The 288,358-nt window shown below is 44.2% G+C and overlaps 1 protein-coding gene and 2 pseudogenes across 1 annotated transcript; 2 read left to right on the top strand and 1 right to left on the bottom strand.

The window, feature by feature from the left end:
• The first annotated feature begins 44,305 nt into the window (after positions 1-44,305).
• LOC124617029 lies at positions 44,306-44,423 on the top strand (annotated as a pseudogene).
• Positions 44,424-67,249: 22,826 nt separating this feature from the next.
• Positions 67,250-248,951, bottom strand: LOC124616657 (dipeptidase 1-like). The gene is made up of 11 exons (XM_047144985.1): positions 248,860-248,951; positions 220,293-220,520; positions 197,723-197,909; positions 172,211-172,343; positions 164,918-165,068; positions 146,613-146,682; positions 120,288-120,464; positions 102,049-102,133; positions 101,882-101,957; positions 71,855-71,993; positions 67,250-67,372 (listed from the first exon to the last, which is right to left on the bottom strand). The coding sequence occupies exons 1-11, from the start codon at positions 248,949-248,951 to the stop codon at positions 67,250-67,252; spliced, it is 1,461 nt and encodes a 486-aa protein (XP_047000941.1).
• On the top strand, positions 157,415-157,532 carry LOC124617031 (annotated as a pseudogene).
• Positions 248,952-288,358: the final 39,407 nt, after the last annotated feature.

Raw genomic sequence — 288,358 nt, 5'->3', positions numbered from 1 at the left:
GGACATACGGTGGCATTTCGGTTCTGTAGGACTGGCCATAGCAAGAATGATAAAGGTCTAAAGAAATGGGAGCAGCCGGCGGGAGTAACTATGACTCTCTTAAGGTAGCCAAATGCCTTGTCAAACTGCGAAATTTATTTTAAACTCGAGGATATCGTCGTTGGAGTAACTCAGACAACGTTAAGGTGGACGTGCTGTAGCATTTCGCTTATGCAGGACTGGCCGCAATAAGAATTAAGGAGAGGAAAGTTCAAAGAAGGGGGAGCAGCTAGCAGCAGTAACTATGACTCTCTTAAGGTAGCAAATTGCCTCGTCATTCTACGAAATTCATTTGAAAGCTCGTATATATCGTCCTTGGAGTAACTCAGACAACGTTAAGGTGGACATGCTGCAGTATTTCGCTTCTGCATGGACAGGCCGCAGAACGAATTAAAGAGAGGAAAGATTCAAAGAAAGGGGAGCAGCTGGCAACAGGAACTATAACTCTTTTAAAGTAGTCAAATGCCTCGCCCCTCTGCGAAATTTATTTGAAAACACGAGGATATCGTCGTTGGAGTAACTCAGACAACGTTAAGGTGGACATGTTGCAGCATTTCGCTTCTGCATGGACTGGCCGCAGTACGAATTAAAGAGAGGAGAGATTCAAAGGAAGGGGAGTAGCTGGCAGCAATAACAATGACTCTCTTAAGGTAGCCAAATGCCTCGTCATCCGGCGAAGTACATTTGCTAACTCAAGAAATTCGTAGTGGGAGTAACTGTGACGACGTTTAGCGGGACATACAATGGCATAACGGTTCTGTAGGACTGACCATGGCAAGAATGATAAAGGCCTAAAGAAATGGGAGCAGCCGGCAGAAGTAACTATGACTCTCTTAAGGTAGCCAAATGCCTTGTCACTCTGCGAAATTTATTTGAAAACTCGAGGACATCGTCGTTGGAGTATCTCAGACAACGTTAAGGTGGACATGCTGTAGCATTTCGCTTCTGCAGGACTGACCGCAAAACGATTTAAAGAGAGGAAAGATCAAAGAAAGGGGAGCAGCCGGCAGCTGTAACTATGACTCTCTTAAGGTAGCCAAATGCCACGTCACTCTGCGAAATTTATTTGAAAGCTCGTGGATATCGTCGTTGGAGAAACTCAGACAACGTTAAGGCGGACATGTTGCAGTATTTCGCTAGTGCATGGACTGTCCGTAGAACGAATTAAAGAGAGAAAAGATTCAAAGAAAGGGGAGCAACTGGCAACAGGAACTATGACTCTCTCAAGGTAGCCAATTGTATCGTCATCCGGCGAAGTACATTTGCTAACTCAAGAAACTCGTAGTGGGAGTAACTGTGACGACGTTAAGTTGGACATACGGTGGCATATCGATTCCGTAGGACTGGCCATAGCAAGAATGATAAAGGTCTAAAGAAATGGGAGCAGCCGGCAGGAGTAACTATGACTCTCTTAAGGTAGCCAGATGCCTTGTTACTCTGCGAAATTTATTTGAAAACTCGAGGACATCGTCGTTGGAGTAACTCAGACAACGTTAAGGTAGACATGCTGTAGCATTTCGCTTCTGCAGGACTGACCGCAATACGAATTAAAAAGATGAAAGATCAAAGAAGGGGGAGCAGCTGGCAGCAGTAACTATGACTCTGTTAAGGTAGCCAAATGCCTCGTCACTCTGCGAAATTTATTTGAAAACTCGTGGATATCGTCGTTGGAGAAACTCAGACAACGTTACGGTGGACTTGTTGCAGTATTTCGCTTCTGCAGGACTGGCAGCAATACGAATTAAAGAGAGGAAAGATTCAAAGGAAGGGGAGCAGCTGGCGGCTGGAACTATGACTCTCTTAAGATACCCAAATGCCTCGTCATCCGGCGAAGTACATTTGCTAACTCAAGAACTCGTAGTGGGAGTAACTGTGACGACGTTAAGGTGGCCATACAGTGTCATATCGGTTCTGTAGGACTTGCCTTAGCAAGAATGATACAGGCCTACAGGAATGGGAGCAGCTGGAAGGAGTAACTATGACTATCTTAAGGTAGCCAAATGCCTCGTCATTCTGCGAAATTTATTTGAAAACTCGAGGATATCATCGGTGGAGTAACTCAGACAACGTTAAAGTGGACATGCTGTAGCATTTCGCTTCTGGAGGACTGGCAGCAATACGACTTAAAGAGAGGAAAGATTCAAAGGAAGGGGAGCAGCTGGCGGCAATAACTATGACTCTCTTAAGATAGCCAAATGCCTCGTCATCCGGCGAAGTACATTTGCTAACTCAAGAACTCGTAGTGGGAGTAACTGTGACGACTTTTAGGTGGACATACAGTGGCATACCGGTTCTGTAGGACTGGCCATAGCAAGAATGATAATGGCCTAAAGGAATGGGAGCAGCCGGCAGGGGTAACTATGACTCTCTTATGGTAGCTAAATGCCTCGTCACTCTGCGAAATTTATTTGAAAATTCGAGGATATCGTCGTTGGAGTAACTCAGACAACGTTAAGGTTTACATGTTGCAGCATTTCGCCTCTGCATGGACTGGCCGCAGTACGAATTAAAGAGAGGAAAGATTCAATGAAAGGGGAGCAGCTGGCAAGAGGAACTATGACTCTCTTATGATAGCCAAATGCCTCGTCATCCGGCAAAGTACATTTGCTAACTCGAGAAACTGGTTGTGGGAGTAACTGTGACGACGTTAAGGTGGACATACGGTGGCATTTCGGTTCTGTAGGACTGGCCATAGCAAGAATGATAAAGGTCTAAAGAAATGGGAGCAGCCGGCGGGAGTAACTATGACTCTCTTAAGGTAGCCAAATGCCTTGTCGAACTGCGAAATTTATTTTAAACTCGAGGATATCGTCGTTGGAGTAACTCAGACAACGTTAAGGTGGACATGCTGCAGTATTTCGCTTCTGCATGGACAGGCCGCAGAACGAATTAAAGAGAGGAAAGATTCAAAGAAAGGGTAGCAGCTGGCAACAGGAACTATAACTCTTTTAAAGTAGTCAAATGCCTCGCCCCTCTGCGAAATTTATTTGAAAACACGAGGATATCGTCGTTGGAGTAACTCAGACAACGTTAAGGTGGACATGTTGCAGCATTTCGCTTCTGCATGGACTGGCCGCAGTACGAATTAAAGAGAGGAGAGATTCAAAGGAAGGGGAGCAGCTGGCAGCAATAACAATGACTCTCTTAAGGTAGCCAAATGCCTCGTCATCCGGCGAAGTACATTTGCTAACTCAAGAAATTCGTAGTGGGAGTAACTGTGACGACGTTTAGCGGGACATACAATGGCATATCGGTTCTGTAGGACTGACCATGGCAAGAATGATAAAGGCCTAAAGAAATGGGAGCAGCCGGCAGAAGTAACTATGACTCTCTTAAGGTAGCCAAATGCCTTGTCACTCTGCGAAATTTATTTGAAAACTCGAGGACATCGTCGTTGGAGTATCTCAGACAACGTTAAGGTGGACATGCTGTAGCATTTCGCTTCTGCAGGACTGACCGCAAAACGAATTAAAGAGAGGAAAGATCAAAGAAAGGGGAGCAGCCGGCAGCTGTAACTATGACTCTCTTAAGGTAGCCAAATGCCACGTCACTCTGCGAAATTTATTTGAAAGCTCGTGGATATCGTCGTTGGAGAAACTCAGACAACGTTAAGGCGGACATGTTGCAGTATTTCGCTAGTGCATGGACTGTCCGTAGAACGAATTAAAGAGAGAAAAGATTCAAAGAAAGGGGAGCAACTGGCAACAGGAACTATGACTCTCTCGAGGTAGCCAATTGTATCGTCATCCGGCGAAGTACATTTGCTAACTCAAGAAACTCGTAGTGGGAGTAACTGTGACGACGTTTAGGTGGACATAAAGTGGCATATCGGTTCTGTAGCTCTGGCCATAGCAAGAATGTTAATGGCCTAAAGAAATGGGAGCAGCCGGCAGGTGTAACTATGACTCTCTTAAGGTAGCCTAATGCCTCGTCACTCTGCGAAATTTATTTGAAAACTCGAGGATATCGTCGTTGGAGTAACTCAGACAACGTTAAGGTTGACATGTTGCAGCATTTCGCTTCTGCATGGTCTGGCCGCAGTTCGAATTAAAGAGATGAAAGATTCAAAGGAAGGGGAGCAGCTGGCAAGAGGAACTATGACTCTCTTAAGTTAGCCAAATGCCTCGTCATCCGGCGAATCACATTTGCTAACTAGAGAAACTCGTAGTGGGAGTAACTGTGATGACGTTAAGGTGGACATATGGTGGCATATCGATTCTGTAGGACCGGCCATAGCAAGAATGATAAAGGTCGAAAGAAATGGGAGCAGCCGGCAGGAGTAACTATGACTCTCTTAAGGTAGCCAAATGCCTTGTCACTCTGCGAAATTTATTTGAAAACTCGAGGACATCGTCGTTGGAGTATCTCAGACAACGTTAAGGTGGACATACTGTAGCATTTCGCTTCTGCAGGACTGACCGCAATACGAATTAAAGAGAGGAAAGATCAAAGAAGGGGGAGCAGCTGGCAGCAGTAACTATGACTCTCTTGAGGTAGCCAAATGGCTCGTCACTCTGCGAAATTTATTTGCAAGCTCGTGGATATCGTCGTTGGAGAAACTCAGACAATGTTAAGGTGGACATGTTGCAGTATTTCGCTAGTGCATGGACTGTCCGCAGAACGAATTAAAGAGAGGAAAGATTCAAAGAAAGGGGAGCAACTTGCAACAGGAATTATGACTCTCTTAAGGTAGCCAAATGCCTCGTCATCCGGCGAAGTACATTTGCTAACTCGAGAAACTCGTAGTGGGAGTAACTGTGACGACGTTAAGGTGGCCATACAGTGTCATATCGGTTCTGTAGGACTGGCCTTAGCAAGAATGATAAAGGCCTACAGGAATGGGAGCAGCCGACAGGACTAACTATGACTCTCTTAAGGTAGCCAAATGCCTCGTCACTCTGCGAAATTTATTTGAAAACTCGAGGATATCATCGGTGGAGTAACTCAGTCAACGTTAAAGTGGACATGCTGTAGCATTTCGCTTCTGCAGGACTGGCCGCAATACGAATTAAAGAGAGCAAAGATTCAAAGCAAGGGGAGCAGCTAGCAACAGGAACTATGACTCTCTTAAGGTAGCCAAATGCCGCGTCATATGGCGAAGTACATTAGCTAACTCAAGAAACTCGTAGTGGGAGTAACTGTGACGACGTTTAGGTGGACATACAGTGGCATATCGGTTCTGTAAGACTGGCCATAGCAAGAATGATATTGGCCTAAAGAAATGGGAGCAGCCGGCAGGAGTAACTATGACTCTCCTAAGGTAGCCAAATGCCTCGTCACTCTGCGAAATTTATTTGAAAGCTCGTGGATATCGTCGTTGGAGAAACTGAGACAAAGTTAAGGTGGACATGTTGCAGTATTTCGCTTCTGCATGGACTGGCCGCAGTACGAATTAATAAGAGGAAAGATTCAAAGAAAGGGGAGCAGCTGGCAAGAGGATCTATGGCTCTCTTAAGGTAGCCAAATGCCTCGTCATCTGGCGAAGTGCATTTGCTAACTCATGAAACTCGTTGTGGGGGTAACTGTGACGACGTTAATGTGGACATACGGTGGCATATCGGTTCTGTAGGACTGACCATGGCAAGAATGATAAAGGCCTAAAGAAATGGGAGCAGCCGGCAGAAGTAACTATGACTCTCTTAAGGTAGCCAAATGCCTTGTCACTCTGCGAAATTTATTTGAAAACTCGAGGACATCGTCGTTGGAGTATCTCAGACAACGTTAAGGTGGACATGCTGTAGCATTTCGCTTCTGCAGGACTGACCGCAAAACGAATTAAAGAGAGGAAAGATCAAAGAAAGGGGAGCAGCCGGCAGCTGTAACTATGACTCTCTTAAGGTAGCCAAATGCCACGTCACTCTGCGAAATTTATTTGAAAGCTCGTGGATATCGTCGTTGGAGAAACTCAGACAACGTTAAGGCGGACATGTTGCAGTATTTCGCTAGTGCATGGACTGTCCGTAGAACGATTTAAAGAGAGAAAAGATTCAAAGAAAGGGGAGCAACTGGCAACAGGAACTATGACTCTCTCAAGGTAGCCAATTGTATCGTCATCCGGCGAAGTACATTTGCTAACTCAAGAAACTCGTAGTGGGAGTAACTGTGACGACGTTTAGGTGGACATAAAGTGGCATATCGGTTCTGTAGGACTGGCCATAGCAAGAATGTTAATGGCCTAAAGAAATGGGAGCAGCCGGCAGGTGTAACTATGACTCTCTTAAGGTAGCCTAATGCCTCGTCACTCTGCGAAATTTATTTGAAAACTCGAGGATATCGTCGTTGGAGTAACTCAGACAACGTTAAGGTTGACATGTTGCAGCATTTCGCTTCTGCATGGTCTGGCCGCAGTTCGAATTAAAGAGAGGAAAGATTCAAAGGAAGGGGAGCAGCTGGCAAGAGGAACTATGACTCTCTTAAGTTAGCCAAATGCCTCGTCATCCGGCGAATCACATTTGCTAACTAGAGAAACTCGTAGTGGGAGTAACTGTGATGACGTTTAGGTGGACATATGGTGGCATATCGATTCTGTAGGACCGGCCATAGCAAGAATGATAAAGGTCGAAAGAAATGGGAGCAGCCGGCAGGAGTAACTATGACTCTCTTAAGGTAGCCAAATGCCTTGTCTCTCTGCGAAATTTATTTGAAAACTCGAGGACATCGTCGTTGGAGTATCTCAGACAACGTTAAGATGGACATACTGTAGCATTTCGCTTCTGCAGGACTGACCGCAATACGAATTAAAGAGAGGAAAGATCAAAGAAGGGGGAGCAGCTGGCAGCAGTAACTATGACTCTCTTGAGGTAGCCAAATGGCTCGTCACTCTGCGAAATTTATTTGCAAGCTCGTGGATATCGTCGTTGGAGAAACTCAGACAACGTTAAGGTGGACATGTTGCAGTATTTCGCTATTGCATGGACTGTCCGCAGAACGAATTAAAGAGAGGAAAGATTCAAAGAAAGGGGAGCAACTTGCAACAGGAATTATGACTCTCTTAAGGTAGCCAAATGCCTTGTCACTCTGCGAAATCTATTTGAAAACTCGAGGATATCATCGGAGGAGTAACTCAGACAACGTTAAAGTGGACATGCTGTAGCATTTCGCTTCTGCAGGACTGGCCGCAATACGAATTAAAGAGAGGAAAGATTCAAAGCAAGGGGAGCAGCTAGCAACAGGAACTATGACTCTCTTAAGGTAGTCAAATGCCGCGTCATATGGCGAAGTACATTAGCTAACTCAAGAAACTCGTAGTGGGAGTAACTGTGACGACGTTTAGGTGGACATACAGTGGCATATCGGTTCTGTAAGAGTGGCCATAGCAAGAATGAAATTGGCATAAAGAAATGGGAGCAGCCGGCAGGAGTAACTATGACTCTCCTAAGGTAGCCAAATGCCTCGTCACTCTGCGAAATTTATTTGAAAGCTCGTGGATATCGTCGTTGGAGAAACTGAGACAAAGTTAAGGTGGACATGTTGCAGTATTTCGCTTCTGCATGGACTGGCCGCAGTACGAATTAAAGTGAGGAAAGATTCAAAGAAAGGGGAGCAGCTGGCAAGAGGAACTATGGCCCTCTTAAGGTAGCCAAATGCCTCGTCATCCGGCGAAGTACATTTGCTAACTCGAGAAACTCGTATTGGGGGTAACTGTGAGGCCGTTAAGGTGGACATACGGTGGCATATCGGTTCTGAAGGACTGGCCATAGCAAGAATGATAATGGCCTAAAGAAATGGGAGCAGCCGGCAGGAGTAACTATGACTCTCTTAAGGTAGCTAAATGCCTCGACACTCTGCGAAATTTATCTGAAAATTCGAGGATATCGTCGTTGGAGTAACTCAGAGAACGTTAAGGTTTACATGTTGCAGCATTTCGCCTCTTCATGGACTGGCCGCAGTAAGAAATTAAAGGGAGGAAAGATTCATAGAAAGGGGAGCAGCTGGCAAGAGGAACTATGACTCTCTTAAGGTAGCCAAATGCCTCGTCATCCGGCGAAGTACATTTGCTATCTCGAGAAACTCGTAGTGGAAGTAACTGTGACGACGTTAAGGTGGACATATGGTGGCATATCGGTTCTGTAGGACTGGCCATAGCAAGAATGATAAAGGTCTAAAGAAATGGGAGCAGCCGGCAGGAGTAACTATGACTCTCTTAAGGTAGCCAAATGCCTTGTCACTCTGCGAAATTTATTTGAAAACTCGAGGATATCGTCATTGGAGTAACTCATACAACGTTAAGGTGGACATGCTGTAACATTTCGCTTCTGCAGGACTGGCCGCAATACGAACTAAAGAGAGGAAAGGTCAAAGAAGGGGGAGCAGCTGGCAGCAGTAACTATGACACTCTTAAGGTAGCCAAATGCCTCGTCACTCTGCGAAATTTATTTGAAAGCTCGTGGATATCGTCGTTGGAGTAACTCAGAGAACGTTAAGGTGGAAATGTTGCAGTATTTCGCTTCTGCATGGACTGGCCGCAGAGCGAATTAAAGAGAGGACAGATTCAAAGAAAGGGGAGCAGCTGGCAACAGGCACTATAACTCTCTTAAGGTAGCGAAATGCCTCGTCATCCGGCGAAGTACATTTGCTAACTCGTGAAACTCGTTGTGGGAGTATCTGTGACGACGTTTAGGTGGACATATAGTGGCGTAAAGGTTGTGTAGGACTGGCCATAGCAAGAATAATAATGGCCTAAAGAAATGGGAGCAGCCGGCAGGACTAACTATGACTCTTTTAAGGTAGCCAAGTGCCTCGTCACTCTGCGAAATTTATTTGAATACTCGAGGATATCGTCGTTGGAGTAACTCAGACAACGTTAAGGTGGACATGTTGCAGCATTTAGCTTCTGCATGGACTGGCCACAGTACGAATTAAAGAGAGGAAAGGTTCAAAGAAAGGGGGAGCAGCTGGCTAGAGGAACTATGACCCTCTTAAGGTAGCCAAATGCCTCGTCATCCGGCGAAGTACATCTGCTAACTCAAGAAACTCGTAGTGGGAGTAACTGTGAGGCCGTTAAGGTGGACATACGGTGGCATATCGGTTCTGTAGGACGCCGCAATACGAATTAAAGAGAGGGAAAGATTCAAAGAAGGGAGAGCAGCTGCCAGCATTAAGTATGACTCTCTTAAGGTAGCAAAATGCCCCGTCACTCTGCGACATTTATTTGAAAACTCGAGGATATCGTCGTTGGAGTAACTCAGGCAACGTTAGGGTGGATATGTTGCAGTATTTCGCTCCTGCATGGACTGGCCGCAGTACGAATTAAAGAGAGGAAAGATTCAAAGAAAGGGGAGCTGCTGGCAAGAGGAACTATGACTCTCTTAAGGTAGACAAATGCCTCGTCATCCGGCGAAATACATTTGCTAACTGGAGAAACTCGTAGTGGGGGTAACTGTCAGGCCGTAAGGTGGACATACGGTGGCATATCGGTTCTGTAGGACTGGCCGCAATACGAATTAAAGAGAGGGAAAGATTCAAAGAAGGGAGAGTAGCTGCCAGCATTAACTATGACTCTCTTAACGTAGCTAAATGCCTCGACACTCTGCGAAATTTATTTGAAAATTCGAGGATATCGTCGTTGGAGTAACCTAGACAACGTTAAGGTTTACATGTTGCAGCATTTCGCCTCTTCATGGACTGGCCGCAGTAAGTAATTAAAGGGAGGTAAGATTCATAGAAAGGGGAGCAGCTGGCAAGAGGAACTATGACTCTCTTAAGGTAGACAAATGCCTCGTCATAAGGCGAAGTACATTTGCTAACTCGAGAAACTCGTAGTGGGAGTAACTGTGACAACGTTAAGGTGGACATACGGTGGCATAGCGGTTCTGTAGGACTGGCCCATAGCAAGAATGATAATGGCCTAAAGAAATGGGAGCAGCCGGCAGGAGTAACTATGACTCTCTTAAGGTAGCTAAATGCCTCGACACTCTGCGAAATTTATCTGAAAATTCGAGGATATCGTCGTTGGAGTAACTCAGAGAACGTTAAGGTTTACATGTTGCAGCATTTCGCCTCTTCATGGACTGGCCGCAGTAAGAAATTAAAGGGAGGAAAGATTCAAAGAATGGGGAGCAGCTGGCAAGAGGAACTATGACTCTCTTAAGGTAGCCAAATGCCTCGTCATCCGGCGAAGTACATTTGCTATCTCGAGAAACTCGTAGTGGAAGTAACTGTGACGACGTTAAGGTGGACATATGGTGGCATATCGGTTCTGTAGGACTGGCCATAGCAAGAATGATAAAGGTCTAAAGAAATGGGAGCAGCCGGCAGGAGTAACTATGACTCTCTTAAGGTAGCTAAATGCCTCGACACTCTGCGAAATTTATCTGAAAATTCGAGGATATCGTCGTTGGAGTAACCTAGACAACGTTAAGGTTTACATGTTGCAGCATTTCGCCTCTTCATGGACTGGCCGCAGTAAGAAATTAAAGGGAGGTAAGATTCATAGAAATGGGAGCAGCCGGCAGGAGTAACTATGACTCTCTTAAGGTAGCCAAATGCCTCGTCACTCTGCGAAATTTATTTGAAAGCTCGTGGATATCGTCGTTGGAATAACTCAGGCAACGTTAAGGTGGAAATGTTGCAGTATTTCGCTTCTGCATGGACTGGCCGCAGTACGAATTAAAGTGAGGAAAGATTCAAAGAAAGGGGAGCAGCTGGCAAGAGGAACTATGGCCCTCTTAAGGTAGCCAAATGCCTCGTCATCCGGCGAAGTACATTTGCTAACTCGAGAAACTCGTATTGGGGGTAACTGTGAGGCCGTTAAGGTGGACATACAGTGGCATATCGGTTCTGTAGGACTGGCCCATAGCAAGAATGATAATGGCCTAAAGAAATGGGAGCAGCCGGCAGGAGTAACTATGACTCTCTTAAGGTAGCTAAATGCCTCGACACTCTGCGAAATTTATCTGAAAATTCGAGGATATCGTCGTTGGAGTAACTCAGAGAACGTTAAGGTTTACATGTTGCAGCATTTCGCCTCTTCATGGACTGGCCGCAGTAAGAAATTAAAGGGAGGAAAGATTCAAAGAAAGGGGAGCAGCTGGCAAGAGGAACTATGACTCTCTTAAGGTAGCCAAATGCCTCGTCATCCGGCGAAGTACATTTGCTATCTCGAGAAACTCGTAGTGGAAGTAACTGTGACGACGTTAAGGTGGACATATGGTGGCATATCGGTTCTGTAGGACTGGCCATAGCAAGAATGATAAAGGTCTAAAGAAATGGGAGCAGCCGGCAGGAGTAACTATGACTCTCTTAAGGTAGCCAAATGCCCTGTCACTCTGCGAAATTTATTTGAAAACTCGAGGATATCGTCATTGAAGTAACTCATACAACGTTAAGGTGGGCATGCTGTAACATTTCGCTTCTGCAGGACTGGCCGCAATACGAACTAAAGAGAGGAAAGGTCAAAGAAGGGGGAGCAGCTGGCAGCAGTAACTATGGCACTCTTAAGGTAGCCAAATGCCTCGTCACTCTGCGAAATTTATTTGAAAGCTCGTGGATATCGTCGTTGGAGTAACTCAGACAACGTTAAGGTGGAAATGTTGCAGTATTTCGCTTCTGCATGGACTGGCCGCAGAGCGTATTAAAGAGAGGACAGATTCAAAGAAAGGGGAGCACCTGGCTACAGGGACTATTACTCTCTTAAGGTAGCGAAATGCCTCGTCATGCGGCGAAGTACATTTGCTAACTCGAGAAACTCGTAGTGGGAGTATCTGTGACGACGTTTAGGTGGACATACAGTGGCATATCGGTTGTGTAGGACTGGCCATAGTAAGAATAATAAAGGCCTATAGAAATGGGAGCAGCCGGCAGGAGTAACTGTGACTCTTTTAAGGTAGCCAAGTGCCTCATCAGTCTGCGATATTTATTTGAAAATTCGAGGATATCGTCGTTGGAGTAACTCACACAACGTTAAGGTGGACATGTTGCAGCATTTCGCTTCTGCATGGACTGGCCGCAGTACGAATTAAGGTGAGGAAAGATTCAAAGAAAGGGGAGCAGCTGGCGACAGGAACTATAACTCTCTTAAGGTAGCGAAATGCCTCGTCATCCGGCGAAATACATTTGCTAACTGGAGAAACTCGTAGTGGGGGTAACTGTCAGGCCGTTAAGGTGGACATACGGTGGCATATCGGTTCTGTAGGACTGGCCGCAATACGAATTAAAGAGAGGGAAAGATTCAAAGAAGGGAGAGTAGCTGCCAGCATTAACTATGACTCTCTTAACGTAGCTAAATGCCTCGACACTCTGCGAAATTTATTTGAAAATTCGAGGATACCGTCGTTGGAGTAACCTAGACAACGTTAAGGTTTACATGTTGCAGCATTTCGCCTCTTCATGGACTGGCCGCAGTAAGTAATTAAAGGGAGGTAAGATTCATAGAAAGGGGAGCAGCTGGCAAGAGGAACTATGACTCTCTTAAGGTAGCCAAATGCCTCGTCATAAGGCGAAGTACATTTGCTAACTCGAGAAACTCGTAGTGGGAGTAACTGTGACAACGTTAAGGTGGACATACGGTGGCATAGCGGTTCTGTAGGACTGGCCGCAATACGAATTAAAGAGAGGGAAAGATTCAAAGAAGGGAGAGCAGCTGCCAGCATCAACTATGAGTCTCTTAACGTAGCTAAATGCCTCGACACTCTGCGAAATTTATTTGAAAATTCGAGGATATCGTCGTTGGAGTAACCTAGACAACGTTAAGGTTTACATGTTGCAGCATTTCGCCTCTTCATGGACTGGCCGCAGTAAGAAATTAAAGGGAGGTAAGATTCATAGAAATGGGAGCAGCCGGCAGGAGTAACTATGACTCTCTTAAGGTAGCCAAATGCCTTGTCACTCTGCGAAATTTATTTGAAAACTCGAGGATATCGTCGTTAGAGTAACTCAGATAACGTTAAGGTGGACATGCTGTAGCATTTCGCTTCTGCAGGACTGGCCACAATACGAACTAAAGAGAGAAAAGGTCAAAGATGGGGGAGCAGCTGGCAGCAGTAACTATGACTCTCTTAAGGTAGCCAAATGCCTCGTCACTCTGCGAAATTTATTTGAAAGCTCGTGGATATCGTCGTTGGAATAACTCAGGCAACGTTAAGGTGGAAATGTTGCAGTATTTCGCTTCTGCATGGAGTGGCCGCAGAGCGAATTATAGAGAGGACAGATTCAAAGAAAGGGGAGCAGCTGGCAACAGGAACTATAACTCTCTTAAGGTAGCGAAATGCCTCGTCATCCGGCGAAGTACATTTGCTAACTCGAGAAACTCGTAGTGGGAGTATCTGTGACGACGTTTAGGTGGACATACAGTGGCATATCGGCTGTGTAGGACTGGCCATAGCAAGAATGATAAAGGTCTAAAGAAATGGGAGCAGCCGGCAGGAGTAACTATGACTCTCTTAAGGTAGCCAAATGCCTTGTCACTCTGCGAAATTTATTTGAAAACTCGAGGATATCGTCATTGGAGTAACTCATACAACGTTAAGGTGGGCATGCTGTAACATTTCGCTTCTGCATGGACTGGCCGCAGTACGAATTAAGGAGAGGAAAGATTCAAAGAAAGGGGAGGAGCTGGCTAGAGGATCTATGACCCTCTTAAGGTAGCCAAATGCCTCGTCATCCGGCGAAGTACATTTGCTAACTCGAGAAACTCGTAGTGGGAGTAACTGTGACAACGTTAAGGTGGACATACGGTGGCATAGCGGTTCTGTAGGACTGGCCATAGCAAGAATGATAAAGGTCTAAAGAAATGGGAGCAGCCGGCAGGAGTAACTATGACCCTCTTAAGGTAGCCAAATGCCTTGTCACTCTGCGAAATTTATTTGAAAACTCGAGGATATCGTCGTTGGAGTAACTCAGATAACGTTAAGGTGGACATGCTGTAGCATTTCGCTTCTGCAGGACTGGCCGCAATACGAACTAAAGAGAGGAAAGGTCAAAGAAGGGGGAGCAGCTGGCAGCAGTAACTATGACTCTCTTGAGGTAGCCAAATGCCTCGTCACTCTGCGAAATTTATTTGAAAGCTCGTGGATATCGTCGTTGGAGTAACTCAGACAACGTTAAGGTGGAAATGTTGCAGTATCTCGCTTCTGCATGGACTGGCCGCAGAGCGAATTAAAGAGAGGACAGATTCAAAGAAAGGGGAGCAGCTGGCGACAGGAACTATAACTCTCTTAAGGTAGCGAAATGCCTCGTCATCCGGCGAATTACATTTGCTAACTCGTGAAACTCGTAGTGGGAGTATCTGTGACGACGTTTAGGTGGACATATAGTGGCGTACCGGTTGTGTAGGACTGGCCATAGCAAGAATAATAATGGCCTAAAGAAATGGGAGCAGCCGGCAGGACTAACTATGACTCTTTTAAGGTAGCCAAGTGCCTCGTCACTCTGCGAAATTTATTTGAATACTCGAGGATATCGTCGTTGGAGTAACTCAGACAACGTTAAGGTGGACATGTTGCAGCATTTAGCTTCTGCATGGACTGGCCACAGTACGAATTAAAGAGAGGAAAGTTTCAAAGAAAGGGGGAGCAGCTGGCTAGAGGAACTATGACCCTCTTAAGGTCGCCAAATGCCTCGTCATCCGGCGAAGTACATCTGCTAACTCAAGAAACTCGTAGTGGGAGTAACTGTGAGGCCGTTAAGGTGGACATACGGTGGCATATCGGTTCTGTAGGACGCCGCAATACGAATTAAAGAGAGGGAAAGATTCAAAGAAGGGAGAGCAGCTGCCAGCATTAAGTATGACTCTCTTAAAATAGCGAAATGCCCCGTCACTCTGCGACATTTATTTGAAAACTCGAGGATATCGTCGTTGAAGTAACTCAGGCAACGTTAGGGTGGACATGTTGCAGTATTTCGCTCCTGCATGGACTGGCCGCTGTACGAATTAAAGAGAGGAAAGATTCAAAGAAAGGGGAGCTGCTGGCAAGAGGAACTATGACTCTCTTAAGGTAGACAAATGCCTCGTCATCCGGCGAAATACATTTGCTAACTGGAGAAACTCGTAGTGGGGGTAACTGTCAGGCCGTTAAGGTGGACATACGGTGGCATATCGGTTCTGTAGGACTGGCCGCAATACGAATTAAAGAGAGGGAAAGATTCAAAGAAGGGAGAGCAGCTGCCAGCATCAACTATGAGTCTCTTAACGTAGCTAAATGCCTCGACACTCTGCGAAATTTATTTGAAAATTCGAGGATATCGTCGCTGGAGTAACCTAGACAACGTTAAGGTTTACATGTTGCAGCATTTCGCCTCTTCATGGACTGGCCGCAGTAAGAAATTAAAGGGAGGTAAGATTCATAGAAATGGGAGCAGCCGGCAGGAGTAACTATGACTCTCTTAAGGTAGCCAAATGCCTTGTCACTCTGCGAAATTTATTTGAAAACTCGAGGATATCGTCGTTAGAGTAACTCAGATAACGTTAAGGTGGACATGCTGTAGCATTTCGCTTCTGCAGGACTGGCCACAATACGAACTAAAGAGAGAAAAGGTCAAAGATGGGGGAGCAGCTGGCAGCAGTAACTATGACTCTCTTAAGGTAGCCAAATGCCTCGTCACTCTGCGAAATTTATTTGAAAGCTCGTGGATATCGTCGTTGGAATAACTCAGGCAACGTTAAGGTGGAAATGTTGCAGTATTTCGCTTCTGCATGGAGTGGCCGCAGAGCGAATTATAGAGAGGACAGATTCAAAGAAAGGGGAGCAGCTGGCAACAGGAACTATAACTCTCTTAAGGTAGCGAAATGCCTCGTCATCCGGCGAAGTACATTTGCTAACTCGAGAAACTCGTAGTGGGAGTATCTGTGACGACGTTTAGGTGGACATACAGTGGCATATCGGCTGTGTAGGACTGGCCATAGCAAGAATAATAAAGGCCTAAAGAAATGGGAGCAGCCGGCAGGTGTAACTACGACTCTTTTAAGGTAGCCAAGTGCCTCGTCACTCTGCGAAATTTATTTGAAAACTCGAGGATATCGTCGTTGGAGTAACTCAGACAACGTTAAGGTGGACATGTTGCAGCATTTCGCTTCTGCATGGACTGGCGGCAGTACGAATTAAAGAGAGGAAAGATTCAAAGAAAGGGGAGCAGCTGGCTAGAGGAACTATGACCCTCATAAGGTAGCCAGATTCCTCGTCATCCATCGAAGTACATTTGCTAACTCGAGAAACTCGTAGTGGGGGTAACTGTGAGGCCGTTAAGGTGGACATACGGTGGCGTATCGGTTCTGTAGGACTGGCCGCAATACAAATTAAAGAGAGGAATGATTCAAAGAAGGGAGAGCAGCTGCCAGCATTAACTATGACTCTCTTAAGGTAGCGAAATGCCCCGTCACTCTGCGAAATTTATTTGAAAACTCGAGGATTTCGTCGTTGGAGTAACTCAGACAATGTTAAGGTGGACATGTTGCAGCATTTCTCTTCTGCATGGACTGGCCGCAGTACGAATTAAAGAGAGGAAAGATTCAAGGGAAGGGGAGCAGCTGGCAGCAGGAACTATGTCTCTCTTATGGTAGCCAAATGCCTCGTCATCCGGCGAAGTACATTTGCTAACTGAGGGAACTCGTAGTGGTAGTAACTGTGACGACATTTAGGTGGACATACAGTGGCTTATCGGTTCTGTAGGACTGGCCATAGCAAGAATGATAATGGCCTAAAGAAATGAGAGCAGCCGGCAGGAGTAACTATGACTCTCTTAAGGTAGCCAAATTCCTCGTCACTCTGCGAGATTTATTTGAAAACTCGAGGATATCATCGGTGTAGTAACTCAGACAACGTTAAGGTGGACATGCTGTAGCACTTCGCTTCTGCAGGACTGGCCGCTATACGAATTGAAGAGAGGAAAGATTCAAAGAAGGGGGAGCAGCTGGCAGCAGTAACTATGACTCTCTTAACGTAGCCAAATGCCTCGTCACTCTGCGAAATTTATTGGAAACTCGAGGATACCGTCGTTGGAGTAACTCCGACAACGTTAAGGTGGACATGTTGCAGCTTTTCGCTTCTGCATGGACTGGCGGCAGTACGAATTAAAGAGAGGAAAGATTCAAAGAAAGGGGAGCAGCTGGCAAGAGGAACTATGACTCTCTTAAGGTAGCCAATGCCGCGTCATATGGCGAAGTACATTTGCTAACTCAAGAAACTCGTAGCAGGAGTAACTGTGACGACGTTTAGGTGGACATACAGTGGCATATCGGTTCTGTAAGACTGGCCATAGCAAGGATGATAGTGGCCTAAAGAAATGGGAGCAGCCGGCAGGAGTAACTATGACTCTCTTAAGCCCGCAAGATGCGAAATATAGGGTAGTCACACTGTGCCCCATGCCTTAGGCTGGGATCGGTGAGTGGTGCCTCTAGCCTCTCTGCGGTGAAGTCCTAGTTCCTAGCCTCCCCGAGGCGAGAGTCGGGTGCATTGTCAGCTACCGTGAGGTGAGCTAAGGCAAGCCAAAGGGCGACTGGCTTTGCAGCCAATAGGGCAGGGCCACGGGGCCGTCACTTGAGGTGTCGGGACAGACCTAGTTTGTACTAGTATCCGAGACGAGACCTCGTATCGAAGCAGTCGTTTGAGGTGTCGAGGCAGTTGATGCCTTAGTATCCGAGACGAGTCTTTGGTCAATAACGGGCGACTGCTGCGGTAGTCGTCTGAGGTGTCGGGCCACGGTTGTACTGTGGGATTCACTAGTATCCAAGTGCCCTTATCGGGGCAGTGTCCTTTTCAGGACCTCCTAGTGTCCTTTTGAGGACAGTGTCCTTTTTAGGGCCACGATGGAGCCGCTTGCAGACCGCACGGCGGTCGCCCTTAAAGCTGTTATTGGACTACCCAATCCCATGTTATGTGGGTAAAGGGCGGAAAATGATAGCATAGATGTGCGGTAGAGGTATCGCTTAAGCGACCTCGGCGGTGACTTGTCAACGGTGCGAGAGGAATCTCGCAAATACAAGGACTATGGGCGGGGGGAGCCTTGCTGGCTCTGGCCAGTGCCCCTCGAATTGGTGTTGGCCTCATAGTGGCAGTGCCGTTCGCTTGTAGGAACAACGGGTTTAATCTCGTATTTATCCTGGAGCCGTCGTTTGAGGTGTCGGGGCAGGTTTCTGTCCTAGTATCCGAGACGAGCCTCCGGTTTGTAGGCCTATTGGCCGCAGGGGTGCCAGGTTCGCAGCCTATCTCCCCTCTCTCTTAACGAGAGCCTCAGTTGCGACGATGAGTTCAGCGGAGCCTCGGATGGAGGGCCCGAATGTACAGGACCCTCAACTTTCTTCCGTGGTTACCACGGACGCAAGACTTGGCAGGAATGTTGATTCGCCAAGTTTAGAAAATAGCATTACATGTCCCAAATGTCAGTTAGGTATTGGTAGGCGAACATCGGCCCAACAGAAACAACATATTCGTAGGTGCAAAGGCTTAATTAACGCGCCCAACGAGGACGGCTTGCACAAATGTGCCTTTTGTGGTAGGCAATTTACGACCTTCATTGGACGGCGGCTGCATGAGAAACAAGTACATCCTGTTGATTTTAATGCCGCCGACCTAGTGCATGCTAGTGGCAAACGGAAAGGGAATTGGAGCGCCGCTGAGATGGAGGAACTGGCGTTTCTTGAAGTGGAATGTGCGGGTGAGTGGTCTACTCAATTACAGTTGAACACGTACTTGGGTAGGAAGTTAGGTAGATCTGCAGAAGGCATCAAGAAAAGGAGAGCACTTCCAGAGTATCAACAGCTCCTGGAGACTGTGAAAGGCAGGATGGAGGACGCTGTTGGTGCGGTCCCCGATGAGGTTGTGAAATCTGCGAGTCGTGCCACTCCACAAGAACAAAGCCGTTGGATTAGCAATGAACATATTATTTCCCATCTGGAGGAAATTAAAGAAAGTTGCTCACCACCCTATAAAAGGCTGGTTGAAGTAGTTCTTGACAATTCATCACCTTGGTCCGCCATTGATGAACAGGTCACTGGAATCATCCAACAACTGAATGATAGACCACTACATAGATCTAGAAGAAGGAAGAGACAGCCGAAGGTCGTGAAGCCACATAAGGGTGGCAGGAATGAACAGCGAAGAGTGCGGCAGCAGGAAAGATCTCGTAGATTCCGAGATGCCCAGTATCGGTGGTTAAACAACAGAGCAAGCTTGGTAAGAGGAATTCTCAATGGTGAGGAGGAGAATGGTACAACCACAAGACCAGATAGGAGCCTGCTCGTGGACTATTTCAAGGGCTACTACGCAAGAGAGGAACATGGCCCCGAGATCGTGTTACCGCCTAGGAATCCCGATTCCATCAAAGACACGAGTATGCCTTTCTCGCTGAATGAAACTAGGAATTGGTCGCATAAATTGAAGCGAACAGCCGCTGGTCCTGATGGCGTGACTCATGAACATCTGAGAAATATTCCGAACGCGGATCTGAATGTCCTGCTTAATGTGGTGTTTCGGTTAAAACAACTACCATCTGTATTTACAGTGAGCAAGACCTGCCTTCTACCTAAGAAAGGCGACCTGCGCTCTCCGTCTAACTGGAGACCAATAACTATCTCATCAATGGTAGTACGCCTGGTAAATAAGATCTTGGCGTTCAGGTTGGCTCAGGTCATTTCTATACATCCTGCCCAGCGGGGCTTCAGGTCCGTTGATGGAATCATGGCGAACGCACTTTCCTTAGATGTAATTATCAAGGAGCATAGGGCTAGAGGAAAGCCAATTTTTGTGGTGGCCCTTGATTTAACGAAAGCCTTCGATCGGGTATCTTGGAGTGCCATACATCAGGCACTGTGGTCTCATGGAGTGGATGACTTGACTCTCGAGTATATATTGTCATCTTACAAAGGTCAAACGACCAATCTCCAACTTGGTAAAGACACCTTTGGAGAAGTTGAGTTTCATAGGGGAGTTAAACAAGGTGATCCACTCAGTCCTGTCATCTTCAACATGGTAATTGACAGGCTCATGGAAGCAGTCAACCAGTCCTATGGGGTTGAAGTTAATGGAGAGAAATTTGCTATTCTCGGCTTTGCAGATGACATTGTTCTCCTCTCGTCGACCAGAGAGGGCATGCAGCAACATCTGCGCTGTGTTGAGAGGTTCACGAAAAGCACGGCTTTAGAAGTGAATCCCTCAAAAAGCAAGGCCTTTCAATTTATTAGAGTGGCACACTCCAAACGGTGTGCAGTAGAAACCAAAAGTCTGTTCAAGTTATCTGGCGCTAAAATACCTGCCTTGAACGTGCAAGAACAGCTGCACTACCTGGGTTACACCTTTGAGCACCAGGGAATTCAGACTCCTTCTCCATCTATTCTGTCATCGCTGTTGGACCGCCTGAAACGTGCCGCACTCAAGCCTTGGCAGAAGATAACTGTTCTTCATACATACCTCATACCGAGACTGGTTCACATCTTGCAGAACAGTAACATTACAGCCAAGAAGTTAGACTATTTGGACCACCTAATCATACAATTCGTTAAGGCAACTCTCCATCTGACTAAGACAACTCCAACGCCTTTCCTCCATGCTAAGCAGCGTGACGGAGGCTTGGGTATACCAGCATTAAGGCTGCTGATTGGCTCTGTATTTTACAGGAGAATTCAGCAGTTGTCGTCTCTTAACGACATTCACGTGCAAGCCATCATTAAAACAGAAACCGTGTCCAAGCTCGTAACCAGGCTTAAGAGAATACTAACAGTAAAAGGTTCAGTAGTTATCCCAACATCTGATGGGGTTACAAAATATTGGCGCGCACGGTTACACAAATCTGCACTAGGCCGCGGCTTGGAATATTGCCAGCATGACTCTGAGTGCAATAAGTGGATCAACGACCCACCACCATTTTGGACAGGTAGGCAGTACATTGGTGCAGTCCATCTGCGAATTGGTTTGTTGCCCACCAGAGGAGCCCCTTATATACAGGGTCCTGCCGCCAACTGCAGAGCAGGAGGTCCTTGCAGGAACAGGAGAGAGACTCTTCAGCATGTCCTCCAACGTTGCCCACTTACGCATTTCGCTAGAATAGATAGGCACGACCGAGTTGGTAGCTCAATTCAAAAAGAACTTGAGCATAAAGGGTACAATGTGATTACAACGCCATCTATCACACTTATCAACTCGGACCGGTATGTCCCAGACCTTCTAGTCACCCACGATCAGGACTTCAAGCCAGGAACGGGTTTTGGGACAATTATAGAGTCAACCATTACATATGAGTATACCGGGAGTCTTAATCGTGCTGAAACGATCAAGAGACAGAAATACGAGCAGCCAGCGGTTCTCAGCGCACTCCAGCGGAAATACAATCTGAGTCGCCCGCCCGATATTATGCCGCTCGTTGTTGGCGCACGTGGTGCATGGGCACCCTGTAATAAGGCTATATGGAGCCGGTTCCATCTTCGCCAGTTCCTCATCAGGGAACTGATCTGCAACACCATAACAGCGGGTGTTAGAATCCACCAGCAATTCATGCGTACAGTTTGGCGCACGGCTCGACATGAATGAGCACCCTTCCGTGACATCTGGATGGCATTGCTAGGGAAAGACCCGGACATGATTGCTTCCATGCCCCACCAGTGGCAGTATAATAACTTGGACAAGATAGCCCCGAGGCTGTCCACACACCTAGCCAAATGCCTCGTCACTCTGCGAAATTTATTTGAAAGCTCGTGGATATCGTCGTTGGAGAAACTGAGACAACGTTAAGGGGACATGTTGCAGTATTTCGCTTCTGCATGGACTGGCCGCAGTACGAATTAATGAGAGGAAAGACTCAAAGAAAATGGAGCAGCTGGCTAGAGGAACTATGACCCTCTTAAGGTATTCAAATGGCTCGTCATCCGGCGAAGTACATTTGCTAACTCGAGAAAGTCGTAGTGGGGGTGACTGTGATTCTGTTAAGGTGGACATACGGTGGCATATCGGTTCTGTAGGACTGGCCGCAATACGAATTAAAGAGAGGAACGATTCAAAGAAGGGAGAGTAGCTGGCAGCAGTAACTATGACTCTCTTAAGGTAGCCAAATGCCTCGTCACTCTGCGAAATTTATTTGAAAACTCGAGGATATCATCGTTGGAGTAACTCAGACAACGTTAACGTGGATATGTTGCAGCATTTCGCTTCTGCATGGACTGGCCGCAGTACGAATTAAAGAGAGGAAAGATTCAAAGAAAGGGGAGCTGCTGGCAAGAGGAACTATGACTCTCTTAAGGTAGCCAAATGCCTCGTCATCCGGCGAAGTACATTTGCTAACTCAAGAAACTCGTAATGTGAGTAACTGTGACGACGTTTAGGTGGACATACAGCGGCATATCGGTTCTGTAGGACTGGCCATAGAAAGAATGATAATGGCCTAAAGAAATGGGAGCAGCCGGCAGGAGTAACTATGACTCTCTTAAGGAAGCCTAATGCCTCGTCACTCTGCGAAATTTATTTGATAACTCGAGGATATCGTCGTTGGAGTAACTCAGACAACGTTAAGGTGGACATGTTGCTGCATTTCGCTTCTGCATGGACTGGCCGCAGTACGAATTAAAGAGAGGAAAGATTCAAGGAAAGGGGAGCAGCTGGCAACAGGAACTATGACTCTCTTAAGGTATCCAAATGCCTCGTCATCCGGCGACGTACATTTGCTAACTCGAGAAACTCGTAGTGGGGGTAACTGTGACGACGTTAAGGTGGACATACGGTGGCATATCGGTTCTGTAGGACTGGCCATAGCAAGAATGATAAAGGTCTAAAGAAATGGGAGCAGCCGGCAGGAGTAACTATGACTCTCTTAAGGTAGCCAAATGCCTTGTCACTCTGCGAAATTTATTTGAAAACTCGAGGATATCGTCGTTGGAGTAACTGTGTGCCGAACAACAATCAGCACCACCGCGGAAATTCTTTGCATGGCCAAAAGCCACTTCCCCTTGGCAACGCTTACACATCGATTTTGCTGGTCCATCCTGGAATGCTCGATGGTTGGTTGTGGTAGATTCATTCAGTAATTTTCCTTTTGTTGTCTGGATGTCTTCCACGACGTCATATGCCACCATCCAAGCGTTATCAGCAATCTTTTGCGTTGAAGGTCTCCCACAGACTGTTGTTTCCGACAATGGCCCACAATTCATGTCCGCAGAATTTGTCTTTCTGCAAGGCCAATGGTATTCAACATCAGACGTCCGCGCCGTTTTCGCCACAGTCAAACGGTGCCGCTGAACGATTGGTCAGGACTTTCAAGTCACAGATGTTGAAGTTAAAAGAGTCGCTTTCTCGGGAGGACGCGTTATTGCTCTTTTTGTCCTCGTATCGCTCTCAGCCCCGAGATGGTCGCTCGCTGGCTGAGTTGCTCCACGGTCGTCCTCATCGAACCTTGATGTCTTTGCTACATCCGCCGCATCAGGTTCCTGTGCAGCGGCAGCCACCTGCTTTTGCTCCAGGCGACGTTGTCTACTGTCGCCACTATCGAGGTTCACGGCGTTGGCTCGCAGGGCGCATTCTTCGCTGCCTCGACCGCGCTATGTATCTGGTTTTGGGGGCCTCTGGTGAAGTGTGCCGGCATCTCAACCAGCAGCGCCGCTGTCGTCGCATGGGATTTGCCGCACCCCGTCTGCTTTCAGCGACGGTGCCATCCGGTCAGCGCCCTGGGGACCCATCTACTGGCCCGCCTCAGCCCCAGGTGTTACGGACGCTGCCTTCCATTTTGCCCCATGGCGACGCGCCGCCGCCGCCGCCTGTTCTCCCACCGGCGACGCCCGCAGTGGACGCGTCGCTGCTACCGCCGGGCGCCTCCCTGGGTCACGTGGCGCCGATTGCTTCCCGTGACCGATTGTCCTCCGACATGGTACTCTTGCCCACTCCGGACCATAAGTCGTCTTCGCTCTTCGGTGCCCGGCCCGATGGAGATCGACCCTTCGGCCCTTCTGTCTCTCTGCGGGCACGTACACCGCATGTTGGCGTGCACCCTGGATCAGGTTTTCAGGCGTTTCCCAGCTCCCCGCGGACCGAATGGCAGGGTGCGGGTGGCACAGCCTCGCCTGTTGATAGGCTTCTCACCTCGTCGCATACGTCAACAAGGGGTCCTCCCCACGGCGGGCGGAAGCCTTATGCCACAACCGTACGCCGATTTGCGGGGGAGGAATGTGGTGTCACCGCCAGACACCACACTTGCTAGGTGGTGGCCTTTAAATCGGCCGCGGTCCGTTAGTATACGTCGGACCCGCGTGTCGCCACTATCAGTGATTGCAGACCGAGCGCCGCCATACGGCAGGTCTAGAGAGACTTCCTAGCACTCGCCCCAGTTGTACAGCCGACATTGCTAGGATGGTTCACTGACAAAAATGGGCTCTCATTTGCCGAGACTATAGTCAGCATAGCCTTCAGCCACGTCATTTGCTACGACCTAGCAAGGCGCCATTATCAGTTGCTATTAATATTGTGAATGATGTAACGGCAAGACCGACGTTGACCATTAATGGTTTAAAGTTAAGTATTCCACCAGCTACGTCCGTTTTTTTTAAGCCTAATTTCCTTCTCCTGTTCCAGACCTCACGCCAGCCTGCGTGAGCTAAACCGCGTGCCTTTCGGCTTCCTCTAATAGGGTGTTGGCTCTCCTGCCAACCCACAACATGAATATCAAGAGCTCAGATGGAAACCCAGTTCTAAGCAAAGAAGGAAAAGCAGAAAGGTGCAAGGAGTATATAGAGGGTCTATACAAGGGCGATGTTGTTGAGGACAATATCATGTAAATGGAAGAGGATGTAGATGAAGATAAAATGGGAGATATGATACTGCGTGAAGAGTTTGACAGAGCGCTGAAAGACCTAAGTCGAAACAAGGCCCCGGGAGTAGACAACATTCCATTAGAACTACTGATAGGCTTGGGAGACCCAGCCCTGACAAAACTACCATTTGGTGAGCAAGATGTATGAGGCAGGCGAAATACCCTCAGACTTCAAGAAAAATATAATAATTCCAATCCCAAAGAAAGCAGGTGTTGACAGATGTGAAAAGTACCGAACTATCAGTTTAATAAGCCACCGCTGCAAAATACTAACACGAATTCTTTACAGACGAATCGAAAAACTGGTAGAAGCCGACGTCGGGAAAGATCAGTTTGGATTCTGTAGAAATGTTGGAACACGTGAGGCAATACTGACCCTACGACATATCTTAGAAAATAGATTAAGGAAATGCAAACCTTCGTTTCTAGAATTTGTAGACTTACAGAAAGCTTTTGACAATGTTGACTGGAATACTCTCTTTCAAATTCTGAAGATGGCAAGGATAAAATACTGGGAGCGAAAGGCTATTTACAATTTGTACAGACAGCAGATGGCAGTTATAAAAGTCGAGGGGCATGAAAGGGAAGCAGTGGTTGGGAAGGGAGTGAGACAGGGTTGTAGCCTGTCCCCGATGTTATTCAATCTGTATTTTGAGCAAGCAGTAAAGGGAACAAAAGATAAATTTGGAGTAGGTATAAAAATCCAGGGAGAAGAAATAAAAACTTTGAGGTTCGCCGATGACATTGTAATTCTGTCAGAGACAGCAAAGGACTTGGAAGAGCAGTCGAACGGAATGGACAGTGTCTTGAAAGGAGGATATAAGATGAGCATCAACAAAAGCATAACGAGGATAATGGAATGTAGTCGAATAATGTCGGGTGATGCTGAGGGAATTAGATTAGGAAATCAGACACTTAAAATAGTAAAGGAGTTTTGCTATTCGGGGAGCAAAATAACTGATGATGGTCGAAGTAGAGAGGATATAAAATGTAGACTGGCAATGGCAAGGAAAGCGTTTCTGAAGAAGAGAAATTTGTTAACATCGAGTATAGATTTAAGTGTCAGGAAGTCGTTTCTGAAAGTATTTGTATGGAGTGTAGCCACGTATGGAAGTGAAACATGGACAATAAATAGTTTGGACAAGAAGAGAATAGAAGCTTTCGAAATGTGGTGCTACAGAAGAATGTTGAAGACCAGGTGGGTAGATCACGTAACTAATGAGGAGGTATTGAATAGGATTGGGGAGAAGAGAAGTTTGTGGCACGACTTGACTAGAAGATGGGATCGGTTGGTAGGACATGTCCTGAGCCATCAAGGGATCACCAATTTAGTATTGGAGGGCAGCGTGGAGGGTAAAAATCTAAGAGGGAGACCAAGGGATGAATACACTAAACAGATTCAGAAGGATGTAAAGATTCAGAAGGATGTAGGTTGCAGTAGGTACGGGGAGATGAAGAAGCTTGCACAGGATAGAGTAGCATGGAGAGCTGCATCAAACCAGTCTCTGGACCAAAGTTCACAGCAACAACAACAGCTTTTTTCATTATTTGTCTCTTTTTTTAGTTTAGTTTGTCTGCCATTGTTTCTTTTGTCCATTTCGATGATATTTTTTTATAATGGCTAACTCTTTCTGGTAATTTAAATAATGGAGCTTCAAACCACCCACAGAAACACAAACAAGCAGCAATTCGATACATGTTAAACAGGCTGAACAGTATCCCCCTAAACACTTCTAATTACGATGTACTTTGAACAACGTGCTCCGAAACACCAGTGCGTGCACCAGCGTTGTGTTCTTTCGACAGAGATGCCACAGATCACCATCCGTCCTACACTACAGAGTAGACAAACCTCGGAACCCCACGTTCTGTGAAGAGTCGTAGACGTCCAACCATTTAGCGCCTGGTGGTACTTTCACCGTCCTTTTATGTCTTTCCGTAAAACATAACGACAGTAAACACTTGAACATTTGACCAGTTTTACCATTTTCGAGATACTCCCTTACAGGCTCTGCGTAACGATAGTCTGGTGTTTGTCAAAGTCGCTTATCTGAATGGATTTGTCCATTTGCAGCCCAGGTACAGAAAGCTGGCTGAGGCCAGAGATAAATTCTGCCGAAATTTTTACAAAGGCACAGACGGTGTTTAGAAAGGATAGATTGCATGCAACCGGTGTGGTGGCGTGTTTGTCGCTGTTAGTAGTAGTTTATCCCGTAGTGAAGTAGAAGTGGATAGTTCCTGTGAATTATTATAGGTGGAGGCTACACTCAACAACCGAGCTAGGTTAATAGTTGGCTCCTTTTCCGACCTCCCGACTCAGCAGCATTAGTGGCAGAACAACTGAGAGAAAATTTGGAATACATTTCACATAAATTTTCTCAGCATGTTATAGTCTTAGGTGGAGATTTCAATTTACCAGATATAGACTGGGACACTCAGATGTTTAGGACGGGTCGTAGGGACAGAGCATCGAGTGACATTATACTGAGTGCACTATCCGAAAAGTACCTCGAGCAATTACACAGAGAGCCGACTCGTGGAGATAACATCTTGGACCTACTGATAACAAACAGACCCGAACTTTTCGACTCTGTAAGTGCAGAACAGGGAATCAGTGATCATAAGACCGTTGCAGCATCCTTGAATATGGAAGTTAATAGGAATATAAAAAAAGGGAGGAAGGTTTATCTGTTTAGTAAGAGTAATAGAAGGCAGATTTCAGACCACCTAAGAGATCAAAACGAAAATTTCTGTTCCGACACCGACAATGTTGAGTGTTTATGGAAAAAGTTCAAGGCAATCGTAAAATGCGTTTTAGACAGGTACGTGCCGAGTAAAACTGTGAGGGACGGGAAAAACCCACCGTGGTTCAACAACAAAGTTAGGAAACTACTGCGAAAGCAAAGAGAGCTTCACTGCAAGTTTAAACGCAGCCAAAACCTCTCAGACAAACAGAAGCTAAACGATGTCAAAGTTAGCGTCAGGAGGGCTACGCGTGAAGCACTCAGTGAATTCGAAAGTAAAATTCTATGTACCTACTTGACAGAAAATCCTAGGAAGTTCTGGTCTTACGTTAAATCAGTAAGTGGCTCGAAACAGCATATCCAGACACTCCGGGATGATGATGGCATTGAAACAGAGGATTACACGCGTAAAGCTGAAATACTAAACACCATTTTCCAAAGCTGTTTCACAGAGGAAGACCGCACTGCAGTTCCTTCTCTAAATCCTCGCACAAACGAAAAAATGGCTGACATCGAAATAAGTGTCCAAGGAATAGAAAAGCAACTGGAATCACTCAACAGAGGAAAGTCCACTGGACCTGACGGGGTACCAATTCGATTCTAACAGCCGTGTACCGCAAGTCTCTAGAGGAACGGAAGGTTCCCAATGATTGGAAAAGAGCACAAGTAGTCCCAGTCTTCAAGAAGGGTCGTCGAGCAGATGCGCAAAACTATAGACCTATATCTCTGACGTCGATCTGTTGTAGAATTTTAGAACATGTTTTTTGGTCGAGTATCATGTCGTTTTTGTAAACCCAGAATCTACTCTGTAGGAATCAACATGGATTCCGGTAGCAGCGATCGTGTGAGACCCAACTCACTTTATTTGATCATGAAACCAAGAAAATATTAGATACAGGCTCCCAGGTAGATGCTATTTTCCTTGACTTCCGGAAGGCGTTCGATACAGTTCCGCACTGTCACCTGTTAAACAAAGTAAGAGCCTACGGAATATCAGACCAGCTGTGTGGCTGGATTGAAGAGTTTTTAGCAAACAGAACACAGCATGTTGTTATCAATGGACAGGCGTTAAGGTAACCTCTGGCGTGCCACAGGGGAGTGTTATGGGACCAGTGATTTTCACAATACATATAAATGACCTAGTAGATAGTGTCGGAAGTTCCATGAGGCTTTTCGCGGATGATGCTGTAGTATACAGAGAAGTTGCAGCATTAGAAAATTGTAGCGAAATGCAGGAAGATCTGCAGCGGATAGGCACTTGGTGCAGGGAGTGGCAACTGACCCTTAACGTAGACAAATGTAATGTATTGTGAATACATAGTAAGAAGGATCCTTTATTGTATGATTATATGATAGCGGAACAAACACTGGTAGCAGTTACTTCTGTAAAATATCTGGGAGTATGCGTGCAGAACGATTTGAAGTGGAATGATCACATAAAATTAACTGTTGGTAAGGCGGGTACCAAGTTGAGATTCATTGGGAGAGTCCTTAGAAAATGTAGTCCACCAACAAAGGAGGTGGCTTACAAAACACTCGTTCGACCTATACTTGAGTATTGCTCATCAGTGTGCGATCTGTACCAGATCGGGTTGCGGAGGAGATAGAGAAGATCCAAAGAAGAGCGGCGCGTTTCGCCACAGGGTTGTTTGGTAACCGTGATAGCGTTACGTAGATGTTTAGCAAACTCAAGTGGCAGACTCTGCAAGAGAGGCGCTCTGCATCGCGGTGTAGCTTGCTCGCCAGGTTTCGAGAGGGTGCGTTTCTGGATGAGGTATCCAATATATTGCTTCACCCTACTTATACCTCCAGAGGAGATCACGAATGTAAAATTAGAGAGATTCGAGCGCGCACGGAGGCTTTCAGACAGTCGTTCTTCCCGCGAACCATACGCGACTGGAACAGAAACGGAAGGTAATGACAGTGGCACATAAAGTGCCCTCCGCCACACACCGTTGGGTGGCTTGCGGAGTATAAATGTAGATGTAGATATCTTCTCTCCGCTAGAGTGATCCCCCGTGTGTGTCTGTCCCTCTTACCTACTTTTGCTAGCACGCCACATGCCCGCAACGCCACCAGGAGCCAGCCTACGTCGCTGTCGGCAGTGGTCGCTCTCTTCACGCTTCTCAGTGTAAACTGGAACAGTCACATGGATGGTATTGTGGGGAAGACGAACCAAAGACTGTAATCGACTTCTTGCATCTTGTAATTGTTCTGCCAATAAAATAGAGAGACTCTTTGCACCACACTTGTCTGTCATCTGCCAGAGCAGTGTTGTGCAGTCTGGCACCGTTACCAGGTAGCACTGGAGGAAGACAGGGGAAAAGTTCAAAGCAGAGAAGCTCGTGTTGTACTATCGCGAAATGAGGAGGCAGTGTCACGGATACGACTGCGCAAGCTGGGGTGGCGCTCATTAAAACAATGGGATTTTTCGTTGCAGCGAGATCTTTCCACTAAGTTTCAGTCTCAAACTTTCTCCCCGAATACGAAAATATTTTTTTGGCGCAAACCTATATAGGGCAAATGATCATCACACAAAATGAGAGAGACCAGAGCTCGCTAGGAAAGATTTTTTTATGAAAATCTTTGTCAGGGGCTTAACCATGAATTGCGGAGTAGTAAAGAAGAAGTCGATGAACTTGTAGATACGCACGTGTGAACGTGGCAGGTGCCTCAGGAGCGGCGCTGTGCCAGTCAGGCCCTGCTGCTCCCACGTCGCCCGCGGCCAGCTGCTGCCGTGTGCGAGCCGTCGCTGCCTTTCCTCGGTGTCACCACGCCGGCCTCGCATTCCGGAGCATCAGGATTCAACTCCCCGGCCGGTGACCCAACGTAAGCTTTTCGCAGGTTTCCCTAAATCGGCTGGAGCTAACACTGTGAAGCTTCCTTTGGAGAGAACACTGTCAATTTCTTCCCCATCTTGAGCGTGTTTTCTGCTTCTAATGATTTCCTCGTCGACGGAAATTTTAATGCCAGTATTCCTTCTTATTTTTTATTGTTTTAATGGACATGTGGCGGACGTGGTTGGACAGTAAGCACAGTGATTGAAATGTTAACAAAATTTATTCTAGAAACAAAATTTTTGTTAGCAGCACCTTGGAAAGTAGTTAACTACAGTGTCTTTATTGCTTATAATACATAGCTTAACCACAAAATATAACAAATCTAAGTCTAGTAGATTTCGCTTTTTAACAATTATTTTACATTTCTGTTATTAACACAACACTTACAACTGAAGCATAATGATATAATGTAATAGATTCGTTGTGTACTCATTTGGCTCCCTATGACCTTACCTCATACACAGTAAAAAGGTGTAGACATAAATTAGGGATATCGTGATCACAAGAAAGAAAATTTTTGTAGTTTACAGGCTAAGGGTCTCTTTCTTAATTTCCGGTAATGCTTTAAAAGATCATGTGATAGGAAAATATCAGTCTTACGTCAGTGGGCATTTTAGCGGCGTAGGCACTAGAAGACAGTAGAGGAATTGCAGGAAGACGTGATAGTAATACGCTAGGAGAACGTTTTAATACTTATTTTCATCTTAATAGATTTTGTTCATACTAATCAGCAAACGTGACATAGTGAAATATCTACTTCATTTCAGTGACATTACCTTGATACATTATACAAAACAGATTTACCGTCTATGCTATCCAGATAGTTGAATTCTATTAAACCATTACTGAAGATAATACCGTAAGTTAAGTAGCATAAAACTGTATTTAAAAAATCGAAACATACTGCGCCGGCCTGTATTCACTTAGGAGAGTTATGAGAGTGACTGTTTGATACTGACTTTATGACCGCCTTTTTAAAATTGTTCTTGACTATGTTAGATAGTTACAATTTACGATTCTAACGTCAGCATAGAGAGCTTCCTAATCCAGTTTTAAGTTGTTAATCATGTGATGCCTTTAGCATCCACTATAGCTTTCCAGTTCATTTCTCAGCTAAAGAGCGTTTAATTATTACATTCCACAATTTGTAAGATTTTTATCGTAGCATGGGCTTCTCACTTTCTGCAACCTTAAATTATGCGGTCGTAAGCGTGTGACAAAAAGTAATCATTTCCTTATTGTAGAAGCAGTTTAGGAATCGGGCGCGTGAATACTGTGAAATATTTAACTAGTTTTTCGTGTGAAGTTAGTTAATTTGATGTATTGTTCTCTTTGTTGATCTTTGTCTCCCCGGTGCTACCTGTGTAATTTAGAGCTATTCATTTCCAAGATCCCACGTGAACTTGGCTACACAATCCATGAGCTAACAATCGTTCTGTGGAAGTACAGAGTGGGCATTGCGTGTGTTTCCAGTGCAAATTTCGTACTATCCAAGACTGACCAAAGATGGTGAGTAAATTTATTTACAGTGATAAGGTGTTTCGCCATTGCATGCGATCGTTGTTGCAGAAATTCAGTATACGTTTTGGGAGTGTTCGTGTGTAGGATTTAACAGGACGTATTTCGTTTTCATGTATTAACTGGGTGCGTTTGCGTACCACCCGGCTCCCAATATAAGCTCCACTCTTAGTTTGCTATGTTGTTCGCGCCAAAGTCAGGAGTGGACCCTGAAATTCATTTTTAGTGGATTATCTTAAAACAGTAGTTGTTATTCAGCCTATGTGCGGCGTGAGTAAAAGAATGCCGTACGAGAACGCTAATCCCAAGAGCAACGTGACATTCCGCCCAGTCCCACGCGTATAACTGACTTATGAGACCATTTGGATTAGAGGGAGTGCGCATCACGTCATCGTAACTTAATGTATGTTAATTTTCGCAGAACTGAGAGTAGGGGTGTGTGTGTGGGGGGGGGGGGGGATAAAAATGATATTTATGTGTATGGAATAGTAATTTGCCGTACCCAGAAAATGTAATCCTGAGAGGAGCCCTCGTACTATAGTAATGTGAAATGAGAAATTAGAGAAAGTAAAGAAGCCATGTGGGAGTATACGGTGTGTGGCAGTGGTGCAGATGCTCTCCGTTGACTGGGTTCTTTGGTTGCTTGTGTGCCTCGTTTGCCTTATTCGTTGAGAAACAGATTCATTGAATCACCATTAAAGGTAATTACCAATGAAACAATTCGGGCTGTCCCTTCAAACACTGTCTGCAAGGAACGCGGTCAGAGCATCAGTATCAATCACGGGAGTCACGCCACGGCCCGTTGACAGATTCGAGAAAGAGTGAAATTTATTCACTCGAATTTTGCATAAGTAATAAAGACACGCAGGAACAAGGGTAAATTTGCAGCATCCTCCTTTTATCACAGCATTTTACGTCCTGTCCTATTTTATTTATTTCACATAGCAAATCCCTACATACCGAAGCTCGTGATAGGTGTCCAATACATGGGGGCATAATTTTCGGTGCGCCTATTTGCATCATACTTTTGTCACAATGAGGTATATCCATGTGTTGGCCAAATGAGATCAAAGTATAGCAAATACGTCGGACTCGTTTGGACTACATGCAGTAGTTCAGTGCTTCTCCATCTAACCGCACAACGCCATCGACACAGCATCATGAAACAAGTATAAGGCTAGCCAATACGTTTCCTTCAGACGTTGCGTGTTTCTTTTTGCACGTTAGTGAAAACATTTTCAATTTCCATCAGTGTTTAGGATGATATATCGTGCCTTGAGATTGGGGTTTAGTTTAAATTTTAATATTATTGGAATTAGCTGGCTTATTTAATAGTTCAGCTAGGTAAAGGAGCTCCAGCAATGGAATCCTGTTAGTTTTTGTGATGAAACAAGTCAAGTTCTTTAGCCTCCGGAATCGGTCAACGGATAATGTGGGTTCTGTTACTGTGTATACACACACACACACACACACACACACACGCGCGCGCGCGCGCGCGCAGATGTACCAAATAGCTGTACCATCGAGCCGGCCAGAGTGGCCGAGCGGTTCTAGGCGCTACAGTCTGGAACCCCGAGACCGCTGCGGCCGCAGATTCGAATCCTGTCTCGGGCATGGATGTGTGTGATGTCCTTAGGTTAGTTGGGTTTAAGTAGTTCTAAGTTCTAGTGGACTGATGAGCTCAGAAGTTAAGTCCCGTAGTGCTCAGAGCCATTTTTGTACCATCAAATTTCTCCCCTCGAGACCAACACCTCTCCCCTCTTATCTGCCCCGTTACTATTCGTGGCTGTCATTACTAGTGAAACTGATTTTACTGGCCGATATTTAATTTCCGTGAATAAATGACACGGTGACTTTGTAGTTATAGCTCTTAAACGTAAAACATTTCCGTGGAGATGCAAGGGTACATACCAAGCCCTAGAGCCACTAAGCAGCTGATGTCGTAATGACGTAAGTAATCTGCCAAGAAGAAGGAAAGAAGGAAAACTGTCGAAATGGTGGAGTGACGACTTTTGTAAATAGAGGACTCTTAGAAAGACTTGCCACACTATGTGTCAAAAATACGTCTCTGTACAACTGTTCTTTTAAATATTCAATGACCATAAAGAAATCTCTAAGCATTTTATCTACATATTACAAGTCGTACTCAGAAACACATTGACGAATCTTCCGTTTACATGCTGCAGCATCATCTGCGATATTCATCACGAGTCTCAAACTCATATCGGGCTGAAAGTCTTCATTTGTGCGGCCATATTGGCAGTAGTTGCTTAAACTTCATGAGAGTATTTTCGTTCACGCGTAACAGCAACAAGAAAATGTGTGCTTTTTTTTCACCAACTACGTCTCGCTATATTGCGCTAAAGCATCATCACTGATCTTTAACTAAGGAATACTACATACAAAAAGAAGGCTTCACCATGGCTTCACCTATTGCAGGAACATTAGCCCACATTTTCACGGATCACATAGAAAAACTGATATTTGAATAAATAATAACAAAGAAAAGCTACATCATCTGCTTGTACAGGTACATGGAGACGTAATATGCATAGTAGATGAACCTAAAGACAGAATACAGAAACTACACCGTTATTAATATTGCACACAGAAATATGAAGTTCACAACAGAAGAACAAAAAGAAAACTCGCTCAGCTTTCTAGACATAACCATAAGAAACGACAATAACAAACACACGTTTAACAGCCACAGAAAACCTTCTACAAGTGACAGTATCTTACATGCAACCTCAAATCAACCGCAGAATCAGGAACAGGTTGCAATCAGATACATGTTAAACACTCTGAACAGGATCCCCCTGAACACCTTTGATTACCTGGGCATTATAAAACAAACAGCACTGAAAATGGACGCAAAGAAACAATGGTAGATAAACTAAACTGAAAAAAGACACAAATGAAAAAAAGCTTACACGAACACGTACAACCCGCACTACTACAAAAAATAGCGTACAATGCCCTACAACAACATATTCACAGATAGAAAAGATAACATATTCAAAACACGAGGCATAATCATGCCTCACAAAACGGAAAATTTAATACAAATGCACATCCCAAAACTGAAATCAGAACCAGACAGAAATTAACAATCTGGTATCTATCGACTCAGTTGCAGATATTGTGAAGAAATGTACACTGGAATAATTGGCAGGGTATTCCACACAAGGTATAAAGAACACCTCAGAATACTGAAATATGGTACAAACCATTCAACATATGCATATCATCTGTAACAAGAGTACCATAGACCAAGAAACCATGAAAAACATATCAACATCGTAAAAATCAGTAAAGACAGACACCTCCTTACTTTCAAGCAATATTTCCACATACACAAAGCATTAACACAAAATAAATAGTGACTGAATGACCAAATAAATATTGGAAACCAGACACTATATAAAACAACTGAAAAAAATCACATGAAAAAAGAGGCCGTTCCATCCTTCACACTCAGCTACCCAATCCAACCCCCAACCCCTCCTCCCCCCCCCCCCCCCACCCCAAGCCTGAAAAGGTGGCTCATATTATCAAATTCTTCGTAAATTGGACTTGATATTGTAATCACTGAAGTAAAAAATGTTCAACTGTGTGTAGATTCCTAAGGGACCAAACCGCTGATGTCATCGGTCCCTAGACTTACACCCTACTTAAACGAACTTATGCTAAGAACAACACACACACACACGTCCGAGGGAGGACTCGAACCTCCGGCGGGAGTGGCCGCGCAATCCGTGTCATGGAGCCCAAAACCGCGCGGACAATCCGCGCGGCACTAAAGTAACATTTGATGCTGTACTAACCTGTCAAGTTTTATTTAGTTTCCTATTCAACCTGTGTTCATCACTTGTTTTTGTCAGACAGTGTATGCTCAGATACAGATAATGGGAGAAATGAATTTGGGGACTCGGGTCGTAGATGAATTTCCTTAAAACAAACCATACCTTCAACACCAGCTACTATAGTGAAACCATCGTTTGCTGTCAAATTATTTTCCAAATCTTCAGTTTTATAGTTACGTTGCAGGTTCCACAACATGACACAAAATTTTAATTCATGCCAACTGTAGTTTTATCATGTAACGTATAATACTAGACTTCAATAACACTTTTTGTTATGAGCTAAACCTTTTTTATTTTTCTGTTTTGTGTGAATACGTTTGTGGGATAGTATAAAAATTTGACTTTTGGATTATCTATTACAGTATAAAATATGGTTCCAATTACCTAATTACCTGCTTATCGAGCAATATCCATTATTCCCGTCAAATTGCACCATTTTCTAAATTGCAACTTTGAATACACTTAGTAGACGGCGCTCCCCTCCCCCCTCCTCACCTCTCATGCAGGTAATGGTGTGCCCACCCACATCTCACCTTTTTTTTGGTCATCAGTCTACTGACTGGTTTGATCCGGCCCACCACGAATTCCTTTCCTGTGCTAACCTCTTCATCTCAGAGTAGCACTTGCAACCTACGTCCTCAATTATTTGCTTGACATATTCCAATCTCTGTCTTCCTCTACAGTTTTTGCCCTCTACAGCTCCCTCTAGTACCATGGAAGTCATTCCCTCATGTCTTAGCAGATGTCCTATCATCCTGTCCCTTCTCCTTATCAGTGTTTTCCACATATTCCTTTCCTCTCCGATTCTGCATAGAACCTCCTCGTTCCTTACGTTATCAGTCCACCTAATTTTCAACATTCGTCTATAGCACCACATCTCAAATGCTTCGATTCTCTTCTGTTCCGGTTTTCCCACAGTCCATGTTTCATTACCATACAATGATGTACTCCAGACGTACATCCTCAGAAATTTCTTCCTCGAATTAAGGCCGGTATTTGATATTAGTAGACTTCTCTTGGCCAGAAATGCCTTTTTTGCCATAGCGAGTCTGCTTTTGATGTCCTCCTTGCTCCGTCCGTCATTGGTTATTTTACTGCATAGGTAGCAGAATTCCTTAACTTCATTGACTTCGTGACCATCAATCCTGATGTTAAGTTTCTCGCTATTCTCATTTCTACTACTTCTCATTACCTTCGTCTTTCTCCAATTTACTCTCAAACCGTACTGTGTACTCTTCATTCCGTTTAGCAGATCATTTAACTCTTCTTCACTTTCACACAGGATAGAAATGTCATCAGCGAATCGTATCGTTGGTATCCTTTCACCTTGTATTTTAATTCCACTCCTGAACCTTTCTTTTATTTCCATCATTGCTTCCTCGACGTACAGATTGAAGAGTAGGGGCGAAGGGTTACAGCCTTGTCTTACACCCTTCTTAATACGAGCACTTAGTTCTTGATCGTCCACTCTCATTATTCCTTCTTGGTTGTTGTACATATTGTATATGACCCGTCTCTCCCTATAGCTTACCCCTACTTTTTTAGAATCTCGAACAGCTTGCACCATTTTATATTGTCGAACGCTTTTTCCAGGTCGACAAATCCTATGAAAGTGTCTTGATTTTTCTTTAGCCTTGCTTCCATTATTAGCCGTAACGTCAGAATTGCCTCTCTCGTCCCTTTACTTTTCCTAAAGCCAAACTGATCGCCACCTAGCGCATTCTCAATTTTCTTTTCCATTCTTCTGTATATTATTCTTGTAAGCAGCTTCGATGCATGAGCTGTTAAGCTGATTGTGCGATAATTCTCGCACTTGTCAGCTCTTGCCGTCTTCGGAATTGTGTGGATGATGCTTTTCCGAAAGTCAGATGGTATGTCGCCAGACTCATATATTCTACACACCAACGTGAATAGTCGTTTTGTTGCCACCTCCCCCAATGATTTTAGAAATTCTGATGGAATGTTATCTATCCCTTCTGCCTTATTTGACCGTAAGTCCTCCAAAGCTCTTTTAAATTCCGATTCTAATACTGGATCCCCTATCTCTTCTAAATCGACTCCTGTTTCTTCTTCTATCACATCAGACAAATCTTCACCCTCATAGAGGCTTTCAATGTATTCTTTCCACCTATCTGCTCTCTCCTCTGCATTTAACAGTGGAATTCCCGTTGCACTCTTAATGTTACCACCGTTGCTTTTAATGTCACCAAAGGTTGTTTTGACTTTCCTGTATGCTGAGTCTGTCCTTCCGACAATCATATCTTTTTCGATGTCTTCGCATTTTTCCCGCAGCCATTTCGTCTTAGCTTCCCTGCAGTTCCTATTTATTTCATTCCTCAGTGACTTGTATTTCTGTATTCCTGATTTTCCTTTTTAGAGATGTCCATTCCTCACCCTTTCCGAACTGTAAAAACGGGGCGATCCGACAGCCGGCAGCTCAAGGCGTGGAGTGTGCGTCAGCCCCCAAGCCAAACCTGCGCTGACTCGGCAGCGCAACGCGCTCGCACCGTGGCCGTCGTACACCTGGCCAACATCGGCCCCAGTTCCCACGAGGACGCGTCCTGCCCTCCTGCATAAACCAACCACCGCCCTAGTACACTCGTTCTACGTTCTTAGGCTAGATGTTTGGCGGCTTGCAGAGACTGATTCTCAGTTTTGTTCAGTAGAGTGACTGCAGCAGACTCCGAAGAACGCGATCATGTTATGCTGCAGGTGCGATCTTCCATCCTGCATCAACAAACTGACGTAATGGAGCCGCAGATGAGACTAAAAAGAATTGTGCAGGTCGAGAAACTGGTCATTCCTTAACTACCCACCTGTCAACGAAGACATCATTCAGTGAACAAACAACGTATGTGGAGTGTACTGGAGCCCCATTTTTGGTAAACCATTTACTTCTTCTTATTTCCAGCGTCATATTCTAAAGCTAGTCTGGAAGAGTGCTCTGCTACATTGTAGAAGACAGCATGTGTGATTCTTACTGCAAGAAGGAGTCAACGTGGTGGACGCTCACTTACAGTACATTAACTCGTAGATTAACGTTATCCCCTACATTTATCTTAACCCGCACATTAGCCTTTAAATAGTACTCGTGTCTGGTCTGAGTTACGCAATAAGGATTTGGATTTTCCCACAAAAATGATAACGAAAAAATGCTACTTTGTCGCCTCCAACTGTTGGCTCCTCTGTAAATAAGACTGAAAGAACAATCACAGTTTCAGCAATAGAATCTCCATCAGGACTCCTTCATGTCGGATGAGAGACAGACGAAAGACGCTGCCCACGTTGGTGGGAGCAACTTTTCTTTGAGACAAAATGTTCGTTAATGATTCCCAGCAGCCCTAGGTATCCTTCTGTATTGGTTATGCCCCTGAGAGGCGCTCTGTGATGTGTGTATACAATATGTGGTCCCTATAAACACTCATATGCTTTGCATGAAACAGAATAGGCCGAGGCAGTTAAAATTCCTGATCCCTTTCTAAACTATCTCTCTTCAGAAAGAGACAATCAATTCCAAGGTTCTCTCGTTGAAACTCACTTTGTCAACTTACTAGGGTAGGCAGTGTGCAATGTGGTTAGAAGTCCCTGTTAGTTCAGTGAAATGTCATCTTCTCTGAGACACCAGATTCTGTATGATACCTAGCGTTGGTGGGCAGCATTAGCGAACATTTTCTTTTCAACAAAAGTTGTTCCTGGTCCTGTTTTATTTTGAGAAATATGTCAATCTCTCCAAATTTTTAATATTACTCTCGCATGTCCTATAAATGAGATCAGGATTCGAAGAATATTATTTGAAGTTTACTTCCGTCTTCACCACTTTTGACGAGTACTAGTCAATGAGACTTTATGACTCCGTGTTTTTGACAAAGTTTCTTCAAAATTGTTTCATTGATTCTGACGCTTTTCTGTTTGAAATTTTTAATTTTTAACGTCAGCGTGACATTACTGGTATAAGGAAAAAAACATCTTTTGTGAACAGTTTGTATCTATATATCTCAACTTGTAGCTAATCTTGCAGCGTGTTGTGGTAGTTAAAGGTTTCATGGTGTAAGATTTAAAAAAAATTGTACACAACATATATTAGTATTATGAAACATATTTTTTCTATATCTTGTTACGCGAGCTTTTTGGCCGGCAAACGGATCACAGTGCTGGATCACCCACCGTATTTGTCGGATTTCAGCCCAGACAACTTCCGCTTGTTCCCCAATTAAAAGTTTATAATGAAAGGTCATCATTGCGACTCATTGAATGACATCCTAGAAAACTGCACTGCGCTACTAATACAATTCCAAAATAGGATGACAATGGTTGTTTCAAAACACTTTTAAAATGATTTCAGCTATGTATTGATTCAGGGGGAGACAATTTTGAATAAGTAGAGTGGTTCAGTGAACGTAATCCGTGACTTATATTTTTCATAGCTACAGTTACATTGTGTATATGCAAAGGACATCCACAGTAACGCTATAAAGGCGAAACTATATTTGTCTGTTAGCTTTTCACAACTACACCGCTGAACCGTTTTCGATGAAATTTAATGTGGAGATACATTGAACCCTGAGGAAGAACATAAGATACTTTAGAAAGAACAAGATATTCATTGATTTGAACAATACAATGCGATGTAGCGAAAAATATTTACTATTTGATAAAGCGTTTCCTCTTTGATTTTCAACTTCATCATATTTATGAAAATGTTTTTATTGATTATACGTTCTACGTAATACGATTCAACATAATTGATAATAATTAAAACAATACCTATCCAATCCTCAACGTGTTTAATACATACGCCTATAAGAATATTAGTAAATGCGAAAGTGATTCTGTCGGTTACGTTTTCACAACTAAACCACTGAACTGATTTGAAACAGCTGAAATTGTGTATGGAGATAGCGTCAACCCTGACGAAGAACATAGGCTACTTTAGAAAGTCAAAAGAGAAATAGACCCATAACAGGATGAAGCAGGGAGTGGGACATCAGTTTTTACATCACTGAACATAAATGTGTCAAAATAATTACTAAATTTGTTACGCAATGCAGAGTTGTGAACTCCTGCCCATGCGCCTTAACGCGTCTTCGTGCATTTAAAGAAAGAGGGGGGAGAGGGGGAGAGGAGAGAGAGAGAGAGAGAGGAGGGGGGGGGGGGGAAGGGGTGGAGGTGATCGTCACGAGCTGTGCTTACCTGGACAGGCAGACATCTGAGGGCAGCAGATGTCATTGCATGCACTTACTCATCATTACTTATCACAACAAAACTAGTGAGACGTGTGCGCAGCCACAGGTACATCTGCATCAACATCTACTCCACATTGACAGCTAGTCTTTTTATATTACTAACATAATTGTGTTAATGGCCCCAAAACACATTATCATATAACTGAAACAATTGCATGTAACAAATTATGAAATAAGCTAGAGAATATATTTCTATTCATATGGCACTCATGTTAGGTTGACAATGAGAGTAAAAAATTGGGATAAAAAAGATAGCACGACAGAGAAAATATTTCTAGTTACCAACAATTATAACCAGCAAAAACGTCATCCATATGCCTCGAATATTTATGAAATAAGCTAGAGGCGTTCAAAATTAAGAACTGGAAAAAATCACAATGTCAGAGAAAGTTTATCTGCAAACCAGTAAAAATAACCAGGTAAAATGCCGTTGATACTCTTCATTCTGGAGAAACAAGAAATATATTTTGAAATATCTTATACAAAAAAAAACCGTTTAAATGATCATCGGGTAGACATGAATACCTATTGTAAACGTTAAGTGACTAGATGCACATCATCGCAATTAATTGTACGAATGATGCATTGAATATGAAACTAACTGATTAAATAACTAACTATTACGCCATATGCAGTACTCTGTTCGCTTACGAACTGTACACTGCGTAGTGTTAATACATGTTCTACATTACTTTCACACTTATGTTTTCTTGACTCGCAGAAAGGTCAACACAACGTGTTATCAAATCTGTGTTTTTGATTAGTTTGTACAAAGTGTTGCAGACGGCTGGTAGTCAGTGAGGCCAACTTGGGAAGCTCCCAAAAGCTGCCACTGTTTGGGCCCCGGAGACTGAAGTGAGAAATTCGTTGTCTCCCCCAACTGACACGTTGTCCCGCACGCTTGTAAGGTGTGTTACAGAAATTTTAACTGCGTGGCTGCCCATTACTGGAAATTATGCAATTGTTCTTCTCTTTTCCAACGCAGAAAACTGCTTTTTCTCTTTCAAGCTGTTCAATTTGGGACGACACATGAAGCACAGATGAGCACATTTTCATTATTAACTGGCTGTATTCTTCAGGGACCACAGAGAGGTCGCTGTCGTATAAGACTGAACGTAGGCGCGCCATTTACGCAGAGAGAGAAATAAAACTGATGTTGTCATTAAACTGCGTTGCATGGAGAGGGGGATTGCCATTTCGGCAATTGGAGACAGCTGTTAGCCAAAAATACTGCAGTCACGTTTGTGCTGCGCTGGTGAGGAGAGAGTCTCCCGAGATCTGTGCGCGACAGGCTGTTGAACAGGTCCCTCCCTGCGGCTCCTTACGAGATGATAAGGCAAGTGGAAGATAAATGATAGGAGGTGGGGGGGGGGGGCAAGTGTTTCGGCGCCGTCTTGTGGAGTCTCGCATCAGATCAGCTCTCACTGTAAGACGGCGTCGAAAGTTTTGGAAATAGCCAAATTTCTCATGAACATTTAAGTTATATAGTGGCCGCAAATGTCATAGTATACCTCGCCCCAGTCAGCGTTGCTAAACCTGTGGTTTAATGGATCTTTGATCATTAATTTTAGAAATGTGTGAGAATTCTGTAGTAGATTACAGTCTACAACACAGATTCATGGAGAGCGTAAGTGCCCCTACCTTTGAGTCGCCGCTTCTGGACGCCTACGTCTATTAATCAGTTTGTCATTCTGGTACGGGTCTAGCAGCCACGGCAATAGCAGCGTGGAAGAATGTCATTTGGTACAGGGGGTGGGGGGATCTTTTTTTTTCCTGGTCATCAGTCTACTGACTGGTTTGATGCGGCCCGCCACGAATTCCGTTCCTGTGCTAACCTCTTCATCTCAGAGTAGCACTTGCAACCTACGTCCTCAATTATTTGCTTGACGTATTCCAATCTCTGTCTGCCTCTACAGTTTTTTCCCTCTATAGCTCCCTCTAGTACCATGGAAGTCATTCCCTCATGTCTTAGCAGATGTCCTATCATCCTGTCCCTTCTCCTTATCAGTGTTTTCCACATATTCCTTTCCTCTCCGATTCTACATAGAACCTCCTCATTCCTTGCCTTATCAGTCCACCTAATTTTTAACATTCGTCTATAGCACCACATCTCAAATGCTTCGATTCTCTTCTGTTCCGGTTTTCCCACAGTCCATGTTTCACTACCATACAGTGCTGTACTCTAGACGTACATCATCAGAAATTTCTTCCTCAAATTATATGTGAATACATACTCGCCAGCTATTTGCTGATCTGGTGATCTGGTATGTAGCAACATTTGCGAATGGAAATTCCTTTTTGTTATGTTCAATTACGTAGTTTCATCTAACAGCAGAAAAACTGACAGGATGTACTTAATGTCTTAAAATGAAATAAGTGATCGATTTTGACAATCATCGAATTCGATCTTCAGACACTGCCACACCATGTGATCTTTTAATTTTTTTAAAATTAGGTGTGTGGTGAAATTGGGTAATCACAATCAAAAGAAAAGTAAACATTTATGCCGGAAAAAACTAACTCCAGGAAACAGTTTCTTCTAGGAAATTCATGCATACGAAAAATTATTGGATCTTGTTTCCGTTGCTCTCGTCACGAGTGGACTGAGAAATGGAGTGACCAGCGCAGTGACGCTACAGTTGCTGGTATTGGTTTGAGGAGGCTGTATGTAGGTGTGGGGGAGTTGCAGGGACCAGACAGTGAAGCCCGCGTGGTGACTGGGACAGCACGGCGCGGCGCGGCTGGTGCAGGGTGGAGAGCAGCGGCCCACAGCCGGTGGCTGGCGAGGCTGCAGCTGGGACTCCAGGGGCAGCGGCCAGAGCCGGCTGTGGGGGCGGCTGCTGCTGCCGTAGCTCGCACCGGAACTCCAGCAGTGGCGGCTGGAGCTGGCACCTGGACTCCAGAAGCGTGGACGCGGCTGCTGCTGGCTGGGACTCCAGGACCAGCGGCTGGAGCTGCGGCTGCCGCCTCAGAAGAGGTGGGCCGACGAGCAGTTGTCGGTGGGCGGCGGCGGGGGGTCTGCCTCGTAGGGCGGGATGCCGGCCAGCTGCATCGCGTCCCTCATCTGCAACAGCCGGAGCCTCGCTGTCTCCACAAACTCCCCCCTCAGCACTCTGCTACCCAGGAACATAATACACGTGTCGTCTTACCCCCAAAACTCTCCTGTTTTTCATTATGTATACGCCATCAATCTTCCAACTACTCTAACTCTGCCCTTCCCTTTTTTTTCTATGTCGTACGAATTCTTCCATTTTTACATAGCTACCACACCCAACTTTCTGTGTAATCCGTTCTGTGTATTGTAACTTCCCACTTTTATCGTCTACTGCTCCTCCCAGGCCAACGGCTTTGCCACAGTGGTAACAACGGTTCCCGTCAGATCACCAAAGTTAAGCGCTGTCGGGCTGGGCTAGCACTTGGATGGGTGACCATCCGGTCTGCCGAGTGCTGTTGGCAAGCGGGGTCCACTCAGCCCCTGTGAGGCAAACTGAGGAGCTACTTGATTGAGAAGTAGCGGCTCCTGTGGGCTGTGGATGACACGGCGGCCGGTCGGTACCATTCGGCCTTCGTGGCCTGTTCGGGAGGAGTTTCGTTTCGTTTACTGCTCCCAGACCCGTGTTGGCTACTTGTGGAAATTGTAGCAGATGTTGTGTTAACGTGACCCTCCCTCTAGTAAGAATATCCTGTAGAACTGTCTCCTTACCAATCTGGCTTTTTCTGGAAACTGTAGCCGATGCTGCGCTAACCTGACCCTCCCTCTACTAAGAATATCCTGTAGAATTCTCTTCTTCCCTATTAATTTTAAGGTTTCTTCTTTTCGTACTTCAAGTGTCCACATAATTGTTGACATTCTCCGATAACAGCACAGTTCAGTGACTTCCAGTCTTTCTACATCCTGACGTCCTCTCGTCCACGCTTCACTTGCATACTCAACTGCGCTCCATACGTCCACATTATTTTTCATTACCATATCATTATATGATACAGCTTTTTCTATTGCAGGAAATTTTCTATATTTGTGCCATGTTACTTTTTTTAACTTTCTTGCTTGAGCAACACCGTAAAATTTAACTTTCTAGATGAAAGAACTCTCTTATTTCTTGCACTGCAGTGTCATGTTCTATTTCAGACTTCCTTATTGATTTCATCCAACGAATGCAGTAACCAGTCATTGCTTTGTACAAGAAAATGTCTTAGAAGAGTACATAATGGTCAAAACTAGAAATAAAAGACTATGAATATCTGTCCATAAACCTTTTGAGATATCAGTTACCTTACTTCTGTCCAGGACGGTCAGGAATCAGTCGTGTAGCCTGTGTTCCTGTTAACACAAGCACGACACATACAATACTAGTCACTCTTCAGCTGCCATCATGCTTTCACCTCTAGCCTTGGCAATGGCAAGGAGAAGAGAGCCATATCCGGCTAAAACCACTCACTGGTGGTTTCATCCCGTAGGGCTGCCAGACTGCTGGCGTGTTAACTGCTACATTTCACCCACTATTCAAAACAGTCTTGTATAATTTATATGACAGTAAAGTCTCTTAATTTAATTAACCATTCGGAGTCTGAATGCGGACCTGTGTGGTCGTCAAGTGAGGAACGTACAAGTGAACCAGAGTTGACGTGCTTATTGTTATCTTCGACAGGGCGTGTCCACAGAACGTTCATCATCAAACTGTAGGAAAAATGGCGAAACCAAGAATTACCTGGAAGAGTGCACTAAAGCCGTTAGAATGTCGGAAAGAAGTCGCAACTCTTAGAAAGAGTTGGGCAACGTAAACGAAAGCTGGTAAGTGTGTTTCTGCATTTGAAAGATGACGTCTCTTCAAATTCTGCAGCAGTCGCATAAGAATAGCGCTAGTACCGCCACTATGCAAATCGTGTTCGCTTTAAATACAAGTTGTGACGGTCGTAAGTATTAGTTACCTTTGAGATTGGAGGTTGTGACTTGATGTTAGTCAAGAATGCCGTTAAGGCGACAAAGACGCCATTGTCAAGACCTCACAGAGTTTGAACGAAAGCGCGTAACAGCACTCCCGCCAAGTGTTCCTGCAGCCACTGTACGTGGTCACCGGCAGACACTGTCAGCGGTCGCGCAGGAGCCCTCCGAGCCTCAGCCCAGCCCGGCTGCTGTAGCAGGAGCAGCCGTGCAGCCCACGCGCACTCGCACCCGCTTCACTGGGTGGCGCTGCACGGACACTTCCTAGTCGCCATTTAGACACCACAGCTCGTGCCTCATTTCAGAGAGCCTCGCCCTGGACTCCATTTCTTGCTGCATTATTTGTAATAAGTCTTCATACACTTTGAGAAATACAAGTAAATCTTCTTTTTGTTGTCTTGACTTGTTCGCTAATCATTTATGATATTGTCCAGCTTTCCTATGAAGACAGTTGCCACGCCACTCTGCAGCGCATCTGTCCTTACAATTGCGAACGAGGTCGTACACAACATACCTGGCAACGAGACACGGTGCCTACTTGTGGCCATCTTCAAGCCTAGTTTACTTGTTCTATTTTTCATTGGTTTTTGCTGCTGTTGGTTATCTTCTGCGTCCCTAGCTTTTGCCTTACTTGTGCTTTTTATGTTTCTGGTACGGCAGTTGCAGTTCTTTCACTCCCTTTCTTTCTCTCTGTGCTGTTTTAGCTTCTTGCTGATTGTATTTGTGCAATGCTTAATTTATAATGGCTACTGCACCGCAGTCACCTGATGCGCCACCTGCAGGTGATCTCTCTCACAGTTACCAAGTGGCACAACTGCTTCGTGACGGCGCAGATAACTCCACACGAGACGCCGTGTCCGATGGCAGCGCCGCCGCCTGCATCAGCCACGTACTGCTTGGCCACGACAGCTTCACCATTTCGCAAGCCCTGCCAGAATCGGAGAGAATAGGCACTACTCGGAAGATATTTATTTGTCTCCGAGCGCTGCCAACGCCAAGCTGCCACTAGAGGCTAAGTATTACGAAAGCATTGTGTTTACTAGCAAGTAACTTCTGTAAGCACTTGCTGAGGTATCTACAATAGAACAGAAACTTACTCAAGTTGGCTTTTTGAAGTCATTGGGCAATATTATTTCAGGAACTTGCTGAAAATACTTACTGCAGCAATGCAGTTATTCTTAAAAACCAGAGCAACCGCCACTGTTGTTGCTGTGTTATTAATGATCAAAGATCGTGACGAAAGACAAAAATAAAAAATAGACAAAAATATTACAGAGAACATACTGATGTAACCGAGAAACACGATTTATTTAACTAAATCAAATGACTTCACTTAGATTAAATACTTTGTAGATGTCGTACACAAATTTCGAACATCTCTTGTCTGATGTATAATCAAATATCTGATAGGAGGAAAGAAAAATTCGGCGCGGAATCTCCTCAAGAGATTGCGTTTTAATTATTCTTCGCTTTTTGCAAGCAATATATATTACTTTAATCACAAGTGTACTAGATTTATGTTTACGTTAACACTAAAAATTCAGCTACAATTTAAATGCGTCTGAACTGCCATTCCACTTTCTCTTCTCATGAAACAAATTGATCGCATTGCATTTCCTTGACTAATAGTGCTAGTCTGCTTTTGCGTTCCAATAGTACATTAGTTTTGGTTCGTCTGCCTTTGTGACATTCTCCTTTTCGACACAGATATTTTCACACTGTTACTGAACACACACAACTTTTATAAGTTTGATAAAAAATTCGGCAAGTACTTGCAGCAAGATGCAAGAAACTAGAACGTATTTTCACTCTGCAGCGGAATGTGCGCTGATTTGAAACTTCCTGACAAATTAAAACTGTGTGTCGGACCGGGACCCGAACCTGGAAACCTGGTCGGGAAGAAACTGATTCCACTAACTTACCAACTTCTCGAACTGTACGAAGCTAGCGGAAGTCGACGAGAGGAGGGAGAGGGGATGCAAATATGATGGTTCCAGCTGTTCCACCCGACAAATTAGGTGATTTCCGATCCGATGGAAGTGTCACTTAATCGGATAAAATTTCCGCGAGTGCTGTCTCTGATTTCGTGTTAAGCACAAACCCCGCAGGTAGTGATGCCAGGAGGTGGTGCTGCCTCTCCCCTCACCCCTCCTGACCCCTCGGCAGCCATAACGCGGGAGCGCGGCCGCTCTCAACAGTCACGGTGCGAATCGTCAACTTACCGTGGACAAACTGTGTATTCCCGCATTTCGTGAGTTTGATGAGGTAAGGACAGACTGGGCAGAGTACTTCACACAATTCGACACGCACATCGCAGCGCATCACTTATAACGTTCTGACAAACATCAGCGACTACTTACAAGCTTTGTGCAAAACTCTTTCCCACGTCGCACCCTGAATTAGTACAATATGAGGACCTATTGTAGGCGCTTTGTTTATGAGGACATGGTACAAGAAGCGGCGGCCCGTAGCTAGTTCCTTAAGTCGTAAGCAACAAGGAGAGACGTACCAAGACGTGTAGATTCAAATGTGACTGTAGCAATTACTACAGTGACGTCGTGGTGCATGCACAGTGTGGTTGACTATCGAATTTGCTAACAGGTTCTTAGATACCCGGACGATTCCTTGCAGCAGGTTCTGTAGAGTCTCTACTATGAATCAGCAGCAGACAGTTTTGAGGTGGCGCCTGTTTGTTCTGTAGACAGCCGCGATAAACAGGTATCGCCGCCAGCTCGCAAACAGCGACCGGCCGGTCACAGCCACGACGCACGCGTGAACACGTGTCGCAGTCAAGTCCGGTCCGCGCTGTAATACGGCACATGTCCGCCGATCTTGCCCATCACGTGAAGCGTCTTGCTTTTCTTGCGGCAAACGGATCAAGATCAATCAGTGTGTTTACAGAAATATAAGACACGCCCTTCTGCTACTCCTTCGCGCAAATCTAAGTCGCAAACCGTATGTAGCGTGTTTTCAAAGCCCCGCAGTACCGTTAGTGCGAAACAACAGTGTTATAACCGTTCAGCAAAGGTTTCCAACTCGTGTGCAGTGCTACGTGACGACAACAAACCTTTCGTGTCTCTTACTGCTGCTGGACGGCCACTCAATTGGCCACTTGATACTGCAGCTTCAGTGACTTTGATCAGCTGAAGCGCTTAAGAATTGCTTGACAAACTTAAGTTGCGCACATCGCGCCTTAAGCTGGTGGCGTAAAACGGCCAAGGAATTCTGTCTCGGTTCTAGGCCCGCAGTCCGGAACCGTGCGACTGCCACGGTCGCAGGTTCGAATCCTGCCTCGGGCATGGATGTGTGTGATGTCCTTAGGTTAGTTAGGTTTAAGTAGTTCTAAGTTCTAGGGGACTTATGACCACAGCAGTTGAGTCCCATAGTGCTCAGAGCCATTTGAACCATTTGAATTCTGTCTCAGGCAATTGTAGAGTTCCTGCAGCTTTCCGAAATTTGACAAAGATATTTACAGAACTTTTTTGCCAAGACAGCGCTAATATTTTTGGTTTAGACTCTTTTGATGTGTTTGGGTTAAGCATTCACACATTCTGTTATTTCCTCTGATGCTCGGGACGGTGTTGCTAAGTTATGTGCAGAATTTCAGGATTTGTTTTCCGACGGTTTAGTCAAAGCCAGTAATTTTGATGCCCATATCATAACGTTGGACGGTGAACAGTGACGCCTTGTCAGAGCTCGTCCTGTTCCTCGTGCTCATCGAGAACAGGTGGCTCAGGAGCTTACGGCTTTGCGAGGCAGTTGGGTCACAGCACCCAGTACTTCCAGCCCGTGGGCCTCTTCTCTTCTCATTCTAAAGAAGCCATCCGGTGGACTCCGGCTGTGAATTCTCAAACAGTCATTGACAGTTATCCTTTGCCGCGCCCAGCAGAACTGATGCCGGCCGGCCGAACGTTAATTTTCCAGAGCTGATTTCCGCGATGTTTGCAAATTCCTCTAGATGCGCAAGCGCGAGACGCGTTATTTATTAACACTGTTCACGGTCTCTTTACATTTTCCAGATTGCCGTTCGTGGGTGCTTCAAAATGTGCTATATTTCAGCGCATTCTGGAGCAGCTGACGGGAAAAGTTTCTTTTAACTCGAATTATTTATATGACATTGTCGTCTCAGGTAACGCTCCTGAGGAACACATCTTCGCACTCACAGGTCTGTCTACAGCAGTTCTCAGATGTAACAGAGAAAAATGTTTTTCTTTTTCAGACTTAACTTGAGTAATAGGACAAGTCATTAATGACAAGGGTGTTCACCCACCGTAGTAACACATGCTTACTATCCACCCCCACGCAGTGGGCGGGAATTGCTGTCCGTGTTACGGAATATCACGTATTACATCCGATTTATTCCTAACGCCGCTCAAATCGCGGCTCCCTTGCATCGCTTGTGCAGGAAGAATACTCATTTTGTTCGGCCCCGAGAGAATCAGTCTGTTTTCTAAAAGCTGAAAAATGCTATGCTTAGCGATCGATGTCTTCTTCACTTTCATCCAGCCTACCCTGTGGATGCTTCTTCCTACGGCGTCAGTGCAGTATCATCACATAAATTTGGTTCTGTTGACAGGCCGATTGCCTTTGCTTCGAAGTTGTTGAACAAAGCGGAATCCAATTCTTGCAACTTGAAAAGGACGCTGTCGGCATTGTCTATGGTGTTACGAGTTTCACCAGAATCTTTTAGCCAGAAGGTTTTACTTAGAGATTGAACCTTAACTCTACAATATATTTGTTCAGCGCTTCTCAGTCAGTACCAACTCCCACAGTACACAAACTGCCACGGTGGCACTTCTTCTCTCATATAACCATTTAGCGTGCCAATGCAGACGCTGTTTCTCGCTTCTCTGTTGATCCAGATTCAATAATCGACAGGTCCTCTGCCTATTGTTGCTACACTGATGCGTGAGAGACGGGTGCATCCTATACCTTTCCACTTAATCACCGGAAACTAGGGCAAGCCAAAGCAGCAGATCCTGCTTTGCAGATTCTGTTGCACTACACCCACACTGGTTGACTGCGTTCAGCAAGATAGAGTCGTAGCCTGGTCGTCCGCCGATGTTTTGCACGTCGGCAGGCCCCTTACAGTTCACCAAAGTGTTCCTTTGCTTTGCACCAACAATGATCAGTCATGCAGTGTGGTTCCCCAGGCTCTGCAGCCTGACGTACTTCGGTCACTACACCAAGGTCAAATGGTTCAAATGGCTCTGAGCACTATGCGACTTAAAATCTGAGGTCATCAGTCCCCTAGAACTTAGAACTACTTAAATCTAAGATCATCACACACATCCATGCCCGAGGCAGGAGTCGAACCTGCGACCGTAGCGGTAGCGCGTTCCCAGACTGAAGCGCCTAGAACCGCTTGGCCACCGTGGCCGGCCACCAAGGTCATTGGGACATAGTTCGCACCAAGCACATGACGTGATGTCATTGCACTTGGCATGGTGTGGATGCACAAACTGAACAGTTGACTTCTCAATGGCAGGCCTGTGCTGAACATAAGTCTGCTTAACCTCAGCAGTTCCATGAATGGCTCAAACGTCAAGAAACTTGGCAACGTTTGCACTTCAATTTTGAGCGTCCTTCCTGGAATACACGATGACTCACGGCCGTTGATGCTTTCAGCAAATTTCCCGTCGTGGTTTCTATGCACTCTACTATAGCTCATTCCACAATCCGGGCCTTGTCGTCAATCTTTTGCCTCGAGGGTCTCGGGCATGGATGTGTGTGATGTCCTTAGGTTAGTTAGGTTTAAGTAGTTCTAAGTTCTAGGGGACTGATGACCTTAGAAGTTAAGTCCCATAGTGCTCAAAGCCATTTGAACCATTTTTGCCTCGAGGAATTTCCTGAGTGATTGTGACTGACAGCGGACCACAATTTCTTGGCACCGAGTTTGAACAATTTTGTAGCACCTGTGGCATCAACCGCATCACGACTACACCATTCCACCGAAATCCAACGGCGAATCTGAATGCTTTGTACCTATATTTAAGCAACAGATGGACAAACTTCGTGCTTTCCATACAAGGGATCAAGCGCTGTGGCTTTTCTTGTCTTCCTTCCATTCGCAGCTATGCGATGGATCATCGATGGCGGAGCTGTTACACGGACGGCCCCACCACACCGTGCTTCAGCTTCTGCGCCCGCCACAGTGGGCGGCGCCCACTCCACCCAGACAGACACAGTATCACACTAACGATTCGCTCTTTCACAGACTGTGTGGTGGATTAAAGCGCTAGGAGTGAGGCACCATTGTACGCTTTCTGGGACGTTCTGCGTTTCTACTGTGGAGATCGAAAGGGTTGCTGACAAGCCACCAGGATCAAACTCGTCCCTGAGAATTGCGTGATTCTCCCCCAGGCTTTGTGCCTTCAGTTTCCCAGTCTGTATGGGCGCAGCAGCCCTGGCTACATCCAGCTCCCGCAGCCCCATGCCTTTGGCACCAGTTGATGGAAATCGACTCCCTTTCACCAGTCGTTTGTGCATGGGCCCCTCCTCCCAGCAGCTGCCCCGTGTGCCGTCTCCATTCCATTGCAGTCATTGACGTGCCTCCATCACTGCTGCTGTTCCACCTCTGGATGTGGGTGCACGCCCTATGCCCGGTTATTCGGTTGGTGTTCCAGGGTAGGTTCACGGCCTGTGCCGGAGCGTGGGCAGTTTTAGTTTTGGTCCCTGTCTCCTCATTGCCAACTGCATCCAGCCCTCCCCACACCACTGTTTCCTCATCTACCCTCCGCGACTACTGTGTGGGGGTTTGGGGGTAAGGAATTTGTTAACACATACCGATACCCCCCTACCGGGATCTCAAAGTTGGCAAAAGAACAGCAAGTTTCCGTCAGATGCTGCCAGCGGTTGCGTGGGGTCTGGCAGACCCAGTGGTGCGCGCCTGCTGTACCACGCCTCCAGCAGCTCCACACAGAGAGCGCCCTCTGCCGTCGCTGTGTAGGACAGCAGGTGGCAGCAACGCAGCCCATTTGTACTTGGATCCACTTCACTATGTGAAGGCCACCTAATCGGGTCTGTGACAACATCGCCTACGCTTTTGTTCAGAGAGCTTAATCCTTGTGACTGTTGTACTAGCTGGGCTGTACTTCTTGCTGCATTATTTATAATGAGTCTTCGTATACCAGAGAAATGCAAGTTAAGTAAATGATCTGTTTTTCGCGTTAACTTGCTCGGTAGCAGTTAATCCTGTCCAGATTTCCTACAATGACAGTTCCCACACCACTTTGTAGCCTAGCTCTATTACTATTCTGTACGAAGTCATACACGACATACTGTATGGCTGCAGGAAAGCCAGGCTCCAGATGGTCACGTGGCACTACCGTGACACACACGTTGTGTTTGTCATATGGCTCTTGTGCATCGTACTGCATGTGCCGCAGCAATCTGAGCCGCGGTTGTCATGACAGTGAGACAACAGACTTTAAAAAATCGGTTACTTCAAGGACAGCTCTGAGCCAGACGCCATGTAGCGCGCATTCCACTGACCCCAATCCACAGCCATTTGCGACTTCAGTGGTGTCAAGATAGAGCTCACGGGAGGGCTGGGTGGAAGTCTGTTGTGTTTTCCGATGACAGCTGGTTCTGCCTCGGTGCCAGAGATGGCCGTTTGTTGATCAAGGCAGCAGCTGAGTGCCTGCAATCAACCTGTCTGCATGTTAGACTCCCTAACCTTACACCTGTTGTTACGGTCTGGGATGTGATTTTGTAAGACAGCATGAACGCTTATTTATTCATTTTACTTATTTACACGTCAAGTCCCGCAGGGCCAAATTGAGGAGAAAATCTCCAAGGTCATGGAACGTGTCAGTACATGAAATTACTAGGTAAAAATAATATAAGACAAAAATGAAATATTTATGAACCCAAAAAAAGTCAAGCCACACGTTTAAGTAAGTGCAATCAACAATACAACATAAGAATCAGCTTAATTTTTCAAGGATCTGAACAAAATAGAAGGAGTGATCCATGAGCAAACTCTTCAGTTTCGATTTGAAAACGCGTGGATTACTGTTAAGTTTTTTGAACACATGTGGTAGCTTATTGAAAATGGATGCAGCAGTACACTACACACTTTTGTGCACGAGAGTTAAGGAAGTCCGATCCAAATGCAGGTTTGATTTCAGCCGAGTAAGCTGCTTATTCTTGGGAACAAGCTGAAATGTTTAACAAGTAATGACAGTAAAGTATATACATATTAAGAGGCCAAAATACCCAGGCCAGGGAACAGGGGTCGACAAGAGGTTCGCGAACTTACACTACTCATTGACCGAACCGCCCGTTTCTGAGCCAAAAATATTCATTTTGAATGGGAAGAGTTACCCTAAAATATAATACCATGCGACATAAGCGAATGAAAATAAGCAATGTAGAGTACATTTCGTGTCGAACGATCACTAACTTCAGATACCGTTCGAATAGTAAAAATGGCAGTGTTAATTCATTGAACAAGATCCTGAACGCTGCCTTCCCACGACAGTTTCCTATCTATCTGAACACCTAGAAATTTGAACTGTTCAGTTTCACTAATCATATGCACATTCTGTCAAATTAAAACGTCAAGTTTTTTTGAATTGTGAGTTAGAAACTGTAAAAACTGAGTCTTACTGTGATTTAGCGTTTGTTTATTTTCTACAAGCCATGAACTTAGGTAATGAACTGCACTATTTGAAACGGAGACAATGTTGCACACAACATCCCTTACTGCTAAGCTAATATCATTAGCAAACAGAAATATTTTAGAGTTACCCGTAATACTAGACGGCTTATCATTTATATAAATAAGGAACAGGAGTGGCCCCAACACTGATCCCTGGGACACCCCCTCCTCCCCCATTTGACCATACCCGACTCAGGCCCTACATCATAGCCATTCTCAATACTGAATAATGGCATTTTGCTGTCTGTTGCTGAAGTAAGAGGTGAACCAATTCTGAGCTACTCCCCATATTCCGTAATCATCCAACTTCTGTAGCAATATTTCGTGATCAACACAATCAAACGCCTTAGTTAAATAAAAAAAATATGCCTATCGTACGAAACCTTTCCTTTAACCCATCCAGTACTTCATATTTAAAAAATAATATAGCACTTTTAGTTGTTAAACGACTTATAAGGCCGAACTGTACATTTGATAGCAAATCGTGTGATATAAAATGATCAATTATCCTTACATACACAGCTTTTTCAATAACTTTTGCAAACACTGATGGCATAGAAATAGGTCTAAAATTATCTACATTATCCCTTCCTCCCTTTTTAAAAAGCGGCTTTACTACTTCAATAGCTCAGAAAACTGACCATTCCTAAAGGAAAAATTACAAATGTCGCTAAATATAGGGCTAACATATGCAGCACAGTACTGTAAATTCTGCTAAACACTCCATCATAACCATGAGAGTCCTTAGTCTTCAGTGATTTAATAATTGACTCAATCTCGCTCTTGTCTGTATCACAGAAGAGTATTTCAGATATCAATCTCGGAAAGGCATTTGCCAAGAAAGTTATATGATTTCCTGTAGAAACTAAATTTTTATTTAGATCACCGGCAATGCTTAGATAACGATTGTTAAACACTGTACATATATCTGATTTATCAGTAACAGAAATATTTTTACAACGAATTGACTTTATATTGTTGACCTTGTGCTGCTGACCAGACACTTCCTTCACAAATGCCTGTATGGTATTAATTTTATCCTATGAATTAGCTATTCTATTTGCATACCACATACTCTTTGCCTTCCAAATAACATCTTTAAGCACCTTACAATACTGTTTGTAATGGGCTCCTTTAGCATGATTGTGACTACTTCTAACATTTTGGTACAATTCCTGCTCTGTTCTACAAGATATCCGTATCCCACTTTTCAGCCACCCAGGCTGCCTTTTACTGATATTACCCCATTTAGAACGTTCTAATGGGAAGTAACTCTCAAAGAGCATGAGAAATGTGTTAAGGAAAGCATTATATTTGTCACCTATATTATTGGCACTATAAACATCCTGCCACTCTTTTCCTTGAGGAGGTTTAAAAAACTTTCTACAGCCATTGGGTTAACTTTCCTACATAGTTTGTAATTATACGTAATGTTGTGACTTGGCAAGACAGCCAAGTCACTATGAGAGGAAGCCGAAAGGCACGTGCTTAAGCTCACGCAGGCTGGCGCCAGGTCTGGAACAGTTAAGGGAATTAATAGTAGCAGATAAAGTACGTAGTTGATGTAATACTTAACTTTAATCCATAAGTGGTGTACATCGGTCTGACGGTACAGGCATCACAAGTTAAATATCTATTGATAATGGCGCCTTGCTAGGTTGTAGCAAATGACGTAGCTGAAGGCTATGCTAACTATCGTCTCGGCAAATGGGAGCGTATTTGTCAGTGTAGCATCGCTAGCAAAGTCGGCTGTACAACTGGGGCGAGTGCTAGGACGTCTCTTTAGACCTGCCGTGTGGTGGCGCTCGATCTGCAATCACTGACAGTGGCGACCGCGGCCGATTTAAAGGCTACCACCTAGCAAGTGTGGTGTCTAGCGGTGACACCACATTCATCCCCCGCAAATCAGCGAACGGGTGTGTTATAAGGCTTCCGCCCGCCGTGGGGAGGACGCTGTGCCACCCGCACCCTGCCATTCGGTCCGAGGGGAGCTAGGAAACTCCTGAAAACCTAGTCCAGGGTGCACGCCAACATGTGGTGTATGCGCCCGTAGAGAGACAGGAAGAGTCGACCTCCATCGGGGCGCCGCCCCCGACGGGCGAAGACGTCATGTGGGTCGGAGCGGGCAAGAGTTCCATGTCGGAGGACAGCTGGGAAGCGATCGGCGGCGCGTAACCCAGGGAGGCGCTTGGCGGCTGCAGCGAAGCGTCCACTGCGGGCGTCGCCGGCGGGAGAACAGGCGGCGGCGGCGGCGGCGGCGGCTGCGGCGGCGCGTCGCCATGGGGCAAAATGGAAGGCAGCGTCGGTAACACCTGGGGATGAGGCGAGCCAGTAGATGGGTCCCAGGGCGCTGACCGGACGGCACCGTCGCTGAAAGCAGACGGGGAGCGGCGGAAGCCGTGCGACGACAGAGGCGCAGCTGATTGAGATGCCGACGCACCTCACCAGAGGCCCCCAAAACCAGATACATAGCGCGGCCGAGGCAGCGAAGAATGCGCCCTGCGAGCCAACGCTGTGAACCTCGATAGTTGCGATAGTATACAACGTCGCCAGGAGCAAAAGCAGGTGACTGCCGCTGCACAGGAACCTGATGCGGCGGATGTAGCAAAGACATCAAGGTTCGATGGGGACGACCGTGGAGCAACTAAGCCGGCGAGCGACCATCGCGGGGCTGAGAGCGATACGAGGACAAGAAGAGCAATAACGAGTCCTCCCGAGAATGCGACTCTTTCAACTTCGACATCTGCGACTTGAAAGTCCGCACCAATCATTCAGCGGCACCGTTTGACTGAGGCGAAAACGGCGCGGATGTCAGATGTTGAATACCATTGGCCTTGCAGAATGACTGAAATTCTGCGGACATGAATTGTGGGCCATTGTCGGAAACAATAGTGTGTGGAAGACCTTCAATGCAAAAGATAGCGGATAACGCTTGGATGGTGGCAGATGACGTCGTGGAAGACATCCGGACAACAAAAGGAAAATTACTGAATGAATCTACCACAACCAACCGTCGAGCACTCCAGAATGGACCAGCAAAATCGATGTGTAAGCGTTGCCAAGGGGAAGTGGCTTTTGGCCATGCAAAGAATTTCCGCGGCGGTGCGGATTGTTGTTCAGCACACGCCGTGCAAGAAGAGCACATATTCGTAATTGCAGCATTGATTCCGAACCAAGTACAGTGCTGACGAGCACGTTGTTTCGTTCGCACTATACCCCAATGTCCTTGGTGGAGAAGCCGTAAGACAGAGCACTGTAACGAACGTGGGACCACGATCCTGGACTGATCATTATCAGAACGCAACAACAAAACACCACGTCGAACAAAAAGTCTCGCCTTGTGAGCAAAAAATCGGCGAACCAACGGATCCCCGAACCGTGACTTTGACAAGGGCCATTGAGTAGCAACAAAACGCAAAATGGTAGCAAGGACAGGGTCAGCAGCTGTGGCTGTAGCTACACGACGAAAATCAATCGGAAACGATTCGACCATGACATCGGTTTCCGCATCAATGAACATGCAAGCAAGTTCGGAAGAATCGAATGCTCTGTCCTCGGCAACAGGCAAACGGGACAACGCATCGGCGTTTCCGTGCTTAGCAGTGGACCGATACAAGATATCGAGCGGTACTGCGAGAGGAAAATAGACCAGCGAATGAATTTCTGCGCTGTACGTGGAGGTACAGGCTTGTTCGGATGAAAAAGCGATGTCAAAGGTTTGTGGTCTGTGATGATGGTAAAGTGACGACCATACAAGAAATCATGAAACTTAGTAACACCAAATACGAGAGCCAAAGCTTCTTTCTCGATCTGTGAATAATTGCGTTGCGCAGACGAGAGCAATTTGGACGCAAAGGCAATAGGGCGATCATGCAATCCATCTGTCTGCGCAAGCACAGCACCAATCCCGAAATTCGAGGCATCTACCATCAACAAAAGGGGTTTCTGGGGATCGAATGGCGTAAGGTAAGTATTAGACAGCAACGCCGATTTCAACTGGCGAAAGGCACGTTCGCACTCCGTCGTCCAGACGAACGGAACACCTTTACGGCGTAAGCGATGAACCGGAGCTGAAATGGAAGAGGCGTTGCGCACATATTTCTTAGAGTAATTGATTTTTCCCAGCACACTCTGTAGCTGCTTCAAATTCTGCGGCGAAGGCAAGTCCTGTATGGCATGGAGGTGCTCGGGACTCGGATGTATGCCTTGGGCATTTATTACATGGCCCAGATAGGGTAAGTCCCGAGAAAAAAACACACATTTGTCCTTCCTCAAGCGAAGACCATTTTGCCGCAATACCTGAAATAATGTCCGGAGGTTTGCTAAATGTTCTTCTTCGGTCTTTCTGCAGATCACAATTTCGTCCAGATAGTTTGCTGCAGTAGGGACCGACGCACAAACAGTTTGCAGATATTGTTGAAACAATGCAGGGTCGGATGCACACCCGAATGGCAGTCTTTTGAATCGATACAAACCAAGATGCGTGTTAACCACCAAAACGCGCTGGGATTCTTCGTCCACTGGTATTTGCAAGTACGCATCTGCTAGGTCCAATTTCGAAAAATATTTACCCGGGCACAGTTTGTCAAAAAGATCTTCCGGGCGGGGTAAAGGATAAGTTGCAATCACTAATTGTGGATTCACTGTGGCCTTGAAGTCCACACAAAGTCTCAATTTTCCGGAAGGTTTTGGCAAAATTACTAATGGTGATTCCCAGAGAGAAGCCTGCACACGTTCAATTACACCTTGTGATTCTAAATCGTTTAATGTTCTTGCGACCTCATCACGCAATGCGTGATGAACATTGCGCACACTGAAAAATTTCGGTTGTGCGTTTACTTTCAGTTCCAAATGTGCTTTATAGTTCTTAGCGCAACCAAGACCCGGAGCAAAAAGTCTACAAACTCTTCACATAGACGAGAAACACTGGCTGAAGGCACAGTCTGGTTCACTGAGAGGACCTGATTTACTATAGACAAGTTAAACAAATAAATCTAAACCAAACAAGTTCACAGCAGAAGAAGAATGAAGTACGTAAAATGACACACGTTTTGTTTGTCCCTTGTATGTTGCAAGAAGGCTGCACTGTCCTAACACAGGGATCTTGTGACCTGAATATGTAGTTAGCTTAACATTTGCAGCACACAACGGAGGTGTGCCCAGTTGTTTGTACGTGGCTTTATTGATCAGTGAAACTGCAGGTCCGGTATCGCGCTGGAATGGGATCACGTTGCCATTAATGACCAAATCTACAAAAAGTTTATTGTCCTGCTGACGACAAGAGCGACTGTCTCGTGCAATGTGAACTGACACTGTTACAGAATCACTTGCAACCGGACGGGATTTCCGTCGATGTCGACGCACACTTTTTGTGGGACGAGCACAGTCACTGTTAGAGAGAGTGGCACTGGGCGGAGTGGAATGAACGACATGAATGTCCATGGGCGAAGGTTCATGAGCCTGAGTATTTGTGGTTCGATTCCGATTCCGGCGCGAAGCAAAGGGCCTGGAATGGTTGTGAGTGTCCGATCTAAGCTTTTTCTGGCAAACACTTTGAACATATCCTTTTTTATTACAGAAAAAGCAAATAGCTTGGCGGGATGGGCAATTCTCACGCGAATGTCTAGTAGCACACTGCGGGCATGATTTTAGCACTGCATTTGCTTGCTGGCGCGGCACACGTTGCGGAGGGCTTGGCAACAGCTGCGCGGTCGGGCGCGAGGGCTGTCTACTGTTCCGTGCAGCGCGCCTGGCGGGCCGGTTAACGTGACACACGGCTGGCGAAGTTGCAAATGATTCCTGAGCAAAGTCAAGTTGTTCTTGCCGATCCGATATGTCCATTACTTGTTAAAGGGAAGGATTGACTAGTTTCAAAACCTGTTGCCTTATACGAACATCAGAAGCATTCTGTGCAATTGCATCACGTACCATTGTATCTGAATAAGGGAGTCCACACTGACACTCAAAAGCACAATCCCTTGTAAGGCCTTGCAAAGTAGCAACCCGCTCCCTATTAGTTTGACCGGCCATACGTTTTGTATGAAAGAAGATATACCTTTTTGCAACTACATTGACTGATTCTTTGAAATATGCATCTAATGCAGACAAAATTTCGTCGTAGGACAGAGTTGCTACATTGCATCAGGGAAATAATTTCACTATCACTCGGTACGTCTGGACGCCAACACAAGAAAGCAAAAAAGGCTGCCGCTCAATACCTTGAATTCTGTAGGCGGCGAGATGGAATCCAAATTGGCCTGACCACTCCATCCACCTTTCCAGTGCCGCATCAAAAGGACGAAAAGGTGGTGCAACTACGAATTGTGGCTGCGGGAGCGGTGGAGCGGCGGCTGCCGCATCGTTTTGCATCGCACGTTGACCCTGGACGAGCTGTCCAAGGGCATCCAATAAGGCCTGCATCTGCTGATTCTGCAAGCGATAAAATTCGGACAGTACAACTGGAGATTGTGGCAAAGCCATGACACAAGTAATTTAAGCAAGTATAAAGAAGAAGACCCTTTGTAGACTCGTCGCCATGTGCTGTGTTGGCAGAAGAGCCAACACCGTGTTGCTAGAGGAGGCCGAAATGCACGCGTTTAATTACACGCAGGCTGGCGCGAGGTCTGGAACAGTTAAGGGAATTAATAGTAGCAAATAAAGTACGTAGTTGATGTAATACTTAACTTTAATCCGTAAGTGGTGTACATCGGTCTGACGGTACAGGCATCACAAGTTAAATATCTATTGATAATGGCGCCTTGCTAGGTCGTAGCAAATGACGTAGCTGAAGGCTATGCTATCTATCGTCTCGGCAAATGAGAGCGTATTTGTCAGTGTAGCATCGCTAGCAAAGTCGGCTGTACAACTGGGGCGAGTGCTAGGACGTCTCTTTAGACCTGCCGTGTGGTTGCGCTCGGTCTGCAATCACTGACAGTGGCGACACGCGGGTCCGACGTATACTAACGGACCGCGGCCGATTTAAAGGCTACCACCTAGCAAGTGTGGTGTCTAGTGGTGACACCACACGTAGCATTTGTTTTAGCACTAAAATTTGTGCATCATGATCTGAAAGTCTATTCACCCTTTTAAGAACAGAATGCTCATCTAGTAATGAAGAATGAATAAAAATATTTTCTATTGCTGTGCTACTATTCCCCTGCACTGTAGTTGGAAAAAACACAGTCTGCATCAGAACATATGAATTTAGGAGATCTATCAACATCCTTTTTCTTGCACTGTCATACACAAAATTAATACTGAAGTCATCACATATAACTAATTTCTGGCACTTCACTTCCTATAAAGTGAATCAAGAACCCTCTAGCTTGAGCAGAAATGCCCTGAATTCAAAGTTTAGTTTCACTAAATTCAACTGCCCCTGAACAACATTCAAATATCTGTTCAGTGCAGTGCCGTGATACGACTATGGACTCAAATGGAATACTGTTTTTTACATACATGGCAACTCCCCCACTCCGGAAGGAACTCCTAGAAAAACAGCTAGCTTGTGGTCACCTCACACACTGTGATATCAAAATTGTAGGTCAGTGCAGTGATTTGGCCAGTTGTCCTCGCATTCATGGACAGAATTACTGGGGTGTTGTGCAGCAGGATAACGGCCGCCCATAGACTGCTGCTGTAGCCCAGAATCTTCTACAGGGTGCTGACACGTCGCCTTGGCCTGTTCGTTTACCAGATCTGTCTGCAATCGAGCACATATGGGACACCATCATCCAACGACACCAGTGTCTTGTGACAGCCAGAGCGAGAGCACCAGCAGCAGCGAGTACTGTTTGTATAAAGCGTTTATTTTGCATTTTGTTTACGACCTTCCACTAAGGAAGGGATTCTATTTGTGTTTATCTGCTCTGCATAGTAACTAACAGTTCTTGATAAAACTTTACGTAGTTTTCGTGTTAGATTTCTTAGTGTTTTCTTGATCGTTTAGGACAGAAAGCGCCCTAAAACCGTCTTTTGTTTGTTTCGCGGCCGTTAGCCACTAGTCACTTGAATCAGCAGTTGTCTTGTGACAGCCAGAGCGAGAGCACCAGCAGCAGCTGCGCTTAGCTTTTAAATAGTTTTTCTGGGAAAACCTAGCGTAGTTTTCGCGTCTCGTATTTCAGTGAGTGTTTCTTGATTATCAGAGTAGCTCATCAGAAGATTATCTTGGGAATTTGTCACCGTATAGAGTAGGGTAAACATAGTCATGTGTAGGGACTGTGGTTGTTGTGAGCGTGCCTGGCCGAAAGGCGAAGGTGGGATCTGGCCGCGTGGCAGCTGCCTTACCCCTTTCCAACAGGTACGGGGTGCTTCCTAGTGGTGATGACATCGTTTCCGAGCCACCACAGGATGCCTCGCCTGTTGGGCCAGTGGCCGATTCTCCGGCAAGGTCCCGACAGTCACAGAGGGCGGGCCTATTAGTTATAGGGAGCTCCAACGTTAGGCGGGTTATGGAGCCCCTCAGGAAAATAGCGGGTAGGTCGGGGAAGAATGCCAGTGTGCACTCGGTGTGCTTGCCGGGGGGTCTCGTCCGTAATGTGGAGGAGGCCCTTCCGGCAGCTATTGAACGCACTGGGTGTGACCGGCTGCAGATAGTAGCACATGTCGGAACGAATGACGCCTGCCGCTTGGGTTCTGAGGCCATCCTTGGTTCCTTCCGGCGGCTGGCTGATTTGGTGAAGACAACCAGCATCGCACGCGGAGTGCAAGCTGAGCTTAATATCTGCAGCATAGTGCCCAGAGTCGATCGCGGTCCTCTGGTTTGGAGCCGTGTGGAGGGTCTAAACCAGAGGCTCAGACGACTCTGCGACTATAATGGTTGCAAATTCATCGACCTCCGTTATTGGGTGGAGAACTGTAGGGCCCCCCTAGACAGGTCAGGCGTGCACTACACACCGGAAGCAGCTACTAGGGTAGCAGAGTACGTGTGGCGTGCACACGGGGGTTTTTTAGGTTAGAGGGACCTCCCCTTGGGCGAAACGATAAAATACCTGACGGCTTACCAGAGAGGACATTATCATCGTTGATAAAGAACGTCCGTCCTCAGAGACCAAAAACAGGAAAAGTTAACGTAATATTGGTAAACTGCAGGAGTATCCAGGGCAAGGTTCCTGAATTAGTATCTCTTATTGAAGGAAATAGTGCGCATATAGTATTAGGAACGGAAAGTTGGTTAAAACCGGAAGTGAACAGTAACGAAATCCTAGACACAGAATGATAGGATAAACGCCAATGGTGGAGGAGTATTTATAGCAGTAAAGAATTCAATAATATCCAGTGAAGTTATTAGCGAATGCGAATGTGAAATAATCTGGGTTAAGTATCAAAGGTGGGTCAGATATGATAGTCGGATGCTTCTATAGACCACCTGCATCAGCAACCGTAGTAGTTGAGCGCCTCAGAGAGAACCTGCAGAACGTCGTGAAGAAGTTTCGTGATCATACTATTGTAATAGGGGGAGACTTCAATCTACCAGGTATAGAATGGGATAGTCACACAATCAGAACTGGAGCCAGGGACAGAGACTCTTGTGACATTATCCTGACTGCCTTGTCCGAGAATTACTTCGAGCAGATAGTTAGAGAACCAACTCGTGAAGCTAACGTTTTAGACCTCATAGCAACAAATAGACCGGAACTTTTCGACTCCGTGAATGTAGAAGAGGGTATCAGTGATCATAAGTCAGTGGTTGCATCAATGACTACAAGTGTAATAAGAAATGCCAAGAAAGGAAGGAAAATATATTTGCTTAACAAGAGTGATAGGGCACAAATCGCAGAATATCTGAGTGACCACCATCAAACGTTCATTTCTGAGGAAGAGGATGTGGAACAAAAATGGAAAAAATTCAGAAACATCGTCCAGTACGCCTTAGATAAGTTCGTACCGACTAAGGTCCAAAGCGAGGGGAAAGATCCACCGTGGTATAACAATCATGTACGAAAGGTACTACGGAAAAAAGAAAGCTTCATCATAGGTTTAAGAGTAGTCGAATCATAGCTGATAAGGAAAAGCTGAACGAAGCGAAAAAGAGCGTAAAGAGAGCAATGAGAGAGGCATTCAACGAATTCGAACATAAAACATTGGCAAACAATCTAAACAAGAACCCTAAAAAGTTTTGGTCATATGCAAAATCGGTAAGCGGATCTAAATCCCCTATTCAGTCACTCGTTGACCACGATGGCACCGAAACAGAGGACGACCGAAGAAAGGCAGAAATACTGAATTCAGTGTTCCGAAACTGTTTCACTGCGGAAAATCGTAACACGGTCCCTGACTTCAGCCGTCGCACGGACGCCAAAATGGAAAATATTGAAATAAACGATATCGGAATTGAAAAACAACTGCTATCACTTAGTAGCGGAAAAGCATCCGGACCTGACGAGATACCCTTAAGATTCTACAGTGATTATGCTAAAGAACTTGCCCCCTTTCTATCAGCAATTTATCGTAGATCGCTGGAAGAACGTAAAGTACCTAGCGACTGGAAGAAAGCGCAGGTCGTTCCCATTTTCAAGAAGGGTCATAAATCAGATGCGAATAATTATAGGCCTATTTCGCTTACGTCAATCTGTTGTAGAATAATGGAACATGTTTTGTGTTCTCGTATTATGACGTTCTTAGATAATACAAATCTCCTTCATCATAACCAACATGGATTCCGCAAACAGAGATCATGTGAAACTCAGCTCGCCCTATTTGCCCAAGAAATTCACAGTGCCGTAGACACTGGCGAGCAGATTGATGCCGTATTCCTGGACTTCAGGAAGGCATTTGATACGGTTCCGCACTTACGTTTAGTGAAAAAAATACGAGCGTACGGAATATCGGACCAGGTTTGTGATTGGATTCAGGATTTCCTAGAAGAAAGAACACAACATGTCATTCTTAACGGTTCAAAATCTGCAGATGTAGAGGTAATTTCGGGAGTACCGCAGGGAAGCGTGATAGGACCTTTATTGTTTACAATATACATAAATGACTTAGTTGACAACATCGGTAGCTCCGTGAGGCTATTTGCAGATGACACGGTTGTCTACAAGAAAGTAGCAACATCAGAAGACTCGTACGTACTCCAGGAGGACCTGCAGAGGATTAATGCATGGTGCGACAGCTGGCAGCTTTCCCTAAACGTAGATAAATGTAATATAATGCGCATACATAGGGGCAGAAATCCATTCCAGTACGATTATACCATAGGTGGTAAATCATTGGAAGCGGTAACGACCGTAAAATACTTAGGAGTTACTATCCGGAGCGATCTGAAGTGGAATGATCACATAAAACAAATAGTGGGAAAAGCAGGCGCCAGGTTGAGATTCATAGGAAGAATTCTAAGAAAATGTGACTCATCGACGAAAGAAGTAGCTTACAAAACGCTTGTTCGTCCGATTCTTGAGTATTGCTCATCAGTATGGGACCCTTACCAGGTTGGATTAATAGAAGAGATAGACATGATCCAGCGAAAAGCAGCGCGATTCGTCATGGGGACATTTAGTCAGCGCGAGAGCGTTACGGAGATGCTGAACAAGCTCCAGTGGCGGACACTTCAAGAAAGGCGTTACGCAATACGGAGAGGTTTATTATCGAAATTACGAGAGAGCACATTCCGGGAAGAGATGGGCAACATATTACTACCGCCCACATATATCTCGCGTAATGATCACAACGAAAAGATCCGAGAAATTAGAGCAAATACGGAGACTTACAAGCAGTCGTTCTTCCCACGCACAATTCGTGAATGGAACAGGGAAGGGGGGATCAGATAGTGGTACAATAAGTACCCTCCGCCACACACCGTAAGGTGGCTCGCGGAGTATAGATGTAGATGTAGATGTAGATGTACAAACAGCGTTAATAGTCTCTGTACTGACCGACTAAGGCAACAGGCATGGAACTCAAACTCATGCACTGACGTCTGGCACGTGTCCAACACAATGCATGCACATTTGCATGCTTGCATTCTGGGGGTTACACTGGTTAATAACGTAGCAGGGCTCTCCATTTGCAATGGCTTATGTAATGCTGTGATATTGCAATATGAATCACTTAAATGTGTCAGCTAGACAAATGTATTCTCGAAATTTCACTACTGAACATTAATTACTTTTTTAGTGTTGCGTTTTTTTTCTGTCTATGTATGTGAAGAACACCTGAAACAGTAAAAAACCACTTCTGGCCTGAAATACAGAATTCATACACTGTGAGTTAAACTACTGATTTGGCCATTGGTGGACTCTGTGCTTTGCGTCAGTGGAAAGCAGGGAAAACGGCCACTCTTTGACCCACACTATACACCTACAATCAGCCTCTAATACTGTCCCATTTCTCCGTTGTTTAGCCCATTAAAGACATGACGCTTTTATGTGTTATCCTGAGTCACGGCCTTTTGCGGGATACCCCAGCACAAATATCGTTTGCATGGAGTTGCCTTTGTAACTTTCACTCAGAAACTTGTTGAGATACAGTGCCTGCGTTGTTGCTCAGACTGACATCGACAAGGCATGACTCCCCTCTCCATCCCCTCTCAGTCTGGATGTATTTACGACCACTGGTGTTCTGTGTCGTACGACAAGCGGTACGCATGTTGGACATTTCACGTTGATGCAATTAGCAAGTAGGGCAATTAATTCACGGTGTGTTTGTGGACACTTCCAAACCAGTTGTCCCATTCTGTCAGCACTGACTGCAGACAGACACCTGCGAGAGCAGCGGAGGAGTGGCGCAAGCGCCCGGACCGGCACCAGCACCACCTGCATTTCCAGACGCCAGCTGGAATCGTTTGTTAATTGTGATCAACTACAGCAGTTTAAGACATTATTATCTGTAGCTTTTTACTGTGATGCCATTTTACTGAATGATGGAAGGCTTGGTTCCACACTGGTTTGATGCAGTTGCCGCAACTGCCTCTCCTGTCACACCCATTTGATCTGACAGTCATACTTGGACCAAACGTCCTCAGCTATCTCACGTATGTACTGCAGTCTCTGTCTTCCACTACAGTTTTTCCCCCTGCTTCACTGTCCAGGATATTCTTGCAGTTACACGTTTGCACTCATCACCGATTCCACAGGGAGCTTCCGCTGTTAAGAGAGTCAAATCGATAAGAAACTATCTGCATCACTGATGGCAGAATATTTTTGTTATATTTGATCTATTCATTACGTTACTGATGGACTGGTAAAGAAGTTAGCCCTAGTTAAATCCATTGATTTCTCTAACTGATATTCAGCTATAACTACAAATATTGAAGAAAGAAAATAATTTTACGTAGACTGCCTTTTAATCTGTTAATTTACATGAGCTCACCTACAGCCAAGAATAACCCAAACGACATTTAGTTAAAGATTGATTGATTGATTTGATTGATTGATTTTTATTTGGTCCCATTTGATTACATTTTGTACAAAGTGCATGCTTGTAATGTAGGACAAGTCAACTTAAACCTATTTTCTTACAATATTTAACCTATTTATTATAATTTAATACATAAAAGAGGCAATACTTTAATAATGTTGCATACATTTTTCACCCATTTTTTAGGTCCTGAAAATTATTTACATACCAGTACTACATTATACTCATATTTAAATTTTTCTCTCAGTATTCATGTTTTCATGTTATTTCCATACCATAATATGTTCAATTAGATACAGTACCTCTATAACAGTAATAGTAGCATTTTTCATTCACTGATGCATATACTCTTCTACACTATGAAGTTCTTTTTCCATTAAATAATCCTTTAAAAGTTTTTGGAATGTCTTTTTGCTCACATTGTCCTGCAAACTCTTTGGAAGGCACTTTATGAGTTTGACACCCGAGTATTTTTTACTTAACACCTGCTTTGTTTAACCTTTAAATCTAAAGGGAGTGGAAGGGCTGACCCAATAAAGTGAACATTTCAATTCCAATGTGTTTATTAACTACCAAAAACAGTCTCACATAAAAACTGACTCAGGCAAGATTATTTACGAAACACTCATTACATAAAATTGTAAGAAAGTTAATAAATCATTAGCCAACACTCTCCCATAAACATTGAGAAATGCCACTCGGGCAAAATATTTAAGAAACCCTATCATTGCATAAACTAATTAATAAACTAATAAACCATTAGCAACAATCTCATATAAAAATTGACAGAAGCCACTAAGGCTGAATTTCACCACAGCTTTAACAAAAGAACTCTAGTTAAGACACGTTATTTAAGACCCTTCAATTCCAATAATTTAACGTTACATGTAAAATAACAATGGACACAGTGCTTCAATTTTAACATGAATATTTAGAACGTAATTTATTAAAACGTATCTTGGGCAATCTTGCACATTACTAGACTAGAGAACCTTGCAGAGCGAACTCCGAAATTATTCAAATGCCCATTGGCTTGTAAGATGGGCTTTTAGGGCATAGAAAGTTACAACTTTGTACAATCATAAATGTGTAATAACAGTAGTAAGGCCTAAGTTTAGCCACAAACGGTGGAACCGACTGAGGGAAGTAATACTTAACTTCAAACCAAGATGTGGCTCCGTTTGCAACCCCACATTGAGTTGGCCACAGAAATGTGAACCCAGCAAATGCTACCGAAGGGGAACACATGAGCTCAGGCGAAGTCCACCGCCCGTAAGCCAAACTTGTAATCTAAAGGGAAGCTCTGCACTTGTTCAGCTCACTGAAACACAGACCACAACTGACAACAGGAGGGCAAAAAACCTTTCTTAACTTTAACATTCAAGATTGACCAGTAAATTAACACTATAAAATCAAGTAATTTCACTCACAAATCCATTGCTTAAGTGAAACAGTACCTGATAACAAATGCTAAAAGTGGGAAATGAACTGTCTCACGAGAACCGACGCTCACTAGAAATTAATGACACACATATTGGCCACCTTAAATGGGCCTGCAGAGCTCAACACGGTAACCTTTAGAAATAAAAACTGAGATTGCCCGCAGAGGTCATATTGACATGGAGTAACCAATACCGTAAGCAAATTAAGCACCTACTAATAATAGCTAATGAACTAACATTCTGCAAATACATCAATATTATGCAAAGCAGAATACCTGCTTAGTAAGAGGCATCAAATGAAATTGAACACACATAACATCACACGTCCTGCAACATCTTACCGTATCAAGAGTGATCACAATCACAGTTAACTAAGCACTCTTAGTAATTATAGTACTTAACTGGGTGTCTTGGTGCTGGGGCGGTTTGCGAAGACGTCAGACCATCACTTCACAAGATCTTAACAGCATGTCCCTCCAAGGAAGTTGGCATATCCACAGCTCACGAGGTTGCCGGAGAATGCACAGTGCTGGCCAACTGCTGCTGCCTTCAGTATAACCACGCGATAACCGCTGCCTGGCCTTTTGCCTGCCAGCCAATCACCAACTCGTGCACTATTGCCTTCCATTCTCAAAGCATTGTGAATATGACACAATTTGAAGCTTCACTTTCCATTGAAATTCATAATCCTCACTTTATGATCTTTTCCGATGTGTTAATATCCAGCAGTCACCCTCAAATGGACTGCAGTCTCAGTACAAATGAGCCCTGTATCGTGAATACCTGGTAACACTTGTAGGATGAGCATTTCGTAGAATCAGTCACAATGGCTGAGTTCTACACATGCGGAATGGTGAACGATTGTTGGTTGAAGACAGTGAAGATGCGAAAACCATTCAGAATATTTGGATGTTGAATGAGACGATTTTCCACTCTTGTGGGGACGAGAAAGGGCAGCACATCCGCTACTGGTCTTCTGGGAATCCTGCTCAGCTCCTCCACTCTCCAATAGAACCTACTATACTACTTACTGCGCAGTGTCACGCTCGGTGTAAGACGCCGTTCGTTTTTTGAGTACAAAAAAGATGTTACTGCTGATGTGACATTTGAACATTATGTCAATTTGTTAGATACAATTCTCGCTCCAAGACAGATGAGCTAGTCTGTCGTACAGGCGTCGGAGAACTGAGGCGGAGTCACCAATGGCGTCCAGACAGCAGGTGGCAGACAGCTGTCACAAAGCTGCTTCCAGCCGCCTGAGCCCATAAGGCTACGGGCAGGCAGCCTGCACCGACGTACAAGTGCCACCTGCGGCGCTACAGAGCTCCAGTGGAGCCGTTTTCCTCACATTGCTCCTCGCCGTGGTCTTACGAGTAAATCTGTTGCTTTCTCTGCCCGTTTTAACTGTACCTCAGGACTATCTTGAGTAGATATACGTCTCTCATTCTGTTCACACACGGTTTCCGTATGTCTATATGTTCTGCTGCTTCCTCACCGATGACAAGCACATCCAACTCGTTATAAACTTTTCGATTTTTAATGAAATCGCTTCTTGTGTAGCTCTTCACTCTCGTCAACAGTCTCACCTGCAGGATTGTTGCTAAGAAGAACTACGCACTGCTTCTTCGGAAATGCGTGACTTTCCAGAGGAACAGCCACTGTGGCGACTGCAATCGTTATGAACTACTTGAAATATATTCCTAGTTGTGAACAGGAAAAACTGTCAACTTATAGGGGAATAACAAAAACAAGAATTTGCGCCAGATTGGGACTAGAATCCGGATTTCCTGCTCTACACGACTGGTTGCCTTAACCACTTTGTTTATCCACGAATGACTATCAGGCGGACCCAAACTTCCACATGTCAACGTTCCTGCGTCACAACCTAACGGACATTACACCGTTCTTCTCAACAAAACAGGTACTGCAGTACCGTATTTGTCTGCCGATGGCAGGGAGAGACTTTCAATTAAAATTTCCTCCCCTGCAGAGTCATTACATAATGTGTGTATGAGTACCTGTTACGATGGAGGATTTCGACCTACAGTTTGGCCGAGGGTCTCGCACAGATAGCCACACCAGCTGAGGCGGCTGCTCGCATAAAGTGCGGAATCCGGGTTCCACTCCCGGTCCGGCACAAATTCTCATTGTTATTCCCTTTTACAGCTGGCGGTTGTTCGTATTTGCAACTGCAAATCTTTCCTTGTACTTATCCGACCCTCACTTCCATAAGAAGTAGCGACGTCGCTATACTGTTATAGTTTTAGAAAGTACAGCTTTTGTATTTTTTCCAGTTTTCTAGTATTCTATGTATTGTTCCACACATTACACGAAATTTGCGCAACTTTACATCCGTATCATTGTCATAAACATAACTCACTTCGTAGCCCAGACGTGACACCTGCACGGTACAAGAGTGCTACGGCGCTAATGTTGGTGTCGCGACGTTTCTGCCGGAGCGCGCATCGTCAGGAGTGCTCACCTGCTCGGCGGCGCGCATGACGCGCAGCATGTTGAGCCCCGCCAGCTTGCGCAGGTCGGCCTCGGACCAGCGGCCGGTGGCCAGCAGGTGTGCGAACAGGGCCGGGTAGGCAGACGCGTCCTCCAGGCCGCGCGGCGTGCTGCGGGCAGAGAGAGGTGGCGCAAGCTCTGTGTGCACGAGGGAAGTGCGGCCGGCGTTTGTGGCCCACTGCGCCGCCGCTTCTGCAGCATACTTAGCTGTTTGCATTAGAGAAGTGCACTCAGCCGTCTAATGCACTGCTGAAACTGATCAGTGGCTTCACACGGAACGTGTTGCGTATTTAGCAACAAAAAATCTCAACAAATTTAAGCTAAATTAGTCGAAAAGCATTTGTTGTGGCGGGCGTGAAATATAATTTTTCCCTGCTATCTTTTATTAAACGTAAAAGCAAATTTCGCAGTTCTTGTTGCGGTATCGAGTTCGAACACCTGTTTTCATAATTAGCGTTAAATTGCTTCTGTCCAAGATCAGCAGGAGTCGGTATTACGAAAATTTGGCCAATATCTCTTTTGTTATACGAAATTAAACATTGGATTCAAACATATATGCGCGGTACCTTAGTAAATTGAACTAATAAACGTGCCTATATGATTGCGGTTGATTTATATTTTTGTCAGATCTATCCCCAAAATTATCTCTGCAGATTTTTCTACTATATTAGCAGAATTATTACGAAAGTACAAGAGAATACAATATTTTTAAAATGTGTTCGAATAAAGCTAGGCCTACGATGAAAAGTAGGCTGTAGGAAACAGTAACAACTCTATTCGTATTAATACAATGTACATTACCGGCCAGGTTTCGCCAGCAATGACTAATAATAGTCTCCTGGTAACGTTAATGATTACTTAATGAAAGGTCGTACGTTCGGTACTTGCACAGTGCATTTTTTTTTCTTTTTGTAATTATATTGTGTGGAAAAAGTACAACTTATTATTGTGAACATCGTAAATATAAGTTTAAACCTTACTGTACAGTGTATGAAGTCACATTTTTTTACCAGTCATGATAACTTAGTGCGGTACCACTCTCTATTTCTCATTTTATGTGCTGAAATTGTCAGTTTTATCTCTAAGATTTATGTTTTGTAATTAAATTACCATTAAACAAACCATCTTATTAGCTCCTCTGACTTTTTTTTCAAGTGGATCAAAACTAAGTAAGAGATATGTACGAAGGAGACAAAGACAAAAGGCCATAAATGAATAAAAATAACTGAATGGTTAAGTTGAGTTTCAGTAACCTTTCCCATAGCGACCAAAACGAACCCCAAAACAAGAAAACATATAAGGACTTACGCTGCAGTGGTCAAACATTGAAATTAAAAAAAAGAAAAAAAAAAGAAACTTGGCCTTAAGATCCTCCTGACAGTAGCATGGAATTAGCTCAGTTAGGTGTAAACAGCAGTCTTGCGCTCACCATCACATGGAACTTCTAAACATCATTTCTCTCACTACCAATAAGGAAACATCGTTCCAGGTTTGTTGATGGATTTGTTCACCAAATTAACATTAATTTTGCTTTCAAATAAATGATATATCACTTTATGAATATACGCTACTGTCCATTAAAATTGCTACACCAAGAAGAAATGCAGATCATAAACGGGTACTCATTGGACAAATATATTATACTAGAACTGACATGTGATTACATTTTCACGCAATTTGCGTGCATAGATCCTGAGAAATCAGTACCCAGGACAACCACCTCTGGCCGTAATAACAGCCTTGATACGGCTAGGTATTGAGTCAAACAAAGCTTGGATAGCGTGTAGAGGTACAGCTGCCAATGCAGCTTCAACACGATACGACAGTTCATCAAGAATAGTGACTGGCGTATTGTGATGAGCCAGTTGCTCGGCCACCATTGGCGAGAGGTTTTCAGTTGGTGAGAGATCTGGAGAATGTGCTGACCAGCGCAGCAGTCGAACATTTTCTGTATCCAGAAAGGACCATACAGGACCTGCAACATGCGGTCGTGCATTATGCTGCTGAAATGTACAGTTTCGCAGGGATCGAATGAAGGGTAGAGCCACGGGTCGTAACACATGTGAAATGTAACATCCACTGTTCAAAGTGCCGTCAATGCGAACAGCAGGTGACCGAGACGTGTAACTAATGGCACCCCATGCCACCACGCTAGGTGATACACCAGTATGGCGATGACGAATACACGCTTCTAATGTGCGTTCACCGCGATGTCGTCAAACACGGATGCGAGCATCATGATGCTATAAACAGAACCTGGATTCATCCGAAAAAATGACGTTTTGCCATTCGTGCACCCAGGTTCGTCGTTGAGTACACCATCGGAGGTCCTCCTGTCTGTGATGCAGCGTCAAGGATAACCCCAGCCACGAGTCCGTTGGGATCCAGCACGGCGTTCCGTATTACCCTCCAGAACCCACCGATTCCATATTCTGTTAACAGTCATTGGATCTCGACCAACACGAGCAGCGGTGTCGCGATACGATAAACCGCAATCGCGATAGGCTACAATCCGACCTTTATCAAAGTCGGAAACGTTATGGTACGCATTTCTCCTCCTTACACGAGGCATCACAACAACGTCTCACCAGGCAACGCCGGTCAACTGCTGTTTGTGTATGAGAAATCGGTTGGAAACTTTCCTCATGTCAGCAAGTTGTAGGTGTCGCCACCAGCGCCAACCTTGTGTGAATGCTCTAAAAAGCTAATCATTTGCATATCACAGCATCTTCTTCCTGTCGGTTAAATTTCACGTCTGTAGCACGTCATCTTCTTGGTGTAGCAATTTTAATGACCAGTAGTGTGTATATATATATATATATCATTACACTTTATGAATGTAAATCATATGCTGGAAAAGTCAGTGCAGCAGAGATGTTGGCAACTGAGGCATTATTCTGCTTAAAACTTCGAAAATACACAACACTTCCTGCGCTTCACAAGTATCGCTTGGGCACACAATGGCTGCTAATGCCACGTGACGCGGTTTCAGTCAGTCCTGAGCTGCGGACGGCAGCAGACACAGGGGGACGGGGCTGCCATGCTTCCATTTGTACTGAGCTGGATGCGTGGCCGCCGCCGCCGCCGCCGCTGCCGCCGCGACTGCGCAGTAGCCCGGGCGCTCGCGTGGCTGCTTTGTCCAGCAGGGCTGCGGCTTCGTCGGTAGCAGTGGTCCGAAGGTCAGGTTTCAGCGGCCAAGAAGTGGCGTGCGTGCAGGCAGCGTGGAGCCGAGGAAAGGCACATTGTGAAGCGTAGGAAGTTTATTGCTCATTGTGCAGGGAAAGCAATTTTGTAAAGTATGAGGATTGATTTGTGTAGGCTATTCGTTTTCAGCACACAGTTTAGCGATGGTGGTTTTGTTCCTTTGACTGGCACTAACGTTGTGAATGAAATAACTCATACCTGTTGTGAAATTTGGATACCTAACTTTAAAGTCTGCATATGCCTGAATATACGCTTCATTTACCTGCCGAGAAGACAGTAAGTCAGTATAATTTTGAGAACTTTATGATCATTTCCGATGTGTTAATATCCAGCAGTCACCCTCAAATGGACTGCAGTCTCAGTACAAATGAGCCCTGTATCGTGAATACCTGGTAACATTTGTAGGGGGAGCATTTCGTAGAATCAGTGACAATGGCTGAGTTCTACACATGCGGAATGGTGAACAATTGTTGGTTGAAGACAGTGAAGATGCGAAAACCATTCAGAATATTTGGATGTTTAATGAGACGATTTTCCACTGTTGTGGGGACGAGAAAGGGCAGCACATCCGCTACTGGTCTTCAGGGAATCCTGCTCAGTTCCTCCACTCTCCAATAGAACCTACTATACTACTTACTGCGCAGTGTCACGCTCGGTGTAAGACGCCGTTCGTTTTTTGAGTACAAAAGAGATGTTACTGCTGATGTGACATTTGAACATTATGTCAATTTGTTAGATACAATTCTCGCTCCTAGACTTCATACACTTCCAAATCTTGGAACTCAGTGTACCTGATTTCAATAGAATTGAACCATCTCACACATTTCGATGCATTATGTGTTAGCTGCGAAATGTTTGTTGAAGGATCGTATAATTTCATTGAACACTGACATCGCTTGGTGGCCTTGGTCTTAACTTCTTTCAGCTTGTGATCTCTCTTGATGAGTGTATCTGAAGACTGTAGCATAACAGACTACACCAAGAACCCCTTATCCCAGCTCTAGACATGTTTGAATCTCAAGTAAAGTTTTGTAACATTTCTTCGTTTTGTTCGTAGTTACTTCAAAGTTTACCACTTCACTGCACCACTTTGTATTAAAGACACTTGTGAGAGAAAACACTATGGCCACCTGCTTAAACTCGTGGGTTCACTTTTAGAACACAGTACATCTACGTTTACATCCACACAGATACTCTGCGGTGCATAGCGGATGGTACACTGTACCACTACTTTTTCATTTTCTTTCCTGTCGCACTCGCAGATAGGGTGAGGGAATAACGACTGACTCTGTGCATCCGTATGAGCCCTAATTCTACTATCTCATCTTCGCAATGTATGTTGGAGGCAGCAGAGTCGTTCGGCAGTCAGCTTTATATACCGGTTCTCTAATTTTTCTCTGTAGTGTTTCACGAAAATAATGTCAAGCTGGACGCTGTTAATACTGTATCCGAACATTACTGGTTTGATTTTCCTACTCATTCGCATTAACGTACATTTTCCTTCATTTAGGGATAGTTGTCGACCATCACACCAAATGGAAATTTTTTCTGAGTCCTCTTGTACCTTCCTACAGTCACTTAACGTCGACACCTTACCGTACATCACGGCATCATCATCTAACTACCGCAGACTTCTGCCCACCCTGTCTGCCAAAATGCGTATGGGGAACAACAGCCGTCCTACCATGGTTCCCTGTGGCGCTCTTGTTCCTGATCAACACTCGCCATCGAGGACAACATACTGGATTCTATTATTTAAGAAGTTTCCGTACCGAGTACAGCAGTGATCATCGATGACATGGATTCGACAAGTCCTTCTACAGCTGCATACACAGTCCACAGGCCACTGCAGGGTGCATGGTGGTTTCTGGAGGTACGTGGCACGACACGACCATCATGAGTTACGCAATACAGATTGGTGAAATGGGAGCAAAGAGCTCGTGGCTTATAGCACCTTGTATATGTTCCATCAGGGTCAGATCAGGCAATATTAGTGCCGAAGTCAAAATCGTGAGTTCACTATGATGCTGCTCAAACAGCTATAGCACAAATCGGTCTTTGTGACACAGACAGTTATTCTTCTATAACATGCAGTCGCCACCAGGGAAGATTTAAACAATGAAATGAGTGATCTCCAATATTGTTGACATAGCCCACAGCTGTCATTATATCATTATATCATTATATATGGAAGGCTAGGTGAATGCCCTTGCAACATAATTTTGACTATAAGTAACTGTTTATCTAGATGACTGTGTATCCAGACACGACCCTCAACCTGGTGCAACAAGAAATTTAACTCATCCAACCGAGCAGTGTGTAATCTTCCACCCACGGTCCACTTTCGATGATCCCATGCCCACTGATCGTAACAGAAGTCGTCAACATGAGAACACGTAGGGTTCGTCTGCTGCAGGACGCTACCTTGCGTACTGCGATGCGTACTGAAAACTTGACTTCACTAACACCATAGCGTGTTGTCAGATCTGGCACAAATCGCCGCCTATCCTAGTTCACAATGAGGACAACACGTTCTGATATGAGGCTTAGACGTCCAACACCTTGTCACCTCCCCACGGTTTCACAGTCCTCCACCACTTGCCGCGATAACAGCGCCTGAACAGCCAACGAGGCTCGGCCTCTCCAAATTCATGATCATAGGCGATGGACCATAACAATTTGCCACTTGTCAAAGTTGCTTACGTCAGTGGCTTTCCCAATTTGCGACCTGTATCGTCGGTGTAATGATTCTTCATTCCTCTCTGATCCACTCGTACACAGATATATTCCTTACTGTGCCACTTGCTCACAACAACAGTAGGTGGCATTCAGCCGCTCAGTGAGAAGTGGTCATAATATTTTGGTTCCTCACTGCATATACTCCCAAAGTTGGTTCACTGTGCGTACGCAAAGGTAATTCATACCAAATGAGTGACTTATATCCAAATTTGTTTGAAGATTGAGTTGATAGACAAATGGTATATGCCTTAACGCCACTTACATTGTTTACATCACCCCTGCATGAAATACATGATGATGGCGGCTGAGCTGTGGCATAGTCTTCCTCAAAGAGAGTTTCATGAGAACAGTGTCACCTTTTACTCAAAAATTCCAAATTAAGTTCCCAGAGCACCTTTGTTACAATCACATATGGGCTTCACTGACATAATAGGCTGCTAGCAGCGCCTCTCTGAATTCTTTTGTGGCTATTTTTATGCCTATTTTACTCAAAGTGCCGGTACAGAACTGATCATGGTACCATTTTGTGTGAAGTTTCATCTACCAATGTGCTGTGTTCCCCCAGACATCTTCCATCAAATTTAAGTGCTCCAATGAAGAGCTCCACATTGTTTCCACTGATCATGTGATCTGACCCATTCGACATTTACTGTATTTCTTTTCCCTAATTCCCTCAGTTATTTACTAATGCTTCCCATGAAATTCTCAGTACCTGTGGTACTTTAAATTTATCCATATCTCAGTTCCTTCATTTCCTATATTTGTGCAGTCTCTTTCGTTTTAATTTGCAGTTAATAATTAATAGGTTATGATCGGAATCCACATATGTGTGGAAGTGTTTTGCAGTCTAAAATCTACATTAGAAATTTGTGTTACCATTATGTAATCTATTTGAAGCCTTCCAGTGTCTCCAGTGCTCTTCGACATACACAACCTTATTTCATCATCCTTAAACCAAGTAATGACTATGATTAAACTGTGCTCTGTGCAGTTTTCCCATTCATTCCTTTCCTCTTCTCTGTTGCTGCAAACTTACTTTGAAGTGGGCATGTTTCACGCAGTGCAGCATTGTTCTTCATAGATATGACGACTTAACATACCAATGTAGAACAAGCCGACATCACAATGCATCAACAAGAGCGTAACTGTACTGGGAAAAGTATCCCCACTGACAGCAACATCGCCATAAACTGTTTTCAGCAGTGGTTCATCATTTATGTTAGGCATGTTCATTTATGGGACTGGGTAACAATGAGATGTATGTACCTGGTATGTATGCAGGACTTGGTGGAACAGATGTTGAACGCTATAGAGTAAGACTCTAGTATCAGCACCAGGCAGTTGGCCCACCAGCATGGGGTAAGCGATACTGCCTAGTGGTAGGTTCTGCAAGATAACTGCCACTATCTGTAGCACTTACATCCAGGGACTTGCATCCACAGTGACAGAAGTGTCGCTGGTTCCTCATACAGGCCCCATGTTACTGGGACTTCTGTCATTCATCCTATTCACAAATGATGCTAACTTTATGATGAGCAATATCGTTCATCTTCCCTACACACATCTGCAGACTATGGAGAATCTCCATGGTATAGTGGCAGCAAGTCATCAGCATTTTCTCAGTCTCAAACTGTGGCCAGGAGTTATTGACGACCGGCTTGTGGGACCTGATATCCTATAATGCCTCACAGGTGAGACATGTCTGCACTTTCTATGAGTGGCTCTGAAGTCCTTGTTGGAAGATGTGCCTTTTGCATTATCAAGGATAATGTGCCTAATGAATGATGATGTGCAAGCTCACTTCTACATTTCCTTATGGAGGCTTCTTGGCAAAATCTATCCCAGCTGATGCACAGGACGAATTGGTCATGTTGCATGTCCTGGCTGTAGCCGAATGTCAACCCTTTAGATTTCTACATCTAGGGGGACCTGAAAGAAGTAATGTATGCTGTGCCCATCTGGGATATGCAGGCCGTGGAATAATGCTTTCGTACTTCCTGTGAAGCCACTCAGTTGCAGGACAGCTCATTTGTATGTGTGAATCAGTCAGTGCTGTGTTCTGTTTGAGCATGCTTGGAGGTCCATAGAGCCACCTTGTCCAATTGTACTCTTATCATAGGATGTCGTCACTGTATTGTACTGTGCAGACATGATGAATTAATAAGTATCCTGTCGCACAGACACTGTGTGTTTCTGGTCGTATGTCAATATTTGCTTCTTATCTTCTAAGGGATCATTTCCTGCACTTTGTCCCCAGTTAGTTAAATCACCCTGCACTGTTCTCCAGTTTACAAAAAAGGTAAAATGTAATTCTTTCTTTTATAGCTGTCATTCCCATTACTTTTGTGTATCCTGTTAGCTCTCATACAAAATATTACTATGTAAAATATACCATGTCTTAATGTAACAATCCATGGACATTGCCACTGGAAGGGTGGCTTAAATACCTCAGAGATACAGGTAGTCATACCGCAGGCACAACTACGATGAAGGGGTATCTGTTGGGAGGCCAGACAAACATGTGGTTCCTGAAGAGGGGCAGCACCCTTTTCAGCAGCATCAATCAAAGTAGCCTTGGTGTGCTGGTACTGTCAACAGCTGAAAGGAAGGAGAAACTACATCTGTAATTTTTCCAGAGGCATGAAGCTCTGCTGTATGTTTTAATGTTGATGGCATACTCTGGGGTAAAATATCCAGAGGTAAAATTGTTCCCCATTTGGATCTCTGGTGGGGTTGCTCCGGAGAATGTTGTCATCAGGAGAAACAAAACTGGCATTCTACAGATTGGAGCAAGGAATGTTAGATCACTTAATCATGCAGATAGGTTAGGAAGTTTAACAAGGAAACGGACAAGTTGGAGTTGCATATAGTGGGAAATACTGAAGTTCAGTGGTAGGAGGAATAGGACTTCTGGTCAGGTGAATACAAGTTTATAAATGCAAAATGAAGGAAGTGTAATGCAGGAGTAGGTTTAACAATTAATAAGCTAATGGGACTGTGGATAAGCTACTATGAACAGCATAGTGAGCTCGTTATCATGGTCAAGACAGACACAAAGCCAACATCCACCACAGTTGTACAAGTTTATACGACTATGGGGTGGGGGAAAGGAATGAAAAAGGAAGCTACTTGGTAGAATTTTCTACAGAGCGTAATTTAATAATTGCTAGCACCCGGTTTAAGAATTATGAAAGAAGATTGTATATCTGAAAATATGTGAAAGAGACTTGGAGACACAGGAAGGTTTCAGACTAACTATGTAACTGTAAGACGGAGATTTCAAAATCAGATTTTAAATTGTAAGACCTTTCCAGGGGCAAAAGTGGACTCTGACAACAATTATTAGCTATGGACTGTAGATCAAAACTGAATAAATTGCAAAAGCGTAGGACATTAAGAAGGTGAGAATTGGGAAAGCTGAAAGAACCAGACGTTGTTTAAGGTTTCAGAGGGAGCACTGGTTTAACGAATGACTAAAACACAGGAAAAGAATACAGTACATGACAAATGGGTAGCTTTGATAGGTGAAATAGTGAAGGCAGCAAAGGATCAAGTACCCAAAAGGACAAAGCCTGGTAAAAATCCTTGGATAAGATCAGTTGATGAAAGGAGAAAATATAAAAACGCAGGAAATGAAACAGGCAAAAGCGAGATTAACAGGAAGAGCAAAATGGCTAAGTAGGAATGGCTACAGGAGAAATCTAAGGATTTAGATGCATTTCACTAGGGTAAAAACAGGTACTTCATTCAGGAAAATTAAAGCCCTTAGGAGAAAAGAGTAGCAACTGCATGAACATCACGAGCTCAGATGGAAAACCAGTCTTAACCAAAGAAGGGAAAGCTGAGAAGTATATAGAGTGTCTATACCAGGGAGAGAAAATTAAAAGCAGTATTATACAAATGGAAGAAGAGATACGTAAGGATGAGATGGGAGATGTGATATTGCGAGAAGGATTTGGCAGACCAGTGAAAGACCTAAGATGAAACAAGCCTCTGGGGGTAGATGACATTCCGTCTGATCTACTGATAGCCATTGGAGAGCCAGCCGCTCCAAAACTCTCCCATTTGGTGCGCAAGATGTATGATACGTGCAAAATACCCTCAGACTTCAGCAAGAATGTAATAACTCCCATGCCAAAAAAAAGCAGGTGCTGACAGTCGTGAATAGTACCGAACTATCAGTTTAATAAGTCACGGCTGCAAAATACTAATACGAATTCTTCATAGAAGAATGGAAAAACTGATCGAAGCCGATCTCACGGAAAATCAGTTTGGATTTCGGAGAAATTTAGGAGCACAAGACGCAATACTGATCCTACGACTTATCTTTCGAAGATACGTGACGTCAGAAGTTGTCCGCTGGCGCATGCGCAGTTCGAGTTTGGGATGCGACGCGGGACTGTTGCGGCAGCTGCCGCAGCACTGCACCAGTGAGCAGTGTTGCGACGGAAGTCGCATGACACAAAGACGTACGGCTGCGAGAAAGATGTCGAGCCAGTCAAGGAAAACTGAAATGAGCCACTCACAGAATGTGATGCTCTGTGAGCTGGTCTCGCAACAGCCTTGCCTTTACGATTTGAAGAACCCTAAATATAGAGACACTATGTTCAGAGACAGAATTTGGGAAGAAATTGGTGCACAGTTGAAACTGGCAGGTGAGTGAAATATATAATTTTTCCCATTAATGCAAATTTTTCAGGCCTGTTATGAAAATCAGTATAATCCATGCAGATGTAGAATTAGAATGATGAAAATGAACTTGAAGGTCAATTACTCTTTTTTGTGACGATAAAAATTGAAAACGGCAAGTACATTATAAAATGAACAATCTAAAGTACAACGAGAAAGTTACATTTTACAATACCTTCACTTTGAAAGTAAACGGTAGATTGGTGTCTTGATGATACCTTCTAGTTGTGAAAAACCACCACCAGATTGTTGTACAGCTTTCTGTAATCAATAGATGTTCGTTTTTGAGGAAGGCGTTTCTCAACAGATTGCGCAAACAGTATGCTGCAATAAGTTATTTGTCACATTCACTTCAATTCATTGGTAGAAGATGGTGCTCAAAAAACTTGTGCCAAAAGTACACTACTGTTTTACAAGGCCCTTCTGGTCTGACACAGTTTACAATTGAAATTCGTCTTTTGTAAATCCTGGAGTCATCTTTTGAGTGCAGCTTGGCAAGATTAAATGTTGATGTCATCCATAACGATGTATGCTGTCAGAATACAAGAATTTGGAAGTTCATTTCGATGGGAATAAAGATTCAGTCGGCTATGAAAGTTGCCTTAGCTTGTTCCAAAAGTTTCTGCATGGGAGAAACTGACAAGTATAATTTGGGGAAATTTTGTGAACAAGCATGGACATTATTTCTTCCACATTTCTGCCAGTGTATACTGTAGACGTTCAGAATCAAAATTCTAGAGATGATTAAGATGTAGCCCTATCTTGTTGTCAAGAACTTGAAACAATGCAAAGACGCTAGCGTGCGCTTATTGTTAATAAACTTATCTTTCATTGGAATTTTAGGTGAAATGTGCAAAAACAGATGGAGGAATATTCGGGACTCGTATCGGAGAAATAAACGAGAAAGAAAGCTTGGAACAGGTTCAGATGCCTCAGCAAAACCAAGAAAATGGGTTCTGCTTGATCACTTGGCTTTAAGAAACCTACGTTTCGTGGCATTTTAAATGAAATTGTCAAGAGCATATGGAGAAATATTAGTAACTCATACCGGAGGAATATGACAAAAAATGGTTTCATTAGGTCCAAATGTGTCAGCGAAACAAAACAAATGCATTCTCTATCGTGTGATGACTACACGATTCTTGTCGCGCGTCGACAGAACTGGCGGCTAATCGCGACGCTCCCTGAGATATATGAGCCCAAATCTCGGAAACGGAGATCGATATCAATCTGATCTCAACTTAAAAAATAATTTCGATATGTTAGCTTCGTTTCATCGCCAACGATGTATGACCTAACGTGAACCATACGTAAAGTAGCCAGCGACCACATTTTTCACTGTACACAATTCAAATTTTATGCAGTAGGTTACTTGTAAATTAAGTATCGGGATACCTGTGGCGAATATCGGAAAAATAGACACCTCATTATCAAGCTGTGATGTGAAACTGTAAGATACGCAAACATCAATTTTTTGTGCCTTTTACTTTCCTCACAATTGATTGAAAAGTAATATACAGCGAAAAAAACACGCAAAACCGGAAGAGATACTTTTCAATTTTTTAAAGTAAAAGGAGAATCTGTATCGAAAAACTAACTCAGGGAGCCGATGTAACTTTGTTGCATTAACATACAGTATTTTTTACAGCAAGAAAATCGGAATTCTTATTTTTCTTATGTATTTGAATCCGCCGCCGCCGACCGGAGCTTGGGAAACGGCGACGACTCCAGTCGTGTTGCGGCCGTGTCGCCGTCTGCCAGGGTGGGGAAAGAGGAGGGGGCAGCGTCGCAGTCGCAGCCAACTGTCGCGTCTTGCACAACGTAACTTTAAGGTACGTTGTCCAAGACGCGACGCACACTAGCGACTGCGACGGGTCGCTATGTGACGTCAGAAGTTGCCTGCGGGCGCATGCGCAGTTCGAGTTTGGGATGCGACGCGCGACTGTTGCGGCAGCTGCAGCAGCACTGCACCAGTGAGCAGTGTTGCGACGGAAGTCGCACGACACAAAATCGTACGGCTGCCAGAAAGATATCGAGCCAGTCAAGGAAAACTGAAATGAGCCACTCACAGGATGTGATGCTCTGTGAGCTGCTCTCGCAACATCCTTGCCTTTACGATTTGAAGAACCCTAAATATAGAGACACTATGTTCAGAGACAGAATTTGGGAAGAAATTGGTGCACAGTTGACACTGGCAGGTGAGTGAAATATATAATATTTTCCCATTAATGCAAATTTTTCAGGCCTGTTATGAAAATCAGTATAATCCATGCAGATGTAGAATTAGAATGATGAAAATGAACTTGAAGGTCAATTTTCGCATTACTCTTTCTTGTGACGATAAAAATTGAAAACGGCAAGTACATTATAAAATGAACAATCGAAGGTACAACGAGAAAGTTACATTTTACAATACCTTCACTTTGAAAGTAAACGGTAAATTGGTGTCTTGATGATACCTTCTAGTTGTGAAAACCACCACCAGATTGTTGTACAGCTTTCTGTAATCAATAGATGTTCGTTTTGAGGAAGGCGTTTCTCAACAGATTGCGCAAACAGTATGCTGCAATAAGTTATTTGTCACATTCACTTCAATTCATTGGTAGAAGATGGTGCTCAAAAAACTTGTGCCAAAAGTACACTACTGTTTTACAAGGCCCTTCTGGTCTGACTCAGTTCACAATTGAAATTCGTCTTTTGTAAATCCTGGAGTCATCTTTTGAGTGCAGCTTGGCAAGATTAAATGTTCATGTCATCCATAACGATGTATGTTGTCAGAATATAAGAATATGGAAGTTCATTTGGATGGGAATAAAGATTCAGTCAGCTATGAAAGTTGCCTTAGCTTGTTCCAAAAGTTTCTGCATGGGAGAAACTGACAAGTATAATTCGGGGAAATTTTGTGAACAAGCACGGACATTATTTTTTTCACATTTCTGCCAATGTATACTGTAGACGTTCAGAATCAAAATTCTAGAAATGTTTAAGGTGTAACCCTACCTTGTTGTCAAGAACTTGAAACAATGCAAAGACGCTAGCGTCCGCTTATTGATAATAAACTAATCTTTCATTGGAATTTTAGGTGAAATGTGCAAAAACAGATGGAGGAATATTCGGGACTCGTATCGGAGAAATAAACGAGAAAGAAAGCTTGGAACAGGTTCAGATGCCTCAGCAAAACCAAGAAAATGGGTTCTACTTGATCACTTGGCTTTAAGAAACCTACATTTCGTGGCATTTTAAATGAAATTGTCAAGAGCATATGGAGAAATATTAGTAACTCATACCGGAGGAATATGACAAAAAATGGTTTCATTAGGTCCAAATGTGTCAGCGAAACAAAACAAATGCATTCTCTATCGTGTGAAGACCACACGATTCTCGTTGCGCGTCGACAGAACTGGCGGCTAGTCGCGACGCTCCCGGAGATATATGAGCCCAAATCTCGGAAACGGAGATCGATATCTTTCTGATCGCAACTTTAAAAATAATTTCGATATGTTAGCTTCTTTTCATCGGCAACGATGTATGACCTAACGTGAACCATACGTAAAGTAGCCAGCGACCACATTTTTCACTGTACACAATTCAAATTTTATGCAGTAGGTTACTTGTAAATTAAGTACCGGAATAACTGTGACGAATATCCGAAAAATAGACACCTCATTATCAAGCTGTGATGTGAAACTGTAAGATACGCAAACATCAATTTTTTGTGCCTTTTACTTTCCTCACAATTAATAGAGAAGTAATATACAGCGAAAAAAACACGCAAAACCGGAAGAGATACTTTTCAATTTTTTAAAGTGAAAGGAGAATCTGTATCGAAAAACTAACTCTGGGAGCAGATGTAACTTTGTTGCATTAACATACAGTATTTTTTACAGCAAGAAAATCGGAATTCTTATTTTTCTTATGTATTTGAATCCGCCGCCGCCGACCGGAGCTTGGGAAACAGCGACGACTCCAGTCGTGTTGCGGCCATGTCGCCGTCTGCCAGGGTGGGAAAAGAGGAGGGGGCAGCGTCGCAGTCGCAGCCAACTGTCGCGTCTTGCACAACGTAACTTTAGAGACATCTTATGGTAATGTTAACTGAAACAATCTCCGAAATTCTGAAGGAAGCATGGGTAAAATACAAAGATCGAAAGGCGACATACAACTTGTACAGTAACTAGATGGCAGTGGAAAGAGTCGAGGGTTATAAAAGGGATGCAGTGCTTGAGAAGTGAGTGAGGCAGGACTGTACCCTATCAGCAATGTTATTCAATCTGCACATTGAGCAAGCTGTAAGGAAACCTACGAAAAATTTAAAGTTTAGGGAGAGAAAATAAAAACATTGAGGTTTGCCGATGACACTGTAGTTCCGTCAGAAACAGCAAAAGACTCGGAAGAACAGTTGAACTGATGGGCAGTATCTTGAAAGGAGGACGAAACATGTACAGCAGTAAAAGCAAAACAATGATAATGAAATGCAGCCGAATGAAACGAGGTTAAGCTGAGGGAATTATATTAGGAAACGCGACTCTGAAAGTGATAGATAAGAATTGTTATTTGAGCAGCAAAATAACTGAGGATGGCCGAAGTAGAGATGATATAAAACGTACACTGGCAATAGCAAGCAAAGCGTTTCTGAAGAAGAGAAATTCGTCAACATTGAATATAGATTTATGTGTTAGGAAGCCTTTCCTGTAAGTATTTGTATGGAATGGTGCCATGCATGGAAACGAAACGTGGACAATAAACAGTTTAGACAAGAAGAGGACAGAAGCCACAACAGCTCACCCTCGCCGAGACTTAACTATCGGTACAGTTTTATTCTTTGTCGTCCATAGGAACGCTTTATAATGTTTTACAAGTTCTCGAGTTATCAGCCAAGTTGTAATATAGTCACCAGCCACTGTGGCCAAGCGGTTCTAGGCGCTACAGTCTGGAACCGTGCTGCTGCTACGGTCGCAGTTTTGAGTCCTGCCTCGGGCATGGATTTGTGAGATGTCCTTAGGTTAGTCTGGTTTAAGTAGTTCTAAGTCTAGGGGACTGATGACCTCAGGTGTTAAGTCCCATAGTGCTTAGAGCGATTTGAACCACTTTTATAATATAGTCTTCATGCGATATTTCATCAGCAGCGCTGGAAGGTAAGTGACAGCATTAGATAATAAAGTGTAGGCCCCATAACAAATGTCAACATTTCGGTAACTGTATTAGTGTACGCGTGAGGTCTTGGCCAGAGACACATTTCTAGGCCTAGCGTCTATTCTACTAATGCAGGAGACTTCCTCAGAGCTAAAGAGACTTCGTTAATTGATTTGCGAACAGAAACAAGCTTGGAAAGCCGAACAACCGCGCACTGGCTGCCAGGTAACGTAACTCGACAAGCGGCAGCGTGCGGGGGCAGCTTCAGAGCTCGTACTGCAGCTGAGTTGGCGCTGTTCACTTCATTTAGCACTAAGATCCATGGTTTGTCAACTTTCAGCGTTTCTAGTTCTCTGATGAAGTTGTTTTTGTATGCTTGATTTCTATGGCCTCTCTGTAGCAGCATAGTAACGATTTGACTTCAATAAAGTTCCAATATTAGAAAATTGAATGTGATAGTTCCCTGATCCCAATGCATGATCTGATACCATCAGTTTATCTATGTTGCCCACATAGCTGTTACTTTTTGTTAGTTGAGTCAGGCGTTAATTTTTATTTTAGTTGCTAGTAGTATTGGCTGCACCGACTCTAGCACACTTTGTTTACATTTGTGTCATCATGTGACCCAGATTGGGTATTACAGAATCTTGTCCCTTTCCCTTCTCACCTTCATCCCTCCCGCTCCCAACCTCTCTCCAGCCGATCTCTGCATACTATTAAAATGAGGCAGCATAACAGAATATGTAGACCATTATCGTAAACAGAATGTGGTTTCAATAAATGAAATAAACTGAAAACAATCCAACTCCCCCGTTTGTGAGGTATACCCCACACCCCTCATTCTAGTGTGATAATGATACGTAAAATGCCCAGATATGCAGAAAAAATTACGTAACCTTCACAGATACTAAAGTCAAAAATATTGGCTCCTGATTTGCGTGCACCCACACACACATACACACTCAACCACCCGCCCACCCATCCACTCCCCCCCCTCCCACACACACACATGTAGAAGCACACAAAAACAAAACCTCCTGACGGACGTGACTCAAGGAGACTTCCTGCATATCATGCGGACTCACACTACCTACACTATGCGCATAGCCAGTTAGTTTTCATTCTACAGACACCCTAACATTGCCCATAAACACATGACGAGAGAAGGGAAGTGATAGTCAACATTATTTGTCAAAACTGGTTAAAACCAGTTTATAGGGTGGGAGATAATAATAGTTATTTCATAAGATGATAAAAAGTCGAGTACACTTCATTGATGAACTAAAATTCATCACTTTTGCTTTTGCATAGTAGAAAGGCATTTCACAATGTTGTTACTGAGAAACGTATCGACATGGAGTCTACAAAATGCAATAAAGTCGAGTCCAACACCTGAGAACTCTCTTTTTATTACACTCTAAAATAAAAATCGCGAAATATCCTTGAATTTATCTCTTCAAAGTCTTTCGAGTGTAAATTAGTGAATAAGCTGTGAGAATTCTAATAACGCTGCATGTTGTGCGATATTTCAACAAGCCTCTTCATTTCATTTGACTTTCGGTTTCGCCGACTGAAGTGGCCATGCGGTTAAAGGCGCTGCAGTCTGGAACCGCAAGAACGCTACGGTCGCAGGTTCGAATCCTGCCTCGGGCATGGATGTTTGTGGTGTCCTTGGGTTAGTTAGGTTTGACTAGTTCTAACCTCAGCAGTTGAGTCCCATAGTGCTCAGAGCCATTTGAACCATTTGACTTTCGGTTTGATTAATATGAAACACACGTATCGATGATGCATCAGTAAACCAAAACTCGCAGACAAAGCGTTTCTGAAAATCTCAACTTGTCATGGAATGGTATAATACAAAATTTATGGACTTACAAGCTTGAACTTGCTGACGATGCATCTCCTGCAAGTCTCAACTAGCCTCGCGTCAGTGAAATATGAAACTGATACATTCACTCGCTGATGATGCACTTTATAAGTACCAACTTGTAGAGATTTATCCAAACTAAAAACAAATTTGTATCAGTCTGCATACACGGACACTATTGCTGCTCAGTAAGTGAGAAGGTTCAGAATTACTCAGAGGTATTCAGAATTATTCAGCTAGAATTTAAAAGCAGAACGTCTGCTTATTGAAGGCACCGATGTTACATTAATGTAGCTATCAGTATCGTGTGATCTCCTGTTAAAAATTATGTCTGACAAATGTGTATTTTACTATTAACAACCCGATAATTAATGCATGCTCCTTATTTTATTTTAATTATATATTTAATATTTATCATACTGATTACTCATGGATGGTTTTTCTTTAATTCTCAAACCAGTTGTTGTTGTTGTTGTTGTGGTCTTCAGTCCTGAGACTGGTTTGATGCAGCTCTCCATGCTAATCTATCCTGTGCAAGCTTCTTTGTCTCCCAGTACCTACTGCAACCTACATCCTTCTGAATCTTCTCTTGGTCTCCCTCTACGATTTTTACCCTCTACGCTGCCCTCCAATACTAAATTGGTGATCCCTTGATGGCTCAGGACATGTCCTACCAACCGATCCCATCTTCTAGTCAAGTCGTGCCACAAACTTCTCTTCTCCCCAATCCTATTCAATACGCCCTCATTAGTTACGTGATCTACCCACCTGGTCTTCAACATCCTTCTGTAGCACCACATTTCGAAAGCTTCTATTCTCTTCTCGTCCAAATTATTTATTGTCCATGTTTCACTTCCACAAGTGGTTACACTCCATACAAATACTTTCAGAAACGACTTCCTGACACTTAAATCTATACTCGATGTTAACAAATTTCTCTTCTTCAGAAACGCTTTCCGTGCCATTGCCAGTCTACATTTTATATCCTCTCTACTTCGACAATCATCAGTTATTTTGCTCCCCAAACAGCAAAACTCTCTTACTATTTTAAGTGTTTGATTTCCTTATCTAATTCCCTCAGCATCACCCGACATTATTCGACTACATTCCATTATCCTCGTTTTGCTTTTGTTGGTGTTCATCTTATATCCTCCTTTCAAGACACTGTCCATTCCGTTCAACTGCTCTTCCAAGTCCTTTGCTGTCTCTGACAGAATTACAATGTCATCGGCGAACCTCAAAGTTTTTATTTCTTCTCCCTGGATTTTTATACCTACTCCAAATTTATCTTTTGTTCCCTTTACTGCTTGCTCAAAATACAGATTGAATAACATCGGGGACAGGCTACAACCCTGTCTCACTCCCTTCCCAACCACTGCTTCCCTTTCATGCCCCTCGACTCTTATAACTGCCATCTGGTTTCTGTACAAATTGCAAATAGCCTTTCGCTCCCTGTATTTTAAGCCTGCCACCATTAGAATTTGAAAGAGAGTATTCCAGTCAACATTGTCAAAACCTTTCCCTAAGTCTACAAATGCTGGAAACGTAGGTTTGCCTTTCCTTAATCTTCCTTCTAAGATAAGTCGTAGGGTCAGTATTGCCTCACGTTTTCCAACATTTCTACGGAATCCAAACTGATCTTCCCCGAGGTCATCTTCTACCAGTTTTTCCATTCGTCTGTAAAGAATTAGTATTTTGCAGCCGTGACTTATTAAACTGATTGTTCGGTAATTTTCACATCTGTCAACACCTGCTGTCTTTGGGATTGGAATTATTATATTCTTCTTGAAGTCTGAGGGTATTTCACCTGTCTCGTAGATCTTGCTCACCAGATGGTAGAGTTTTGTCAAGACTGGCTCTCCCAAGGCCGTCAGTAGTTCTAATGGAATGTTGTCTACTCCCGGGGCCTTGTTTCGACTCAGGTCTTTCAGTGCTCTGTCAAACTCTTCACGCAGTATCGTCTCTCCCATTTCATCTTCATCTACATCCTCTTCCATTTCCTCAAGTACATCGCCCTTGTATAGACCCTCTATATACTCCTTCCACCTTTCTGCTTTCCCCTCTTTGCTTAGAACTGGGTTTCCATCTGAGCTCTTGATATTCATACAAGTGGTTCTCTTTTCTCCAAAGTTCTCTGTAGGCAGTATCTATCTTACACCTAGGGAGATAAGCCTGTACATCCTTACATTTGTCCTCTAGCCATGCCTGCTTAGCCATTTTGCATTTTCTGTCGATCTCATTTTTGAGACGTTTGTATTCCTTTTTGCCTGCTTCTTCTTCTTCTTCTGCTTTTACGGCCTCATTGGACCACTTCAGTCAATCATTTCTGGTCCTCTTCTTTGGTATTTTCCCCTTCCGAGTGGCCCAGTATCTCTTCATTCGTTCTGATGCTTTTCGTCGTTCCTCATCTGTAAATACCCTTTTCATTGTATGTCGTTTGTCAATTTTTGGTTTAAATCTTATTTCTGTGTCCCTCAACTTCTTTAAATTTGGCGTTTTGTTCTGCAAATCATCCAGAGTTATTTCCAGTTCTTCCATATCCTCTCTTATTTCCTTAAGCCATCCTCCTTGTTGTTTCAAATTCCAGAGTTTCTCAATAATTTTCCTTGATAATCTGGTTTCTGGTGTCCTCAGAATGTGACCACAAAAAGAGATCCTTTTCTTTCGTATAGTATCGGTGATGGGCTCCAGTTCTCTGTATACCACTTCATTTGGAACTATCCGCCATTGCCCAGCTTTTTGATATTTCTTATTTATGCATGTTCTAGCAATTCTTCTCTCTACTTTTAAAATTTTGTCAATTCTGTTTTTCTGGGTGACTTTAAAAAGAGTTTCACTTCCGTATGTAACCTCTGGTTGAACCACCGTCTTGTAATGTTTTAATTTTGTTTTAATTGATAGACATTTTTTATTGTACGTAGACAATGTTAGTTTTTGAGCTTTTATCATTTTATTAGTTCTTGCTCGCCATGCAGGTTTCTCGTCCAATTTGTGTGTTATAATTTCACCCAGGTATTTAAATTGTTTCACTATTTTAATTTCCCTATTGTTCACTGTGATGTGATCTATTACAAGTGGATCCGTTACCATTATTTCAGTCTTTTCAAATGATATCTGGAGTCCTAATTTTTGTGCTATATTTTGTAAGCTTGTTATTTGTTTCGTGGCTTCCTGAATATTATTAGCTAGTAATGCTAGGTCATCAGCAAATCCCAAGCAATTTAGGTTTATTTTATCTTTCTTAGTTCCAATTTTAATATTCATAGGATTTTCCTTGTACCATTCTCTCATTACACATTCAAGAGCACAATTGAATAGCAATGGTGATAAACAATCTCCCTGTCTCAACCCTGTTTTAATCGTAAATGGTTCAGATATTTCTCCTCTAAATTTTACTTTGGATTTGGTGTTTGTTAAGGTTAACTGTATCATTTTTATTAATTTAGGATGAAGTCCAAAATTCCTTAATATTTTCATCATTGAAGATCTATGGATGCAATCGTACGCCTTTTTGAAATCTACAAAGGTTATGACTAGTTGTTTTTGCCTTCTTTTGTAGACATCCATAACTAATTTCAAGGTGATTATCTGTTCTGGGCAGCTTCTCCAGGATCTAAATCCTCCTTGATATTCTCCCAGTTCCAGTTCTAGTTGATCTTTACAGCGGTTGTATAGTATTCTTGACATGATCTTATACATGCAGTCCAAAAGGGAAATTCCTCTATAGTTGTCTGGATTTGATTTTTCTCCTTTCTTATGTAATGGATGTATTATAGCAGTAGTCCAATTTTCTGGTAATTTCTCTTCATTCCAGATTTTTACTATGCATTGGTGTAATGCTATCTTTACTGGTTCTGCTGCATATTTCCAAAGTTCAGCAAACGTTTGATCTTCTCCACTTGCTTTGTAGTTTTTGAGTTCTTTCAAAGCTCTGTAGACCTCATTAATTGTAGGTGGATTTATATTTTCTGCTGGTGTTTTAATTGGGGTTTCTGTGTTTATCTGAAGAAGTTCTGGGGGATCTTCACAATTTAGTAACTTGTTAAATGTTTCTGCTAGAATTTCTGTATTTTTACTATTACTATGGGCTAGGTTATTATCTTTATCTTTTAACATTAATGTTGGAGGATCATATCTTTGTAATTGTCTGCCAAATATTTTGTAATAGTCTCTTGAGTTTGTTTTTTCACTATTTGTTTCTATCATTAGAAGTATATCTTTTTGGTACTGACGTTTAACTCTCCTTATTATTTTTTGTGTTGTCTTCCTTTGTTTTGTGAGTTCCAAATATGATTTTTCTGTTTTTTCATTTTGATGCCTTAACCAGGCTTGGTGTCGACCCAACACTGCTTCATCACATTCATCGTTCCACCACTGGTGTTTTTTCCTTGGATTTATAGGGGCAACTTGTTCAGCTATTTGTTTCAATTTGGGAATTATTTCTTCCAGATCATCTGTTATTTTTATATCCCTGGTTTGTGCTTCATAATCCTCATTTTGTATCAGTTTATGAGGGTCATAGGTTCTCTTCTTCTTTTGGTGGGATTTTTTCTTTGCTAATGGGGTTAATTTAATTTTAATTTTTATCATGTAATGATCTGATCCGGTATCTGTCCCTCTCAGTACTTTCACATTGTAAATTTCCTTGTGGTAATTCTTATCCATGCAGACATGGTCCAGTTGCCATTCTCCATTTTTCCAGTCTGGATGTTTCCAAGTTTTTAGTTTACTTGGTCTTCTCTTAAAATACGTCGACTTTGAGATCATGTCATGGTTTCTGCAAAATTCCACTAGTCTTATGCCATTTTTGTTTGTTCTTCTTTGTGCTGTCCATTTCCCTATTATGTCTCTATATCTCTTTTCCCTTCCTAGCTGGGCATTGAAGTCTCCAATTAAAATTTTGATGTGATTTTTATTAATGTTATTCGTCGTTTGATCTAAGAGCTCCCAAAATTTTTCTACCTCTTCTCTGTGTTCTTTTTTATTATTTTTATCATTTGTCGGGGCATGGGCATTTATTATTGTGTACATTTTATTTGCAGCTTTTAGAGTTAATGTTGAGAGCCTGGGAGATTGTGCTTTAAATTCTATTATGGACTCTATTATTTTCAGACTCACCACGAATCCTGTTCCAAATTGTGGACACTGTTTCATGACTCTTTTCCCTGGTATTCCCTTATAAATCCTATATCCTTGTGACTCTATCGGCTCCTGATCAGTATTTCTCATTTCTTGAAGTCCGGTTATGAGAATCCCCTTACGATCCATTTCATCCGTCAGAATTTTGAGTTTGCCTGGTTGTATGAGGGAATTTATATTGTGTGTCGCAATGTAGTTTATTTGTCCTGTCTTGAGTTTTGGTCGTCTGTCCATTTTGGGTATTTTCAGATGCTCTGACTCATCCAAGTTGCCTGCTTCATTTACTGCATTTTTATATTTTCTCCTTTCATCAAGTAAATTCAATATTTCTTCTGTTACCCAAAGGATTTCTAATAGCCCTCGTCTTTTTACCTACTTGATCCTCTGCTGCCTTCACTACTTCATCCCTCAGAGCTACCCATTCTTCTTCTACTGTATTTCTTTCCCCCATTCCTGTCAATTTTTCCCTTATGCTGTCCCTGAAACTCTGTACAACCTCTGGTTTAGTCAGTTTATCCAGGTCCCATCTCCTTAAATTCCCACCTTTTTGCAATTTCTTCAGTTTTAATCTACAGTTCATAACCAATAGATTGTGGTCAGAGTCCACATCTGCCCCTGGAAATGTCCTACAATTTAAAACCTGGTTCCTAAATCTCTGTCTTACCCTTATATAATCTGTCGGATACCTTTTAGTATCTCCAGGATTCTTCCATGTATACAAAATTCTTTTATGATTATCGAACCAAGTGTTAGCTATGATTAAGTTATGCTCTGTGCAAAATTCTACCAGACGGCCTCCTCTTTCATTTCTTAGCCCAAATCCATATTCACCTACTATGTTTCCTTCTCTCCCTTTTCCTACTGTCGAATTCCAGTCACCCATGACTATTAAATTTTCGTCTTCCTTCACTACCTGAATAATTTCTTTTATCTCATCATACATTTGTTCAATTTCTTCGTCATCTGCAGAGCTAGTTGGCATATAAACTTGTACTACTGTAGTAGGCATGGGCTTGTTGTACAAGTCAGTAATATTGATGGAATTCGACAAATGCGGGAATTCTCCACGAAAAAAGTATAACGTCTGCCACATACTGAACATTCTTCTTCCCGAATCGTTTTTCTTATGCAGTCTATCGTTCACGCATTTGTCATACATGTTTTTTCCCATATCTATGAATACACCTATGTTATCTTTCCTAAGATATGCTTTTTTCCTCATTTAGTATTATAGACTGTGTGACAGTCGAAAATACAGCCAATTGATCACTGAGCTGTGGAGAACCTACACCGGCTTGTATCTGTTCAACGAAGACCAAGTCTGAAGACTCTCAGTAGGCCGAAATTCATGAATATCATCATCGACTTTGAAACTGTATTGCACTAGCAATGATGCGTCAGCCAGCAGCGAAATGCATTAAATTAGATGATTCTGAATGGGTTTCTGTCCAGTTTGCAGTTAGAAGTCCAATACGTACATGTGTTCGGCTTAATGATCCTATATAATTCTTTCACGCAGGTTTTCACGTTTTAAAAATAACAGACAACGTCATATTAACCAACCAATGAAGATCAAATGTTCCCTACTTTGCAGCTTTCTCTTGCTAAAGATACAGTACAAAGAAAGTGAGTTTAATGCCATCTCAAATTAGTGATGATTGATACTTGACTAATTTTATTAATAAGCTTTCGGAAAGAGAGAGATTCTAGCTGGGTCTTGAAGCGAAATAATTCAGGTAGCCGTGTTATCAAATACCGTACTCCACCGTTAACATTCGTACTAGCAAAAGATGATCGCGATAGCTTACACACGTTAAGTAGTGTAGGAAAAGAAGCAAGTACTGTGCACCGCGATGTGTGTCTGTACAGAGGATGCACGAGCAGAAACAAAGAGAGCAGCGGCGAGACGTCACAGGCTGAGGCAAATCATTTGCTGTACAAGAATATAAATGTAATTTGACACTCCGACTTGGCGGCTAGGAGAGAAAGAAAGGTCCACCGACAATGTCAGTGGGGACCCGAAATACACTGACGACCCAGAACATTATGGCAGCTTACATAATAGCCGGTGTGTCGACTTTTGGCACGGATAAGAGCGACGACGCGTCGTGACGCGGAAGCAGTGAGGCGCTGGTAGGTCGCTGGATGGCGTCCGCACCACATCTGCACACATGCAGGCCACCTGATTCCCGCACATTCCAAGCAGGCTGCCATAGTCTCTGACGTCACGTTCGGTGAAATTCCAGATGTGCTCCTGGCCTTGTGTGATGGCGCAAAATCTTACTGAAAAACGCAGCTGCTGTTGCGAAACATGATCGTCACGAAAGGGTGTACGTGGTCTGCAACCAGCGTACGGTACCCCTGTGGCGTCGTGGTGACTTGCACGAGCTCCACTGGACCCACGGATGGCCACGTGAACGTTCCCCAGGGGATAATGGAGCCGCCGCCAGCTTGTCTCCGTCCCACAGTACAGGAGTCGAGCAGTTGTTCCCGCGGAAGACGACGGATTCGCGCCCTCCCATCGGCAGGATGAAGAATGTGTTGGGATTCGTCAGACCGTGCTATGCTCTCCCACTGCTCCAATGTGCAGGGCCGATGGTCACGTGCTCACTTCAGTCATAGTTGTCTATGTCGTGGTGTTAACATTGACAAATGGATGGGTCGTCGACTTTGGAGTCCCACGGTTAGGAGTGTTCGGTGCACTGTGTTTTCAGGCACACTTGGACTCTGCCCAGCATTAGTTCCGCCATGGTTCGCCGCCTGCCCTGTTTTACCAGCCTGCCCGGCCCTCAACGTGGCTGTCCAGCCCCACGACGCCTGGACGTGGTTTCATCTTCGTCTGTCCACCCGTTGAAGACACTCACCACAGCACTTCTCGAACACCCGACAAGTCGCGCAGTTTCCAAAATACTCGTGCCGACCCTCCGGGCCATCACAAGTTGCCCTCGCTCAAATTCAGACAGATCGCGTGCGTTACCCATTCTACACACGAACAGCGCGCTCATTGATGCTACATGCACCGTGCGTGTATTTGCCTAGTATTCATTCCTCGCCAGGTGACGCTGCTATCGGCCGGACGGGTTCATATCGATGGCAGGTCAGTTGTCACACTTTTCTAGCTGAACTGTGTAAATAAATCATTTGTTTGATGTACAAAGATGGAACAATGATGCACGGACCACAGGTTACGTGTATAATATTGTGTTCATGGTTTAGACTATTTCGAGTTGTAATTAAAGGGGATCTGTCGTTGTAACAGAGGAAGAACTTAAAATATAGTGAACTGAAACTTAACAGTTCAAAGTGTATTTCGTATTTCTAAGTAAACTTCAGCAACACCCTTCAAAGGATCGAAATCCAGAATAAGAGAATATTCGTACACTATAGTGGGACAGAGTAACTGGATCACCAGTACACTTCGTAAATGTGACCGTATACAATCAAAAATTATATAAAAGTAAATGACAGAACCGACACGGCGAAAGGTACGAAACGAACGCAGCAGCTGAAGTACACACTACTTGAATTTATAACTTTTGTCTCTGTAAATGTAAATGAAAAATAATCAAAATCTGGTTGGAACTGCATTAACCACACTTAATGTTGTGTTTGATAGACGAATAGCAGCAGCAAAGGCTATTTTAGAAATTTCCAACACGCTGGTTTCATATGGTCATTGAATTTTTCGGAAAAAAGATGGATCAAAAAATGAAAAAAATGTGGTACACAGATATGTAGAGCGTAATATACCATGTAACCAACTCAGATATTTATGACGATAATAAAATCAGTGCGCATAGTTGGTTTGAGACTTCAGTTTACGTTGATGATAAAATTTATGCCATCCCAAGTACCCTTCCTGTATAACGAAAGATGAATTGTCAGGGGCGATCATTATTGAATTCGTAGGAATGAGAGCGGAAACGTACGCTCCCATAACTGAAGTGCAATGTGTAATACGTAGAGAGAAAGATGTGAAAAGCTCACTAGCAAATGAAGAGGGAACGCGTGCTAAAAGGAAATGAAAAGTCGACTGCGCATCATACAATTCGTCCGAATCTGTACACAGTTAACGACTACAATGCAAAGCACATTAGCACTCTCGGTAAAGGATGATTAGCACTTCATATTTGACGATGAGGTGAGCACTGATTTATACTATCTGAAGAATAATGACTGTAATGACTAATTTTATCGTAAATGCCTGAAAACGTTAATAATGTAAGACAAATTTTTGAAAAATGAGTTTGAAATGTAAATTGTAGATAATAATAGTAATGTTGTAATTACAGATTTCAATTTGAGTTCACTATCACATACTTCTTACTCATATTCTGATTACTTTGATGTACCCTTTTCTCTGGAAATATAGCGATCCACCATAGTAGCTCAGACAGCGAATGTATAAACACCATTGTATGTAAAATGATTGAATGTAAAAACATCGTAGGCAGAAGCACTGTACATAGCAGCATTGTATGGAAGAAATCTAATAAATTTTATGTCAGGAGTACATTTGTTTAGCTTTTTCCTTCCTATTCCCTTAGTGCCATATTTTTTTCCACTTCAGTGTGTGTGGGGGGAGGGGGGTGACTACGAAGGAGAAAGAGAGGAATTAGAGATTTCCTCACTGTTGCTGGAGAGAGATAGCGTGAGCTAGGAATAAAGAACTTGATATATTTAATACAGAAGAGTCTCGTTCCGTCTCTCTCTCTCTGTACGCGCGAGCGCGTGTGTGTATGTGTGTGTGTGTATGTGTGTGTGTGTGTGTGTGTGTGTGTGTGTGTTGCGCATGAACACAATTCACAGACAAATTTCTTTGACCTTGTCGTCTGTGAAGCTTACATAACGTTTTACCTGCGTATCTGACGACAGTTTTACTAACAAGCGAACCTCCCCATCGCACCCCCCTCAGATTTAGTTATAAGTGGGCACAGTGGATAGGCCTTGAAAAACTGAACACAGATCAATCGAGAAAACAGGAAGAAGTTGTGTGGAACTATGAAAAAATAAGCAAAATATAGAAACTGAGTAGTCCATGCACACGATAGGCAACAACAAGGATGATGTGACTTGAGGAGCAGCGTGGTCTCGTGGTTAGCGTGAGCACCTGTGGACCGAGGTCTACCCTCGAGTGAAAAGTTTAATTTTTTTGTTTTCAGACAATTATCAAAGTTCAGGCACTCAGACATCAATTTCGCTCTCCAAAATTCCAGGACATGTTCAGATTTGCTTGGAAATATGCAGGATTTGACGGTCTACACAAGGAAAAATTTGAAAACGTTAAAAACATATGTTTTGACAGAGCACAGGGAAAACTGTACGACTGTGAAACTGTTGCATTCATTTGTTGTAGTTTGTGTGACAAACTCATGTTTTCGTCACTTTTTTGGGAGTGATTATCACATCCACAAGAAAACCGAAATCGGGCAAGGTAGAGGAATATTTTACCCATTCGCCAAGTGTGTATGTTAGGTGGGTCGACAACATATTCCTGTCATGTGACGCACATGCCGTCACCAGTTTCGTATAGAATATATCAGACGTGTTTTCCTGTGGAGGAATCGGTTGACCTATGACCTTGCTATCAAATGTTTTCGGTTCCTATTGGAGAGGTACGTCCTTTCGTCTACTAATCGCACGGTTTTGCGGTGCGGTCGCAAAGCACAGACACTAAACTTATTACAGTGAACAGAAACGTCAATGAACGAACGGACAGATCATAACTTTGCGAAAATAAAGAAATTAAAATTTTCACTCGAGGGAAGATCTGAACCACGGACCTCTTGTTCCGCAGCTGCTCACGCCGACCACTGGACCACGGCGCTCCTGAGCTACAAGTGTCCTTGATGTTACCTATCATTCACATGGACTACTCAGTTTGTATATTTTGCTTTTTTTTCATAGTTCCACACAACTTCTTCCTGTTTTCTCGATTGATCTGTGTTCGGTTTCCAAGGCCTATCTACTGTGCCAACTTATAACTAAATCTGAGGGGGGGTGCGATGGGGAGGTTCCCTTGTAAGCTGTGATTGACTGGTGAGGATGGAAGGGGGGCCGTGGGATTCAATGCACAACTGGGCTAACTGGAGCTCTTTCAAATTTATTTTATTTTTTTACACTATATTGAACCCGGGGCAGCCTCATTTTGATACTGTACTGAGATTGGCGGGAGTGATTTGTGTCACATGTCGTCACAAATATAAATAAAGTATACTCGAGTCGCTGGAGTCTATACCACTGTTCTTCCTATGTACACCTGATACCATGTGTTTGTGATTTTATGTACTCCTCACTTGTCCAGCAGTCTTTCACAGTATTTAAATACTCACCCATCTTTGTCGTCGGTTTGATCACTGTGCCATTATTGTATCTTTTTAGCACTCTGCTGATGCGATCTGCAACTGTTTGTAGGAGTCGGATGAAACCCATCCTTAGGTAGTTCCTCTTAAGCGCGAGTCTGGGATATCATTAAACAGCGGTGGCATGACGAGGCCACCAGCCGCCGCTGTCACTTGTGTTTCTGTACCGACAGTCAGTTCAGGTGAAGGCACCACCTTCAGGCCGCATATCAAAGGAAAGCTCCTCGCCTCAAGTTCGTAATTATTGTCAGTCGTAAATACGTGTATAGTGTGTCCATTGCCTTAAAAATGGTTCAAATGGCTCTGAGCACTATGGGACTTAACATCTATGGTCATCAGTCCCTTAGAACTTAGAACTACTTAAACCTAACAAACATCCACGCCCGAGGCAGGATTCGAACCTGCGTGCGTAGCGTTCACGCGGTTCCAGACTGAAGCACCGAGAACCGCACGGCCACTCTGGCCGGCAGACCATTTGTCGTTTCAGTTGAAAGAGGCACTGTGCAACTGCAGGTGTAACTGCAAATCTTAATGACAAATCTTTTTTACATTAAAACTATTCACGTCTTCTGATTTTCTGAGTAGAGTTTCCAAGCCTCCATAATGATTACGAAACTAAAGAATACACGGTTACGTGGACACATGAGTGCAAAACTCTATGAAATTGTCTGCATCTCTCCGTATTCCGACAGTTTGCGCCACATAAAAATTATATTATGTCTTCTGCGTGCCAAAAATAAGTAAATAATACTGAGAATTTTTTTTTTTGTGACATATGTAGTTGAGAAATGTGAAATCTAAGACTAAGTAGTATGGCTGCGCCTGACTGCGCCCTGCGTGGCTGGCTGCGCGCGCGAGTCTCCGGTACCTGTTGATGCCGTCGTAGCCGGCGCCCAGGCCCACGCTGTCGACGCCCGCCACGCGCCTCACGTGCTCGATGTGGGCTGCAACAAGAGCGGAGCGCGCGCTGACGCCGGCCGGTCTGTTCTACGGCCTAGTCGACTCTACGGCGCGCAGTCAGCCTGGCCTACTCACCCGCCGCGTCGGCCACGGTGGCGTCCTGGCTGCAGGTCAGGAACCGCGAGTAGAAGTTGACCATCACCAGCCCGCGGTTCAGCGCCTGCAACCGTGCGCAGCTCAGCACACAGCCGACACGAGTAGCAAGGCGTTGAGGTAACTTTCAATTATGTACCGACTACAAGCGCTGGATAAAAAGTAATGAGAACTATTATTTTTCTATGACGTAACTGTATTGACAGGAGTACGTATAGTTACCCACTTTCAACATAATTGCTACCTTTGTTTATGACCTCTCCCACGTGTCCGGAAGACGTAAGCGAGCTACACTAGTGAAGGCGGCCACAGCAACAGTAGTGGTGAAGGTTGTGACCGGAGTACGAGTGGTCTGTCACTGACTAAAGTCTGATGCTTGTACAGTACCGATGTCCCGTATTGACACACCTACGGCGTGGATAATGTCATCTTTGGTTCTGTACGGGATCGTTCGCGGTGGTTCTTCCCTTTGGCAGAGAGATCGTAATCTCGGTGACTCGTGGCGGGTGAGTACGGTGGACCCTCCGGACATTCCCGTTGCCAGTGGCACGGGTGGTCGTGGGCAGCAGCAGCTGTCTGACACCGTGCATCCTCCTGCACAATGTTGTGGTCCTGTTCTGTGAAACGTCATCGCTTTCACCTGACTGCCGAACGAAAGTAATGTTTAGTTACGAGCAGTAGCAGGCAGCATCTACAGTCACTCTTTGTGGTATAGCGTCGTGCAGTCTTACCCCATCAGCGTCGTACGCCACAATATACGCCACTTCACAGCACTCGGTGTTGCGTATACTTTCTGCAGACGAGGAAATTCGGAGTGCCCCATCTGTTGTATTGGCATTTACAGTTCGGTTCGTTTGAGCACATCCAGGAGCATTGGGACAATCTATGTTCTACCACAAAGTACTGCCATCCAAGCTGGCGGCCTTGACATCATCCAAGATGGCGCATTTTGATGGGAAGTTTGAATTTTAGTGGGAAGATAGGACAACTGGGCTACCTCCATTAACTTGTCACCAGACCGCCAGCTCATCCTATGAACTGGCGCCACGTTTTAATTTTGGAGGTAAAGAAAGGTCGCTTGGGGTATCTCTAATAACCCAAGAAAATGGCAGGAAAGAAAGGGCGTTGGGACTAACCTAAGTCACCTGATCGCCATCTCTTCCTACAGATTGGCAGGAAAAGGACTCAGCCTGCACTGGGCTGCTGGTTTTGGAACAATTTATTTAGGGATGGAGTATATTTATCACAGTGATACAGAACACATGCTCTGACATGCCACACAGCATACAGACCTGCAACTACTCCAAAATAACTTATGTATAAACTCTGCACACACACTTGCTAATTGTAAACTGTGAAAATAACGCAATGCACAGCCTACACACCTGCAAACCACTCGTAAATAATGCAATACGTTTATGTCTAGAGAGCCAAAAAATCCATAAATTGTCAAAATAATAATCCATCTAAAAGACTCTGCAAACATGCTTGCTAATTGTAAACTGTCAAAATCATGCAAAAGTCTTTATTTAAACAATTAGGTGCAGCACCACCATCCAGTGTGTTTGCCATGATGTCCACACTCCAACTGACCTAGTACACAGTACCAAGACCAGAGGCCACTGTGGTCCATTCCGTGACATAATCAAAGATGGCAGCCATGACGTCAGCTGATAACAAGTACCATTATCCAATATGGCGGCAAACAGTGTATTCACCACATGGTCTGGACTCCAAGTGACCTAGTACACAGTACCACCACAAGAGGGCGCTGTGGTCCATTCCATGATGTAATCCAAAGTGGTGGGGAAGAAAGGCAGGAAAACTACCCTGCCTGTGCTGGACATAAGCTTTTATTTTCCATGCAGTGTCTCCTCCGCGAGATCTAGACTCCAACTGATCTAGTAACAATTCTGCCACCAGAGGGCGCTGTCATCCCTCCTGTGATGTAATCCAAGATGGTGATCTGTAGGGGGAAAATGGCGCGAAAATGACTCAGCCTGATCACACTGATAAAAAGCACATACTCTGATATGCTTGGGGTCACACCACATAGAGCACAGATCTGGAAACTACTCCTGAATAACGCTTTGCAGACACGCAAACAATTCCTAACTTAGCGAAATAATTTCACTATACACCTGCAAACTTCTCCTAAATAATGCAGCACAGCGATGTGTAGACATGCTCAGTACTCCTAAACTGACCCAATAGTGCATAGCACAGCTTACAGACCCACTCGCAAAATAATGCAAGAGATACACACACACACCGCCTGCTGGCCCCTGTCCACTAGACTGCACAGGAGGCTACCGACAGCCCCATGAAGTGATGCAGCCATCAGCTGTCAACCCACACACAGGCGCCCATTCGGGTCCTGCATACATGAGGCAGTGGCATCCCTTTCATATTCAACACCTGAGAAAATCCTCTTGAAGTATGTTTTCACCTAGGCGCCGTTGATGACACAACCAGACGCAAGCGAAGACCTATTTACAAAGCACAGACGCTCCAAGGTGGGATGCACGCACGTGTGTTCACCGCTACCCTCCCTCCACCTATGGTCCAGCGGAGAGCTAATTGCTGAGCGATGCTGCAGAAATCCGTTCCAGAATAGCAGAAGCTGCTTTGTCCTTAGCGATTCTAACAGACCATGCGTGACATGTGGCTGACACATCACCGCCTGTAGCTACATACTATTGCAAGTGCATCTAGCAACATTCTCAGCGTTGTACTGAAGCCACATAGCTATCTAAAATAATAACTGTGTCGAAATCTAGTAAATTGCATAGTGTCCCAGAAATACTTAACGTGCACTTTTGTAGGAGTTTTCGTGATGTCTCAGCTTGTATGAGCGGAAATTCTTGCCCTAACACAAACTGTTTACGAAAACAGTGCAGAATAACATCGAATCTACTCTTCCTAGCGCTGCTAACGTAATACCCAATCCATTACATGTTAATCTTCCTGCTTTCAACACACACAAACGTCCCCACCACTATGTAGAAACTCCTATATCCCAGCACAAAGGATGTCTTGTGAATGAATCGAGCATTACGATTAGCTCTTATCGAATTTACCCGCCCAATTATTGATGCCGCTGGTATCGAAGCAGCATCCATCTATCCTTTCTTTCTGCAGATGAGACTTTCAAGGTAAAAACTATTTTACGCAGATCGCCATATTGCACCAACAATTAAAACCTGCAAATTGCCCCTACATATCGTCAAATATGGAAAGACTCCTAGTCGATTACACTGCTCTCCCACCGAGGACAGGAGATTGAATATTAGAGCTTGAAACCGATCTCCAATCCAGCAATATATATGATGTAGTAAACATACAATTCATATCCTGTGCCATACAAAATCAACACTTTTACACCATTTGTACATATACCACAAAGACAGGCAGCACTGTAGATATTTATCGCGAGTTTGGGTGGGCATCCACCCCCAACACATGACCACAGCGCCCTCAGTGGATCGAAGTCACACTCAGAACTGTTCTACAAATTCGGCCTCATTTCCCCCCTCATCACAAACGCCTTACTGTTTCTGGTCTGGATCTGCCTGCTCGCTTGCTTGCTTGCTTTTCTACACCCATCTCCAGACTCTGGGATTACAGGAACATATCTAATTTCGCATGGTTTGTTAGAATATCATACCATTTTAGCAGTACTTCTCGATATCAAGCACACATCAATATTTCTTGCATATCAGTAACATTTGTGCGATATAATTCCGAAGATATAGACCCTGTTGACAGCTATGGCTCTGGAAATAGAAATATCAGTACCATTCTTGTGACTTGATATACTCTCCCCTTTGCTATCACATTACTAGACGTCAAATCCATACCTTCCTTATGAATGGACATAGTCATTTCCTTTGCATATGTTGGAATGCAAACACACACATTATAAGCCTGATGCTCAAGGAGAAACTATCATGCACCCCCTACTACTAAGTATAATACTTCTTGAATAACTGATTATCTACGATACAAAATAATACTGAGAGAAAATCAGCGATGGGTGTACATGTCTGATATGTTTATCTTGTGTGTGATACCACTGTGTCTTAGAAAGAGAGCCGTAATCGTCTCATATCTTAAAAAAAAGCGATCGCAGCAACTACTGTATGTTACTGTCAAAAGAGATCTTGTTTTTACAGGTACACACAAGTATCCATGTTAAAAGTTATACTTGCTTTATAAATCCACTTATGGCGTTACCTAAGAACCATGTGGGTTTTACAGACAGATACCGACACGGTGATCGTCTTACAAACCGCCAGATGTTAAAAAACCCGATCCCAACAGCTACTGTATGTTACTGTCACAAGCGGTCTTGATTCTACAGATGCACACAAGTATCAATGTCAAATCCATGTATGGCATTAGCTACGAATAACGTGGTTTTTCCAGACAAATACCTTGACACTAAATATAGACAGTGATCACTGGAGTGTATATTATCACACAAGTAGTGCAGTTACACGTCGCCGACGGTGCACCCTCGTAATAAAATTATCCAATTTTGAAAGCGATTCAGCTAAGGAGCGTGGTATGAAACAAATATTTGCAACCCCTCACGCCACCGCCACTAGATATTTCCTCAGTATTTGTAATGCATTCTGTCTCGATGCCATATCATATTTCTGGCAATCACATATCTCGAAAACGAGCCACCTTTCTCGAACCTATGTGCTACAGTAAAATTCCAACCTAGTTTCAGGTAGCCCCTATGTATCTTGCAACTAGCCTTGGACTGTGCACTACTGTCCCTACAACTTTGTACATGTGATTGTGCCAATGCAAGTCAGAACTGAGCAGAAGTCGGAGAAAGCTACTACCTTCGGCAACCTGTATAGAAACAGGCGAATCTGGTTTACTGTGACAGAACTGTGTTTGGATAATTCGACAGAAACGAAGCCTGATCCTGCAACTCCAGGCAGAATAAAAGACAGTACAGGAGCTGGGGGAAGGATGTGGATTTGGCTACTGCATTCTGGTGCTTCTCCAAACTACAAGCAGGTACTACAGATCTGAGTCCCTTAGGGTCTATCACCCCAAAATTCTGTCGTCGTTATTTTATTCCACCTGCCAGAGAAAAATTATGAGCTATAAAAGCTCAACTAACTCCATCCATCAGAGAACAAGATAAGATATTTAACTCTTCTCTCACCTCCCATATATCAAAACCAAATACCACACGCATGCAGGCATCGAGCACTTGTGACGATCCTATTAAATATACTGGTATCGATCAACTGCACAGACCAGTTTAAGGTTTCATCACCCGCACTGTGGGATGATGACCGTATCCCACAGACTATACTGAAAGTCGCAAGAGGCACTCCCTGTGACCCAGAGTTGTTGTTTGAAACATTGTTTTCTAACACACTTTGTACACCGCCATACATTTTCTTTTTCTGCCACGACTTCGAGATCTATGTCAGGTCCTAAACTGACATTAAGACGCTCTAATCCACGGCCTCTCGCAGAAAACTAGACATCGCACGGAGTAAATAATTTTGTTACTGCGGCTACCATAATACGCGACACATGGTGGATGATTTTAAATAAAAGACAGTTACAACATAAGGAAACTAGAAGAGTTTGGCTGAATTCTGGAGAGTTTCCAAACTGATGTCCGAAAGTGATTGACGACCTCTACTTTTAAACTAATCTGTCACAGTGATGGAATACATGATGGCTCTGCGTTCCCCTTCGACTGATTCCTCATATTGCACTCATGTCCTCGATCACTGTTTGGGTGCTAGAAACCCACAGAAGGTGTCACTCATCCATAAAAATCATTCCCCAACTCGAACAAGCACTGTCAGTCAATCGTTAAGTGGTAACTAACAGCGCGACAGTACACGGATGGGATGGAAAAGACGCCGCCGATGTACCATAATAATAAGCATCACAGCTGATAGCGCGAACAATTTCAACACTGGCCAATGATGTGACAGTATGTTTCCCGAATTTCAGTATCATAGGTAAACTGCCCCTTCTCTACTTTGCGAGTATCATTGCGAATGTAGATAGATGACAGCGCAGTATGTCCATTCAGTGTTGATTCTCGAACACATAAATCGTCAGAGAATACCAGACAGAGCTCTACATATTTCTAACACCTCAAGCACAGTGCTTAATCTACGATCTATCTCTCTGTGTATGAGAGTCACAGAGCATTCTCGCTGTCTTAGGGTAAAATTAGAGAGTGAAAGAACCTCATCACACTGTCATTGACCAACCTGACCTGCAGCACCATTACCGAATTAATCTGCAACCGATCAGAAGTAGACCGCTACACTCCACGGCTCGTGAATGAATGGAGCTTTCCGAGTCCTCACATACCCAAGTGCATGAGATCTCCCGAGATGCGCCCATGTCGAGGAGCACTCCTTATCGATGTATAGTAACATATTTTAAAGTGTCGTGATGTAATAGCAGACGGTTAAGAAAAACAAACAACAAATGATTTTTAAGCGCAATGGAGCTCCAAACGGATGGAGTTCGACGCGTTTTTACGTAAATCAACCAAGCTATCAACTCTATTGTTCTAGAGTCTAGGATCAGTACCTGGAAGGTATTGGTAAGAGAGAACATAAACACGCACACTCCTAAGGCTACAACGTTGTGGACTTGTGTTTCCAACATATCAGTCGTATGGAATGTAGCGCTTTTAATATTCCAATGTAAGAAATACATTTCAAGCCCAGGACATACATCCTTCTTCCCGGTTTCTCTAAGGTAAACTATGTTATCGAACTGTAAAACGAAAAACTACTTACTTAAAATATTGGCTCTGTGTGATACGAGTACAATATAGCTCTCCCACTGTTCACATGCGATCACGGTTCGGTAATTATACTATGCCTGCATCAGACCTATTTAAAATGATCGTTAGTAACGGCAAAGACTTCTTACAAGGAAACAGATAAAAGCATAGCTGCAGCATCCGTCATGTGAAAATTACAAGTCATTCCATAACTAACAGCACACCTGTCAGGCAAATGTGTATGTGGGGAATGCAGTGCCTCACAAGCAATTACCGCTAATGTATTTATGACGCTGAAGTCTCGATTTTACACCCAAGATGCGACAGGGGGGCTGGAGTACATCGCATAAATCAAAGTTCGTTTAGAGGAATGTGTCACGTTTCATCACACATGAGATGGAAGTCCGCTGATGACCGACAGGTTTACTGTTAATGATTTCAAGTAGACAGCACTTTAAACCACATACAGAACATGTAGCTGTGTATGAGTAGAACGCAGGCTATATCACGCGCCTGATGCATCCTGACAGAACAGTGCAAAAAGTGACCTGTAGCAACTTCTCCTTCTCTAGAATGCATCATCAGTCAACCATTGAATCGTACCTCGTTACAAGCTCCATCTCAATCGATCACCCCGTCCACTCTCTGTTATCTTTTAACGCAGATGCAAGTAGGTTTAGAGGCGGATGGTTCTCTGTCTTCCTGAAAAGCATCAAGTACAGTAGTCAACTCGTGTGTGTCACTGGTACCTCAATAGACATACAGTATAATGCTGCTTCAATGGAGAAAAATTGACTGCCTCTCTGATTCCCTTCGTTTCGATGTCTACGTTATCTCAGATCCCTCCTGCTGCCGCATACTTGTTCCCATATACAAATTGTTAATCACAAACAATCTCTCCCCACATTTCGGTGCATATTCGGTCAATTTATAACTATTCCGTCGTCATTTTTTGCAATTCTATCGATTTTATGTCAGATCTGTCCATGTTATCATGACAACCTCTCGTTCTGTGTTCTAAAATTTCTTGTAAATGTAGCACAGCTGCCAACACCTTGCCCAAATGCACTGATCGGGAGGCATGATACAGCACTATACTCGACTGTATCCAGTCACCACCACATTTGGAGAGCGTTTGCTCTGTTTTCTGTAAGTCTGTGTACATGCAAGCCTCGCAGATGGCTCACACCCGTTTTTGTGTGTTGAAAGCAGGAGAGGTAACACATCATGGACGGGGTATCAAGTTAGGAGCCCTGGGAAGAGTGCATTCGATGTTATTCTGAGCTATTTTCGTAAACAGGTTCTGTTAGAGCAAGAATTTCCATGCATACAAACTGAGACATCACGAAAACTCCTACAAAAGCGCACGTTAACTATTTCTGGGACACTATGCAATTTACTAGAGTTCGACTTGGTTATTATTTTAGATAGCCATGTGGCTTCAGTATAACACTGAGAATGTTGCTAGATGCACTTACAATGGTATGTAGCTACACGCTGCGATTTGTCAGCCACACGTCACGCATGGTCCATTAGAGTCGCTAAGGACAAAGCAGCTTCTGCTGTTCTGGAACAGATTTCTGCATCACCTGGCCATTAGCTCTTTGCCAGACCACAGGTAGAGGGAGGGTAGCGGCAAGCACACTAACACGTCTGTGCTTTGTAAATAAGTCTTCGCTCCCACTCCCGAGAGGAATTTCTAAGGTGTTGAGTACGGAAAGGATGCTGCCACCTCATGCGTGTGGGACCTGAATGGGCGCCTGTGTGTGGTTTGACAGCTAACGGCGGCGTCACTTCGCAGGGCTGACGGTTGCTCCTGTGCAGACTAGTGGACAGAGGGTAGGGGCCTGTGTCTGCTCGTGCCTCTTCGATTATTTTGTGAGCGGGTCTGTAGGCTGTGCTGTGTGCTATTTGGACAGTTTATGAATACTGAGCATGTCTACACATCACTGTGCTGCATTATTTAGGAGCAGTTTGCAGGCCTGTACTGAGATTATTTTGTTAAGTTAGGAGTTGTTTGCGTGTCTGCAGAACGTTATTTAGGAGTAGTTTACAGATCTGTGGCGTGACCCCAAGCATGTCAGAGGTGTGTTTTTTTTATCAGTGTGATAAATATACTATCTCTCAAAATTGTTCCCTAAATAAATTCTTCCAAAATAAGTTAAGTACACTCATTCCATACTCTCTCCTGCAGCCTAGCGCAGGCAGAGCCGTTTTCCTGCCTTTTCCCGCACCATCTTGGATTATATCGATATGGATGATAGTGCTCTCTGGTACTAGGTCAGTTGGAGTCTGGACCTTGTGGCGAACACACTGGATGGTGGTGCTGCCTCTAATTGTTTCAATAAAGACTAGTGCATGATTTCGACAGTTTACAATTAGCAAGCATGTTTGCAGAGTCTTTTAGATGGATTATTATTTTGACAATTTATGGGTTTTTTTGGCTCTCTAGACTTATTTCATTATTTACGAGTGGTTTGCAGGTCTGTAGGCTGTGCATTGCGTTATTTTCACAGTTTACAATTAGCAAGCGCATGTGCAGAGTATTATACATGAGTTGTTTAGGAGTAGTTGTAGGTCTGTATGCTGTGAGAAATGTCAGAGCGTGTGTTCTGTATCACTGTGATAAATATACTCCATCCCTAAATAAATTGTTCCAAAATAAATAACGTACAGTCCTTCCTCTCTCCAGCAGCCCAGTGCAGGCTGAGTCCTTTTCCTGCAAATCTGTAGGAAGAGGTGGCGGTCGGGTGACTTAGGTTAGTGGAGGTAACCCAATTGACCTATCTTCCCGCCATTTTCTTAAGTTACTAGAGATAACCGTGGTGTGATTCATTATGCTGTTGGAATTTGAACCGCCATTTTCTGGGGGAGGGTGGAGGGGGTCGGGTTAGTGGAGGTATCCCAGTTGTCCTATCTTCCCGCAGGCATACTCCGACTTATGCTGCTAACCGACATGAAGTCCACTGGCAAGGAAGCAAGGAGTCGAACTGTATAGTCCTCTGCGTGGTCCTGCACGGGGCTGATCCTCCACGGCATCTCTCCCTAACCTGACTGCTTGAACCCATCGTGCGAGTGTGCTGCATGGCAGAGCTATCTCACCACATGCTCCAGGCAATTCCTAGAAACATTGTTCCGTATCCCGATCTCGTACCACTTCACTTTTAGCCAAGAACGTAGCTCTATCTTTGTAAACATGATATTCGGGCATTTGCACTGTTGCTTTGACGTTCCATGGTCTACACAGTAGACTGACAGAGTGCTGTACGCACTCGCGGTACGAACGCGTCCCACGGGCCGTCGTTGTGTCAACACAGATGGCAGCTCTCCCTTGTGTATCTCTGGATGTCGATTTGGAGTATGTGAGCTACAGTAGTGTGGACGGCCACAGCAGCTGTAACGGTGTTGGTTGTGACTGCAGTAATACCGGTGTGTCACTGACTAGTATGTCACCGTTTGATGACTGTGCAGCACAGATAGCGACAGACGGCGCCTGAGAACAATGGCTCCGCACTACCTGTAATGCGGACGTAAGGTGGTTGGTGGGTCTCTCGGCCACTGGAGATGGCGCACTGGTGACACGCTGGACAAGTGTTGTGAGATTTTCATAAACTGAGTGTTCACAGACGGGGCTCATGGAGTTCCTATCAGAAGATAGTACGGTTAACTCTCAATTACCTTCTTTTTGGATTCTCTGAGGCCTATTTCTGCCACTCACTTTTGCTGCTGAAAATTTCTCTTAGACTCGTAAGTGATCGCATTTGAGCGATAATCTCGATATAATACGAATGTAGTAATCAAAGAGCTGCTCAAGCACTGCAAGCGCTGGACAGTAATGGTTGCGGAAGATGCTCATTGGTTTCTGTTAATGCCGAGCAACGTCTGTAAAGCGAAAACAAGTTGTGTTGAAGTTACAGTAGAAATTGAAAGAACCACACAAACTCGAAGAACACAGTACTAGCCCGCGTCATCTGGCACTGATTTTCAATATGGGTGGAACTACGATCGCTACTATATGGAAAAACAGTGACTGAATAATTCACTTTGCTAGCAGTATTGACTCATCTAAAGGTGTGTCATAGCAGAAGACTATTAAAATAGCTGCATACGCAGAACTGGATAAAGTCATGTTGGAGTTGGCAAACAGCAGAGAATACACAAGTATCTGCTAAAATGCGCCGAGCAGGCACAGTTTTTTTTTTTTTTCCTCGAAACCTTGGGAATTGAAAGCTGGTTAACAAGATTTACACAGCGTCACAGTATCCGGGAAACGGCCGTCCAAAGGGGAAGTTAACTGCGGGTAGTAACTCTGTTTCTGATTTTTATAATGATTTCCAGGAGTTTCTTTCCACGAGAAAATTTAGAACTGGAGTAAGTAAATGATGAAGACGAAACTGTGTTGTTTTGGAAATGTCTGCCAACAAAAACTTAAGGTTAGAGACAGAGTGTTGTGCGCCTGGTTATTAATCAAGCAAGTAAAGGTTATTTCTGTTGTACTGTGCTAATGGTACAGCCTGGTGCAACAGGTAAAGATAAAAAACCGCACTGTTTAAGAGGAAAAGAATGCACAGTTTACCTGTCCATTACTTACACCGTAAAAGGGACTGGATGGACCGCACAATATTTCAAATGTGGTTCAACAATTACTTTGTGCCACGACTGGGAGAACATTTAATGGTGAAGGATTATGTGCAAGGGCTGTATTGTTATTGGACAATGAGTCATCGCAAGGGAACGAAAATGCTCTGAAATAGGATGAGAGGATGATATTTGTAAAATATTTACCTCCTAATGTGACAGCCTTAATCCAACTAAAGGATCAGGGTGCCGTTTCTGTCATGAAGGAAGGTTATCGGAGGGTCTGTTACAAAAACTTGTTCAAACATCTTGGAAATTGTGATCTGTGTTGGACGCAATGAATAAAGCGTCTAAGACGTGGCGTAACTTAAAAAAAATCAACCACAGCCAAGCAATAAGGAAACATTAAAGCTAAAACTGATGGAACCAGTAATTCCAATGACGTAGAGGAGAGGTCATTACCACCGGTATCTGCTGTTTTGAAACGTACTCCAAGTTGTGCAATTCTCTACAAAGAAAACATTTCTGAATGGTTTGACGTTGACGGCACAGAGCCAGGTCATGAGATGCTGACTGGCAGTGCTATTGTTCTGAGTACAACGGAGAACCGACGAGGTGGCCGACAGCGACGAAGATGATAACACTCCTCTGCTTCCAGAAACAGTAATAAAACATCCGTCAACACTTCAATGGTCAGAAGAGTTACAGCAAGAAGATGGTCTCCTATTTGACAAGTTAATGACCCTTGAAATTCGCAGTGCGATATGTAAAAGACAAGCTACATCACTGAGATGCAAACCAGTTCAAGACTATTTTATTTCAAAGTTGTGTGATGGAGTGTGAAAGTGGATTTTCCGCGGATTTCAAGTCCCCATGTACCGCTCATAATCGACAGTTTACTACAATATATTTTTTATAAAAGTTATGCATTTTAAATTACAGGTCTGAATATGCACTCCGTACATAAACACGTGAATTTTCACCAAAACAATTAGTAAAAAATGAAAGTAGCGGCAGCATACCAAAGCATACTTAGATATGTATGTATAAATGTATTTATTTCATTTATTAAGAACAAAACATCTTAAAACAGCGTTTACGTTAACGAAATACCAGTTATAGAACAAATTACTGGAAAAGAAAGGACAGCAATCAAAAGCGGAGGGAATTTACATATTAATCGGTATATCATATATACACCGTGTGATCAAAAGTATCCGGACACCTGGCTGAAAATGACTTACAGGTTCGTGGCGCCCTCCATCGGTAATGCAGGAATTCAATATGGTGTTGGCCCACCCTTAGCCTTGATGACAGCTTCCTCTCTCGTAGGCATACGTTCAGTCAGCTGCAGGAAGGTTTCTTGGTGAATGGTAGCCCACTATTCACGGAGTGCTGCACTGGGGAGAGGTATCGATGTCGGTCAGTGAAGCCGGGCACGAAGTCGGCGTTCCGAAACATCCCAGAGGTGTTCTACAGGATTCAGGTCAGGACTCTGTACAGGCCAGTCCATTAAAGAGACGTTATTGTCGTGTAACCACTCCGCCACAGGCGGTGCATTATGAAACAGGTGCTCGATCGTGTTGAACGATGCAATCGCCATCCCCGAACTTCTGTTCAACAGTTGGAAGCGAGAAGGTGCTTAAACCATCAATATAGGACTGTGCTGTGATAATGCCACGCAAAATAACAAGAGGTGCAAGCCCCCTACATGAAAAACACGACCTTACACCAAGCGAGGTGTCGTTTGGCATTTACCGGTGTGATGTGTGGCTTTTCTCATCTCCCGCCTAAATATCATAGTACTTGCAGTGAATTCTGATGCAGTTTTGAATTCCTGTGTGATGGTGTGGATAGATGTCTGCCTATTACACATTAAGACTCTCGTCAACTGTCGGCGATCTCTGTCAGTCAACAGACGAGATCGGCCTGTAAGCTTTTGAATTGTACGTGTCCCTTCACGTTTCCACTTCACTATCACATCGGAAACTGTGGACCTAGGGATGCTTAGGACTGTGGAAATCTCGCGTACAGGCGTATGACACAAGTGACACCATATCACCTGACCACGATGTCTAATGACTACTGAGGTCGCTCATATGGAGTACGTGGCAGTAGGTGGCAGCACAATGCGCCTATTGTGGAAAATGTATGTTTTTGGGGCTATCCGGAGATTTTTAAAAACTTACTGTATGTTTAGCTTAAAATTAATAGTTTTTGAGTGGGTAACAGAAGAAATATGAATTTAATTGATGAAAGGAGAAAATATAAAAATGCAGTAAATGAAGCAGGCAAAAAGGAATACAAACGTCTCAAAAATGAGATCGACAGGAAGTGCAAAATGGATAAGCAGGGATGGCTAGAGGACAAATGTAATGATGTAGAGGCTTATCTCACTAGGGGTAAGATAGATACTGCCTACAGGAAAATTGAAGAGACCTTTGGAGAAAAGAGAACCACTTGTATGAATATCAAGAGCTCAGATGGAAACCCAGTTCTAAGCAAAGAAGGGAAAGCAGAAAGGTGGAAGGAGTATATAGAGGGTCTATACAAGGGCGATGTACTTGAGGACAATATTATGGATATGGAAGAGGATGTAGCTGAAGGTGAAATGGGAGATACGATACTGCGTGAAGAGTTTGACAGAGCACTGAAAGACCTGAGTCGAAACAAGGCCCCGGGAGTAGACAACATTCCATTGGAACTACTGACGGCCTTGGGAGAGCCAGTCCTGACAAAACTCTACCATCTGGTGAGTAAGATGTATTAGACAGGCGAAATAACCTCAGACGTCAAGAAGAATATAATAATTCCAACCCCAAAGAAAGCAGGTGTTGACAGATGTGAAAATTACCGAACAATCAGTTTAATAAGTCACGGATGCAAAATACTAACGCGAATTCTTTACAGACGAATGGAAAAACTGCTTGAAGCCTACCTCGGGGAAGATCAGTTTGGATTCCGTAGAAATGTTGAACACATGAGGCAATAGTAACCCTACGACTTATCTTAGAAGCTAGATTAAGGAAAGGCAAACCTACGTTTCTAGCATTTGTAGATTTAGAGAAAGCTTTTGACAATGTTGACTGGAATACTCTCTTTCAAATTCTGAAGGTGGAAGGGGTAAAATACAGGGAGCGAAAGGCTATTTACAATTTGTACAGAAACCTGATGGCAGTTATAAGAATCGGGGGACATGAAAGGCAAGCATTGGTTGGGAAGGGAGTGAGACAGGGCTGTAGCCTATCCCCGATGTTATTCAATCTGTATATTGAGCAGGCAGTGAAGGAAACAAAAGAAAAATTCGGAGTAGGTATAGAAATCCATGGAGAAGAAATAAACACTTTGAGGTTCGCCGATGACATTGTAATTCTGTCAGAGACAGCAAAGGACTTGGAAGAGCAGTTGAACGGAATGGACAGTGTCATGAAAGGAGGGTATAAGATGAACATCAACAAAAGCAAAGCGACTGATGACCTCAGAAGTCGCATAGTGCTCAGAGCCATTTGAACAAAAGCAAAACGAGGATAATGGAATGTAGTCGAATTAAGTCTGGTGATGCTGAGGGAATTAGATTAGGAAATCAGACACTTAAAGTAGTAAAGGAGTATTGCTATTTGGGGAGCAAAGTAACTGATGATGGTCGAAGTAGAGAGGATGTCAAATGTAGACTGGCAATGGCAAGGAAAGCATTTCTGAAGAAGAGAAATTTGTTAACATCGAGTATAGATTTATGTGTCAGGAAGTCGTTTCTGAAAGTATTTGTATGGAGTGTAGTGTATGGAAGTGAAACATGGACGATAACTAGTTTGGACAGGAAGAGAATAGAAGCTTTCGAAATGTGGTGCTACAGAAGAATGCTGAAGATTGGATGGGTAGATCATATAACTAATGAGGAGGTATTGAATAGGATTGGGGAGAAGAGAAGTTTTTGGCACAACTTGACTAGAAGAAGGGATCGGTTGGTAGGACATGTTCTGAGGCATCAAGGGATCACCAATTTAGAATTGGAGGGCAGCGTAGAGGGTAAAAATCGTAGAGGGAGACCAAGAGAAGATTCAGAAGGATGTAGGTTGCAGTAGGTACTGAGAGATGAAGAAGCTTGCACAGGAAAGAGTAGCATGGAGCGCTGCATCAAACCAGTCTCAGGACTGAAGACCACAACAACAACGAGTATCTGTCGGTAGACGGAAGTGTGTGAACTTGCCTGGTGATCATGCCTGTGCTCAAGCAGCCGACAGATATCACTAGTAACTGCCTCACAGTGGTGTTAGCCTAAGTGAAACAACATGAACTATGGACGTTTAATGACTTAAATGACGACGACTTCATACATACAGTACGGCAAAGGGGAATAAAATCAATTGAAAATAATAAGAATATCCTTTGAATAAAGCTTAAATATCTAAAATATATATCCCTACGTCCGATGATCTTGATTGATTGACGTATTGACATTATGTATGAGTTAGTTACGTGAGTACAGTTGGTCCATTTCACAGGTTTCTGAAAGTTCTCAATTTTTTTCGTACTAGTGGGTAGTTTAGGGGGTGTTACTCTTTCATGGTTCATTGTTATGAAGATGTCCCTTGAGGAAGCGGTATTAAACGCCACAAAACAGATTAAATACAGCTGAAGCGGCTTCTTAATCTCCCAGATGTTTGGTCACATCTGTGGTCGCCCTGTCTACAAGGTTTCCTTCAAGTGCTAAAAAGACAGTTCTAAACTCAATTTTAATTGAATGAAAACGCACTGTGAATTGTGAATGTTATTTTTTATCGCATAGCCCTGCCTGTATATTTATTTATTGAACATTTGTCACGAGTTTTCGTGGTTGATTGCGACAAATGCTTAGTCTGGCCCCTAGGCGGAAGTGTAGACAGATCATAAAACAACCAACATCAGTTCTGAAAAACATGAACAGCGATTCTACCATTTGAAGTTATAATTCATGCAGCTGCCTATTTGGCTTAAGAGCTAAACAAAAACAATTTCGTAGCAACATATTCATTCAACAATCCATGCAGTCACAGTACATTATTGTTCTTACCTTCAAAGCTTATACTTGCAGGTAAGAAGCAATATATTCTGGAGGTCGGGGAAAATAAAAGTGGCCTGGAAAAGAGGATACGATTGGACGTGAATGCATGCGTATAATCAGACCCTCTGACCTCAGCGCCATCAGTTTTGTGAGTGCCTTTTCACTGAGATAACAGTGAATGGCTTGGATATGGATCTTTTTTTTTATGTCTGATGAAGCCTGGTTTCACCTGAGCGGTTATATCAACACACAGAATCACACGTTCTGCGCAGCGGAGAATCCTCATAACTTGCACAAAACTCCATTGGATGACCAGAAGGTGCCTGCACGCTGTGTTATTGGTCCCACCTTTTTTCATCAGACGCTGACAACATTTTGAAACCATTTGTGGCAGCATTAACGGCGGAGGAAAACACGTACAGTGTAAGTAGGCTGTTTAGGTTTTTATATTGGTAACGCCATGTAGCGCTCTGTATGAAAATCACTGGCTGTGCTGTGGGCAGTCTGCGGCTGGGTGGCATTGTTGTAATATTCGCTATTGTAGTGTTGGGCTGTTGGCTGTTAACAGCGCGTAGCGTTGCGCAGTTGGAGGTGAGCCGCCAGCAGTGGTGGATGTGGGGAGAGAGATGGCGGAGTTTTGAAATTTGTAAGACTGGATGTCATGAACTGCTATGTATATTATGATTTTTCAGCACTATAAAGGTAAATACATTGTTTGTTCTCTATTAAAATCTTTCATTTGCTAACTATGCCTATCAGTAGTTAGTGCCTTCAGTAGTTTGAATCTTTTATTTAGCTGGCAGTAGTGGCGCTCGCTGTATTGCAGTAGTTAGAGTAACGAAGATTTTTGTGAGGTAAGTGATTTGTGAAAGGTATAGGTTAATGTTAGTCAGGGCCATTCTTTTGTAGGGATTATTGAAAGTCAGATTGCGTTGCGCTAAAAAATATTGTGTGTCAGTTTAAGCACAGTCTTGTATAATTGTTCACGGGTTACTTCGATCAGGATGGAGCAGCTGCTAACACAGCCGGCCAAACCTCGGAGTACATTTACACAGCCTTCACGCCTGCCAGAGATGCTAGCAGAGGTCAGTCTGGTGGCGGCCTTAGCAGGCCACTCAGGTCACCTGATCCGTCAGCGTGCCATTACTTTGTGAGCGGAGCCGTCAAGTCTAAGGTGTAGCGCAGCAACCCACATAGTCTTCAAGAACTGCAGCAGAACATTTCGGATGAGACTGCAGCAATTCCAGCAGCCCAGCTTCGATCTGCCTTCTGCAGCTTGCTGACCAGGGCCCAAAAGAGCCGAGAGATGAATGGCGGTCACTTTCAACATCTGCTGTAGTAAGGTTAGCAGTGAACTTCCTTTCCTCTCTCGTGTTTCTTTGTACCTTGGAGCCACTTTCATTTACCCCACACTGTAGTTTCCTTAAAAGGTAAGGTAGTATATATTAAAGGTTGCAGCATTTTACACGCTGTGCTAGCGACTTTCTTGAGGAAGTCGTCGGCCACAGTACAGGAGTTGTAGCGCACCAAGTGAATCGGGGTATGGCAGAATTGATGGGTCTGACGTCTCACATGTAACAGGTATGTCGACTGTGCTGACCAACCTCCCGAGGGCAACAAAAACATTGCAGGTGTCGATGCAGAGCGTACAGTATGGCGAGTGGGAAAATCCGACGGATGGGATATCTTAGGGTCTGCACACTATAGCCACGGACGTCATGAGGTTCTTTTGAGGGATTCCACAGGGACGGGTGTGGAGTTGACTGGCTGACACGTGGGCAGCGCGACGCTCGGACGGCCTGTACTCACGACCTTCCTGAGGACGCTGTCGGGCACGTTGCGGGAGCTGTTGCAGAGCGCGCGCGCCGACGAGTGCGAGAAGATCACTGGCGCGCGGCTGGCGGCCAGCGCGTCCTCCATGGTGCGCACCGACACGTGCGACAGGTCCACCATCATGCCCAGCCGGTTCATCTCGCGCACCACCACCTGCGGGCACGTCAGCCTGCTGGGTGCGTTGTGGATGCAAATCTGGCGGTTAACCCAAAAATTGCTTCACATCGTTCTACGGTACTAGACTTTTTAACGAAACCGTAATAGTTTCACGTAATGAGTAGAGCTACTCTAAGCTATTCGAACAGTCCGAAGGTGTACTGCCGGTTTGTTGTGCAAAACTGACTGACGTGGAGCTGAGTGACGATGCTGTTTCAGTTGTGGAAGAGGGACTCAACTTCGCTCCCACTCCTAAGTTCACACCGGTCGCTGACATCGCCAGCGCAGATGAACAAGGTGCGGAGCGACTAGCCCGTGAAGCAGCTGAATAAGGACGTCGTGAAATCTGCTGTGCTCCGACGAGAAGTAACCCAGCGAATTCGAACATTATCAGCAGAGAGAGGGCAGCTGTTCAGGACCTGAGGGAGTGCCCTGAGATTGTTGTCTTGCCTGCTGACCAAGGCAACGCTACTGTTGTTCTTTCCCACAAGGACTACAATGAGGCCGGCCGTGGTGGCCAAGGGGTTCTAGGCGCTTCAGTCCGGAACCGCGCTGTTGCTACGGTCGCAGGTTCGAATCCTGCCTCGGGCATGGATGTGTGTGATGTCTATACATTAGTTAGGTTTAAGCAGTTCTATGGGACTGGTGACCTCAAATGTTAACTCCCATAGCGCTCAGAGCCTTTTGAACACTTTGAACTACAATGAGAAGATGAAAAGCCTGCTACTTGAAGACTCCTACAGGAAGATCAATGCAGACCCCCCAAAAGAAAGTGCAGAATATGACTAGATCTCTAGTCAAGGACGGGGAATTACCAGAGAAGGTTGCCAAGAAACTGTTATCTCAATGACATGTACAGCCAAGACTTTAATGGGCGCCCTAAAGTTCACTAAGACGGGGTGCCGTCAGCAACAGTGGGGGACCTACTTATTTGCTGGCGAAATAATTGGGGGAAAAACTGGGTCCATATGTAGATAAATGCACTCATCATATCTGCACTTGTATGGATTTTGTAAAACGCCTCGACAGCTTCAAGGTGGAAGACTCAGATACGCTAGTGAGATTTTACGTCGTTTCGTTGTTCATCAGGGAACCTCTGCGAGAGTCACTAGAGCTTATTCGTAAGAAATTTGACCAGAAGACCACTGACCTTTTCAGGCACGCCATGACCACGCATTTTTCTTTTTAATTGAAAATACTATGAGCAAACGGAAGGAGTCGCAATGGGCAGCCGTCTCTTCCCTGTGGTCGCGAATTTATGTATTGAGAACTTCGAGGAGGAAGCCCTGGCGTGATCCAAATGGAAACCCACGTTTTTTCCGTTATGTGGTTGACACGTTCGTCATCTGGCCCCATGGAAGGGACGAACTACTTCACTTTCTTACACATTTCAACTCCATACGTTCCAACATCAAATTCACTACACAGACCGAAGCAGAAGATAAATTACTATTTCTGGACGTCACGGTCAAGAGAAGAACTGAAGTAACCCTGGCCCACGGTGTGTATCGAAAGAAAACGCACACTGACTTGCATTTGCATGCAGAGAGCTGCCGTTACCCTTCGCAGAAGAATGGGGTACTAAAAACATTAGTGCACAGGGCGCGCACCATTTCAGACGCAGAGAGTCTGTCCCAGAAGCTGGAACACCTCGCAACTGTATTCCGAAGAAACGGGTACCCAGAATGGCAAATTAGGCTCTGACCGCCCGATCACAACAGTATTACCTGTGCAGACGGAAGAAGTCACAAAGAAATAGGCAGCTACTCCATTTGTACCTATAGCGTCCCCAGTGCCAAATTTTTATCATGTAGCCGTACAATAATAATTTCTCTGTGTAGGTTTAGATTGCAAAGAAATAATTTATGACAGAATGATCTAAAGAGACGACAAGATACGCTCTTTTGTTAATTTTTTAGTCGACTTCACTTCTTCTTTTGTCTTGAATGTGTCTAGAGGGACATCTTGCGTGTGCTGACAAATGTAAGCATATTTGCATGAGTTAAGCATATAATATACCGATTTAATATTATTGTGCACTTTTAATTTGTAAGAGGTGATCCCGATTTCATGTCCACCTTCCTTGAATTAACCTGTATTCAAGTAATTCACAGCTCAACAATCGCAGCGGCCGATGCAGCCAACGACGCCATTACGTGGCGATATTAACTTATGAAAATTTAGCGGAAGCGGAAAACTCGCCCGCTATTAGCATAATATTAATTTTTCTCCACAGCCGCACGAAGTTGCAGAAATACTTAGCTTTAAGATTCTTATTTTCAGTACCATAGCCGAGACCCAGAGCCAGGACTCTGACTACAATACAATGGTTAACGGAGGTAAGAAAAATACTCTCGCGCGTGTGTGGGCCGCAATTTTAATTAATAACTAAAGATTTCTTACTTTAAAGTGAACTGACTAGCCGAGGAAATTAATATGAAAAGTTTATTACATTGTTCAACTTAAATATCATTTTTATTAAGGCCCACCACGTAAGTCGGCAACAATCAAAAAATAATAATAACAATAATAATATATATATTAAATTACGACGGCCGACGGACGCGAAATTGGCGCCGCAACTTTGGGGCCCGATTAAAGAAAATACGAAATTTACGAAATCTGACTCTATTGTAATGAATGTAATTGTTTATGTGTCTAATTGTTGTAAAATATTAATGCTTGTATGAATTCTTTTACACGTACAACAACAAAACCACACCCTGAGGAGATCTGGAGAGGAAAAAGTGTAGAAAAGAAAAAGGATTGCCAGAAAGAAAATTAAGTAAGGTAAGGCCTATTGCGCAAGCATCCTGTGTAGCTCTGTGCGGAATATCGAACCCATGTGCACATGAGATACCTTCGGTGTTTTGTGTATTTCTGTGTTTATTTTTGGAGGGATAATTATTCGTTTTGTGTATTTATGTGTTTATTTTTGGTGGCATAATTATTCGTGTGTGTATCAGTGTTAAAGATTTGTCAGTGGCTTAAAGTGAATTTAGTATGGGTAAGATAGGACAACCTAAAGCATCCGTACCAGAAGAACAAAATTCTGTTAATATGGAAAGTGAGGATAATTTGCAATACGTAAACGAATCCCAAGCCACCGCCTCGGATAACATTATTTCCGGAGCGGGGGGCGAGGATCTGTGGACGGTGAATGACGCTCCACAGCAGAATGGGAATAGAGTAACAACTCCACTGCCTGGGCAGAGGGGCCAATCGAGTGCTAGATTAAGCGGGGCACCAGTATGCTCACCGATTGCAGACCCATTTGCAGAATTTCTGCGCAGGTTAGAAGAAAGAGATAGGGAAAGAGATCAGAAACTGGCTCAGATGCTCTATGAGCAAGAGCAACAAAGAGAACAGAAAGAAAGGGAAAAAGAAAGAATGTCAGAACAGAGGGAAAAACAAAGAGATGAAAAACTGGCTCAGATGCTACGTGAGCAAGAGCAGCGCAATGAAGCGAAACTAGATAGGATCCAAAGCGAACTTGCTGAGATGCGGGACGCTTGCAGAAAAATCCCTGATCTTGTGGAAAGCTTTGCCGGCGAGATGCAGAAATTGCAGATATCGCAGGCAAGGCTTGAAGACAATGTCCAGACTTTAACCAACCGCGTGGATAATGTGGAGATAGATGCACGGAAAAGTATTCACGCATATTTGGAAGTGCAAGCTCAAAAAGTAGAAAAAGAATTAAATGAATGGCTAGAAGTAAAGGATCGCGAGATATCTGCAAAGATTGAAAGCGATGTAAAAACAGCTGTAGAACAAGCGACTGCGGCCGCGAGTGTAAATATTGACGCTAGCGCTGCCGCACTACATGCCGAATTAGCACAGATCAAGTCCCGTGTGACAGCGGAGTTGCCAAATTGGCAACAGGAGGTCGCGCGGAGACTGTCTGCGTTGGAAAGCAATGTAAACAGTGGCGGACAGATCATGAATCCGACGGCGCGTACTGATTACTGTAATAACGCTGACGGTATGCAGGGTGCGAGTGCGCAACCGCAACCTAATGCGAATTATGAGCACGAACAACATGCGATACCGTGCAGCGCACATCACCAAGTAATGAGTGTCACAGAATGTAGCAATCAGATGTGCAAAAAAGAGGACAATGTAATAAAACACAGGACATTCCAACCCTTCAATAGCGAAAAACGAAATGTCCACCCTGTTGTATTTATTAAGAGCTTCAGGAATGTGTTTCCCAGGACATGGACGGAAAGACAAAGAATACAATTCGTGGTCTCCTTTATTCAAGGTGACGCGGCACTGTGGGCCACCGACGTGTCCGAAAAATGTCTAACGATGCAACAGTTTGAAGGTGCATTCTTGCAAAAATTCTGGTCCGATAGTGTCCAAGAAAGACTACGAAAGGAGTTGTACAGTCCAGAAATGTACAATCCTAAGATGGGAACGTTACGCAAATATTTCGAAAAGTATATAAACAAAACCAGGTACTGGGACGAGCCAATGTCCGATCGTGACATAATCAGATTAATAAAAATGAAGTTGCCCAGTGAAATTAAAAGATATTTCATCAATGTGCCGGAATACGATATAGAACAATTCATGGAAATAGTGGATTCTGTTGACTTATTGATCGAAGATATGAAAACCGAAAACAAGTGGAACCATGCAGGCTGTAATCAACAAAAAGCCGATTACAATAGCAGCCACAGTAATGGTAGTAACTTAGTGCCAAATGGTAACGGGAATAGGCAAGAGCACAAGAGCACCGGCAACAGAATCGAGGCACAAACAATGGCAATGGTTATAACGGCAACGGTTGTAATCGTCAAAATCGAAAGAGACATCATGATGGACGCATGAGTAATGGATATAATGGTAACGGCAATCCGCAATGGCGGAACAACCGAAACCAGTAGCGTGGTTGTAATGAACCGACACCACAGTGGCAACACAACACAGCGCCACAATGGAACGCCAACCCAGGTCCGTCACAGAACATGTCAGGAAGTTACAACCGACCACCGCAAAACCAGGGCCATACACAATATCAAAATACACCATCGGGGAGGCAGGGCGGCCAACCCAACAGTAGCAACAACAACAACCAGACACCACAATGTGAGGTTAGTGGAAGTGACAGACAACTGTCAACCCACTAATGCTCATCCGTTGAACTAAAGACAGCCACAATACGCTCTCCGTTGTTGGCTGCAGGATGGTGTAGTGAGGGCACATTCACAGATGACAGCCATAAACTTTGTATGTTGAGAGACAATGAGGGAATAAAAATAGAAAAGGAACTTGTAGACCTACCGCAGAAATGTAACGGAACCGACAAAAGTGTTGTGCAGGCTATATTGCAAGCAGATATGTATGGAGCACCAATACACATAATAGTCGATACCGGTGCGTCAACCAATGTCATGAGCGCGAATTTTTACAAGTACTTAAGTCAAAATAATAGAATACCAGTATTGCCAGTGAAGAATTGTCGTGTTACAGGTGCAATAGGTGCGCAATCTCATATCATAAAGCACCAGGTGCAAGTCGAGTTTACGGTAGGAAATGAAGCAATGAAAAGCTCGTTCCTAGTAGTTAAGGGATTAGGTGTTGCTTGCATCCTGGGGATGGAATTTTTACGCCAGAGGGACGCGAAAATCGACCTCTTGTGCGGGGAAGTAAGCCTTATGAATGAGGGTAGACGTGTAATTTTGCCATTGTTGAGGGCACGGGAAGTGCACGGTAAATATTGCCGGAACTTTCAATCGAGATTCGAAGGAATACAGGTAATGAATTTATTTTCTGACTTAAGTACAAGACAAGCATATTATAAAGATTTTATTACTGAAGATAAAGAGGAAAAAGGGAAACTGATAGCCATGAAAGTTAGGGAGTCAGAACATTTGACTGAAGCACAACGAAACGAATTGACTCAGCTACTTACAGATTATGAGAATGTGTTTTCGGAAAAACCCGGTGTTATCGAGGGCTACACCTATAACATCGAAGTGGTACCTCATGATACTTTCTGTCACGCAAACTACACCATTCCGTGGTCAAATAAGGAGGCAGTTACCAAGGAAATAAGAAAAAATACTTACAAAGTTTAAAGAAGTTCGCTCAGTAGAGCAACGTTTACATTTGTGTGTAGTAGGTTAAGTTTATAGTGTATTTTTTTTGTGAGTAAATGTTCAGATTTTAGTGTAACATTTAAAGACAATGAGGCACACAAGATCAGTGCGATTCAATTTTGTAGATGTTAAGGAATAATAGTATTTTTAAACAATTGCATTTTGAAAAAAAATGAACGTAGATTTAAGAATATTTTAAAAATTTCATGTTGAAAAATGCTAAAAAAAATATTTAAAAAAAATTTCAATAGCATGTAATGATGACAGAATTTTTCATTAGAGTGTCATGAATATTTTTGAACTGTAGTAGTAATGAAACTTATGAAAATTTAATATTATAATGTATATGTTGTTCCATGTATTTATGTGTATACCGATCCTGAAATATGCTCAAGCATAATTTACTTAACAATATGAGTGCAGGGTGTACATCACCCAAGGTACCTCATGTGTTGTGGACAAGGTACAAAGCAAATCAGTAAATGCGACTACCGCTAAGCACTGTTAAAATATATTGCCATCTGCTAAGGCAGAGATTTACACGAATTTATAGTGTAAACAAAAGTCACAAATCAAACACTAATCTAGGAACTTGCACGCTAGGCCTAGATTATAAAATGTGTACGATAATGCGAGAGGCAAAGTTTTGTAAAGTCGAGCCTGGCTCTGGAGGGCAAGTACGCAATGAGTGGGCAGACATGACATGGGGACTTACCTCAGATGAGACGGAAATACAATTGTATAGTCAAAAAATCTGAAGGCAAGTACGACTCTAAGTGGAAAATGAAAAGAGATAATTAGTGAGAGAGACTGGTAAAATCCAGCACTAGCCAAAAACCAGTTCAGACTGAATGAAATACATTAGTGTTTGTGAACTAATCGAAACAGTTACTTTAAGCAGTGTGAAAAACTGTGAAGGTGAAACTGTGATACGGACAGTGAAGTGCTAGTATTGAACGTTCAACAGCGGTAAGGACGCCAAACGCCAATATTACGCACGAAAAACTGTGAATTTGCTTATAAATGTAAACTGTTAACGTGAAGTGAACCCACAGTCAATATTTTTGGGACAGACTGTAATTTCAGTGAGTACAACAATGCGAGATTGGAATGCGATTCGTGGACTGTTGCAAGACAGCGACCGCAGAAACGGCGAATGTGTGTGCTAAGCTCGTATTGGGACACTCACCAGTGCCTGCGAGTGCGGCGAAAACATAAATAATTTTGTCAAGACAAAAACTGGCGTGTAATGGAGTGGCGCATCAAAACTTCATTCACGGGAGAAGATCCATGTCATGTATCCTGCAAGACAGTGCTAGCTTGACACTCGGAAACTGGCGAAAACTTAACAACTTCTGCCGCACTAATAAATGCTTCTTTCCCACTAGCGTAACCATCTGCAGCGGGAAACAAATATTACGTTGGTTGTGTGTATGTTTCATGTACTACGTCGGAGATGCGTAGCAGAGCTAACTCCTGCCAACAAGAGCGGGGGGCGAATATCATCCCACTCCGCCACGCCTGGCCGAGACAGAAGCGCATCGCCAACCGTGCAGCCGATCAGCTGATTCTGACGTTCCGCGACGGCGAGACACACGCTGGCGTCGAGCGGGCGTTGACCTCTCCGCAGCCGCCGCGAACGCCGAGCACCGAACACACCAACCGACGCCGTCGCGAGCCAAACGTCGCGGCGTAGATCATTAATGACACCGCAATCAATTGTTATAATGACCTCATTTTTTGCATAGTGCAACAAAAATATTTGTATGCACATCCTGTACTCCAATGACATTCCAGAAACAATTAAGTGAAAGTGACCAAAGCAGTTAGTCTGTCGCTCCGCCGAGGTTTTCCCCAGGTTTCCCTACGGCCGCGCCCAATGGGGAGCGAACAGTTGACACCCCTGGGACTTCAAGTTTATGGACTAATTCGTGATTGTATAACTTTGAACACTGCAAAAGTTGCAACCCTAAGAAGAAGCAGCTAAAATAAAACTAGTTGTATTCTATGTCCTTTTGTACATGACTGTATACGTAACCAATTGTATATTATATTGTTATGTAGATAACTTCATCTGTATTACACTTTGTGCGCAACACACCTCAGTAATTTAACGATTTAAATATACGATGTGACATATATAGACTGTGAAAGAAAAATCTGCGTGTGGACACTGTGGACATGAAAGTGGAAATATTTATGTCAAAAAACACGAACATTTTTTATGACATAAACATTTCGGGGGGCAATATAGCGTCCCCAGTGCCAAATTTTTATCATGTAGCCGTAAAATAATAATTTCTCTGTGTAGGTTTAGATTGCAAAGAAATAATTTATGACAGAATGATCTAAAGAGACGACAAGATACGCTCTTTTGTTAATTTTTTAGTCGACTTCACTTCTTCTTTTGTCTTGAATGTGTCTAGAGGGACATCTTGCGTGTGCTGACAAATGTAAGCATATTTGCGTGAGTTAAGCATATAATATACCGATTTAATATTATTGTGCACTTTTAATTTGTAAGAGGTGATCCCGATTTCATGTCCACCTTCCTTGAATTAACCTGTATTCAAGTAATTCACAGCTCAACAATCGCAGCGGCCGATGCAGCCAACGACGCCATTACGTGGCGATATTAACTTATGAAAATTTAGCGGAAGCGGAAAACTCGCCCGCTATTAGCATAATATTAATTTTTCTCCACAGCCGCACGAAGTTGCAGAAATACTTAGCTTTAAGATTCTTATTTTCAGTACCATAGCCGAGACCCAGAGCCAGGACTCTGACTACAATACAATGGTTAACGGAGGTAAGAAAAATACTCTCGCGCGTGTGTGGGCCGCAATTTTAATTAATAACTAAAGATTTCTTGCTTTAAAGTGAACTGACTAGCCGAGGAAATTAATATGAAAAGTTTATTACATTGTTCAACTTAAATATCATTTTTATTAAGGCCCACCACGTAAGTCGGCAACAATCAAAAAATAATAATAACAATAACAATATATATATTAAATTACGACGGCCGACGGACGCGGAGAAGGTTGCCAAGAAACTGTAATCTCAATGACATGTACAGCCAAGACTTTAATGGGCGCCCTAAAGTTCACTAAGACGGGGTGCCGTCAGCAACAGTGGGGGACCTACGTATTTGCTGGCGAAATAATTGGGGGAAATACTGGGTCCATATGTAGATAAATGCACCCATCATATCTGCACTTGTATGGATTTTGTAAAACGCCTCGACAGCTTCAAGGTGGAAGACTCAGATACGCTAGTGAGATTTTACGTCGTTTCGTTGTTCATCAGGGAACCTCTGCGAGAGTCACTAGAGCTTATTCGTAAGAAATTTGACCAGAAGACCACTGACCTTTTCAGGCACGCCATGACCACGCATTTTTCTTTTTAATTGAAAATACTATGAGCAAACGGAAGGAGTCGCAATGGGCAGCCATCTCTTCCCTGTGGTCGCGAATTTATGTATTGAGAACTTCGAGGAGGAAGCCCTGGCGTGATCCAAATGGAAACCCACGTTTTTTCCGTTATGTGGTTGACACGTTCGTCATCTGGCCCCATGGAAGGGACGAACTACTTCACTTTCTTACAAATTTCAACTCCATACGTTCCAACATCAAATTCACTACACAGACCGAAGCAGAAGATAAATTACTATTTTTGGACGTCACGGTCAAGAGAAGAACTGAAGTAACCCTGGCCCACGGTGTGTATCGAAAGAAAACGCACACTGACTTGCATTTGCATGCAGAGAGCTGCCGTTACCCTTCGCAGAAGAATGGGGTACTAAAAACATTAGTGCACAGGGCGCGCACCATTTCAGACGCAGAGAGTCTGTCCCAGAAGCTGGAACACCTCGCAACTGTATTCCGAAGAAACGGGTACCCAGAATGGCAAATTAGGCTCTGACCGCCCGATCACAACAGTATTACCTGTGCAGACGGAAGAAGTCACAAAGAAATAGGCAGCTACTCCCTTTGTACCGTACACTGGCGCACTATTGGGAAACGTCGGACACATACTGAATAAGCACCGACAAAAAACTATCTTCTGCCCGCCCATTAAAACACGAACATTACTGTATTCCATGTCAGTGTAGAAAGACGCATATTGGACAGCCAGTGCGACCACTGGAGATCGTTGCCGGGAACACCAGAGAGACACTCGGTATATGTATCTCAAAAAGTCAGCGGTCGCAGAGCGCTGTTTGTACGAGAATCACGCGACGGAGTACGAACGTATCAAGATCTTCGCATAGACTTCCAAATACTGGGACGGCGTCGTTATAGATGCCATAGAAATTTGCATCATGGGCGATAGCATAAACCGACGGCGACTATGATCTTAGCAAGGCTTTTGAACCAGCACTGAGTTAATTAAGAACACTCTCCGCAAACAACACGACCTGGCGACCAGGCCGGAACTCACATCAGAGCATCACAGAAGCTGACGCCGGCGTCTCCGCTATGGCCGACGCTCGGCTGCCGACGCAGACCACGGACGGAACAGCTGGCGGGGGCTGTAGTTTTAACGGATTATACGGTAACCGTAGGATGTAATGCCTCGATACTCTACTGAAAAAAAGAAAATGAGGAACTATAATGGTTTATGCAAAATGTGTTTCAGTGACGAAAGAGTTACTACAGAAACTTGGTCAGCAAAGTTATAGCACACATTGGTTGACTATAGCTGTTATTTTCTCCTTCGTAGTAAACGGTGTATTAATCTCACTTGTCATAGATCGATCGTAATTTAACACTACATATGTTGTCAGAACGCCATTTTTTCTTTTAATGAGTCCCATCACAGTGGCAAACATAACCCAAGTTACTCCATATTTATGTCAGAACGTTGGTGTCCCAATATGGACGACTTAGCTGTACAGGCAGACTTTACAAGTGTTACTTTCAATTACTTTCAGAAGTGTTAGGTTCCGATATTACCTAGTTTGTGATTTGTCATTAATAACACTATGTTGTCAGAACTTTAATGGCATGTGAGAGTTGGGTTCATGCTACAATCTTAACGTCCAACATCTGCTGGTATTATTGTAATGGGTAGAAGTAAGGAGTGTTTTCACTATTAAATAATGCTTTTATTGTTAATAAGACTGTATGCAGCAGATCAAAGGCATACTATATAATTTAATTTTAGTACGTTTTTATTCCTCCGGCTGTTACAGCAGCACACACTGTCGTCGTTATCAATCGCCGGTTTCCGCTGACACAGGCGGCGTGTAGGCGATCCTCGGCTACTGCTTCAGCTGCCGCATTGCGACCGAGGTGGTGCCAGCTGTCAGACGATATCCGCTGGAAAACAATTCTGGAGTGCTGCTACTCGGTGATCCTCCCATCTTTCACTCTGCATATCATTTCTCTCACGGTTACGTGAAGGCAATGAGAGAGCTCATCATGTATGACGCGTGAGAGAGATGTTGTACGACCGAAAGTTGATATTTATTCTCAGGGCTGTCTGCAGACTCACAGTGGCTTCAGCAGGAGTCGCAGCTTATGAGGCACGTGTGGGGCGTTCTATTTACAATGCATCATTGTACGTGTGTTGTTCATACTTTTGAATCACGTTGGTAATTGGTCACTGGAGAATCGGTTTATCAGTATTTAGTGCTCACTTTCTAGGTCGCCTTTTATGGTATCGTGACCTCTGCGAGGCTACCGTGTGACTTTGTAAATCAAATGGTTCAAATGGCTCTAAGCATTACGGGACTTACCACATGAGGTCATCAGCCCCCTAGATTTAAAACTAATTAAACGTAGCTAACCTAAGGACATCACACACGTCCATGTCCGAGGCAAGAGTCGAATCTGTGATTGTAGCAGCAGCGTGGTTCAGGATTGCAGCGGCCGGCTATGACATTGTAACCATCTCTCCGTCTCGCTTGCGTGTTGCGTTGTTATGACTATTCCCGCATCTACTTACGTATATTATAGTGACGTTATATTGCCAGTGTCACATGTCTGACAGATTTAACCATTCAACCTATTGTTTACGTACCTTCTATGAATTACGCTTAGTGTGTCCGAGGACGGCGACGGGGAGGGGGGGGGGGCTTGAGTGGAGTGGGGGGAGATACGTTTGTTGCGCCAGTCCCGCCCACGTTAGAGGGATATTCATTTTTAAAGCACAGACAGGTTTTCGTAGCATGTACAGCAGTATATTAGCTGTCCAACGTGTGTCTTTGGAATGGTGTGGATCAGGTGAAATTACTAACCATACTCGGATGTTAACGTTGTTAGTATATGATGCTTATAGTAATGACGCACATGCTTGCACGGTTTGTTTTTTTATGAGCCTTTATTCCAAACTGGTGGCCACCTGGCTGAAAAAGGAGTCACCGACGCTAATTTCAAAACCATGACGATTGCAGTGAGTATGTTCCTGACTGGACCAGAGAGAAAGAATAGTGGTAGGGATGTGCTTGGCGCTTAAACTGTTAGAAAAAATTAGCTGCCAAGGAGGCCACAGATTGCCTTTGGTGAGCGCGTACGTGTGTACAAGTTCAGACTAGTTTACATAGAGAAATTACGGCTGAGCGGGAAGGCTTGTGCTTGGAATTTAAAAATTTAGGGGTGTTTACCTGGAAAGGCGACGACAAGTTACGACAGGTTCTTGCTGTGGCGAGATGCTCTCTCCCTGGACGACTGAGCGCCATTTGTGTCAGCTACTAGGCCGGACGTGATTACACACGCGTTATTCAAATCTGTCTATCACTTTCTGTGGAGATGGTCTGGCGCAGTGTTAGGCAGACATCTGGAGGACTGGCGTTCGTGGTCTAGTGGTCACGATCGTATGAGGATTTCCACAGCATACCAGCTTTATCCAGCGACTACAGCGAGGACATCGGTACGTATTTGTATGTACGTCTTGAGACCTTTTCTCCGTTTTTACCGCGATCGCGAGCAATGTTTGACACCAACCGCAACTTTCTCGTCAGTTGCTGGGCACTGTGTCTACGATCATCGGGGTTCGCGGCTACTTACCCACAAGTCGGAGTCTGAGGGCGTGATCTGCGCTCCAGCAGACGACGTGATTTTCGCTGGGGCTGTCGCAGTTACTGCTCACCCCTCTGTAGAGGTGTGACACGCAACTGGGTAGAATGCACGAAATAGTGGAAAATACATAAATCTGTAAATATTACCTGTCTGGGTGACGCCTCTGTTGGTGCCTCGAAATGATAAACAAACAAACAAGTAACGTGACTTGTTATTAACATAACACACTCGACCTATAATTGTACTGAAGACTGTCTCCATTTATAAAGCAGCAAAATTGTTTAAAATACGTACAATTAGGTAAAGTATGAAAAATACGTAAAAATAGTGCGTTTGTAATTCTACCAGGGTGAGGTCTCTGCTGGTGCCACATAATACGCGTATTGTTACTAACAGATAGACCCATACTGATATAATTTGTTGTAAAGATTAGACGCAACCTCGGCCATTGCTCCAGAGTGTCTCCAGTTATAAAATAGGAAAATTTCAGCATATATTTAAAAATGGGGAGACTATGGAAAAACACATAATGAGGGCACTTATGTGTCTGTCTCGTTATGGTCTCTGCTGGTGTCACGTGATATTGGTATTAACAAATAGAACTCAAGTGGCGTGACTTAACCTAATATTGTTATTAACAAATATACACGTCATCTCCCTATGTTGTCCGGCCCCTGGTTAACCTCTCTCAACAAGTGTCCCAGTTATAAAGGACGAAGGTGTGCAGGAGGTACGTGGTCCTCGTTGGTCCATAGGGAGTTACCGCCATATTTATGTCACATGACGCAGTTGCCTGGGTTTTCCCCTTAGTGATCGACCTTAAGCAATGCCCGATGGTTTCCTGGGGACTGGGAGTGGGGGAGCCAAGGTTCCCAAGTACGCAACCTGACACCAAATGTCTTTATCAGTAGCCTTGAGATAACTTCGTTATCTCGTCCAGAACCGACCCTTTACTCCTAATTAAGTCTTTGTCGTTCTGCAACTTCGAGACACCTGCTACCACAGACTGAGTCACTGGAATAATTTCTGCCGCCTCAGGACTTTTCCACAGAGTTTTTCAGAGACAGCTTCCGGCACAGATGGTGAACACATCTGCATCACAGAAATTTTATCTGCGAGGTGCAAATTATTTACAGATACACTTAGCAGATATACAGCGTGTTCGGATATTGACAAACTGCGTACTGTACAAACTGTCTCCGACTTTTCCTGACGTTTCGCGAGCACGAATGACAGGCATTTTCAAAGCTCCTCCAATGCTGGTGGGGGAGTGAAGTCGACCTAGCGCCCACAGATTGTATGTGTTATAGTGGAAATGAGTGCTTACGCAAGGTAAAACCTCCGTAGGGCACGTATACAATTATTAAAATGATCAGTGAAAGCTTACCACGAACTGAAGAATGCGCATCCACTAGTGGAGATGGCACCTGTTAGTGAATGCGTCCATCAGTGGTACCAGGCATCGCCATGCATGTAACTTTCGTCAGCCAGTTATTGTTTTGTTATAGAGCAGTGCAGCAATGGTTGTCAGAAGTGCAGCTATGGTTGAATCAGTGAAGATCTACGAACGTCTTTGAGTGGAATGGTGAAACCCCAATTAGTTTTGTCTTCATGGACAGAGAAAAGTGAGTATTATCAGCGAGGTTAAATCACTAAAATGTGGACGAGAGAAGTATGGTAAAAACCTAAAAGTTTTTGATGAGGTATGAAATGCTCTAACTGAATGGAGTAACGAAATTAGTACAACCGTGTACCGAAGAAGGCAAGATTAAGCACTACATCGTAATGAAGAATTGTACGATGTTCTGCATCTGACTGATCACAGTGGACGTGAAAGAATGATAAAATGCTTACAGCCGAAGTACCATAACATTAGATACAGAGACGTCCAGATTTATCTTAGTCCATGTGTCACTTGTTAACGAAACAAAAAGGTCAGAAGAAAGGAACAGTAGTGAGGCCTGTGCAGTTCAAAGAGTTAAATTCGAGATGTCAAGTTGACCTCAACGACTTCCAATGGCAGCCAAATGGATACTATAAATTAGTAGTGGTTTACCAGAACTATCCCACTAAATAAGGTGTTCTGAGGCCACTGAAGTCCGAAACATTATTATTGAAATTTTTACGTCGTTTATTTGCAGCTCATAAGATGCAACTTTCCAACTATGACTATGTTTCATTATTGTAACCATGGTATACCTTCACTAGAGATGGTGTAATATTCCTAGTGAAAGTAGATTGTTTGGCAAAACTAGAATCAATAACCCACTTTCACTAAAGGAGTCAGTGAAGCTGCATCATCACCTTCGCTGAATCTTCCATTTCTACTGCAACATATGTGCCTGGTGCGCTAACGTCCAAGGGCTTTTCCGTAGTCATTTCCTGTGCGGTTCTCTTGCTTCCAGCAACAGTCGTTCACTGCAGCACGGGAATCCAGGTTCTGTTTACCTTGAAGCTTTCTTCTTTCTTGTTGAAGCTGTTCTCATGTTTGTTTAGTTCTATAGCTTCTTTGAACAAGCGGCTGTGATAGCTCTTCTCTACAGCCAGAACTTCCCCCTCGGCGAACTTTACTGTGTGGCTGGTCAGGCACAACGCGTGCAGTGCCACTGCCGATACCTGCGCCTGCCTCAGCCTGAAATGTCGCTCATGTTCTGTGACGCTGGTGTTGATCGATCATCCAGTCATTCCAACACAAACTTTTCCGCATGTACACAGTATGCGGTATATTCGCGACATTGCAAGTGGTTCCCTTTTCTCCTTTGTCGATCTCAGACGCCCTTTGGCTTTCTTTGTTAATTTATAAATTGCCTTTCCGCCTTGTTTGCACAGTATACAGTCGATTCTGTTCGTCAGGCAGGCAGGCCGTAACCGACTTTTCTTTTTTCGATATGTGACATCGCGGAGTGTTTGACTCCGTTACACTTTTTATATCACTGATGGAGTGCCCATTACTCCTCAGAACGCTAGCCAGGTGTTGCATGTCAAGCCTGAGGTTCTGCGGCTCACATACCCGACCTGCTCGCGTTACGAGCGTATTAGTCATGCCTCTTTCCTGGCTCGGGTGGTGATTTGACAGTTTGTGCAGGTGTCGGTTCGTGTGTGTCGGTATTGGATACTCGCCGTATCCCAGGTTTTCACCATTCCGTGTCACCAGCACACCTAGAAAGGATAGCTGTTTGTGATTTTCTACTTCCAATTAAATTTTATGTTTGCTTGGAGGCTATTCAAGTGTCTTAGGAAGTCAGTGAGCAGTGCCTCACCATGTTTCCACAAAACGAAGGTACTATCGACGTATTTCTACCACATCGTGATGACTGGGTGTTGTGTGCTGTCCTTAGGTTAGTTAGGTTTAAGTAGTTCTAAGTTCATGGGGACTGATGACCACAGATGTTAAGTCCCATAGTGCTCAGAGCCATTTGAACCATTTTTGTATTTGTACCACACCTTAGGTTTTGCAAGGTGCCAAGTCCAGTGCTTCGAAATATTCCATGAACTTGGCTTCCATTGGACTAAGAGGGTTACACTTGGCGACGCCTTCCAGCTGTTCGTAGAAGTTGTCGTTCCATTTGAAACAGCTCGCGGTGAGACATGCATGAAATAGCTTGGTGATTTTTTGAGGAAAATGGTACCGATGTTCTCCAGAGAGTCGCTGAATGACACTTTCGTAAATACTGAAACGACATGAGTGCTGACCAGGATGTCGTTTGGACCTAGTTTCTTCAGCTTCTGAAAGAAATGTGCTGGGTCCTTTACGTATGCGTCAGTCTGTCCCATGTGCGGCTGGAGCAGAGAGGCTATGTATTTTGCCAGTTCATACGTCGGTGAGCCAGGAGCGCTAACAAGTGGTTTTCGTGGAACATTATTCTTATGGATCTTTGGTAATCCATACGGCCTCTGTGTTGCGCAGGTTCCTGTGCTGTGTGTGTCCGCCGAGGGCGAAGACACCTTGATTAACCGATCCGTATTTCGTGTAATCCGCTGCGTCGCATCTGGTCTGTTTTCGGTCGGAACTAATACGTCCCGTATCTCGTGCTCATAATCGTCGGTCTCTATGACGACGGTCGCATTTCCCTTATTGGCGTGCGGTACCAATTTGCTCTTATCGGCGTTAGGATTCTTGATAGCTTTCATCTCTTGTTCCTTCAGGTTGCAAGCTGGTGGTTTTGCTAGGCACAGTGTCCTGGCTGTTTCAGTGCGTATTTCCTCGGCATGCAAGGGTCCAAATGGCCGCTTCGGTATTAGTAATGATATCCACCATAGGTATATTTCTCGGGATGACAGCGAAATTCCCTCCTTTTTGAAGGACAGACTGTTCCTCTACGTCGAGTTGTCTTTCAGTGTGGCTGACCGCCCTGTGTGACATGTCTGCCGTCTCCTAGTCAGTCTGCTTCTCGCATCTTGCAAACTTTTTCTTCTGTCGCTCAGAGCAGCGCTCGAGTTTGTTCTGCATGCTCCTATCAGCGATGTTGTTTATCTGGTCCCAGTCGTCTCGATGCACTGCGCTACTTACTTTGACAGAAATATCCAACAGATCCTCAAACGTTTTCGCCAAGTATTTCTGTGTTGCAAGAATTCTCTCAGGAAGAAAAGCTCGTTCCATTCTATCGTAGATACGATGTGCTTGGGCGGTGGTGAATAGACGGTTACATTTCAAGTACTTCGGTGTAGCCCCTTCATCCCAGCACCGCGACAGAAAGGCGAGAGAAGACATCAATGGCGCTTTCCTCTTCCGTCGTTGGACAAAGCGTCGGTACAATCTGTAGTGACCGAACGATCAGTGAACACCAGCGTCACAGAAGATAAGCGGCTTTGCAGGATGCGGCAGTGGCACAGTAAGCGCTGGGTGTGGCCAACAACGCAGTAGTGGAAGTTCTGGTTGTAGAGAACAGCTACCACACCTGCTTGCTCAAAGAAGCTATAGAAATACACAAACACGAGAAAAGCTCCAAGAAGAAGGAAGAAAGCCTCAAGGGGAACGGATCCTAGATTACCGTGCTGCAGGTAGCGTGGGAAGGACCGCACCGCAAGTGACCACGGAAAAGCCTTCGGATGTTAGAGCACCAGGTACATGTAATCTGACGCCGCGATCTCGACTTCAGTCTACCACCAGAAATGGAGGATGAAGTTTTGACGATACCAGCCACTCGTGTTGGCGAAATTTCGAAATAACCATGGAACAAACGTCGGCCGAAGAGCCGAAAACAGAAGCCAACAGGCAGTTTTTCAAGAAGTGGCCACGAAAGCCTTAACAATTATGTTCGGAAATTGTTCGTTGAAATTAATACAGGAGGTAGAGAACATCAAATCGATATATTCCTATAAGGAAAATGTGGTCTGTGAAGTTAACTTCTGATGTTGGGAAACATTTTGTTAGTGCTGCTGACGTAAGACGTTATGTCGGTGCCGCTAACCGGGAATGTCGACTGACATTCTAAACCGCTCTGTGTACAGACGGTTCGGTCTGAGGTCTGCTTGGAAGAACACAGTGATTCATTCGCAAGCATCACCGCCTTGTGACAAGAACTGTGACTTCCTTATAAACACATCACTTTCTTCACAATCATTACCGCCCTGCGACAACAACAGTGAACATGCAGCCGTTTACATATGCTGAAATGGCTGACCTGCGGCTCGTATGCGGGCCTGTGAATGTAAATGGACGAGCTGCGGTGAGAGAGTATCGATAGCGCTTTCCCAGTCGACAGGTTCCACAACACCAAAAATTCAAACATATGCATAACCTGCTGCGTGAAACAGCCACTTCCCGTGCAGCTGGGTAGCGCCAACTTCCGAAATGGAAGGCGATATCCCGCGACGTGTTGAAAACACTCCATGTACAAGTACACGACGTGTGTGTACATTCTTGGCGTCAGACATGGCCTTGTGTGGAATGTGTCACACGACCAGCAGCCTCATCCCTTCCATCTCCAGCGCGTGGCGGCGCTAACAACTGAACAAAAATGGTTCAAATGGCTCTGAGCGCTATGGGACTTAACGTCTGAGGCCATCAGTCCCCTAGAACTTAGAACTATTTAAACCTAATTAACCTAAGGACATCACAAACATTCATGCCCGAGGCAGGATTCGAACCTGCGACCGTAGTGGTCGCGCGGTTCCAGGCTGAAGCGCCTAGAACCGCTCGGCCACTCTGGCCGGCACAACTAAAAATATTCCCCACCGCGCGCATTTCGCATAACGATTTTTGCAACAGATTGCCCTGCACTCCTTATTTCCGGCCGAGGTGCCGTACACCGACAACGCAATCCTGAGAGGTGTTTCAGTATTCACATTTCGTTTGTTTGGGTGCATGTGGATCCACAAGGTACTCGACGAAGTGGTCGTCAACTGCGATCCAGTGTTAACGTGTGGGCCAGCATTCTCAGTGATAGGTTGATTGGACTATACATTGTTCCATTTCTCATTAACGCACGAAGAAATCGCATCTTCGTGGGAAATGTGTAGCCAGGATTGCCGGAGGATGTGCGTCTGAATGTTAGAGGTAGGATGTAGTTCAGCACGATGGGGCTCATATCCATTTCAGCGTTGCTGTCAGGAGTCTCCTGAGCGAGATCGGCAGAGGTGGTTCTGAGGCCCGGCCGCCGACGTCACCTGACCTCTTCCTCTAGCGGCCTATGAAGCAGCTGGTGTACGAAAACGTTGTGGAAACAGAACACCATCCCGCCGCTAGACTTGCCATCACTGCTGGTACCATTGCGGACACGTGAGGTATCTTCGAAAGCACACGACAGTCAATGGTCCGACGATGTACTGCGTCCATACAGGTCAATGGTAGCGCATTCGATCAGTTACTGTGAATGCTACTGCTGTTATTAACTTGCTAAGCTACCTTCTATGTAAGTCGTCCCTGGCATCAGAAACCCTACAGGACCCATATGTACCACAACTAAATCTATTTGTTTTGATGTTCTCTACCTCTTGTGTTAATTTCAATGAATTGTTTAAGAACACCCTATATAACGCATAATGTGTGGGTTCAAATTTCACTCCTGTCTTGGTTAACTGTGATTAAATCTGCACTTCATCCGTCGCGTTCTGCTGAAGTCCTTGCCTCTCCGAAACTTTAGTCGTCTAAGTCAGATGCGTTTACTTAAATCTGGTTGAGATTTGATATATACGGATAATATTTCAGGACATGAAAACTAGGATCGATATCTCATCCGAATTCCACGTTGAAGTTAGTTGTAGGAGGGTATACTTTTAAGTTATATCGTATAGATACCATACGTTCGAGAAACAAGATTGGTGTCTAAGACTGTAGTTGTCTCACTGTTGCAATAAATTATCATAATTATTTCAAACTTTAATGTTTGAGCACACATGCCACGCAATGATCTTGCTATTTTACTTCTGCGTCTACATCCACACCGTACTGCTCAAGCAACCTAATGGTGTGTGGCGCAGGTCACTTCGGGTACCAAAAGCTGATTCACCCTTTCTCTCTCTCTCTCTGTTCCACTCACGAATGGTGCGTGGGAAGAATGATTCTCGTAAACCCCTGCTCTAGCTCTAATTTCTGTAATTTTCTCGTCGTGGTCATGTGTTCGGGGGGAAGTAATAAGTTGTCTGACTCTTCCCGGAAAGTACTCTCTCGAAATTTCGATAGTAAGCCTTTCGGCAATGCACGACGCCTCTCCCGTGGCTTCTGGCACAATTGTTTGTTGAGCATCTCTGAAACGCTCTCCCGCGGACCAAGAGACATTGTGACGAAACGTGCCGCTCCTCGTTACATCTTCAGTGTCTCTTCTGTCAGTCCTACGTGTTAAGGACCCCACACTGATGAACAGTACTAAACAATCGGTCGAAGCTACTGGCTTCAAGGATGAGTTACAATTCCTTAAGATTCTTCCTATGAATTTCAGTATGGCATCTGCTTTTCCTACGGCACTGCAGAAAAAAAAAAAAAAAAAAAAAAAACACATGGAAAGACGACGTCGAATATGATCTAATGACGGCATGTGTCACGTGAGGGATAGTAGACGTACTCATAACAGCTTCAACTTCGTCCGCCAACAGATACCATAATGACAATATCTAACAGAGCATTACCTGTGTCTACTCTTTAATAGGGAATGCTCACAATCAGAAGACTCAGTGAGATGCAAACTTGGGACGCAAGCAGTGAACCAAGCTACAGGATGCACTCGTGCTAGCTACAGCCGTTGAAAGGGGTCAGATTCTGGCCTTCCGAAGGGCGGGATGGTCCTTTCGGAGAACAGCCACATAAGTTGTGCAACGATGCTGGAGTCAGTGGCCACACGAGCGTTCTCACACCCGTCCACGAGATTCTGGGCGCACACCGTCGTACATTAAGGGCAGTAGCCACAGACCGTGCAGTTTCCATAGCGCAAATAAGAGCGGTTGTGAGCCCACTCCACAGCATCGACGTGCGCGGCCCGGCTGGTGGCGTCGGAGGATCACTCGGAAGATGGAATGGCGCGATGAAAGCAGGCTCTGCCTGCACACGAGTCCCGGTCGTTTGCGCGTATGGCGTAGACGTGGTGAGCCTTAAGGTTCGGGGTGCGATAAACTACAACTTTCGTTCACCTTTGATGTTTCTGGAGGGGATGCTAACCAGCTGTCGGTATGTGCGGAATGGTGTGAGACCCGCTCTTTTGTCGTTCTTGCAACAGGAAGGTCATGTGTTGTTTCAACACACACACTGCCCATGAAATTCACTGTGCACAGCGAGACGTGCGCCAACTTCCCTGGCCAGCGCGTTCTCCGGCCTCGGCTCCAGTCGAGCGCGTGTAGGACGTGACGGGACGAGGAGTGGCTGGTGAGACTCGTCGACCAACGACTCTTACAGAACTACGTGAACAGGGCAAGCAGGCGTGGCACAGCGTGTCCCAGGACAGTATTCGCCATCTGTACGGTCGACTGGACGTCAGATTCAGTACCTTCAGTGCCTACGGTGGAGACATTGAAGTGCAAAAGAAACTGGTATAGGCATTCGTATTCAGATACAGAGATATGTAAACAGGGGGAATAGGGCACTGCGGTCGGCGGTTGTTAGATCGATTACTACTGCTACAATAGCAGCTTATCAAGATTTATGTGAGTTTGAACGTGGTTTTATAGTCTGTCCACGAGCGATGGTACGCAGAATCTCCGATGTAGCGATGAAATGGGGATTTTCCCGTACGGCCATTTTACGAGTATACTGTGAAAATCAGGAATCTGGTAAAACATCAAATCTCCAAAATCGCTGCAGCTGGAAAAAAATCCTGCAAGAACGGGACCAACAACTACTGTAGTAAATCGTTCAACGTGACAGGAGTGCAACCCTTCCGCAAACTGCTGTATATTTCAGTGCTGGGCCATCAACAAGTGACAGCGTGCGAACCAGTCAAAGAAGCATCGTCTATGTGGGCTGTCGATGCTGAAAGCCCATTCGTGTATCCTTGATGACTTCACAACAGAAAGCTTTATGTCTCACCTGGGCTTGTCAACACCAAAATTGGTCTGTTGATGACTGGAAACATGTTGCCTGGTCGGACGTCTCGCTACAAATTGTAACCTCATGAATCTATGGATCCTGGATGTCAGCAGGAGACTGTTCACATTGGTGGAGGCGTAAGTGGATACGTAAGTATCCTGTCTGATCACCTGCATCCATTCATGTCCATTGTGCATTCCGACGGACTTGGGCAGCTCCAGTAGGACAATGCGACACCCCAGATGTACAGAATAGCTACAGAGTGGCTCCAGGAACACTCTTCTGAGTTTAAACACTTCCGCTGTCCACCAGTCTCCCGAAACATGAACATTATTGAGCGTGTCAGGGATGCCTTGCAATGTGATATTAAGAAGAGATCTCCACCTCCTCGTTCTCTTACGGATTTATGGACAGGCCTGCAGGATTCCCTCCAGCATTACTTCAGACATTAGTAGAGTTCATGCCACGTCGTCTTGTGGCACCTGTGCGTGCTCATGGGAGTCGTACACTATATTAGACAGGTGTTCCAGTTCCCTTCGCTCTGTTGGGGCAGCAGCTACTGCTGTCCTTTCAACATTATATGCCACCATTGTGGACCACGAGGTCGACACCTGGCCACGCTACTGGTCTAGGATACCATGGGTGGACGCTAGTTGACAGGGTGCACCTGTAACTGCTGTAGCTTGTTAGAGTAATAAAGAGTGTATATCCACATTGTCTCGCTGCAGCCATCTTGTACTCTTGCCTGCCTCTCGTAGCCCTTGCCAAACCACTGAACGCACAACCCCCAGGCTGGGTGATGCCCATCATCTTGACAGCTAGTAGAACCAATCATAGAGGTCAACACACACTACACATCTACAGAACTAAGCTCATCGAAATGTGCTGCCTAACCTGTAAGGTAAATCACTACAGCCAACTTACACCAGCCTTGACAATATCGTTACGTATTTTTGATAAATAATAGAAGACTTTTGAACATGTGAAAAAATTCAGATTGATCAGGTACTTTGAACATGCCCAGGATATTAATGGCCTGTTTCTTTTTAATTTTCAACGAAATATTATGGCTGCTTTGTTTTAATGGCTTTTATAATGCAGAAATGATGTCACACAAAAGAGCAGTGTGGCATCGGATATCTTGAGCATGACACCATAAAGGGGAGTTTGGGTTGTGGCGTCATGTGTGGAGTCAATGAATGCACAGAACCAGGATTCAAGATCGGTGAAGTGTGGTGGAACCCTCATAGCCATTCTACTCCAGTCCATCATGAAGCTGTGATACGAGTCCATAAAATAAAAATTTTTGAGTTCTTTAATTGATTTGCTTCCTAAAACTTCAATGAGAGAGAGCTGTTTGCAGATTGATATAGATATAGAATAAAAAAAATGTAGGGGCAACAGTGGTGTGGTGTAGATGATGCCATCGCTCACATGTGAGTAGCGCCGCCTGACGACGGGATGTGTCGCTGGCAACTCTGGCTCTGCTGGTGCCGCATATTGCCCGACAGTTCCACATACCTCTGTGGAAACTGTGTCGCCTGTCAACGAGATGCTCCGATAGTTGCTCCCATATGAAGGTGACCTCGGATTTGGACCTCTGCGAACATGGCCGCAGCTGTGTCCACTGTCGTGGAGGTCACGCCTCTGAAAGCAGTCAGGCCAACAGTCGAATTCAAGCTAACGAATAATACTGCTTAGACTCTTTCTTCAGGAACGTGAACTGAAAAAGTCGCTTAACACCACGCAAATCAGTAACTCCTGAAAACAAATTCGCTTCATATACTCTCCAAACCCTAATCTGTCCTCCACAACATAGGTTTGTTCACATAAATAGCAACTGGATAAGCAATAAATTTCAGATAATGTGGAATGATTTCGTAGAAGTCCTATTATCTCTGAATTCGAGTGAAAAAAGCGTGGCAAAATTCTTCATCTGGACCTTGGAAGTACCACAAATGAATCCAGGACAGTTGCACTAACAATGTCCCTTGCTCTTACTTTGTTGTGGCTGTCTTTGGAGTGAGTCCGTTTGCTGCAGATGTGGTCATCGCAGCATGTTCGATTGCTGCTGATGTTAGCGCTCTTGCTTTCCCAGAAAATAGGGCAGAGCTGTAGCCTTGTCTGCTGACATCTGCGTGCGATTATTTTGTTTATCTTTTTATAGCCGTTCACTGACACTACAAGTTGTTTCACTATCAGAACTTCGGTGCTGTCCCTGACAACGCATCCTCTTTGTGTGTGGGCGGGCTGTGGTTAATTGAATCTGGCCGCCGTACCCAGCCTCTAGCAGGTTCTGCTGCCACACCACTGTGGAAGAGCCTCTTCAGAAACTTGGAAAGAGACGGGACAACCTTGTGACAAGCTGAGGGCTCTGCTCGGTGCGTCATGCAGGCTCGGGTGGAGCCACTGTAGGCATGTTTCCGGAGTCGAAATTCGGTGCGCCACAGAGTTTCAGCTTGTCACACGCAGTTACCTGCATAATTACTGGAAAAGGACTTGTTCGTTAGAACTATTATAATGAGTGTGAATACTACTTTACTAGACTGGTAAAATGAATGGGGATAGCCTTAGTAGGACCTATACAATGCCTACAGATACTACGTTACTGGAACTTGATGTAATTAATGGGGGACTAGTTTATGAGGACTGGGAAACAGACAAAGGTTACTACTCTATTAGGACTGCTCGAATGAGGACGTCACTGCTTTACCACGGGGGGCGTTCAGTAAGTAATGCAACACGTTCTTTTTATGAAAGCTGGTTTGTTTTATTCAGGGTTCCAATACACCATATTATTTCCCACCCTTTTGGCTACAAAACCCTTTTTCCAACATAATCTCCATCCAATGCAATGGCCTTACACAACCTTACTGGACGGCCTGTATGTCCACAGGGTAGCACTTTATTATTAGACATCGAATCCAACGTCTTTCTGCGTCAATTTCCTTTCCGTCACCCAAGCGCAGCTTCCTGTGGAGTGCATGCTTCATTGGGCCAAACAGATGGGAGTTGGAAGGTGCAAGATCTGGGCTGTAGGGTGGATGCGGAAGGTGTATCCCAACTGGTAGACGAGAGTGCCAGCCAGCACTACTAATAGAGACGTCCATTTGGGCAGCGGGGTGGTGTCGGACACGTTTGCGCCACCTTGCCGTCATGATGGCACGCGTCTCTCCCAGCGACCCACCGTGGTTTTGTCTCTACAGACACTGTAAAGCGCCAATAAATGACTGCGATGCTCTGTTTTCCATCAAAAGGAACTCAGTGGTAGCTCTTTGCTTGGAATTCACATTTGTTACAGACAGAAGCCATTCTGAAGGTCACGTACGGCGCCGCCATCTATCGACTTCATGAAGCTGTAGGGGCTGGGGCGGGAATATTCCACGATGTCCCGCAACGAATTGCGAATTTTTTAAACCGAAGTCGGCCAAGAATAAAAAAGTGTTGCATTAGTTGTTGAATGCCCCTCGTGTTAGTGATACAAAGACTGGACTACTTTGCTAGTACTGGTAAAGGGAGTGTCCTAGTAGACATAACGACTGTCAGTGATACAGACCTTGCCGAACTTAGTGAGGCCCTTGTTTTCTGAGCGCTGTCCTGGGTTATCTACCAGCGAGCAGTCTGCCCTGGAACAGAGGCGAGTCACCTAAAGCTGTACTCACGACAGAGGAAAGGAACAGTAACAGTAACGCATCAGAAACAGGTAGCTACATGTACAGAGAAACAGAGGAGTTCAAATAGGTTTCACCATTTTCATTGCATCTTCTGAACACTGTATGAAAGTATTAATCTGGCTAATATAAATATACAGGGTTACTCAAAATGATGTTAACACTCAAATGGTTCCCACGCCCGGGTTCCCGGGTTCGATTCCCGGCGGGGTCAGGAATTTTCTCTGCCTCGTGATGACTGGGTGTTGTGTGATGTCCTTAGGTTAGTTAGGTTTAAGTAGTTCTAAGTTCTAGAGGACTGATGACCATAGATGTTAAGTCCCATAGTGCTCAGAGCCATTTGAACCAACTCAAATGGTAGAAACAATTTATTAACTTTACGTCGAATGTTTCAAATGATATGCTGCAAGTGCGAACTCAACCTATCAAGTCCGTACAGGCATTTGATTGGGAATGGATGGTATCTCATCCCGTATACAGTCCTTTAGGTCACTGATGGCGCGAACTATTCTGGTGTAAACGCGTTGCTGTGACATGACCCGTAAGCAGGATCACATGGTGTTAAGTCAAGAGATTGTGGAGACCAGGACAATGGTTCGTGACAACCAGTCCATCGCATGGAAACGTCGCAACGAGATAGACCCTAACAATACGGAGCTAGTGCAGAGCGCTCTCTTCGGATTTCCACTGGTAGCTCGTCAAAAAAGTAGGGTCCAGTGACTCCAGCGGCGATCACAGCGCACTAACAGACACTTTGGGGGAATCGTGTTCATGTTCCGAATGAGTCGTGGGTGATGATGATATGTCGGTTCACAAAACCACTTGTGTGAATAATGGCTTCATTGCTGAATGCCATTACATTGAGAATATCTAGCAGGATATTCGTCATTTCAGCTAAAGTTTGACAGATCTCCACCCACCTACATTTCTGCGCCAATGTTAAACCTTGGGCAATTTGGATGTGATAGGTCTCATCCGAAGCTCGTGTTTCAATATGCACCACACTGTTTTTTTTTTAAGAATTCCTGTTTCCAAACGGCATCGCACGTTTGATTTCGAAAGACTCTGCAACACGGCTTCATGTACAACAGCGATGTTTTTTGTTCGCATCGTCCTGATGTTGGACGTCCTGCATTGCTTCGATAGTTGTTAGCTACCGATTCAGTATCGACAGACTTCTTGTATATACGGTACACTGTTAAACGGCTGGGTGGCTCACCTGGAAATCGGTATCTAAACTTTTCACGCACAAGAGTCGGCGAACCATACACTTCCATCAGGCCTGCTGCAAATCATCGTTGCTCCAGTGTCAATCGTTCAGCCATAGTGTCATCTAAAAACAGAGTAGTCTGAAGACGTTACAACGATCAGCTGTGCAACAGCTAAAAATATAATATATGCTGCGTTACATTTCAATAAATTATTTCAGCGCTCCACGTGTTATGTCCGTTTCAAACACATTGACTAACCCTCTAATATCATTTATTGTAACGGTCTTATGCACGCACGTGGCCTTAGTAATTGATCTAGATCTAGCCAAACTGAGCCACTGAAGGCAGTGTGGCTGGTCGACGGCAGTGTGCTGGCTGGGTGTTGGCAGGCGGCAGTCGACAGGGGTGTACAAAGTCTCGCTCCACCCTGCCTGCCGCTGTCTCCGCAGCGATCATTAAAGCTGCTCAGCCTGCCTCTGCCACAACGGAGGCACGGGAGGGCGTGTATAGCTACAGCAGGCCAGCTCTGGTTTTCGCAAGCCTGGCGAGCTTCGCGGGACCCGTCCAGTCTGCTCCATCTGTGAAGAGGTTGCGCTGTCAATCCTACGTGAGTACTGAATAGCCAGGTGTATGTTTGCTTAGGTAGTTCCATTACAGTCCATTTATTATAATAGTGGGAGCAACAAAATGAAAAGAACCAAATATAAAGGAGATTGAGGATAAATTAAGAACTGGGAGGAAACGGAGCCCAGGTGCAGCATGGAAAGTTGTCGTTAGCACATGATATTAAGAAGAAAAGCACCAAAAACTGTAATGTTCTTGCAAGTACAGTAATTCCCTACTCCTCAAGAAAATGAGATTATTTATTGATTAGACTTCGATAAATAACCATTAAATAAATACTTCGAGGTTATTGCAGTAGACGGAAGAGATAAATGCTACCCTACTCTAAACAAAATATCAAAGTCATTCCACTCTCAAACAGCATGTGAGGAAAATGAACAGTGTGTAACTCATTACATATCTCACTGTTCTGTGTGCAATCCACGTTTCACCCATATACACTCTGAGTCAAAAAATAAAATAAAAATAACAAATAAAAAGAAATAGAGTAGAATGATAAAAACTAGTGATTTGTTCAACAGGGTGAGATTCACTAATTGAGAAAGTCAGTAACACGTCGTCCCAACTCTGGTCCTTATGCAGGCAGATATTCGGCTTGTTCATTGTAGGATGTCCTCCTGACGGATATCGTGCCAAATCGTATCAAATTGGTGCGTTAGATCGTTAAAATTTCGATCTGGTTTGAGGGACCTGCCCATAGTGCTCCAAACACTCTCGTTTTGGGAGCGACCTGGAGGCCTCGCTGGCCGTGGTTGGCTCTGGCGAGCACAAAGCCGAGCAGCAGGAACCCCCGCCATGTGCGGCGGGCATTCTCTTGCCGAAACGTACAGTCTGTATAAGCAAGAGTGTGGCCGTCATTACACAAAGATAGTAAAATTATCGCCTTAGTTCTTTCACAGCTCAATAGAGGGAACCTTTGTCCTTCGTGCAATATCCATAAAGCATTAGTTTACTTTGAAATCTTGACTGAAGTACATGTTAAGGTGTCACGAGTGCAGCTTACGCGTCGCGTTCTGAGGCTGCGTTCCGCTGTAGCCACCCCAAAGATCCCAAAACGAGTCGCGCCGCGGCCTCTAAATATACGGGGAAATCAAAGTCATTTTTATCAAAGTGGGTAACATGAAATAAATTCCAGAATGAGATTTTCACTCTGCAGCGGAGTATGCGCTGATATGAAACTTCTTGGCAGATTAAAACTGTGTGCCGGATCGAGACTCGAACTCGGAACCTTTGCCTTTCGCGGGCAAGTACTCTACCACTGAGCCACCCAAGCACGACTCACGCATCGTCCTCACAGCTTTACTTCTGCCAGTATCTCGCCTCCTACCTTCCAAACTTAACAGAAGCTCTCCTGGCAGTTTTATCTGCCAGGAAGTTTCATATCAGGGAACACTCCGCTGCAGAGCGACTATCTCATTCTGGAAACATCCCCCAGGCTGTGGCTAAGCCATGTCTCCGCAATATCCTTTCTTTCAGGAGTGCTAGTTCTGCAAGGTTCGCAGGAGAGCTTCTGTAAAGTTTGGAAGGTAGGAGACGAGGTACTGGCAGAAGTAAAGCTGTGAGGACGGGGCGTGAGTCGTGCTTCGGTAGCTCAGTGGTAGAGTACTTGCCAGCGAAAGGCAAAGGTTCCGAGTTCGAGTCTCGGTCCGGAACACAGTTTTAATCTGCCAGGAAGTTTCGTGCAATAAATTGATTGAAAACGTGGATGACTTTGCAGTTGGCTGCACTCGTGTCTCTTGTTGTGTATCTCACTCAAAAATTCCGAGTAAACTAATGCTTTATGGCCATTACATGGAAAAGATTCTCTCCTTTGGGCTCAAGAATTCAGAGTAAACTAATGGCCATCACATGAAGGAAAAAGATTCTCTCTACTGGGTGGTGAAAATACAAAGGCGATATCTTTTACCACGTGTGTGTAACGCCGAGCACAGTCTTACTTAACAGACCGTAAGTCCGGAATCGCTTGCCATAACGGGCAACAAAATGGGGCGAAGGATATCGCCGACGTTCCGCAATGCCGTAAGGGTGCCACAAATGATAAGCAAAGGGGTCCTGCTATAAAATAAAATGGAACCCCCGACAATCGCTCCTGGTTATGGACTGATTGGTAGACAATAATCAGGTTGGTATGGCACCACTGGCAGGCCCGTCTCCACACACGTCTCATAGATCGTACAGATCTCTTCAGTGGTGAGTCCCGATGGCCAGGGAAGACGTGACTGAAGCTGTGTCACACAGCGTTGGCATATTAACAATACTATTGGCTGCCTTATGACCCCACAACCAGTAGTTATGGTCTGGGGTGACGTTTCATTTTACTGCAGGACGCCCTTGGTTGTCGTCCAGAGCATCCTGACAGCACAGCGGTGCGTCGATGACACTGTACTGTACGCCCCATTTTGTTGCCTCTTGTGGCAGGCAATCCATCGTGTGCCCACATTTCAACTACATAATACCCATCAGCACACAGCGAAAGTTTCTACTGCTTCCTTCGTGCTTGCAAAATCCTGCCTTGGCCAGCAGGGCCGCTGGATTTCTCCCCAGTTGTGAACCTTTGGAGGATCAGGAGCAGAGCCCTGCAACCATCTTAGGATTTTGACGATCTAGCACGCCAACTGGACAGAATTTGGCACGATATTCCTCAGGAGGAAATCCAACAACTGTATCAATCAATGCTAAGCCGAATAACTGCTTGCGTAAGAGCCAGAGATGCACCGATACGTTATTGACTTGCTCAGTTTGTGAAGCTTTTCTCTTGAATAAATCATCCAATTTCTCTGAAACAGTGATCGTTTGCTTGTGTGTACATGCACTTCACATCTACCGATTTCCGCCCCATTTGTATAATTCTCTCGCGGTGCGTCGTTTTCTTTCTCTAAGATTGTATATCCCACAGATCCCTGCAGATGGCGTGTGGTGCACGGTACTGATTTTAGTGGCGATCCTACCTCTATGCATGCGCATACTGTGCTGTAGAATGTGTGTGTGTGTGTGTAGGGATATTAGTGTAAGCGATGTTCGAAATAATAGTGTTGCATCTTGATCGAATTTGGGTTACAGTTTGTGATTCACTCAGCAGACAGAACTAATATTAATGTCTGCTAATATGTGTCTGCTTATTTTCCATCATATAGTTCATGCAGACTGTACATAACTGAGCGTGTGGTAAATTCGTGCAAGTAAGCTGTGTAGTCAGTAGCAAAAGGAGGGGCCTATGTGCTGCTCCCCAGTTGTTGCTGGGCTCATCTGGTTGGCTGGTTCAGCGAAAAACGCGACCTCTCGTGATAGCAGCGTATCGTAACTCGTAGTTAGGATCACAAGAGACAGCTTCTGCCAGCGACGTGTTCAATGTTACTCGTCTCCTCTCCGAGACGTCACGGGCTGGCGGCTGCAGCGCTCGGTGTGATTGTTTTGTAGTGGAAGTCGTCGTAACTGACCCATTCCTACCGTATACCATTACTGCACACGATGTGACAGTGCGGCTGAACAGAACAAACAGCCGTAGTAATTGCGACTAGCGGCTGTCACTATAATCAGTCCGCCCCTTTAGCTGATTGGTCAGTGCGTGCGACTGCAATGCAGCACGTCTGGGTTAGATTCCCGGTCGGATTGGCTATTTTCTCCTCACGAGGACTCGCTGTTGTACTGCCCTCTTCATCATTTCGTCAGCATCGACACGCAACTCGCCCAGTTGGCGTCAACAGGAAACACTCGCAACTCGGCGGCCAAACTTCCCAGTGTGGGGTCCTACCTAGCCAACAGCGCTATACGATCATTTAATTTCATTTTTTTTTTCAGTATAATTTGCAGCGATGTCCTGCAGTGGAACAGTACATACGGTGTCGGTGTGCTGCCACGGCCTCCACCGGCGGGTGGCAGAGTGCGCGAGGTGCTGACTGCACTGCGAGGCGGCGCCGCCCGGTGTGGCGCTGCCGATGCGCGTGGCGGCACTTCGTGGTACGGTGTTTGCGCACATAAAGACGTCGCAATTACCCTTATTCTATTCCAACAGTGGTGGCATCCGTCAAACATTAACCACAAGTATCGATAGTGCTTTTAATATTATCTGATATCAGCTCACGTTCCTCACATTTTTAAAACAATTTCTGCTTCATCGTTGGTAAGTGAGTAGTCGGATGATCTTGAAAAGCAGGTGAAACTAGGTATGCAAAAGCGTAACGAGTCTAGTTTCTTACCTATATAACGTCATAGTGTGTGGGTCATTGTTCTTAACAGATCTAAGTACTAGGTCAAGTATTAATTTCCTACACGACTGTAAGATGAGGACTGTTTAAATGTGTAATTTCTTTATTGTGTTATTATCAAACTTTTAAAGTCACATACCGTCAGTCTCAAGAAGTGGGTATTTTAAAAAATCAGCAAATATGTGAGAAATAGCCCCAAAGCTGTACACAGCAATGCGAGATGAGGCGGTCACACAAACACAACGCGACTGAGGGATCCATCAGGTGGTCAATAAACCAAGGGAATTTGGGCGTTGTCTGGCGGTAGGGAAAATCATTATGACTGGGTAATAACTAATGGTAACAACCAAAATTGTTGTAACAGTAACATGACAAGTCATTAACAAAGATGATAGGAGATAAGGAGGCTAAGGCAAGTGGATGACTTGCATAAAACAGTGGACCCCCTGCCTCGGGATGCGTGGGCATAGAGGGCGGGGGAGGAAGGGCGACGTTGCCCTTCAAGTTATGTCCCGTAGCTGCTAGGTCACTCATCCTATGTCCCTGCTCGTACGGGAAACAGTAGGCCCGTTGATGAGGAAATCCCATCGATCCATTACTCGCTTACTGTCATTACTATCAGGAGCTCTCTGACTAGAAAACTGGTTCAATGACACAGGCATGCCATCAGCATGATGACGATCAGTCGGCACTCCCGCATTCATTCCCATTTTTTCCACATTTGAAGTAATAGTGGGACAAAATCCATCCCTAAACTCCACGTGGATGCAGTTTATGACAGGTGTCTAGTACCGTCCTTACCTCGTAGCTGTGTCCGTGGCAACTAAAGTGACTGCCTGGGCCTTGCAGAAAGTCCACTTCAGACAGATATACTGTTTCTCATCCGTTATATTAATCGATTGTAGCCGACAGTTCTCGCTAAAATTATTCTGAAGCTCGTCAAAAATCACTGCCTCTGTCTGACATCAGCAAGACGAGGTGGGACAGCTCCTCCTTGCCCTGTGTCCCCTTGCGTTACACCTTGGCAGACGCGTCTTTACTCTTATCGTGATCACCTGGCAGACCTCAGATACAAATTGTAGTAGTCCACCCGAGTTGTCACATGCTTCATCACATGCTGTGCCAGTTTGCACTCTGGCTGGAAGGAGTTACTAACTAAGATTATGCGTTCCCACCATCCACACCAGAAATTACCACCTTTTGAAAAGCATCACTAGAGTGGCGGGCACCCAGTGTGCCAGCGTAAACAGCTTTCTTTCTGCCATCCGTCTGAGTCCCGAGGGATCCAACGGCTCAGAGGTTTGCACCACCACAAAGTCATGCAACCACCTCATCCATTCCCAGTCCTATCAATGAACTAACAATTGGCTTCTAGTAACTGGTACCTGTTACACGAGAATATTTCAGAGTAAATGCTAGCCACTAGTTTTTAACTGCATAATCACCATCATTGTTACAGGACACTAACGTTTTCATGGCAGTGAGCGCCAGTTAACCGCATTCCAAAGCAGATGTTTCTGACTCTTCCCGAAGATTACAGGGAATGAGACAGAGAGAGTTGATGAATAGGTATGGTCTCCTGGTAGGAAATGTAAAATGGAAATGAGTCACGTCCAGATCCAATGGCTACAAGTAGCACATAGGGCCCGTTTACTCGAGAAACACATCACCATTCTCTTTTGCGTATGGTACACTCTGTCATACTTCAGACTGCTACAGTTTGGAACTATTGAATTTCTAAATATTTTTTTGCCTTTAGAGTAATGTTGGTAGGCGACTCAATTAGGCATCGGACAAGCTGTTTTACTTACTGCAGCTGTTGCTCCTTTTAAAAAAGAAAGCGTAACAAATTTTCCAAATCTGCTTTCAACAACCTTTCAGCTCTCAGATTCTTTGAGGGAAACTGTTCATAAGCGAGACAACGTATCATGAATGCACCTCCAGTTAATTAATACCACTCTCTTTCTTCTCTTAAAGGATGAATACTCCACGCACTACTTAATGTGACCTATTTTTCTCTCCATGCAATTTACCATTGGGCTAGTGAATTAACTGTTATAAGCTAAAAGTGCATAAGGGCGTGCCAGTCTTGACGACAAAGGTCCTATGTAGGGATGTGCTACTAGCATTTTTAGTACAGAGGAGTAACAGAAACCAAAATTTTTATGTTTATGCGATACCCTGTGTACATATTTTAGTTCACAGAATTGGACTGCCTTGCATTTTAGTCAGGAATGAAATATAAATATTTGCGTAAAGTAGATGCTAGGAAGGAATATTTTTTTAATCAAAAACAAGGAAGAACACGAAAATACAAACATGCCTAGAAGAATTACCACATTTCTGACAATGAATAACAAAATACTTCTAAAAATTTGTGCAAGTCAAAAAAATTGGAATTTCTAGGATATTTTACAGAATACAAAGAAACAGTTGATTTTCATTCACTGATTATTCGTTGCTTTTATCATATAAAAACATTAAGATATACTAAAACGACTAAAACTGAAATGATGTCTTCCGTTTGAAATTTTTCGTTGCTCTCATTTCATAAAGAGCCCACAAAATGGAAAATAAAGCCAATAGAAAATAAACATGCCCATTTACATTTAGATATTATCTCTAATATATTACATCAGATGCATACGTTTTTGTATTTTAGTGATTTGACACACAAGAAGATAAAAAAGCCAGTTGTTTGCAATTACTGTTTCTGCTTATAAATTTTATGTACATTTAAAATTTTCATTTCCAGAAAAGAATGATCATTAAATTTTGCATTTATAAAAAATTTAAGAAGCTGTGTAAGTTCATATCTGGACGACATTAGACTATAGGTAGCTGGCTAAATTGTAATTGGAGTCTTTGTGAAAAGCTTCATAAGTATTCACAGGTCTGGAACATATATTTCATGTAAGGATGACAAAAAAGTCTTACAAATCAAAGTATACAGAAAATTCTGTCTCTTTCCCCAGTTGTGAATGAAGGAAGAATAATAGTGAAGACCGTAATAACCATACACTCCTACCAGCTCAGAGAATAGACACATACTCAATGTGGACATGAATAAGGATGTCAGTTTGCGAAAATTAATAGAAATATAAAGATTTGGAAATGTATTGAATTAACTGAGATTGAGTATTATGTAAAAGCAGGAGTCATGCATAACTGAAAACAGCTACCAACACAAGATGCCAACACAAATAAGTAATTTTCAATACATTTTACTTGGGATAATAGATTTTGCATAATATCTGATTACTCACTTCAGTAGCTTAAGAACTATCAACAAAAGTTTGTAAATAAAACAATAACCAAACAGAAGTAGTACAGGAATTCTAAGGTATCAAAATATAGACTAATTTAAAATATCATCCTAAATATTATTCCTTTTAAGGCACATGATAATGATGGGTATTATAAAAAAGCTATTATTATGAGAATTTTATGATATTATTGATTAATATTATTGATTTACCACATGGCTATAATTCAAATAATCCTAATTATTAGGTAACTGCAATTTGTAAGTCATTAACAATATAGTTTCTGTTACATCGTATGGACTGAATAGTCAAGCAGAATAACTCAAAGAACATATAAATTTTTATGTTACAGACAGGATTGTTAGTGGGGCTCAGTGTTTTGATTATTCTAATTAAACAGACACATTATAAAGATAATTTTATACTCCTTTTTATTTAGTTGTATGTCTAATTAACCAATATTTTCCTTTATGAGTTTTAAAATCTGAGCTAAATCATCCAAAGTATAAATTTTAAAATTTGCTCAAAATTATCTTGGTGGATATACAATAAATTGTATTTATTGTGTACTTAGCAAGCACGATATTAAAACTACTGTCAGTTATTAAATATTACACTGAAATATCATACTTTCCTCTTCTGATTAGTGGGGCACATACTTCAAAAAGAACAGTTGATTATGTGAATTCTGTTATGAGTACAATTATTTCATGAAAGATATTATTGTCATCATCAGTTCAATACAAAGGAAGAGTAATAGTAAGATTTGACATCCTGTCAGCAGAATTGTAGTGAGGATCGAATCATAATGTTGTCCATTAGGCAACAATACCATATTTGCACATTACAAACAGGAAATCTGTATGTAAAACAATAAAAGATTATAGAACTAATTAGCTGCAAAAGAATTTTAATTTTGTCTTTCTGAATAAAATTTCAGTTCTTCAGCAATTACATTACCTTACTCAGAAAATAGAACTGATGATATTATCTTCAAATTCAATTTGTAGTGTAGGCATGCATTTTACAGAATGCATGATACACATAAGACAGATTAATATATGAAGGATGTCATGTGATTGTTGCACAGAGCAAGAGTGCAGCAATATGTCAAGAATATTTCACATTCTGATTAGACTATTTGTTACAACTAACAAGTTAAAATTATTAAAATAAATTTGTTGCTCATATTTTGTTGACAGAGGATTGTTGACAATAATAATAATACTTTTTGAATCAGCTAAATTCCTAAAACAGTTAGGTATTACACAGAATGTCATTCAGGCGTGCAAAGAAAAACTGTAGAATTGACAATTAGAGATAATAGCACTGAATGCTAGCAATACAATTAAAACATTTTGACTGTCCATATTTATTTCCAGCCAACAGCCTTGCCCCAGTGGTAACACCGGTTCCCGTCAGATGACCGAAGTTAAGCGCTGCTGGGCTGGGCTAGCACTTTGATGGGTGACCATCTGGTCTGCCGAGCGCTGTTGGCAAGTGTGGTGCACTCAGCCCTTGTGAGGCAAACTGAGGAGCTACTTGATTGAAAAGTAGCGGCTCTAGTCTTAGAAACTGACATTCGGCTGGGAGAACGGTGTGCTGACCACAAACCCGTCCATATCTGCATACAGTGATGCCTATGGGTTGAGGATGACATGGCGGCCGACTGTACCTTTCGGCCTTCGTAGCCTCTTCAGGGGGAGTAGTTATAATGAAACATAATTAATATTTAGAATTTATAAGTGTAGAGTGTGTTCAATACAAAATACAGGATTTGTCCTTGAGGTTGCTTTTATTTTAAATGTTTCAAATGCGTTGTTACCAGGCGCTCTTCTGTCGCCTGTTCACATCTCCAGAGCGGCAAATTATGTATTTATCTTTTCCTGTGTTTTACTATTAGCATATTTATTAAATTTCGTGTGTTTTTCTGTTTAAGAGGTTTAATCTCGTTTTAATATGTAAATAACTTGTTAGCTTATCAAACCTGTTCCTGAGTTAATTATTCGATGAATTCTTATAGCCTCTTACCAGTACATTCTGTAAGTAGACATTTTTACAACACCTCGCAGAATGTATATCCCAAGCTACATTTCTGTTTCACAAACATTTGAATCCAAAGAGGCCCAAGTCTTCTGTTTACACTAAAGGTTAGATCTATCGACGAGGTTGAGGATGATCCCATCAACACACATTGCTCTGAAATATTGTAAAGGTGTCAGTTTACCTTCTGAAACATCAGAGGAAATTGTATTATGTACTCGCTTTTTTATGTCCTTCATTCTCATTCTCCACTGAAGCTCGCAGCGCGTCTCTCATTGACTTTTCTGAGCCGAATAATGTGCTACATGGATTGAAACATCCAGTAAACCCCTTGAAGCCAACGGAACATCATCTACAACATTTCATCAAGCGATTATTATCAATCTTGCCAAAGATGCAATACGTATGTTTGGCGACTAGTTTCGAACCTGCTGGTTCATTCTCAAGCCTGACATACTGAGGCTGCACTAAAAGTGCTTTATTTTAGTAAAAAACATCAAAATGACAGCACATGCTTTAAAAATGATCACAGATGACTGTTACACTCAACATGTGTGCGCTTAGCAAGCCAGAAAAAATCTCAACATTGCCTCGACTGTCCAGAATGTCAAACATATTGAGAGTCAACTATTTAATTTACACATTCAACAAATATTTATTAGTGCTTCCATTACCTTCATATAATGTTTTAAAGTCTGCTGCATGTACTGGACCCTAGACACAATGTAACAATTCATTTGTCAATGCATTGTAGCCTGATGCTCTCTGTTTTGTCGAACTCATGGTAGCCGAATTAATTATAATGAACTTTGGAAAGTCTGGCAGCGTTGTTTATGATCTTTGGACTGATAGCTTGGTCTTGAGGAACAGTTAAATATGACAATGCCAAATAGTATCACTGGGCTGGAGAGGATTAAGGCATCTGCCTCCAATGGTGGGACATTAGGAGGGTGGCAAGTTTCATATCTAAGGTTCTGTCTCATTTTGTAGTTTACTTCATGAGCTATTGTTGCTAGCATGAATAGGAAGTGTGCATGATGTGTGCAGACGCAGGAGGCGCTGGCCACAGTTTGCAAACAGCTGAATGCGTTTCTGGCTATGGTTGGCCCCCATGACGCTGCTGTCTCCGAGTGTAGTAGTGGCAGAGAATCTGGTCCGTCATGTGGGATGCCCTAGGTGTCACTTGTTTCGCCCATGGGTTCTGCTACTGAGGCACATCCTAGTTTATTCGACAGTGTGGATCCACTCTCACAGCAGGGTGGGAGCTGGGTAGTAATGCATTCGTGTTGTTCGAGGCAGAGTGCCAATGTGGAGGTTGGCCATCTGGCCTCGACTATTCACCCTGTAAATGATCAGGGGGCCATTCCTTCAGCAGGGTCTGAACAGGCACACGTGGGCAGGGGTTACCTAGTTATTGAGAGCTCCATCATTAGGCACATTATGGAGCCCTTTCGGATGATAGCATTCAGGGTTGGAAAGAAACTTAGTGTGCACTGGGTATGTACGCCAGTGGACCCTATCTGAGATGTGGAAGCGATCTTGCCTGCGGCTATCGAGCGTGAAGGGTGCAATCATCTGCAAGTTGTGGCTCATGGTGGTACCAAAGACTCCTGTCTCATGGGGTCTGAGGCCATCCTCAGTTCGTACAGATGACTGGCGGTCGTGATGAAGACTGCTGGCATTATGCTCAGTGTACAAGCACTGCATTATTATTCATGTGTCCTATTTCTGAGGATATACTGTTATTACAACATTTTCAAAACCAAATAAAGTTTGCATGAATGACTACAAATATTGAATTGAGTTTGAATTTGTGGGGTTTTATGATTTGTTAGATTTGTTTTTGTTGTGCCCTCCATTGCAAATGTAATTACTTCCTTCGACTCTTTTCGGTGTGATTGAGTGGATTATGTGGTACTTTTAGTTAACGATAGTACAACAAGTATGTGAAACTCTAAAATAATCTTTTCTTTCACTTCTGTTGCCTAGTACTGTCAGTTTGATGTATTCTTATATTCTGTTCCTTTCAAGAACCATAACAATTCCATTAATTTCAGTTAAGCCCCACATTTCTCATTCCTCAATAATTTTTCATTAAATTTTCTTTCTGGTACCAGAGAAATTTCTGTATGTTTATTGTATCCAAAAGACTGATAATGAAAATAAATGGAAAAGTTACAAGATCATGGTAAGCTTATATTCTATAACAAAAATAACCTCTTATACAACATTTCAAAAAATTACATTTTTAGCGATATTCCATACAATCAATTGAAAATGTTTAAAATGTTCGCTATTGTTTATAAAACCTGATTCATTTCTATAGAATCTCAGTAAACTATTAATGTACATATGGCTCTGTGAACATTCTTTCTTCATGTTAATCAATAATTTCATGTCAAAGACAAGATATAGCCATGCACAGAGAAATTTAGCTATACAGATGGTTCAAAGCATATATTCAAGTCATATATTCAGTATGCAATGTAACACCTTCATAATTTTTTTTTCTTTGTTGCTAAGGGGTTTTAAGTTATAAATGAAGGTGACAAAAAGGACTGAAATAACTTATTATTGCCCCAGTTCATAGCTGCTGAGGTTAACTTTTGTACTGAATCCCCTACCTACAATATTTTTCATTTTGTCATTTTCATGCGGTTTTTTTTCGCAAGAGGACTCGTGAGTAATATTCTCCCTCTGCGAAGCACAAAGCACACAGATGCCTCAGTTGCTGGCTAACTGGAAATCTGATGACTAAAACTGCTGATGCTTATGGAATAAGCTCGTAATAGGGAGCAGTGATCAGACAACATTATGCCATGAATGAGTGCTGGATTTCCTGTTGTACCAGCCATTATGCAATTCTGAATCAGACAGATGATGTGGTATCTGTTACGCACAAAACTCAGGCACGTCAGATCATTCACTCTTATTTGCCCATGAGCTCACGATTTCTTTTTCATTCTCAAGTATCGTCCCTAACTGCCCCAGCTTGGCCTGTCACAGCTGCTGCCACTATAGTGAGGCGGGGAGCTCTACACAACATCCACAGCAGTATGTCAGTAGCCTTATCATTCTTGCAATGTCAAATAACTCTCTGTAATGTTTCATCCTATGCTGAAATAGCTCCTCAGCCCTTCACGACCAAGCAGTCTGTCACATTTCTCTATGATCTTGTTGCAGCAAATGTAACAACCATTCTCATCCAATGAGTGACTTGAATCTCAACTATCTCTCTAACCACTTCAAGAATGAAGTTCCATTTCCATCCCATGGACTATATAGACCTATACATTTGCTTTTACACCTTAATGTCTGATAACTAAAAGTCATCTACAATACCTAACATTCCTAGTAATATTACTACTATGAAAAACGATCAGTCCAAGTGAGAGCAATTCTTTTGCTGCCGACTGAGCTTTATCATGAACCTTGTGATACTGAAGGTACTTAACATCACTTAATGTTTTGTCTAGAAGTGATACCTTTCGTTGCACTGCATGAGACTACTGCAGACCTGTGCCAAGCACCATTTGTCAGCCAATACATGTGGCATGTAGAAATCCAGCTTCTGAGTATGGAACCTCTTCTCACTCCTTCAGCCTGTATGAAAACAGCATGCACCACTTTTTGTCCTATTAAAAATAATGGTTCACTGTTAAACTTAAAAGATTTATAAAATTCTCAGTTTGATTTGCAAAATACGGTTAGATTTAATATAAAAAACTTATTATGCAGATTAAATGCTTTAAGAATCTACACACACTTGCTAAAACAGTTAAATCCTACAACTAAAACACTTAAAATTTGTAAAAGTATATTTAATAGTTTTTAAGGCCTATTTTGAAGGCTTATTTGTAGTTTCTCGTCACCTACAATGCTGTTAACTGTGCTAATATGTATGTGTAATACTTTAAAGCTGTTCCAAAAGTTATCAGTGGAAGAAAATCAACACAAATCATTATTTTTTGTCAGTATACAGAACACAAGCAGTCCACACTGGCTACTTCTGTCATTTAATGTACAACTTTGCATTCCTTGTCCATGATGACAGTCTTTTGTTATGAGTTTACAGAAGGTAATGTATGAATAAATCAATTAACAGGAGATAAAACATAATGTAATGCGATTTTACCAAATATGGTTTTACCAAATGTTATTAAATGAATTAATATTTCATAGACATAATGTTATAATTTCTCAAAGATACTGTCCACATTTGTGTGTCAATGGTAATTTATGATCCTCAGTTTCAATAATTACTGGTAAAAGCAAAGGTAAATGAAAAGCATTACATATATATTTGTGGTTTGATATCTATATTCTTAAAATTTTAGAGCTGTAGTGTGTAACTTCTTAAGGTTCTTATTAAAGTATTTGCTTTGAAATATGTAATGAGTTTAAATATGCATTAACCTTCTTGACATTTCATGATTTATTTTTGAAATTATTCTGAAATGTGATTCTGAATAAGTAGGACATTTATTAGAACTATCTGAATTTACTTACACAAAATGTCATATTAAATTCAAATATATCTTCATACAGATAACTATATTCTGCATTATTATTTTTTAAATAATATATTGTATTGAACTTCCAACATACAGTAATCTTATCAAATGACAAGATACTCTATTAAAATTTCTAGACTGGTATTCATAATAACTCATGATATTTTTAACTTTATGTATAGAATATTATGATTTAAATGCATATATAAATAGTTTACGATTTATAGGGAATCAGAATCTGAAAAAGTGTGAAATTAAATACTCCAAAAAGATTTTCTGTGTTTTTCTGTCTTTATAATTAGTTGTATAGTTGAAAAGAATTTATTTAGTCATATTTAGAACACAAGTATTCGCTTGTTATGTAGATTAATATTCCAGGCTACACTAATTGGGATGAAACTAGGAACCCAAGGTGAGGTAAACATAAAGCAACTTAAATGAGTATGATCGCCATAGGAATACTGCTAAACGTGACTTATTCCAACTAAAGGTGCTTTAACCAATTATGTCTAATACACAAAGTGGGCAGCATCAGGTTTGGAGGCAAGTTTATACTTGCTGTAGGGAATGTGTGAGAAAACTCTTGAAAAAATTTTAATTGAAAGCTGATGAGCCATAATTTATTGCATAAGTACTGACTGTTAGAATGTCAGTGTCAGACAGTGGTGGGGAAATAGTTAAGTGTTCATTCTTGTGTTGTTCACAGCTTTACACAACAGTGTTCAACCACCCTTTTGTCATCATAGAAATTGGCCAGCCAGAGACACCAAGAATTTGATATAAGCTGATGATGACGAGTGTTAGATGTTATTAATCTGAAAGAATTGACTGTTACCATCACTGTACATTGCCCTTGTTTCATGTGCTATGTAATATCATGTGGTATGGCAGACAGCTTTATATATGCTGAATATGTATGAGCTGACCAATCACGTTTTAAGCACTCTCTCCATGTTTTAGAAAAAGCAATTGTAATATGCTCTCAAGAACTTTCATCAAGAGCACTTCAAGAGACCACTGCATACTTTATGTCTGAAGTTGGTTTAACTTTCTCAGTATCAAGAGACATGTATTGATTTGGTGAAAATCCAGAACTCCTTACTGTCAGAAAGCATATATGAGAAAAATACATCCGAAGGAGGAAGTGTCTGAGTTTGCTGTGGTAGATCTTTAAGTGCACATACATACTGGTTTGCAACTATGACTGCACAAGTCAGTAATTTACTGGCGTTGAGATTTCTGTGCGATAGATGTTCATTGCATTCCACGACTTAAGAACGTTTAAGTTGTATTTTAAACTTAGTCTTATTTAGCAGAAACGAGCATTTATTTTTTCTATTCGAACATATCCTTATCAGCTACAGCTTTCATCCGCAATAAGAATTATTCTACAGAGGTCAGGCACTACTTATTCACAATAACAGGGTCATGTGACGTAGTGATACATAATCTGACAGTCTGCAGTACATTATACACAAGCTTGTAAACTAAGTCATATATCTAAGTTCTTTTTTCTCTATATTACTCGATGGTTTGCTGTTAATATGTCTTCCACTGGTACAGTGACCTGTAAGCTCCATATTCAGTTTGTTTGGTCACAAGTTCTTTTTCTGCTGTATTCGTACATTTGCTGCTGTGGCGAGTATTTATTGCGATACTAAACTCTTATATGATGAAATTTTTAGTATGTTCATGGGCTTACCTCTTCAAAGACCAAGCTGAAGAATGGAACACCACTTGCGGAAGATCCCGATACAGCAGTGTTACAACAACTGGTGCTGCAAATGGTGATGATGAAAGTGATAGTGATGATTCTAGGGAGTGTCTAAAGCAGACCAAATTCTGTGCTCTGTGTGGATCTGAATGTGAGGTAACATGTGCCAGTGGTATGGGACATGTTCAGTATTGACAAGCTACTGAGTGGGTGATGATAATGGTGGTAGTGGTGACAATACGAGGTATCATCCAGAGCACGCAGCAGCGTGCAATAACTGACACTCGTCGGGATATGTTACAAGTAGAGGTGAGCTCGCAGTGGCGCCACACGCTCTGCACAGAGCATCACAGCACGGACAGGCTGCTGAATGGATGATGATAATGGTGCATGTAGTGTGACAATACTAGGGATCGTCCAGAGCAGGCAGCAGCCTGCGATAACGCGCTTACCGGGGCATATCTGGAGGTGAGTGTGAAACAGTGCACCCCGTTGGCATAGAGCATCAAAGCACGGACGGGCTGCTGAATGGCTAATGACCGTGACGAAGGTAATGGTGGTGTCGCAAGAGGACATGGAGACTAGACAGCAGTGTGCAGCGGCGGGCACTCACCAGGGCGTGTTGCAGGTGGAGGTGAGTGTGAGGTAGCGCACGCCCACGGCGTACAGGGTGCGCAGCACAGAGAGGCTGCCACCCAGGGAGTGGCCCCCCTCCACGCCCACCAGGCTGCAGATGCGGCCCGCCTGGTGCGTCGATTCGATGTCTGGAACAGCAGGCGTGTGTGCACCAGTCTCTTCTGCAATCCACTTACGGTAGTCACCCAGTATACATTTGGGAACAGTACATGGTAGTGGACACCACACTCTTCCTCCCAATCACATTTCTTCTTTCTGGCAAGTTGCTATATATGCTTCGAAACACACTTCTAAACTGAGTCGGGACATTTTTCCAGTCCATATACATTCACTGAACAAAGAAAGAAAATGTTAAATGTTAAGACTTCATAGAGTCGTCCCATGTCCCATTAATGGAGGAGTGTTGTCCTATAGTCCGATGGTGCAAGGATACTGTCCCATTATAGGCAGCACGTGAGACTATTGTAAAGTAACACGTGTCTCGCAGTTCCCTGAACGACTACCGGTAGTGATGTCAAGAAACCCGATGACTCCTACACTGACACTTGAGCAGGCAATGATGTGTCTCCACGATACTAATCGGTCATTCAAGGTGGTGCAGATTTGCAACTTTTTGCAAACAGTGTTTGTGACAGTACTCATGAACAGTGGTTTCCCACTCCACAGGCAGCAATCTTTTTTGTACTGTTAAAAATTGCTTACTGGCTGTTCAGTCTGCACTCTGCTAGTCTTCATTCAATGATATGAGATGAGATTGAGCGTTGTAGTAAGTTCAGTACGTGTTCTGAAACGTCAGGTAGAGATGTGAAGTGATTAAATGTAATTGTTACAGTACTAGGAAACTCTCCTTCGGTGTTGTCTGTGTTGAGAGACTAGAACCATGATAATGCTTCTGGATTCCATAACGCCCACAAAACGTAGTGGCTGATTCATCCAAACGCCCAAAAAACTTAGTTTTTGCACTGTTTGACCAATCAGCCTCGGACTTGCAACGTTGCACCGTGTAACCGCCGTCCAGTGCAGATACCGTGCTCTTGGACAAACACGCATCAATACCTGCGCCATTTTCAGTGCTCCCTACCCATCTGACTCGGCGCACACCCAGCGAGATATACAGGCAGAACCAAACTCTGTGCCCTTGGACACAACAGCGTGATTCCTTGCATGCTAGCAGCATGTTACAAAAACGGCCGTAACAAAAATTTGTCCAATGCACATTTTCGATACAAAATGGACGTCAGAGAAAGTCAACACTATAATCACGAGAACAGAAAGTATCTGCATTCACTACTCTGCAGCTGTGTTGCCATATAGTGGAGCGGGCAGAAAGTTCCATCAAAAAATTCAGTTCCAGATTTCGAGTCTTAGTGTCGTTGCAGTTTTGTTTTATCTAATTTCATGGATGCATGCATGATGATACCTCGTTAAATATTGACTACCGCAGTTGTCATACAAAACACCTACAATTATTTAATAATAACAGAGAAACGACAATACAACAATTTTGGTTATTTCGTTTGTAGACGTATTTTGCCACTGAACATTTACTGTGTTCTATTTATCGCACCACACCCCTCCATGCTTTCTAGTGCGAACTCAGGCAAGCCAAGCAGACAACTCAACCTCACAGACGTATATTCACGACCTTTCCGCATACAATAAGAGGAACAAGGTTTACACTCCCTTCAGAATGGCAAAGCAGCAGGATTAGATGGGATTTATCCGGAACTACTAAAGAACTGCGGCCCGGCTACAAAACAATGGTTGGCATTGTTTTTTTAGTAGCATATTGGAATCAGGAAAGTTACCCGCGATATTCAAGAAGACCAAAATCATTGCTATCTTGAAGTCAGGAACAGATCCAAACTCGCCTCAAAGTTATCGACCAATAGCCTTGCTTTCTGCCACGTACAAGCTTTTGGAAAGGCTGCTATCGAATAGAATAGCACCAGCAATCGAAGAGGTAATTCCAGTTGAACAAGCGGGATTCCGCCCCAGTCGTGATTCGAGTGATCAAGTCCTTTCACTGATCACTTCTGTGGAAGCTGGTTTTGAGAAGAAGCTGAATAGCGTGTCTGTCTTCCTTGATCTCACGGCAGCTTACAACACCATTTGGAAGGAAGGTCTTTTATTAAAACTGATCAACGTGGTCCCCTGTGTGAAGTTATCAACTTTAATCGAAAACATGCAATGTAACAGACTAATCCAAGTTTACTCAGAAAACAGCAGAAGCCGATTCCGCAAATTGAGTAATGGTCTGCCACAAGGTTCGGTCCTCTCTGCAGCACTTTTCAATTTATACACTCATGATCTGCCTAATACACTCTCCCGCAAATTCATATATTCGGATGATATCAACCTCACTGTTCAACGCATATCTGCGAACTTATTCCATATGCTCGTACCTTCGTTAACAGCTTGCAATGGGGCACAGGGTCAAATGCTTTCTGGAAATCTAGAAATATGGAATCTGCCTTTTGCCCTTCGTCCACAATTTGCGGTATATCGTGTGAGAAAAGGGAAGCCGAGCTTCGCATGAACGATACCTTCTAAGACTATGCTGATTCGTGAACATAAGCTTCTCAGTCTGAAGAAAGGTTTTTATATCTGAGCTGTTTGCTTTTAAACCTTTCAGTTACTTCTCCACACCAGGGATGCTTGTTACAACGTCGTCGGCACGGGAGTCTGTCCGATGGGCAAATGACGGTATGTTTGTACGATTCTTCTACGAGATCAATTTGTTGAACGTGAAATTTAAAACTTCGGCATTCGTTTCGCTATCTTCAAGTGCCACATCAGACGTCAATAACAGACTGAATGGAAGCCTTAGCGCCGCTTAGCGATGTTACATACGACGAGAATTTCCTCGGGTTCTGTGCCAGACCTTTTGCTAGGGTGTGACTGTGGTGGTTTTTTATGCTTCGCACACAGACCTTTTCACAGACGCACAAATTTCTACTAACCTTCGTGTGTAGTAACTTGTGCGTTCGGTTTTGAGCCGAGAGTGCAGCAGTCTCTGTTTACTCGGCATCTTCCGAATTTCGTTATTAAACCATGGCTGGTCTTTTTCATCCTTCCTGTTCAGAAGACTGCCTAACACTTGAATCTATATTCTATGCTAGCAAATTTCTCTCTTTCAGAAACGCTTTTCTTACCATTGACAGTCTACTTCTATATACTCTCTGCTTCGACCATCATCAGTTATTTTTCTGCCAAAATAGTAAAACTACTATTTTAAGTGTCTCCTGTCCTGATCTGTTTTCCTCAGCGTCACCTGACTTAATTCTATCACATTCCATTATCTTCGTTTTGCTTTTGTTGATGTTCCTCTTATGTCCTCCTTTAAGACGCTGTCCATTCCGTTCAACTGCTCTTACAAATACTTTGCTGTCTCTCAAAGCATTACAGTGTCATCGGCAAACCTCAAAGTTTTTATTTCTTCTCCCTGGGCTTTAATTCCTAGTCCAAACTTTTATTTCCTTCGCTGCTTGCTCAGTACACAGATTGAATAGCATCGTGGATACGCTACAACCCTGTCTCACTTCCATCTCAACCACTGCTTCCCCCTTTTCGTGCCTCTCTACTCTTATAACTGCCATCTAGTTTCTATACAAATTCTAAATAGCCCTTCGGTCGCTGTATTTTACCCCTGCCACCTTTAGAATTCGAAAGAGAGTATCCGAGTCAACATTGTGAAGAGGTTTCTATAAGTGTACGAATGCTATCTATAAACGTAGGTTTGCCTTTCCTTAATGTATCTTCTATGAGAGGTCGTAAAATTAGTATTGCGTCCCGTGTTCCCACATTTCTTCGGAATCCAAACTGATCATCCCCGTGGTCAGCTTCTATTAGTTTTTCCACTCTTGCAGCAGAGACTTATTAAACTGATAGTTCGGGAATCTTCACATCTGTCAGCATCTGCTTTCTTTGGAATCAGTATTTCGTTTCATTAATGTTTATAGAATAAATTTCTTGTATGATTCATCACTTGAAACGGAAGTAATTATTGTAAGTGTTCTGTCCACCCATAACCATCTTGTAGAAGAAATTAGTAAAATGGTTCATTCAGACTATAGACAACGGCTAATGAAATTCGTCATAAGTAATTCATCACAGTTTGAAAAGAATATTGGTATGCACAGTTACAGCATTAGAGAAAACGACTGTCTTTGTTACATATTGGTAAACCTGTCAATACGCAGCCGTAAAAATGTTTGATATTTTATCAATAACATGATATGTTTGACACGTGGTAAAGCAAGTTTTAAAAGTGCCCTTAAGTTATTCATTCTGGACAGTTCTTAATGCAAAGCACAATTTTCCATTATATGTGGCAAACTGAATAGCTGGAGAACCGTAAATTTAAATTTAGAACAAGTTCCTTGAGTATTATCACAGAATAATATATTTATTCTTACTTAATTAAGGCCTGTATGCTACTCAGTGGCCAGCATAGTCTACAGTTCACAGTAACGAAGCTCGTGCAAGGGAACGTGTAACAAGCACAAGTATTCGAAGAGAGTTCTTTCGTAATATGCATCAAGTACAGTTTCAAAGGAAGTATATATTGTGACGCAACGATCTATAAATGCAATGAAGAAAGACTGAGTGGCCAAAGGTCGCAGACAGGGCTCTCCCATTTGGAGAGTGGCGCGTGTGGCGCACAGACGGCGCCGCTACGGGCTCCGCGTGTGAGCAGCCCGCCACTGGCGGGTGTGCAGTCAGCACGGGCTCACCCGCACGGCTGATGGCAAATCGCAGATTGTACGGCAAGTCGGGTTAACGAGGCCGACAGTGTCTATGACGCATTTCCAGGACCGCAGAGACAAGCGTGGTGCACCACACGGCACCGCACTCACAAGTCATGTGACAGCGATATGCACACGGACAAATAGTGGCTGCTCCACGGGGCTGATAGTTGGGGCTAGACGCAAACAACATTCCATTGCGGAAATCGTTAGGGAGTTCAATAGGACGAGGTCCACAATGTCAAGAGTATTCCGAGAATACCAACTTCGCCACGGAAACGCAGTGGCCGACGGCTTTCACGTAACAAGCGAGGGCGGCGGCGTTTGCATAGGTTGTCAGTGGTAACAGAGAAGAAACACTGCGTGTAGTAACCGCAGAAATGAATGTCGGACGCACGGCAAACGTATCGTTAAGACAGTGTGGCGAAATGTGGCGTTGGTGGGATACAGCAGCAGACGACTGCTTCGCTGACGGCACGACGTCGCCCGCAGCGCCTCCCCCGGGCCCGTGACCGTACCGCTTGGACCCTGGACAGCTGGAAGAGCGTCGCCTGGCTTTCACATAGATTTCTGGTAGTCCGGTTCTGGTGTGGCGCTGACACCGCGAAGCCAAGCATGCACGTTGTCAACATGGCACTGTGCGAGCTGGTGGTGGTTCCATAAAGGTGTGCGCTGTGTTTACGTGGAATGGGCCGAGTCCTCTGTTGTTTCAAGCTGCACGTGAGTAAGTAGCGACGAGTACGTCGGAGTGTTTCCAGGGCCAAGTAAATAAAACAATTTAAAGAAATCGATACTGCACGGCCTTATTGAAGCGGGGACGCACGAGAAAGCAACCAAAATTGCGTAAAAAATTTAATTGCAATTTCATTTATTACATGGTATTGAAATTTCAGTTCCTCAATATCACATTCCAATTCCTTTCCCAAGTGAGATAAAAATAATAATTAACAAAAGCTTGCACGGGGCTACGCCCCACTATGTTCTGTATTTCCTCATGTTGTTTATTGCTGCGGTGTTTTCTTCCAGTTTTATGCAGTCACATTGAGGGAAATAAAAGTGTGGTTAGCGGACTCATATCTTCTACAAAAGTGTATGCACGAAAAAACTCAAAATCCTGATGAAATTCTAACTCTCCGGCTGGCAAGCCGTGCCCCAGGACACCACTTGTTTCGACAACTACTGATAAAGTTGCACTGTATGATGCTTGTTTAGTTTTTAATTGTGCTAATCTTGGCAGACTACAGACCCTACAGAGGCTAGGATTTGCTCCAGCAGCTTTCACACTGTCGATCCTGAAGGAAATCGATAACAGCAGAATCGATGCAGCTGACATTATTGTTACTCAATTTGGAAGTCAGGTTAACCTAAGAGATTAGACTGTTTAAAGATGAAGAGGAGTATTCGTATGGTTTGCACTAGTTCACCCACATACGGTAAAGCCTAATATAAACACTGTTAGTCCGCAGCTCGTGGTGGTGCGGTAGCGTTCTCGCTTCCCACGCCCGGGTGTGCGGGTTCGATTCCCAGCGGGGTCAGGGATTTTCTCTGCCTGGTGATGACTGGGTGTTGTGTGATGTCATTAGGTTAGTTAGGTTTAAGTAGTTCTAAGTTCTAGGGGACTGATGACCATAGATGTTAAGTCCCATAGTGCTCAGAGCCATTTGAACCAGAAACACTGTCAAATCATTGATTCACATTGCCCGTACATTTTAGCAGCGTTTTCCTAACAATCCAATGACGTTGTAGTACTTAAATTTGGCATGCAATTACCCAATACTACAATGAAACATGTTGTGCAACTTGAATAGTAAGACATTTACGTAAGAGAAGAGCACTAAGATTGGGTATAATGTCTCACTGAAATTTGGAATGCTGTAAAAATCTAGCAAAAGAGGATTCAGTATTCTGTCCGACAGACATTTGTAATAATGGTGTAGCAAACTTGAAACAAAAATACAATTAATTTCGTTGTGACAGCTTTTCGTAAAAGGGACATCTGTACTCACTTTGTTGAAAAATTTCAGTTGTTTATAATTAAAAACGCATAACTTGAGTACACATGATTACGTCTGTGTGTATCCATATAAGATTCCTTAACAACCGTGCTAGCCGGCCGAAGTGGCCGTGCGGTTAAAGGCGCTGCAGTCTGGAACCGCAAGACTGCTACGGTCGCAGGTTCGAATCCTGCCTCGGGCATGGATGTTTGTGATGTCCTTAGGTTAGTTAGGTTTAACTAGTTCTAAGTTCTAGGGGACTAATGACCTCAGCAGTTGAGTCCCATAGTGCTCAGAGCCATTTGAACCATTTGAACCAACCGTGCTAAATTAGCTTATATTTCCTTGAAACCATTGGACTTGAAAAGGTTTTTTTCTTTTTTTTCCAAAGTACTGCAACTTGGTGTCCGGCTCCCCTTGTGGAAACCAGTGTGTGTGTGAACTAGAGCACAGCAGCGCGGGACGGGCGCCCCGCAGTGGCGCAGCGCGCAGCACTTACGCTCTGCCCTGTGCGGCCCGCTTCCTCACCTGCGGCGGAGGTGCAGAAGGCGAGCGGCGGCGCGTGGCGGGCCGTCAGCCGGCGCACCACGTCCACCTGCTCCAGTGTCAGCTGCACCGCGTCCCGGTACTGCGACTCGCACGGCACGTACGCCGCCCAGAACTGCAACCGCAACACCGCCCTGCTCCAGCTAGCGTTGCCGCAGACGTCGCTACTGAAATCTGGACACAATCCACTGGAATCCGGGCGTAAGATGGAGGTGAGGAGAGACTTCAACCGCCTGGAAAAATTAACCCGTGTGTCACTGCTGAGCACAATACTTGTACACTGATCAGCCAATTGCGCCTGGTCGCGTTGTGGGCACGTGGCGTGATAACAAAAGTACCTAAGCGTAGCAGACACGCACGGGGGATCACCCCAGCGAAGACACGGACTGCAAAAGGGGAAATCCGTCGAGATAAGCGATTTTGACAAAGGGCCGATCATTATTATTACGTAAAGCCCGTGAACGACTATCTCGAAAACGACGAATCTGGTCGAATGTTCGCGTGCTACTCTCGTGAGCATCTACAGAAAGAGGTAGAAGGACAGTGAAAAGGACACTCGGACGTCCAAGACTCTTCGCGGAACGTGGGATTCGGAGGCTTGTCTGCTCTGTAAAGTAGGAGAGACGCTGGTCTGTGGCATCTCTGCCGAAAGAGCACAATGCTGGTGCACGCACAAGTGTTTCGCAGCACGTTGTTCGTCGTACATTGTTGAACACGGTGCTCCGCAGCAGATCATACCTACACGTGTTCACATGTTGGCCAAACGGCGCCGTCAATTACGATTGTAGTACGCATCAGACGATCGATGGAAATGTGTCGCCTTTTTTATTTGAATCGCATTTTTGCCATCCTAGGTCGATAGTCGTCTCCACAAAGGCCGGCTTGAGGTGAAAGGCGAATCGAAACGTGCAGCGGGCCTCGGGCCTCGGGCGCAGGCTGGTGGGAACACTGTTATCCTCTGGGAGACATTCTCCTGTGCTTGCATGGGACCTTGTCCTACTAATCGAAAACGCTCTGAGAGCTGTGAAACGCCTGCATGCCTTCGTGCTTGACGTCTTCCCCGACGGCCATGTCATCTTTCAGCAGTATAATTAATACCTGATGAGAACATTTCGTAAGATACTAATAGCAGTTTCATAGCACATTTTCTAGGTCACTGGTTAGTTCAGAGCAGTATTCAGAATTTTTTTAAAAAATTTTAGCTTCTATACCCAGATGACAACATTTTCCTTGATCTTGTTGTAAAATTATTATATTCTCAATAACAACTTCCACTTCAATCACAGATAGGTTACTACTTTCAGTTTTATTCATTTACTGTGTAAACAAATTCTTGATGGACAAACCAAAAGTGATGATCAGGTCCCATAGTCCGGGGAGCGTAGGGGACGGGAGACCCGCACCGCCGTACTAGGCAAGCTCCTAGCGGAGGCCATTGCCTTCCTCCGACCGTAGTGGGGATGAATGATGATGATGCAGACGACACAACAACACCCAGTCATCTCGAGGTAGGAAAAAATCCAAGATCGCGCCGGGAATCGAACTCGGGACCTCGCGCGTGTGAAGCGAGAATCCTACCGCAAGACCACAAGCTGCGGACACGTGAAGATAAAGCCCAGCTTAAAGGAGCGTAGAAAACATCTGCGGAGATATTTGCGCAAGTGGAAAAGTAGTTAAAGAGTTTCACCGCAATTACCTCGATAGTAACAGATAAAACGTTTGCAGCAATTGAAACTGTTATGTAAAATGTCTACCGGACGGCTCAATGCTTCCAGGTTCTTCGCAAGTTTCATTTTAAACGACTCAGTGTGTTGCTTTACCTTCTACGGTTCACCCCACGAAATTGATGTTACAGTTTATAAAATAAATAAAATAAAATAAAATAAAATAAAATATTAATTATTTTTATCTGTATGATTGGCTCTCCTATGAGTCGTCAGGTTTTGATTATTCGGTATCAGACGCTTGACAATGGCTTTTTCGTAAAGGCAATGTTACTCGTAGTTGACCGTGAAATAAAACTGAAATAATCGGACTTCGTAATTAAATCGTTTCCAAAGACTGCTGCGGTAGGTGCGGACTCATAAACTAAATCTCAATATTACAATAATTTGCCAGCCATGCCAAAAAGTCGTACAGAGGTGATTGTCTACTAAACAAAAAAATTACACAGTTAGTTAAATCAGATATATTCAATGAATAAGCCTACAGTTCACAATCCTACTTACTTTTATAAATATAAATTCTTTGCAGAATCGAGTGCCTAGTATGGTTGCAACTCGCAGTAATTTTCTATATCATGAAATATGGCGGTGTGCCAGACAATAAACTAAAATACGTGCTTCTCGCACCACTTCAACGAGAGCTCTCCTTTCTTAATCAAACATACGAGTAACGTAAATGTACTTTTGTTTTATCAGCGACACAGCGCTGCAGTTATGTGCCATAGGCTTTATTTATTTGTCACTGATTATTTATTTAATTAATATCTCGCGTTTCCGAGGAAACTCACGCTCGGCATGCAAATGTGCCTTTATATTGCCCCCTGAATTGCGAGGCGAAAGGACACACCTGCAGGCGAGCAATTCACCTAAAGGCACAAGAAAATCTAAGTTATCTACAACTATTTACATGACTTACATTATACTGTATATTATATACAAAATTTGAATGACGCGCGTGCGCCGAAAAGTTCTTATGTTGGCAGATAGAGTGCGCGCATGCGCAGAAGCGTCTGTGTAACTACGGCACTGCCGTTATTTCGTAAATTTAGATCACGCGGCACAGTATTGCAGTTCATATTGTTCGTGTGCGCGCGCATTTCTTAGTCGTTGCACAAAGAAAATACTACATTCTATGACAGGTAACTTAGTTTTAAAATTACAATATTTGTTATAATACAATACAACTTTAGATTGTTGAATGTTCTTAGTTACATAGCATTGCAATGAAATGCTTCAACGAAAAATGTTCTGTTGTTTCAGGTGCGTTGACCTATACACATGGTGTCGTTATCACAGTTCATATTCATCTGCTGCACAATAATTTTTTACAGGTTAGTATCGTCGTGGTAAAGTTTTTTGATCACAGTAACATCGTTGTATAACAACGTGATTAATACATAAGCGTGTCCATTTCCTATTTCCATTATAGTCGTTGTGATGCAGTTCGTTGTGACAAAAAGCATTGTTCATCACAGATCAGACGTGACCCGTCGAGTAATTGGTCCACGTGCAGTTCGTTTTTTTTTTTTTTTTTTTTTTACATTCCGTGGAAGCTTGGTTGCAGAACCTCGGACGGCACATAGCTGGCGTCGATCCTTGGACAGTCCAGGTAAGAGTGTCCGTCACATTTCGAGAACATTTCATTCCCTGAAGTTCCAACCAAAACTCTTCCACCCGTCGTGTTGTTTTCTGGACAGGCACTTTGTGTCCATTTAATCCAGTTAACATCTTGAAGTTGGGTACTGTAGTAATGTCACTAGACGATGCACGAATTATGCACTTCACATATTTTCAGTTTTTTGGCGAATATAGCTCACCTAAATGTTCGTTAATGTCCGTGAACAGAGGTTCACTATGCAATGTCTTTTTGGCACTCGTTTTGTTCAAATTTTTACATGATACATCAGTTAAAAAAATAAGTAATTATACATACACACGTCACATATTTTCTTAGCATAAACATAATACAGTTGCACATAAACATGTTTACATCATCATTACATAGCTATAGGTTATTACATTGTGTCACATTTGATTACATGAATTGCATCCTCTTTAGCGGTTTTGCTGGGATATTATCGATGTTTTTTGTGATGTCATCTGAAATTAAGATAGGTTAGACACAACATTCATTACATCAGTAGGCAAGACCAGGCGTTTTCGCTACTCAATAAATATTCAAAATAGTAAGAGAGAGAAAATGTTCGATTCCTCGCGTTTTGTGCGTGTGTGTAGAGTGTCTGTGTGGCCTTGACTACTGATAGATGCTTTTCGTGTTGAGAGATGTGCGTCTAATCTATTTCTCAAAGTAAAAGATCGCTTCACAGATGACGTCTGTCAGTTCGTCAGGTGTCATACCAGGTCAGTGGTACCTACAGTCACAAATGTTCCGTGAAAAATTTATATATCATTCACTGCTACGTAATCATAAATTTTACTTTAATATTCAGTCTTCTCGGTGGAGCCGCGGCGTTGAAAGAAAAGTTCTTCTGTCTTCAACTGCGTCACTGGAACGCTGAAATGAAAATTTCTATACTACTTATAATCTATGTTGTAATTTGTTTTAGTTCTTGCCACACAGCAGGTCGTTGAGATAACGGTACGTTATATGTCTTATGGTAGAAGATCTTGTGAGGCTTAACTTCAATCTTGTACACATACGTGTTGATAACACCTAATCGTCTGGTAAAAACTTGTAAATATTTGGATAACACTTCCTGTAGTTTTATACGTTCATGTACACTGAGAGCTGTAGCTTCACTTATCTTATGATCAAGCAATGTTTTCAAGTCCATTAGCTCTGTGTCAGATGAGTGTGTTTGCATGTCTTGAATGTCTTTGTCAAGTACTAACTGAACCTTGTACCCTGTACAGTGTTTGTCATGCTTTAGAGTTCTCCTGTCCAAATCAATAATAATTACACTGCCTTTATCATTTAAAATACATTTACCTTTGGAGAAGTCTATAATGCAGTCCTTCTCGCTCATAATATCTATTCCTAATATGCAATTAGTCACAAGGTTTTGTACAACCAGGAATGGCCATTGTACGGTTCCATTACCTATTTTAACGTTTACAAAAACTTGCTTCGTAACCCTACATGACTTATTACCTAGTGCAGTAGTTATTTTACAGTTTTGGGCAGGAAACTCAGGCACAGGTTCCAATTCACACATCTTTTTATAAAAAATTAAAAGATAAAACGCTCACAGCTGCACCTGTATCTAGGATAATAGTAGTTGGAATCCCACCTACTACACCAGTAGTGGATGCTAAAACAATTTCATTTGTGTTTAAACGACATTGTGTACTGTCTTGTAAAAGTTCATCTGATATATTGTTATTGTGGTTGTATCTTATAAATAAAACAGGTAGTTTTTGTTTAGAATTACTCGGCATATCATTATTCTGTTGTTCAAGTGTGGTGTCAAATAACTGATTAACATTGAAGCCGCCCCCCAAGGATTCTTCAGCCACGACCTGGGGCAAAGTAGTGACTGTTTCTAGTTTGTTGGATTAGCATTTGTACTAGGTACTGACACAGATTGAGGTTGTGCATCAGGTGTCATTTCTATTATATTCACATTCGGATATTGCCTATTATGATCTCCAAACTTTTGCGGTTGTTGTTGCTGTTGCGCATTATAACTTACCTGTCGGTCGTAAGGTATGCTCCAATTTTGACCTGGTGGCTGCTGTGGTAAAGCAGAGTTTGAATGAAAGTACTGATCGTTACGAGTCCAACCTTGATGCTGTCTTGGCTCGTAGTTATTATTATTTCTATTTCTGTTTGTGTTTTTGTTATTACCTTTGTATCCGTTGTTACCGTTGTAGTTATTACCGCGGTGCCTTTTGTATGGATTGCCGCATGAAATGTTATTACTGTTGTAACTATTGTTCGTATTGGAATACGCGTGTTGATTTTGATTTCCGTACTGAGACGGCATGTGAGTTTGCTGTTTTTGTTGTACCGCGTATCCAACTGTGGGCGCGCCAGAATTGTGTTGGCAAGCCTGCATGTTTTGCATACCACTAGTGTAAACATTGTGGCTGCTGTTTTGCCGCGCGAAGCGCTGATCTTCAAGTAACATGTCAACCGAATCTAAAGCTGTTAAAAAATAATCTGAATCGTCATCTGGGATATGTAGAAGTTTTTCCTTAATGTTGAAAGGCAATTTGGCCTTCAACGCTCGGAGTATATCACGTGTTGCGACTGGTTCGTCTAAAAAATGTCCCATGTTCAAGTATTTTTCAAAATATCTGCGTAAGTTACCATTTTTACTGTTAAAAGTTTCAGGTTCTAAGATTTGTCTTCTGAGTCGCTCCTGGACGGATTGCGACCAGAATTTGTTCAGAAAAGCACGCTCAAACTCACTGTACGTGGTACATACGTCAGCTTGACTGTATGCCCAGACAGCTGCATCGCCTTGGATGTAACCGACAATATATGAAATCTTTTTCCGGTCACTCCAAGTGCGTGGAAATGCGTTACTAAAAGATTTGAGAAAAATCACCGGATGAATGGTTCGTTTTTCTGGGATAAAAATCTGAAATTGCCTGTGTTTCATTAAGCTTTCTTCTTCCTTTGCATTATGATATGGATTTGTACCACTGTAATTACTGCAATGCTCAGCTGGCGAGTAATTACGATAATGTTGCTGTGGTTTACCATGATAATACCTTGTGTTTGTGTTTGCACGTTGTGGTATGTGTTGTTGTCGTGGTGTGTTTTGTTCTTGTGTGTATGTTGTGTGCGGTATGTGTGCGTCATACTCGAATGTATATTGATTTCTGAACTGTACATTTTGACTGATATTTTCGTTACATTCAGACTGTGGTTGATCGGTGAATTGTCTCATGGGTGCAGTGACGGATTGTACTGCGTCACTAATCAGCTGTTTGTTATTAGTGATGTATTCCGCTACGGAGTCGTGCACAATTGTTGGTAAATTTTCACGTATGCATCTATCAAAATGTTTGTCTTTGTTCTCTACCCAATCATGAAATTCTTTATTAATATTTTGAAAATGAGCTGTGGCATCAGATTGTAAGATGTCAGTCAGGTGTTGTTCAACATCGTCAAATTTATTCTGCACGTCAGTAATTCGTTTTTCAAGGTTGTCGTGTACTGAAGGATATGTTTGAATTTGTTCAGTAAGAGCTTCACACGTGACATTAAGGTTTTTTAATTGTGTCTGTAAAAGTGCTACGTCATTTGTAGTCTTTTCTTGTCTCGTATTAAGCTTGGAAAATTTCGTACTGAGTTCAGTCATCTGTTTGGTCAGTGTGGCGTCTATAAGTTCCACACGCTTACATAAAGTGTCATTAGCTGTCTTGAGTGCTATGAGATCAGATTTGATTCCGTCATTTTGTGTCTTTAACTGTTCATTTTGCATCTGTAAGGTTGCCATGTTTTCGGCGTTTTGCTTCATTAGCATTTGTAACATGTCGGCAATGTTTACCGTTTGCAAGGTCTCTGCCCCCGCCGCGTCATTAGACGTGACGTCATGCATTAACATGGGCTCTGATTGAGACTTTGAAATTTTTGTGGTGGAAGGCCTATTGTCAAAATTTTCGTCAACACTCGCGTCAATGTTTGATGAATCGTCACTACCGGTTGCTGTCGTAAAGTCATTTTCTAACATTTGTCTCTCGTCCGAGTCGGATTGCGTCTGAATAGTACGTCTTTGCTGTTCCATTATTGCGTATTGCTTTCTAGTTATTACCATGCCACACGTGATATATGTTTCAAGAAAATATTTGACACTGATTTTAAAATAAAATACAGTTGAGTATGAATCGGTCGTAGCAACAATGGCTGTCTGTTAATTTAAAAATATAAACTGAATTTGAGATTATTGGTAATGGCTGCTGGCCATGTTACATGATATCGTACAGAAGTCGGCCATATTGTACACTCGTGTATTGGTATTGTTGCATGCGTTATTGTTTAAGGAAAAATACTGAGAATGGAATTTATCACTGAAACTGTTATGCGGAAAAGAAACACTACAGAATTTTACTGAAAAGCTAATACATTGAATTATACGTCTGGTCAAGCCTGCTAATGCAAAGATGCTGCGTCTTACCTTATTTTGCTGGAAGCTTCTTTGCGTCTTCCCGCAAAATTTTATAATTGGCAAATATCTTCTGATTTTTTTATTTCTCATATAGTCAAGTCCAGGACCAGAAGGTTGATTTTTCACATGAAACAAAGAGAACAATGTAACAAATGACAAAATAACAAGTCCGACACGCAGTCGCCAATATAAAATAAATAAAATAAAATAAAATATTAATTATTTTTATCTGTATGATTGGCTCTCCTATGAGTCGTCAGGTTTTGATTATTCGGTATCAGACGCTTGACAATGGCTTTTTCGTAAAGGCAATGTTACTCGTAGTTGACCGTGAAATAAAACTGAAATAATCGGACTTCGTAATTAAATCGTTTCCAAAGACTGCTGCGGTAGGTGCGGACTCATAAACTAAATCTCAATATTACAATAATTTGCCAGCCATGCCAAAACGTCGTACAGAGGTGATTGTCTACTAAACAAAAAAATTACACAGTTAGTTAAATCAGATATATTCAATGAATAAGCCTACAGTTCACAATCCTACTTACTTTTATAAATATAAATTCTTTACAGAATCGAGTGCCTAGTATGGTTGCAACTCGCAGTAATTTTCTATATCATGAAATATGGCGGTGTGCCAGACAATAAACTAAAATACGTGCTTCTCGCACCACTTCAACGAGAGCTCTCCTTTCTTAATCAAACATACGAGTAACGTAAATGTACTTTTGTTTTATCAGCGACACAGCGCTGCAGTTATGTGCCATAGGCTTTATTTATTTGTCACTGATTATTTATTTAATTAATATCTCGCGTTTCCGAGGAAACTCACGCTCGGCATGCAAATGTGCCTTTATAAGTTGTCGCCGTAATGTGCTGCACAAATTTTTAAGTTAATCATAAGATCTGTCAGCGCAGAACTGCTGAAGTTCGATATAGTCTACGATGTTTCATTTTGTTCAGAAGTAAGTTTAATTAGTTTATTTTTATCTCTTCTCCTGCATAAAAGTACTGAACAAATGTGAGAAATAATGAAAATAAATGCTCCAAAACAGTACGATAACCTATGTTCTACACGACAGGCCTGTTTCGGCTTACTGCCACAGTCAAGTGACGTGTAGTGGGAATTGATGACGATATGCATCTGTAGGAAATCTTGTGTCACGTCTTGGTAAGTACATTACTTGTAAACAACGTGTTGCATCGTACTATATAACTATCAAAATATCTGACGAAAACGTATTTTTACGTCTCGTGTGTACGAAAAGTAATATACTTACCAAGACATCACTTGATAATGGCAATAAGCCGAAACAGGTCTGTCGCGTAAAATATTTGAAAAATACATTACCTTAGTGCAGCTAGATTTGGAACATTAATTTTCATTGCGTTTTATACTGACGAAGTAATTTCAATATCGTGTGATTACCGCCATTACTTTATAGGCCTTAAAAAGAAGTTGTTTTGCAAGTCCAAAGTGCAAATGAAAACAGAACGAGGAGCATGAATATGTCCGATTGTCGTTGTGTGTCTTGAGATAATTTGCTTTTTGCTATAACAGGATTGCGAGGAGCGAGCAAATGTTTGATTATTGCTGTGGCTTTTATTCTTGCGACCCTTTGCTTTCTAGCAATCACAGAATAGGGACACATAACGAAGCTTCGTCGTGCTCTCATGCGGCTTAAATCAATGGTGATAGCAAATGAGCATTTTCTCTGTTGTAACTGGTTTTAGAATAAAGAAGTTGTGAGTTTTGCACTGCATGCCTCTTCTTGAGTTGTTGCTGTTGTATTTTTTTTCTCCTCTCTTGGGTCTCCTTATGACGGCTTACATCAGTTTTCCCAACACGCTCAAATGGAAAATAATACAAACGAAGTTTGCAGAATCCTTCCACGTCTGTGTTGGCTCTTTTTATCAAAGGTCATATTTCTCTGTATCGGTCACTGAAAGAGCGCTTACGTTCCGCTTTTTTGCATCTCAAAACGATGAGAGCTCGCGCACTGCAGGAACACACACAGGGACTGCAACAACCAACGAATTTATGGAACCCAAGTTACGTAACAACACGAACAAGTGAATCGTTGTTGCGCAGCGTCGCCATCTGTTATGAAATGAACTAGACTAGACATAGTACGAGAGTAGGTCGCTGGTGGTTGCTTGTGCGTTACATATTAACATACTGAACCACTAGAATATAAATCTTCGGTTCTCTTGCTTGAAAATCGGAACATATAGCGTCCCAGTTCAGCCTTTCTGGGACACCGGGACAAAGAGTGAAACCTCGCGACATTCTCGATTAATGTGGACGTACGGCAGTCGTTGCGCTAGCCGTTCACGCAGGGAGCAGCTCTCACAGAACGGTGGGGCGGCGAGTGAGGGGCGTGGCGGCGACGTGACGTGGCGTGACGCGAGCAGAGGCGCTGCCGAGGCAGGCCCAGCACGGCGTCTTCATCCGGCGAGTATATTCATCCACTGGGTCTTCTGTAACTCATAAATGGTAGGCAAATACTGGGTACATCCTTTACGGTTGAAGAAAGCAAGAAGTATGGCGCAATCGACGTAATGAAAGAACTGAGCGTATGTCCCGAAGGTTTCCAGTGTTTTTACAGAATGTCTCGGAAGTGTCTGTACATTGCGTTACACAAAGTGAAGGTCGGCATTCAGGAAAAAACAACGAAACTGGAATGTTTTGATCTTTTTGCACAAGATTTTAGTTTGAACGTAAGCCTAAACATCGTTGATTTTTGTATGTCCATCGTTTTGACTGAAGGCCATGGGGATCCCGGCCGTTCACTGTTGTAAGAAAATGAAGCGCCTGCAGCCGTCTTTATGATCTTATTTATTGTGTAGCTACCAGTATCGGCGCTTCAGTGCGCTGCCTCCAGGCTTTAGTTGATGCAGAAGGGGTTCTCACAATGAATATATACGCTGCATCAGTGGCCAGCACAAATGGTTTACGCAGACTAGGAATGTTCATCATTGTGCTGTGGTGGAGTAACGGTTAGCACTTCAGTCTCGTAAGCAAAGAGAACCAGGGTGGAGTCCCGGCCGCAGCACAAATTTTAATTCATTTCTTCTCCTTCGATCTTTATCGTAGATAAAGAAGAGATGCCTCACGGGAAAATTTAAGTATAAGATCTGTTTGTGAGAGATTTTTAAAATATTATGACACTTTTCCGAAATCTGACCATCCATAAATATTTAACTGCTCTATCCGACAAATTCCTCATAACAGTTCATAATTTCCTACCATGTGATGGAGATTTTTCGCTTATAGAGAGGAATAAAGTATCCTTTAATCCATAAAACTGGATTCCCGTCATTGCCGACGCCAGAGACAACGGGTTCCTTCTCAGGAAGATGGAACTAGAGGACTTCAGGGATTTTAGAGCACGATACCATGGCCTGCACAGAGATTCATTCAAAATAACTGAGCATGTCTGGATACACATTTTATCTGACAACCGTACTGCACTAAAGGGAAGGAAAAGTCATAACGTACAGCAACAATGGATTTCTCAGAACATTGCAAAAAAGCGGAGAGGTTCTGGGAAAAGAAATCGAGATAACATTACAATTTCCTCTATCTTGAGTGATAAAATTCTGCCAGTAAAAAGTGCGAAGACGGAAGACTATTTGACTTGTGACATTGTATACTGGCCGAAAAACGAAATTTCTGCGAGCAAGTACAAGTGAACAAATGATTTTTACGCCTGTTTGACAAAACGCCTAACTTGGAGGACAGAAAAGTTAAACTAACAGTACATGTTTAGCGTAACTGCAACAAGAATAGCCTTAAATTTTTCCGGATCTTATGCCGCGGCTATTGCACATTGTATTGCAGTGAACACTACGTGTTTTGACCTCCGTTATTGTACTTTCTGGCCGGCCGAGGTGGCCGAGCGGTTCTAGGTGCTACCAGTCTGGAACCGCGCGACCGTTTCGATCGCAGGTTCGAATCCTGCCTCGAGCATGGATGTGTGTGATGTCCTTAGGTTAGTTAGGTTTAAGTAGTTCTAAGTTCTAGGGGACTGATGACGTCAGAAGTTAAATCCCATAGTGCTCAGAGCTATCTGAACCTTTTTTTTTTTTTGTATTTTCTCAAAATAAGGTTCTTATTTCTGCAATACAAACACAAAAAACAGAATGTTTCAGGTGCGCAACTGCACAAATTCAACGTTGTTCGTGAAGGAAAATAAAAATGATTTTCTATTTCTCGAAAACAAATTAAAGTGTGTAATAACTAGAGACTGGATTATATACATCATAAAAACCTTAAAATATGCGCGCAAATAGGCATGAAAACTGCTTAAAAATGCATGAAAAGTGTCGAAACACGCAAGATCAAACAATAAAAAAATGGTAGTTACTGAGTGCATTATATCTCAAAGCCGAACCTGTGCATATCAATTACGAGGAAGAGCTCCGGCCACGCGAAAAACCGGTACATTTAGGACGCTGATATCTTCTGAATACGTTCTGGTAGAGGTTAGGAAGAGGGTGCTTCGGGGGTTACTTTCTAAATATTTGCAAAATGGGGGCGCATACCGTTTTTCAAGAATTGTTGCTTCTTTGCCATTGTCGTCGGTAACAAGGGGATGCGAAACAATCGATATGTACAGCACAAACTTCGAGATATATTGCGCGCAGCTCAAAAACTCCGTAACATTTTGTTTAAAAAACAACATACAATTGTGATATTTTTGAACAGCATTAAATTTTAATTAATGCTATTGGACCAAAGCCAAATTTAAAATTTATTTTACATTTTTCTATTTTTGTAAACAAACGACCGAGTACTGTTCCAAATGTTCGGTAGTAAAATTGTCTCTTCGATCATTCAAAACATTTTTGTAAGCAGAAAAGGACCGTTCTACATCAACTAAGATAAATGGGCAGTATTTGAATTTGTTTATGGTAAAACTTATCCGCCCCTTTAATAAAACTATCAAATTGGCACAAGGGTTCAAAGCCTGGGTTATTGTGTAAAATGTTTTCAAACTTTTCTTTAAGTTTTCTTGGGAACACCTCCGGCAATGAGGGGTTCACTGGAATAATTTTATTCATTAGCTGAACAGATTCATTCCACGCCTAACCTTGAGTTTCAAGCTTTTTCATACTTGCAGATATCTGGGAAAAATGAATGCTAATCACAGCAATGTCATTCTTAATACCGGAATCATTAAAAGCTTACTTGCACTGGCAAACTGCCGAAGCCTCTGCCCCGTTAATGGCTTCGAAGACAGCAGAGCTTCGACCCACGCACCCCAACGAGTTACCACTGATTCGGGAGGTAGAGGCACATTTGGTAGTGTTTTCTTGTAGGTCTTGATGCGAGCAGGAGCCTTTAGGAGCGCTTTCTTTGTGGAAGAAATCAGTTTAATTACATTAAAAAACGTGGAAAGTACTTCTTCAGCAAGGCGATGTACTCCATGGGCAAAGCACGTCACATGAATCAAATTGGGATAAAATCCTCGGAGGGCTTTTCCTGCTTTGATCATATAGGGAGCAGCATCTGAAATAAAAACAACAACCCTTTCAGGTGCAGAAGATTCTGGAAATATTTTTCTAATACCCTCGTCGACAAATCTGACGATCGTAGAATGATTTAGTTTTTCCAGTTCTTTGCAGGCTGCTTAATAGGAAGAAGAAGGCTCTTCTTTTAAAGCACCAACAATTAAATTTGCAATGTAACGACGATAAGTGTCAGTAGCTTCGTCAACTGAAAACCAGTTAATACTGTCCTTGAGTTCATTGCGTGTTTCTTCCAGAACGTTTACGTAAATTGTCGGTATGTAATTTTTACGCATTATTGATTCATGTGGTATATTTTGATATGCAGGAAGCCGCTGAAAACAGGGTTTTTTAAGATTGTGAAGAATAATATTGCTTGCAATAAATGCTTCACATATGTCCATGTTAAAACGACTTTTTTGGTTAGCTTTGGACAAATCCCTGCTACTGTAACTTGCTGTTATCAGAAGTTGTTGTTGGTGCTTTCTTCCGTATTCGTGCGATATGAAGACTTGTCTTGACATACTGGTCTATTTGAAACTTTTTTTTGCACGATACGTTTTTCTCGCAAACTGAACAATATAAAACAATTCCGTCATATATCAATATTCCAGGATGGTCAGCTATCCACGAAACGACGTTTCGTTTCTCCTGTGGCATGGCGTCAACATGTTACACACTACACGTCGTAAACAGGTTCAACTGCGTATAAGAAAATAGAAAGCTAAACTGAAAAATAGACGTGCGACTATAAGCTTGCGTAGTTTAATTTAATTGTTGTCGACGAGTACGGTATGACAGCGGAGGGGATTAATCGGGGGCGCGGGGTCAGACTCTTGTCTGCCTGTTCCTGTTCCTCCACTGTAATGATTTCACTAGGCAGTGTTCTCTCGGTTAGCCATGGCACGCAGTTCTAGGTCGCGGTCAATCTGTGAGACATCAAAACTAGATCGAGCTAGAGAGCCTGTCTAAATTTTTAAAATATTGTAAACATAGAGCGAAAATATGCATCGTGACTAGTTTTTAGTTGAAATATGCAATAACTGGTGAAAAGGAGCCACATATTCAAATGCATGTGCAACATGCAAATGCATCTACTCCGGTCTCCAGTAACAACTGTAAAATAGTGTGCAACATTGCGTTTTCCCTCATATACACTGCATGTATTAAGAAAGCCCAAGTATATAATGATAAAATAGGTAAGCATAAAACATCCAGGACAAAGAACATTTTAGTTATATCAATAAAAAGATCCAATTCATAGCTCTCTGGAACACACGCCATCTGTTCGACACGCCATATGTTAACGAATATAGTTATAGAATGTTTCATGAATGAAACAGTTAGTACAGACAAGAAAATATACGTATGCAGTACACGCTGACCAGTCAGAACATCATGAACGCCCACCTGCTGTCGATATATACCCGTCCAGGCGACAGCAGCGTCGCCTGGGCGAGGAAAGACTGCCAGTCAGGCGTACACACACACACACACACACACACACACACACACACACACACACACACACACACCGTGCCTGTGGCGTCAGTGAGCGTACTGTCCGTGTGCAGAACGTGGAAGGCGCGCCTTCTGTCTGACTTTCGCCGAGAGCAGATTGTAATGGCGCGGAGGCTCGGCGCGAGCATGTCGGAAACTGCACAACGTGTCGTGTGTTTGTGATCGGCTGTGGTGGGTATCTTCAACACGTGGTGAAAACAAGCTGAAACCACATCCAGATGTAGTGGAGCTGGATGTCGGACGCCGTTGACTAGGCAGACTTGTAAAACAAGACAGGCGGCAAACTGTGGCTGAACGAACGTCAGACTTTAATGCTGGGCAGAGTAAAAATCTGTCTGAACACACAGTGCACCGAACATTCCTAACGATGTGCCTCCGTAGCCAAAAACCCATGCATGACCTATGCACGTTAACACCACGACATCGGCAGCTACGATCGAAATGGGCACGAGCTGTGAACCATAACTGGTTAATAAGTCTCTAAAGCTTTCCTTTGAAGATAATTAGATTATTACAGTTGAGCGACCACATTACCTTAATCTCTTTTTCTTTGTGATACATAAAACAAACGACGGGTATTTCGTTGCTGCATAGCCTTTTCGTTGTTTCTCATGTTATCACCAGCTTCTTTAACCTACATTGTTACGAACCTCCTTTCCGTGTCTTCTGTTCCTTGCAGCATTTTCAGAACATCATATATGCTTTTGCCGTTCTTGCTTATTCCCGTGACACGAATTCAGTTATCAGAATGTGAACCACATCCCTTTAGACATTACAGAATCCAATGCAATCGTAAATCGATCGAGGAAGCTTGAGAACCAATATCTGCTGTGAATCTTGTAAGCCTTTATTCTACTACAAGTTTATATACGTTCGACGGATGACGAAATTAAAAGTACACAAGAAGGAAACATTACTTTGGTCACACTCCGACAGTCAGGTAGATAACAAAGCAGTTCTTCACCACTCAACGGCCTCATGTGTTAGTAGCATGTTAAATCAACAGAGGACGATGCGAGGTTACCGATATGACTATACTTAGACACTTTTGTTTCAATACGCGTGGTGTTGATATCGACACCAAGTAATCGATAACGTCACAGTAACCCAACAACTGGCATAGGACAGCCATCAGAAGCATCAAATGATGGATAAAACTAACTCTTCACTACCAGTTCAATGACAATCAAAATACTTGCAATATTTACGTAGTATACAGAAAACACAATTGAAGCAGAAATACAGACATGTGTAATATGAAATAGACTTATCTTATTTCAGCAACGTATATTAATTGACTTAATGATATCCGCATTACTCTGGAAAAGTGGTTCGAAAATAGATTTTATGCTTTAGTTAGGTCACGTAACCATAGAACAGGTTTCATATTTCATCTCGTTTTAAAGATTTTACGTTAAACAGAAATTCGCAGTGTTGCCCGGTAAAAACGGCACGCTTCAGTAATAAAAAGTTTATGTAAGGCTCATATTTTGTCTGTCGTTCCGTCAGTTCGTTCATTTCTGTCCGATTTTTATACTCAATATCCTTCATGAAAACATTTCGGAACTTCAGACTTTAGCTTTGTGTTCTAAATAAGGTTTTTTGTGCTCAAGAAAGGCTTAATCTATACTGCTAAGATACTCCTACGATCGAATCAACTTAACGAAAACTGACACCTGTCGTCGCTTTTGACAGCTTTCAACAGTGAAGTGCAAACAGCTATAGGCGAAAACAAAAAGCGTTCTGCAGAACTAAGGAGATTCATTTCCACAGACACGTTTACAAAATCGCAGCTTCACCCGGGATACAGAAACTTCTAAGCACGGTAACAACACTAAACACGAACAACACTAAGCACTAAGCTGTTTTAGCTGTTACAGAGAATTGCAGCACTAATCATTTAGATAATCGTCGATTGTGTGTACATGTATGAAGTTACAATGACGTTTGACCGTGACTTCTTAATGCGTCATCTTTTTTGTCAGGCAGCATGTGTTAATACCATGCAAGCAACGTAACTGGGTTTGGCGGACAACAGAAAACGTAAGACTGCCGTTCTCCGTTCCATTCGCGATTTATGTGTGGGAAGACCCGTAAATCAGACTCTTTTTCCCATAACGACTGACGCTCATGTTGGGGATGCCAAGTCAAACATTACATGCAAGTCGTGCAGGGGAGAAGCCTTTCATAAATCAATGAAAGGTATGTCAAACGATTAAATTAAAAATGAAGCGAACACAGTCACGGGTCGATTGCTTGTTCGTTAGGCTAATGCATAAATGTAATATACGAATGTCTCCCTGCAAATGAGTTACTCAAATTGCTAGTGTGTTGTGGAGACACAGGACTGTCACACGGGGATACCAAAATAATTATATTATTACCGTAAATAACTTTTATTGAAAATGCCATTACGGCGTTCGCACTTGGGGAAATCTGTTTCCGTTGAAATGTAGTGCGTGGTCAGTATTTCTGTCTTCGTGTTGGCGCCGCGTGGAGAGGGCAACAGTAGAGCTTTCAAACGCTCTCGCCACCGTCACGTAACACAGGCAGGCCGGCCACTGCCGCTTCCCTGCACAGTTGGCAGCGCTGACTTCGTTTTGAGCCGTGGAAACGCGCTACACAAGTCGCGAAACAGCCACGGGCACCGGTCCCCGTTTAATTCGTTGCTCAGTCGTGTCTCAGCCACTCCCTGTTCTCTGGCCATGGCAGATTCACCCTTTGCCGCAACAGGCTGCCACTACGCTAGATAACAGTATACTCCGACGTCCATTGCCTTGGCTCCAGACTTACAGAGTACAGCCTTGCTATTAATTCTGTCCCGAGACAATAGCATCAAGGAATCCGAAAGTCGAAACCACCCACGCCTGAGGTCGACGCTGTGACGCGCTTTCCACCTGTATGCTGCCGATAAGCAGATAAGGGCAACAAGCTACTCCATCTCTTGCGACGAATATTTGCAACTCTGTCTGTTTAAATGTCCACCGCGTGCACTTAAAATTCGATCAGATTTTGTCTCTTGTGAAAGCTTTTCGTTCGGTTTTTACTGCTAGGTGCTGATGTAAGCAACTGTATCTCTGTAATACTTATGCAGTTCATAAATTTTCTCATGTGCAACGTTGCTGTTTTCGTTAAAAATTCGGCTTTGTCCATTAGTGGCTCATAATGAAACCTACCTCAACTTTCGTTCCGTAACCATCCGATCCATGCCAGTATTTTTATAAGGCTATAGAATTCTCTCCAAATAAGGAATTTGCGTATATGACGTTATGGAAGGAAGCAACAGTTACTGAAGGACTAACTCCAAAATTAAGAGACTTCGCGACAGGGACAGGACATAACACAGATTTCTCCCAGAAGCAGAGACAGCGAAGGCAGCAATCTGAGACTCCCTGCGCAATGCGGAAGAAGGGACAACGCGTACTATCTTCTCGCCGAATTTGGCCCCAGCCACAATCGTTGCCAGTACTAAAAACTGTTCTCAGCATACCTAGGCTTCCCCACGGTTGGCGACCATTCCTTTTCAGAGGTTAACTTGCTCAGGAAGAAAAATTTTATCTTTTGGTATTATTTGCAAACATAATAGCCACGAGGGAGGTCACGACGCAGATTGAAAAGGAGAGGTCGGCCACCCTCTGTCCTTCCGAGTCTGCTCTCACGTCCACCCGGGCAGTCGATTCGCCCGCACCACTGCCAAATCGGGAACCACCGCTGTGCCGCACCAGCTGTTGCTGGCTCACAACCCATTTCCATCCTCTCCCCAGAGGCCAGCACGACGATAACCAACAACATCGCAGGAGCCAATGCACATCACCGCCATAACCACTAACGTCGATAAGAATGGGTTGTTGCCGCTAACGCAATACATGCACTCTTTATTCGGCTGCAGAGCGCGATATTAGATGCACCAGGTGCAAAATCAGACTTGAAAATTTGAGCTTTGAAAGAAGAGAATACTTCATTCGCTAATAACTTTCAGGAACAAAGTAATGAAATCACCTACACATTACACGCACAGGCTAGGGGTTCAAAATGCAGGGATAGCTGGTAGAAAAGATGCCGCTTTATACCTGAGAGGTTTTAGCTAACATCAATACGAGGGCAAGTAAGTACATCATCAATTTCACTGCACCACCTATGACTCGCTGGCTGGTCATGTGCGGGAAGTTAATGCAGTCATGTGAGCATACACAAAGCAGGTGTTTTAAACTGAAATCAGTATTGTGAAAAGGGCGGGTCAGTATAATGACTTTTGGCCGAAGATAGCACTATGACTGCTGTTTAGTAAGTCTCAGAACTCGATGCATTCACACCCCTGTCACCAGCTGAAGCAGCTAAATCAACTGCAAGGGTGTTCGGAGATTTTTTTTTTTTTTTTGTAGGGTTTAAGGGCGCTCAACTGCTGAGGTCATTAGCGCCCAGTCACTGGTGTTAGAGCACATGGAATCTGCTAAAACTCAAGGGGATGGGGGGACACCAGAAGGACCTGACAAAGATGCAGATTAAATAAGTAAAAAGGTTAAATGTCTTTGGTCAAGCCAGTTAAAGTTATAAAACGCAGAATACGAGCAGCTGCTCGAGCGTCATCAGCTAAAACATCCGGTAAGGTAGATGGCAGGGACAGGACAACACGAAATTGACTAAAACGGGGACACGACAATAAAACATGGCGCACCGTTAATGCCTGACCACAAGGGCACTGCGGGGATGGATCACCGGAGAGCAGGTAGCGGTGGCTAAACCGGCAATGCCCAATCCGCAACCTGGTCAGAAGGACCTCCTCGCGCCGAGATGGTCGGGAGGAAGTTGTCCAAGCAGTTGGGAGCGGTTTTACTGCCCGGAGCTTGTTTCCTTGGAGGGATGACCAAGCATCCCACCACAAGGACACAAGCCTCTTACATACATCCCCACAAACGTCAGATGACGGGACACAATGGGAGGCTGGCCGAGGCTGGAGGACTGCAGCCTTGGCTGCAGCATCCGCAGCCTCATTCCAAGGCACTCCTACATGTCCGGGAACCCACAGAAAGCTGACAGAACCGCCATTATCAGCGAAAGAATGGAGGGACTGCTGTATCCGTTGAATCAAGGGATGGACCGGATAAGGAGCCCCAAGGCTCTGAAGAGCACTGAGTGAGTCAGTGCAGAGTACATACGATGAATGGCGGTGGCGGCGGGCATACTGAACGGCCTGATGGAGAGCAAAAAGCTCGGCCGTAAAGCTGGAACATTGGTCAAGGAGCCGGTATTTAAAGGTGGCGGCCCCGACGACAAAGGCACAGCCGACACCATCGTCAGTTTTGGAGCCATCGGTGTAAATAAAGGTGTGACCGGCAAGTCGAGCACGAAGTTCGACAAACCGTGAGCAATACACTGCAGCCGGAGTACACTCCTTCGGGAGTGAGCTGAGGTCGAGATAAATACAAACCGGAGCCTGGAGCCAAGGTGGTGTCGGGCTCTCACCCTCTCTGAAGGTGGTAGGGAGGGCAAAATCCAATTGTCGAAGCAGGCGACGGAAGCGGACTCCGGGGGGCAGCAGGGCAGACACATAAAACCCGTACTGACGGTCGAGAGAATCGGCGAAGAAGGACTTGTAAGAGGGGTGTTTGGGCATAGACAACAGCCGGCAGGCATACCGACACAGCAGTATGTCGCGCCGGTAGGTCAATGGTAACTCGGCAGCTTCAGCATAAAGACTCTCGACAGGAATAGTGTAGAAGGCTCCGGTCGCAAGACGTATCCCCCGATGGTGGATGGAGTTGAGCCGGCGTAAGAGGGATGACCGAGCGGACGAGTAGACGAAGCTCCCATAATCCAGCTTCGATCGGACTATGGACCGATACAAGCGAAGGAGGACAGTGCGATCCGCTCCCCAAGATGAACCGCTAAGAACTCTGAGGACATTAAGGGAACGTGTACAACGGGCCGCCAAATAAGAGACATGTGGAGACCAACACAGTTTCCTGTCCAACGTGAGCCCTAGAAACTTAGTTGTGTCCACGAATGGGAGAACAACGGGACCGAGATGTAAGAATGGCGGAAGGAACGCTTTATATCGCCAAAAGTTGATACAAACCGTCTTCTCTTCAGAGAACCGGAAGCCATTTGCCACGCTCCATGAGTAGAGGCTGTCTAGACAACGCTGAAGGCAGCGCTCCAGGAGGCATGTTCTCTGGGCACTGCAGTAGATCGCGAAGTCATCGACAAAGAGAGAGCCTGAGACATTAGGTGGAATGCAATCCATAATTGGATTGATCGCGATGGCAAAAAGGGCTACGCTCAAGACGGAGCCCTGAGGCACTCCGTTCTCCTGGAGGAAGACGTCGGACAATATGGAACCCACACGTACCCTGAACTGTCGATCCGTTAAAAAGGAATCAATAAAAAGGGGCAGACGACCGCGTAGGCCCCACTTGTGCATAGTGCGGAGGATACCTCCTCTCCAACAGGTATCATAATCCTTCTCCAAGTCGAAGAACACGGCTACCGTTTGGTGCCTTCGCAAAATGTTGTTCATGATGAATGTCGACAAGGTCACAAGGTGGTCAACAGCAGAGCGGCGGCGACGAAAGCCGCATTGGACATTAGTAAGTAGTCGTCGAGATTCAAGAATCCAAACTAACCGAGCATTAACCGTGTGCTCCATCACCTTACAGACACAGCTTGTAAGAGAAATGGGGCGGTAACTAGAAGGAAGGTGTCTATCCTTCCCGGGTTTGGGTATAGGAACAACAACGGCGTCACGCCAACGCATGGGGACTTGACCTTCGGTCCAGACGCGATTGTAGGTACGAAGAAGGAAGCTTTTGCCCGCCGGAGAAAGGTGTGCCAGCATCTGAACGTGAATGGCATCTGGCCCCGGAGCAGAGGACCGGGACAGTGCAAGCGCACGTTCGAGTTCCCGCATAGTAAAGGGGGCATTGTAAGTTTCCAGATTCAGCGAGTGGAAGGAAGGTCGCCGAGGCTCGTCTGCCTCTTTCCTGGGAAGGAAGGCAGGATGGTAATGGGCGGAGCTTGAAACCTCCGCGAAAAAGCGGCCAAAGGCGTTGGAGACAGCCACAGGATCAACAAGGACCTCATTACCTGAGGTCAGGCCAGGTACCGAGGAGTGGGCCTTAATGCCCGACAGCCGGCGCAGGCTACCCCAAACGACGGAAGAGGGAGTAAAACTGGTAAAGGAGCTCGTGAAAGAGGCCCAACAAGCTTTTTTGCTGTCTTTGATGACTCTACGGCATTGCGCTCGGAGTCGTTTGTATTCAATACAATTCGCCAACGTAGGATGGCGGCGAAAGGTGCGTAAAGCACGTCGTCGAGCACGGATAGCGTCCCTACAAGCCTCGTTCCACCAGGGGACGGAAACGCGACGTGAAGAAGAAGTAGTACGAGGTATGGAACGTTCGGCAGCATTGATAATAACAGCCATGAGGTATTCGACCTGACTGTCACAACTGGGAAAATCGTGGTCCGGAAAGGTCGCCAGGGAGGAGTAAAGTCCCCAGTCAGCTTTCGGTATGTTCCAGCTCGAAGGACGTGGGGATGGGGTGTGGTGCAGGAGATGAACGACACAGGGGAAGTGGTCGCTCGAATAGGTGTCAGAAAGGACATACCACTCGAACCGACGGGCAAGAGTGGTAGAACAGATCGAGAGGTCCAAGTGGGAGTACGTATGAGTAGAGTCCGAGAGGAAAGTCGGGGCGCCGGTATTGAGGCAGACAAGATTGAGATGGTTGAAGATATCCGCCAAGAGTGAGCCTCTTTGACAGGATGCAGGAGAGCCCCAAAGGGGATGATGGGCATTGAAGTCGCCAAACAATAACGGCGGGGGAAGCTGAACGATCAGGTGCATCATGTCAGCCCGACTAACAGCAGATGACGGTGGAGTGTAGATGGTACAAACTGAAAAAGTAAAAGCAGAAAGAGTAATGCGGATAGCTATTGCTTGGAGTGGGGTGGTCAATGGGATGGGATGGTAATAGACATCGTCCCGAACGAGCAACGTGACCCCACCATGAGCTGGGATACCGTCCACAGGGGTGAGGTCATACCGCTCCGAGGTATAGTGGGAAAAGGCAATACGGTCAGTCGGGCGCAACTTGGTATCCTGGAGACCAAGGACGAGCGGACAGTGCAGGCGGAGGAGCAGTTGTAATTCCTCCCGATTAGATCGAATACCTCTTATGTTCCAATGAAACAACGCCATTGCTAGTCAAAAAGTTGGGGGAACGAGACGGGGAAGAGCTGGTCACCTCGATGGCCGCGGAGGGCCAGGTTGCGAGGGAACAACGCTACAACCGACGGGAGGCGGATCCGTTCCATCGACTCGTCGCCAGCTGCGGCTGCTGTCCCTGATTGTGTAGGAGGGGCCGCATCATTTGCCGACGAAAGGCCGGCGGAGCGCCTGGCAGCAGAGTGTCCCGGCGAAACTGAGGACGGCCGGGAGCAGTGACTCAGGGATGAAGCATCAGACGAAACGCGCCGGGGTGGAGAGGGGGATAGAGACTTCTTCTTGGAGGCCTTCTTGGAAGGCCGAGGAGGCACAGGGATGATGGGCTGGACCCGAAGAAGGTCCTCACGCGCGGGGTCCGTTTTGGAACGCCGGACCTCGGGAGCTGGGGTCCGGATCGTTTCCCCGATGGACGCCTGAGAAGAGGATCGCTTCTCAGGTGGCGTGGGGGGACGAGGAGGAGGATGGGTGGCCCCTGGGGTAGAAGGGGTGGGGGCCACAGGGGAGGAGGATTTGGAAGGGAGGGATTTGGGAGGCGGAGGCAGAGCCCCCTGATGGGCAGAGGAGGCGGAGGGGGGACAGGATAGGGGTGAGGATACCGTGGAAGGAGTGGACACAACTGAGGCAAACGAAGTGGTCAGTGACACGGGATGAAGGCGGTCATACTTCTTCCTGGCCTCAGAATAAGAGAGCCGATCCAAAGTTTTGATTTCTTGTATCTTCTTCTCCTTCTGATAGGTGGGGCAGTCTGAGGATCTAGGCGAGTGGACGCCAGGACAATTAATGCACTGAGGTGGTGGGGTGCGAGTATGTTCCTCACGAAGAGGACGTCCACAATCGCCACAAAGGGGCTCAGCCTCACACCGGGACGACATGTGCCCAAAGCGCAAACACCTAAAACAGCGCATAGGAGGCGGGACGTAAGGTCGCACCGGTAGCACATCACCTTTACCTTCTCTGGGAGAACGTCCCCCTCGAAGGCGAGGATAAAGGCCCCGGTGTCGATGCGACGGTCTTTGGGGCCGCGCTGGACTCGCCGGACGAAATGCACGCCGCGGCGCTCCAGGTTGGCTCTGAGCTCCTCATCAGATTGTAGCAGGAGGTCACGATGAAAAATAACCCCCTGCGTCCGATTTAGTGCCAGATGCGGGACAATGGACACTGGGATGTCCCCTAGGCGGTCGCACGCCTGGAGTGCCGCCGACTGTGTGGCAGAGGTGGTCTTGATAAGAACGGACCCTGATCGCATCTTGCTGAGAGCCTCGAATTCCCCGAAGACGTCCTCAATGTGCTGAACAAAGAACATGGGCTTGGAGGTGGCGAACGTCCCCCAATCGGTTCGAGAACAGACCAAATAGCGGGGGAAGTACTTCGCCCCAAGCCGGCGGGCCTGTCCCTCCTCCCATGGAGTGGCCAAGGGGGAAAGGGCAGGAGAACCAGAACTAGAAACGGTACCTTTTCTTTTGAAAGACTCGGCCGCAGAGCGACCTGATACGTGTTGACGTTTCATCTGCGAAACGTCCGCCCCGATACCACCCACTCCGACCAGGGGCTCTCCCCACGGGCGCCACCCAGCCGCAGCAAGGGCCACCTGGCAGGATGACCATTGCCGGGAGTCCTGATGCCCCAAGGAGACGGGCATCTACTCCTTGGCCAACGTGGGGAGGATGCAGCTCAGGTATCGGCAGTACGATCCCTGTGTTGTCAGGGGGCTACAACCTAGAGGGTACATGACGACCCCACCACAACGGGCTGGCTACCGTGCTGGATTTCTGGTGCCATGGAAAGTCCATCATGATCGCTGGTGCAGATGGAGATGCACTATGGGCGTAACTTGGACAATCCATCAGGCGTTTAGGCCCAATTTGAGGAATAGTGGGTATGGTTACAACGCCGGTGCAATGCTGAGTGCCAAGGTCTTAGTGCACTTAGGACCAGTGGTACACCATGTAAGGTGTCCTTCCCCAAAAGGCTCGTACTTCTGTAGAATTTTGAAAAATGGAGGTCAATCCCCAAGGGGGACCATCACATAGAAGGCCGAAATGGTTGAAACTCCTTTTAGTCGCCTCTTACGACAGGCAGGAATACCTCGGGCCTATTCTTACCCCGGACCCGCAGGGGGGGTGTTCGGAGGGGCAGGCAGTGGGGAAAGGACGGGAGATCCGGCAAGACCGTCCGACTCCGGTGACGCGTATCAGCTGGCTGCCACTTTCACGTGCAGCGCCTGAAACAGCAGTGCGTAAATGCATTTCTCCTTCTCCGGTCACCTCAGAAATGGAGTGCAGCTCGTGGCGACTCGTCCAATACCCGAGCACGGCAGATCAGTGTGTGACTGGCCGTCTACAGCTGCACCCTGAGCGAGAGCGGCACCGGCCTGTGCGACAGACAGAGCTGGAGCTGGAACTGGAGCTGGAGCTGGAGCGAGACCCACCTGCGCTGCGACTTGCCCGGCGCGCAGGCGCGGCAGGTCGGTGTGGGACCAGGCGCTGGCCGCCCACGGCCGCACGGCGCGCAGGTCCAGCCCGAAGCTCAGGTTGGCCAGCCGGTTGCGCGCGAACTTGCGGATGTTCCACGGCAGGTCGTTGTGCCTGCACAGCGGGCAGCGGGCATTCAGTCGCCTGTCCCACAAGTCGTACAAGTGTGGCACACGTACACTTAGCGACAGAATAATGATTCATCTAATTTACGCAAAGGAGGCTGGAGTGGTCACAGATAAAGTGATGCAACGTGGAGCTGGTATCACAGCTGCGTTCCAATCCCCCATTATTATTAGATTATGATCTCCCTCCAAGTATTGAGCGACCATTTCAGTCGCCGAAGTGACGTCAACTGAAAAGACTTGCAATACGGCGGCCGAACTCCGAAGCCGATATCCGGGCCGACAAATGCCATACACTCATTTCATTTCAATACCCTGAGTCACTCTTCCTTTTTCTCCATTTTTAGTAAATTGATGCCCGAGTTTATACACGATACCGGACACAGTTCAATAATTGATTTCAAGATCTCTGCCTCATCTTGATGTAGACCATACTCCATGTACTCCACCTCCTCTTGCTACTTTTGAGCACTGTATTCGCTATTACCAGCCCAAGTTTACTGCTGACCACTTTAGTCTTTCTTCTCTCTGATTCCTACTACCAAACACACAGTACCCCATAAGATCATCTTCACTTCCTTCCTCTACCAGAGATCTATGGTGAAAAGCAAGTACTTTCAGTAAGCTCAGTCACTGCTTACAGACAAACAACAGTTGCCGCTACTGTAACACCTGCCAGCATCACTTTATATGTTTGTGTTATGGGAACATTCTTTCCGTCTTTATTTAATTTGGCCTGTCACGAATTCCTTCACTGTGGTAATCTTTTTATCTCGGAGAACCATTTAGAACTAACGTATTCGATTAATTTTTGGGTATATTAAAATTTCAGGCTTCTTGTACAGTTTTTAACCTGAACAGTTCTGCCACCTACAGCCTCTTAATACACACTATCCGATCAAAAACGCAGACACCTACTACGGACATTTATATGTCATGTTTCCACTCTTCGTCTTCATAACAGCTTCAACTCAGCTGGGCACACCTCTAAAGAGTTTTCTAAATATCTGTCGAGGAATGGTAGCCCATTCTCCCTCAAGAGGATTCGCTGAACACGATTGGCGGTGGCGTGTTTGTTTCTGTTAGAAGTAGTTTAACTTGTCGCGAAATTGAAGTAGACACTTCCTGTGAGTTAGGTATGGGCAGAGGTCATTGTTGGCAACCGGAATAAATAACAAATGGATACTTTTATCGACATCCCCATTTTAGGTGATACAGTAGCTGAAAGTTCATAGAAAACTTGAGTTTCATTTCAAACACGTACCCGGCTCATACGATAACTCTCGGTGGCGGCTTTAATTTACCCTCGATATGTTGGCGAAAATACCGAGGTACGCATAAAACATCATCCGAAATCGTGCTAAACGCGAACTCTGAAAAATATTTCTAGCAGTTACTTCATGAGCCCACGCGAATTGTAAATGGTTGTGAAAACACACTTGACCTCTTAGCAACAAATAATCCTGAGTTAATAACGAGCACCAAAACCGATTCAGGGATTAGTGAACACAGGGTTGTCGCAGCGAGATTGAATATTGTAATCCCCAAATCCTCGAAAAATAACCGAAAAATATACCTATCCATAAAAGTAAAACATCCAAAGAATAAAAATTCACTTGACGCCTTCTTGAGAGAATCTCCACTCATTCCAAATTAATAATATAAGTGTAGACCAGATGTGCCTTAAATTCAAAGAAATAGTATCGGCAGCAATTGAGAGATATATACCAAATAAATTAACAAAGGACGGAGCTGATCCTCCTTGGTACACAAAACGGGTTAGAACACTGTTGCAGAAACAACGAAACAAACACGCCAAATTTAAACAGACGCAAAAATCCCCAGGTTTGTCGATATTTTACAGAAGCTCCAAATTTAGCGCGGACTTCAATGCGTGATGCTTATCAAAGTTTTTACATCGAAACTGTCTCGAAACCTGCAAAAAATCCAGAGAGATTCTGGTCGTACGTGAAGTATGTTAGCGAAAAGAAACATTCATTCACTGCCTTCTCTGCGCGATAGCAATGGAGATACACTATCGAAGACAGTGCTGCCAAAGCAGAGTTATTAAACGCAACCTTCCGAAATGCCTTCACAAAAGAAGACGAAGTAAATATTCCAGAATTCGAATCGAGAACAGCTGCTAACATAACGTAGAAGTAAATATCCTCGGAGTAGTGAAGCAACTCAAATCACTTAATAAAAGCAAATCTTCAGGTCCAGACTATATACCAATTAGGTTCCTTTCGGAGTATGCTGATGCATTAGCACCATACTTAACAATCATATACAACCATTCGCTCGACGAAAGATCCGTACCCAAAGACTAGAAAGTTGCACAGGTTACACCAGTATTGAAGAAAGGTAGTAGGAGTAATCCACTAAATTACAGGCCCATATCGTTAACGTCGATATGCGACAGGATTTTGGAACATATATTGTGTTCTAACATTATGAATTACCTCGAATAAAACGGTCTATTGAGACACAGTCAACATGGGTTTAGAAAACATCGTTCCTGTGAAACACAACTGGCTCTTTATTCACATGAAGTGTTGAGTGCTATTGACGAGGGATTTCAGATCGATTCCGTAGTTTCCGGAAGGATTTTGACACAGTAGCACACAAGCGGCTCGTAGTGGAATTACGTGCTTATGGAACATCGTCTCAGTTATGTGACTGGATTTGTGATTTCCTGTCAGAGAGGTCACAGTTGGTAGTAAAACAGAAGTAATTTCTGGCGTTTCTCAAGGTAGTGTTATAGGCCCTTTGCTGTTCCTTATCTATATAAACGATTTGAGAGGCAATCTGAGCAGTCGTCTTCGGTTGTTTGCAGATGACGCTGTCGTTTATCGACTAATAAAGTCATCAGAAGATCAAAACAAACTGCAAAACTATTTAGAAAAGATATCTGAATGATGCAAAAAGTGGCTGTTGACCCTAAATAACGAAAAGTGTGAGCACATGAGTGCTAAAAGGAACTCAAACTTCGGTTACACGATAAATCAGTCTAATCTAAAAGCCGTAAATTCAGCTAAATACGTAGGTATTACAATTACGAACAACTTAAATTGGAAGGAACACACAGAAAATGTTGTGGGGAAGGCTAACCAAAGACTGCGTTTTATTGGCAGGACTCTTAGAAAATGTAACAGACCTATTAAGGAGACTGCCTACACTACGCTTGTCCGTCCACTTTTAGAATACTGCTACGCGGTGTGGGGTACTTACCAGATAGGACTGACGGAGTACATCGAAAAAGTTCAAAGAAAGACAGGACGCTTTCTATGATCGCGAAATATCGGAGAGAGTGTCACGGAAATGATACAGAATTTGGGTTGGACATCATTAAAAGAAAGGCATTTTTCGTTGCGATGGAATCTTCTCACGAAATTCCAGTCACTAATATTCTCCTCCGAATGCGAAAATATTTTGTTGACACCGACCTACATAGGGAGGAACGATCACCACGATAAAAAAAGGGAATTCAGAGTTCGTACGGAAAGATATAGACATTCATTCTTTGCGCGCGCTATACGAGATTTGAATAATGGAGAACTGTGAAGGTGGTTCAATAAACCCTCTGCGAGAGGAAAGTCGATGATACGCCCGCTAAACCGCTGAGCAGAACAGGTGATTAGGATTGTGGAAAGGGCCTAAGAAGGTGTCGGTCAGTTTCACTTCAAAATTGTAATTTATTGTAATTTAATAACACCTCTAAACCTAAACGGCACATAGCCGAACCTTTAAACTTACGAGTTTCAAAATCAAATTCTTTCACGGCTGAAGGCCTCCAAACAAGGAATCTTAAAAATCAAGAAGATAAATTTCAAGCGAGTGAACACATGCAATTAAAATTGCAAATATACAAGCACTCAAGGTATCCTCCGCCACACACCGTCAGGTGGCTTGCAGAGTATGGATGTAGATGTAGACCAAACGACTTGCCAGCCTCCAATCAGTACATAAAAACTCAAAGACCGAACTGTTATTGACGTGATTATTCACAATGAAATATGCATTAAGCTGTCAAAACTACACACCGTGTTGGACAGCGACTACAGGTGAGGAAAGGACGCTGTCTGAAATTATGTTAGCCGGCCGGAGTGGCCGTGCGGTTCTAGGCGCTACAGTCTGGAGCCGAGCGACCGCTCCGGTCGCAGGTTCAAATCCTGCCTCGGGAATGGATGTGTGTGATGTCCTTCGGTTAGTTAGGTTTACTTAGTTCTAAGTTCTAGTCGACTGATGACCTCAGAAGTTAAGTCGCATAGTGCTCAGAGCCATTTGAAATTATGTTAGTGGCCAGAGCAGGTAACCGGAACACTAACGGCCACAAGGCAGAAAATTCTGCTGGTACACTTGAATTTGAAATAAGGTAATGTAGTTAACGCCACCAAAAAAGAACACTGCCTGAATTTACGTCAGTGTCCAGGGCAGGTAACCAGAACAGTAACGGCCACAAGGCAGAAAATTCCGCAGGTGCACTTGAAGTGGAGTCTACCAATATTGTTAATTCCACCGCATGGCGGCTAAATTTCAGCACTACAAACACTCGGTGTTGCTCACAGGAAAACCTCCCCAACAGCGAACCACCGAAACGAACCACACAACATGAATGGATGTGGCTTCGGTACTTAAGACACCACTCAACCTTGACATTCTGGCTCGGTGAGTCACGAAGCTCGTAGCGATCGGACAGCTCCACACACCCCCCGACACTGCACAGGGACCGCCAGCGGACGCAGTCGACAACGCCGAACGGAGTTACCCCCCACCCCCCTGGTCCGCACCAACCGATCGACTGCCCGCAGAATGCCGACAACGTCTAAAATAGTCGTCAGTGAAAATAACAACAACAGACACAACCTGACAGACACTTGCTCGAAGACCTGAACGATACCCAACAGTAACTAAGCACGCACGAAGACAAACCGGGAGTCGATGCACATGCATACACACACACACACACACACACACACACACACACACAGCCGTCTCATGAACGATCGGCGAGACAGAACGCGTAGTCCGGTAGGACGACCGACCGACGATCCACCAAGACCGTGGCCCGGCTCAGGTGATGCGTGGCGGCAATGGTCGGGCGAGCCACGTCGACGCACACCTCACAGCTCCAACCCGACTGCCCTAGTGCCGCGTTGCAACTCTCCGACTGACAGGTCCGGACTGTGCTCCACACGCGTTCCAACTGACTGGCAGCCCGCACTCGCGACCCCAACTGGCTTACGACGGATAACGACCGAGTAGTAATAGCAGTCGAGGGTATATATCGATACGCGCCGCTAGCGCCGCTCACGGTCAGGCAAAGCAGCAACTCGGTGACACCAGTAATTTAAATTAACGTTGTGAGGTAGAAGTACGTTAAAAACAGGGTGTAAAATACGTAAAAGACGTTCCAGTGGTTTCAGGTGGGGACTTTGGACAGGCTGTCCATTTCAGGAATGCCTGACAGATGGTGCCTTATGACTGTCGTGTTGATGATAATAAGCATCGCCTCCAGACTCTTCCTCCACTCACAGGACTCAATGCTGTACAAATTCTTTACATCGTTCCGCATCCAGCATTTTGCTAAGCGCAGTAAGGGTCCGCACCCTAACCACGAGAAACACCGCCGTACCGTTAACCCCACACTACACTACTGGCGCTACACGTGATGACAGGTAACGTTCTCCAGGTACCCGACAATTCAAGTCTTCCGCCAGGTGGGCTAATGAGCTTAGAGTGACCAACAAGTACCGCTTGGATTTTATATGGGTTTAGTTTTAGTTCTATGTCCTGTGCCCATTTTGATAGTGCATCGAGGTCAGTATTGAAATTTTCAATAGCTTTCTTAAGATTGCTTGGTTTCGCACTTAGATACAACTGAAGGTCATCAGCATACATATGATATTTGCAATAGGTCAGAACCAATGACACATCATTGATACACAGAGAGAAGAGTATTGGACCTAATACTGAGCCTTGGGGAACTCCTGACACTACCTGTGGCCATTGTTATTTTATACTCCCAGACAGGACGCGTTGCTGACGAGACGTCATGTATGAGCGAAACCATTGCACTGCACTTGGTGACAAATTTAGACCGCTAAGTTTAGCTAGTAAAATGTCGAAGTCGACAGTATCAAATGCTTTGCTGAAATCTAAGAAGCAAATGACAGTCGCTTCTTGTCTGTCCATGGCAAGTTTCAGGTCATCTGTCACCTTTATCAGTGCGGATGTTGTGCTCCGATGTTTACGGAAACCTGATTGGTATTCGTCTAGTAGGTTGTTAGTAGTTAGGTAGTTGGTGAGCTGGTCATGAACTATATATTCTAAGGCCTTTGACAGTGCAGCAAGAAGGCAGATGGGGCGGGAGTCACAGGGTGCTGTGGCGATGTCCTTTTTAGGCAGAGGTTTAATCTGTCCCAGTTTCCAGCCCTCAGGGAAAACACTTGTGATTAATGAATCGTTGAAAATGTCTGTCATAGAGGGAATTGTTGGTCAATAATAAGTTTCACCATCTGGATAGTCATGCCATCATGTCCAGTAGATGCTGATCTAATCCGCATTATGGCTTTCTTGACAGCATTGCAAGTGACGTGCTGTAGAATTTTTATTTGCTACAGTCGTTCATCCCCATGAAGTAATCAATGATTCTCTGCTTTTTTTTTTTTTTTTTTTTTTTTTTTTTGCGGTTCAATTGTGGTTGTAGGTAATGTGAAGAATCGGTTTAGTTCTTCAGCGGGGACCATGGGATTTTCTGCAGCTTTTTTATTTTGCCTAAACCGTGACTACGGAGATTTTTCCACAGGATAGCTGGTCTACATCTATTGTCAGCTAATGTACCGACATGTGTGAACTTAGCGTTTCTCACCACTTGACTGACTTTGTTTCGTTTCTGCTTGTATACAGTATGATTTTCAGGTGTAGGGTGTATCTTGTATGCTGAATGTACAGGGCCTCTGAGATTCGTGAGCTGTTTTAGTTCATCAGTCAGCCAAGGTGCAGGTAGCCTCTTTACTTTTCTGGTCTTTATTGGAGCATATTTGTCATATAGTTGAGTAATTTTGTTAGTGAAATCCTGGAGTTTGTCGTTTATTTCCATGAGGGAAGTAGAGGTCATCCCCCAAACTATTTATTGTGTCTCAGTTTCGAGTTCAGGCAAATTTATGCGTTTGAGGTCTCGGTATGTAGACAGTTGTTGTTTCTTTCTAGGACATTCTAGTGAATACGTCATGAAAATGATGTCATGGGCAGACATGCCAGGCGCAGATATTTGAGAGGTGCGAATTATTCTGTTTGGAGATTTCGTTGCGAATAGATCTATGAAAACGTGACTGGTAGTCGTGTGATGAGTAGGTGCCAGCTGAAGTAGCGTCATATTTGAGGAAGAAAGCATCCTCTTAAATTTCCCAGTGGAAGGACTATTGCACAGGAAATTAATGTTAGTGTCACCTGCTATGATTACATGTTCATATGACGATTCGAGAGTAGAGAGGGAAGTTTCGAAGCAGGCGAACCCACCTACTTTAGGAGGTTTGTAAAGGACACATATTAAGCACTTTCTGTTAAGGGATTTGATCTCTATGAAAATATATTCCTATTCCAGAATGAGATTTTCACTCTGCATCGGAGTGTGCGCTGATATGAAACTTCCTGACAGATTAAAACTGCGTGCCCGTCCGAGACTCGAACTCGGGACCTTTGCAAAGGTCCCGAGTTCAAGTATCGGTCGGCCTCACAGTTTTTAATCTGTCAGGACGTTTAATATCAGCGCACACTCAGCTGCAGAGTGAAAATCTCATTCTGGAAACATCCCCCAGGCTGTGGCTAAGCCATGTCTTAGCAGTATCCTTTCTTTCAGGAATGCTAGTTCTGTAAGTTTCGCAGGAGAACTTCTGTAAAGTTTGGTAGGTAGGAGACGAGATACTGGCAGAAGTGAAGCTGTGAGGACCGGGTGTGAGTCGTGCTTCGGTAGCTCAGATGGTAGAGCACTTGCCCGCGAAAGCAAAGGTCCCGAGTTCGAGTCTCGGTCGGGCACACAGTTTTAATCTGCCAGGAAGTTTCATATATTCCACTTGTTTATCTACATTGTTGTCGGATGTGTGTAGTACTGTAGGTGACAAATCAGAGCGTATGTACGCCCCTATTCCGCCCCCTCGCCTGTTGCATCTATCGTTCCTTAGAAAGATATAGCCGTCTAGGTTTATGGAAGACGTAGGAATACTTGGTTTGAGCCAAGTGTCTGACAAAAGTATTACGTGTATATCAGCAGTTTGAAATATATATTGGAACTAGTCGAAGTGAGGTGGCAGAGACCGGACATTTGCATGTACAAATATGCAGCTTGGTGCGTTCGGGTGTTGATTGCCCGAGGAGGCTGCCGACCGAAGTTTGCGGGCCGTGGTTAGCGGTGACAAGAGGGTCTGGCATGAGGAATGCGGAAGGCGTGTGAAGGAGAGGGGGGGGGAGGGAGTGTCCTCACATTTCTGTGCAGTGAGAGCGGCAGAGAGGGGGAGGGGGTGGGTCCCCAGGGAGGCAGCGGGATCTGCGGCCAAGGTCAGCGAGGTCTGCAACGGTTCTGGAAGTAGCCGTGGGCTGGCAGGGGAAGGAATTTCGCTAAACACAACGGGAGTAATCTGCACGTTACGACAGAGTGTGATATTAATTCCACTTATGAGGACAACAACTAAAGTATGATGGTGGGTTGCTAATTAAGGATGGAAGTGAGACTACCTTATGTAATAATTAACAAAATAGGACTCGGCTATGAGATTTCTGTACTAATTAAATTATGTTCATAGATAATAATAATTCTTTCATTTTAAAATGTAGGTTCCTGTCGCCCTGTCGACAAGTGGACTAAGTTAGGGACACGCAAGTCGCCGAAGTGGCGTCGAATACAGAGACTTGTTCCAGACCAGGGTCAGCGGCCCGCTGCAAGTCTTCCTATTCGACGCCGTTCCGGCGACTTGCGTGTCCCTAACCTAGTCCAGTTGCCGACAGGGGAGAGGGGACCTGCAGATAATCGTGGTATCCGAAGCACATTAATCCGTGGAGCGGTCGAGATTCGATCCTGCAACGTATGGGTCCCAAGGTACTGATAGACTCACAGGCCCGACAAGCATACGGGGAGACCATCTATAGGTTTTGATGAGTGAGTTCACGACTTGCTGCGGGTAAACCTTTCGGTGAATGAGGTCGTCGTTCACGAAACTCTCGTTCCGGCAAGACGGAGGAAGATGCCCATTGCAGTTCTCGACGAAACACTACGAAAAGAAGTGTTTCGTGGACCACGGCCTTACTCTCCGAAAGGTTTACCAGCAGCAGTCATCCGGTCACGAAGGCCCTCATTTTTTACACCTCCAAGGGACTGTAAACAGTACTATTTCAGCTTAATACGTATGCGCGTTCCCGAGAAAGAGGGGTGTTAACAGTTGGACAGACAGGGAGACAGAGAGAGAGAGAGGCAAAGAGAGAGAGAGAGAGAGAGAGACGGACAGCAAAGTGATACTTTAAAGGTTCCCTTCTTATATCGATTGTGAGCTTACATTATTTTTCCTTAAGTTGTCCTTCTTGTTTCTGTTGTAGTGCAGATAATAACAATTACGGCTTTTCCCTCCAGAACCTAAGATGCATTCTCTGTCACCCTGTGAATACCAGAGCTAAGCAGTGTAGAACAACAATATACGTTACGAATCTACATAATACAGTTTGTGACTTTGTTACAGTGATGCCTATTTCAGAATCTATGAAGAGAACCATGCGTAGTCGACGGAGTCAAGAGCGGGGGAACCATCAACAGCCTAAGAACTCTTATGAAATTGATCTTCATGAAGATCCATTAAAAATGGTAGATGGCAGTAGTTTTCTTATGGAAGACGATCGATTAGAGGCGAGAATAATGATTTTTAGTGGAAGCAAAGGAAAAGATAATTTAAAAACATGTGCCCATTTTTTTATGGATGGAACATTTAAGAGATGCAGTAAGCAGTTTGTACAGAGTTTCACCATACACGTAGACTTTGGAGGGCCGATTAAAGAAACAAACATTCTTCCTATTGTATTTGCGCTGCTCCCTGCTTCGAAAGCAAACTGGGCGGTGTCCGGACATTTGCCACACCGGACATTTGCCACGGCCGACATTTGCCACTGTTTTACCTGCTCCGAAGGGTCGGGTCCCTTGTCCCCTCCCCCTCCTCCTCCTCCTCCTCCTCCTCCTCCTCCTCCTCCTCCTCCTCATCCGCCCGCCCAGTTTGCTTTCGAAGTTCCGAACGTGACATCAGTATGGAAAATATTACAACAAACGAGGGCAGGAATCCTGCTCATTACAAAGGTTACGCGTTTCTTAAACAGAGGGAATCTAAAGAAGGTGTTGTTACACGGGTGTGTTTACCCCGAAAAGCGGATCATTGCACGGGAAAGCTGCTTTCGAGGAACGCAGAAGTGTTGAGCGTATTAGAAGATCTGTGTGGACCACCTGACGATGCAGCTCTGAAAGTGAGAAAGCAAGTGGAAAGGGCAGAGAGAAGGTCTCGAGAAGAAACTACACAGTTATCGGAGATATACACGGATGAAATGGGTAATCTACATAATACAGTTTGTGACTTTGTTACAGTGATGCCTAATTCAGAATCTATGAAGAAAACCATGCATAGTCGACGGAGTCAAGAGCGGGGGAACCAACAACAGCCTAAGAACTCTTATGAAATTGATCTTCATGAAGATCTATTAAAAATGGGAGATGGCAGTAGGTTTCTTCTGGAAGACGATCGATTAGAGGCGAGAATAATGATTTTTAGTGGAAGCAAAGGAAAAGAAATTTTAAAAACACGTGCCCATTTTTTTATGGATGGAACATTTAAGAGATGCAGCAAGCAGTTTGTACAGACCTTCACCATACACGTAGACTTAGGTGGCCCTATTAAAGAAACAAACATTCTTCCTATTGTATTTGTACTGCTCCCTAATAAGAAGAAAGACACATATGTTCGTCTGTTTCGTCTGATAAAACAGGCAGTGTCTGAGTGGTGTCCTAAACAAGTAAAGGTGGACTTTGAGGCAGCTGCGATATTGACCATTCGTCAAGTTTTTCCCACAACTGAAATATATGGATTCTATTTCCATATGAAGAAGAGTTTATGGAGAAGAATTAAAGTTCGCGGTCTAACTGAGGAGTACAGCCAGAACGAGGATTTAAGACTTCACGTCAGCGTGTGTGCAGCGCTGGCAGTTGTAAAACGGGAGGACGTAAGCAATGGATGGATTGAGATTCATGCAGAAGCTCCTGATAACCGAAGGTTCTCTCATTTTCTTGACTGCTTGTGGATAACTGGCTATAGAATGAGGATGATATCGCAATAGAAATGTGGGACTGTTACGGAAAAAGGCACCGAACGACGAATGCTGTTGAAGGGTGGCAAAACAAAATAAATAGTATTATAGGAAACCCTCACCCTAGAATCAACTATTTGGTGGAGTGCTTGAAAAAGGAAGCAGAGCTCACAAACTGCATGTACATGAAATTGGAAATGAATCTTGAAGGTAAGAAGAGGAAGAAGAAGTACTTGGAGCTGGACGACAGGATAGAGAGAATCGTAAAGAATTATGAAGAGACTGGCAACATTAGGCCTTGCTTGAAAGCCATTGCCCATATTCAGAAACGTTAAAAATGTATTAAAAGCTATGAAGACCACTGAGCCCTCGCAGAATACTAAGATAAAATTATTAGAACATTGAAGCAGCATTGTCGGAGCTAATATTAAGTTGTAATTGTAAATAGAGTGTACATTAGTTCAGCGTGTTTAGGCTGATTTTACACACGCCAGAATGGTAGATGGTCATTTATCATTTTCACGGTCCAAAGCCTGTGCAAAGTGTGATGCGAATTAAAAAGTGTTTCAAGCCTCACAAAAGTATCCCTATAGTTGTCACGTTAAGATAACTTTTTTCTACCTTCCAATATTATGGCCATACTATTAAATAATTGTGAGTTCTAAAATAATTTTCTGAAGCTTCAGAATCGCAACTATCACCTGAAATATCATGGTTTGTTAAACTGATAGTATACGCTTTTGTGAAAGAAAATGGGAACTTAACCTTTGAATTGCACCTAAAATTGACATCCTAATACTGATCTGATCCTAAGGTTGACAATTTTGGCACCTCAAATATTTTTATTTAAATTTAGCTGCAAACATTTATAGTAGATGTAAATCTACTTAAGTACATTTAAAAATAGTCCTTTAAAAATTAAAATTTCTCACTAAATTGTTGATTATCTTTAAACAGGTCAGAAAAGTAAGGAGCTTACTACTGAAAATTAATTGTTACTAAAGAACATCAGAAACAAATGTATTAGACCTACTTTTCTTATACATTACAGACTTTTTGAAAAGATATTTGATCATTTCCTCTGTCACTGACAGTGTAATTTCAGTTGCTTTGCAACACCAGGGATATCTACTCCCAAATTATGTTTCCAGCTGTTCTCATTTCGAATTCTGGTATATTTACTTCGTCTTCTTTTGTGAAGGAATTTCGGAAAATGCATTTACAAACTCCACTTTAGTGGCACTGTCTACAGTAAAATTACCATCGCTGTCGCGCAGTAAAGTTACTTACTGAGCCTTACCGCTGGTTTACTTAACATGGGACCAGTACCTCTTTGGATTTTCCGCCACGTTTCTAGAGCGAGTTTCGTTGTGGAAGCTATCAAATGCATCTCGCATTGAAATCCGCACCAAATTTCGAGCCTCAGTAAAACTTCACAAATATTGTAGAGTTTGCGTTAGTCTAAATTATACGTGCCTTTTGCGGTGCTCCTGCAACAGCTTTCTGTCGTGTTTTGTGTACCATGGGGGATCAGTGCCGTCTCTTATTAATTTATTTGGTATGAATATTTCGAGTGCTGTTGATACTATTTCTTTGAACTTAAGCTACATATGGTCTTCATTTACATAGTTTGGAAGGATTGGGGACTATCTCTTAGAAAGACTTCACGTGGATTTTTAGCTTCTTTTATACATAGATATATTTCGCGTTTACTTTTGGTGAATTTTTTTGTTACGGAAGTGAGCCTCGCTACGACTGCGTGTTCACTAATCCCTGAATCCGTCGTGATGCTCAGGATTATTTGTGGCTAAGAGGTCAAGTGTGTTTCGTAACCGTTTACAATTTCAATGGCCTGGTCAACTAATTGTTAAAAATAATTTTAAAAAATCATTTAGATCAATTACGGAAGTTGTTTTCTGTTTACAATAGGGTATGAAAATGTATTTTTGTCGACATGCGGAAGGTAGATTGAAGTAGCTGCCAACTATAATTGTATGAGTGGGGTACCTATTTGTGATGACACTCAAGTTTTCTTTGAACTGTTCAACAACGGTTTCATCTGAGACAGGGAGTCGGTAAAAGGAGTCAGTTATTAATTTATTCCGGTTGTCGAATATAACCTCTGCCCATACTAAGTCACAGGAAATATCTGGTTCAAAGTTGATTGTGAGCTTACATTATTTTTCCTTAAGTTGTCCTTCTTGTTTCTGTTGCAGTGCAGATAATTACAATTACGGCTTTTCCCTCCAGAACCTAAGATGCTTTCTCTGTGACCCTGTGAATACCAGAGCTAAACAATGTAGAACAACAATATACGTTACAAGCGTAGCATTGTGTATTACTTCGTTTCCTTATTTCTAACATTTTAAAATTGTAAGTCGACTTTAGATGACATGTCAATCATAGATGTTCTTATCTCTATTTAGAGAACGTGTTTTCAGTTACGTTTTGAACATTGTCCCGCTACACTTCATTAACAAATGTTTTTAGAGAGTAAATTAATATGGAGTACGCCGTTCTTATTTTCAAACATTCACAAACGCATTTATTCTTTCCCTATTGTCTTTTGGGTATGCAGTTGTACTAATTAAAGTAGGCACAAATGCAGTGATCAGAAAGAAATGATTAGCGTACATTCGCATTCTCGTTTCATCGTGAAACGAAGCTACCGTATAGACAGAGGAATCTATATTTATACTTGGCAGAACTAATTACGTACTGACAAAATCGTCGGTATTGCTATCCTGGCAACAGAACAGTCCACCTTCCCGCCTCAGTTTATTCCATTTCAGCTTAATCCATTTCAGTCTGCATAATCGTAAAAGCTTTGCTTTGTAAGACTATCGTACACACAGTAAAGGTTTCAGGTTTCTGTGACTTATATTCTTGTGAAATAAGAGTTTAAAATATAGCATTGTCAGTATAATGAACAGATTAGTATTTTCATTTCAAGTAAGAAGTATTTTCTAGTATGAGAAAGTCATCTGTGTTCCATAAATGCTGTGTCTGTAAGTCCTTCCATCAAATTAATAATTTCTAAGGATTCTCCTCTTATATGCACTACGCTTGAAGTTCTGCCGGCTTACTCCTGTCAAACACTACTACTTTTCGCTCTACAACTGAGACGAAGATATACAAGTTCAGATACATGTCGAATAATGACTTTGAGATAAAGTATCGAAAGCTACTTTTTGTCCTGTAAAGTATCTGTGTTATCAGCTAAACCAAATTTGGTACGAGATAAAGCGATACCGTCGTCTCTTCCTGGAATGTAAGATAGTGAAATTATACTCCTGCAAGGGCAGTGCCCAACAACGTAATATTTCACAATTTAAATTGCATGTAATTAAAAACTACAGAGCTTTGTGGTCTGAATAAACTTTTGTATGCTTCTCAAGTAAATAGTATCTAAATTTTGTAAACGCCTAGACAATGGCTAAAGTCTCTAATTATGTGGCTGAGTAACTTCCCTCTGATTTACTTACCACTCTACTCTGGCAAACGCAATACTCTTTTGGATAATGATTCCATTCTCAATGAGGCTTTGGAAAAGATGAGCTCCAATTCCTGTTTTGGAAGAATCTCAAATAAGCAGAAATCTTGAGAGGTCAGGATGAGCTACAACAGGTGCCGTCAACAGTGCCTCTTTCAGCTTATCCAACTCTAAAACTGTGCTTGATCATTCCAATGCCAAATGGTGTTTTGCCACCCAAAGAACATAATGCCGGTGCAGTCAAAACGTGACCTGGTAGAGAACTCAATGAGATTTTAGGTTGCTTTCTCTTCCAACTTATCAGGAAGCACATACCGTCTGCGTGTAGAATTCGGTCATGAGTGGTGATCCCATTAAATGTACACGTACTGGTCCACTGTGGCAGGTGACCAGTGTCCGAAGCTGCTTTCAAAGACCTGTGTAAAGTTTTGTCTCCTGTACTGGAGGAAGACCATATCCCACAGACTGTCAGTCACAATAGGGGGTTCCTGTTCCATTCTTTCATAAAAAATTTGATGCATTGTGTTTTGCTGTAACACAGTCAAGCAGTGTATGACTGCAGCTGTTTACACATCCGTAGACTTCGTTTTTCTACTGTGACTTTGAGGTCTTTGTCAAGTGCTAAACCACATTTTGGCCCACTGACTTTCACAGAAAGGTGAACATCGCATTGTTTACATTAAGCGGCTCCCACAGCACAATGAATGGTTGAAATTAAAGACGAAGGTGGTGTTTCTTGAGCCGTGGCGGCTCATATCGATAGTGCCACTCTGGTGGTTTATCTTCCCTGCCACGGTCAGGGCGGTAAGCAGTGCCCTCTGGCGCCTACGCGAGGAGTAACGAGGCGAGGTCCTGTGGGGGTGTGCTCCGGGACGTGGTGGAAGACGGTTGTCGGGTTGACGCAGCGAGTGTGGGACCGGACCTATCGCACGGAGATATAAAAGTTGGCTGTGAACGGAAGGCGCCGTAGCAAGCAGCGGGGAGCGGGCGTCCTGTAATTTGTGTGAAGAAGTAACGATTTTTGCGTTGGATGTCCCAGTGGTTCCCGAGAGACGCGGTGGCTGCTTTCGGAGAAGAGAATAGGTAAGAGCTTGTGTCTACCCTCTTTTAAGTACGATGTGGCTGCCTGTCGTTATAAACGGGTGAAAATCAGGCGCTTGTATTGACTATACGGGAACTGATGATGTAAAATTACATTTGTGATTGAGTCTCACTTGTACTGTGACAATTGAGAGACGAAAACTGTGGTGGTTTCATTAGGTCTGGATCTTTGCAGTGTAACTAAGGGAGTCAGATATTTGGGGTAACTGAGGGAGCACCATTATGTTGGTCTAAGTGATACGTTCTCCACGTTTTGTCTATGGCTTTGCGAATCGAAATCGTGGTGGAGTACACGTGTGAGTAATCTGCTATTGTATTGATGGTTGTGTTGCAAGGACTGTTCGCGCTGATCTGTAGCCATTCTAAGCAGAAGTTACCATTGCTACTTGCTTACGTGCTACTGTCCTTATGATTGGCATTGTTTGTCTTTTGATTGTGGGTGTGCTCATGTTTAAAAAAACAAATTACGGCTGCTATTCATAAGGGTTGTCTAGTAAGGAAATTGCTTAAGCCTTTATCATATGCTGGTCTGTTTGCCTATCACATTGGCTTCCTATGCAGTAACTGAAGGAATGTGTGTGGTGGTTCAAGATTGTAGGCTGGCTAGTATTTGAACTGGTGTTGAGGTTAAGGGTGAGATCAGCAGCCCGCAAACCTGCACGTTGCGCGTGGTTAAATGTTCCGCTATTGGGGAACTGGCTCTCTGTTCTTGGATTTTGTAAGGATACGTGATGAGTGCATCGCTGTAGTTTTTCGCGTGCTAAATTGCGGGGTGTCGGTGCCGTCCTAGGGCTAGACTTGTGATGTATGTTATGTTGAAAGGGAATTAACTGTACCAAACTTAAGAGACCTTTTAGTTTGTTTTAGGTCTGTACATGGAAGGATGTTGATATTTTGTCGATTGCGGCAATAACTTCCTGTGTGGGGAAATCCTCTGAGGGACTTGGACTGCACTGCAACAGTACAATACATCTGAAACGTGCTGCTTAAAACTTGGGACTGGAGCTCTCTGATGTTCTATATTACTGTTTTATCTTAAATGTCTTGGATGTAATATGGTTGTTGAGGATTATGTAATTAATTTTGATCGCTGGTTTCTTGAACTATTTCGTTTTAAAATATATGCTCAGTCAGAGCCTATTTAAATATAATTTTAACTTATCATTCAAATTTTCTAGTCTTGCTTTCTTAAAAGGCTTTCAGTTAAATGATTGCTATTTGCCTGTTTAAATGTTTGAGTGACTTAAAGGAAAAGAATATTACTTTGTAATTTGTACTGATTGTTCCTTTTGGGTAATACCTGACTTATGCGTTCAATAAATGAGTGTCTAGTCAATGGTGATGCACTGTTCTATTGCTAGCCTACCCCTTCCACTCCACTGCCTATTGAGCTGCTTTGTGTCGAAATTGTGTTCAGAACACCCCTCTGACCTGACATCTCATTTCTTATTGACAAAAAACTAAATGAAATTTCATTGGTTATTTTAATTCAGTTTCAGCTATCCGCAGTAGTTTCGTAGTCTGTCTGTATTGCTGTTGTATTAACTGCTTTCATTGGGGTTAAAGGCTCTAGGAACATAGTAAGTGGACCATTGCCTTATAACTGCCTTAGTTGCAGATTGACATTGGTGTTTAAGACTTGAGATACCGTTGTGTCAAGCGTGTCCCACTGAGCTGATGGTCTTGCAACCAAAAGGCCAGCAACCCTGTAGCCGGCAAAGAGTATTAGCTTCATCTGGGGCATGTTTTTGTTAATAAATGATATTCGTCTCAGTCTCACCAGTTAACTACTCGGTACTTCAGTCCCAACCATAAAATTCCTGCAGAATGGTAACATTCTACAAATAGGTGTGTACAGTGTGAGAAATCTGAACGTGATAGGAAAGGCTCAATCTAAATAATGAAAGAGGATTACGATTTGTTATAAATCAGAAGGTAGGTCAACGAGTGAGTTACTTTATAAAATTCAGTGAAAGGTTTATTTTAATTGAAATTGATAGCAAACCAAGGACATCAATACTAATTGAGATGTAGATGCTCACTTCACACGGGGAAGATAAAGAGGTGGAAAGAGTATATGAGGGCACCGAACAGGTAACTCAATGTCTAAAGCGTCATGATCATCCAATATTAATGGGAAATTGGAATGCGGTAGTAAGGGAAGAGTGACTCCATTTCAGCCAACAATAGCAATTGCACTGTACAAAAATAGTAAGAAGATGAGGTACACTTAGGAAAAGACGCAGACATGGGAACGTTTCAGCTGGATTTTAGCATCTTCAGACACAGATTCCGAACAGGGATAGTGGATGGTAACGTATGTCCAGGAGCACAGGAGCAGACAAAGAGCGGATTTAAAATTTAGAATGATAAAGAATAGACTGAAGTTTAAGAAAATCCTCCAGAAGAATCAATGAGGAGAGAAGTGGAACACTGATAGACTGCAGAATGATGATCTGCGTCTGAATACCACAAAATCTGCAAATACTGTGATGATAAGTTCCAGAGTAGCTAGTTGATTTGAAAAGCAATACACAACTTAAAAAGAGAAAAACACACGGACAAGGTAGGCAATGGCGAAAAAGCCTTTGGTGACAGAATAAAAAGTCATCTGATCGAAAAAAGTACAAAAACGATCAAGGAAATACAGGAATACATCACATACATCAGCCAGAAAGTTGTGCCCACCGATCTACTATCGAACCCCGTCGGAGGTTCGAGTCCTCCCTCGGGCATGGGTGTGTGTGTGTGTGTGTTGTCCTTAGCGCATGTTAGTGTAAGTTAGATTCAGTAGTGCGTAAGCCTAGGGACCGATTACCTCATTAGTTTGTCCCATAGGAACTTCCCACAAATTTCCAATTTCTACCATCGACATAAACACTTCTTGGCGATAACAGCGTCACCTGGCGAAGGAGTGACTGCTCGTCAGACACCCGCACGGTGCGTGTGGTACCACCAGGGTGCTGTCCAACAGGAAGGCGCGCGCTCTGTCTGAGAATGACTGAGGCCACATTGTGGCGTCCTAGAGGCTCAGTTCGAGCATTTCAAAACTGTATCACTTATTGGGTCTTCAAGGAGTGCTGTGGCGAGTGTCTTCAACATGTGGCAAAACCAAGGTGAAACCATCCTTAGGTTGTGGGGTTGGTCGCTCACGCATTATAGATGTCACACGTCCTAGACTGGGCAGACTGGTGAAACAGAACAGACGGCGAACTGTGGCGGAACTAACATCTGACCTTATTGCTGGGCAGAGTGCAAGTGTGTCTGAACACACAGTGCACCGAACACGTCTCAGCTGAATGCATACCAAATGCATACCAAAACATTGGCAGCTATGACTGAAATATACACATGACAATCGGCGCTGGACGTTGGCGCCGAGTCAGAGCTATGCGTGGTCTGATAAATCCTGATAACTTTTTCATCATGCTGAAGACAGCGCGTGAATCCTTCATCCGCCAGGGGTACAACTCCTTGGCACCTGTATTGTGGGACGGAGAGAAGCTGGCAGCAGCTCCATTGTGCTCTGGGAAACATTCACGTGGACGTCCGTGGCTCCAGCGCAGCCTATGCAAGACACCGTGACGGCGAAAAAGTATCGTACACGCGTTGCAGAATACGTACAACCCCTTCGTGACGATAATGTTTCCAGTTAGCAGTGGCATTTTTGAACGGGATAATGCGTCATGTCGCCAGGTCAGGATTTTGATGGAATGATTCAAGGAGCACAGTGGTAAGCTTCATTGATTTTCTGGCCTTCCAGCTCACCAGTTCTGAACCAGGTCAAACACATTTGGAATGTGACTGAACGTGGCGTCAGAGCTCACCCCCCTCCGCACTCTTCCCAGAGTTTAGGGGAATTAGGTGGCTTGTATGTACAGATGTGGTGCCAACTCCCTCCATCGACCTACCAAGGCCATATTGCTTCCATCCCATGACGTGTCGCCCTCGTTATCCGTGCTAGAGGTGAACATACCGTCTGATCAGTGTAAATGAATTATATAGAAAGTGGTGCGAAGCCGAGGCAAAGTGGCTGCGGGAGAAATATGGAGAAATCGAAAAATGGTCGTCAGAAGGACAGGTTCAGCAAACCGGAACGTGAAAACGACCTCCGATGCGATACTTCGGGGTAGATCAAAAATGTGAGCCACACTGGGACTGGAACTCGGGACTTTAGTCTTTCGTGAGCTCTACCAACTGATTTACCCGAGCATGACCGACGTGGCTGAGTTGGTAGAGCACTTCCCTGCGTCAAGCAAAGGTGCTGGATTCCATTGCTGATACGACCCACAGTTTTGAACTTCCAAAAAATTTCGTATCACCGCACACTCCGCTGCAGTCGTCCAGTTTGTGGCTGAGCTACGTCTCTGCAATCCACGTCTTCTCTCTAGAGTGCCAGTCCCGCAGTTTCCACGAAGGAACTTGTGTGGAATTTGGGAGACAGGAGATGGCGGAAGAAAAGCTGTGAGAATGAGTTGTTTGTCGTGCCCGAGAAGCTCAGTTGGTCGATCACATGCCCGCCAAACGCAAAGGTCCCAGTTTCGAGTGCGGGTCCGTCACACAGTTTTAAGCTGCCAAGAAGTTTCAAGTGAGGAAGAACATAGCCATGGGGTCTCCAGAGTGAAGGCAGTTAGTTCCAAATTCGGTCCAGAAAGAAACACAAAGAAGACCAAAATTATAGTTCTTCTTTGCCACGGTCCGGATGAATTACAAGTTTCGGATTAGTAAAAGGATCTCGCGCTAATGAATCATTGTGTATACGTATATAGGATCTCTGATCAGTGACACAGGAAAGTTTCGTATTAAGAAAAACTGAAGATCTTCTTAAAGGATACGTTTATTCGAAGAATCAGTAACTTATCAAGTGAATGAACGAATGAGGTTATGACGCTCGTCATTGAGTGAACTCACAGATAACTTAACGCACGGTACGGATTAGGAGGTGTATTTGCAGTAGCGAGCCGCGCCACTGATTTCGGAGTGAACCCAATCAGCGCTTAGTAGACCGCAATTACCATTGAGTTCGTGCTTGAATTGCATATACGAGTGATAACAAGGTTGATTACAGCAGTATAAATTTTTTTGCGAGCGGCGATTGAGAACTTGGGCTACGCCATAATCAATGTTGCGTTAAGGGATGTTTTAGCGTACGTTTTCGAGTGAAAGGTAAGGTTTGCTGCAGGATTGCCAGTTTTACTAATCACAAGAGCCAAGTTAGTTTCATATTTGGTTTTATATTTTTTCTTAGAATCAATGAGACGAAACGGATACTCGTAAACGTGCAGATCCTGTTTGAGTCGAAAATGTTCGAGTCTGCTCAATATATTCTACTAATTCGAATTATGAAAGGGTTTTGAAAAGTGAACCGTCGAATATTCCGCCGAAACGCAAGGTGAAGAGTGATGCTAATCCAGCTCTAGATTTACCACTCAGTGGTGCTGAATTAGGGAGGAGTAATGAGGCTAACAAGGAGAAAATCTTTCGGACACGAAACAGAAGGTACCGTAAAGAAGTAGAAGATATTTTGCAGGAAAATATATTACCGACTAAGGAAGAAAAGAAAACGTTAACAGTTGAAACAAATATTGTTTTCATTCCAATAGTGCGTGCCTGCGTGCACGCACCAACAACCAGAAATCATGAGAGTGTCTTTCGATGTAGCGCCGAGTTTCTGAAATCAAAATATGTTCAAAAAGTGATTCGGGCCTATTTTTCTGCCAATAAGAAGCGGTTGTGAAAAGACTGGTCTTCTTAAGATAATGCGAAGGCTGCAAGTCTTATAAAACGTTATCGTTTGTCAGGAACTTATTGAAATACCCTGTTCCTAGTGAACGCATTATTAAAAGAAGAGCCGGCCGGAGTGGACGAGCGGTTAAAGGCGCTACAGTCTGGAACCGCACGACCACTACGGTCGCAGGTTCGAATCCTGCCTCGGGCATGGATGTGTGTGATGTCCTTAGGTTAGTTAGGTTTAAGTAGTTCTAAGTTCTAGGGGACTTATGACCACAGCAGTTGAGTCCCATAGTGCTCAGAGCCATTTGAACCATTAAAAGAAGACTCTGTCAGCTTTGCGTTCTTGGCTTTGATGAAATGAAAGTAAACAGTGATTTATATTTTGTCCAGGCGGTGAGAAAAAAGGACAAGAAAAAATTGACCACTGAATTTGTCTTATACCAAAACCAATGAGAAAAAAAGAAAGGAGTAAATCCAAAAAAAGAAACCTATTAGTATAGAGCATAGTAATAGTAACAACAACAATTCTAAAGCCTCGATTATATTCGTAGCCGCCTATGAATTAAACACGTGTGCGGCTTGCAGCTATAAGCAATGGAGTGCGGCGGGGCGAGAGGGTTCACGGTGACGTCACAGCAGCGCTGCCGCCTACCGTGTGTTCGTGACGAGAGCGACTGATGGTGAGTGGGCCGGGGCTGACCGTTTCTGAGTAACGGAAGGCCAGCATGAACAGCGCCGACACACAGAATGCGGGCGGTCCCAGGGGAAACGGCGGGCGCGTCCGCTACCAGGAGGCGGGCGGAGAAGAAGGCAGACGGTAACGAGGGCGGCGCCCCCCGCCAGATTGCGCGGCGGCAGGAAATGAGCTGCAGAGCCGCCGCCCGCCGCCCGCCGCCCGCCGCTAACGACGGCGCGAGGGCCCCCGGGTTCACTTCGTTATCGAGCTGCGCCAACTGCGGCCCAGATTTATACCTGTGTAAATGTGCGGTCCTAAACAGACGCAACGATTTGTCACTGGTTCAGCCGACATAATTTGCCGAAACCGAGGCGAGCGTAGCAGACTACGTAGCAAGTTCACTCTTAAGTAGTGTAGTTCCCTGTAGAAGGTGACATCGTGTGACTGAATACTCCTCGAGTTTGTGTGCTGCGCGCCGTTCACATCTACATTTACGTCTGCATCCACATCTACATGGATACTCTGCAATCATAGTTAAGTTCCTGGCAAAGGGTTCATCCAACTAACTTCACAATAATTCTCTATTATTCCACTTTAGAACAGCGCGCGGAAAAAACGAATACCTACATCTTTCTGCACGAGTTCTGATTTACGTCATTTTATTACGATGATCGTTTCTCCCTAAGTAGGTCGGCGTCAACGAAATATTTTCGCATTCGGAGGAGAAAACTGGTGCTTAAAATTCGGGGAGAAGATTCCGCCGCAACGAGAAACGCCTTTTTTTTTAGATGTCCACCCCTATTTATCGATAATACAAAACACGCTACCTCTCTCTGAACTTTCTCAATGAACGCCGTTAATCCTATGTGGTAAAGACCCCACTCCAAAAGAGGACTGACTAGCGTGGTGTAGGTAGTCTCTTTGGAACATCAGCTGCATCTTCTATGTCTTCTGCCATTAAAACGTAGTCTTTGGTTCGCCTTCCCCACAACATTTTCTATGTGTTCATTCAAATTTGAGTTGTTCGTTATTGTAATTCCTAAGCATTTACTTGAGTTTACTGCCTATAGATTCGATTGCTTTATCGTGTAACCGAAGTTTAAGGAATTCCTTTCGGTACTCATGTGGATGACCTCACAATTTTGATTATTTAGAGTCAACTGCTAATTTTCGCACCATACACAGATATGTATTATAACTTGTTTTGCAATTGGATTTAGCCGGCCGGTGTGGCGGAGCGCTTCTACGCGCTTCAGTCTGGAACCGCGCGACTGCTACGGTCGCAGGTTCGAATCCTGCCTCAGGCATGGATGTGTGTGATGTCCTTAGGTCGGTTAGGTTTTAGTAGTTCCAAATTCTAGGGGACTGATGACCCCACCTCTTAAGTCCCATAGTGCTCAGAGCGATTTTGCAATTGGATTTCATCTTCTGATGACTTTACTAGACGATAAACGACAGCATCGTCTGCAAACAATCCAAGGGTGCGTTTACGTCTGTGCGCCTTCTGCTTAGTCTACGTGCAGCTGTAGTTTGGCTCGCACACATGCAGAGGCGCTCAGCGTGGACGGACGTGTTGAGGGGGGGGGGGGGGGGGGGTCCATCTACACGCGTGCGTCTATTTGCGTGTGCGGCAAGCACAGTGCCACGGCGACTAGGCGTAAGGCGCACACGTGTAAACGCACCTTAAGACCGGTGCTCGTATTATCTCCTAACTCGCTTGTGTAGATAAGGAACAGCAGAGGGCCCAGAAAACTACCTTGGGGATCGCCAGAAATCACTTATGTGTTAACCCCATGACCTTCCGTCAGTTACTAGGAACTTTGACCTCTGTGACAGGAAATTACGAATCCAGTGGCATAACTGAGACGATTTTCCATAAGCACGCAATCTGATCACAAGCCGCTTGTGAGCTACTGCGTCAAAAGCCTTCTGCAAATCTAGAATTACGGAACGAATATGAAATCCCTTGTCGATAGCTGTCAACACTTCGTGTGAGTACAGAGCCAATTGTATTTCTAAAGGACGATGTTTCCTAAATCTGACTTGAGTGTGTCAATAGACCATTTTCTTTGAGTTAATTCATAATGTTCGAACACAACATATCTTCCAAAAGCCTGCTGCATATCATCTTTAATGATACGGGCCTGTAATTTAGTGGATTACTGCTATCAACTTTCTTGAATATTGGTGTGACATGCGGGACTTTCCAGTCTACGGGTACGGGGGTACGGATCTTTCGTCTAACAGTAATAGAACGACATTTCTCATAGGAGGTGTGTGAGCACCGTTACTTGCACGAGAGGGAATAAACGAAGAAGCGTTTACAGTTACATTATTGAATTGTCTTCAGACGTACAAGCAGTGTGCGATTTGCAGAGGGGGATGGGGGGGGATTCCCCCCCCCCCCCGCTCCCCCCCCTCTGCATCAGACCATCCCCTCCTCTCGTTTTAGTTTATGCATCCCAACCTAGGGTGTTTATTTTCCACGCACTGGAGTAAAACTTTACATATAATTTAAATTTGTGGAGCCGAACACTGAAAGTTGTTAATACAGTCTTCCTATTAATACTATTAATATGTTTGCTTATTAATTTTGAAAAAGTGTTATGTAGTAGATAAGCATTTCAAAACATTTAGAACTAAACGACAAGACAACGCACACCACATTTCCGTAGCATGCCACAATGTTGCAAGACGTAGCCCCAGCGTAAACGAGGCTTTAGAGCCAGGTCTGTATTGTATGGTGGATGTGATGTGTCGCGTACGAAACTAAAACCTGCAATCAGATCCAAACGTCGTGGAAAACTGTGAAGAGGTGTCATCCTGCAGCAAGATAACACTCGCCCACATTCTGCCAAACGGACAGCCGACGCAATAAAGGAGTTCAGATTCGAGGTGCTGGAACATCCACCATACAGTCCAGACCTGGCTCCAAGCGATTTTCACGTGTTTGGACCCTTAACGGAAGCAGTACAGGGAAGAAGATTTGAAAGTGATGATGACACCATTGCTGCGGTGCAAAATTGGTTACAGATGCAACCGATAAACGTATTTTCTGATGAAATAAAAAAACTCGTAAAACGTCGGAAAAACTGCGCTCAAGTCCAGGGAGGTTACGTAGAAAAATAATGATTGTTTCAGTTTTCTGTCATCAGAATAAGTACAGCTTTTCACAAATGTGCCTTTACTTTTTGAATTCCCCTCGTATACCTGTATGTAGATGATTTTGTAAATAAGCTCTACCTATAATGTACTTTTAAAGATATAACAAGGGATGGCTTTTCTGACAGTGCTTACGCGTGAATAGTGAGTTTCGGCATTAACATCTATTTATAAATAGCGGTTTAACCATGGGTAACGCCACGATCCAAGCTAGTAACATATATAATTATACTAACCCCCTAAGACATCCCCCCCACTGGTAAAAGCACAAATCGAACACTGCGTACAAGTAGTTTTGGGCGCACCACGAGGAAGTGCTGACGACGTGCGCAGATGACGTTGTGCGTAGCGCTCCGGACTGAGCGCCTCTTTTGGTGGTCGGCGGCCTCAGTCACGCCAGCAGGGATGCGTTCACAGCGGAGCCGCCAACGGCCGTCAGACACCGTCGCCAGGGGTCGTCCAATAGCATCGGCGGCAGCTCGGTCACCACGCGTCCGATCTCATTCCTCACTTTTTGGAGGAGTCGGTCAGATTAGGTTAGGTTAGAATCTAATCCATGTATGACGTAGGTTAGATTTTTGCCTACAATGGTGGAATGGATAGTACCCCGCCTCTGTGCTTGGAAGCGACTGATGCAATTCGGCGTTTGCTAATAAAAAGGTGCCGAATGATCTGTGTCTGTCTCGAAAAGACTATACTGTCTGTCCTCAGTTACTAGAATTAACAGAAAAGCTTTAAAAATACCCATGTGTTACGAAAATATGTATTTCCAGTGACACACCGCACTGAGGATCTCTCCAAAACACATCGTTCAGAGTATAGATTATTATGCTACGGTCGCGACTTCCGTGCACAAATGTTGTTCCTATGAAGTGTAAGACGTCGTGGTCTCCTGACCTTCATTGGTTACATATTCCGCACATCAAGACGCTTCATTCGAACCCAAACTCGATAAGATAAAGTCAATGTGGTATGAATTCATGTAAACGATATGCAAATAACTAATAAATCGCAAGTGCGCACCGTGGTTGAAATACTCGAGGCTGGCGTACACACATACATTCCAGACACGATGGTCACAGGAGATTTTGGTTCGAGAGAGGCAACCGCACGCCAGGAGGCCAGTCGCAACCCATCTACGTCCGTCGTTGGCCGCCCGTGGAGCGGACAGCATTCGCCCGAGGGAAAGGAGGAACGAACCCATGTTCGGCCTAAAAGCAAATTCCGCTACATTGTGTGGCAGCGGCCAGCCTACGCTTTCTTTACACATAGCACACAGTTTCAGAGATTTTCACAGGGAGACAGCAAACGCCAAACACCAATATTACAGATTTCCGGATTGGTCGCCTTAAACGAAACGTCATTCTCCCGTTTTAGAAGAGCAATGCTGATTGGAAGACGATATTTCTGACGCCTTGAGCTCAAGGTGTAATGGAAGAGACTGAAAGATATACCCCTTCACGCCTGGCGTGGAGAGGCGCCGTTCCATTGTCGCTCTTGGAGCAAGGAACAAGTCTCTCCTCAGACTTCACTGGGAGAGCACCTCTGTCGTGAGCAAATCGAAGTGCGACTCTCTACATTGAGTCCTTGCGATTAAGCGTTGTTCACTGTGTTGGCCGACACACTTATGCGGTGTGAACGGACAGAGTTATAGTTAAATACCTCCGAGCAAATTTTTGAGTGGCATCGCGGTGGACTGGTTATCTGACCGGTGTACCACGCCAATAGCTAGACTAGGGGCGAATAGGAATCCTTGACTTCATCAAGGGATAGGGAGAGTTTGATTGGCGAAGGTCAATCAAGATAGAACGAGAGTCGTCTTATTTGTCAGCAGCGTGCGGCGCAGACAGCAGTCATCGCAGCTTACGGTATTGTGCACTACAGCTATTGCCAGCCCCATATTTCCTCCACAACAGTACACTTCACCGCATTTCACACGTGACAGCCTCGACCGTACCTAGCAACATTCTAAAGGATAATTTTTCAAGTTGAGTAGGCGCCCCTCTCAGCCATTCTGCCAAGTCAACAACCAACATAGCTTTGTATATAAATTTCATTAGCGAATCCTATCCGTGAGAGGTAACTTCACATTCTGAAAAGAACCAGAATATAACTTGTTCAAGTCATAACATAAAGTGCCATTGTGATTTCTCAAATTTTTTGCAAAATAAATAGTAACTTTCGTTAGTTTCATGTTTTACTTACACTAACTCCAGTACCCAAGTATCCCACTAGTTACGTAAGAAATTTTGTGAATTTTCGTGTCATTTCCTTACAATGGACGACTCCAGAAGATATTTATTGCTGAAAGTTTTTCAGGCATTTCTCTTTAGAACGTTAGGAGCGTCTGTCTGACTTCTGTAGTAGTGTGGGGGTGGAAATTGCATCTTGCAGGAGCCACAGGGTAGAGGGTACATCTCAGATTATTCTGTTGCGCAGAATAACACAATCTCAGATCAACCCCACGCTCACAGAAGTTATGAGCACAAAATAGTTAATTTATGTGATGGAAGTAGATGTTTCCGTTGTATTATGAATGGATAAAATTTATGTGACAGTAGGCAAGTACCATTTAATTAATGAAAGGCAGATTTATGGTTTCACACTAGTCACATTATCCTCAGAACGGTGAATATTAATGTAACATTTGCAGTAGGTATATTCTGATAATCAGAGACTAGTACTGGAAACTTCACTGCTCTTTAAACACTTTCCCAGTGGATTTGAGGGAGGACTTAACAAGATTTCTGGTGGCAGTATTATTTCAGATTGAGTGTAGTTTTTAATAAGGAAAACCAGCCTCAGTATCTTCCAGGGCACTTGCACGAAGCATAGCTCCAAAATTCGGTATAAAGTAAATTAAAAATTTAGTATGATTTGGGATACAAAAGTGAAAATATTAGCTTTTAAATTATTTGGGGATCGTAAATAACATCCAACATATCACACAAAAATTTTGAAACGGTACTTTTCAGACCTGTTCATCGAAAAGATGTAATCACCAGATGTCACATCTAGTTTTATTTGAACCAGAATTGCATCTATAATATGAGTATTTTTTAGTAGAGCTCAAATCACACCTCTAAAAGCACCCGAAATCTGTTTTCCTGAATGTGGCTGAAGTTGCGGAGACATACGCCAATTAACATTCAGTGACTGTCATTCAGCGTATGTGTGAAAGACAAATACAAAGTTTGGAATAAGATACCCTGAGCACCCAAATCACAGTAAACTGGAAACACATTTGCAACCACTTCGTGTAACAGAATAACCAGCCTACTGACATAAAAACGCCCGTAAGCAATAACAATACTTTTGTATACAACTAATATCCACCTACCGCAATAAAAAAAGATGCAGTACAGCAACTTTAATCATAAGATACACCGTCCTTGTCACTTGAACAAATTATTTTTCGAGGTTGTAATTCACACCTAAAATTTCTGATAAAGATTTTACCTACTTATGGTTTCCAAAAAACCTGCGATTTCAGTCCATATATTCTGAATCGTATTGGGATTATTATTTTTTCATCCCCAGGATGTCAGAAACTACTTCTTTGAATAAGTTTACAGTTTCTCTGAGTATACAGGGTGAGTCACCTAACATTACCGCTGGATATATTTCGTAAACCACATCAAATACTGACGAATCGATTCCACAGACCGAACGTGAGGAGAGGGGCTGGTGTAATTGGTTAATACAAACCATAACAAAATGCACGGAAGTATGTTTTTTAACACAAACCTGCGTTTTTTTAAATGGAACCCCGTTAGTTTTGTTACCACATCTGAACATATAAACAAATACGTAATCAGTGCCGCTTGTTGCATTGTAAAATGTTAATTACATCCGGAGATATTGTAACCTAAAGTTGACGCTTGAGTACCACTCCTCCGCTGTTCGATCGTGTGTATCGGGGAGCACCGAATTACGTAGGGATCCAAAGGGAACGGTGATGGACCTTAGGTACAGAAGAGACTGGAACAGCACATTACGTCCACGTGCTAACACCTTTTTATTGGTCTTTTTCACTGACACACATGTACATTACCATGAGGGGTTCTGTATTTTAATTTAAAAAACCTACCTGTTACCAACTTTTCGTCTAAAATTGTGAGCCATATGTTTGTGACTATTACAGCGCCATCTATCACAAAGCGAAAACAGGGGGCCAACTAAAAAATTCATATTTCCTTATGTACTACACAAATATGTAAGTAAAAATGTGGGTTCCTATTTAAAGAAACGCTGTTCATATCCGTTTAAGCTATGGCAACGCCATCTAGCGGGCCGACCATAGTGCCATCTGGTGTCCCCCTTCAAGCTAGACGAGTTTCGTTCTTTGGAGTTTTTTCGTTTGACACTTATTTCGTGAGATATGTGACCTGGTCACGATCAATGGCCCACCCTGTATAGTATGACACCTGCCAAGACTACGCTACGAGAACAAACATTTCAGTGAACGAACGCACAGTTCGTAATATTGTGAAAAAAGCAATGAAATAAAATAAACGGCACGAGCAAGTTCTGAACAAGCCGTCCCCCCCCCCCACACCCCCCCCCCCCCCCTCCCAACCCAACACCATGACCACTTAGCCACCACGCCGTTGATGTTTCAGGCTGCTCTTTATTGCCCTTCCTATCCTTGGACCGTTCAAGTACGCCTTCTTCCTGTTTCCATGCTTGATCTGTGTTCGGTTTTTGACAGGCTATCCGCTGGGGCGTCTTACCAGTAAATCTGACGGGGATGCGACGGGGAGTTTCCACTGTCAGTGCAGATAACCACTTGGCCTCAAAAAACCCTCATATGCTACACTTGCTCAATACATTGCGCGCTGGGGGCAACGAACCACTCGCAGCATCGGAAAGGATGATGTCGCATCACGTCCCATCTTTGAGTTTACTATATTGTAAATCGCAACTGTTCATCATTTGAGCAGTCAACACTGGTTTGTAGTTATCACGGAGAGAGCGCTACAAAACATGTTTCCGTCCGTTTTATTTGCATACAAGCACTCATTCGAAGAGAAATTGCGTAATTTTACTGCGATTTTGTCTCGAAATCGAAGAAAAATGGCATAATTTTAGCGTGATTTACGGCTCGCATTCGAAGAAAAACGGCCTAGGTTTAGTGCGATATTTACAGTGTTCTGTAACAGGTTAGCTCGTGATAACCGCCGGCCACTGTTAGCGGTTATAGCCGGACGCATTTTTTTATTTCTCACGGCCGTTCCAGATGGTGGAGGCCTAATAGATTCACCTACGAAACTGTTGGAAAACAATCGCATTATGTTTTAGGAATTCCCATAGATGACACTCAGTTCAGAAACCCATCTTCAGGAAATGATGAAGTCCTAGCAACATTACCAGTTGTCTATGATTGAGAATTTTTAGTCGCGTTGAGTTATCTTCGTTACCACTTGTGTCTCAGTGTTGTTGAAAGTGACTACTCATTCACGCCATTCCTATTTCATGTTAATTCAGAAGAAATGCCTGTCGTCAATAAAAATGCAGTCAATTCTTTTTATTATATCTGTGGGGCCAGAACTCTGATAATATAAAAGCAGAAACTTGATGCTCCTACAACGAAGTGTTTTGGCTTCATTTTGTACTTATACACAGCGACATCGACAAGAAATGCCATCTGCCATTATACGGTGTTTGACAGGTTTTATAATACATCTACATCTACATCTACATTGATACTCCGCAAGCCACCCAACGGTGTGTGGCGGAGGGCACTTTACGTGCCACTGTCATTACCTCCCTTTCCTGTTCCAGTCGCGTATGGTTCGCGGGAAGAACGACTGTCTGAAAGCCTCCGTGCGCGCTCTAATCTCTCTAATTTTACATTCGTGATCTCCTCGGGAAGTATAAGTAGGGGGAAGCAATATATTCGATACCTCATCCAGAAACGCACCCTCTCGAAACCTGGCGAGCAAGCTACACCGCGATGCAGAGCGCCTCTCTTGCAGAGTCTGCCACTTGAGTTTATTAAACATCTCCGTAACGCTATCACGGTTACCAAATAACCCAGTGACGAAACGCGCCGCTCTTCTTTGGATCTTCTCTATCTCCTCCGTCAACCCGACCTGGTACGGATCCCACACTGATGAGCAATACTCAAGTATAGGTCGAACTAGTGTTTTGTAAGCCACCTCCTTTGTTGATGGACTACATTTTCTAAGCACTCTCCCAATGAATCTCAACCTGGTACCCGCCTTACCAACAATTAGTTTTATATGATCATTCCACTTCAAATCGTTCCGTACGCATACTCCCAGATATTTTACAGAAGTAACTGCTACCAGTGTTTGTTCCGCTATCATATAATCATACAATAAAGGATCCTTCTTTCTATGTATTCGCAATACATTACATTTGTCTATGTTAAGGGTCAGTTGCCACTCCCTGCACCAAGTGCCTATCCGCTGCAGATCTTCCTGTATTTCGCTACAATTTTCTAATGCAGCAACTTCTCTGTGTACTACAGCATCATCCGCGAAAAGCCGCATGGAACTTCCGACACTACCTACTAAGTCATTTATATATATTGTGAAAAGCAATGGTCCCATAACATTCCCCTGTGGCACGCCAGAGGTTACTTTAACGTCTGTAGACGTCTCTCCATTGATAACAACATGCTGTGTTCTGTTTGCCAAAAACTCCTCAATCCAGCCACACAGCTGGTCTGATATTCCGTAGGCTCTTACTTTGCTTATCAGGCGACAGTGCGGAACTGTATCGAACGCCTTCCGGAAGTCAAGAAAAATAGCATCTACCTGGGAGCCTGTACCTAATATTTTCTGGGTCTCATGAACAAATAAGGCGAGTTGGGTCTCACACGATCGCTGTTTCCGGAATCCATGTTGATTCCTACATAGTAGATTCTGGGTTTCCAGAAATGACATGATACGCGAGCAAAAAACATGTTCCAAAATTCTACAAGAGATCGACGTAAGAGATATAGGTCTATAGCTTTGCGCATCTGCTCGACGACCCTTCTTGAAGACTGGGACTATCTGTGCTCTTTTCCAATCATTTGGAACCCTCCGTTCCTCTAGAGACTTGCGGTACACGGCTGTTAGAAGGGGGGCAAGTTCTTTCGCGTACTCTGTGTAGAATCGAATTGGTATCCCGTCAGGTCCAGTGGACTTTCCTCTATTGAGTGATTCCAATTGCTTTTCTATTCCTTGGACACTTATTTCGATGTCAGCCATTTTTTCGTTTGTGCGAGGATTTAGAGAAGGAACTGCAGTGCGGTCTTCCTCTGTGAAACAGCTTTGGAAAAAGGTGTTTAGTATTTCAGCTTTACGCGTGTCATCCTCTGTTTCAATGCCATCATCATCCCGTAGTGTCTGGATATGCTGTTTCGAGCCACTTACTAATTTAACGTAAGACCAGAACTGCCTAGGATTTTCTGTCAAGTCGGTACATAGAATTTTACTTTCGAATTCAATGAACGCTTCACGCATAGCCCTCCTTACGCTAACTTTGACATCGTTTAGCTTCTGTTTGTCTGAGAGGTTTTGGCTGCGTTTAAACTTGGAGTGGAGCTCTCTTTGCTTTCGCAGTAGTTTCCTAACTTTGTTGTTGTACCACGGTGGGTTTTTCCCGTCCCTCACAGTTTTACTCGGCACGTACCTGTCTAAAACGTATTTTACGATTGCCTTGAACTTTTTCCATAAACACTCAACATTGTCAGTGTCGGAACAGAAATTTTCGTTTTGATCTGTTAGGTAGTCTGAAATCTGCCTTCTATTACTCTTGCTAAACAGATAAACCTTCCTCCCTTTTTTTATATTTCTATTAACTTCCATATTCAGGGATGCTGCAACGGCCTTATGATCACTGATTCCCTGTTCTGTACATACAGATTCGAAAAGTTCGGGTCTGTTTGTTATCAGTAGGTCCAATATGTTATCTCCACGAGTCGGTTCTCTGTTTAATTGCTCGAGGTAATTTTCGGATAGTGCACTCAGTATAATGTCACTCGATGCTCTGTCCCTACCACCCGTCCTAAACATCTGAGTGTCCCAGTCTATATCTGGTAAATTGGAATCTCCACCTAAAACTATAACATGCTGAGAAAATTTATGTGAAATGTATTCCAAATTTTCTCTCAGTTGTTCTGCCACTAATGCTGCTGAGTCGGGAGGTCGGTAAAAGGAGCCAATTATTAACCTAGTTCGGTTGTTTAGTGTAACCTCCACCCATAATAATTCACAGGAACTATCAACTTCTACTTCACTACAGGATAAACTACTACTAACAGCGATGAACACTCCACCACCGGTTGCATGCAATCTATCCTTTCTAAACACCGTCTGTACCTTTGTAAAAATTTCGGCAGAATTTATCTCTGGCTTAAGCCAGCTTTCTGTACCTATAACGATTTCAGCTTCGGTGCTTTCTATCAGCGCTTGAAGTTCCGGTACTTTACCAACGCAGCTTCGACAGTTGACAATTACAATACCGATTGCTGCTTGGTCCCCGCATGTCCTGACTTTGCCCCGCACCCGTTGAGGCTGTTGCCCTTTCTGTACTTGCCCAAGGCCATCTAACCTAAAAAACCGCCCAGCCCACGCCACACAACCCCTGCTACCCGTGTAGCCGCTTGTTGCGTGTAGTGGACTCCTGACCTATCCAGCGGAACCCGAAACCCCACCACCCTATGGCGCAAGTCGAGGAATCTGCAGCCCACACGGTCGCAGAACCGTCTCAGCCTCTGATTCAGACCCTCCACTCGGCTCTGTACCAAAGGTCCGCAGTCAGTCCTGTCGACGATGCTGCAGATGGTGAGCTCTGCTTTCATCCCGCTAGCGAGACTGGCAGTCTTCACCAAATCAGATAGCCGCCGGAAGCCAGAGAGGATTTCCTCCGATCCATAGCGACACACATCATTGGTGCCGACATGAGCGACCACCTGCAGATGGGTGCACCCTGTACCCTTCATGGCATCTGGAAGGACCCTTTCCACATCTGGAATGACTCCCCCCGGTATGCACACGGAGTGCACATTGGTTTTCTTCCCCTCTCTTGCTGCCATTTCCCTAAGGGGCCCCATTACGCGCCTGACGTTGGAGCTCCCAACTACCAGTAAGCCCACCCTCTGCGACTGCCCGGATTTTGCAGACTGAGGGGCAACCTCTGGAACAGGACAAGCAGCCATGTCAGGCCGAAGATCAGTATCAGCCTGAGACAGAGCCTGAAACCGGTTCGTCAGACAAACTGGAGAGGCTTTCCGTTCAGCCCTCCGGAATGTCTTTCGCCCCCTGCCACACCTTGAAACGACCTCCCACTCTACCACAGGTGAGGGATCAGCCTCAATGCGGGCAGTATCCCGGGCAACCACAGTCGTAGTCCGATCAGGGGATGCGTGGGACGAGCTGGCCGTCCCCGACAAACCCCCATCCCGACGCCCACAGTGATGCCCATTGGCAACAGCCTCAAGCTGTGTGACCGAAGCCAACACTGCCTGAAGCTGGGAGCGAAGGGATGCCAACTCAGCCTGCATCCGAACACAGCAGTTGCAGTCCCTATCCATGCTAAAAACTGTTTTGCTAAGAACGTCTGAACTAATCTACAGAGAGCGCAAACAAATCGACAAAATTTAAACGGTTATTAAAATACAAGATTGCCTAGTAAATGCAGTAATGCTGCTACTTGCGCACTGCTGACACTGCTCGGCGGCGGAAGGAGACTCAGCGAAATTACACTATTCAGGTACTAAAACACGATGCTACACTCTCAAATACTATAATACGCCCGAAATTTATGAATTAAACAATGCAAGAACCAAAAACACGCTAAGAAATTAAGAATTAAACTATGTAACAAATGAGTGAGCTAGGAGTATACGACTTGCTGCTCAGCTGCTTATCCAACGGCGGCAGGGAGCACACTGACTGCGACCAACCGACACTGGCCGTTCAAAACAAAACAGTAGACAAACGACTACGCGAATTTACACTATTCAGGTACTAAAACGCGATGCTACAACTCTCAAATACTATAATACGCTCGAAATTTATGAATTACACAATGCAAGTACGAAAAACACGCAAAGAAATTAAGAATTAAACTATGTAACAAATGAGTGAGCTAGGAGTATACGACTTGCTGCTGCAGCTGCTTATCCAACGGCGGCAGGGGGCACACTGACTGCGACCAACCGACACTGGCCGTTCAAAACAAAACAGTAGACAAACGACTACGCGAATTTACACTATTCAGGTACTAAAACGCGATGCTACAACTCTCAAATACTATAATACGCTCGAAATTTATGAATTACACAATGCAAGTACCAAAAACACGCAAAGAAATTAAGAATTAAACTATGTAACAAATGAGTGAGCTAGGAGTATACGACTTGCTGCTCAGCTGCTTATCCAACGGCGGCAGGGAGCACACTGACTGCGACCAACTGACACTGACGTGTTGATTAAAAGGATCTCTTTTCAGACTTGGAAAGAACTCACGGATTATACAACAGTAGTGGGCTACGCAGTCTTTGATTCACTTTGACCTTAAACGTGGTCATTGACCTTCAAGGTCGTCACATAATAATATCAAGCTGATCTTGGATTCGTGATGTCGTCAATCAATAAAAGCAGTCAATCAATCCACAATTGAAAATTAAACGTCCTTTCCTATCCGTGTCTGCAGCAAATAATAGCGCAGTAGTGAACATCCATTATTACATCGTGTCAGTAGGGAACTGCGTTAAAACAGTGCTTAAAAGTGGCATCAGATTACATTATTTTCTGACGCATACATCAAGTCGCCTCCCCTCCTTATCTCTAATCAACCAGAGAAAATGACAAAAACCAAGGTGATGGATACAGAGCTACTGAGTGCTTTACGTCCTCTTCCTTTTTCTCTTTCCAGACATTCAAAGCGTAGTACTAAATTGATCTGCCAGAGATACAATAAAAAATTGTGTAGCGTCTACTTCGAAGTAAAAAATAATCATTAATTACTTGAAGTCAAACATATTCATTATATCCCGCATAAAATTCTGCAAGTTGCACTGTATACATACAGACCAGTTGTGTACTTTATATCCATCCCTGTCCTCTTTCCAAACAATCGCAACGTAGTATTAAAATGATGCACCAGATATGCAATGAAAAATGACGTACGACACAGTTCAAAGTCAAACATGTGTATATTATTCCCCTGAGTGTCACATATCTCCAACTTAGTATCAAAAGTGAAGGCAAGGTCAAAGTTATGTATCATTTATCTACATACACATACCTCTAGTATAATATTAAAACAATTACAAAGTCAAAGAAATGCGTTATATACCTAAAATGTCGTCTCTGTATGTCAGATTCTGTATTCCCTACAAGCATGTATTCTCTGTGCATTCCAAGCGCCAGACAATACTGTACTCCTTAACCACATCTGTGACAAATCTCTCTGTTAGCTCTTAACACACACACACGCACACACACACACACACACACACACATTTTTATTTCATACGTCACATTCTGTACTCCTTACGATCATGGGATCTCTCTGTATTTTATATATCAAACACTATAGTCCTTGAACGTCTCTATCATTTGCAGCAGTCATTTCTCTATGTGGTAGTCACTCATCTACAAAGTATTCATCCCCCCCCCCCCCCCCCCTGTCACACGGTAGTTATATTTCCCTCTACCCCCCCCCCCCTCCCTGCCGCCCCTATGGGTGTGTATAATATCCCCTCTGAATTGTCACCACTACCCCTTTGGGTGGCCACCATTCCCTGTTTGGGAGGTCGCCATCCCACGCCACCCCTCCCCCATGTAACCACCATTTCACCTAACAGTTAACGAATAATGGCTAACAGCTAATGGCTAATGGCTAATGCTGTGAAGAATGATACAAATTGAAACGTTTGCACCTAATTGGTCCAGTTCTGATTGAGCACTTCAGTTGTCAATATGTTTCTCAGTTCGATTGGATGAAAGAGTAGTCTTAACAGAATGAGACCATTCCTCTCCCAGATGCCCATCATTCACCTTAGTGTTCACAGTTCCTGTAGTTCTTCAACCAGTAACATCTAACATTTGATGGCTAACAGATAATGTCTAACATCAAATGCTAGTAATTAATGTGTAATGGCTAATGGCTAAAGCCTAACGATTAATGCCTAACACCTTATGGCTAACTCCTATCGCCTAATGCCTAACACCTAATGACTAATGCCTAATGGCTAACAGCTAAACCCTAATGCCGTGAGTAGAGGTGTGAATTGAAACATTTGCTCGTAATCAGTTCAGCTGTAATTGAGCACTGCAGTTGTCAACGTTTCTCTCCATTCGATTGGTAGGAAGAGTAGTCTTCAGAGACAGGTGTTAGAATACTCAGGAAATCTCCACAGTAAACTGGCATTGCTAAAAAATAAAAAAAGACAAGCTGAAGCTCCTAACTCTGTACTGGGTAATGTATTTAAACCCATTTCCCAAGTGCTAGAGAGACTGGGACGCTTATTCCGAAAAGATGAAACCATAGAAAACAAGTTATTTATAACAGCAGAAGTGGAGAAATACGATGTTTCAGATGGTCATGGGGGTGAAGAAGAGACTGGCAGCATCTTCTTTTGCTGAACGAACAGACAAAACGCGTGATACTATATATGACATTAGATCTGAACCAACAGCGAGTGTGTACATGCCAGGTGATGCTCTGGTAAATGTCAATGGAGATGACTTAATGATTCACAATGTAAGAAACTGGTGAATGATAGGATTATATAATGTATCTTTTTAAAATTATTACTTCTGAAAAGAGTTACACAACACAAATTACGATAAAAATTTCAACGCTACCAATTCTTGTAAGGAAATTTGTCTCGCCCAAAGAGAAGAAAATCTGAACAGAGTTTATAAATATATGCATAGAGCAAGATTAGATGAAACTGGTGGATCGTTATTGAGAGATCATTACATACGTATCAGCAATGGAAAAAACGCAACTTCAGACCGTAATCCAGCTGTGCCAAAACAATTTCGCCAGGTTTTTTGAGACGATAAGCAGAAGAAGACGAAGAAGAAAAAGGAGAAGGAGAGAAGGAAGATGCAATTTGACAAGCATGGGCTTCAACTTCCCATTAGACCAAGTTCTCAGAGACTGGGAGAGCTATGCCGAAAGGAGAACGAGGCCAGCATGGATCGTTAAAAGTGACGTATTTATGAAAGTAGTAGATGGAGAAGAAGAAGAGCACGATTACGACGACGAAGAGGAAGAAAATGATGACATTCACGATTGCAATATGGTCTCCAGAGTATTTCTACGTAAGTTGGTGGAGCACTTAGTTTTCTTACTGGCTTCGAAAGTGATGGGCAATAATTCACACTACAATGAACTATTATTTATTGAAGAAAAGCTTCGCGAAGCACCAATCAGAATTATATATTAATACCTTCAGCTGCTGACGGGCGTTGATATATATGAACGGGGACATGTGAAAATGTGTGCCCCGACCGGGACTCGAACCCGGGCACTGCATACATGGCACCCGCTTTACCTTTTTATTATTATTATTATTATTATTATTGATAGTTGTGTTTGGTCGTTGCAGACGTCACGTGACATCCGTTAAAGTTCGTTTTGTTGATCCTTCCACTCAGTTTTTTTATTACAGAGGCCAACCAGCTATCTGACCGAACACGCTGAGCTACCGTGGCGGCATCCATCTGAGCCACCAAGGGCACAGAGGATAGTGCGACTGCAGGGACTATCTGGCGCCCGCCTCCCGCGAGACCCACATTCTCACCATATATGTCACCACACTACATTCGTAGTGTCTCTACCCAACACACTCATTACTCGTGGAAGTCCCTTAAGAGTTCGGGTAATATGTGTGCATCCGCACAGAAGAGGAAGGTCATGGCCAGTATTGCCAGAGCTATATACTGGATATAGTGTCTGTTCTTTCGGACATGTCAGTTCAAAACATCGACCATGTACATCTAGATCTACACAGACTCTCCGCAAGCCACCGTACGTTGCGTGGCAGAGAGTACTCCGTAGCAACACTTGTCATTTCCATTCCTGTTCCACTCGCAAATAGAACGAGGTCAGAATTAGTGCCTATATGCCTCAGTCTGAGCCCTAACTTCTCGTATCTTATCTTCGTGGTCCCTACGCGCAATGTATGTTGCCGGCAGTAGAATCGTTCGGCACCCAGCTTCAAATGCCGGTTCTCTAAATTTCTATTATGCACAGACAACATGAAAGCTAAGGGAGACAACGATTCCATCAAGACGATGTACCACATATCATGGCTATCATTGTAAAAAGATAAGCTACTAGCGTATTTGGGGAAATAAATGTTGGCCACCCTGTCATTCATGAGGTGGCCTTCTGCATTTAAGAGGTATAGCATGAGTTACCTTTGTCAGTCGTGTGCACGTCGGGCGATTAACTGCGTTAGCACAGATCGCAGTTAACTGTCGCAAACCATTGTTTACATACAGCAGGTAGGTAAGCCCTACTTTTTGCGTCACGTAATCGTTGAAAGAAACCAGACATCGCCCATTTTCTTTATATTTCAGCTAGCAGACTCCTCAAAAACGACTGTAACAAAATGGTGAGCAATATTCGACACATTTTTGCAGTCAGTGCTAAGCAGCGCATAAAATGGTGCAACGAGCTGGGCCGTTTAGCAGTGGAGAACCGGAAACGAGTAGTTGGGAGTGGTCTGCGCTACCTGTCGTCGGCGAAGTATGGAGGAGACGGTGTCACAGTACGAGGCTGTTCCTCATGGTCAGGGTTTGGTCCCCTTCTTGTACTGCAGAAGGCTATAAAGACATTTTATAGTTTTGTGTATTACGTATAGAAGAGAAGCAATTGAGAGACAGTAAATGTCTTTATGATAATGAACACTATCGTAAAGCAGAATCTGTGGAACAATGGTCTGTGAACAATAATATTCCTGAAATGGACTGGCCTACCTAGAGAGCTGATTGCAGAATATTGGCTGCCACTGTACCATCACCTCCGTTCTTTGTTTTGCAATACGTCTGACCTGTAGTTGTGGCGTCAGCGTGAGTCACCACAATGCAGAGGACTTGTGTTCCATTCCTGGTACGTCCAGGAAGTTTTACTTTTGTGTGAGGACTTTAACGGGCTGCACTCAGCCTCGTGATGCCACTTGTGGAGCTACTCGAATAAAAAGTCTGGAAAGGGCACAACCGCGGGGAGGGCGCTTTACTGACGCTATACAGCGTCCGAACGATTCTGTTGGCAGAGAATGACACTTGGAGCAGTTGAAATCGTACGGTTCTCTGAGCCGGAACTCCGAGTACATAGTTTGTAATGCGCATAATATGTGAGACTCTATGTTGCAACCAATACGGTAATAATTTCCCCTACAGAATCATCAGCGGCTTCTGTTTACTTTTTCAGATTATGACATACAGTGGCGTGCTGTAGCGCTCATAAAGAAAACGTATTGTTGTCCTTCATTCAAGATATCACAGTTTGTTCTGTGTGGCGATCGAAATGGTGAGCGAATCAGTTGTATCAGGGTCACTGAGAGACATAGATGTTGATAGCAGTTGCGGTTTCAAGTCCAAGGATAATGATTTTATTCCTAAGTGTTGACGTGTCTTGTAGAGATTGGTGTCAATGATTTCTTGAATTGATGACTCTATCTCTGCCTATCCGGATTTGATATTTGGCGTTGCTGTTTCCTACCGTTTGGGATCGATAGGACAGACTTCATAAACACTCCTATCACTATATCCCCTGGAGCTACTGCAGTAGGCGATACCCACCGTCCACCCTCGCCACCACAGCTGCTGATGTTGCCTGCATTACGTCGCTACGCGTCGCATCACTTTTGCCGGTACATCACAACGGCATCGCTCATCAAGGTGAAGCAATTAAGTTATGTGAAGGATATATAACGTATTTGGTAATAGCTTCTAACTGGCTATAAAGATGTAATCTAATGATAGGGATGATGTAAAGTTAATCTAACGGTGAATCCTCAGAATTCGAAATTGAAATTAACGAGGAAGGTTCCGTCAATGTGATAAATCCAAAATCTGAACATGACTTGTCAAATGTAGGATCGAAGGAAAAATTCAATGTTACTGCGAAGTTAGAACCAATTTCTGATGATGATGTAATTGAAGCTGAACTCTAGAAAGAAAAAGTAGAATTAATAGAGCTATTAGATAATGAAACTGTGTTCAGTATTTCTGAAATTCAGCCCGGTCAGGGAATGGTAGAAACTCCTTTAAAAACGGTGCAAATGCCAAGTTGCAAGGTAGAGACACCAAACTGGATGCAATTATTGTCTTCATGAAGAACTGAACTGTATGATTGAATCTAGTTGTAAAGAATTAAAGGATATTAGTAAACAACTAAAGGATGAAATGACCTCAAAACTGAATACCTCAATTTATAAAATTGATTCTAACCACCATGGTCAACAAGTAGGGCAGCAGTTAACTAAATTCCATAGTATTTTCAAAACAAAAATTGGTGAAGTTCGCAAAGATTTCAAAGACGTAGATGATCTAATGGAAGGGAGGTTGCTAGAAAAAAGCCAATGATTCCAAACTTTGCTCTAAACATTTGAGAGAGTAAATGATAAAGTAAGTGCTTGTCAAAAGGATATTAAGAAAGTCAAATCTGAGTATGTGAAATTATGTGAGGATGATGATTTTTAGGACAGAATGGAGGCAGTAGAATTACAAGTATAGGAACTAAATACTAGTATTACTAACATAAAAAATAGAGTATGGTAGCTCGTGTACTACTTCTATACAGCATGTTGTTACAGGTGATGGCGCTTTTATCGGGTGTCGTCAGATTTTGCGTTTTGAACCAGACAAACAAATTCACCTATTTGAGTTCTGGAATGGTTTTCAGGATCTTTTGCCAAATGCATGGTCAGAACGTGAGAAAATTTCTTTCATAAGAAGTCATTTCTCAGGAGATTCTTTTACGATGGTCAGCTGACCTAATGATTAGGTGCAAAACTCTTTCTGAATTCAAAACTGCGTTTCTTAATGCGTATTGGTCACACAACAAACAAAACGTGGTTTTGAGAGAATTTTGTAGTGGTAAAAAGTTTACTCCAGGTCGTGAACCAGTTAAAGACTTTTCTAGAAGGTGGGGCTTCACGGTTGTCACATCTGACAGAAATAATGAAACCTAAAATGATGATCATGGGACTAGAAGGGAATCTGCCTTGGTAATAACAGTAGAGAATCATTTCTCCACCTAAAGATATTGCGGATAGGTTTATTTTGTGTCCGAAGCGAGTGGAAATGGTAGCTGCTGTTGAGGAGCAAGTGTAGAATAATAATAGATTCTCTATCAGTCCTATAATCAACCGAAATAATTACAGTGGAAATGTGAATGTTAGTCGTATAGGGGTTCAGTATACATAACCTAATTATCGTGGTCAAGGCCGTGGTAGAGAAGAGGAGGTGACAGCCTCCGCATTTTCGCAATAATTATTATGACGAAGGCAGAAATTTAAATAAGATGCCGTTGAGATAAAACGGAGAGCCGAATGCCAACCAGTCTGATTCAGAATCGAATGAACACAACAGGACGCGTAGGGGAAACTAAGTCCTGTCTATGATAAAACTGGCGGTCGCAAGGCGGAAACAGTAACACAGCCAGTAACAGGAACATAGACCACAATCAGTCAACACACGCAAACAAATAATAGGGATGATGAAATAGGGACTGACAGTATCCGTAATGTGTTAAACCACTCTCATTATCTAGTTGATAGCATTTTGGACAAATCAGAAAATGGGTCAAGAAGGAGAAAGAAAACGCTGCAGATAACAGGGAGATCAAATTAATTGGTTCGAGTCAGATGAGGACGAAGATGAAGTAAAGGCTTATATCTTCGACAATAATGGCAGTATGAAGGCTAAAGTTTTGGTAGACGAAGTAGAGTCAGTTTTGTACGGTTTTGAGGAGGAGGAGTTGTTAGAAGAACGGTGTATCAATAATCATGAAGTCAGGGAATCTGTTACCTGAATTGTTTTGTTACAAATTGCAAAAGCAGACGGCGGTATTATAGATAGCAATGTTGTGCAGTTGCTAAGAGGTAGAGAGTAGTTTAGATGATGTGCAGCAAATGAAAGTAGAGCAAGTCGTCAAGTGCTTTGACTTAAAATTGATGGACAGGATGGAAAAGGCATCTGCGAATATAGAGGTTGATAAACTCGTGAATATGAATGTAAATGTACTTGCAATTATACAAAATTACTTTAACTGGAGATAGATGGAAAAAGATTTACTAGAAGACTTTTATGAGGAACCTGTTCAAGCTAGAATAACTCACACTACTATGAAAAGTAGCATCTCAGGAGTAAAAGTGCACTGTCTTCTTAACAGTGGCAGCCAAGCAACTGCTTTGTTCTAAACATTCTTTGATTCTGTTCCTGATAAAAATGAGCTGTCATGAACGTAAGTGGCTTAATAATATTTGGTCCTACTGGAAAAACTTCTAGACCGGTATACCACGAGCTTTGATACCGATTGGCATAGGTAACATAACAATAGGTCATCCTGTTTTTAATCGCGCTCAGTTTAAGTGTTGAAATGTTATTTAGTACAGATGTTCTTTTAATGAAATATCATGGAAAGATTGACTTTGATCAGAGCCACTTAGCATTTACTTTTCCACATTTACGAGTGTTTGCAAAGCCTTTCATTGGAAATTATGTGGGCATTAATAACGAAGCCTGGGAACTGCCTATTAGAGTAATGTGGAATAAGGGATACTTGCAGGAAGATACTGAACTCGGTAATAATGTGCAAGATGCTAATGCGGAAAAGAACTAGGTCCTCGAAGGAATAATGGCTACTTTTCTGAGAAAAGGGCCTTGGACAGGAAAAGAAGGCATAACGCAAAATCTTCCCCCCACTAGTTTTAACATTGGTAAACTACATTAGCCAAAACTTAAGAGAAATCTAAGAAAATTTCAGCGGAAACAGAGAAGTTTACACAGAGAAGTTTACGCATGTTTATCAAGGGCCATTCAGGATAATAGATAAACCTCATGCAAACGCATACCGTTTGGATTACCCGAAAATTAAGAGAGAACTAGGTCTGCGGAACACTGTAGATCTGAAGCTTTACCACACTGCCAGTAACTACATTCGGTAGGGAGTCTGCCAGTTATTGGCGGATACGCAGTTTGGCGTACTGTACGGTCGCTGCTGGGTGAAACTTTATTTCCCTCTCAAGTTTCATTCTCTTCTTATGTCCTATCTGCACGGAATATAAACCTTCATTTTGTGCATAAGCTATTAGTTTTCAATGTCTCTCTAGTAAGTAAGAATGATATCCCGAAAAGACTATACCCTAATAAATGATGACTTATAAGAGAATATGAGAGGTAGTTTGCAGTAGTAAATTTTAAATGTTGAAATAACAACACGTAATTTTTGAGCATCAATGATAGAAAGATAATAACTAAAGTGAACAAATAACAAATGAGATTAACAAAAAGGATTAGTAACAGTAAAATACAGATACTTTGCGTTAAGAGAAGTATTTGAAGCTGAAAATTTCTAAAATCTGAAAGAATAAACTGTGCATAATAATAATTTTCATGTTGGGTGTAAGGCTGTCTGTAGGTAAGAGAGGTTAATAATATGGTGCCGCCAGAGGCAAGCCAAAGGGTCTTAATATTAATTGCAGGAGATGTGTGAAGTTGGTATGAGGATCACACCAAAAATATATGTAAATAATTAGGTCAACAGACTGACGAAGATAAAAGGGTAAAGCAACATCTAAGGTAATGAAATAAATTGCTAACTAGCCCAAAATGTGACTATTTAAAAAGCTATGTTGCCTTTTGGAGCATAATAGCTATGGCTTTATTTTAAAAAACAATTGCAAAGTTTGTGATCAAGCTTAATAATGAAGTGACTAGTAATAGTGAGCTAGAGTAACGTCACAATTTTATGAAGCAGCGATTGAAAGTGATCATTTTGAAAAAGTTTATAACAGTTTTCCAAATAATAAAATTAAAAAAAGGGAAATTCCTTCTCATAACAACTCAACTGTTTATTTAAATTATGGAAGGAAAAAAGGAATATAGAATGTATTTTGTGCTCTCTTAGGTGTAAGTTAAGAACAGGAGCTTAGGTTATGTTATCTGTTTCTGAGGTGGCACGGAGGCTCCATGAAAGGCAGCCCACAAGCTTATGGAGGAACAGGCGAGGACACGCACCACACTGACTCCTCCCATTCCCTTTTGTAATATAATATCGTGAAGGACGCCGTATATAGTGAACTCCCGCCGTCTACCTTAAATGTTTTAATGAAAGTGGTTTCTGAAGACACACACAACAGTGCATATGATTGTGATTAAATGAGTGAGTATCGAAAAGCGAAGTGTCTTTATGCGTTTCTCTTTGAGGTAAAGACTGAGAAATCTAAATCACAAAATTAATTTTGTAATAATCGAAAATTTTATTTTTTGTTTCTGTGTGATTAACGTACATTATGTTTTTCTATGTATATGTACATATATGGTTGATTACGTGGGCGTAGTATTGAGAAAAATTGAATTAAAAATTAATTTAAAAATAATTAAAAATTTAATTAAAATTGGTTTCATTTAAAAGAGTTCAGCCAGAGTAACATCACTTGTTGCTAATATTTAAATTTGTTAAATTTTTACACAAAAATAAATTGGGGGGTGATGTGGCGGAAGAAGCACTGTATCATTGTGAGAGGTACAGAGGCGAGCGAGTGTGCTGGGACTTACTCTAGCTCACTACTACCAGCGCCACGTCATCATAACGAGTCTGTGTTTAAGAGCGAAATTAAAATAAATTCTCCAAACCTTGTCAGCGCATGCTTCAGTAAACTGATCTTAACGTTGTGAAGTCTCAGGATTATCTAATGAACATGTTTCACTAAATATATTATTTTACGAACAAAATAAGTGGCGCTAAATAATGAAGCTAGAAAGCTAAAAACTGTTCAGAGTGTGCAAATGAGTGTCACAGTCAAAAGTTACAAGTCTCAGAATGATGAGAGCAATGTTTTGGGCTAAATCGGCGTTTTTACGAAAAACTGAAGGCGCTTAATATTAGAAAGATGAAAATTCGCATCTAGCCCCAGTTTCATGTAGAAACCTTATATACGTGACACAGATAAGCTACCTCTACTAGTTTTCAAGTAATTTCCAAAAATCAAATTTAGATCGGAAACATCCGTATTCATAATAGATTATCATTTGTATTTGTTATAGAAAGATCTAATTACAGCCCTTGACTACAATGATGAAATAATAAATAACAATCGTTGTAAGGAATTTTAAAGAGGCAATTCAGAGTTCATGCTCTACAGTCAGTTGCGTTCTAAAAATTCTAGCCAGCGAAATTTAAGTGCAGTTGGGCCAAACTCTTTTCAGCTACCAACTTAACCCCATTCACATAAAAATTAAGAAGTTTGTAAATTATCAACGACAGAGACATTAATTAATATTGGCGACAACGGGGCCGTTTAGACGCTGCTACCTCTGCCTAGATCGACTGATGGCAGATGTTCCGTTCGGCGGTCCGCTGCACCCGTATGTAAACATAGCCAGAGAGGCAGTGAAGAGAGACACTTCGCACCGAGACATCAATCTGTCAGCGTCGGTAAAACACCTGCGAGTGCTGTTCCTCGGGTGACGTCACAACTGGGCAGCATTTTCGGTAAAAGTAGGAAGTGAACTCACGAGGGCTACACCATCCTCTCCGTCCTGGTAAGCTTAGTTTTCATGGAAGTAACTGTTTGTATGCCGCCCATAATGTTGACAAAACCGAGTGGCAATTGGCGAGATTATTTTCCACTTCTACGGCGATCATTTAGATTTTGGTGATTAGAAGTCAGGGCGATAGACCATTTTTACCAGGAACTTCCTGTAGAAGTCGCCTCTGAACTGCTAATAGTACTGATTCCGATTAGAGACATTATTATTATTATGAGGAATATTAGTGGATACCTCATTTATTTAAAACTCCAAACTTTAATTAATAGTCATAGTTCCTCATCCTGCTGAGTAATTAGCAAGTATTTGCTTTCTTTGAATATAAAGAGTAATGTGGACTTGCAGGCTGGAAATTATGGACAGTGTGTTCTCCATCGCTTTCTGGCTGACCGCAAAAATAGTTTGAGACTGTTGTAAACGGCGGAGAATATTTCACCCGTCGTCCCACAAACAGAATGGGGTAGAGATGGACGAGCGATTTTCTAGGCACAAGCGAAAACTTAGCCGAGCATCCAGTGTTTCCATACATACATCTACGTATCTCGAGTACCTCCCGTAGCAGAGCCGTCGGCACTTCGGTAAGAAACAGTCGGTATCTTTTAAACGTTAAGTCATCGTTAATGAAGTAATGACCAGCCACATACAGGTAGTCTCCAGTACTGCCGCACCACACCTTTACGTTTCATTCCTTCAGATGTTCAATTCTCCTCAGCCAATGCGGATTCTCAGCGGTCGATTCTCTGCTGCCCAATAACGCGCATTTCCTACATCCAGCGTCCCATGATCTGTGAAGGGAGCTTCACCGGTAAAGCGAATAGTTTGAAAGTAGAAACTATTGTGCTGCTGCATCGGAACTGAGCGACAGAATTCCGTGCGCCTCGTACAGCTCGGCACGTTGGTCTGCTGGTGATGGGACACGTGACACAGGCGGAAGCTGTCGGAGCACGAAATGCACGCAGTGCTGGGCTGGCCTGACTTACTTGAGACGCGAGTTGGCAATTTATCTGCAGCTAACGTGTGGATTCTGAGTAGCAGCTGCCAGAAAATCGGTCTCGTTGACTCCACTCGTTGCAGACCTGCTCCTAACCCTGCACGCAGTATTTCAGTGCTCTTTGAATATTTTGTTTCCCCTCTGACCATTCTCTATAGTAAAGCAGCGTATGTTTTCTTTCTGTCGGTTTGTCAAATGCAGCCATATTTTCAAAGTAAGCAGAAGGAAGTTAGGCTGTTTAGTTTAAGTTTGCCACACGACATCGACATGACGATCACAGAGGAAAATTATTCGGTAAGTATGTTGAACTTATTGTTGCCATTGCTTCGGAGCACTTCGGAAAACTCTTACTGACAATTTACCTTTTCTGCTCGCCATGGTTATTATCTTACCTGTGTGTTTCTGAATATAATGTAGATGTATTTGTGAGTAAATACTCTTAACGATATTTGCTGTATCTTCGCCTGGGTCACTTACGGTTATATGTTTAACTTATAACTTCAGCTAATGTCCTTCAGTAGCCATTGTATTTTTGCTTAAGTAATTGCGATAATTCAGGGAGTGCCAAAGCAGAACATAGTCTTAGAGACAGTTAACTACAACTACCTTTCATTCACATTCTCCTGTAACCTAAGAAATGTTTGAGAGCATATCCGGCGTTTTACGTCTTGCATTGTTTAAGCAAGGTCAATGGTTCAAATGGCTCTGAGCACTATGGGAGTTAACTGCTGAGGTCATCAGTCCCCTAGAACTTAGAACTACTTAAAGCTAACTAACCTAAGGACATCAGGATTCGAACGTGGGACCGTAGCGGTCGCGCGGTTCCACACTGTAGCGCCTAGAACCGCTCGGCCAAACAAACCGGCAAGCAAAGACAGCTCTCATGTTTTTTGTAACCAATGTTACTAGTTACGTATACTGGTGTTTTAACTACTCATTTGTTTCTCTCGGTCATATTTCTGCATCATTTCTTTTCCTAAGCAATGTAAAGATTGTTATTACTATACCAAGGATACAGTTGGCTTGTTAAGAAGCAACGTATTGTCATGGTGCTTGAGTATCGCTTGTGTCGAAGCCTATGAACAAATTATTTCAGAGATCCAGCTAAGTATCAACACAACTATATTTCTTTAATTGTGTTGAAGTATGGGTTATTTAATTAATTAGTTCAATCATTGGAACATTTTCATTACTTATCAATTTGACAAATATTGTTAAACTCATGACCTCAGTAAATATTTGTTCCATACATTTAGTAAATATTGACACCCGTTTTGAAGGAAAGCATTATTTTAGGAAATTCTATGCCGTGAAATTTTGTCATTTTGCAGAAGGCTGAGCTAATTTTGTACAACAAAATTGTTTGTGGAAATACGCTTGTTAATAGCATCATTTCTTCATGGTGTGGCACCTCACCACTCAAAGCTACTAGTCTGCTCCCTCTCAATTAGCGTTTCAAAAAGCGAATTTGTCTGTAAGTAATGTAGCGATGGGAAAAGACTGTAAGACATTTAATGAGGACTTTTACACAATTTATGCGTATAAAAAAATTTATTTTATTTTATTTATTTAGACATCTCTGGGAACGTTCACATGGGCATCCATGGGCCGAGTGGAGCTAGTGCAAGGCACCATCACGGCATAGCGGTGTCATTCACTGGTCGCAGACAATGTACACCATTTCATGACGATCGTGTTTCCCGAAAGCAGTGGCACTTTTCAGCAAGACAACGCGCCACGTCACCACACCAGAAGTGTAATGGAGTGGTTCGAGGAACGCAGTGCCGACTTCCAGTTGTGGTGGCCCCACAACTCGCCAGATATGAACGCGATCGAACACATCCGGGATGTGACTGAACGTAGCGTCAGAGTTTATAGCCCCCCTCCCCGGAATTTAAAGGAATTAGACGACGCGTGCGTACAGACGTGGCGTTAACTCCCTCAGACGACGTACCAATGACTCATTGCTTCAGTTCCACCATGCGTTGCCGGTGTTATCCGTGCCAAAGGTGGACATACCGGCTATTAGGTGGGTGGTTATAATGTTCTGGCTGATCAGTTTATTTGGACTAGCGTATTCTGGCGTGTCCGACATCCAGAACCGAGTGCCACCGTATGTCTGTTTTTCGACAAAACCAGACATAAAATTGTGGCGGCGGTAGTCGCGACTCCAGGGAGTACCGCACCACACGATACATTAAGCCGCAGTCGGAACACGCGTAGCGCAGCAGCTGTACGGGTTGGCAGCACGAACTGTACCGAGGTCCGCCAGGGTCCGCAGCTGCCAGCCCACGGGCGTCACGTGTGTGGATAGCGACTGGTCGATGCCTCGTTCCAAACCGGAGCATCGATCTACGCCGGACCTTTCCACGCACTCCGTTGCTCCACTCGCAGCGGATCCCTTCGTCGCTCGTTTTAGCTCGCCTACGTCACTAGCCGAACGAAATGTCCGGACGCGGAAACGGAGGCAGGCTTGCTGCCGCACTCCAATTCCCCATCGACGTTGTGGGTTCGCGGCCGCAAAGAACAGCCGAAGCAAAGGCGCAAATTGCGGCAGTGCTACCAGGGTCAGCGGATGGGGCATGTTGCGGGAACATGCAAGGGCGCAGCTGCGTGCCTGAACTGCGGGGAAGCGCACAACGCAAGCGCCTGCCCCGAGCCACGAGGTGTCGCTGAAAAGTGCGTGAACTGCGGTGGAAGCCGCAGCACGCCCCGCAGCGCTCTCTGGTGACGAGGCGGCCCCCTCCGGCGAGGGAAGTGGGCCCCGCCGCCGACGACGTCCTGTCCGCCTTTGCGACAGCGAGGGCCGCCATGAAAGAGCAGCTCCAGCAGCTGCGTGATGAAATGCGAGCGCCGAAGAAGACGCCTGCCCCCGCCTCCGCCACCCCTTGAGGCGGCCGGCGGGGATGGAAGCCGCCACGCAGACGGAGCCAGCCCCGCCCTCTGCACACATGCGGGAGGCAGTGCTTACGCTGACGGACGTGGAGACTGTCCCTCCCGTCGTGGAGGCAGACTTGCGGCCGAAGAAGAGACACCCACCACTTCCTCGCAAGACGAGGAGGAGTCGGAGGAAGAAGACCTACCCGAGTGCCTGCCTCTCGCAGACGAGAGTAGTGTGCAGCCCTTCCTAAACAAGATCGCGGTATATCCCCATAGGGACAATCCACACCCATTCACGCCAGCGAACACCCCCGAGTCCCCCCCTCCCCGCGGCATGCTGCACGATGTGGTGTCCAGGAGTCTCGGAGAAGTGGGTGAAGGAGGGGTGGCGCTCAGGTAGGACGAAACCTGCCCGTCAAGGTCTTGTCGCCATAGCTTACTTCAGCAAACTGAAGAAATATGCCAGTTCGCAAGAGAGGTGACCACATCGCCAGAGAAGATCAAGGAGGAACAGCAGCCAGGCTGCTTAACCTCCGCCACACTCTGGTTAGTGTTGTGCTGTGGAGTAAGCCGGACAGTTCTCTTCCGAGTGTCCAGTCGTGTACAGTCTCCATTTGCCGCCGATACTGCAAGCCACAGTGTTGGTCCGTCGTTTCTGAGGCTCTGTATGTATCGTAGGCCAGCTCTGGACTCTACGTAGTTATTATTAAGAGGCACAGTGACAGGATTTAATATTTCAGAGGGCATCCATGATTGAAAGTAACCTACGCCGTCTTCCTGCATTCCCAATGAAAATGAGGTAGATCTTATTATAAATTTTACAGTGACCTTATAAAATTCCTGGGACACACATCTCGTAAAAATATCTACCTGTTTTCCAACAGTTACATTACGGTTACTGCAGTTTCCAGTTCTCTTCAATAAAAATGTTTTCCTTTTCATACAATTATTAGCATTTTCCTCTGAACTGTATTAAAAAGCAATAAAGTCAATATCCGTCCGCATTTCGACATTGGACTGAAAGTACTCTGCACATTTTAAAATGTGAGGAAGGAAAGTGTCGTATGATTAACTCCGCAATTTACTGATATACTATACAGAACCATTTACAAATATTGACAGCTCACTATAGTCACTTCCAGCTGGAATCTCAGAACGAAGTTGTTTGTTCAGCTATTTTCAGAAAAAATGCTGAACCCATTACGTACACAGAAATTAAATGATAAGTTAACTTCAGCATTAAGATGTCACTAAAGGTCTCCCTCATATGTCAGAGCAAATAAGTTCGACTGGCACCTGTATTTCACCTTCGTGAGAGAGAAGATGTCAAAACTGTATTTGAAGGTAGGATTCAACAATCTTTAGTAATTAACTACTGCGACACCTTCGGACACTGATGCAGTTCTTCTGCGAAACGTGTAATTGAATGGGAGCGTACACGATATCTGCCACATTATGCTTTGGCATTAGAGACTTCAGTGTGTAATTTTAACAACTGAATTACTTAGGAAGATAATTCTCTACTTTGGACTCTAATGTGGACTCATACCACACATTCGCATTTAAAAAAATAAAAATAAAAAAAGAAAGAAAATCAGATTCTCGGTAAGTTTTAACACAGCACTTCTCTACTGTACAGCAGCATTAATCCGACTAAGCCACGATTACAGTGCTTTCATTGATTCTCATTTACCATTTACAAATCGTATTGCAGGGTATTTCAGGAAAAGTTGACAAGTTCACATTTTCAAAGTCAGAAAACACGTCAAAATAGCAATGTATGTATGAACTGTAGACATACACTGAGGTGATAAAAGTCACCTCCTACTACCATGTCGCACGTCCTTTGTCTCGGCGTAGTATGGCAGCTCGACGTGGCATGGACTCACAAGTCGTTGGGAATCCTCTGCAGAAAATGTTGAACGATGCTGCCTGCGTCTGTAGCCGCCCACAGCTGCAAAAGCGTTGCCTTCGCAGGATTCTGTGCACCAAATCACGTCTCAGTTATGTCCCACAAATTTTTTCGATCGATCTGGATGACCAGACCATTCGCTCAAACTCTGCAGAGTGTTCATCAAACCAATCGCGAACTGTTGTGGTCTGCTGACGAAGCGCATCGTCATGCATAAAAATTCCTTCCTTTCTCGGTTGCATCGAATGGCCGCAAATGGTCTCCGAGTATCCGAATGTACAGAGAACCCAGTAAACCCCGTGTGAACACAAACAGACCACAACACTAGTAAGCCACCACCAGCTAGCACAGCGCTTTGTTCACAGTCTGGGCACGCGGCTTCGCAGAGTTTGCGCCACATTCGAACCCTACCGTTAACTCTTGCCAGCTAAAATCGGGGCTCATCTGAACAGACCACGCCTGCCCAGTCGTATAGGATCCACGAGGCACTGTCACGAACCCAGGAGGCGACGTCGTGCCGCTCTCGGCGGCCCTCTGCTGCTATACCTCATTAACGCCAAATTTCGCCACGCTGTCCTAACGGTGACGATCGTTGTACGTCCCACATTGACTTCCTCTGTTATTTCGTGCAGTGGTGCTTGTCTGTCGTCATTGACAACTCTACGCAAACGCCGCCGTTCTCGGTCGTTAAGTGAAAGCCGCCGACCACTGCGTTCTCCGTGGTGAGATATAATGCATGAAATTTGGTATTCTCGGCACACTCTTGGCACTGTGGATCGCGGAATATTGAATTCTCTGACGATTTCCGAAATGGAATGTCCCGTGCGTCTAGCTCCAGCTACAGTTTCGCGTTCAGAGTGTGTTAACTCCTGTCGTGCAGCTGTAATCACGTCGGAAACCTTCTCACACGAATCACCTGTGTGCGAATGCACTGCCATTTAATATCTTGTGTACGCGATAGTACGTGTGCGTATCGCTCCCTCGTGACTCCTTTGCCACCTCAGTGTAATGGCTGCCACAGTTTAGCGTCTCGAATGATCACGCAAGTCACTACGCGACCTCCGTGGTCTTCCATACAGCGCATGCACGTCGTGATGACGTCACGCCTGACCTCGCAGGTGTACACAGACTCGGAAGAAACTGAAAAAGAAGAAACTGAAAAAGTAGTGCAGTGAGTGAATAAAAACAAATAGTCAAGTGTGAATAGTCAAAGTGACACAGAGACTGAATATAAATCGAAAGTAAAATGTGAAAAGTGTGTGAAGTGCACTTAGTCTGTGTTGATTTCATTTATATTTTACGCGAATATAATCAACCGATCCACAAATTCAAAACAGCACAACACCAAATGATATCTGTTGAATACGAAGTTATAATTCGAGCCAACAAAAGACTCCCATGGAGAACACAAACATCGATGTAATGTACCTCAGGTAGACGAAATCGCCATCAGAATTGTGGGCAATGAAAACACGAGTTGTGACATAATTGTAGAACGAACAAGAGAAGAACTACAACGCATTGCAGAGACACGCCATTCATATCGTGCCTTCTAGTATCATTAATATTTCTGCACGGAGAGGACTGATTTCATTTTAATCAAACAGAAGTGGAAACAAACAAAAAAGTCACTTCCAAGGGGTTCTGTGCTTACCGCTTAATGATCAGAGACAACGAAACATACAATCACATTTTCAACACAATTCTAAGTAGATATGTATGCAATAATAAAAAGTGTGAACTTCCCCACACAATTTCTAAACTCTTTGCTATTACTGCCTTCGATTTAAAATTGGATCGTCGATCACACTACTCAGAAATCTCAACTTACCAAAGTTATGTAATGGAACAACGATGATCGTCAAACAGCTACCGAATAACATCATCGAAGCCGAACTTATGGGAATGTACAAAGAACACACACTGTTTAACAGCAGAATACCACAAGTATCTACTGAGCGCCATTCCAACTCAAAAGACTGCGGTTTCCAATCAAATTAGCCTACAATTTTATAGTTATCATAGGGCAAGGACAAACTTTATAATATTGCGGCATCGACCTCGAAGACTCCTGCTTCTCTCACGGTCAACTATACCTAGCTCGTTCTCCGGTAGGAAATTCGAAAAATTTGTGCGTATATACCCCAGACAAGAAAATGAAAAATGTTGTTTGTAAACAAGTACTGAAAATAGTTAAAATACGTTTTCATTAAAAAAATTATACTTTTACAGATATTGTAAATAGTTAGAATATGTTTTCAATATTTTTTTCCTCTTATTCCTTTTAGTTTACCCCTCTATTCCAGTTAACATACAATCTCATATCAATGCCCTGAGCGAAGTTGAGTACCCCAACCAGTGTTCATAACAATTATGATTTGCCTTTGCGGTATAGCTATGTTTAGTAATGGAGATAAAAACTTAATTTTCTTTGCGTTTTCTTCGCATATGCTTGCTAATAGCATCTGCCTTTGTGCAGCTTCCAGAGTTTCACAGTAATGTGACAGACAGTTAATTTTTTCTACTATGTAAAGTCGTGTGAATAGAGCTTACGTACTTCTCCTGAAGACCTACATATGTGTTATTTATTAGTTAATTTCTTGGACATTAATTCAAAAGATATCGATATTTTGTTTGAAATTGTGCTAACATTAGAAGAAACAGAAATAACTCTTACGATTCCGTGAATTAGTGTTCAAATGATATTTGTTGTGCTAATTAAATTCCGCAACAAAAATACAATACCTCCCTAGCCAAAAGTAAAAAATGTGCAGTGACAAAGAAGAGGCTGCAAGCTATTTGCTTAAACAAAGCAGGGAGAAATCATTTACAGCTCAGCAGAGTGCAAAGCAGATTTTGCCGGTTTTGTGCAAGAAGTGCGTGCAAACGGCACATTATCATTTCGAGCAGAGAAAGAACAGGGCCACTTCTGCAGTCGATAAATGCTCTGGCACATTCGTATATAACAGTGCCACAGTGCCTGTGACAAGTGTCACCGGAGTACAGTTTCTGCAGCTTTTTATTTGTGTTAAGGAGCGACAAGATAAATTAGGACGTAAAGTTAAAGAAAAAGAACTGTTTACTAGTAAAAATCTTGTAATCGACGAAGCAAAATCTGGAAAAATGGAAGAGAATGTTTTTCAATATTACATCCGAAACGTCTTCTTATGAGTTGCAGAAAATAATTCATTGCTTTTGTTGGCCTCTTGCCCTAGACATACCGACACCTCTGTTTTCAGGAGAGCGCCGAGAAGACTGTTAAAAAATACTGTAAAGCATTTTTGGAAATTTGGAAATTGTGATTAGCTTCTATGGGGCCAAACTGCTGCGGTCATAGGTCCCTAGACTTACACAATAGTTAGTGTAACTTAAACTAACTTATGCTAAGGAGAACACACCCACCCATGCCCGAGGGAGGACTCGAACCTCCGACGGGTGGAGCAGCGCGAACCTTGACAACGCGCCTTAGACGGCTTTGTTAAACATTTCTCAGATAACTGTTCGACTTCCGTTTCGTGTATCTCATTACCGATTTATTAGCGGAAGAGTGTTGTTACAGTTCAATCTCCTGTGGACTGTCACCTTCTACGACCACCTTTTACGAATTTGATCAAGTACGCCTGATACGCAGCACAAAATGCAGAAAAACGGCCGTGACTCTTACTCCGTCTCCTGAATACAGTAATATTTCTTCTATGAGATGTGCCTGGTGTAAAGAAAACGTTTGTTTTCGTCATCCAATAGACACTTCCCTTTTTTGTGACGACTGCAGGGAATAAACAAGGAACTGTGCAACAGGAATTGTTATAAAATATTTTATGTGAACAAATTAAAATCCCAGCTGGCAGAAGTCGTCCGTATCGTAACATCATACGCTGCCTTCATTTTCTTTCTCCTGTTAATCAGTTGTGCGAAAATTACATGTACGTCAATTCAGCTGTCGAAATAAACTGCAAGTTATTCAAAACATTAATGATCTGAGACATTTTCGGTATCGTTTAAGTGCCTAAAATTCGTGTCTGTGCATTTTGGACATCTTGCTGCGTTCTCTTGTCACGCCTGCGTCTGCTTATTCGCGGGTTCGTGAGTCTTGTCACGCCTGCGTCTGCTTATTCGCGGGTTCGTGAGCTAAGAAAGGTTGTACAAAACGCGGTTAAGAACGATTCTTCGTGCAGGATAAATGACGATCTTTAACATTTTTTTTAATAGCTGCAGTGCACCTTAATAGCTAAAATTTTGACAGTGCATTTTCTTCGGTGTATAGTTCTTGTGCAAAAAATTTCAGGATAGCTTTCGACACGTCGGACTGGATGGAATGCTCTACACGGACGTGACCAAAATACTAACATGTTTATGAGGTGCATTTCAGCTCGGTGCGCTGCAGCCGGTTGAATGAGACGAGGAAATTCTTTAGGAGCTCTTCTCTGAGTGATGAATATTGTGGTCAGTACAGAATGGTCGATGTCAGTTGCTTTAAATATTTGTCACAGAGGGCGCACCTGTCGATAAAGTACGAAGAGTGTGTCGCTCAATGAGACGTTTCACAGTTCAGCGTCCAGTGGTGAGTGCACATAAGCATCTGCTATAACTATATTAGAAAAGTGCCTAGTACTGGGAATTTCTGTTGATAAAGAATGGATGGTGACATTGGAAGTGAACTCAAACGTAAACTAGAGAGGAATTTCCAGGAAGCCAAGCTGTGACGTATGGCATCGCAGCAGCCCCGGTAGGCCGGGGCAAGCCGTCACACTGCTCTGCTAAACAGGAGAAATGAACTCATTGTGAACTGATACTGCTGTGAACTGACACTAGGTTTAATTTGTAGGTCAGTGAATGAAGCGTCGGAAAATCTGAAGCACAGGAACCAGTAACAAGGCCGGATGATGTTCGGGAATACGGCGCACCCACCAAAGAGAGTGCCGGTTCCCTGCGCCTGTACATACTGTCTCCAGTGCAGTGCCGGGCCCACAGCGCATGTGCTTTGGACGTTGCGCTGCCCTCCGCCCGATGTTGCCTGCAGCTGACACAGTACACGGTAAAATTTTTGATCAGTGAATACTCTCTCTCTCTCTCTCTCTCTCTCTCGCTCAGTCTAACGAGCCAAAACATTATGTCCACCTGCCGACGTCCACCTTTAGAACGCAATACATTAGTGATTCTGCGTGACGTGGACTCTGCTCGGCATGTAGGTTTCCGGAGGTGTCTGGCACAGGGCACAGTGTCACACAGCTGGGGTTAACTATGGGCCGGCGGTCTGACACCACCAGGATGGTGTCTCATATCGCCCCGGAACATTTTCCATCGAGTTCAGATCTCACGAATTTGATGACCAAGACGCTAGATCACTATCTTGGTTCTCAAACCACTGTAGCACGAATAGGACTTGGACATGAAAAGTTGTCGTGTAGGAGGATGCCATCACCTGTCGGAGATCACATCAAGCACGAAGGGCTGCGGATGATTCGCTGTACCGTTCATGAAGTCCACAGCAATGGTGGTGCCTACGATTAGTGTCACGGGTCGTACAGAAGACCAGGTAAATGTCACTCTTACGATAATACGCTCGCATCAGCTTACATCCATTGTCCAGTACAAATTTCCAGCAGCCGTACTCCTGGATGATGGCGTATCAAATACACGTACCTTGACACGAGCAGCAGAACCGTGTAACAATAATAGCGATTCACCCGACAAGTTTCCATTGATCCACGAATGAAAATCGTTCAAATGGCTTGAGCACTATGGGACTTAACTTCTGAGATCATCAGTCCCCTAGAACTTAGAACTAATTAAACCTAACTAATCTAAGGACATCACACACATCCATGACCGAGGCAGGATTCGAACCTGCGACCGTAGTGGTCATGCAGTTCCAGACTGCAGCGCCTAGAACCGCTCGGCCACTCCGGCGGCGATCCACGAATCAGTCTCGATGATGTCGCACCCACTGCAACAGTTATTACGTTGTGTTTCGGTCAACATGGGAACGACAAGCGATCGTCTAGTACACAAAATCATCTTAAACGGTATACTTACGGTCCTCCTTGCGCCGGAATAGTGGTCTATCGTTATATCTGCCGTAGATCGCCACCTATGTCGATTAGCGGACATCCAGCATCTTATCGCATACTTGTGACTTTAGCGTCTTTCAACGACTGTTCTTATATACAACTGCAGCATTCAAACAGCCGAACACAGCAGCTCGAGACCGCGTAGAGAAGCCTGCGCCGTGGCGGTGTCCTGAAATTGGCACGCAGTGAAATTCGCAGCCAGAAAAGGTCGAGGAAAGGTCCTCTAATCTCTCCGGCAGGCAGGTAGAATCGCCGCTCGGCAGGTAGGAGAGCCGAAGGCCTTTTGTGTGGCCCCAGTAGTGTTGCCAGTAACATTGTTGCAACGCGTCAACGTCCACGCCATATCCGTCCCACTTCTTGCCTGTATGTGTTTGCCTTTCACTCTCAGCCTCGACTTTTCTTCCTCAGCCGACAGTGCTGCTGTGTCAAGCCACTTGAAACAGCACCATTTCCTTCTTGAATTACACGAACCACTGCTCCAAGAATACAGAAGCAGCTACAGGTATGTAACATTGGGCAAACGACGCAACCAACGAGAAATCCATGAACGTTATAAATATATCTATAACTAGAGCGAAACAAACAAAGTAATGCGTACAAAGAGCGAATTCTGAAAAAGGACGTTCTCACTGCTATCGTTTTAGATCTGCAGTACTGAACAGAAATTTTATTTTACATCGATTATTAAGACACCTGAACGTTTTTGAAGCTTCCCCACTCGTTTTAAACGGGTATCAATTTGCCAACTGTTGTTACACACACCAAAAAACGTTTTGCATCACCTCGGTTCCGAGAGCACCGGAACCTGTACGCAAAACTGGAATAGACATCAACATAAACTTTGTTTGCTCCCTTTTTATTGCTCATGAAAACCACACATTGCATGTTGTACTACCATACAGCGAGAACTTCAGAGGTGGTGGTCCAGATTGCTGTCCACACCGGTACCTCTAATACCCAGTAGCATGTCCCCTTGCTTTGATGCATGCTTGTATTCGTCGTGGCGTACTATTCACAAGTTCATCAAGGCACTGTTGGTCCAGATTGTCCCACATCTCAACGGCGTCCCTCAGAGTGGTTGGTGGGTCACGTCGTCCATAAACAGCCCTTTTCAGTCCCAGACATGTTCGATAGGGGTCATGTCTGGAGAACATGCTGGCTGTTCTAGTCAAGCGATGTCGTTCTCCTGAAAGAAGTCAGTCACAAGATGTACACTATGGCGGCGCGAATTGTCGTCCATGAAGACGAACGCTTCGCTAATATGCTGCCGATATGGTTGCACTATCGGTCGGAGGATGGCATTCACGTATCGTACAGCCGTTACGGCGCCTTCCATGACCACCAGAGGAGTACGTCGGCCCCACATAACGCCACCCCCTCACAGCAAGGAACATCCACCTCGCTGCACTCGCTGGACAGTGTGTCTAAGGCGTTCAACCTGACCGGGCTGCCTCCAAACATGACGATTGTCTGGTTGAAGGAATACGCGACAGTCATCGGTGACGAGTACGTGATGCAATCCTGAACGGTCCATTAAGCGTGATGTTGGGCCCATATGTATCGCGCTGGATGGTGTCTTGGTTGCGAAGATGGACCTCCCCATGGACGTTGGGAGTGAAGTTGCGCATCATGCAGCCTACTGCGCACAGATTGATTCGTAACATGAGGTCCTGTGGCTTGAGGGAAAGCATTATTCAACATCGTGGTATTGCTGTCAGGGTTCCTCTGAGCCATAATCCGTAGGTATCGGTCATCCACTGCAGCAGTAGCCCTTGGGCGGCCTGAGCGAAGCGTGTCATCGACAGTTCCTGTCTCTCTGTATCTCCTCCATGTCCGAACAACATCGCTTTGGTTCACTCCGAGACGCCTGGACACTTCCCTTGTTGAAGACCCTTGCTGACACCAACACTGCGGACGCTATCTAACCTCGGTATTGACCGTCTAGGCATAGTTGAACTGAACTTCCTGGCAGATTAAAACTGTGTGCCCGACCGGGCACAGTTTTAATCTGCCAGGAAGTTTCATATCAGCGCACACTCCGCTGCAGAGTGAAAATCGCATTCTGGAAACACAGTTGAACTACTGACAACACGAGCCGTGTACCTCCTTCCAGGTGGAATGACTGGAACTGATCGACTGTCGGACCCCCTCCATCTAATAGGCGCTGCTCATGCATGGTTGTTTACATCTTTGAGTGGGTTTAGTGACATCTCTGAACCGTCAAAGACACTGTGTCTGTGGTGCAATATCAACAGTCAACGTCTGTCTTCATGAGTTCTGGGCCTACTCTGGTCTACTGCTTTAATAAATTCTTTGAGACTTTCCGCCAAAGCATTGCAAGTGCCTTGTATCAAGAAGCTTATGGATGAAAAATGAACTTTAAAGATATAAAATTTTTCAGTGCGTCGCGTCTGGTACCTCAAAATTGTAGACGAAAAGTCATTTTTAAACATGTACAACAAAGTTGCTAATTAATTATTTATTGTTTGTTGAGGACATTGCCCATTTCCACAAGTCGCTTTCTATACGGAACAAAATGTCACAATTGTATTTACACCTTACAGTACCGTATTATATTAATGTACGTGCAATACATATAACTGTGGTACCTTCATTATCCAGCATGATGTGAACCACGTGGCATGATATTCCATGTACAGTGGAGAATTTGTTCTCATTGGATTAATTAGATTATACTTATTTATTGCAGGCATTATCGAAATTTCGACAGAAGCACACTCGACACCAGCATCATTTATAAAGTAGCCAAAACATGATTATATAACTATTCTAACAGTTAAACAGTTAAAAAAGTGAATGCAACGAATGTAATAAAGCCTACGTTGGACAGACGGACGTTTAAGGGGACCTGGACGTGAAATAACTGAGATTTTCGAAAACATATTTTTGTCAGCATCCGAAAGACAAATTTCTCCCGTATCCAAAATGTATTTTTTATATACTAACAAGCTAAAGTTTCGGAAGGAATTCGCTTGCTTTAAAAAAGAACGCATCCATGCTGTCATATTTCTTTTGTTCATGCAATTTTTTATCCTTGTAGAATGGAAATGTAGGAGAGCTCCACTGATATCCGCTATCTTGCTCTTGTTCATTACGCGGCCATGCCGGGCAACAGTGGCCGGCAATGTTGACGTATATTTGACCGTAATTCGTGTAGCCGTGATATTGCCATACAACACTGCCGGCCTATAGTGTCAGCAATAGCCAATTTTTACAGCCCACGTAAACGTCCATTTCGTGGTGTAATGGTACATGTAATGTATCTAAGGCGCGTTGTCGTATCAACTAGAAGTCCAGGGTTTGGCACGAGTATCGGCTTCTCACGTCACACCCAGTGCTACATACAGGGCGCCTTCATCTCCACACATTATGTAACAACGCATGTTATGTACTTTACGTCACATATACATGATATACCATCCGCTGTTATGGGCCGTACTTTATTTTATGTTTATTTTAAAGTATGCTTTGACAGGTAGAAGAGATACGATTTTTAAATTATATGTTTGTAATTTTATATATATGTTTTAAATAGTTTCTGGAGATGGACGACGTTGGCCGATACAGGCCATATGTGAAAATTTTGTGATTGGTTCAGGGAGAAAATAAAAAAAATATCAAACAGTCAGTCATGATACTCATACATGTCGGTTCTTATAGAAAGTGATAATGTCGTGTCTATGGATTTTTCGTAATAAGCACACACTTTATCTACGCTTTAGACTGCCTAAATCGCAACTGCAAACTGTCATTTCGGTATGCTTAAAATAAATTTTTTGTAATTTTTATTTTTATATTTAATATTTTAAATTTTGTATTTCATTTTTAAATTTGTAAGTTACTATCAGTACTTACATTTTGTACATTCTTTTCATATATATCGTCCAACATTAAAATATACCTTCATTCAAATTTTTAGACATCAGAGATTGGTTTCAAACAACCCTTATGTCACCATCCTCTTCGTACTTCATACTTCAGTTTTCCGAGATGATTATTAATTTTGTTGCGCCAGTCTTCTACAGCGTTGGTGGTACGATGGCGCCGTCTGTAGCAGATCGGGTTTTCGTCATTTTCCGACCATCTATCTACAACATAGTCGAAAAACTGAGATGTATCACGAGCCAGCCATCGCAGACGTCTTCAGGTCGAAGGAACGTCAGAGTTGCACACGTGCGAACCTGCAGTCTTGCTTCTTCGTTTTCTCTGTGTTCTCAAGTAAGTCCCAAGTCTTACACCTTCCTCCAGAGAGATTTCTCCATATGAAAATGGCAGCCATGCACTTGAATCGACGGGATCATAACTTTTAGCGCAGAAATCGTAGCTGATTCGAAATCAGCGGTGACATTATTAGGTTTCCATTCTGGTACATTATCCACAACATCGTTTGGTAAGAATGCAAAAGCCACCAGATAGATCTTTGTTTCGTACATTGAACTTCTGAAGTCTGCATGTATAGTATATATTTGTGGGAATTGCTTGCTGCAGCATTTGAAGGTCCCATCAATAAAAAAGTCTTTTTTGGTCTTTAAGGCCTCTCTTCCTGCTTTTCTGCTAAAAACTATGACCTACCTCCAAAGCTGTCATCACTTAAAAGGAAACTGCTGCCGTCATTCAAGGTGAGTAACTCTTCTTGAAGATCAACTTCTTGTCGTATTTCTTGCTCTTTCTGATTGCCGTGTGATTTGGCCCGGTGCCTGTATAATATCCTCTTCATTGCTTGCTGCTCTGCCATTTCGGTGACAAAATCATACCCTCGATTGTGCAAGTCACCCAACTCTTCGGCATATATTTTAGAAATCGAAGTCTCTTCTTCCTCTCGTGATCTCTTCTTCGCCTGATTCAACGCCTGTTTTACTTCTAAGCGAGCGTCATCCGGTGCCCCACATTGATGCTCGTTTGAACTAAGCACTAAGCCTTAAGCATTCCTCGGCAATATGTTGTTCTATGTTTCGAACAGCGCTATATGACAGTCCCATCTACTTTGGCTCTCTTTACGATGTACGAGTAACCACGTCATGTCCGCACGTCATGTCCGCAGTGTCTATAAACGTCATTCGTTCTCACGGAGAAGTTGTCATAAAACTGTTACATGCTTAAGGACCATCTGATTGCGGTTGGGAGGAACATTACTACATAAGACATTAACTGCCTTCATGTTTCCACAGCGTATTGACTGATCCACCAGATATCGAGTTTGGTGCCACAGGAGCTGCATTTCTTCAACCAGTATGCGGGCTGCATTGCGAGTGCGGTAGCTAAAGTTTGTTAGCTGCCTTGGAAGGCAGTGTAAAGATAAACGACTAAAACATCATTTGAAGAATGTGTAAAGCTGCATCGCCGAAACCGGTATGCATGCGACAGCATGTGTACCAAATATGTTGCGAAACACCGCCATGAACATGGTAATTTCCAGGCCTCATACTGAGCCGTGGTAAAAATTGCTGTTTTGAAGAGCGCGCCGCAATGTGTAGTGTGGAGCAGTCGCCCTCCGTTTCTGGCGGTGGCGCCGCTCTGGCAATCGCAGCTTTGGTGTCTCCCTCTGGTGGGGAAGGGGAAAGGTTGCCTGTTGACGTGCATTTAAGGGGCGCTATGAGCTCCCCAGTCGGTCAGTCTGGGTCTGTCTCTCGTCCCTATTTGTTAGGTAGTTAGTGTCTGTCTGTCGTTCGGATCAACGTTTAAATCCGGCAAAATGAGAGTCTTCCCACTCCGCCAGTAAGAGAACTCAGCGAGTGGTGACCCGGTCGGGGCTTAGTTCCTGCATCTGAGTCTGCGCGTTAGGCCGCCATTCTGCTCGAGTTTGCTCAGGCAATGGTCATTGGCGGTTGGATCGATCGGTTGGTCGGTCGCGCACTGAGACACAAGATGACTTGTCTGTCTTGAGCGTCGGCGCATGTGAGGTCGCCGCGTGAGTCCAGTGGGCCGCAGCGTATAGCGAGGGGTAGTGACTTCGCGGTCGACACGAGAGCAACAGGAGTCAACCCACATCAGTCTGGCCGGTGCGAGCTGCGACGCCGTGAAACGGAGATCAGCGCGCCTTCGTCCGTCCGTTGAAGCGGCTGGCAGCGGACGGTTCGAAAGAGCGATTTGGGGGTGCTGCGCCAAGTCTTCTCGAGAAATCGCAGTTTATTAGAAGTTAAGTGATTGGTGATGTGTTGTTTGTTTTAATCTTGTTAAATTCTACTTGTTTACTTGGTGAGATCACCAGCCGTTTTCTTTTGGCGTCGTCGCACCGTCTTTCTCCGTTTGCCCACCCGCGGGAAGGTGGTTGTTTATAAATTGGATGTTTCGTTTTTCCCTTGTGGAGTAGGGGCGGGTTAGAGCAACCTGCGGTTTGGGTTGTTCGGTGATCTCCCTATCAATCTACCGTACGTTAGTAGCTGCCTCTGTCACGTTTGTCGGATTTGGTGTGTTAAGGAATTTATTGCTTGGAGTGTAACAGCCTAATACCTGAAATATGTTTTGATCTTTGGAAACTTTGATATTATTGCTTATGATCTTGAGAGGCGGTGTCTGTGTACTGTATAGCATCTTAACTATAGTTCGGCAACCTTGTAGAATTTTATATAAGATTGCATTTCATGGGCTTTTATTTACATGATCATTTTAGTATATAAAGCTGTCACCCTTTCACCGTAAGACTTTTCTTAGAAGTTAAAATCAGGTTGCACCTTCGGTGGCAAGGTTAATATTCTAATTGTTAGTGTTTTGTACCATTTCCATCCCTCCTACGGGGGATGCATGGTTTGTGTGCTTGTGTAAATTGTTAAAACTTTTAGTTTAAAGTTATCTGATGCGTTGCAGATTTGCACCAGTGTAGTCTTTCAGAGGCTGTTGAGAGCGGTCGTAACTACGGCCGTGTCAGAAGGGAGTGGCAACGTTCTCTGCCCGAAAGCTCATACAGCCAACACTTGTTTATTTCTGCTTCTGAATAAATTGTAACTTTGATATTTAGAGGGTGCTTTCTGATTATAATTTTAAATCTGTTTCTTTTACAAAATGCTTTTAGGCACTATTAAAGTGAATCAAATTCCCATTTGTTAAATGGAATTTGGTTATGATTTCATCAGTTTTTCCCTGGCAACTACTTCCATGCTTACATGGTGTAGTTAAATGTGTTAATGTTCTTGATGAATCGCTAGTAAATAAAATAAATTCTTAATAATATCCTTGAAAATAAATCACGGTTCAATACCTCGGCTTCTATTGATGACAGATACGTGTTGTCAAGTACTTTGTATAGACCTTGGGCTAGGAACTATTTGCATGCACAACAGGAGGATCGTCTTAGTGTCACTATCCTACAGCACAGGGTCAAAGTACCGGCTGGTGATTGTTAACCTTTACCTATTTAACACGTTATGACGCGGAAACTAATTACTGTACGAGGAGCAAGCTTGGTAGCATTAATGTCCAGAGTACGGGGTGGATGATTTCCACGCGTCACAGACGGCGCCACCGTCCAGTTCCAACTACGGCTACCAGTGCCGTGATCAGCCGTCGCGATTCACTGCCTCACACCCCTCGCTTATTGACGTGCCGACATGAGCTTGGACACAAGGAGCAGGGCCTTACTGGTGGAGCTCTATTATCAAAACAATTATAATGCTGCAGCTGCACTTCGAGAATATCACCGGCTGAAAGGATTACGGAAGGTTGCTCTTTCTCCACCTGCTGTGCGGAGCGCGATGAAGGAGTTCGAATCAACTGGAGAACTGGCCGTCGCTCCGGGAAGGGGCCGACGACCACTTGCATCGCACCGCAGGTGGTTGACGAAATCTGTGTTGCTACGGCAGACAACCCTGCGCGCAGTTCTAGATCGTCAGGAACTGCTGCAATGCGTTGAACATCCCGTGGTCCAGCTTCGAACCATCTCAATTCGCTCCGCACAAGATCCATATCGCACGGCAGTTTGCACTGCAGAAGTTGGCAATACTCTCTTACGATTTAAAGGTTGGCTACAGCGCGCATACACAAGCACTGGAATCTAAGATATTATTGTCGCGCTTCGCAGCGCACGGATTAATTAGTGGCAGTTTTGAAGCCAGTGTAGGAGCCCGCCTGCCCGCCTGCTGTGGTGCGCACGTGTGTTGGGCGAGGGGTCGTCGCCGAGCTGCCGTACTGCCGTGTCCGCCAGCAGCGACACAGGATTTGCTATTGAGTTGATATTTTTTATAATTTGCAGCGCGCTTATTAATTTAAAGAAAAGGGTTTGTGTATGTGCGTAGCAGCAGACGGTAACTTTGATAATGATAGGAGTTGAATTCTTAAGGGAAACCATTGTTAGGCGAATACATTAAATATTGATTTTTGTCATTGATTTCTTTTGTAACTGTCTGGCAATTGTTTCACTATGTATTTAATTGAGAAGTATTTCACGCTGTCTCAAGAGTTTGATTGATTTGTAATACTGCTTTAATGCCACTGAAGGTAGATTTACATACGAAGCGACTGTTCAAAGAGCTTCTAGCGTTTTGTTAATTGACTGAGAAAGAATCTCTTTCAGAATATAGTTTTTGAAAAAAGGAATTACTTGTTTGGGTTATCATTTATCGAGTTTAGATTTGACCAGACCCTTTCTCTTGAATTATATGTAGTTGTAGTCAGCAGCAGCAGTGGCAGCAACAGAAGGAGCCGCCATACAGAACATGCATTGCACTCAGCAGGAGTAATAGATTTTTTATGTTTTTGCTAAATAATGGAATGCAGCAGATCAAGCAGTGGCAGCAGAAAGACCAAGGAAGTTATTTGTTGCTCGCAGTACCAATTAAAAAAAAAATAAAGTTTAGGCGATCTCTGTAATAGTAAAGTTGACAAGAGTACAAGCACGAGATTTTCAGTAGAAAACACGAGATACGAAGATAGAGCTCGCGACTTTCAACGTGTTGACTCCGTTCTCCACTTTCTCGCTAGGACTGAAGTTGACGAGGGCTGGCCCTGGACCATCGTATGTACAGACGAAGCTCATTTTTCTCTGACAGTTGAGATCAGCACACAGAATTTCCGACTGTGTGGATCTTCGTCTCCAGTCTCTGTGCGTGAAGTTCCTCTGCGTGGTGAACGTGTCATCCAGTGGTGTGGCTTCACGGCTCTTTCATCATTGCCCCGTTCTTTTTTGAACAGGACGGCGCTCAAGGACAAAACACCTGCAGTGCGACCGGCCAGCGCCACTGCGATGTGCTCCGCAAACACGTCAGACCAGCCCTACAGGAGAGAGACGCATTGAACAAATGGTTCAAATGGCTCTGAGCACTATGGGACTTAACATCTGAGGCCATCACTCCCCTAGAACTTAGAACTACTTAAACCTAACTAACCTAAAGACATCACACACACCCGTGCCCGAGGCAGGATTCGAACCTGCGACCGTAGCAGAAGCGCGGTTCCAGACTGAGGAGCCTAGAACCGCTCGACCACCGCGGCCGGCCGCATTGAACACAACGGTTTACATGTAAGATGGGGCCCCACCACACATCGCTCGTGAAGTTTCCCTTCTCCGAAACCCATTTGGAAACGATCGAATTATCGTCATGATTGGCCGGCACGATCACCTGATCTCACTCCCTGTGATTTCTGGTTGTGGGGCTACCTGAATGACAGGGTTCACCAGGTTAACATCACACATGTGCTGATCTGAAGCGCAGCATATCAAGAGAGGTAACCACCATACCTACTGACATGCTTCTTTCTGCTGTGCAGAGTGCAATCCTGCGCTTTCAGTCTCTTTTGCACAGCGATGGGCGCCATATTGAGCGCCTTTCGTTCCAGTAATAGTACCTGTATGTAATGGTATGATTGAACCGTAAATTTACTTTCAACATCTTTTCTTAAAGAATTTACTTTATTTACTAGCAATTCACCAAGAACATTAACAGATTTAATCACACTAGGTGAGCGTGCATGTAGTTGCTAGGAAGTAACTGATGGAAAATAAAATTACCTTTAACAAATGTGAATTTTATACCTAAAAGCCTTTTCAAAAACAGATTTAAAATTACGATCAGAAAACACCCTCTAAATATCAAGTTACAATTATTCAGAGGCAGAATAAAAAAAATTTTTTTTACAGTAGAAGCCTTCGGGCTGAGAAGCTTCCGCCCCCTTTCAACACGGCCGTAGTCACGACCGCTCACAACGACCTCCGAAAAACTACACGGGTGCAAATCTGCAACTCACCAGATTACTTTAAACTAAAAATTTTAACAACTCACACAAACACATTAACTATGCACCCCGTAGGAGGGATGGAAATGGTACAAACACTCACACCAAGAAATTATTTGCCACCAAAAGTGCAATTTGTTTCTAAAAGGGCTCTTACGGTGGAAGGGTGGCAACTTTATAAAAATGACTAAATCAAACCCATGAAATTCAGACTTACATAAGGTGCACAACATGCTCTACATTACACATATACCGCCTCGCAAGACGATAGGCAAGATAAAAACATATTTCAGGAATTCGGCCTTTACCTTAGTTCTATAAATTCGTTAACACCGAATCCGACAAACATACATGACAGAGGCAGCTATTAACCTACGGCAGATTGACGGGGGCGGGGGGTTACTAAACAACCCGAACTGCAGATTGCTCTAAACCTCTCCAATTCCGCAAGGGAAAAACCGACTACCCAATTCACAAATAACCACCTTCCCGTGGGTGGGCAAACGGAGAAGAATGGTGGAACGACCACAAAACAAAGCGACTGGTGACCTCACCAAGAAAACAAGTAGAATTTAACAAGTAAATGAAACAACGTATCTCGAACCACTTAACTTCTAATAAACTGCGCTTTCTTGCGAAGACCTGGCGCAGCACCCCCAACGCTCTCCCGGACCGTCCGCTGCCAGCCGCTTCAACGGACGCATGAAGGCGCGCCGATCTCCCGTCTCACGGCGTCGCAGCTCGCCCCGGCCAGCCCGATGTCGTGGTTTCGCTCCTGTTGCTCTCGTGTGAATACCCCTTTCTATACGGCGCTGCCCACTCGACTCACGTGGGGACCTCACATGCGCCGACGCTCAAGGTGGACAAGTCATCTCGTGTCTCAGTGCGCGACCGACCAACCGACCGATCCAACCGCCAGTGACCGTTGCCCGAACAACTCGAGCAGACTGGCGGCCTGACGCGCGGACTCAGGTGCAGGAACTCAGTCCCGACTGGGCGACCACTCCCCGAGTTCTCTTACTTGTGGGGTGGAAAGACTCTCATTTTGCCGGCTTTAAAGGTTGATCCGAGCGACAGACATACTAGCACTCCGACGACAGACAGACACTAACTGCCGCACAAATGCAAACGAGAGACAGACCAGCAACTGGTGACGCGAGACTGACCTAGCCTCACACCGTCTGACCATCCGACCGATTTCCAACCGTTAGATCCAACTGCACTAACAACAGAGAATATCGGCCGATGTCGAGTAAACCAAGATACCTACACTTTCTATCTCGGCCTAACCAAGATCAAGGCATCAATCACCACTCAAGACAAGTTTAAAGAATACATAAAACACAAGTCACAGCTGTCAAATCACTATGGAAGAAGGCTGCGGGTTCTAGACAACAACACCCACCACTTGTTATCACATGCGTGAACGGCTGAGGAAACAACAATCCACAAATAACGAACAAATCCTAACAGTCGAGATTTTAAAAGAAGTCACTAATCACTCAACTTGAGGATCCTGCTTCGGAGGAAAGCAAAATGTTGCTCTCGCAGCTAGCTCCTCCAAATGCAAAAGCACGTGCCCGCCGCCAAAAGCCCCAGACTGGCTTCGCGCTGAGGAGACTTCGTCGCTACTCAGTTCCGATGAACTAACAAGGTGCAACCACATCCCGACTCGGAAAATGGTGTTCACCCTGAGGATCCAAGACGTCGTCGACTATGACGACCACCTTTCACCAACAGCGGTCCCAGCGACTACTAATACCATACTAATACCACGAACAATACGAGACTGGAATAGAAGGGAGAACCGATAGAGGTACTGAAGGTACCCTCCGCCACACACCGTCAGGTGGCTTGCGGAGTATGGATGTAGATGTAGATGTAGATGTAGACTGCTGCTGGCTGCCAACTCTTCCCGACTGATCCTGGTGTCAGCGCTCAGCAGACCACATGTCGCCATCCGACGACCAGCCGACCGATCGACCAACGGCCTTCCGTTTGCGTCGATCGCGGCCCTGGCGCGTACTTGCACCGTGCAGACCTGCCCACTGCTGACTACCAACTAGTCCAACCGTGGAGTAACGACGAACCAGACTCAGTCCACATCCCAATAGCGGCAGAGACATAGAGCCGACCGCCTAACATGCGAGTGTCTGCCTTCTGAGTGACTCCGAGACTGACCGACTGACCAGACTCCTGAAACTGACAGACTGACCGACTGCCGAGCTCATAGCGCCCCTTAAATGCACGTCAACAGGCAACTTTTCCGCCTTCCCACCAGAGGGAGACACAAAAGCTGCGATTGCCACAGCGACGCCACCGCCAGAAACTGAGGGCCACTGCTTCACACTACACGCTGCGGCGCGCTCTTAAAAACAGCTTATTTTACTATGGCTCAATGATGTACCGTAGCAGCACATTAAAAGTGTTTCAGTTGAATTGATTCTGCGTTATTTCTCTTCCCCATGTCCTTGACATTAATGCTACGAAGTTTGCTCCTCGTACAGTAATTAGTTCCCATGTTATATCTGGAAAGTTTAATTATAACCACCCACTGTTATACACTTCATACTACTTAGGGAAACGGAGCAAATCGGTTGGTTCTTTTCAATTTGATGCGGTCTGCAGTGGACTTAATGCGAGTTATGGCCGCGGTTCCTCACGAAACCCCCAAAAATGGTTTCTTTTCTATATTTTCGCCATCATCAGCAGACAAACACCCAGTCGAGGATCCCAAGATGACTATGCACAGCAAATGGCTGATATTTTTACGATGTGTTCGTAAGATCCCGATCTCGAATAACTTAGGAAATTTTCTTCATCAAAGTTATCCTACTTATACACATAAAATACTTATGCAGAATCCGGTCTGAAGTGTAAAAGTGTTGCATTATCTCAATTTCACATAAGTAAACTCTCTAAATTTTACTGACCAATACATTTATTTTCATATCAGTTAAAAGCGCTTCTGCAGCAGGGAAAAGAAGGGAACCAGAGGTAAAATGCTGCAATCGGAGCACAAACAATTCGAACACGTTCCTATGTATTCTAAAGACTGCGACTTAAAAGTGTTGTACCAGCTGCCTCATTCTAACTTTGTCAGCACTTTAAAAATTGTACCAAAAATTTTGGGGTGTAAACATATTTGGGTTTCTTATGTTGAGAGATAAGATGACAGTTGCAGTGGGAAAGAAATGGAAAAGTAAGAATTACAAAAAGATTGTAAATAGTGGGTGAGGTATGGAAATACTGAAGGAGGAATGGCACTCTGGGAGGAAGAGAGGGACCACAGTGGCAGTCAAAGATAGGTGATAGTGATAGAACATTGGTAGGAAGAGAGTGAAGAAGATAGTGAGGGGGGTGGAACAGGAAAGAGAACGTGGTGGAGACAGAGTATATGACAATGACAATGAGGAAAAGAGAGATAGTGACAGTGGAAGAGACAGCAGCAGTAGAAAGGTAGGAATGCGAAATTAGCAGTGAGAGAGAGCAACAGGGAGAGAATGCCTGTGAGAGGCAGAAAGAAGTAGACCGTGGCTGTGGGACAAGAGACAGCGACACAGAGACGTAATGAAGATAATCAGAACGAGCTGAGCTGAATGAGTGAGTGAGAAAGAGCAGCTCGGAGTGGATGGGTATGAGCGACTTAGACCGAAGGATTATTGGATTAGAGGGTGTGATGAGTAACAGTTAATGGAGATTGTGGGAGTCTGAGGCAAGCTGCATGTTAAAAAAATGCAAATATGTTCACATGCCAAAATTTTTCGGAAAATTTTCAAAGATGCTTAGAAAGTTAGAATGAGGCAACTGGTACAACGCTTTTGTCAGAGTCTTTAGAATACATAGGAACATATTCGTTTTTTTTTTGTGCCCCAATAGGACCATTTTGGGCTGGTATAATGAATCATTTATTGACTGTTGTTGTTTTTCTTTGGCATGACGCCCATCCACGAGCATATCCATTTTATGGGTCCATCGAACGAGCAGTGTAGCTTATGTATCATGACATGAGCTAAACAATTGTCGTTTGTGTGTTATAATCAAAACCGCAAAAGCAAAGAACGTCTAATTGCAGGGATGTGAACGTGTGAATGTGTGTGGGGTAGCAGGGTGACTGAGAAGGCACGGCCGCGCCGCGCCGCGACTGACCCGTCGATGAGCGGCACGGCGCGCAGCAGGCGCCGCGCCTCCGCCATCCTGTGCTGGCGCGCGGCCGCCGCGGCGTCGCCGTCGGCGTCGGCGTCGGCCCCCGGCTCGGCGTCGGCGCTGACGCGGAGCGCCACCGGCACGCAGACTCCGGCGGCCGCCGCCAAGAGCAGCACGAGCGCCACGGCCGGCCAGTAGCGGCCGCACGACGGCCCGCGGCCGACGCCAGCGCCTGCGCACAACGCAGCCGGCGTCAGCCGCGTCCCGGCAGCTAGCTGTCCACGTACAGCATCTTACACTAGCGGCACTGAAGGTAGCGCAAGAACTGAAACTCTGTTGGCCACACACAGGAAATCACTGCGTTCAGGCATCTCTGTAAGGGAGGTAACAGCAACCCCGCAATCTGAGAGCGTTGACTCTGCACCAGTGAACGGCTCAGTACAGCATCTTACCCTAGCGGCACTGAAGGTAGCGCAAGTACTGAAACTCTTTTGGCCACACACAGGAAATAACTGCATTCAGGCATCTCTGTAAGGGAGGTAACAGCAACCCCGCAATCTGAGAGCGTTGACTCTGCACCAGAGAACGGCTCAGTACAGCATCTTACCCTAGCGGCACTGAAGGTAGCGCAAGTACTGAAACTCTTTTGGCCACACACAGGAAATCACTGCGTTCAGGCATCTCTGTAAGGGAGGTAACAGCAACCCCGCAATCTGAGAGCGTTGACTCTGCACCAGTGAACGGCTCAGTACAGCATCTTACCCTAGCGGCACTGAAGGTAGCGCAAGTACTGAAACTCTTTTGGCCACACACAGGAAATCACTGCGTTCAGGCATCTCTGTAAGGGAGGTAACAGCAACCCCGCAATCTGAGAGCGTTGACTCTGCACCAGAGAACGGCTCAGTACAGCATCTTACCCTAGCGGCACTGAAGGTAGTGCAAGTACTGAAACTCTTTTGGCCACACACAGGAAATCACTCCGTTCAGGCATCTCTGTAAGGGAGGTAACAGCAACCCCGCAATCTGAGAGCGTTGACTCTGCACCAGTGAACGGCTCAGTACAGCATCTTACCCTAGCGGCACTGAAGGTAGCGCAAGTACTGAAACTCTTTTGGCCACACACAGGAAATCACTGCGTTCAGGCATCTCTGTAAGGGAGGTAACAGCAACCCCGCAATCTGAGAGCGTTGACTCTGCACCAGTGAACGGCTCAGTACAGCATCTTACCCTAGCGGCACTGAAGGTAGCGCAAGTACTGAAACTCTTTTGGCCACACACAGGAAATCACTGCGTTCAGGCATCTCTGTAAGGGAGGTAACAGCAACCCCGCAATCTGAGAGCGTTGACTCTGCACCAGAGAACGGCTCAGTACAGCACCTTACCCTAGCGGCACTGAAGGTAGCGCAAGTACTGAAACTCTTTTGGCCACACACAGGAAATCACTGCGTTCAGGCATCTATGTAAGGGAGGTAACAGCAACCCCGCAATCTGAGAGCGTTGACTCTGCACCAGTGAACGGCTCAGTACAGCATCTTACCCTAGCGGCACTGAAGGTAGCGCAAGTACTGAAACTCTTTTGGCCACACACAGGAAATCACTGCGTTCAGGCATCTCTGTGAGGGAGGTAACAGCAACCCCGCAATCTGAGAGCGTTGACTCTGCACCAGTGAACGGCTCAGTACAGCATCTTACCCTAGCGGCACTGAAGGTAGCGCTGGTACTGAAACTCTTTTGGCCACACACAGGAAATCACTGCGTTCAGGCATCTCTGTAAGGGAGGTAACAGCAACCCCGCAATCTGAGAGCGTTGACTCTGCACCAGTGAACGGCTCAGTACAGCATCTTACCCTAGCGGCACTGAAGGTAGCGCAAGTACTGAAACTCTTTTGGCCACACACAGGAAATCACTGCGTTCAGGCATCTCTGTAAGGGAGGTAACAGCAACCCCGCAATCTGAGAGCGTTGACTCTGCACCAGAGAACGGCTCAGTACAGCATCTTACCCTAGCAGCACTGAAGGTAGCGCAAGTACTGAAACTCTTTTGGCCACACACAGGAAATCACTGCGTTCAGGCATCTCTGTAAGGGAGGTAACAGCAACCCCGCAATCTGAGAGCGTTGACTCTGCACCAGAGAACGGCTCAGTACAGCATCTTACCCTAGGGGCACTGAAGGTAGCGCAAGTACTGAAACTCTTTTGGCCACACACAGGAAATCACTGCGTTCAGGCATCTCTGTAAGGGAGGTAACAGCAACCCCGCAATCTGAGAGCGTTGACTCTGCACCAGAGAACGGCTCAGTACAGCATCTTACCCTAGCGGCACTGAAGGTAGCGCAAGTACTGAAACCCTTTTGGCCACACACAGGAAATCACTGCGTTCAGGCATCTCTGTAAGGGAGGTAACAGCAACCCCGCAATCTGAGAGCGTTGACTCTGCACCAGAGAACGGCTCAGTACAGCATCTTACCCTAGCGGCACTGTAGGTAGCGCAAGTACTGAAACTCTGTTGGCCACACACAGGAAATCACTGCGTTCAGGCATCTCTGTAAGGGAGGTAACAGCAACCCCGCAATCTGAGAGCGTTGACTCTGCACCAGTGAACGGCTCAGTACAGCATCTTACCCTAGCGGCACTGAAGGTAGCGCAAGTACTGAAACTCTTTTGGCCACACACAGGAAATCACTCCGTTCAGGCATCTCTGTAAGGGAGGTAACAGCAACCCCGCAATCTGAGAGCGTTGACTCTGCACCAGAGAACGGCTCAGTACAGCATCTTACCCTAGCGGCACTGAAGGTAGCGCAAGTACTGAAACTCTTTTGGCCACACACAGGAAATCACTGCGTTCAGGCATCTCTGTAAGGGAGGTAACAGCAACCCCGCAATCTGAGAGCGTTGACTCTGCACCAGAGAACGGCTCAGTACAGCATCCTACACTAGCGGCACTGAAGGTAGTGCAAGTACTGAAACTCTTTTGGCCACACACAGGAAATCACTGCGTTCAGGCATCTCTGTAAGGGAGGTAACAGCAACCCCGCAATCTGAGAGCGTTGACTCTGCACCAGAGAACGGCTCAGTACAGCATCTTACCCTAGCGGCACTGAAGGTAGCGCAAGTACTGAAACTCTTTTGGCCACACACAGGAAATCACTGCGTTCAGGCATCTCTGTAAGGGAGGTAACAGCAACCCCACAATCTGAGAGCGTTGACTCTGCACCAGAGAACGGCTCAGTACAGCATCTTACCCTAGCGGCACTGAAGGTAGCGCAAGTACTGAAACTCTTTTGGCCACACACAGGAAATCACTGCGTTCAGGCATCTCTGTAAGGGAGGTAACAGCAACCCCGCAATCTGAGAGCGTTGACTCTGCACCAGAGAACGGCTCAGTACAGCATCTTACCCTAGCGGCACTGAAGGTAGCGCAAGTACTGAAACTCTTTTGGCCATACACAGGAAATCACTGCGTTCAGGCATCTCTGTAAGGGAGGTAACAGCAACCCCGCAATCTGAGAGCGTTGACTCTGCACCAGAGAACGGCTCGGTACAGCATCTTACCCTAGCGGCACTGAAGGTAGCGCAAGTACTGAAACTCTTTTGGCCACACACAGGAAATCACTGCGTTCAGGCATCTCTGTAAGGGAGGTAACAGCAACCCCGCAATCTGAGAGCGTTGACTCTGCACCAGTGAACGGCTCAGTACAGCATCTTACCCTAGCGGCACTGAAGGTAGCGCAAGTACTGAAACTCTTTTGGCCACACACAGGAAATCACTGCGTTCAGGCATCTCTGTAAGGGAGGTAACAGCAACCCCGCAATCTGAGAGCGTTGACTCTGCACCAGAGAACGGCTCAGTACAGCATCTTACCCTAGCGGCACTGAAGGTAGCGCAAGTACTGAAACTCTTTTGGCCACACACAGGAAATCACTGCGTTCAGGCATCTCTGTAAGGGAGGTAACAGCAACCCCGCAATCTGAGAGCGTTGACTCTGCACCAGTGAACGGCTCAGTACAGCATCTTACCCTAGCGGCACTGAAGGAAGCGCAAGTACTGAAACTCTTTTGGCCACACACAGGAAATCACTGCGTTCAGGCATCTGTGTAAGGGAGGTAACAGCAACCCCGCAATCTGAGAGCATTGACTCTGCACCAGAGAACGGCTCAGTACAGCATCTTACCCTATTGGCACTGAAGGTAGCGCAAGTACTGAAACTCTTTTGGCCACACACAGGAAATCACTGCGTTCAGGCATCTCTGTAAGGGAGGTAACAGCAACCCCGCAATCTGAGAGCGTTGTCTCTGCACCAGAGAACGGCTCAGTACAGCATCTTACACTAGCGGCACTGAAGGTAGCGCAAGTACTGAAACTCTTTTGGCCACACACAGGAAATCACTGCGTTCAGGCATCTCTGTAAGGGAGGTAACAGCAACCCCGCAATCTGAGAGCGTTGACTCTGCACCAGAGAACGGCTCAGTACAGCATCTTACCCTAGCGGCACTGAAGGTAGCGCAAGTACTGAAACTCTTTTGGCCACACACAGGAAATCACTGCGTTCAGGCATCTCTGTAAGGGAGGTAACAGCAACCCCGCAATCTGAGAGCGTTGACTCTGCACCAGAGAACGGCTCAGTACAGCATCTTACCCTAGCGGCACTGAAGGTAGCGCAAGTACTGAAACTCTTTTGGCCACACACAGGAAATCACTGCGTTCAGGCATCTCTGTAAGGGAGGTAACAGCAACCCCGCAATCTGAGAGCGTTCACTCTGCACCAGAGAACGGCTCAGTACAGCATCTTACCCTAGCGGCACTGAAGGTAGCGCAAGTACTGAAACTCTTTTGGCCACACACAGGATATCACTGCGTTCAGGCATCTCTGTAAGGGAGGTAACAGCAACCCCGCAATCTGAGAGCGTTGACTCTGCACCAGAGAACGGCTCAGTACAGCATCTTACCCTAGCGGCACTGAAGGTAGCGCAAGTACTGAAACTCTTTTGGCCACACACAGGAAATCACTGCGTTCAGGCATCTCTGTAAGGGAGGTAACAGCAACCCCGCAATCTGAGAGCGTTGACTCTGCACCAGAGAAGGGCTCAGTACAGCATCTTACCCTAGCGGCACTGAAGGTAACGCAAGTACTGAAACTCTTTTGGCCACACACAGGAAATCACTGCGTTCAGGCATCTCTGTAAGGGAGGTAACAGCAACCCCGCAATCTGAGAGCGTTGACTCTGCACCAGAGAACGGCTCAGTACAGCATCTTACCCTAGCGGCACTGAAGGTAGCGCAAGTACTGAAACTCTTTTGGCCACACACAGGAAATCACTGCGTTCAGGCATCTCTGTAAGGGAGGTAAAAGCAACCCCGCAATCTGAGAGCGTTGACTCTGCACCAGAGAACGGCGCAGTACAACATCTTATCCTAGCGGCACTGAAGGTAGCGCAAGTACTGAAACTCTTTTGGCCACACACAGGAAATCACTGCGTTCAGGCATCTCTGTAAGGGAGGTAACAGCAACCCCGCAATCTGAGAGCGTTGACTCTGCACCAGAGAACGGCTCAGTACAGCATCTTACACTAGCGGCACTGAAGGTAGCGCAAGTACTGAAACTCTTTTGGCCACACACAGGAAATCACTGCGTTCAGGCATCTCTGTAAGGGAGGTAACAGCAACCCCGCAATCTGAGAGCGTTGACTCTGCACCAGAGAACGGCTCAGAACAGCATCTTACCCTAGCGGCACTGAAGGTAGCGCAAGTACTGAAACTCTTTTGGCCACACACAGGAAATCACTGCGTTCAGGCATCTCTGTAAGGAAGGTAACAGCAACCCCGCAATCTGAGAGCGTTGACTCTGCACCAGAGAACGGCTCAGTACAGCATCTTACCCTAGCGGCACTGAAGGTAGCGCAAGTACTGAAACTCTTTTGGCCACACACAGGAAATCACTGCGTTCAGGCATCTCTGTAAGGGAGGTAACAGCAATCCCGCAATCTGAGAGCGTTGACTCTGCACCAGAGAACGGCTCAGTACAGCATCTTACCCTAGCGGCACTGAAGGTAGCGCAAGTACTGAAACTCTTTTGGCCACACACAGGAAATCACTGCGTTCAGGCATCTCTGTAAGGGAGGTAACAGCAACCCCGCAATCTGAGAGCGTTGACTCTGCACCAGAGAACGGCTCAGTACAGCATCTTACCCTAGCGGCACTGAAGGTAGCGCAAGTACTGAAACTCTTTTGGCCACACACAGGAAATCACTGCGTTCAGGCATCTCTGTAAGGGAGGTAACAGCAACCCCGCAATCTGAGAGCGTTGACTCTGCACCAGAGAACGGCTCAGTACAGCATCTTACCCTAGCGGCACTGAAGGTAGCGCAAGTACTGAAACTCTTTTGGCCACACACAGGAAATCACTGCGTTCAGGCATCTCTGTAAGGCAGGTAACAGCAACCCCGCAATCTGAGAGCGTTGACTCTGCACCAGAGAACGGCTCAGTACAGCATCTTACACTAGCGGCACTGAAGGTAGCGCAAGTACTGAAACTCTTTTGGCCACACACAGGAAATCACTGCGTTCAGGCATCTCTGTAAGGGAGGTAACAGCAACCCCGCAATCTGAGAGCGTTGACTCTGCACCAGAGAACGGCTCAGTACAGCATCTTACCCTAGCGGCACTGAAGGTAGCGCAAGTACTGAAACTCTTTTGGCCACACACAGGAAATCACTGCGTTCAGGCATCTCTGTAAGGGAGGTAACAGCAACCCCGCAATCTGAGAGCGTTGACTCTGCACCAGAGAACGGCTCAGTACAGCATCTTACCCTAGCGGCACTGAAGGTAGCGCAAGTACTGAAACTCTTTTGGCCACACACAGGAAATCACTGCGTTCAGGCATCTCTGTAAGGGAGGTAACAGCAACCCCGCAATCTGAGAGCGTTGACTCTGCACCAGAGAACGGCTCAGTACAGCATCTTACCCTAGCGGCACTGAAGGTAGCGCAAGTACTGAAACTCTTTTGGCCACACACAGGAAATCACTGCGTTCAGGCATCTCTGTAAGGGAGGTAACAGCAACCCCACAATCTGAGAGCGTTGACTCTGCACCAGAGAACGGCTCAGTACAGCATCTTACCCTAGCGGCACTGAAGGTAGCGCAAGTACTGAAACTCTTTTGGCCACACACAGGAAATCACTGCGTTCAGGCATCTCTGTAAGGGAGGTAACAGCAACCCCGCAATCTGAGAGCGCTGACTCTGCACCATAGAACGGCTCAGTACAGCATCTTACCCTAGCGGCACTGAAGGTAGCGCAAGTACTGAAACTCTTTTGGCCACACACAGGAAATCACTGCGTTCAGGCATCTCTGTAAGGGAGGTAACAGCAACCCTGCAATCTGAGAGCGTTGACTCTGCACCAGAGAACGGCTCAGTACAGCATCTTACACTAGCGGCACTGAAGGTAGCGCAAGTACTGAAACTCTTTTGGCCACACACAGGAAATCACTGCGTTCAGGCATCTCTGTAAGGGAGGTAACAGCAACCCCGCAATCTGAGAGCGTTGACTCTGCACCAGAGAACGGCTCAGAACAGCATCTTACCCTAGCGGCACTGAAGGTAGCGCAAGTACTGAAACTCTTTTGGCCACACACAGGAAATCACTGCGTTCAGGCATCTCTGTAAGGGAGGTAACAGCAACCCCGCAATCTGAGAGCGTTGACTCTGCACCAGAGAACGGCTCAGAACAGCATCTTACCCTAGCGGCACTGAAGGTAGCGCAAGTACTGAAACTCTTTTGGCCACACACAGGAAATCACTGCGTTCAGGCATCTCTGTAAGGAAGGTAACAGCAACCCCGCAATCTGAGAGCGTTGACTCTGCACCAGAGAACGGCTCAGTACAGCATCTTACCCTAGCGGCACTGAAGGTAGCGCAAGTACTGAAACTCTTTTGGCCACACACAGGAAATCACTGCGTTCAGGCATCTCTGTAAGGGAGGTAACAGCAATCCCGCAATCTGAGAGCGTTGACTCTGCACCAGAGAACGGCTCAGTACAGCATCTTACCCTAGCGGCACTGAAGGTAGCGCAAGTACTGAAACTCTTTTGGCCACACACAGGAAATCACTGCGTTCAGGCATCTCTGTAAGGGAGGTAACAGCAACCCCGCAATCTGAGAGCGTTGACTCTGCACCAGAGAACGGCTCAGTACAGCATCTTACCCTAGCGGCACTGAAGGTAGCGCAAGTACTGAAACTCTTTTGGCCACACACAGGAAATCACTGCGTTCAGGCATCTCTGTAAGGGAGGTAACAGCAACCCCGCAATCTGAGAGCGTTGACTCTGCACCAGAGAACGGCTCAGTACAGCATCTTACCCTAGCGGCACTGAAGGTAGCGCAAGTACTGAAACTCTTTTGGCCACACACAGGAAATCACTGCGTTCAGGCATCTCTGTAAGGCAGGTAACAGCAACCCCGCAATCTGAGAGCGTTGACTCTGCACCAGAGAACGGCTCAGTACAGCATCTTACACTAGCGGCACTGAAGGTAGCGCAAGTACTGAAACTCTTTTGGCCACACACAGGAAATCACTGCGTTCAGGCATCTCTGTAAGGGAGGTAACAGCAACCCCGCAATCTGAGAGCGTTGACTCTGCACCAGAGAACGGCTCAGTACAGCATCTTACCCTAGCGGCACTGAAGGTAGCGCAAGTACTGAAACTCTTTTGGCCACACACAGGAAATCACTGCGTTCAGGCATCTCTGTAAGGGAGGTAACAGCAACCCCGCAATCTGAGAGCGTTGACTCTGCACCAGAGAACGGCTCAGTACAGCATCTTACCCTAGCGGCACTGAAGGTAGCGCAAGTACTGAAACTCTTTTGGCCACACACAGGAAATCACTGCGTTCAGGCATCTCTGTAAGGGAGGTAACAGCAACCCCGCAATCTGAGAGCGTTGACTCTGCACCAGAGAACGGCTCAGTACAGCATCTTACCCTAGCGGCACTGAAGGTAGCGCAAGTACTGAAACTCTTTTGGCCACACACAGGAAATCACTGCGTTCAGGCATCTCTGTAAGGGAGGTAACAGCAACCCCACAATCTGAGAGCGTTGACTCTGCACCAGAGAACGGCTCAGTACAGCATCTTACCCTAGCGGCACTGAAGGTAGCGCAAGTACTGAAACTCTTTTGGCCACACACAGGAAATCACTGCGTTCAGGCATCTCTGTAAGGGAGGTAACAGCAACCCTGCAATCTGAGAGCGTTGACTCTGCACCATAGAACGGCTCAGTACAGCATCTTACCCTAGCGGCACTGAAGGTAGCGCAAGTACTGAAACTCTTTTGGCCACACACAGGAAATCACTGCGTTCAGGCATCTCTGTAAGGGAGGTAACAGCAACCCTGCAATCTGAGAGCGTTGACTCTGCACCAGAGAACGGCTCAGTACAGCATCTTACCCTAGCGGCACTGAAGGTAGCGCAAGTACTGAAACTCTTTTGGCCACACACAGGAAATCACTGCGTTCAGGCATCTATGTAAGGGAGGTAACAGCAACCCCGCAATCTGAGAGCGTTGACTCTGCACCAGAGAACGGCTCAGTTCAGCATCTTACCCTAGCGGCACTGAAGGTAGTGCAAGTACTGAAACTCTTTTGGCCACACACAGGAAATCACTGCGTTCAAGCATCTCTGTAAGGGAGGTAACAGCAACCCCGCAATCTGAGAGCGTTGACTCTGCACCAGAGAACGGCTCAGTACAGCATCTTACCCTAGCGGCACTGAAGGTAGCGCAAGTACTGAAACTCTTTTGGCCACACACAGGAAATCACTGCGTTCAGGCATCTCTGTAAGGGAAGTAACAGCAACCCCGCAATCTGAGAGCGTTGACTCTGCACCAGAGAACGGCTCAGTACAGCATCTTACCCTAGCGGCACTGAAGGTAGCGCAAGTACTGAAACTCTTTTGGCCACACACAGGAAATCACTGCGTTCAGGCATCTCTGTAAGGGAGGTAACAGCAACCCTGCAATCTGAGAGCGTTGACTCTGCACCAGAGAACGGCTCAGTACAGCATCTTACCCTAGCGGCACTGAAGGTAGCGCAAGTACTGAAACTCTTTTGGCCACACACAGGAAATCACTGCGTTCAGGCATCTCTGTAAGGAAGGTAACAGCAATCCCGCAATCTGAGAGCGTTGACTCTGCACCAGAGAACGGCTCAGTACAGCATCTTACCCTAGCGGCACTGAAGGTAGCGCAAGTACTGAAACTCTTTTGGCCACACACAGGAAATCACTGCGTTCAGGCATCTCTGTAAGGGAGGTAACAGCAACCCCGCAATCTGAGAGCGTTGACTCTGCACCAGAGAACGGCTCAGTACAGCATCTTACCCTAGCGGCACTGAAGGTAGCGCAAGTACTGAAACTCTTTTGGCCACACACAGGAAATCACTGCGTTCAGGCATCTCTGTAAGGGAGGTAACAGCAACCCCGCAATCTGAGAGCGTTGACTCTGCACCAGAGAACGGCTCAGTACAGCATCTTACCCTAGCGGCACTGAAGGTAGCGCAAGTACTGAAACTCTTTTGGCCACACACAGGAAATCACTGCGTTCAGGCATCTCTGTAAGGGAGGTAACAGCAACCCCGCAATCTGAGAGCGTTGACTCTGCACCAGAGAACGGCTCAGTACAGCATCTTACACTAGCGGCACTGAAGGTAGCGCAAGTACTGAAACTCTTTTGGCCACACACAGGAAATCACTGCGTTCAGGCATCTCTGTAAGGGAGGTAACAGCAACCGCGCAATCTGAGAGCGTTGACTCTGCACCAGAGAACGGCTCAGTACAGCATCTTACCCTAGCGGCACTGAAGGTAGCGCAAGTACTGAAACTCTTTTGGCCACACACAGGAAATCACTGCGTTCAGGCATCTCTGTAAGGGAGGTAACAGCAACCCCGCAATCTGAGAGCGTTGACTCTTCACCAGAGAACGGCTCAGTACAGCATCTTACCCTAGCGGCACTGAAGGTAGCGCAAGTACTGAAACTCTTTTGGCCACACACAGGAAATCACTGCGTTCAGGCATCTCTGTAAGGGAGGTAACAGCAACCCCGCAATCTGAGAGCGTTGACTCTGCACCAGAGAACGGCTCAGTACAGCATCTTACCCTAGCGGCACTGAAGGTAGCGCAAGTACTGAAACTCTTTTGGCCACACACAGGAAATCACTGCGCTCAGGCATCTCTGTAAGGGAGGTAACAGCAACCCCACAATCTGAGAGCGTTGACTCTGCACCAGAGAACGGCTCAGTACAGCATCTTACCCTAGCGGCACTGAAGGTAGCGCAAGTACTGAAACTCTTTTGGCCACACACAGGAAATCACTGCGTTCAGGCATCTCTGTAAGGGAGGTAACAGCAACCCCGCAATCTGAGAGCGTTGACTCTGCACCATAGAACGGCTCAGTACAGCATCTTACCCTAGCGGCACTGAAGGTAGCGCAAGTACTGAAACTCTTTTGGCCACACACAGGAAATCACTGCGTTCAGGCATCTCTGTAAGGGAGGTAACAGCAACCCTGCAATCTGAGAGCGTTGACTCTGCACCAGAGAACGGCTCAGTACAGCATCTTACCCTAGCGGCACTGAAGGTAGCGCAAGTACTGAAACTCTTTTGGCCACACACAGGAAATCACTGCGTTCAGGCATCTATGTAAGGGAGGTAACAGCAACCCCGCAATCTGAGAGCGTTGACTCTGCACCAGAGAACGGCTCAGTTCAGCATCTTACCCTAGCGGCACTGAAGGTAGTGCAAGTACTGAAACTCTTTTGGCCACACACAGGAAATCACTGCGTTCAAGCATCTCTGTAAGGGAGGTAACAGCAACCCCGCAATCTGAGAGCGTTGACTCTGCACCAGAGAACGGCTCAGTACAGCATCTTACCCTAGCGGCACTGAAGGTAGCGCAAGTACTGAAACTCTTTTGGCCACACACAGGAAATCACTGCGTTCAGGCATCTCTGTAAGGGAAGTAACAGCAACCCCGCAATCTGAGAGCGTTGACTCTGCACCAGAGAACGGCTCAGTACAGCATCTTACCCTAGCGGCACTGAAGGTAGCGCAAGTACTGAAACTCTTTTGGCCACACACAGGAAATCACTGCGTTCAGGCATCTCTGTAAGGGAGGTAACAGCAACCCCGCAATCTGAGAGCGTTGACTCTGCACCAGAGAACGGCTCAGTACAGCATCTTACCCTAGCGGCACTGAAGGTAGCGCAAGTACTGAAACTCTTTTGGCCACACACAGGAAATCACTGCGTTCAGGCATCTCTGTAAGGGAGGTAACAGCAACCCCGCAATCTGAGAGCGTTGACTCTGCACCAGAGAACGGCTCAGTGCGGCTTGTGAGCACTGTCTGTCAACACGCTCAGAGAGGGCGCGAGGATTCGCTGCACCGTGAGTTGCCCGTCGAACTGGTGGTAACGACACCAGCGCCCTTCGAGCATTCAGACACTCCTGCGAGACACGAGACACTGAAAATGTAGTGGCCACCTGCGCTCGGATACATCAGTTGATGACTGTTATCTACAAACTGAGGGGAACGTAACAGAATTGTGCGCTCAATTCTTGTATCGAGGTAGACACAATGCAGTGAGCACCACACAGTCGAGTGAGGTGGAGCAGTGGTTAGCACGCTGCACTCGCATTCGGCAGGACGACGGTTCAATCCTGCGTCCGGCCATCCTGGTTTAGGTTTTCCGTGATTTCCCTAAATCGCTTCAGGCAAATGCCGGGATGGATTCTTTGAAAGGGCGCGGCCGACTGCCCTCCCTGATCCGATGAGACTCCAATGACCTTGCAGTTTGGCCTCCTCCACTCTCTCTCCCCCCCCCCCCCTCCAGATCAACCCAATCCACAAAACTATGCTAACAACAGAGCTTATCCGTGCCCCACCCCTAACATCGTAGTGCCCGTATAAGTGCGTAATGAAGCACACGGCTACATCGATGAGAGCACCAGAAGCACGATCCTAGCTTGCTGTCATGTGCAGTGCAGCAGTGTGTGAGTTAACACAGCACTGAGAGTTGCTCGGCAGCTTGGTTAGTTTCATGTTCCGTGGATTATTTGCACCACAAATCATAATGATGTGGTATGAATCATTTCACACTGACATTGCAAATTAATTTGTAAACATCACGACATTCAGAACATTTGTAAGTTTATTATTGTTATTATTATTACATTGTTATTATTACTATTAAATATACAGATGTGGGTTACTACCTACCACTTTTTACATGTTACAATAATAAAATTTCTTCTATGGATGGAAGGAGTGCCCAAGGAGAAACTTTTTCAGTTTCCTTTCAAATTTCACTTTGCTGTCTATCAGACCTTCTGTATCACTCATTAGTTATCAAAATTTTATTTGTGGCACTGTCGATCCTTTTTTCAGCTAAATACAAGTTTAATGTGATGTAATGAACATCTTTCCTTCTGGTAATGTAATTATGTACCCCATTGTTTCTTTTCAACGGCAGTGGATTATTTGCGAACGAACTTCACAAGGGAATGAATATACTGTGCAGGAGTAGTCAAAATGAGGAACACTTTAAGTAGATGTCCACAAGACGATCGTGGGTGAGCACCACATACTATTCGTACTGCAGGATTTCGGGCAATGACGACTTTCTTTGCAGAAGATGAGTTGCCCCAGAACATCATTGCATATGGCATTACTGTATAAAAATACGCAAAATATGTCACCTTACTGATTTGTGCCTCCCCAAGGTTTGCAATTATTCTAAGTGCAGGTCTGGCTGAACTAAATTGTTTTAGGAATTCCAAAATGTGCTTTTTCCAGTTTAAATTCTCATCAAAACCCACGTCTAAGAATGATGAATTTTCGAACAAGTGTAACACTTATGAGTTGTATAGCACCCCTAGATCTGCAGAACTGATTACGTTGCGTCTGTTCAAAACAGTGGATGAGCCCATTCAGAGAAAATCAGTGAATAAAATTTTTAAGAACACTGTTTGCCATTTCTTCTGTTGCCGAACGTATGCTTGGATTGATTACAACAGGAGCTGGTGTCATCTGGAAAAAGAACTTACTGTGCTTGTTGTATTTTAGGTTGAAAACAATTAACACGAACGAGGAACATTAGCGGACCTAGGACTCAGCCTTGAGGAATCCCATACATAATTTCTTCCTACTCACAATAATGACCTAAGACTACACTGGCTGAATTACTAAGTAAAATTTTCTGCGTTCTTATCCTTAGATATGACATCACCTACTGGTTAGCTACACCATCATACCAATAGAACGTCAGTGTGTGATTCACACAGTCAGATGCCTTAGATAGGCCCCAAAAATTCCAACAGGCGCTATTTTACTGTTTAATGCTTGTAAAATTTGGTGAGCTGGCATGCATGTGGCATACTCAACAGAATAAGTTTTCTCAAATCCAATTTGTGATTCGCTGAGGATATTGTGTTTGCTCAGATGACATACTATTGTAGAATGCGTCCTCCCTGAAAATTCTGGAAAATAATGCCAGCTATGAATCTTTGAGTAAGACACTACTGTCACGTTTGTTATTTTGTTGTTTTCATTTCACAGTAAATATATTTTTTTTATCCTCATAAGGTTTTCTTTTCAGCCTTCTCCTTTCAATCTGCGCCCACACCAAACTTGTATCCAGCAGGTTATTGTCAAGGGATGACGCACACTTATTTCTAAATAGTTTGCCGTAAGATTAGCAGAACAGGTAAAATGTCTTTTGTAGTACCTGTACCGAACGTCGAATGGTCTGCTATGTAACACTGGTTGGTTTGGGTAAAAAATGTGAAAAGACTATATTGTAACCATAAGAAATGACTTACCATGCTTTCAAGCTGCTACGATCTCATCACAAGATAATGAGAACTCACGGTAATTGTGTGTCTCAAAAAATACACTACTGTCCATTAAAATTACTACATACTGAAGATGACGTGCTACAGACGCGAAATTTAAATATGGAACCTGTGGGTTCAGCAGGGTAATACGGAACGCCGTGCTGGATTCCAACGGCCTCGTATCAGTAGCAGTCGAGATGACAGGCATCTTATCCGCATGGCTGTAACGGATCGTGCAGCCACGTCTCGATCCCCGAATCAACAGATGGGGACGTTTGCAAGACAACAACCATCTGCACAAACAGTTCGACGACGTTTGCAGCAGCATGGACTATCAGCTCGGAGACCATGGCTGCGGTCACCCTTGACGCTGCATCACAGACAGGAGCGCCTGCGATGTGTACTCAACGACGAACCTGGGTGCACGAATGGCAAAACGTCATTTTTTCGGATGAATCCAGGTTCTATTTACAGCATCATGATGGTCGCATGAACGCACTTTGGAAGCGTGTATTCGTCATCGCCATGCTGGCGTATCACCCGGCGTGATGGTATGGGGTGCCATTGGTTACACGTGTCGGTCACCTCTTGTTCGCATTGACGGCAGTTTGAACAGTGGACGTTACATTTAAGATGTGTTACGACCCGTGGATCTACCCTTCATTCGATCCCTGCAAAACCCTACATTTCAGCAGGATAGTGCGCGACCGCATGTTGCAGGTCCTGTACGGGCCTTTCTGGATATAGAAAATGTTCGACTGCTGCCCTGGCCAGCACATTCTGCAGATGTCTCACCAGTTAAAAACGTCTGGTCCATCGTGGCCGAGCAACTGGTTCGTCACAATAGGCCAGTCACTACTCTTGATGAACTGTGGTATCGAGTTGAAGCTGCATGGGCAGCTGTGCCTGTACATGCCATCCAAGCTCTGTTTGACTCAATACCCAGGAGTATCAGGGCCGTTATTACGGCCAGAGGTGGTTGTTCTGGGTACTGATTTCTCAGGATCTATGCACCCAAATTGCGTGAAAATGTAATCATATGTCACTTGTAGTACAATATATTTGTCCGATGAATACCCGTTTATCATCTGCATTTCTTCTTGGTGTAGCAACTTTGATGGCCAGTAGTCTACATTCCTGTGAATGTAGAGCGTATCACGATGGTCCTGCAATAGCGGCGACCGGACGGCAGTCGTGCGCCACCGGGTGGGCTTCCACGGAGGCGAGCTCGGCGGCCAGGCCGTCGAGTCGCTCTGCTCCCGTGTGAGGGGAGCCCGACCCACCGCAGCAGATCAACGATGGCGCTCGTTATCATCGATGAACAGAAAGATTCCAACAACTTCACCACTGCACTTGACTTCACTCATCACCAACGACAGGTTTAGGAAATCTACAGATGTGCCAACGACGAGTTAAGAAAATTGCTGGACCAGTTATCTGATTTGGTAATTTATACTCGTTTTCGTCTGCTGTGGGAGTAATCAGTATATATGATTAGTAAATAGCGTATTTAATAACTGTAGCTTACATCTGAAGAAAAGTTTTGTTATTTTGGCACCAAAATAACTGATTATATCCAAAGTAGAGAGGATATGAAATCCAGACTGGCAATAGCAAGAAAAGCGTTTCTGGAGAAAATTATTAACATCGAATGTCGACTTAAGAGTCTGAACTCCTTCCTGAGGACATTTGTCTGTAATGCAGCCATATATGGAAGTCGAGTATGGATGATAAACAATTTAAACAACAAGAGAACGAAGTTTTTCAAATTTCGTGCTACAGACGAATTCTGAACATTAATTGGGTAGGTCAAGTAACCCATGAGGAGGTACTGAAATGAATTACGGAGACAAGAAATATATGGCAAAAGCTAAGTGAAAAAGAATCGGTTGGAAGGACACATTTTGAGACATCAACGGATCCTCAATCTAGTACCGGGGGAAGTACACTCCTGGAAATTGAAATAAGAACACAGTGAATTCATTGTCCCAGGAAGGGGAAACTTTATTGACACATTCCTGGGGTCAGATACATCACATGATCACACTGACAGAACCACAGGCACATAGACACAGGCAACAGAGCATGCACAATGTCGGCACTAGTACAGTGTATATCCACCTTTCGCAGCAATGCAGGCTGCT

The sequence above is a fragment of the Schistocerca americana genome, chromosome 5 (genome assembly GCF_021461395.2).
Source record: "Schistocerca americana isolate TAMUIC-IGC-003095 chromosome 5, iqSchAmer2.1, whole genome shotgun sequence".
Classification (NCBI taxonomy): Eukaryota; Metazoa; Arthropoda; class Insecta; order Orthoptera; family Acrididae; genus Schistocerca; species Schistocerca americana.
This window is presented reverse-complemented; position numbering and strand designations above follow the sequence as displayed.

Coding starts and splice junctions, on each gene's coding strand:
- LOC124616657 (XM_047144985.1), bottom strand. CDS start 248,951: ATGGCGGCCCTCGCTGTCGCAAAGGCGGACAGGACGTCGTCGGCGGCG. Junction 120,465..146,612: donor GCCTCACTAAGTTCGGCAAG/GTCTGTATCACT, acceptor ACGTGCCCGCAG/GTGGTGGTGCGCGAGATGAA. Junction 102,134..120,287: donor ACAGCGTCCTCAGGAAGGTC/GTGAGTACAGGC, acceptor GCACGGTTGCAG/GCGCTGAACCGCGGGCTGGT.